The sequence below is a fragment of the Doryrhamphus excisus genome, chromosome 16, assembly GCF_030265055.1.
Source record: "Doryrhamphus excisus isolate RoL2022-K1 chromosome 16, RoL_Dexc_1.0, whole genome shotgun sequence".
Classification (NCBI taxonomy): domain Eukaryota; kingdom Metazoa; phylum Chordata; class Actinopteri; order Syngnathiformes; family Syngnathidae; genus Doryrhamphus; species Doryrhamphus excisus.
In genome coordinates this window covers 14,350,790-14,638,148 of record NC_080481.1, presented here as the reverse complement: position 1 = coordinate 14,638,148, position 287,359 = coordinate 14,350,790, and the positions used below count along the sequence as shown (strand labels likewise).

The 287,359-nt window shown below is 39.9% G+C and overlaps 17 protein-coding genes, 3 long non-coding RNA genes and 1 other non-coding gene across 45 annotated transcripts; 8 read left to right on the top strand and 13 right to left on the bottom strand.

The window, feature by feature from the left end:
- Window positions 1–1,795: 1,795 nt before the first annotated feature.
- LOC131104215 (chemokine-like protein TAFA-1) lies at window positions 1,796–34,953 on the top strand. Of its 2 annotated transcripts, none has more exons than XM_058051172.1 (6): window positions 1,796–2,194; window positions 4,689–4,833; window positions 29,190–29,330; window positions 32,697–32,821; window positions 32,962–33,043; window positions 34,130–34,953. In XM_058051172.1, exons 2-5 carry the CDS (start codon window positions 4,692–4,694, stop codon window positions 32,992–32,994), a joined length of 441 nt encoding a protein of 146 aa, XP_057907155.1. In that variant the 5' UTR covers window positions 1,796–2,194; window positions 4,689–4,691; the 3' UTR covers window positions 32,995–33,043; window positions 34,130–34,953. The 2 variants fall into 2 exon arrangements, with proteins under 2 accessions (XP_057907155.1, XP_057907154.1); XM_058051171.1 differs by having other exon boundaries at window positions 4,692–4,833; window positions 34,130–34,952.
- Window positions 34,954–38,926: 3,973 nt separating this feature from the next.
- On the bottom strand, window positions 38,927–61,313 carry LOC131104214 (chemokine-like protein TAFA-4). 3 transcript variants are annotated; one of them, XM_058051168.1, is made up of 5 exons: window positions 60,989–61,313; window positions 60,377–60,499; window positions 59,496–59,651; window positions 57,739–57,863; window positions 38,927–40,677 (listed from the first exon to the last, which is right to left on the bottom strand). In XM_058051168.1, the coding sequence occupies exons 2-5, from the start codon at window positions 60,492–60,494 to the stop codon at window positions 40,510–40,512; spliced, it is 567 nt and encodes a 188-aa protein (XP_057907151.1). In that variant the 5' UTR covers window positions 60,495–60,499; window positions 60,989–61,313; the 3' UTR covers window positions 38,927–40,509. The 3 variants fall into 3 exon arrangements, with proteins under 3 accessions (XP_057907151.1, XP_057907153.1, XP_057907152.1); XM_058051170.1 differs by lacking the exon at window positions 38,927–40,677 and adding an exon at window positions 52,340–54,848 and having other exon boundaries at window positions 60,989–61,251; XM_058051169.1 differs by lacking the exon at window positions 38,927–40,677 and adding an exon at window positions 55,844–56,050.
- A 1,182-nt stretch (window positions 61,314–62,495) lies between these two features.
- uba3 (ubiquitin-like modifier activating enzyme 3) lies at window positions 62,496–69,781 on the bottom strand. 2 transcript variants are annotated; one of them, XM_058051076.1, is made up of 18 exons: window positions 69,509–69,781; window positions 69,326–69,406; window positions 68,092–68,203; window positions 67,928–68,008; window positions 67,770–67,852; window positions 66,721–66,801; window positions 66,582–66,625; window positions 66,445–66,509; window positions 66,211–66,366; window positions 65,857–65,959; window positions 65,657–65,767; window positions 65,529–65,582; window positions 64,626–64,662; window positions 64,459–64,540; window positions 64,124–64,224; window positions 63,625–63,688; window positions 63,479–63,533; window positions 62,496–63,389 (listed from the first exon to the last, which is right to left on the bottom strand). In XM_058051076.1, exons 1-18 carry the CDS (start codon window positions 69,526–69,528, stop codon window positions 63,301–63,303), a joined length of 1,419 nt encoding a protein of 472 aa, XP_057907059.1. In that variant the 5' UTR covers window positions 69,529–69,781; the 3' UTR covers window positions 62,496–63,300. The 2 variants fall into 2 exon arrangements, with proteins under 2 accessions (XP_057907059.1, XP_057907060.1); XM_058051077.1 differs by having other exon boundaries at window positions 62,498–63,389; window positions 69,368–69,406; window positions 69,509–69,780.
- A 343-nt stretch (window positions 69,782–70,124) lies between these two features.
- On the top strand, window positions 70,125–73,609 carry LOC131104771 (PRA1 family protein 3-like). The gene is made up of 3 exons (XM_058052280.1): window positions 70,125–70,386; window positions 70,927–71,144; window positions 72,624–73,609. Exons 1-3 carry the CDS (start codon window positions 70,205–70,207, stop codon window positions 72,797–72,799), a joined length of 576 nt encoding a protein of 191 aa, XP_057908263.1. The 5' UTR covers window positions 70,125–70,204; the 3' UTR covers window positions 72,800–73,609.
- A 240-nt stretch (window positions 73,610–73,849) lies between these two features.
- Window positions 73,850–78,280, bottom strand: lmod3 (leiomodin 3 (fetal)). The gene is made up of 3 exons (XM_058052279.1): window positions 77,561–78,280; window positions 75,984–77,483; window positions 73,850–74,194 (listed from the first exon to the last, which is right to left on the bottom strand). Exons 1-3 carry the CDS (start codon window positions 77,846–77,848, stop codon window positions 74,147–74,149), a joined length of 1,836 nt encoding a protein of 611 aa, XP_057908262.1. The 5' UTR covers window positions 77,849–78,280; the 3' UTR covers window positions 73,850–74,146.
- A 1,230-nt stretch (window positions 78,281–79,510) lies between these two features.
- Window positions 79,511–98,239, bottom strand: frmd4bb (FERM domain containing 4Bb). Of its 3 annotated transcripts, XM_058052337.1 has the most exons (24): window positions 98,005–98,239; window positions 91,468–91,533; window positions 90,253–90,347; window positions 90,080–90,172; window positions 89,899–89,983; window positions 89,581–89,637; window positions 89,475–89,497; window positions 88,338–88,421; window positions 88,171–88,236; window positions 87,815–87,872; window positions 87,663–87,749; window positions 86,656–86,732; window positions 86,434–86,572; window positions 86,217–86,358; window positions 85,214–85,347; window positions 84,627–84,743; window positions 83,756–83,984; window positions 83,637–83,690; window positions 83,409–83,550; window positions 83,115–83,273; window positions 82,210–82,985; window positions 81,993–82,128; window positions 80,524–80,649; window positions 79,511–80,183 (listed from the first exon to the last, which is right to left on the bottom strand). In XM_058052337.1, exons 2-23 carry the CDS (start codon window positions 91,531–91,533, stop codon window positions 80,526–80,528), a joined length of 2,943 nt encoding a protein of 980 aa, XP_057908320.1. In that variant the 5' UTR covers window positions 98,005–98,239; the 3' UTR covers window positions 79,511–80,183; window positions 80,524–80,525. The 3 variants fall into 3 exon arrangements, with proteins under 3 accessions (XP_057908320.1, XP_057908319.1, XP_057908321.1); XM_058052336.1 differs by lacking the exons at window positions 91,468–91,533; window positions 98,005–98,239 and adding an exon at window positions 90,472–90,652; XM_058052338.1 differs by lacking the exons at window positions 80,524–80,649; window positions 91,468–91,533; window positions 98,005–98,239 and adding an exon at window positions 90,472–90,649 and having other exon boundaries at window positions 79,512–80,183.
- A 4,415-nt stretch (window positions 98,240–102,654) lies between these two features.
- LOC131104332 (microphthalmia-associated transcription factor-like) lies at window positions 102,655–128,233 on the top strand. Of its 3 annotated transcripts, none has more exons than XM_058051390.1 (10): window positions 102,655–102,881; window positions 113,223–113,466; window positions 121,863–122,078; window positions 122,156–122,251; window positions 122,353–122,470; window positions 123,146–123,238; window positions 123,314–123,367; window positions 123,466–123,541; window positions 124,455–124,602; window positions 126,865–128,233. In XM_058051390.1, exons 1-10 carry the CDS (start codon window positions 102,778–102,780, stop codon window positions 127,264–127,266), a joined length of 1,551 nt encoding a protein of 516 aa, XP_057907373.1. In that variant the 5' UTR covers window positions 102,655–102,777; the 3' UTR covers window positions 127,267–128,233. The 3 variants fall into 3 exon arrangements, with proteins under 3 accessions (XP_057907373.1, XP_057907372.1, XP_057907374.1); XM_058051389.1 differs by having other exon boundaries at window positions 123,311–123,367; XM_058051391.1 differs by lacking the exons at window positions 102,655–102,881; window positions 113,223–113,466 and having other exon boundaries at window positions 121,847–122,078; window positions 123,311–123,367.
- Window positions 105,120–130,867, bottom strand: LOC131104333 (uncharacterized). The gene is made up of 3 exons (XR_009119774.1): window positions 130,746–130,867; window positions 117,361–117,432; window positions 105,120–106,062 (listed from the first exon to the last, which is right to left on the bottom strand). It is a non-coding gene; the product is annotated as an uncharacterized LOC131104333 (long non-coding RNA).
- Window positions 130,868–131,344: 477 nt separating this feature from the next.
- LOC131104734 (myoD family inhibitor domain-containing protein 2-like) lies at window positions 131,345–132,482 on the bottom strand. The gene is made up of 3 exons (XM_058052232.1): window positions 132,413–132,482; window positions 131,692–131,817; window positions 131,345–131,607 (listed from the first exon to the last, which is right to left on the bottom strand). Exons 1-3 carry the CDS (start codon window positions 132,480–132,482, stop codon window positions 131,345–131,347), a joined length of 459 nt encoding a protein of 152 aa, XP_057908215.1.
- Window positions 132,483–133,508: 1,026 nt separating this feature from the next.
- Window positions 133,509–148,892, bottom strand: LOC131104629 (forkhead box protein P1-B-like). 3 transcript variants are annotated; one of them, XM_058051994.1, is made up of 16 exons: window positions 148,778–148,892; window positions 145,164–145,304; window positions 141,495–141,632; window positions 141,321–141,410; window positions 139,887–140,001; window positions 139,707–139,812; window positions 139,488–139,595; window positions 137,946–138,033; window positions 136,743–136,820; window positions 136,464–136,656; window positions 136,224–136,300; window positions 136,035–136,136; window positions 135,842–135,969; window positions 135,644–135,689; window positions 133,825–133,988; window positions 133,509–133,734 (listed from the first exon to the last, which is right to left on the bottom strand). In XM_058051994.1, the coding sequence occupies exons 2-16, from the start codon at window positions 145,287–145,289 to the stop codon at window positions 133,581–133,583; spliced, it is 1,713 nt and encodes a 570-aa protein (XP_057907977.1). In that variant the 5' UTR covers window positions 145,290–145,304; window positions 148,778–148,892; the 3' UTR covers window positions 133,509–133,580. The 3 variants fall into 3 exon arrangements, with proteins under 3 accessions (XP_057907977.1, XP_057907978.1, XP_057907976.1); XM_058051995.1 differs by having other exon boundaries at window positions 141,321–141,407; XM_058051993.1 differs by having other exon boundaries at window positions 141,321–141,632.
- A 759-nt stretch (window positions 148,893–149,651) lies between these two features.
- On the bottom strand, window positions 149,652–153,274 carry LOC131104722 (eukaryotic translation initiation factor 4E type 3-like). The gene is made up of 7 exons (XM_058052215.1): window positions 152,730–153,274; window positions 152,061–152,133; window positions 151,675–151,769; window positions 151,535–151,595; window positions 151,019–151,085; window positions 150,758–150,913; window positions 149,652–150,670 (listed from the first exon to the last, which is right to left on the bottom strand). The coding sequence occupies exons 1-7, from the start codon at window positions 152,888–152,890 to the stop codon at window positions 150,624–150,626; spliced, it is 660 nt and encodes a 219-aa protein (XP_057908198.1). The 5' UTR covers window positions 152,891–153,274; the 3' UTR covers window positions 149,652–150,623.
- Window positions 153,245–158,953, top strand: LOC131104720 (serine/threonine-protein phosphatase 4 regulatory subunit 2-B-like). 4 transcript variants are annotated; one of them, XM_058052212.1, is made up of 9 exons: window positions 153,245–153,396; window positions 153,899–153,980; window positions 154,099–154,269; window positions 155,260–155,353; window positions 155,462–155,499; window positions 155,591–155,665; window positions 155,808–155,951; window positions 156,364–156,638; window positions 157,961–158,953. In XM_058052212.1, exons 1-9 carry the CDS (start codon window positions 153,363–153,365, stop codon window positions 158,245–158,247), a joined length of 1,200 nt encoding a protein of 399 aa, XP_057908195.1. In that variant the 5' UTR covers window positions 153,245–153,362; the 3' UTR covers window positions 158,248–158,953. The 4 variants fall into 4 exon arrangements, with proteins under 4 accessions (XP_057908195.1, XP_057908196.1, XP_057908194.1 ...); XM_058052211.1 differs by having other exon boundaries at window positions 153,246–153,396; window positions 156,361–156,638; XM_058052214.1 differs by lacking the exon at window positions 153,245–153,396 and adding an exon at window positions 153,406–153,779 and having other exon boundaries at window positions 156,361–156,638.
- Window positions 158,954–160,116: 1,163 nt separating this feature from the next.
- guca1b (guanylate cyclase activator 1B) lies at window positions 160,117–161,398 on the top strand. Of its 2 annotated transcripts, none has more exons than XM_058052667.1 (4): window positions 160,117–160,501; window positions 160,581–160,730; window positions 160,837–160,933; window positions 161,050–161,398. In XM_058052667.1, exons 1-4 carry the CDS (start codon window positions 160,298–160,300, stop codon window positions 161,172–161,174), a joined length of 576 nt encoding a protein of 191 aa, XP_057908650.1. In that variant the 5' UTR covers window positions 160,117–160,297; the 3' UTR covers window positions 161,175–161,398. The 2 variants fall into 2 exon arrangements, with proteins under 2 accessions (XP_057908650.1, XP_057908649.1); XM_058052666.1 differs by having other exon boundaries at window positions 160,819–160,933.
- A 161-nt stretch (window positions 161,399–161,559) lies between these two features.
- On the top strand, window positions 161,560–163,857 carry oard1 (O-acyl-ADP-ribose deacylase 1). Its single transcript, XM_058052669.1, has 5 exons — window positions 161,560–162,089; window positions 162,217–162,382; window positions 162,509–162,567; window positions 163,301–163,413; window positions 163,556–163,857. The coding sequence occupies exons 1-5, from the start codon at window positions 162,054–162,056 to the stop codon at window positions 163,695–163,697; spliced, it is 516 nt and encodes a 171-aa protein (XP_057908652.1). The 5' UTR covers window positions 161,560–162,053; the 3' UTR covers window positions 163,698–163,857.
- Window positions 163,532–219,825, bottom strand: LOC131104949 (uncharacterized). 3 transcript variants are annotated; one of them, XR_009119853.1, is made up of 4 exons: window positions 219,680–219,825; window positions 216,657–216,818; window positions 165,887–165,999; window positions 163,532–163,656 (listed from the first exon to the last, which is right to left on the bottom strand). It is a non-coding gene; the product is annotated as an uncharacterized LOC131104949 (long non-coding RNA). The 3 variants fall into 3 exon arrangements; XR_009119854.1 differs by lacking the exon at window positions 163,532–163,656 and adding an exon at window positions 163,727–164,252; XR_009119855.1 differs by lacking the exon at window positions 163,532–163,656 and adding an exon at window positions 164,922–164,975.
- LOC131104945 (synaptotagmin-2-like) lies at window positions 165,093–226,572 on the top strand. Of its 4 annotated transcripts, XM_058052657.1 has the most exons (11): window positions 165,093–165,257; window positions 165,355–165,413; window positions 186,547–186,614; window positions 211,425–211,640; window positions 211,989–212,149; window positions 216,770–216,907; window positions 217,098–217,265; window positions 217,708–217,875; window positions 220,040–220,157; window positions 220,386–220,519; window positions 221,266–226,572. In XM_058052657.1, the coding sequence occupies exons 4-11, from the start codon at window positions 211,445–211,447 to the stop codon at window positions 221,479–221,481; spliced, it is 1,299 nt and encodes a 432-aa protein (XP_057908640.1). In that variant the 5' UTR covers window positions 165,093–165,257; window positions 165,355–165,413; window positions 186,547–186,614; window positions 211,425–211,444; the 3' UTR covers window positions 221,482–226,572. The 4 variants fall into 4 exon arrangements, with proteins under 4 accessions (XP_057908640.1, XP_057908643.1, XP_057908639.1 ...); XM_058052660.1 differs by lacking the exon at window positions 186,547–186,614 and having other exon boundaries at window positions 165,094–165,257; window positions 216,779–216,907; XM_058052656.1 differs by lacking the exon at window positions 186,547–186,614 and having other exon boundaries at window positions 165,094–165,257.
- Window positions 226,573–226,840: 268 nt separating this feature from the next.
- LOC131104946 (protein phosphatase 1 regulatory subunit 12B) lies at window positions 226,841–253,768 on the bottom strand. 5 transcript variants are annotated; one of them, XM_058052663.1, is made up of 13 exons: window positions 253,508–253,768; window positions 253,320–253,370; window positions 252,036–252,132; window positions 251,820–251,948; window positions 251,663–251,750; window positions 251,490–251,596; window positions 240,687–240,703; window positions 236,529–236,655; window positions 234,871–234,975; window positions 234,720–234,770; window positions 234,548–234,598; window positions 233,347–233,410; window positions 226,841–229,012 (listed from the first exon to the last, which is right to left on the bottom strand). In XM_058052663.1, exons 2-12 carry the CDS (start codon window positions 253,349–253,351, stop codon window positions 233,366–233,368), a joined length of 849 nt encoding a protein of 282 aa, XP_057908646.1. In that variant the 5' UTR covers window positions 253,352–253,370; window positions 253,508–253,768; the 3' UTR covers window positions 226,841–229,012; window positions 233,347–233,365. The 5 variants fall into 5 exon arrangements, with proteins under 5 accessions (XP_057908646.1, XP_057908647.1, XP_057908644.1 ...); XM_058052664.1 differs by having other exon boundaries at window positions 233,347–233,407; XM_058052661.1 differs by lacking the exon at window positions 233,347–233,410.
- A 598-nt stretch (window positions 253,769–254,366) lies between these two features.
- On the bottom strand, window positions 254,367–260,498 carry zgc:66479 (uncharacterized protein LOC327541 homolog). The gene is made up of 4 exons (XM_058051541.1): window positions 259,993–260,498; window positions 257,602–258,059; window positions 256,558–256,711; window positions 254,367–256,395 (listed from the first exon to the last, which is right to left on the bottom strand). Exons 1-4 carry the CDS (start codon window positions 260,266–260,268, stop codon window positions 255,994–255,996), a joined length of 1,290 nt encoding a protein of 429 aa, XP_057907524.1. The 5' UTR covers window positions 260,269–260,498; the 3' UTR covers window positions 254,367–255,993.
- A 1,625-nt stretch (window positions 260,499–262,123) lies between these two features.
- On the bottom strand, window positions 262,124–279,920 carry LOC131104047 (immunoglobulin-like and fibronectin type III domain-containing protein 1). 2 transcript variants are annotated; one of them, XM_058050763.1, is made up of 26 exons: window positions 279,747–279,920; window positions 278,420–278,479; window positions 276,606–276,665; window positions 275,823–275,945; window positions 275,577–275,716; window positions 275,388–275,487; window positions 274,185–274,236; window positions 273,952–274,105; window positions 273,470–273,557; window positions 272,069–272,341; window positions 271,674–271,967; window positions 271,311–271,394; window positions 271,156–271,224; window positions 270,889–271,002; window positions 270,580–270,704; window positions 268,335–268,476; window positions 267,939–268,235; window positions 267,556–267,852; window positions 265,866–266,045; window positions 265,664–265,792; window positions 265,274–265,573; window positions 264,988–265,073; window positions 263,712–263,904; window positions 263,336–263,632; window positions 262,509–262,835; window positions 262,124–262,420 (listed from the first exon to the last, which is right to left on the bottom strand). In XM_058050763.1, exons 2-26 carry the CDS (start codon window positions 278,457–278,459, stop codon window positions 262,416–262,418), a joined length of 3,969 nt encoding a protein of 1,322 aa, XP_057906746.1. In that variant the 5' UTR covers window positions 278,460–278,479; window positions 279,747–279,920; the 3' UTR covers window positions 262,124–262,415. The 2 variants fall into 2 exon arrangements, with proteins under 2 accessions (XP_057906746.1, XP_057906747.1); XM_058050764.1 differs by having other exon boundaries at window positions 279,840–279,899.
- trnam-cau (transfer RNA methionine (anticodon CAU)) lies at window positions 266,220–266,292 on the bottom strand. The gene has a single exon. It is a non-coding gene; the product is annotated as a tRNA-Met (tRNA).
- On the top strand, window positions 266,389–275,728 carry LOC131104058 (uncharacterized). The gene is made up of 3 exons (XR_009119724.1): window positions 266,389–266,643; window positions 269,199–269,250; window positions 275,672–275,728. It is a non-coding gene; the product is annotated as an uncharacterized LOC131104058 (long non-coding RNA).
- Window positions 279,921–287,359: the final 7,439 nt, after the last annotated feature.

Here is a 287,359-nt window from a genome sequence, read left to right as displayed (position 1 = left end):
TAGCGTGCCATTGCTGCTGAGGTTGGATGCAGTAAAAGTCATTCTTCAAGATCCCGAGCATAACGGAACAAAAGTGTCAAGTGGCAGACCCAAAAATATTACACCTGTCCTGAGCCGAAGGATCCGATTGGCTCTTCGCCAAGACACAGCGTGGTCCTCAACCCAAATTAAGACCCTTACTTTTGTACTGCTTAACTGTTTCTGTACTCAAATTTCCCCACTGAGGGACAAATAAAGGCATATCTTCATTCATTCATTCATTTTCTACCGCTTATCCTCACGAGGGTCGCGGGTGGTGCTGGAGCCTATCCCAGCTGTCTTCGGGCGAGAGGCGGGGTACACCCTGGACTGGTCGCCAGCCAATCACAGGGCACATATAGACAAACAACCATTCACACTCACATTCATATCTATGGACAATAAAGACAGCTGGGATAGGCTCCAGCATACCCGCAACCCTCGTGAGGATAAGCGGTAGAAAATTAATTAATTAATGAATAAAACACTTTTATTCACATGTAAATAATGGATCATTTCTTTGATTGATAATTTAATATTGGATATTGGATATTGGAGTGGTGGGGTGCCACGAAAGCATCTTGAATGCCTTGTGAGACCATCTGCAAAGCAAGAATCTAGGCCATAGGTATGGGGCCAAATTATTATAGTTGATATCGAAAAATAATGTGTTGTCCAAATCCTCACAACTGTTATGACTTACACTATTATGTTATGACTTATGCACTATTTCGGTGCCACATTTTTATTTTTTTTTAGATATTTACATGTTTTTTTTATGATGTGGCCGTCATTGAACTATGCAAAATATTTGGACTCCCTTGTCAGGTTCGGAAAACATCATATATAGGTGATTTTTTTTTCAATAGCCATTAAAAATAACAAATTCATTCATTTTCTACTGCTTATCCTCACAAGGGTCACGGGGGTGCTGGAGCCTATCCCAGCTGTCTTCGGGCAAGAGGCAGGGTACACCATGGACTGGTCGCCAGCCAATCACAGGGCACATATAGACAAACAACCATTCACACTCACATTCATACCTATGGACAATTTGGAGTCGCCAATTAACCTAGCATGTTTTTGGAATGTGGGAGGAAACCGGAGTACCCGAGAAAACCCACGCATGCACGGGGAGTACATGCAAACTCCACACAGAGATGGCCGAGGGTGGAATTGAACCCTGGTTTCCTAGCTGTGAGGTCTGTGCGCTAACCACTAGACCGCCAAGGCATATCTTATCTTATCTTATTTTGCCATTTAAACCCGAAAACGTAACCCCTTAGATGTCAACATTGGTAGAACTTCACTACCAAGCCACCAATTACGGCTGTCAATCATTGGTCATCATTGGTGTCAACTAAAGTTTCTTACTTCCCTACAATCAATCTCCCTGTTTATATGATATAACAACACAACAACTCCATGTTTCTTTGAGTGAGATGGGGCATTCACTGTCCACGCATTTGGGTTTTATTATGTGGGGCGGCTGCATGTGACTTCTGGGACGTGTGAGTAGAAATGCTGCCCCAGGTGATTCACTCAATATGTAAATCAATGTTAATCATGTGGCCACACTTAGGTGCGTGCTGCCTACCGCCCTCATTTGCATTTCTCAGCAGTATCTGATCAGGTGCTACGTACAATCCCACCATGGCTTCTAATCCAGAGGCAGTCTCTAAGGCTCTAAGGCGTGTGTAACTGACTTAACAGTCTGCCCGGCTGCACAGAAACATTTGTGTCTTGGCGCTGAGTGAGGAGGGAGGGGTGTGGGGGGGGGAGTCAGTCAGAGCCGAGGCTGCCTCTTACTGGAAAAGATGCAGACGGTGAGAGGAGAGATTCCACTACACTTGAACAAGGTTCTTGCCGCACGTGCCGACACATGCAAAGGGGCAGATGAATTCAGTGGGAGCCACTCCTGAAGGGGCAGCAGTGATATTTTCAAAGGTGGACTTGAAAGAGCTGTACATCTATTCCCCCCCCACCACCACCACCAACCCCCCCTTCTTCTCATTTCTGAATCACTGGACTGTAGCAATCAAAGAGTGGAGCGGCGAAGTCAGTGGAGTTCTCTCCTCCAGCTGAGTGAGCTGAATGGAATCAACATGAGCGTCATCATGGATGGATTTATGGCATTTTGATGACATATTTTTATAATTATTGACCGGTTGCTCAGGTGAGTATTTTATTTCTGCTTTCTGCAAATGGAAGAAACATAACGGTGATTAAGTTCTATCAGTAAATCATACTGTTTTGTGGACAATTCATAAATAATATTGTCTTGATGTCTTCAGGCAAACATTTTATTTCTACTTTCTGCAAATGGAAGAAACACAACAGTGATTAAGTTCTATCAGTAAATCATACATTCCCAATAGGAATGTCTGTTTTGTGAAAAAAAATCATATATAATATTGTCTTGATGTCTTTAGGCAAACATTTCTAATCAATATAACTCTTGTACTTTATTGAACTATTCAGATAGGCACCACAGATACCGGAAATATTTCAAATCCATTTTCTAAATATGCTTCTCCTCTACCATGAATATAAGCCACATTGTTAATTCAGCTATAAACATTTGGATAAAAATTAGAGAAAAAGTTGAAATTATTCATACTTTGTGCATGTACTGTCTCTTGAATCTAAAGAGATCCTTGTGAGCCAACTTTTAAATGTAATTCATGTTGCCAGGTTGTTACAGAAGATAAAACCATAAGAGGTTGAATGTCACTTTAATGGAGATAAAAAAAAAAAAAGCGCTGCTGTTGTTATGTTTTTATTTCTCTTCTCTAAACAATGTGCTGCAATGGATTTGGATTCCTATTCCTGCTGTGTCACTGTCACATTATTCTGACAGACACAGAAATACCCCGGCAGCCGTCTTGCTTGTGAAATCATGTCTTTCCGTAAGTTGGAGTTTGGTTTGGAGGCAGGGACACTGCTTGGGAGTAGAAGGGAATCAGCCTGTCAGGGAGAATTTCTGCTGCACAAGAAAAAAAACTCCCTAGGGATCTCTCCACATTTGCAGCATCGTGGCTCTTGAAGAAGACAGGCTAAACCAGGAAGACAATCCATGAAGAAGACATTTAATCATCTTCAAGATGAATTTTAGTGATTAAAGCGGCTGTAAGTGGAAATGGAGAAATGGAGCAATTGCAAGGTGGTTCTGTAAAAGTGGTGGACCTGCCAGGACAGCTCTCATGTTGTATTACTATTAGCAGATAGTCAGATATTGGACAATTTAAAAATATATTTATAAAACGCTGTAGGCGGCACGGCGCAAGAGTGGTTGCCACACAGGCCACACAGCTAGGAGACCCGAGTTCAATTCCACCCTGTGTGGAGTTTGCATGTTCTCCCCGTGCATGCGTGGGTTTTCTCCGTGTACTCCGGTTTCCTCCCACATTCCAAAAACATGCTAGGTTAATTGGCGACTCCAAATTGTCCATAGGTATGAATGTGAGTGTGAATGGTTGTTTGTCTATATGTGCCCTGTGATTGGCTGGCGACCAGTCCAGGGTGTACCCCGCCTTTCGCCTGAAGACAGCTGGGATAGGCTCCAGCATACCCGCAACCCTCGTGAGGATAATGAATAAAATGAATAAAACACTTTTATTCACATGTAAATAATGGATCATTTCTTTGATTGATAATTTAATATTGGATATTGGATATTGGAGTGGTGGGGTGCCAGGAAAGCATCTTGAATGCCTTGTGACACCATCTGCAAAGCAAGAATCTAGGCCATAGGTATGGGGCCAAATGTGTTGTCCAAATCCTCACCTCAAACTGTTATGACTTACACTATTATGTTATGACTTATGCACTATTTCAGTGTGACTATTTTTTTTTTTTTTTTAGATATTTACATGTTTTTTTATGATGTGGCCGTCATTGAACGATGCAAAAATATTTGGACTCCCTTGTCAGGTTCGGAAAACATCATATATAGGTGATTTTTTTTTAAACCAAAAAATATAAGAACACTAATATATGTTACCAACAGCCATTAAAAAAACAAATTGAAGAAAATAAATTCTATTGCTAAACTTTGCCAAATTGCTTTTAGCTGACAACAAACATGCCAAAAGTGTGTGTGTGTGTGTGTGTGTGTGTGTTGCCTAGACCGTGGCCTGCAGCGTCGGAGCAGAAAGTGGGTGTCGAACAGTGTCGATTCTAGCTATGGGCTACATGGGCGATTGCCCAAGGCAGCATTGTCCAGGGGTAAAGAAAAAAAATCAATTTACTAATGCTCTGCGCTAACCAAATCCTCATGAAGTAAGCACATAACATACGGGCGCCCTCTACAGGCGTTATACTCACGCCATGGCGTCGATCTGCCAAGGCCGTCATTCAAGCCGGAATCGCCACTGAAATACAATGGGCAATTTTCCTGGGTTAGCGCCAAGGAAAACAGTGCCTTTAAATTTTATACATAACAGACGTTTTCCAAAAACGTTTTTTTTTAACTTGTTAAAACACAGTTGTTGTATAAAGACGCATCAATTCAACCTAACCTCAGACATCTCGATTTTTCCTCACTGACTCTATTACATTTCACATATATTTGGCCTTGAGTATTGCACAAACAAATCTTCAGTAATATTTTATTTGAAGTTGAAGTCCCAAAATGAGAAAATGATGTATTTTGCTGCCCTGATCCTCAGCAGATGTGTCCTGTCATGTCCTGGCTGCTCTGCCTGTGCCTCTGGGTCAGTGTGACGGCCATTCAGCTGTGTCAGGCGACTTTCTACGACACCATACAGCAGCACCATGGAACGAGGCCTGGGAGAACCACCATCCACATGATCGGTGAGCTCTTTCCTGTGTTGTGCATAGTACCAATTTTAAGCATTTAAAGGAGGAGAAAATGCCTTTTCACTTGATTGTTATCGAACAAAGGGGCATGCTGCCTTTGCTCTCAGAAAACCTTAACTTGTTTGGCTTCTCACATTTAATTAGATTGTCACAAGCTTGCTTCGATTTCCTGTGAGTTCATTTGACTATCACAATGGAAAGAACTATTTTTAACCTTGCAACAAATCAATGTTGGTATTTTATGCTTTAAGACAACGCAGCACGAGACAGCACGTGCCAAGGACATGCTGTAAAACAAAGAAAGTTTTCGTACATCACATATCTTAAGATGCACGTCTGACCTGACAAAGAACTTTAAGGAGAATAATTTTTATTGTGTTGCTTTCAAATGTAAATGGGAATATATCACAACAGAAATATTTGTCTTGTTTTTCCATCCATTTTCTATACCGCTTATCCTCACGAGAGTCACGGGCATGCTGGAGCCTATCCCAGCTGTCTTCGGGCCAGACTGGTCGCCAGCCAATCACAGGGCACATATAGACAAACAACCATTCACACTCATATTCATACCTATGGACAATTTGGAGTTCTAGCATCTTTTTGGAATGTAGGAAAAAAACGGGAAAAAAATATAAATATAAATAAATATAAAAAATAAATAAATAAATAAATAAATAAATAAATAAATAAATAAATAAATAAATAAATAAATAAATAAATATAAAAAATATAAAAAATAACAGAATATAACAGAAACCCTTTTGTGTCAGCAAATGTTAACACGTTATTCTGTACTTCATGCAGTGAACACCAAGTTCCTGAATACCAACCCTGGCGGGTTGGTGCTTGTTGTTTTGCACACATGTACGTCTTTTTGTTTTCCACCATATTTTCATGCCAAACAGGTCAAAAGCATAACCTTGCTTAGGGGGAAGAATATGTTGTTAGTTGTGGACAAATACTGGAGAAATGGTTGCCATTGGTTACAGTCATTATGGGAACTATAGACTGGAAGTTACACCTCCACACTCTGCTTTAGTGAAAAAAAATAATAATACTGGAGTGGGTGAATAGTAAAAAAAAAACAAAAAGAAAGAAACATATGGACAATTTAGTCATTCAGGGTTAATTCAATATTCAGGCGGTAAATTTGTTGTTAACGTGGATCTTTATTATGCTTTTTTTTCATTATTCTGACCTATAAATGTAGTTAGAATGTTGTATTCTCGTGTTAAACGATGGAAGTTTCAGATAATGAGGTTTGAGAATTTGTAATTGAGCGCTGAAAGAATTTTGGGATGGCTCAAAATGTTCGATGTCAGAGGGCGTGGTAAAATTGTTCTTTTGTGTTGTCACAGAGGAGCGAGATTCGCTCTCTGCCCTCCCCCAAGGCCTGCTTTTCTGTTTACAAAACAAGCTCAGGCATAAGTTATTAGAGTTGGTGATTCCCAGCAAGAGGAAAATATTTTAATTTGTCAACGTCATTTCACACAGGACTGTTTTTTGTGAACATGAAATATTTCGGCAAGCTCTCACCAGGAAAGCTTCATTAATGTCGGACACGCTGTGCATCTGTCTACGGAGAGAACAGTGAGCAGTCTGGAACATGGTAGTACCGCAAAAAAACATGTAATGACCACCTCTGACAAAGTGTGTCCGACAATGAGTGCTCCTCATCAGAGTTCATACATGCTAAGTCAGGTTTCTCCAGCCAGTAGCTCATTTCAATTACCTCTCCAAAGACTTTATTCATTTATTATCAACTCCTATACCCACAAAATTAGAACGTGTTGTTTGCTGTAGCCAGGAAGTACTTTGGGAATGTGACCAATTACAGCGGCGTGGTCGTGCCCGGAGGTGTGCCGTGGGTGGAAAAATAAAAACCAAATTCAAGGAAATATAGCAGGAATAGGTGCAGATTCTGGAAGATCTGGAACATTTTCTGTGCAGGTTATTGTCTGTCGCTGCTCTATAGGATTCAAGCTCTATAGGTGTGGAGCTTAAACAGATGACATTGTCTGTGAAGCCACTTGCTGTTCTTAATTAAGATTTAACCTTAACTGAATTCACACCGGCGGCACGGCGGTCTAGTGGTTAGCGCGCAGACCTCACAGCTAGGAGACCAGGGTTCAATTCCACCCTCGGCCATCTCTGTGTGGAGTTTGCATGTTCTCCCCGTGCATGCGTGGGTTTTCTTCAAGTACTCCGGTTTCCTCCCACATTCCAAAAACATGCTAGGCTAATTGGCGACTTCAAATTTTCCATAGGTATGAATGTGAGTGTGAATGGTTGTTTGTCTATATGCGTCCTGTGATTGGCTGGCAACCAGTCCAGGGTGTACCCCGCCTCTCGCCCGAAGACAGCTGGGATAGGCTCCAGCACCTCGTGAGGAAAAAACGGTAGAAAATGAATGAATGAATTCACACCCTGACTGAAGATCCCTTAGATATTCGGTACATTTTGCACTTTTCTCTCTGAGTCACCGCAGCTGATATTCATGCTACATTGACTCCCCTCAATTTGCTCAGCAACAGCAACAATGCACCTTCTGAAATTGAGCTGAATAGAAAACGACCAAACCGCTGTAGTTGAACTTTCATTTTCATCAGGCCTCGAGGTGTGTAAACATTTTCCGTCAGATTTGACAGAGAGGACGCCATGGACCAGTGGAGCTCAAACATATCAGCAGCATTCTGCATGTCATTATTCACAATGAAAAACATTAAGAACACCGGAAAAATGGGAAAATGGGAAATATTTGAAATTGTTGAATTCCTTAGGTTGCTTAAAACGATGCCATTTCATTTAGCACAGTGTGGCTAGTCTTCACTCATGGATAAATGAGATGCCAGTTTTATGACCAGAAGATGGGCTGCCCGTCCAGATTGATCTTGACACAGAGACATTTGTTCTGCGCTCCGAGTTTTGCGCCTGTTGGATTGGTGGGAGGATTGGGGTTGACGGGTCATGAATTGGTGGCAAGAAGGCCAGTGGATGCACACCGCTGGGCCAATCATTAAAGCCAGCCAAATGCCACAAGTTCAACGTGACCGCTATTACTCAGGAAAATCGAGATTACAGAAGACGAGGGATCACACGAGACCTGTCCAATTGAAATTTAGATCCATGGGAGACTTTTTTTTTTTTTTAAAACCTTAGTCCCGAGTTCAATTCCACCCTCGACACTCTCTGTGTGGAGTTTTGCGTGGGTTTTCTCCGGGTACTCCGGTTTCCTCCCACATTCCAAAAAACATGCTAGGTTAATTGGCGACTCCAAATTGTCCATAGGTATGAATGTGAGTGTGAATGGTTGTTTGTCTATATGTGCCCTGTGATTGGCTGGCGACCAGTCCAGGGTGTACCCCGCCTCTCGCCCGAAGACAGCTGGGATAGGCTCCAGCACCCCCCGCGACCCTCGTGAGGATAAGGGGTAGAAAATGAATGAATGAACCTTAGTCCATCACTTTGTGGTAGGCTATCCATGGCAACATGCTCCTTGTCATTAGACAACCCACATTGGCAGCTGCATTATAAAGGGCTTTTTTTCCAAAGGTTAGCAAGCTGCATGACCCCACAGTAAGTTTTTGTATTGTATATATATATGGTCTGTGATTAGAACAAGATGACCCAGCTTGAGCAGCTTGACTTAGGCAGCATTCCATTCTCTGCTGTGGTCAAGGTTTTTTTTTTTTTTTCTACTGCTATACAGGCAGTGCTGGCCTCAGCCGCATGATTCATATGGCGCACATATAATTGGTCCAAAGACCATGAATGCCATGAAAAAAAGAACAGATTGTGTTTTTCATGCATCTATAGAGCTCTTCCTCCTACCTGTTCTTGTAGCGCACCTAATAATTCCATGAGAGGGCATTTAAACTCAAGCCTAGGATTCTCTGTGGGTTTGTGGTAGTTGTACCCGTGACTGCTATTTGTGCAGTAATCACCTGGTGTGATATATAATATACTGTATATTAACTGGGCTGCACGGTAATAAAGTGGTTAGCGAGCTTCCCTCACAGCTAGGGGACCCGAGTTTAATTCCATGTGGAGTTTGCATGTTCTTCCCGTGCATGCGTGGGTTTTCACCGGGTACTCCGATTTCTTCCCACATTCCAAAAACATGCTAGGTTAATTGGCGACTCCAAATTGTGCATAGGTATGAATGTGAGTGTGAATGGTTGTTTGTCTTTCCTCTTGCCTGAAGACAGCTGGGATAGGCTCCAGCACCCCGCGACCCTCTTGAGGATAAGCGGTAGAAAATGAATGAATGAATGAATGAATGTATATTAACTGAGAATATTTGTGTTTTTTTTTGTGTGTTTGTAATCTTTTTTGTGTTTTTGATTATCAAGCATGGTCTGTTTCATTTGGGGTGAAGTTTGTTTTTGTGCTCATTCATTCATATTTTTATTTTAAAGGGGACCTATTATGTTTTCCTACTTTGCTGACATATAAATATAGTTAGAATATTATATTTTCATGTTAAACAATGCCGAAGTTTCAGATAATGAGGTTTGCACATTTAGAAGAGAGCCGTGAAAGATGTTTTTTTGTAACCCTGGCTCCCTGTGACATCACAAAAAGCTGTGCCATTGGGCCAGGTACGCTCTAGGACCACCCTCCGCACAATTCTTCGCTCTATTCACGGTTGTTAGCTTAAAGTCAGGCAGAAGTGGTTGGACTTACATTTTTAATTGTTGACTGCATGTAAAACTATTAAAGTTTGTGTATGTCTGGGAAAGATAAATTGCATTTGCATTAAATATTATTGGAAAAACTGATTCAGTTCGACCTTCTGGAAGGAGTTACAGTATGTGAATTTCTGCTACTTGCTAATGTTCAATAACTGGCAATGATACTTTCATTTGATGAAGGTAAATAAACATTCTCCCACACGTCTTTCATAGTAACAACTCAAACGCACATAGAATTTTATGAGTCTTATATACTCTAAATTCTGAATAACAAATAATGATACCGCACAAGATGATCTCATAGAGCGAGGAAGAATATGTGCATCCTGTGGAGGTGTTAGCCGAGAGAAAAAGAGTAACCATGGTTGCCTGAGGTGGCCTTGCACCATGGTGAACCCCCTCCCACCAAATGTCCCCTTTGCCGCGCCATACTGTGCACAATTGAAAGGTCATTGATTGTCAACGCAGTGAAGAGAATCTCTTACCTTGAGGTTGATGTGCAATTATTTTATATAGCAAGTTAAGATATGCAAAATAGGAAGATATGATAATATGTAGAAATAACTCTACTGTAGGTATGATTTCATCAGAGAAAACTATCCCGTTTTCATGATATTCGTCTTCGGGCGAGAGAGGCGGGGTACACCCTGGACTGGTCGCCAGCCAATCACAGGGCACATATAGACAAACAACCATTCACACTCACATTCATACCTATGGACAATTTGGAGTCGCTAATTAACCTAGCATGTTTTTTTTGGAATGTGGGAGGAAACCGGAGTACCCGGAGAAAACCCACGCATGCACGGGGAGAACATGCAAACTCCACACAGAGATGGCCGAGGGTGGAATTGAACACAGGTCTCCTAGCTAACCACTCGTCTGCCTTGCAGGCTTTGCTCTTATTTCATTCATTCATTAATTTTCTACCGCTTTTCCTCACAAGGGTCGCGGGGGGTGCTGGAGCCTATCCCAGCTGTCTTCGGGCGAGAGGCGGGGTACACCCTGGACTGGTCGCCAGCCAATCACATGGCACATATAGACAAACAACCATTCACACTCACATTCATACCTATGGACAATTTGGAGTCGCTAATTAACCTAGCATGTTTTTTTGGAATGTGGGAGGAAACCGGAGTACCCGGAGAAAACCCACGCATGCAAACTCCACACAGAGATGGCCGAGGGTGGAATTGAACCCTGGTCTCCAGCTGTGAGGTCTGCGCGCTAACCACTCAACCACCGTGCAGCCGTGTAATTAATTGTTAAAAAAAGAAAAAAACGTAAGAACCACTAGCATAACTGAATGCATGGAAAAAAACAGAATACGTCTCGTGGGACAAAATCAAAGTTGCACAGTGCAACTTTGCAACTTGCACACCACACCACTGCAGGTGATGGCGGGGGCTGGCTTGTGACACCCATGTTATGACCCCATGTCCCATGATTGACAGTAATAGCGGTCATCTGCAACGTTGCATATGTGATTTATCTCATAAGTCATAACATCATTGCAATTACTCATTATCATCCATTCATGAGATTTAGTGTTGAATGGAGTGGAGGGAGATTTTTGTTTTATTTTTTTTAATATTGTCTGTTCCAAGAAAGGAAGCTACTGGCTGCTCACACTGACATGAAAAATGGATATTCGGTTGTCACAAACAAAGGTTGTATCCTCTACGCGCTGTTTTAGACACTGACAATTTAATAGCCTTATATAACACATCCTGGAGGCACATTAGGTTGACATACACCCCCCCCCCCCCCCATCCCCAACATCTCCCCCAATCTTTTAAACCTCCTCTCAACCATTTTTTTTTTTTTTTGGTCAATGCCACTTCAGTGTTGCTGATGATGGGAAGCGGCGTTCCTCCTCAAGCCAGAGGCCTCGCCACATTTGTGGTGGCGAATATCCCGCTTCTTTTGCCATCTCCGCACATGCTACTTGTGACGTGACAACACTGAGCGCAAGAAACTTCTATTATTGCTTTCAAAATGGATTTTCTCTGCAGTAAAGAGAGGCAAAGCCGGTTCCGCAGGGGTTGTATCATACTGTATATTTCTACTGCTATTATATTATTTCCTTTTGTTAGCCCCTGAAAGAAAGAACACATTTCTTTAAGTAAATAAATCAAAGGACAATCAGTGCCCTAATTATTATTGTATGCTCATAGCTACAAATGGCTTTTGCATATTTCAGTATTTGCCATTTATTTCGTCTTTCGGTTGATGAATAATTCAGAGGAGTGCTCCTCCAAGCTTGTGGATATTTGTTTAAACAGCATGTTTAATTGAAGTCTTTCAGCCATTGTGTAGGGGCTATGGTTTGTGGTTATAATGCTTATATGCAAAACCAATTCCAGTAGCCCACAGCTTAATTAATTAGCCAGCTTCTTCACCCTTGTGTTTCCACCAGACGGCTCTTACTGTACAAAGTGTGAGCATTAAAGAAAGAAAGGGATGTTGGTCAGGGTTCAAAAAGTTTTCTTTCACTTTTATCCATCCAGTCACCATTTTTTATGCCTCTTATCTTCACTTGGGTCACGCGGGGTATGCTGGAGCCTATCCCAGCTGCCTTTAGCCGCATTGTCAATCGATATCAATACTTGCTGGTACTATTGTCCAAAGAACATTCATTCATTCATTCATTTTATACCTCTTATCCTCACTTGGGTCACGGGGGGTATGCTGGAGCCTATCCCAGTTGCCTTTACCCAGTTTTCAATGGATATCAATACTTGCTGGTACTATTGTCCAAAGAACATTCATTCATTTTATACTGCTTATCCTCACTTGGGTCGCGGGGATTATGCTGGAGCCTACCCCAGCTGCCTTTCGCCAAGTTGTCAATGGATATCAATACTTGCTGGTACTATTGTCCAAAGAACATGAATTCATTTTATACCGCTTATCCTCACTAAGGTCGCGGGGATTATGCTGGAGCCTATCCCAGCTGCCTTTAGCCCAATTGGTAATGTATATCAATACTTGCAGGTACTATTGTCCAAAGAGCATTGATTCATTTTCTTCCGCTTACCCTCACTAGGGTCGCAGTGGGTTATGCTGGAGCCTATCCCAGTTGCCTTTAGCCCAGTTGTCAATGGATATCAATACTTGCTGGTACTATTGTCCAAAGAACATTCATTCATTTTCTACTGCTTATCCTCACTAGGGTTGCGGAGGTATGCTGGAGCCTATCCCAGCTGACTTTAGCCCAGTTGTCAATGGATATCAATACTTGGAGGTACTATTGTCCAAAGAACATTCATTCATTTTCTACTGCTTATCCTCACTAGGGTCGCAGAGGTATGCTGGAGCCTATCCCAGCTGCCTTTAGCCCAATAGTTAATGTATATCAATACTTGCAGGTACTATTTTCCAAAGAGCATTGATTCATTTTCTCCCGCTTACCCTCACTAGGGTCGCGGAGGTATGCTGGAGCCTATCCCAGCTGCTTTTAGCCCAGTTGTCAATGGATATCAATACTTGCTGGTACTATTGTCCAAAGAACATTCATTCATTTTCTACTGCTTATCCTCACTAGGGTTGCGGAGGTATGCTGGAGCCTATCCCAGCTGCCTTTATCCCAGTTGTCAATTGATATCAATACTTGCAGGTACTAATGTCCACAGAACATTTGGTTTAAAAATGTTTTTTTTTTAATAAACATGCAAGGGGAAAAAAAGGTTAATAGCCTTGTGAACATTTAGCAGGCACGTTAATCACAAATCCCAGTCACTGCAGCAGCGTTTAGCAGATAGCACGAGGCAGCGTGTTATGTGTCATCCTTGTGACCTCTGAGGCAGCCATGTCCTCAATTCCTTTTTGTGTAATACGCCTCATCATCAATTGCTTCAGGCACATTTTCATGTTCAGACTTTCTGCCATCAAAACCGTACAATATCAAATGATTTCTTGCACTGTAGCACACCTCAAACATCAGCATCATCGTTGCCGCAGTGAGCTAAATAAACAAGCATCTTCTGTCTATGTTTATTAATTGTACCGTATATTTAGAACATGATAAAAAAAAAGGCAGACATATAGGGCAAACTGTTATCTGCTACTGGCATCGTCTGTTATGACAAACTCAACCTTTGCTGCATCTTGTGCAAAAATAGGCACTTTTGCATGTTTTATAGCACATTCAAAGCAATTTCAATGGAAAGCAGTGAATAAATAGGTAGGATATGTACTCGGGTTACATTATAATTAACTAAAAACAGGATCAGAAGTGTAACTTATAAATAACTTTCTGCTGCCACAGATGAGTATTTTCCATTTCTTCTCACACCTCATCCTTGTTCCCAAATGCTGATGCTGTGTGTGAAATCATAAAAGGTGATATTTGATGACGTTCTGACATTTGTGCTCGTGCGTTGAGTTCAAGTGTCAGCTATAGCTGCACTTATTGTTTACCGTAGAAGGTGGAATAGTGAGGACAATTTCAAGAAATTCCTCTAAAAATAGAGATGTGGTGGCAAGAACTGCATGCATTTATTTTATTTGATTTTTCATGGGGCCGAGATTTTTTTGGTGGCAACTTTGCACCTAATTTTTGCAAGTTTATTATTTTTAGTTTATTTTATTTTTAGTTTTTTAGTTTATTATTATTAGTTTATTATTATTTATTTAACTTTGATAGCAAAATAGGTGTTATTTTAATCATTAATTATTTAATTTTATAATTTAATAATTTTTATGACTGACATATAAAAAAAATTAAAGTTGTGGTCTATTATATTTGTAATATTTTCCAAAAAATTTTGTGTAGATTTGATGCTATTTGAATCTTTTCTGTGCCTTGCTCAAAGGGCACACTGAAGAAGTGGTACCAGTTTCCATGATTTGCGGCCCCCTGTGGGGTTGCGTTGAAATATCAGGAGGACCGTGGCAGGCAGGGAGTACTTTCAATGTCACTGCCAACCTGCCAACATGTACACATTTATTGTACTCGGCTTGTATAGTCCACTGCTCTCCATTTTGTTGCATTTTCATGGTTTCAGTTTCAAGTTCAGTGTGCACAGGACATGAAAAAAAATAGATTATTATTAACAGTTTCTGACTAAACCAAGTGACATCTATTTTGTATGCGCTTCCCACAAATAAGGGATATAAAACGTCCTCATCATTAGCAAGGGTTGATGCTTTTATTTATTTGTTTTTTTAGTGCTTGCAAACTGCCTGCCTTTTTACAGCAGGGCTCTTTTTTCATGGGCATAACACAGCAGCTCCATATTAGAGAAATCATTATATCGGCTGTGTGCAAACTAAATAAATGTTTTTTTCTTATATCACACCATTCTTTGAGGGAGCCTGCGGAACATTAGGAGCCAAGAATGAATCAGTGGCTTTTAAACAGCGTTAACAGTAGTGCATAAATTTTTGATAGTAATTCATCTGTAATGGCGACTGTAAGAAGTAATTAGTATTAAACTTTAATTAGTGTGAATTGTGCTTCTGTATTAGACAAGGACAGGAAGTTCCTATGTACATTTGCAAGCAGAAACACAATCCCCGTGCATTAGCCTCTGGTAGCTGCATTTGCGGTCACTCAATGGAAGCCACAGACTTACATTAAAGACTAAATGAATGTTTGAAGGGAAAGCACATACCTTTCTTTTTTATCATACTCTCATACTCTATATTAGTATATTAGTATATACTTTTTCTTTGGACAACCTCAATTACTGAAATGAGTGGCTCTATCTAGCAGCCTGCGTGGGTGTTTGTGTAAACACCGTTCGTCTTTAATTCAACATTCCTGCCAAAGGAACAAAAGCTACTCTTAAATTAATAATAACTTTGTGTTCCTGCTGTTTCTAAATATTCCTTCTTGCAGGGCCGACCTTCTTGTCTTATGCACTGATGGTTTTCGAGGCAAACCATCAAGCAAAATAAGCCTCCTGCAAGGTGCAAGGACGCAATTTATTTGGGAATATCCAAGAATGGGTTTCGCTTTTAGGTGGGTGTTTTTGTTTTTTTTTTTTAACAAGGGTGTGTCAACTCTTTGTCCTGTCAAGGTTATCGTAGTTTATTGGCTTGTTATTTATTTTTGAGTTTGACTTACATACACACTTCAAAAATATATATATAAGTGAATGACTGGATGACAGGATGAGATTATGTCCATAAGAACGCAGATATTGTCAAAAAGAAAAAGCCATTTATTTGGGGGAGGGGCGTTGTTCACCCCCACCCCATGCAGAGTCGTCCCCCTTTGGTATCCTACTTTGAGTTTGTGTGTGACGTCTCAAACGTGATGAGACACTTAATACAAAGGCTCAATACAGACGCTTAGATGAGATTGTAGTTGTCATTCTGCCTGTGAGGTTTTGGTGACATGTCTGCACTGTGCACCTGTCAGCCAATTTACCATTACGCAGGCTGCGCTTCACCTGCGCCCCGAATAGACCAGGTCGGTACTGGCGAGCTTTTTCCGCTCCTTTTGAGCGCTGTTTTCGTTTTGTCACAAAATTGTCACTGCGCCAAACTTAAAATGTGGACACCTCCCATGGTGCGCCGCCACACCCATCTCGGCGCAGTCCAGCTTATCAAATTACCAAATTGTGTGGGCTGTGTGGGCTGCTCCACGTTTGCTAGGTTAATTGGCGACTCCAAATTGTCCATAGGTATGAATGTGAGTGTGAATGGTTGTTTGTCTTTATGTGCCCTGTGATTGGCTGGCCACCAGTCCAGGGTGTACCCCGCCTCTCGCCCGAAGACAGCTGGGATAGGCTCCAGCACCCCCGCGACCCTTGTGAGGATAAGCCATAGAAAATTAATTAATGAAAAATTGCAGGCTGCACGGCAGTCTAGTGGTTAACACGCAGGCCTCACAGCTAGGAGACGCGAGTTCAATTCCACCCTCAGCCATCTCTGTGTGGAGTTTGCATGTTCTCCTTGTGCATGCGTGGGTTTTCTCCGGGTACTCCGGTTTCCTCCCACATTCCAAAAACATGCTAGGTTAATTGGCGACTCCAAATTGTCCATAGATATGAATGTGAGTGTGAATGGTTGTTTGTCTATATGTGCCCTGTGATTGGCTGGCGACCAGTACAGGGTGTACCCCGCCTCTCGCCCGAAGACAGCTGGGATAGGCTCCAGCACGCCTGCGAACAGGTCCGCACTGGCCGCTGCAAAGATACATGCATCAACTTGCAGCGTGCCACTTATGGATACTCTACAGTGTGTCTCATTCACAGCTACATATAGCGAATCACTTATTAATTTACTTGTTGCACTTCATTTTGTCTACCAAGCGAAAGGCATGTAAAGTGAGCATCGAAAAAGAAAATCCATCACCGTGGATGTGAAAGTGTACATCTTTATAAACTTACAGAGAGGCAAAAGGCCCACCAGTATCAGCTGCTATAAAGATAGTATTAAACTTGTATGTGGATCTGCTCCTATGAAAGCGACAGTGATAACTATAACAATATAGTCTAGTATAATTGAGATGGAACAGTTGCTTGTACTCAAATGTCATTCTTGTATTTAACCTTTTTTTTTACTACATTATATATGACATCCATGTGCTCTTTGTACAGTGTGAGTGACTTAGCATTTCATTCAGGCTCAGTTGTGGATTCAACTTACATCAAAACCAGACAGGAAACTCACAGTCGAGGAATGTGAGAGTCTTCACCTTGGAGTTTTGAAAAACTTTGTTTTTATTGACAAAAGCTACATTTGCATCTGAATGAAAGAAATATTACAACTATTTAAACATTCGTATTAGTGTCGAATGAATGTGAGTGTGAATGGTTGTTTGTCTATAAGTGCCCTGTGATTGGTTGGCGACCAGTCCAGGGTGTACCCTGCCCTCTCGCTTGAAGACTGCTGGGATAGGCTCCAGCACGCCCGCGACCCTCGTGAGGATAAGCGGTAGAAAATGAATGAATGAATGAATGTGAGTGTGAATGGTTGTTTGTCTATATGTGCTCTGTGATTGGTTGGCGACCAGTCCAGGGTGTACCCCGCCCTCTCGCCTGAAGACTGCTGGGATAGGCTCCAGCACCTCCCATGACTGTTGTGAGGAAAAAGTGGTAGAAAATGAATGAATGAATGAATGAATTTGAGTGTGAATGGTTGTTTGTCTATATGTGCTCTGTGATTGGTTGGCGACCAGTCCAGGGTGTACCCCGCCTCTCTCGCTTGAAGACTGCTGGGATAGGCTCCAGCACCCCCGCGACCCACATGAGGAAAAAGCGGTAGAAAATGAATGAATGAATGAATGTGAGTGTGAATGGTTGTTTGTCTATATGTGCTCTGTGATTGGTTGGCGACCAGTCCAGGGTCTACCCCGCCTTCTCGCCTCAAGACTGCTGGGATAGGCTCCAGCACCTCCCATGACTGTTGTGAGGAAAAAGTGGTAGAAAATGAATGAATGAATGAATGAATAAATGTGAGTGTGAATGGTTGTTTGTCTATATGTGCTCTGTGATTGGTTGGCGACCAGTCCAGGGTGTACCCCGCCCTCTCGCTTGAAGACTGCTGGGATAGGCTCCAGCACCTCCCATGACCGTTGTGAGGATAAATGATAGAAAATGAATGAATGAGTATTAGTGTAGTCTTGGTAAGAGTAGCATATGAGAAAAACGCACAATGGACAAATTGATATAGTATTTTAATAAAAGTTTCCTATATCTGATTAATTTAGGTCACAGGAGCCAATCCTAATCTAATCCTAATGATAAGAAAGAGGGGTGCCTCAGATGATTCTCAAAGGATAATTGACAATTAGGCTGTCATTAGCAACACGGTAGCCTCCGATTGCAGCTGCAACCTCACAGATGTTCTGCAATTTGACGGATCTCTAATGTTACCTCCACGACCCCTTCACTGGCATTCCTGTCTATCACGCCAACAACTACAACTTGTACCATCATCAGCCTCGCATCGCACTTTCATGCGAGCGTTGGAAGCTGTCACTGAAATCACAAACACTTCTAATACTCAAACACAGATGTCAATCAAACAGGCGAGGTGTCTTTATGTGACGTTATGTGGAAAATACTTGCAAGTGTTGTCTTTAGGTTATTTTTTTTATCTTTTTTTTTCAGGGTAAAGTATATTACATGGACTTTGCCAAAGGGCCGTGTCCTTGATGTTTCATGTGGCAACACCATTGCGATTACACAAGCCTCTTTTTTATATGCTTGATGTAGGAATTTTAAATTCATTATTCTTACTTAGACTTCATTAAAATTAAAAGAAGCTTACTAATTGCTTCCAGGGTGTGAGGAGTATTAGAAATAAGGAAATTAATTCATACTGAGGTATCAGGCTGTATTGAAACCTTTATTTATTTCATGGATTTCATTTATGGGTTACTTTAATTAATGAAGAGCAAACCTACCTAACAATAATCGATACTTATTAGTCATTCATTTTCTAGTGCTTATCCTCACAATGGTTGCCGGCGTGCTGAAGCCTATCCCAGCTGTCATCGTGCAATCACAGGGCACATATAGTCAAACAACCATTCACACTCACATTCATACCTATGGACAATTAATCTAGCATGTTTTTGGAATTCATTCATTCATTAATTTTCTACTGCTTTTCCTCATGAGGGTCACAAGGGTGCTGGAGCCTATCCCAGCTGTCTTCGGGCGAGAGGCGGGGTACACCCTGGACTGGTCGCCAGCCAATCACAGGACACATTTAGTCAAACAACCATTCACACTCACATTCATACCTATGGACAATTAACCTAGCGTGTTTTTGTAATGTGGTAGGAAAACCCACACATGCACCGGGAGAACATGCAAACTCCGCTGTGAGGTCTGCGTGCTAACCACTCGTCCACCGTGCAGCCCCTTGTACTTATTATTCATTCATTCATTCATTTTCTACCGCTTTTCCTCACGAGGGTCACGGGGGTGCTGGAACCTATCCCAGCTGTCTTCGGGCGTAAGGCGGGGTACACCCTGGACTGGTCGCCAGCCAATCACAGGGCACATATAGACAAACAACCATTCACACGCACATTCATACCTATGGACAATTTGGAGTCGCCAATTAACCTAGCATGTTTTTGGAATGTGGGAGGAAACCGGAGTACCCGGAGAAAACCCACGCATGCACAGGGAGAACATGCAAACTCCACACAGAGATGCCCGAGGGTGGGATTGAACCCTGGTCTCCTAGCTGTGAGGTCTGCGTGCTAACCACTCGACCACCGTGCAGCCCCTTGTACTTATTAGTTCTTTGTTATTTCCTCGGTAACTATTCTAAATATATAGTTCATTTTTCTGTATACTTTATTATAAAGTGAAACCCATTTATACATCATTCAATGTACATCCCATAACCTGAGACTTTGAGGTATGCACTCAACGACTCAACTGTCGGTCATGAATGCAAAAACAAGTCTAAAAGATGAACTGACAAAAACACTGGATCATAAGAGAAAGATGTGGATGATGCAGCATTCATAATTGTAGTCCATTTTCAATTTGATAGCCAACAATACTCACTGAGGTGAAAGGTCACTCGTTCTAGTGCTTTAAGTGCTACTAGTTCACAATTTTAAGCAATTTATTTAGCAGTTTTAGTGCCTGTTTTACCTCATCTTTTGAGACCAATATGTGCAGAATATAGACTGAAAATGTCAGTCATGCAACAACTATAAATCATATGGCAGTTCTACATAAAGAAGCAGCATCTCTCCCTCTGTCTTTCCCAACCGTTCCCAACTTCCCTCCAGTGCACATGTCATCCAGCACCAAGGGTCATTTAGTCCTTGTATTATGCATTATTACACAGTTTACATGACGCACACACCCTGGCACCTTGCACACACTAAGAGGAGCGGCGGTCACATCAGGTCATTGAGCAGCTGGTCTCTAAAGGCTCCACAGTCTATCGCAGCTTACTTTTCTTCTTTTTAAATGTAATGGTTTCATCAGAGATGGCGATCTAAAAATATGAAATAGCAGCTCTGGACATGTGCCAGATGGGGAAAGGGCTTTTGATAGAAGGACGGGTGCAGCTTGACATTTAAAAATGAGCGACATTGCGGTGATAGAGGACACATTCATGCATTTAAATGTTTTTTTTTTTTTATGAGGTGGCTACCTGAAGATAATAATGGTGAGAGTGTGTCTTTGTTTGTGTGTTTAATGGGATTGTATGCACCTCTCTGCAAGTTACATTTTTTGAAAGCTATTTAAGAACACCACAACTGGCAAGCATATCTTACTGATTGTGGCGTAAAATAAATTTTACATTTTTTATATTTAAATTAACCCTTTAAGTGAAATTGCTGAATTTAAGAAGCCATTGCTGCAAATATGGTGTCTCCTGTAGTTAATACTTTATTACTATAGATATTCTATTTATTTATTCATTCATTCATTCATTTTCTACCGCTTATCCTCACGAGGGTCGCGGGGGTGCTGGAGCCTATCCCAGCTGTCTTCGGGCGAGAGGCGGGGTACACCCTGGACTGGTCGACAGCCAATCACAGGGCACATATAGTCAAACAACCATTCACACTCACATTCATACCTATGGACAATTAACCTAGCATGAATTGGAATGTGGTAGGAAAACCCACACATGCACGGGGAGAACATGCAAACTCCGCTGTGAGGTCTGCGTGCTAACCAGTCGTCCACCGTGCAGCCCCTTGTACTTATTATTCATTCATTCATTTGACTTTATTTAATGTTTTGTTGTGCTCTGTGATTGGCTGGTGACCAGTCCAGGGTGTACCCCGCCCCTCGCCCTAAGACAGCTGGGATAGGTTCCACCATACCCGTTACTCTTGTGAGGATAAGCGGTATAGAAAATGGATGGAAAATTTTGAACGGAGCAGGAGGGGATAGACAAGAAAAAAAAAAGAAAACAGTGCAGGGACAAGAGGGGGACAATAAAAAGAGAGACAACAACAACAACAATTGCGATGACAATAACAGAACAACAAAAACAAACAGAACTACATCAGCAAATGTCCTTGATGGTTACAAAAGACCATAATGGACAGGAGAAACTATCTACAACCATTAATAAAATCAGTCTAACATATTAGTGGTAATAGTAGTAATGAAAATATTAACTGGGCGGCACGGCGGTCGAGTGATTAGCGCGCAGACCTTACAGCTTGAAGACCAGGGTTCAATTCCCCCCTCGGCCATCTCTGTGTGGAGTTTGCATGTTCTCCCCGTGCATGTGTGGGTTTTCTCCGGGTACTCCGATTTCCTCCAAAAACATGCTAGGTTAATTAGCGACTCCAAATTGTCCATATATATGAATGTGAGTGTGAATGGTTGTTTGTCTATATGTGCCCTGTGATTGGCGATTGGCGACCACTCTCGCCCGAAGACAGCTGGGATAGGCTCCAGCACCCCCTGCGAACCTCGTGAGGATAAGCGGTAGAAAATGAATGAATGAATGAAAATATTAACCATGATAGTGAACAGAACGACAATAACAAAAAACATCCTATTGTAATAACTATAATATTATTGCCTCCATTCACTGTCCCAATGACTGTAATAACACCAACAGCGTAATGACTTAAGTTAAGGGGAGTACTTATGTACTGCGAGTGTATATTTGATCGGGCCATCCCCAGTTTATACCATCATGAGACAGGTAGGTATGCAGGATAATAATATACATAAGGTACAATTGAATGTTGACCCCCTCTAGGCAGGTTTTTGGGTACAGTCCCTTTGATAGACATGACCTGTGTGATAGCACCATATTGCTGACATGCCATGCAAGCTATACAATATGGCCACGGGATGACACAGAGAGAGAGAGAGACATATTTTTACCAGTAATTTACAATGTCAGTCGTACCTCTATTCCAAGCTCTCTCACAAGCCTGAGAAGAAGCCGTTATCTTAATTCGACAACACCGTTCTTATCTGAAACTTTTCACAAGCATTCACCTCAACTACGCTCCTCAGGTATACTCTAACTTTTTTTTTCTTTAATTGTTTACGCCAACATGCAAGTCCTCCAATTTTACTCCGGCTTCCAAACAAATTTGTCTCACAGTTTATCGAGCGATGTGTCACTTCTCTTCCACTCCAGAACAACAAAAGCACTACAGGGATTTATGTTTTCACCAAAGGCAGGGAGAAAATAATTTGACACCACGCAGTCACATATTTCATCCCCCATCTGCATTAATTTGACTTTCTTTCTGTTTCCCACCGTAAACAGGGCCCCTGTAGTCTCCTGGCTCGTGAGGAAAAGCAGAGCCTATTATAGGTCACCTTGGATGTGTTTCTCATTAAAAGGTGACAGGCATGCTGCTCTAGAACACAGACTGCTGTGGTTCCGAGATCCAGACCTGCTGTCTCTTTTAAATGACTTTCAAACTGAAAATAATTAACCGTGGTCACTGGCTCTGACTTTCCAGGGACTCGGACACCGGAACATGGTCACTTCATTCAGATGTTATATTGCGAGAAAGATGTAAGCTCTAAACCAGGGGTAAGAGAACTATGTCTTCACATTTATGCCTATGGAAAATTTAGATTCCACAATTAACCTAATATTTATAGTTTTGGAATGTGGGAGGAAAACCCACGCACAGGGAAAACATGCAAACCCCTCACAGATATGTCCAACGAAGTTGCAAACCCAGATCTAACACTACTCCACCACGCGGCCAGCAACAACTAATAAATTAAGACTTTGTCGATTCTAAAATTGTTGGTCTTAGCTAAAAAGGATCCTGACCCCTGCGTTAAGCCATATGCTTTGGTTTAGCTCAGCGCAGACCAATTTGGGACAAAAAAACCTCAACGGTGAAGGTGGAATGGCAATAGCTGTATCCGATCCTCTGGGGCCTTGTCAAAACAGGTATGCCCCAGTTTTTTTTTTTTTTTTTTTTTTTTAGTGTGTTGAAAAAAATTGCATTCACACAGTAGACAGAAACATCCACATGGGAACATATTACTGTATGAAAACAATGTTAGGTGTAAGGCCAACCGACATGTGCACTGTAAATAGACACAGACAAAGCCATGTGACGCACCAAATCAAAATGTCGAGACGTACCAAAAAATATCAAGGGAATGTCGACTTTGAGTCATACCAGTCAAAATATTCCAATATTTTGTTGGCTTTTCAGCAGCAGTACACAACCGGTCACATCAGGCGATGCTGCGGTGATGTCATCGTTTTCAGAAAGCAACGTTTTGCTTGTCGATACTAGTGTTGGGCAAAACCGTTCATTTCAGTGAACTGGATCATTCCTGTTCATTCAGTAAAAAGATCCGTTCATTTTGGTCAATTGGTCGTTAGCCTGTGATCTCCCCCTGTGCATAGACCCGGTCAGTCGTGTTGAGTCAGTCCGTTCACTCATGTTCATGTTTGTTCCGACTCAACTGTCATGGTCATGAATGAACGGCCAATGAGTGTCGGTCAATTTCTCGGTCTCGGACTTTCAGTCAGCTAACCCCACCCCCCACTCACAGAGCGAGCCGCAACGATAGGATAAGACAGACAAGCGTGCAGATAGTCCCGCCCTGCAAAAGGAACGATGAACTGACTTTCCAGCCAATCAAAAAAAAGCATTTGCAACTGAACAGACTGAAGGGGTATTTTAGGGGCGGTTACCTTGTTCATTCCGTTAACAAAAAAAAACGAGTTCTTTGGACCCGTTTGTTCATGACCGACACACCACTAGTCGATACTGTAATGACAAAATAGTGTTATCAGATACATTTCAGACAAGGAGACCAGGGTTCAATTCCACCCTCGGCCATCTCTGTGTGGAGTTTGCATGTTCTCCCCGTGCATGTGTGGGTTTTCTCCGGGTACTCCGGTTTCCTCCAAAAACATGCTAGGTTAATTAGCGACTCCAAATTGTCCATAGGTATGAATGTGAGTGTGAATGGTTGTTCTTTATGTGCCCTGTGATTGGCTGGCGACCCCGAAAATGAACAAATTAATGAAAACACACACAATGTGTGCTATTAACAATATAAATGAACTTTTTTACTTCTGTCACCAAACAAATGCCTGCTTACGAATGTTAATTTGAAAAAAGGGAGAGTCAGGAAGCAATAAAGAATAGCCTTTCTCCTGTTTAAAATCTAAGAATCTCCTCTACAAGGAGAGAGACAGGAGAGAGAATTGATACATTTTCAATGTGCACAACTCCATTAGATCCAGCAAGACACAAGAGCATGACAATTGGCAAACTAGCCAAGAAAATATGACTAAGTCGGCAAACGAAGACTGAAAATGAGCAGAGGGCATAGCTTGTATACGGTCACCTCGACACCTGGCAGTTTCTCAGCTCGCCGTAATGAAGATGGCTGCGGTGCAACAAAAACAGCAGCTCCAGTTGAGACCTCTTGACGGGTTGCATGAAAATTCCTGCGTGACCCCGTCAATCACAATGTTCCTGGGGAACACAATAAACAACAACACACACACACATATATATATATACGCACACTGGGAAGTTGTTTGCAGCTGCTGATAATGTGAGGGGATGGCAACAGAAAACAATTATACCCTTGCATAGCTCCGACACACACCTGTCCATCTCCTGCCAAGCTTTTCTCCTCCTCCCGGTGAGACATTTAGAATGCAAGGATGCAAGGATGCAAGGATGCAGTCCTCACAGGGTGGATTCATATTTGAACCTAACGAACGCTTCCTTCTGTGCCATAGATTTATTTAAAGGTAGTGGGTGCACCTGCCGGAGATGCCATACTGATTAGCATTTCTTTTTGATTTTAATGTGTTCTTCGGAGGTGATGATTTTCCAAATATAGAGTTATCTTTGCTGTTTGCTACCGACAAGGAATGCAAGTTAATTCTGTTGAGCCGCGCGTGTTTTTTAATAGATCAAAGAAGAAATCTGGGGCTGTCTTCTGCAATTACGGAGATGCATTAAGAAAAACAAACCCCTGTGGGCTGTTGTTTTCAAATGATGCCCCACTGCTTCCACTGGTACATCACGATTAATGTTGCACAGACATGCCCTTTTGTTGAATGTATCAGACAGCCAGAAACATTCTCCCAGACCGGCTCCAAGAATTAAACCCACTGGCTTGAATATATAGGCAGGAAATGTAATGTAACACAAATTAGTTATTCCAGGATAAATAATTATGACCTAAACTGTGTTTACGCTGGAAAATGTCTCTGATTCTTCATTAAGCATTCATTAAAAATGATCATTATTATATTTGGCTAATGTGGATTCATTTTTGAATGAAGTTTCCTGATCAGAGCCTCTGAGTGACATCAAGGTGAAAGTGATTGCTATATGCCAAGGGTGTCCAAAGTGTGGCCTGTGGGCCCATTTGGAACATGTCAATAAAAACAGCAAAAATGGAAAAATCAGCAGTAATTTTACAAGAATGAAATCAAAATATTAAGAGAAAAAAATTGTAGTCTGACGAATAAAAAACTATATATATAACAAATACAATAACAAATAACATAACAATAAAGTAGTAACGCATAAGGTCATAATAAAATAATTTATAATGTGGAAAAAGATACAATGTTCCGAGAATAAGGTCAAAATATAATGGGAATAAAGTCATAATTACGAGAAGAAAAATTATTGGAAATTTAGAAGTTTCAAAAATTTGAAAAAAAAAAAATGGCTCAAATTTTATGAATAAATATAGCATAATTTAGTAGTGTAGTAGTGTACCATATAGTATATTATAGTGAAAAAGAAACAACTTTAAATATTTTGAAAATTACACCAAAAAAATAGCAAAAATAAGGAAAAAAGAGCCTCCGTTTACTATGAAGTTCGGCCACCGATGGTGTACACTATTGCATTATTATTTTGAGGGGACCTTGTGGTTTCAAATAATTTGGTCCCACAAATTCTGCCTCTCATCAAGTGGCCGCAAAAACTCATTAAATAGTAATCCTTGTATTCATTTACTAGCTAAAATGTAATTTCAGTTTAGTAGTGTCATCTATTACCGTACCCAAACTCTTTGTATGAAAGAACCACTGCATACACTACGGTCCTAAAGCATAAAAGTGCCATTAATTTGCACCTTTAGTGTGTGTTTAAGTCAGGATATAATTGAGCCATCATGTGAACTTCTTCGGAGATTAGTCACCACGACCCCACTTCACTCGGCTTTCAATCATTTGATTCACTCAGCCCTCACAATCATCCTCAGATTAAGATAAACACCATGAGCTCCATTTTCATAGACCAGGCACGACACACCTATCCTGTGGCTACGTGTGGCCAGCGCACTTTGCAATTAAAAAAAATAATAATTATATATAATAATAATACACCAACACCTCCATCTCTCTCACCACCGCAAGTGGAAAAGAGGGAGAAGAAAAGGTGTGAGTGGGTCTTAACCAATCAAATGAACGCCTCTTATGCCACAATGCGCATCACCATGTAGACCACCTCTGTTCCTGACAGTTACATTAAACACAGTCAAGTCAAATCAACTTTATTTATATAGCCCTTAATAACAAAAGAGCCTCAAAGGGCTTTACAAGCAGGCAATAATAGACAGCAATAGATGGACGATGGACGATGGACGACATGATATGAACCCCCATCCGGGCAAATAAAAAACCCATTTGGGGAAAAAAGAAACCTTGAGAAGGGACCGCAAAAGGGGGGAAATGACCATGCTAATTAGCAGCAGGCTAATCCAGGCATCGTGCTTATGATCCACCTGCATTTCTGCTCTGTCGTCGCCAAGTAGGGGAACCTTTGATGGTGGTGTGTAATCGTAAGACTATGAGGAAAAATAATAACAATAATAACAATAAAGTAGTAACGCATACTGTCATAATAAAATAATTTATTCATAATTTAAAATGTAAGTCGTGGAAAAGGGCGGCACGGTGGTCTAGTGGTTAGCGCGCAGACCTCACAGCTAGGAGACCAGGGTTCAATTCCACCCTCGGCCACCTCTGTGTGGAGTTTGCATGTTCTCCCCGTGCATGTGTGGGTTTTCTCCGGGTACTCCGGTTTCCTCCCACATTCCAAAAACATGCTAGGTTAATTAATTGGCGACTCCAAATTGTCCGTAGGTATGAAAGTGAGTGTGAATGGTTGTTTGTCTATATGTGCCCTGTGATTGGCTGGCGACCAGTCCAGGGTGTACCCCGCCTCTTTTTCCTTGTGAGGAAGAAGCGGTAGAAAATGAATGAATGAATGAATGAAAGTTGTGGAAAAAGATACAATGTTACGAGAATAAAGTCAAAATATAATAGGAATAAAGTCTTAATTATGAGAAGATAATTTATTGGAAGAAAGTTGCCAAGTAGGGGAACCTTTGATGGTATATTCTCTGGATCTCCTCCTCATCCACCTTGCATGTAGTCCATCTTTTCCCATCAGATTGGGATGACCAATGAGAATAAATATTGGTATCACATGCCGTGGCTGTTTGTGGTTGGCTATTTTTAGCTGCCATCAGGTTGAGTTCCCATTAATCAACCTTCACCTGCACAGACAACAGACCGGATCAGAGCTTGCGATCTTTCAGCGCACCTTTAGCGCACCATTTTGGGGCTGCGCCACCTTAATTTGAAGATTTATTGTTTCTAGTGGAGATTTGTAAACAAATTGCAGCTTCAGGTCATGTGACCACACAAGAAATCACCACTGACTAAAAGGTAACATTTCCATAAATACATTGAATGTGTGCGCTTGATAAAAGTGTGCTTGGTGATTGACAGGGCATAGTCTCCCTCCCAGATTAGCTGGGATAGTCTCCAGCTTCTCTGATCCTGAGCACCATGAGCGGTATAAGAAATAATGAAGGAATTACTGGATGTTAAAAAGTAAATAACCTACCAGTGGGAATACATTAGATTAGGATTAACGGCTCACTTTAGGGCACCTTTTTGGCTTCTAGGAAAGAGAAAATCGGATATACTGTATAATGTTCAAGTATAGCAGGGAAATATATGCAAAATGGGGCACATATCTCAAAGTCATTGTCAAGCATCACTTCAAATCACTTTACAATACCGCCAATATACCAGCTACTCCTTTTCGACCCCCCACCCCCCCCCCCCCCCCCACCCTCCCCTTCTTCGCTCTCAGCCCCCTTCATCTTGTGTCAGGCTGGCGGCTGTAATTGTCACATGGTCCTTTTGTCGTGCTACTCTCATAAGTGGAGTGTCTGAACACAGTGGGTGGAAGAGGCCCGGTGGTCGAGGTGGGTTGACTCCACTTGGTCCATGCGTCCCATCCTTTGGGGCGCGGTTAGGAGCTTGGTGATAATTGCATGGTGGGGGCAGCCTTCATATTCATGACGACCCTTGAAGCAGAGCTCTTATTCCATGAATAGAATTGTATTTTTTTATCTCTTCATCACCACTCTACACCAATACGGCACTGACATATTTTATTTTTTACTCTGATATTTTTATTATTATATGAAATTAAGCAGGAAATACACTGTACAGTATATACATGTCTATGCATGTACATATATGATATTTGTAGATGAAAACAACACATGCCTTACAATACATTGCACACTAATTCCGCACACAAGGTTCCGGCATGGAGACAAAAATGATTAAATGGACAAAATAAAAAGTAAAAAACCAAACAAAGGAGCTGTCAGTAAGTAAAATGTATTTATATTTCACCCCCGAGATGCTCATTTAAAATACTGTTGTTGTTTTTTGTGTTCCAAACAGAGGGGGGCACTTGTGAAGTAATTGCTGCTCACAGATGCTGTAATAAGAATCGTATAGAGGAGCGTTCACAAACAGTCAAGTGTTCTTGCCTGCCAGGGAAGGTGGCTGGAACGACTAGAAACAGACCTTCATGTGTTGATGGTGAGTATGAAATATATGTATAATAATATTACAGTATATATTACTGTATTTTTTGTGTGTAGTCTCAATTACGGGGTCTATTTCCGTACTTAACACATACATAAGGTACATGTGTTTTGCAGTCCTGGAGGCATGGCGGACGTTAAGCGTATGTACTGTATGTATTACGTACTGTTCTCTGATTGGTTTATGGCTGCCAGTGTAGTATTACGTCCCTGTGTCGACATGCAATGCTGTGACCAGACTTGTTGACTGGAATAACAGTATTTTAGTGTAATCTAACAACAAGCACAATATAAAAATACCATATTTTCTGGACTATAAGTCGCTCCAGAGTATAAGTTGCACAAGGCCAAAAATGCATAATTAGGTAGAAAAAAACATATATAAGTCGCATTTTTTGCGGGTAATTTATTTTAGAAACTACTTGACCAAAACAGACATTACGTCCTTTTGGAAGGCAAGTTCTAACAATAAAAAAAAAATAGAAAACAGGCTGAATAGGTATAAGATATACTAACACAATGCTTTTTCAGCTACACAAAAAATAAACATAAATAAACAGAAAAGGTGTCCAGTGTTTATGTAATATAAACAGTTTTTTCATTTATAAGTCGCTCTGGAGTATAAGTCACAGGAACAGCCAACCTATGAAAAAAAGTGTGACTTATAGCCCAGAAAATACGGTAATAACAACATAATAATAATTATTTTCATATTATAATAATATAATAACACAGGCTTCTGTTGCAGCAGTCATCAGTCACTTCCTCTCCCACACATCCAACACATTTATTGCAATACACACAAACATGAGTCTTATTTACATCTTAAATGGCTAATTTTTTTCTGATTATGTTTACTATGTTGGGTAATGCGCTAATAACACATTTCATAACAAACTAACACAAGTCCTTCTTGGATTTAATTGTAATGCAGCGCGTAACACTTAATACAAAAAGTAAAATCCTACCAGACAACATAGCTTTGGAGCACTGATTTATTTTTTTGAGCAAAAGCCGATGTCACTCAAGCGATGCCATGTCCCAGATAAAATCAAATTTACCTGGGATTATGTCACATATGATTTGTGCTGCTGACAGCAGATAGTAAGACTCAGCTGCTTTGTGTAGCTCACCGGGGGGGGGGGGGGGGGATGTCGAAAAATCACAATAAGTGAGAAATATTGTACAAGCAGCAGGAAGATATATGTACTAGTATGTCCTATGATGTACAGTAGGGTGCATCAAATTTGAATGGGAAATTTTAAATACTGTCTACTCTATATTACTGTTGTTGATGTTATGCTTGCTCAGTTATTAGCTAACTGTCATTAGCAAACTGTAGTTTAACTAATGTTAGCTACAGTAGAGGCAATGTGCACTAAACAGTGCCTAAAATAATAAATCGACAAATGTATATCAGATTATGTAGGACTACAGTACCACTCTCAAATAAATATGAGGCATCAGTAATACTGTCTACTCTATATTACTATTGTTGATGTTATGCTTGCTCAGCTATTAGCTAACTGTCATTAGCAAACTGTAGCTAGCTAATGTTAGCTACAGTAGAGGCAATGAGCTCTAAACAGTGCCTAAAATAATACATTGACAAGTGTATATCAGATTATGTAGGACTACAGTACTACTCTCAATAAATATGAGGCATCAGTAATACTGTCTAATCTATATTACTGTTGTTGATGTTATGCTTGCTCAGCTATTAGCTAACTGTCATTAGCAAACTGTAGCTAGCTAGTGTTAGCTACAGTAGAGGCAATGAGCACTTAACAGTGACTAAAATAATAAATGGACAAGTTTATATCAGATTATGTAGGACTACAGTACTACTCTCAATAAATATGAGGCATCAGTAATACTGTCTACTCTATATTACTGTTGTTGATGTTATGCTTGCTCAGCTATTAGCTAACTGTCACTAGCAAACTGTAGCTAGCTAATGTTAGCTACAGTAGAGACAATGAGCACTAAACAGTGCCTAAAATAATACATTAACAAGTGTATATCAGATTATGTAGGACTACAGTACCACTCAATAAATATGAGGCATCAGTAATACTGTCTACTCTATATTACTATTGTTGATGTTATGCTTGCTCAGCTATTAGCTAACCGTCATTAGCAAACTGTAGCTAGCTAATGTTAGCTACAGTAGAGGCAATGAGCACTTAACAGTGACTAAAATAATAAATGGACAAGTTTATATCAGATTATGTAGGACTACAGTACTACTCTCAATAAATATGAGGCATCAGTAATACTGTCTACTCTATATTACTGTTGTTGATGTTATGCTTGCTCAGCTATTAGCTAACTGTCACTAGCAAACTGTAGCTAGCTAATGTTAGCTACAGTAGAGACAATGAGCACTAAACAGTGCCTAAAATAATACATTAACAAGTGTATATCAGATTATGTAGGACTACAGTACCACTCAATAAATATGAGGCATCAGTAATACTGTCTACTCTATATTACTATTGTTGATGTTATGCTTGCTCAGCTATTAGCTAACCGTCATTAGCAAACTGTAGCTAGCTAATGTTAGCTACAGTAGAGGCAATGAGCACTAAATACCTATAAATATGACTACAAATCATTCAAATTACAAAGACACCACAGATCACCACAGATCTCCATTGCGACCATTGAACTGTTCACCACTTTATTCCACAAAAACAGATGGCACCCCTAAATAATGTTGTTTCTACACACTTTTAGTACCCAGCCATATCAAAATTCAATAATTGTGTTTTTTGATGCACCCTAATGTACAGTCTTTGTCTCTTTTTCAGTGTTTAACAACTATGTCAATAACTAAATGGGACAAAACCAAAAGAGTTCATAGCACTGGCGGATGTGGAATTTGTAGGCAACTAAAACCGTGTACTATCTTTTGAAGGGCCTCTCACCTACAGCTTTGATCATTAATCCTTTTTTTGCAAATATTGCTGCAATCTTCAAGCAAACTGCGGCAATTGGAATTTCTGACAGACTCCTGCCATCGCACATTACGACCGATTTACTTGCTACAGTACTTTCCTGGTATGAAAGGCAATTTACCCTCTCGCTGACACAAAATGTGGGTCGCAGTAAATCACAGTCACACCTACCAATCCCCTCCTTCAATAGAAAGCAGCACTTCCACATTCTGCATTTATATAACAAGCGTAATATTCTTTGAAAGGTTGTAGATATATACTAGAAAAATGACTATAATGGTGCCTTCTTGGGGGAAAGAAAAAAAAAAAACTTTAATTAGAAGTTGCCTGACTTGGCCAGCTGGATTTGCAGTTTGTTAGGCAACCTGCATTACCGTCGCTCTTGTCTTTGTTGCCTGTAGCATCCATAGTAATTGGGAAGTGGTGGTGTGAGATGGAGCCTTGCCTGGAGGGAGAAGAATGCAAGACGCTCCCTGACAACTCAGGCTGGGTGTGCTATGCAGGCAACAAGATCAAAACCACCAGGGTAAGATAACCTTGCTTGACCGCAGGAAACAAGACGTTAAAGCTGAGAAATGTACTGCAGCAAGGAAAATGGTTTAGCATTGAATTCTACTGGTGGATATCACTGCCTGACTAACCCCTCTATATCTTCCTTTTCTTCAGAACACTCAGCCATACACGACATCTACATACTGAAGATTTGCAGGAAGCGTGCGGCTGAAGGTGCAAAAAGGTTGAATTGCAGGTTAGCCGCCTCGTTTATCACAATAAAAATAATTGCGGTTATTTATTGCGGAATCACAGCATGACTATACAGCCGTTGGCCGGATCATTAGGTACACTTGAACAAATCGAATGAGATCCAATAGAAGATTTCTTCAATAATTATGGCTTTTACAAAGATAATAATGTCTCAGTTTTTGATTGGCACTGATTTTATATTTGTATTATTATGATCGTCATTCAGGGTTCAATTCCACCCTCGGCCATCTCTGTGTGGAGTTTGCATGTTCTCCCCGTGCATGCGTGGGTTTTCTCCGGGTACTCCGGTTTCCACATTTGGCCCACGGGCCGCATGTTTGAGACCCCTGCCTTAGATGATGTCTTCATTCATTCATTCATTTTCTACCGCTTTTTCCTCACGAGGGTCGCGGGGGTGCTGGAGCCTATCCCAGCTCTCTTCGGACGAGAGGCGGGGTACACCCTGGACTGGTCGCCAGCCAATCACAGGGCACATATATAGACAAACAACCATTCACACTCACATTCATACCTTATGGATACCTACAATTTGGAGTCGCTAATTAACCTAGCATGTTTTTGGAATGTGGGAGGAAACCGGAGTACCCGGAGAAAACCCACGCAAGGAGAACATGCCAACTCCACACAGAGATGACCGAGGATGGAATTGAACAAGGGTTTCCTAGCTATGACGCCTGTGCGCTAACCACTCAGTCCTGCTGTGTTTAACTCATTTAACTCAACATTTAGTCTGCGTTTTTATTTTCCAACATTTCAAATACTGTCGTTGTTAGTCTGCTGGTTTTCCGAGCCTTTCCTGGTACTAACCTCAGTGGGTAAATGTACAGCTGTACCTAATGAAGTGGCCAGTGACGTTAAAATTAGGCTGCGACATCAAACTCTAATCTATCCCTGATGGTGAAGGATTGAAAAACCTGACTACTTCAACCATCTCGGGTGGGATTGTGATTTATTAGCAGTATTAGATCATAAATCAACAGGCAAGGAGTTTGCTTAACACAGACTATAATAATCCTATTGTCATGTTGAAATTATTCCAAAAGGGTTTTTTTTTTCTTCCTTTTTTCAGCACTGTGACAGGACCAAGCACCAAACACATGAAGATTGCTGAGATTCAAGTGTAAAAAGTTGTAGAATACATAATGCACATCCTGCCCAAGGCTGCTGACTATACTGATGCTCCAGGCTGCCTGCAGGAACATCATCATAACCCCGTTACAAATATAATTCCATCACTTTTTCAAACTTTGAGATGGAACGTATGGCTGGGTATGGAGTCAAATCCGAGAATCGTCTCATATCCTTCCTCAGACGTCTGTCAGCATCCGTCTCTACTACGAAGCCCCGGGCGCCAGAGAGGAGCAAGTCAATTAGTCGACAGCCCTCAGGTTTTTTTTTTTTTTTCCGTTTTTTTTATATTGTGTGAGGACACATTTGTATTATAAATTGTCTGTAATTGTGTACAAGAGTTTTATTTATGGTGGTGTTGAGTCCTGAATGCAGTCACAAACCCCAAAGCAGCCAAAAGTTTGAAGATCGGAATAATTGATTCGATGTTTTGGGATGGAGATACGTATCTTACTAGTAAAAGCTGTGTTTCTTTATGCTGCACATTTTAACATTAGTTTCTATGGTTCCTGTATGCCTTTGACCACCTCTTAAACAGCTTTACCAGTTCAACTTGGTAACGTGTCAGAGACCCTAAAAATGATCGACTTGCCAAATATGTGATACCACTAAGTTGTTTTTCGATACTTGAAATGCCTTATTTGTGTCAAATCATTTCAAATGATGATATTGTACATATGAAGCCATATGTTGATATGTGATGAAATTTCATTAAAGTCATTGTTCCTGTAATGAACATCAGTGCATCTTTGCCAAGCACCAAGGTTGCATCAATGTGAAATGACAAACAGCGTTACTACACTGAGAGTTACTGAATGCGCCTGAATGCCTCGTGTGAACAGTCTGCACAGCACAAGGCGTACAGTGCAGATGACTTTTGTTATTGATTGCATTAGTTGCATTATTTTAATGATTATTCTTTGTTTGACAACACAATATTACACAGACCTTGTACATGTCCTAGCGTGTGTACATTCATGGTAAATCTGTAAATATTAATTTTCTAAAAACACATATTATATGCAGGCATATGATACTGCTTATCGTCTTAACACTGCACCTCTTTATGCAATATTTCAATGGACTTCCTGCTTCTGACTCCGTACTCCACATGAGGCCCGCCTCTAGGTACGCCCACTCCACTGTGATTGGTCACATTCCTTAGCGCTCCAGAGGACTTCCGGATACTTAGATTTGCGTTTCCTAAAAAGCATAAATAAAGAAAATCAATTCATTTATACTATTAACCAAATTTAAAGTGTAAAAATAAGTCTTAAGTCAGGACTTGAACATTTCTAGCTCTAATGTCATGAGGTAGGGCATTCTTCAGTGTTGGAGCCCAAATAGAAAAGGCTCTAAAGCCTGAATAGTTCTTTGTGGCTTCGGGGTTGTTAAAAAACTGGCGTGTTGTGCGCGCAGGTGAAAATCCTTTTGAAAGGGTAGCGTGGAATCAAACGATTTTCACAGAGTCACTTTGGGTAATGATGCTTTCATCAAAACTCAGAGTGGTGTCCTTAAACAGGCGACTCTGTTCAACAGGACCAATAATCAACATCTCAGTTTTGTTTGGGTTTAGAAGTAAGCAGTTACAGGACATCCATTTTTTTTTAATTAATGAGACACGCCTCAAGATTAGAGCCGTCCCGTTGGTCAATTAGCTTTTATGGCACATACAGCTGAGTGTCGTTGGCATAACAGTGAAAGCTAATGTTATGTTTGCGAATGACGTCGCCGAACGGAAGCATGTAAATATTGAACAAAAGAGGGCCAGGCATTGATCCTTGTGGGACTCCATAAGTGACACCACAGTACTCAGAAGTCACATTATCTTAAATTGCACAAGAAAGTACCTGACCAGTAGCGCCAATATGCGTTTGAAGGCAGCACTAGTCATAATAATATTGAGTCACGTCCAAGTGGTTCACCCGAAAACCAAACTAAATAAGTTCAAATTAATTATTCGAGGTCATGTGATCATTAAGCTGTTGCTTAATGATTTTTTTTCAAGGATTTTTGAAATAAATGGGAGGTGAGACACCGTCCTATAATTAGAAATACTCTCAAGGTCAATGTTTGTTTGTTTTTTTGGAGTAAAGGTCGAATCACCGCAGTCTGTAAAGCTACAGGCACAGTGCCTTCGGAAAGTAATATATTTATAATATTTAAATTTGAAGGACCTTTAACAAACTTGAGCTACACTGTATGGGGTACATGACTTCAGGCCAAATGTCTGAAGAGGTACAGTACAGGACTGTGAAATATTTTGGGCTCCACGGACTTGGCAGACTTTATCACGGCTATATGTTGCTGGAACTGAGGCTTTAGGGGAACAGTGTGACATTTTGGGGGGAATCGACTTTTCTTCCTCTCGCTTTCTTGCTGGACGATGCTGCAGATGAGAGGTTTGATATGGATAAGGCTTAGCTCAGCTTAGCATAAAATAGTAAGCTGGGGGAAATGGCGAGGAAAGCTCTGGACAAGAGTAAGAAAGTCCTTGCCGTATATTTTCTGTTCTGTTTAATCGTGATAAAGATTCTATAACCCTAAGTGCTTTGAAAGTACAAGTCTGCTTCATGTTTTAGACTAAAATGGAGGCACAGTACAGAAAACGTCAAATGGCATTAGACCTTAGACCAGGGGTCTCAAACTCAATTTACCTGGGGGCCACTGGAGCTAGGGTCTGGTTTTCCAAAAAAAAAAAAAACGCATTTATTAAAAACAGAAAAATATACAAACTTTTTCAGTGCTTTGGTTCCGATTTTCTACAATAAAAGCTCTGATAAAACATTCCACTGTTCTCAAATATCTTCATTTTTATTTTTATGCACAAAATAAAATGAAAAATAAATAAACAAATCAAGAATAAAGAAAATCAATCAATCATTAATAAATAAATAAATATAATAATAATAATAAAACAGCAAATAATAAAAACTTAAGAAACCACATATAGTTGGTGGGTAGACAAATTATTTTTTTCAGATTAAAATGAACAAAGCATTATTAGAGCCCTGTAGACATGACAAAACACAACTATAGTCAAATTTATTTATTATTTTTTATTTACAACATATTGCGCAACTGCAGGGTCTTGAGACACATGCTAACTCGCAAACTAGAGAGCTAGCGACCTAAACGGTAGCCTACAAGTTATTTCCTTTAAACTTAAATAGCCAAAAACTTACCACTTCCACATGGATAGGGAGGATAACTATTAACAGTTATTTAACCTTTGACATGAACATTAATCAAACTTAATAATTTTTTCTGGGTACATGATACCCACATTTGGCCAGCGGTCCGCGTGTTTGAGACACGTGTTTTTGGAACATGGTAGGAAACCGGAGTACCCGGAGAAAACCCACGCATGCACGGGGAGAACATGCAAACTCCACACAGAGATGGTTGAGGGTGGAATTGAACCCTGGTCTCCTAGCTGTGAGGTCTGCGCGCTAACCACTCGACCGCCGTGCCGCCCCTAGATTATGTCTTATTAGAAAAGAAAATGTTTTCTTTTGCAAAGTCAGTGAAAAAGTTTGGACTCATGGCTGAAAACAAAATCAAAAGTGTGATGATAAGGTTAAAAAATACTTATATGCAAGACTCTTCTATACACACTCAGTAACTGTCAATGTAAGAGTCTAAACAGAGTTAATTTTGGTTGCATTCTTTACGAGATGTGAACAAAAAAAACATACATAAAAGTCTTGAAACTCCTTTGTATGAAAATAGCACTGACGCATATGCGACACAAAGTTACCTTGAAGTAATACAGGATCCGATGGCTTCATAAACGCTATTCAAGTGGTGGCTCCTGTCATTCAGGTATATGTGATTTAATGACTAAATGTTCCTGTATTTAGATAAGTCACATGATCACTGAATATTTGTGCAACGAGCGGCAAAGTTTAATACCTGTCTCTAAAACACTTGTTATTTTTCTGGCAGGAACAGGAAATCCCAGAAATTAGATTTAAGATATGTCCAGTTCGAGATGTCTTCTTTGTCAAAATATTCACCGAGCGGCTGTCAAATTTCAGATTCGCCGTCTTCCATTTATTTTCCAGTGTGACTGATTGAAAGAACAGACAGAAAGCATCCTGGAGAATGGAGACAGCCTTGGCGGACAAAGCAGTTACTCAGCTCAAGAGGGTCTGATGTCCTCAAACTATGTCATTCTTATATAATTATTGCCAAGTCCTTGATCGGTGGGGGCTTCCCTTTGAACTCCCCCCCTCCTGGGTTGCTTCTTGTGGTCGTACATCCTGTCTTGGTACGCTCCTTGTCTGGTTTCTATGGCAATGCCGCCTGTCCAGGGTTGTGTTTGGCCTTCATCTTGGAGATTCTGGAATTGCTTTGTTAACTTTTTCTGAAATATAACTCGCCAGTCGGGCGGCACGGGGGTCGAGTGGTTAGCGTGCAGACCTCGCAGCTAGGAGACCAGGGTTCAATTCCACCCTCGGCCATCTCTGTGTGGAGTTTGCATGTTCTGCCCGTGCATGAGTGGGTTTTCTACAAAAACATGCTAGGTTAATTGGCGACTCCAAATTGTCCATAGGTATGAATGTGAGTGTGAATGGTTGTTTGTCTATATGTGCCCTGTGATTGGCTGGCGACCAGTCCAGGCTCCAGCACCCCCCGCGACCCTCGTGAGGAAAAGCGGTAGAAAATGAATGAATGACTGAATGAACTCACCATTCCTTATTTTAGGATAAGTATGCTAACTTTATTGCCCTTATTAGTTAGTATGCTAACTTTATTGCCCTTATTGAATCACTGACCATGACATATGGGTTAACTATTTATCAAGCAGGAACACTGGCACCTCAGTTAGCAACTATATGATTGTATCTGATGTGACTGATATGTTAACATGCAAAATATCAATTTTTTTTTTATGCCCTTTTGAGAGCCATTTTGATATGGCAGACATTTGATATGAGGCGGCTAATTTATCTGACAAAACAAAATAAATGTCCCCTGAAGTGGATACAAATACTTACTAATAAATACTGACTGACTGAGTAATATTATATTTATGTATACGCACAGCGTGTCCGACATTAATGCACGTTTCCCAGCGAGAGCACGCTAGCTCCAGCAACAGTTTGACAGATATTTTTGCAAAAACAGTCTCATGTGAAATGCTGTTGACAGATGAAAATATTTTTCTTTAGCTGGGAATGACCAAATATAATAACTTCTACCTGAGTTTATTTTGTAAACGGAGTATAAGAGCATAGGGGAGGGCAGAGAGTTTATATATAAGGAAGTCTGCCCCTCTGTGATGTCACAAAGGGGGCAGTTTAACCCCGCCTTTTCAAACTGAGCGTTTTGAGCCATCCAAAACTTTTTTCAGGGCTCACTTCCAAATGCGTAAACTGCATTACTGGCATCGTTTAACACAAGAATACAAATTCTAACTACATTTATAGGTCAGAAAAGTGGAAAAAGCATAATAGATCAGATTTAAACCGATATTACGCTCACTCAATCATGACTACAACTGTGCGCATATATTTTAAAAAGTCATTTAATTAATGCAATCGCTCTTCTAGCAAGTAATTAATGACAGCGAAAAACTTGCACATAAATAATCTGAACAACTCCAAATAAATGTAAATATTCCACAAAGTTGGAGAAATTGCGGTAATACAGCCGAATAAAAGTGACAAATGATGAAAATGGGCCGTGGGCCAAATTCTCAAGTGTGAGTGTGCCCTTATTTTTTTTAACAGAACACAATTAATTGATATGGTTATTGATTTAGTGGGACTAATTTCATTCCGTGCAGTTGTAAACAAGCCTGTGCAAGCTATAAAACACACTGGTGATTTAAAAACAAAACATACAAGCTGTTTCATGGGCGCGGTGTAAGTTTGGGCTGATTTTTAAGATCATTTACACGGCATTGAACATTTAATATATCACTGTGTCGGTTAACAGGAGGGTTATAATGAGCATACAAGTCAGCTGGGGTGGCTTTTTCAGGCTTCTGATGCAATGTTCATGTTTTTTTTTATGTGGGCAGATTTTTTCGTACTAATTTGACCCCTGCGTTTCTTTCTCTGAGATATTGATGCAACAAATTTCTCTGAGGAATTTAAAGAAGAGCAGTTGAAAATCATGGAATAGAGTCAAAAAAAAAAGGTGAAAAAGAAATATGTACTGCTTTGACCTTTAATCTTGGCTGCCTTGGCCGTCTTCTGTTGGAAGTGAGAGTTTGGCTTGCGGAACACGGAATAAAGTATAAATAAAGTTTTATTTTGTGTTTCTTGAAAACAGGATTGAGCCATGCAAGATCTTTTTTTCCCACTGGTTTTAGTACAGTTGCAGGCAGTTCTTACTTTTTTCTTGGAACTCGTGTGTCTCGGGTCCTTGCTCTGCCCTCAGAAGAAACTGTTCTGCTCTCTCATCCTGCACCAACTCTACATGTTCTTTCTGGGGGAAAATCTTGCCACCTTCTGTCTGATCTCCACATCGATACATCTTAAGGTGGACAAAATGAGCATACATGTAACATTTTTTGATACATCTGGCACCTCTGAATAACTCAATCAAGTTAAATGGGACCTGTTAATTTTCAGCCCCTCGTATTGAGTTGTGGACTCCTATAAAACAGCTACACACATTAACTTGCACAGAAAGCTTTCTAGATCTTTCAGAATCTGCACCTATTCTGTCGAAAACTGTGTTTCTTTGGATTTGCTGCTTCCCACCGAAACAATTTACGGCCCTTGGTGTTGAGTTATAGACTCCTATAAAACAGCTACACACAGGAACTTGCACAGAAAGCTTTCTAGATCTTCCAGAATCTGCACCTATTCTGTGGAAACTGTGTTTCTTTGGATTTGCTGCTTCCCACCCAAACAGTTTGGTGTAATTTATTCCCCCAATGGCCTGCATCCGGACCGCCTCCTCCGCTGTGATTGGTCCCACAGCCAAACACTCCCAAGGACTTCTGTAGCAGCTGCTGAACCCCACATTCTAATTGTGTCAGTATAGGAGTTGATAATAAATGAATAAACCTGTTGGAGAGCTACTTGAAAAGTGGTTATGAGCTACTGGTAGCTCACAAGCTACTGGTTGGAGACCCCCTAAAATGTTAAGATTTTGCTGACCAAGACCGAAAGGCAAACTGTCAGAAAAACATCATAGAATTGATAGAGGAGGTGCGGTGCAACGGCTCGCATACCTGGAGTACAGACTGCCGGAGTTGGAACAGTACACCAGAATGAAAGATGTGATTGTCATTGTTCTCCAGATAAAACCTTGGTCATACGCTCCAACAGTGACCGCGGAAACCAAAGTTGTGATGGATGAGCTGGATGTTAGCTCCACAGAGCAACAGGTAGCTGTCATCCACTTCCCGGCCGTCGTCATTAGGTTTGTCGAAAGAAAGTACAAAAACGCACACTACTTAAACATAAATGAGTACCTCAGAAAGCATGATGCAAAAATATTACCAGAAAAGCACATCACCTCAAGAAACAAAACAAAATTGAACACTCTTGGACAACCAACTGCAAAATGTTCATAAAATGAAATGGAACCTCTTATTGACAACATATTCACTAATGACATAAATATCATTTCAGTAAATGGGCTACTTATAAATGTTATCAGTGACCTCCTACCAGTCTTTATTGTCTATAGTGGTAATTACAAGAATTGATAAAAGAGTATTGAAAGTTAAGAAATAGAGTTATAAACGTTACAGATAATACATTTTACTACCAATTACAGTAGTACAGCTATTCATTATTATTTATTTTTATTTATTTATTTATTATTATTATTATTTATTCTCCACATTATTATTATTATTATTATTATTATTATTATTATTATTATTATTATTATTATTATTATTATTATTATTATTATTATTATTATTATTATTTATTATGCGGGAGCCAGGCAACGACACTTGACAATTTCACTGCTGTGATATTGTGCAGTGACAATAAAGAAAGTCTATCTATCTATCTATCTATCTATCTATCTATCTATCTATCTATCTATCTATCTATCTATCTATCTATCTATCTATCTATCTATCTATCTATCTATCTATCTATCTATCTATCTATCTATCTATCTATCTATCTATCTATCTATCTATCTATCTATCTATCTATCTATCTATCTACGTATCTATCTATCTATCTATCTATCTATCTATCTATCTATCTATCTATCTATCGATCCATCCATCCATCCATCCATCCATCCATCCATCCATCATCCTCATCCGTAAGGGAAATCCTCATTGTATTTGAATACTGTTCTGTAGTTATGACGAATAAAGTTTATTTTAAACAACAAACCTCATTACCTTTGTGATTGGTCGGTCTAACAGAGCGACCGCCCCTGCAGCCACTAAGTTTGTACGGTGTTTGTGTACACGGTGGTTCCAAGCCATGATACTGCGTGCTGTCGACTTGCAAAAAGGCGGACAAAATTTGAGGAGCCGTACTTGGCGAGTACAGAATCAGTACGGATTTGGGTGCACGCAGACACGATGTAGCACATTTAGTGAAGGAGGAACTTTGGCTACATGCAGGCTCCAGCAACGGACACAGTGTAGTGGATCGGTGCAGGAAAGACTCTGTGATGTAAGTGTTGTCCCACTGATTGGCTAAAAATGCTCCGAAATCCTGTGCTGTGCGCATTAAAAGATTAATCGTTTCTTTCGTCATTTAAACTGTGTAATCCTCATAAGATGTTTGCCTTGGAAGCGCACCTCAACACGGTGGAAGCCTGCCTTTGCTTGTAGATGGAACACAGCATGGACACGCTCATTTGTGTCGCCATTTGTTATGGTCCTCTGAACAATACATTGTAGAAAAAGTAAGAAAAAAGTGAAGAGTTGATACTAAAAAGTAACGTCTGACAGATCAGACACAGTACACACATAGCTCAATAATAAGCCTTAATATAGCAACCATATTCATTTCAGTCGCTTTTCAATCTCTGTGTAGATTCAATTGAATATGTCATGATTTTAGAATTATTTTATGTTTTTATGGAATGATTTCACTTTGAAATACCTCGTGTATGAATGGTATACGGCCTTGCCTTGCACTGATCCAACAAGTTTTTTCCCCTTGTTACCATGACAATCAGAACTTAGTCTGTAAAATGTGGAGTCAATTGATGACAGCTTGTCACAGACTAAACCAATCGATGCCGACGTTTGTGATCGCTCACCCAACAATCCCATTGCCGGTCGACTTTTCGTACTTTGCTTACACAATTTGCCAGATTGTCACGACGCCTCTCTTGGCAGGAAGTAGCTGCTTTTGCACATTTTTGCTGCAGGGACATTTTGTCTTTGGAACAAACAATCAATGTGGTTAAGTCGGAGTTCTTGGCTCTTTTGCGTGGGAAGAGAAGCCAGGTGAGTTAAATAGTAGTCTAATTGCCATAATGTCACTAAGAGGTTTTGTGTGTGTGAGCATATTGTATTGGAATCAATTGCTTTGCTAAAGTTAAATTAGCATTAGCTTGGTTAATCTGGTGATCTGAATGATACAAAGTGGATTAGCCAGTTGCCTTGCCTGTGGGATCGAATCCACTGATGGCGAGCTAAGGAAGCAAGAACAGGATCCTGGACATTCCCCGCTTTTGGGTCAACTTCCTGTATCTGTGGTCTGGTAGGAGGTTCAGCAGCCTGTTCCAACATCTCTCTTCGCACATTCTGGACAATTTGCACATTTGGATGTTACCTCCTCACTCCATAAATCCCACACGCCACTGTGTGGCCCCACTCATTTGATTTGTGCATCCATCGGGAACCGGAGAACTGGACTGCAGGATGTTGCGGATTAAAAATGTCCACAATATTGTTGGCTGAACTGTGGACATTATTAAAAAAATCATTTGGTACCAGCGTATATAAAAAAAGTACAGTGTTGTATATATGTATGTATGTTCTGTTGTACATTTTATGTTATAATATAATATAATTCACGTTCAGACTTAAATTATTGTGTTGTTCATTATCACCCTCCATAGCCGAACCTAGTCTTCTTTTGGAAATTCTCCATTTATTCATTCATTTTGTGACGCTTATCCTACAACAAGGGTTGTGGGGGTGCTGGAGCCTATCCCAGCTGTCTTCATGCGACAGACGGGGTACACCCTGGACTGGTCGCCAGCTAATCACAGGGCACATATAGACAAACAACCATTCACACTCACATTCATACCTATGGACAATTTGGAGTCGCTAATTAACCTAGCATGTTTTTGGAATGTGGGAGGAAACCGGAGTACATGCAAAGTAAACATAGAGATGGCCGAGGCTGGAATTGAACTCGGGTCTCCTCGCTGTGAGGCCTACGTGCTAACTACTAGACCACCATGCAGCCCAAGATGTGAACACCTATATATTCTTTCATTTTCTACCGCTTATCCTCATGAGGGTTGTGGGGGTGCTGGAGCCTATCCCAGCTGTATTTTATTTTATTTTATTTTATTTTATTTTATTTTATTTTATTTTATTTTATTTTATTTTATTTTATTTTATTTTATTTTATTTTATTTTATTTTATTTTATTTTATTTTATTTTATTTTATTTTATTTTGTTTTATTTTATTTTATTTTATTTTATTTTATTTTATTTTATTTTATTTTATTTTTATTTATATTCATTTTCTACTGCTTATCCCAGCTGTCTTTGGGTACACCCTGGACTGGTCACCAGCCAATCACAGGGCACATATAGACAAACAACCATTCACACTCACATTCATACCTATGGACAATTTTGGAGTCGCCAATTAACCTAGCATGTTTTTGGAATGTGGGAATGCACGGGGAGAACATGCAAACTCCACTTAGAGATGGCCGAGAGTGGAATTGAACTCGGGTCTCCTAGCTGTGAGGCCTGCATGCTAACCACTCATCCTCAATAATCATGATAGTTCATATTGGAGTCTGTAGAACAACACGATTTTTCATGACGTCAAAGTGTTTTGGACACAAGTAAATCTACTGATGTTGATATGTTTATATGAATATTTAGAGTCAGAATTATCTTCAGCAAACTTTGTCAATAGTTGAAATATTTGATTTAAAGGCGTAGGCCAACGTGTAGTGAATTCCGTAGTGATGTCCGTGGAATAGTTTATCCAAGATATTCAGCTGCATGCTAAAGAAACTGTTATTAAACTTGGACTAAAAAAACTAGCCTAGCTTCTGTCTCTTTGCACTGAACTTTTACATCAGCGAAGATACTGAAACTCTTGGTTATGTCGGCATAAGACAGACGTTCCTTATCCTGATCCCTTTGAGGAAGTCCGACGTAGCGCATCAAAGCCGAGGCACTCTGTTATTTCTATTCCTTGGTCAGCAAAGTGGGCATCGACTCTCGGAATCAAAAGAAAAATATCCTGGAAGAATCTGAATGTTAGTCCCTTTTCCAGACTCGATGCCGTAACGGGAATAATCCCACTTTTAACGAGAGCGTGTCCGTGACCCAAACCAACCACACACACCCGAGTGATGTTCCATTTATCATCTGAATCCGTCTTTAATTTGTCTACATCGAGGCAAAACTCCGGAATTACGACGTGTTTCATCATGTACTGCAATGAAAGACAACATTTTTGTCTGATTTCTAAGAATTACTACTGCTTACATGTTTTTCCCAAGGAACTGAAATGCTGTTTAGATCTTTATTTTGTTGGCTCCAGGCTCTCACGATTTGAGACGTCGGCTAAATGGGCCTAATGTGTGCAATATGTCAATAGGCAGTGTCCCCAATTTCAGTCTTGAACATGGCTGCAGCTGAAAGGCTCTGATGTCTCACCTTCAAGCTGCCGAACGGTTGAGAATTGAGACACAAGTGATGTTGATGCGCCCTGACTTCTTAGTATGACACACCGGGGACGTCCTGGGAGTGCAGGGGTCCCTACGGGTTCCTTGTGAAGATGGATCTCATTGAAAATGATTAAACAGTCAAGTCATGCTTTGCTCGCTGCTCGTTTTTCTATGAATATCAAACCGCAGCTTAAATCAACAGGATATGATGTTAAGATGAAAAGGTGCGCCGAGTGTGAAATAGCTCAATGCAAACTCCCCACAAGCCGGTAATTATCTGCTTGAGTGAAGATCAATGTCTGAGATGCATTTTTATTTGTACTGTTTTAGAATAAACTACACGAGTGCAACAGCTAGATACTCATTCATTCATTCATTTTCTACCGCTTTTTCCTCACTAGGGTCGCGGGGGATGCTGGAGCCTATCCCAGCTGTCTTCGGGCGAGAGGCGGGGTACACCCTGGACTGGTCGCCAGCCAATCACAGGGCACATATAGACAAACAACCATTCACACTCACATTCATACCTATGGACAATTTGGAGTGGCCAATTAACCTAGCATGTTTTTGGAATGTGGGAGGAAACCGGAGTACCCGGAGAAAACCCACGCATGCACGGGGAGAACATGCAAACTCCACACAGAGATGGCCGAGGGTGGGAATTGAACCCTGGTCTCCTAGCTGTGAGGTCTGCGCGCTAATCACGAGTCCGCAGTGCCGCCCACAGATAGATACTCATTCATTCATTCATTCATTTTCTACCGCTTTTCCTCACAAGGGTCGCGGGGGGTGCTGGAGCCTATCCCAGCTGTCTTCGGGCGTAAGGCGGGGTACACCCTGGACTGTGGGAGGAAACCGGAGTACCCGGAGAAAACCCACGCATGCACGGGGAGAACATGCAAACTCCACACAGAGATGGCCGAGGGTGGGAAATTGAACCCTGGTCTCCTAGCTGTGAGGTCTGCGCGCTAACCACGAGTCCGCCGTGCCGCCCACAGATAGATACTATTGGAGGAAAAAAAAAAACAAACAACACGGAGAAAGCAGACGCCCAATTAAAAGTTTACCTTCCCCTCATAACAAATAAACAAAATAATATTCAGTCGTTTTTTTTCCATCTGCAACGCCACCGCAGGAGTGTAGGATTTCAAAGTCAAGGCAACACGGGGTCCAAAATGGATTGTAATTAAAGTTGACATCAGGTGACTTGCGCTCCTTCCTTTCTCCTCCACAAGCTTTCATCTAAATGATTCATGCAGAGAACACCGGGGCCTTTCATGCAGTTAGGTCCTCACAAAGGAGTAACAACTAGATGTGCACAAAGCAAGCGTAGACAGATTTACAATGACACCGGCGCGGTGGCTGCTGCACTGCCTTTGCATCAAGTCACGTCACACCGATGCGGAGGCACTCTGCTCGTACTTTTTGAGTCGTTGCTGGGAAATGTGCGGGCGTAAATGGAATAAGGGGGGCTAAAAATAGAAATATAATAAAATCACAAGGCATATAATGAAAACAGAAATGCTCTGTTTCCACATGTGAGCTATTGAACAAGGTGTGACCCGCTGCGAGCCGCACGTGAGTGTTTTGAAAATGAACAATGCTGGAATCTGCGCCATTCAATATTCTTTTCAGCTGGGCAAAATACAAATAAGGCCGAACGACTGCTGAATAGACTTTCGAACATACAGTTCAGTTTGAGCGGAAGGTGCGTCTTAGCGTAACAAGTCTACCTTGAATAAAAGATGAGAGTTCCCTGTCTTTTGTCAACTTATTGTGAACAACACACTACAGAAAATTACATAATGTTTGGCACGGGCATGAAAATAGCTTTGGCAAGAATAGCAGGAACTGAACCGTACGGAGGTGCCTCCTGGCTTTTACTGCAAAAGCAAGTTGGAAAGCAAAGCTGTACTTTGTTGTAGAAAGCCGTGGAAGCACATGGAGGATTTGTTCCCCCGTCCGTCATCTGGTTGTACAAAGTCATTTTCATTCAAACTCTCAGAGGTTATTGTCCTATATCAAAAACAATAACCCTTTTTTTTCATTTTCAATGGAAATTCATCCAGGATTCAGATAATCAGTTCAAAAAATTGTATGTAAGTACAGGTGGTCCTCAGGTTATGGTTACGAGCACCTTGAGTATTTATAGCGAAATTCAAATCTATTGCCATTTATTAAGTTTTTGTGTGTGTGTGTGAAGGCTTTCGTATTTCTAGGTATTTCCCATGATGTCTGTTGTTAGCTAGCTCATATTAACTTGTTTTCTTGTGCTAGAATGCACAGCAAAGGTGAAGAAATATGTGTTCATGTTCATTCATTCATTCATTTTCTACCGCTTTTCCTCACGAGGGTCGTGGGGGTGCTGGAGCCTATCCCAGCTGTCTTTGGGCAAGAGGTGATAAAGATTCTATAACCCTAAGTGCTTTGAAAGTACAAGTTTGCTTCATGTTTTAGACTAAAATGGACGCACAGTACAGAAAACGTCAAATCCCACCCTCGGCCATCTCTGTGTGGAGTTTGCATGTTCTCCCCGTGCATGTGTGGGTTTTCTCCGGGTATTCCGGTTTCCTCCCACATTCAAAAAACATGCTAGGTTAATTGGTGACTCCAAATTGTCCATAGGTATGAATGTGAGTGTGAATGGTTGTTTGTCTATATGTGCCCTGTGATTGGCTGGCGACCAGTCCAGGGTGTACCCAAAGACAGCTGGGATAAGCGGTAGAAAATGAATGAATTAATTAATATTTTAAATTAAATTAAATTAAATTAAATTAAATTAAATTAAATTAAATTAAATTAAATTAAATTAAATTAAATTAAATTAAATTAAATTAAATTAAATTAAATTAAATTAAATTAAATATTCCACAAAGTTAAAATCAAAACCAAATATGTTTTTGTCAAGTAGTTTTATAAAACAAATAAATACTTAACATGAGGATAAAGCTTTATGTACTATTCACATTTTTAAAATCCTAAATTATTAATTATCTTAAAAAATAGCTGCTAAAATATTGATATATCACCCAGCCATAGCCTCCATTTATTGTTGTTATTGACATGTTGACCTTTAACCTTTCACTTATCTGAGTAGGCGTACTTTTCCATCCAAGTCCAACAATAACTTGTCACACTTTCTTAACATTTGACCCAAAACATAATAATAACACCGTGCTATGTGACGATTTTCCAATGTGGAATGATTATACAACGTACAAGATAACAACCCATTAAATGTAAATGTGTTTTATATTTATAATTCAGAGCACCCAAAGGAAACTATAGGTGCAACAGGTTGATATGCCTTCTAAAAGCCACAGGTCAATGGCGGCTCGTCATTGAGCTCCAGTGAACACAGTTTTTGCAGTATCTCCTCCATCCTTTTGAGACACAGTTGGCTGAGCTAAGCGAGGTTTGTTTTGTGGCATGCTGTGACATAATGCAGCCGTCATCTGTCATCTGACATGAAATGAGCAGCAACCAACTTCGTACAATCGCTCGCCTCGGCTGGAGAGTCTTGCTGTAGGATGTTTTCTTCTCTCACTATTCTCTCCGCAGCATCATGTTTGAGTCTAAATGAGACTGACAGTAAATTAATATACACACAAATACACACACAGGACAATTAAATATAGTTTATGAAATTTGGATACCCTAATTTGGTGGATGCATGAAACCATTGCCTGTGGTAAAATGGTTTTGTCTTGTTTCTTCGGTGACCCAAAATTATTTGTTATCATTATTCATATTCTCTTTAAATTAAAGTCAGAAATTTCAACACTCAAGGAGTATTTATATACAGTATATTACTGTATCTTTATCTGTTTACCCATCTCAATTATCTGTATCCGTAATGGGTGCCCGATATGGGTGAAAATACGGTACTGAACAACAATCTTCACACCTATTTTTTGTATTTGCAGAAGTAAATATCTTATATTATATATCATTCATTCATTCATTCATTTTCTACCGCTTTTTCCTCACGAGGGTCGCGGGGGTGCTGGAGCCTATCCCAGCTGTCTTCGGGCGAGAGGCGGGGTACACCCTGGACTGGTCGCCAGCCAATCACAGGGCACAACAACCATTCAAGATAATTAATAATTTAGGATTTTTAAAAATGTGAATATTGCATAAAGCTTTATCGTCATGTTAAGTATTTATGTTTTTTATAAAACTACTACCATATTTGGTTTTGATTTTCACTTTGTGGAAAAAAATATTTTATTTTATTTTATTTTATTTTATTTTATTTTATTTTATTTTATTTTATTTTATTTTATTTTATTTTATTTTATTTTATAGAAAATATTAATTCATTCATTCATTTTCTACCGCTTATCCTCACGAGGGTCGCGGGGGTGCTGGAGCCTATCCCAGCTGTCTTCGGGTACACCCTGGACTTGGTTGCCAGCCAATCACAGGGCACATATAGACAAATAACCATTCACACTCACATTCATACCTATGGACAATTTGGAGTAGCCAATTAACCTAGCATGTTTTTGGAATGTGGGAGGAAACTGGAGTACCCGGAGAAAACCCACACATGCACGGGTAGAACATGCAAACTCCACACAGAGATGGCCGAGGGTGGAATTGAACGCTGGTCTCCTAGCGAACCACTTGACTGCCGTACCGCCCATTATATATCATAAAATATGAAAATAATAAAAATGTTAAGCGTGTTCTGTATGTATTTATATTTATTCACACTGATAATGATACTCTCCCGTTTGTTGAAGTTAGGTTTCTGTTTTAGAAAGATGGTGCCATGAAGAACTAATGCATGTGAACACATCACACCAGGATAAAAGCATCAATATTGTTCAATTAACGTTTATTCTTAAAGTCTAACAGTTGGGCTCACTTTTAATTAAGCAGGGAAGCCAATCTCAGCTTGTGTGCATAATGACAAAGCCAATAGAAGAAGCCTCTGAGCCATGACCAAACTACATTCTCTTTATTGCTCTGACTGGCTTATATTGCTACCGGACTTGCCTGCAGTAAAAGACCCCTAATTTACTTCACACAAACTCTTAAGTACATGCACACTGAGATAGACTGTGTGACTTCTGTTGACACTTTTTATTAGAAGTACAGATGGGGAAAAGTCATTGAGAGGAGAGAGAACCGTGGTTCCATTATGTTCTTCATGAGCCCCGAGACACTTTGCTTCTATTAGCTACCAAGACAAAACTTGTATCAACAAACTTCAGAATTGTGACTATATACAAAATATTCAATAAATACACATGTGTATCCTCGCTAGGGTCGCGGAGCATTCATAATATATTAATATTTGTCATTGACAAACAGTCGAAAACCATCATCTGCAGTCTGAGTCCATTATTGTGCTGCCTACTAGATTTCTAAAGTCTGTGCTGGCCAGTTTGCGACCACAACTCAGTCATCTAGTTAACATCTCCAGACTGGATCATTTCATTATTATTTAATAATGGAGCATTATTAAAAAAAAAAAAAAAAAAAAAACCTTACACTGTATTATGGAAAGCAGGAAGTGAACAAATGTAACAGTTACTGATTGTAAAAGTACCAGATGGAGGGGTAGGATTTAATAAGCTTTGCTTCTTCCTACTCCTTTTGGACATGTGGAACTGTGAACTGATTATGTGATGCATTCAATTGTAATCTGATGCATGTTCAAATGAAATAAAACCATTACCATTACTATTACCATTACCATTACCATTACCATAAACCAATGAAGCCTGTTCAGATGAGGGTCGAAACGTCTTCCTTATACAACCTGAACAGTCCAGTTGCGATTGATTCCATACAATGACCCAGATCAGCGGTCACTAAACTGCAGCCCGCATGCAACATTATGTGTATATATATATATATATATATATATATATATATATATATATATATATATATATATATATATATATATATATATATATATATATATATATATATATATATTCTTCCTACTCCTTTTGGACATGTGGAACTGTCTGTGAATTGATTATGTGATCACTCAATTGTAATGTGATGCATGTTCAAATGAAATAAAACCATTACCATTATTTAATTTTAATTTTAATTTTAATTTTAATTTTAATTTTAATTTTAATTTTAATTTTAATTTTAATTTTAATTTTAATTTTAATTTTAATTTTAATTTTAATTTTTAATTTAATTTAATTTAATTTAATTTAATTTAATTTAATTTAATTTAATTTAATTTAATTTAATTTAATTTAATTTTTATTTTTATTTTTATTTTTATTTTTATTTTTATTTTTATTTTTATTTTTATTTTTATTTTTATTTTTATTTTTATTTTTATTTTTATTTAATATATGTTTTTAGTTTTTATGGACTGGTTTGTGGAATTTTGTGATTTTTAGAATGATTCTATGTTTTTATAGACGTGATTTTTACCCTTCTTTTCTGTAAAGCACAATGAATTGCTTTGCGTATGAATGGTGCTCTATTAACAAACTTGCCTTGCCTTGAAATTGCTAATAAGAAGACAAGTGCTCTTATAGTGCTCAGTAACAGTAACAGTAACAGTAACATTCCTGTCCCTTTAAACTTCAGATTTTCTGAATTGATTTGCAGCAGCTGATCCAAAATAACATGGTGCCAATCTCTGACTTACTTTATTAATGATGGTATTCATCCCCAATGCCAAAATGCATCTCTCTTTATCATTGTTGTTATACTATGTTTTTTATTTTATTGATGGTTTGATTGTGGATTAAGATAGAGGTGTATTAAGTAGATTAAATCCAATGTAGATTAAGGTTTACGTGGCAAATGCACAACCCGCCACTGAGGAGACTTAATTATGGTGGTTTTGTCTGCATCTAATTCACTCCTTTCTCGCTGAGCGATAGAACGGCTCAACAAAGAGGCTCCTAAAAGACTCCAAATTTTAATTACTGCGATTAGACTGTTCTCTCTTTGAATTCATGAAGTAGTTTCTATTTTAAATGCGTGCATATACAACAGGCGCTGCAGGGGTTACAGGCAGCTACTTCAGGGGGGAAATGCCGAGGTACAGGTACACCTGATTGTCACACGGCTTAATTAGCAGAAAGATGAACCCTGTCAGACCTGCTGCTTGTGTTCTTAGCAGGAAAACTTCAAATACAAAACTTATATTCATGCATTCATTTTTTACCGCTTTTCCTCACGAGGGTCACGGGGGGTGCTGGAGCCTATCCCAGCTGTCTTCAGGCGAGAGGCGGGGTACACCCTGGACTGGTCGCCAGCCAATCACAGTGCACATATAGACAAACAACCATTCATACTCATATTCATACCTATGGATGATTTGGAGTCGCCAATTAACCTAGCATGTTTTTGGAATGTGGGAGGAAACCGGAGTACATGCAAAGTAAACATAGAGATGGCTGAGGCTGGAATTGAACTTGGGAAATATGTGTTAATGTTTCACATAACAATTGTGACAGATGGGCAAAATTCCAAAAAAGTGCAGTTCCCTTTTAATACAAAAATGTACATGCTGGTTCATATTATGGTTACATTAAATAGTGGTTGCTGTGATTGTTTATTGCATTGAAATGTGCCTGACACTCTCAAAAACCTGAGGTTTTGGTAACATGTGTGCACTGCATGCCTGTCAGCCATTGCGCCGGGTACGAATACAGAGAGAATAGACCAGGTCGGAGCTGGCAAGCTTTCAGCGCACCTTCGGCGCACCAAGCTGAAAAATATGGGCACCACGCCCATCTCGGTGCAGCCCCAGTCTACCAGATTACCAAATTGACTGCGCACTGTGGTGCACTGGATAAAAGTACCATTAAAAGTACGGGGTGCGCCACGCTCCACCACCCTTTCGCCATGAAAATCCAGCCCCAAATATGTGACATTCATTATCATCTAATGTGTCAGATTGAAAGGTATGAAATGTATTCTTGTTAATATAGCCTTATCTCGTTGAAAAATTGAAATGCAAGCACAGTGGCTGAACACCGGAGATAAAACACACAGGCAATGAGAGTGGGTCCAGGAGGAATATTATTCATAAAGAAGATGAAGTGATAATACCAGCAAGCATTCTGTTAGTGGCTACACTTCTGCTCAGTGGCAGAAAAATCTCCAATGTTCTCCACTATTACAATAAGCTGCCTCCACTCTACAGGAGCACTGAGTTTGAAGAGATAAACAAATGCGTGATGTAAATACTCTCAACAGTGAAGATGCTCCTCTTCTCTTTTCTCTTTGTGATTAGCATTTCAAACAGTGCTTGTTTTGCATGGGGGTGCAGGATTGTCTGCATGCTTGTCTGGTGGCCTGTCCAATCCATGGAGTTGAAAAGTGTGTGTGTGTGTTTGAGTACTAGTCCAAAGGGAACTGACCTCTTTATAGAAATTAAAGTGAGTCTTAAGTATTATAAGTATGTTGTTCTACACAATAATACATTTTCCGGTATTTATGCTTGACAAAATCGACAAATTCTGCTTTCTAGCATGTGACTCCGAACCTAGCGAATATCTCAATAATGTTCTCAGTTCATCCACTTTGTCAAATAAACTCTCACAGGAACTGACTGTTTGGATTGGAACAAGGCGCCGCTTCATTTTATCTTTGCTAATAAATTGTTCACTCCGTGGGATTAACCCAGACCAAATTTGTGTTCAAGACAAAGGATATTTAAATAATGAGTTCCTGCGGTTTAATGTGAAGCAGGAAATATCTAATTAAATATATATTATTTTAAGCTCTAACAGTCCTCGGGGGTCCAGAGTTACTTTAGATGACTGCTCCAAGCAAGGGGCGGTGCTCTGATTGGTTGGACCGAGATGATGCATTCTTACCGTGACACCTAAAAAAAAAACAAAAAAAACAAAAGAGCTATAATTAGTTTTATAATGAACATATGCGTGCCCTGTGATTGAATGGTGCAATCCAGGATGTACCGCAACTCTTGCTCATACGTCAGCTGGAATTTTGATATGAGATATAAAAGTGCTTTTTATATGTTATTTTTTTCTGCAACTTTTCTACCATTTTTGTGGACTTAAGGCAGTGGTCCCCAAACTAAGGCCCGGGGGCCAGACACGGCCCGCTTCCACATTTGACCCGGCCCCCTGAACAATAAAGCATGGTAATTTTTCTGTCATAGAACTGGAAATGGTAACTTATTGTGAGCAACGTTACTACAAACACACTTTGCCCCAGTCATAGAACATAAACAAACAAATGACCCTGACCCTGAACCTGGTCCCCCTTCAGAGGAGGGAAAAGTCATGTGGCCCTCACTGGAAAAAGTTTGGGGACCCCTGACTTAAGGGATATTTCCATTTTTTTTTTTTTTTTACATGAAATTGTATGACATCCCCAGCTATAGTCTGACAATGATCATCATTTGAAACCACCTAAGAGCCAAACCATTCCTCTCTGAACATCTCACCTCCTTTAGAGGATAAATACAGGTAGATTGGATCTTGCACCAAGTTCTTAGACTCGACTGGTGAGCATAAAAATTAAAAAAAAAAAAAAAAAACCTTAAACTGTATTATGGAAAGCAGGAAGTGAACAAATGTAACAGTTACTGATTGTAAAAGTACCAGATGGAGGGGTAGGATTTAATAAGATTTCTTTCTTCCTACTCCTTTTGGACATGTGGAACTGTGAACTGATTACGTGATGCATTCAATTGCAATCTGATGTTCAAATGAAAACCATTACCATTACCATAAACCAACAAAGCCTGTTCAGATGAGGGTCAAAACATCTTCCTATACAACCTGAACATCACAGTTGCGATTGATTCCATACAATGACCCAGATCAGTGGTCACTAAACTGCAGCCCGCATGCAACATTATGTCCGACCCCCCTGAACAATACCAGAGACGCTGTTTTTTTTTTTTTTTCAAAGCCTGTTTAATGCTTGCCATATTCGTGAGTTCCGCGTATATGAAGGCCATTTATACTTGCCGCACATTCCACGCAGCTCTGTTGGACAAGTATCCCCGAGTATCCCTTTATACTCGCCGCATGGTCCGCCAGGCTCTGATACTTTCTGCACGGATGAAAGAGGCTTAATACAGCCTTAATACTCGCATAGAACGTGACATTCTATTCCATCCTATCTGCAGTATCTTTTTTTTTCCTGTGAAGATCCCGGGAGGGGTTATTAACATTTGTGATATGTGGCTTTCTTGAAAACAATAAATGTTTCAGAGAAAGGAAAAGTTAAAAAAAAATTTGGGGGACCCCTGACCTGGATGAATGAGAATATTCACAGGCTTACAAATGACTAGAAATGACTACACTTCACAACTGGCGGGTAATTCTGAAAGCAAAATCTGTGATCCCCTGCTGTTATCCCAAAATGGCAAACTGCTCATAACACTTTGCACTTAAAGATAATTTATTGTGTTATGTGCATTCACTTAAAGGGATGCTTTCTTATGCTTTTTCCACTTTTCTGACCTATAAATGTACTTCGAATGTTGTGTTTCCCACTGTCTCGCAAAAAAAAAAAATGTGTAATGACCACATTTCCACTATCGATGATTGTCTGCAGTTACTAAACGCTTAGCTTCTGAGCTCCACGGCCCCACCGATGCCTCTGACAAAGTGTGTCCGACAATGAGTGCTCCTCCTTCAGGCAGGTGAGGTTGCAGGCAGCGCCCAGATTATCTGGCTTCTCTTGAGCTCCACTGCACCAACGGTGTCTACGTTACCACTTCGGGTCTCCAACCAGTTGCTCATGAGCTGCCAGTAGCTCGGAAAAATTAGCTCCCCAAAGACTTTATTCATTTAGTATCAACTCATATACCAACAAAATTAGAAACTGTAGTTTGCAGTAGTCAGGAAGTACTTGGGAGTGTGACCAAGTGCGCATATTTGGAGACAGGCGGTGGGGGGATTCAATTAAAACTGACCGTTTTAGCAGGAAGCACAAATCGAAGGAAACACAGTCTGGAATAGGTGCAGATTCTGGAAGATCTATAACGTTTTCTGTGTGGGTTATTGTGTGTAGCTGCTTTATAGTAGTCCTCGGCTCAATACAAAAGGTTGGAACATTTGCATAATAGGTCCTTTCAACATTTTTTGTAGCAAACCTGCTGTGCAATCAGTTAGCAAAAGAGGAAATCAAGCAGGAAAAAGAGCGAGGGGCGGATTTAGCCAGTGGTTAGCATAAATTACATTTGCCTTTTTTCATTCTGTGGTTGGATGGTATATAGTGGAACTTGGCAAGACGAGTGGGTTTCTTTCGATCAAGATGTTCACGCCGCATGTGCTTGCCTGCCACTGCGTCACAAAGGATCCATAACAAGCCAACAAAGGGGTCATTTTTGAGAAAGCATGTTTCTAAATGTGGTGCCGCTTTCCATTGGCCGTCAGATTTAATTACACGGGTTTTAGTGCGCAGTATTAGTTTACAGCTTTTTCTCGTGTTTGTCCTCTTGGCCCCATCATTCAGCAGATTATAGAATTAGGTTTTGTGAGCCCACTGTGTCTGCTGGAGAGCAGAGACGGCCGCTGGGAGCAGTGATCACTGTGATTCGTCTTCGCTTTCAAATGGAGAGCTTATGGTGTAATAAGCACTGCGGATGATTTTTTATTTATTTATTTATTTATTTTTGCATTGAAGTAATGCAAAAAGGTGTGGGGGATTTTTCCAATCCACTGTGCTCAAGCATGTCGAAAACAAATAGATTTGGTGTTGTTTGACATGGAGAACAACAACTTTCCCCTCACCTTGGTGGTCTTGACTTTGTTCCCAGAGATGCACGACCAGCCAGTCAGATCGGGAAGAACTCGGCACTCCTCCCCTTCCACGCATGGCTTCATTTTACACCACCACTTCTGATGCACGATTGAAGCTGCAGGAAGATGTGATAATAATATATTAACACTGTTGAAATTGAAGTAATTCAATTTGATGTTAAATTTGCATTATGGGTAAACTGATAATGCTGCTGTAAAAATACAATACGTCCCAGTTAGCATGTTTTTTAATCATTCATTCATTTTTTCCTCACAAGGGTCGCGGTGCTGGAGCCTATCCCAGCTGTCTTTTGGGCGAGAGGCGGGGTACACCCTGGACTGGTCGCCAGCCAATCACAGGGCACATATAGACAAACAACCATTCACACTCACATTCATACCTATGGACAATTTGGAGTCGTCAATTAACCTAGCATGTTTTTGGAATGTGGGAGGAAACCGGAGTACCCGGAGAAAACCCACGCATGCACAGGGAGAACATGCAAACTCCACACAGAGATGGCCGAGGGTGGAATCGAACCCTGGTCCTCCTAGCTGTGAGGTCTGCCTGCGCACTTTTTTAATCAATATTGGAAAAATACAAACTTTTGCCTAAGCTTGCATACATTTTCCAAGTAGCGTACATTATGGCACATATTTTGTTGTGTTATTAATACACGGCGTGACTGCAAATTTATTTTTATCACCAACCATACTTGTAGCCGATTATTAGCTTGCTAACACACAGAAACAGGAACTGAAAATCAGGTCCTTTGCCTGTCGATGATGTCAAAGCGGTGTTGCAATAATAGTTTTACCTGTATAAAATAACTGTAAATGCATATAAGTGAATGAATGAATGGATCAATGCTGGCACTCGTAGCTTTATTTGGCTACATTTTAGGTTAATGAGACGAGATCCATGTTTATCTCGCTGTCACATTGTGTCTTTGGCAACGATATTACGCAACATTACATTAAGAACACAGTTGGACTCAATGGAGTGTATGAATAACACAACAAGAGTTTGCTGACGTTGGACGAGTGGTTAGCGCACAGGCCACACAGCTAGGAGACCATGGTTCGATTCCACCCTCGGGCATCTCTGTGTGGAATTTGCATGTTCTCCCCGTGCATGCGGGTACTCCGGTTTCCTCCCACATTCCAAAAACATGCTAGGTTAATTAGCAACTCCAAATTGTCCATAGGTATGAATGTGAGTGTGAATGGTTGTTTGTCTATATGTGCCCTGTGATTGGCTGGCCACCAGTCCAGGGTGTACCCCGCCTCTCGCCTGAAGACAGCTGGGATAGGCTCCAGCACCCCCGCGACCCTCGTGAGGAAAAGCGGTAGAAAATGAACGATGAATGTGCCCTGTGATTGGCTGGCGACCAGTCCAGGATTCACCCGGCCTCTTGCCTGAAGACAGCTGGGGTAGGCTCCAGCAGGCCCGCCACCCTTGTGAGGATTAGCGGTAAAATATGAATCAATTAATTAATTATTTTGCTGGCTATACAATGGACGCCAACCGAGACTAAGTTTTGCCGTAACTTTTCAACACACAAAACACACTAACTGGGACGTACACTAACTGAGGTTCCACTGAATAAAACTAGCAAATAACACTACTGTATTTTTTTTGTTGGTTCGTGTGCCACAGTCCACACGGAAACAGTAGCCCCATGTTTAAGGCAGCGACTTAAACTGTGCGTGTTTTGCTTTAAAGACCATTTAGAAGATAAAATAACCTTCAACACAAGAGGGCAGTGCCCTTGTTGTCCCGGCTACATGTCCTGGGAAACAAGAACACTTGACTGTCTGAGAGCGCTCTTCAATCTTGTTCTTGTTGCAGCATCGATGAGCCGCAACCACTTCACAAGTCCCCGTCCTCTCCCTCGATGACCCTTTAAGAGGAGAATGTGGAAAAAAAGGAGGTCATTAGTCATACAGTTTAAGCATTATGGTTTGGAACTAGAAAAAGATGTGTGTCTTATCTAGAAAAATGTGGTTATTTATGGTCCAAATGATTAAAAAAATAAAAAAATGGTGCCAGATTTTTTTTTGTCAAAGCTACAGCACCATCAAGTGGATGAAAACCATCAGCACTCATTGACCGGAGACAACTACAATGTGCATATTCATGGTGGTGCATTCAGTCCAGCTGGGATAAAGTAGGCTCAAGCATACCCACAACCCACAAGTGAGTACATGCATTTCAAGTGCATCAACTGGATGTTGTTGTTGATTATGACTCCGCATATGATTCATATGGATGCACGCTGAATTGACTTTAAATTGGGGTTCAGCCAAGCAGAGAGATAAAGAGAGAGAAACCGTTGGAGTCTGGCTGGTGCCTGCACGGCTGGCAACACTCACAGGGACCCGAGATTAAATTCTAATTGCATTGAAAAAAATAAACGATAGCAACGATAGAGGAAAAATATGTGGTACTTTTGTGCTCTGGGAGGATGTCACGGAGTTTGCTGAAGCATCGTGCATTTTGACAAGTGGTGGTTATGCAAAGGGAATTGGACTCTCAAACTGAATCAGGAACTTAAGCAGGTGACCAGCTACCTTAATGAGTCCCCCCGGGTTGTTCATTGGTCTGGTTGGAGACAGGGACTCATACCTGTCAGTTCCTTGGAGCTTTGGTTGCCAGTGGACTCTTGCTGGCTGCACAAGCTCACAAAGCATAGAAGAAGGAGACCCCAGTGGAGCGCTCTCATCAAAACAATAGCCAGGGTCATCTTACCTGCACACACACACACATACACACACAAAAAGAGTACATTTTAACCATATTAAATAATGTAATCACTGGTGCTCCTGCATGTCTCCCAATGTGCTCATGGATGAGTGTCCCATCAAGGCCAAATCACGAAAATGCCAACGAAAGCCTGACGGAAGAGACTCCTTGCTCTCGTTTCTGAGTCACAATACCGCTTCAGGCTGGAAGCAAGTGTGTGCTCTACAGGATCGACTCTGTAAACAAGTCCGAATCCACGAATCATGCGTGAACAGGAATGCCAAAATGCCACATTACAGCATAAAAAGCATAAACACTTCCTTAAGTTATTATCATGTCATTATCAGTTATAAATCATGAATTAAATGTAGTATATGCAATCCAAATTACAACAAAACTATCTTATATGTAATAGTAGTCAGAAATAAACAAGTCACTGGAATGATAACAGCCAAATTATTACCATTATTACCATTAGAATAAATCTATACTTACTTCTGCCACTGCTCTTTAGTGACAACACAAATGACTTTTCAAGCTTCCATTTGTGTCCTTCAGAATTAACATCATGGAAAACTTTGTTTCAGCAAAGCTTTGTAGCAGATGTTGCTCCACTTTCACAAAGAAAAAAAGAGAAAAAAGTCCTAAAAAAAAAAAATTAAAAAAAAAAGGCAAAGAAGAAGAAAGACGGCAAAGCGTGTGCTGCACTTTCACACATGAGCTCCTCTCCTCTGGGATGACGCCGGCCCAACAAAGCCTGCCAGCTTCCCCCAGGCGGGAGAATGAGAACTTAATCAAGACAGGGGCCATCTGTCTCCTACACAATGTGCGCCCACTTTCATTAGCGCCTAAGAAGCTTAAAGTGCATCATAGTGTTGACATGGTGTCAACAGTGTGGTCGCCGAGCATGGGAGAAGGGTGAGGAGGTCTGAAATACTGGAACAGGACCAAATCCTTAATAGACATGCAAATATTGTCCAGTTCCATTAACCACAATAAAACTTTGGCTGGAACACCAATATTGTTGTTTGGGTTTTTCTAAATTAATGGATGCTTTTTACTTACGTGTATTTGGATTTGACTTATTATGGTGTGGTTAAGTTTATTTACATTAATCTACCAAATGGAAAACGTGTGAAAGTATTAGTGAACTTCTAGGTTATCAACAGGGTGACCATATTTTGATGACTAAAAACCAAGACACCGCAAATTGAGATACTCAAGATTTACTCAAAGATGCCTTAGAATTAAATACATTTAAAGTGGATCGATTTTTTTCCACTTTTCTAATTGATAAATGTTTTTAAAATGTTGTATTCCAGTGTTTAACTATGCCAAAGTTTCAGATAATGAGGTTTGTGTATTTGGAAGTGAGCCCTGAACAACTCCTATACTATAAAAGCAATCTTCACTCGCTAAATGTACTGCAAAAAAGGCCAGTAAGGATAATTCATAATGCCGCCTACAGAGAACATACTAACTCCTTATTTCTAAAATCACAAATACTTAAACTTGCTGATATAGTTCATCTTCAAACAGCTAAAATAATGCATAAGGCTAAAAACAACCATAAGCTTTGCTTCTTCCTACTCCTTTTTGGACATTTGGAACTGTGAACTGATTATGTGATACACTCAATTGTAATCTGATGCATGTTCAAATGAAATAAAACCATTACCATTACCATATACTGACAAAACTACAAAGTGAGGTTGGTAATAGTCTGGAAGTCCTCAGGAGTGGGACAAATCACAGCGAAGTAAGCATGACCGGAGGCGAGCCATTAGTGAAATAAATTAAAACATTATGGAAAGCCAAGTAAATACAGCTGGAATAGGTGCAGATTCTGGAAGATCTGGAAAGCTTTCTGTGCGGGTTATACGGTATAGCTGCTCTATAGGAGTCCACAACTCAATACAAAGGCCCAAAAAAATGATCATAATCCCCTAGGTTAGGATTCTTAGCCATAGACGAATATTGTGCTTTTAAAACTGAGAGCAAATCAGCACATTTCAACATTTTCTGCATGGTTTCCTTTAATTTAAGCAGATATTTCTGACAATACAGTAGTGTATTATGAGTATTTTTAAGGTTACCATGGAACTTCTAAGAATCTCAATACTCTTCAGGGAAGCATGCTTCTTAAGTAACAAAAATATCTTTAAAAAAAAAAATCATACATGATGGCCAATGTCAGCATATGTACTCCGCATATAGGAAAAGCCTTAATAGTATTCTACCTCAATTCTTGTATTGGAACATATTCTAGACCCTTTCAACCTATTGAGTTTTGGCTGTAAGCACATTCATTTAGTAACTAAGAATTCAGCGACTTGAGTTGCTTGAAGTTCAAGTGAATAAAATGTTTACCCATTGAACTTCTTTCGGGGTACGCAATCAAAAGACTGTGTTAAAAATCAATCTATTCATTTTCTTGGGTCTTTCCCAAAGACAGCTGGGGTAGGCTCCAGCATACTTGTGAACCGAGTGAGGAAAAGAAGTAGAGAAAATGGGGACGAATGGATGCATCAAATGTTTTGGTACTCATGATGCTAAAAAAGTAAAGCTGATCTGATGACAATAATGAACCTGGATAGCAGTGCATCATTATTCTTGTTTGACGGAAGAGCTACAATGCGAGGATTCATACACACACACACACACACACATATGAGTAAACAATATTAATGCTACCGCACCAAGTGAAAATGTACTTGTCCTATTTACACTTACATCAAATGCGCTACAGTAACATTGTGAAAGAGGAAGTCAAACATCACATCAGTGCTATGCATTCCAAATGGCATTCAGGCAGTGAAATTGAGCTTGAAGAGGACAGTCTGAGGCGTGGTGATGTCTGCCACGGCTAGTTCCTGTCCATCCGACAACCCCAGCTCTGCATAATAGGACGAGAAAAAAAAAATCTGCAGTTATGGATGTCTGTAGCTCAAGGACAGAGAGAGAGAAAAAAATACACTTTGTTACCTTTTAAGGTTTTGCAGAGGTTTGGTCTGGTTCGTTCTTCGATTGATTTAACAGACTGGAATTAAAAGCAAAACGGTGTTTTTCATGATGTTTTCAGTAAAACACACATTTTGAAAGCAGCATGCTGAGTTCTGACATTACGTTACCTGCAGGTACAGAGTCTTATTTTTGCCCTCCAGAGTTGTCGTGATAGCTGGAGATTTCATTTGTCTGGAAATAATAATCATATCAATTCATATCAACACTTTTCAGCAAATTTGAGTGGAGTTTTTTTACCAAGCAGGACTATTCGGTTTAATACCGTGCATATCGTTTGCATCGTCATGAAGATGAAAAGAGTAGCAAATAAATTATCTTTACCATAACACTCTTTGTTTCCTGCAGTGATGTGTACAGTAAAGTTACAAAAAATCAATGTGTTTTTATCATGGTCTTTGATTTGTCAAGAAATGCATCACCCAATTTCCAACATTAACAAATTACAAAAAAAAATCTGAATTAGTACTATTAATAATAATAAGACAAATTGGACATTGCTTTACATTTGAAGCAATGTGAGCTTTTCCATTTTTCATTTTTTTAATAAACCATGAGGAACTGTTTCCTTTGGTGGAAATGTAGAATTGGTGGAAAAGTGTTACTTACAAGGAGGCATTCTCTGTCAGGTACTCTAAAACCTCCTGTAGTTTTGCAGAAGGTGGGAACTGGAGGTCTTGAGGCACCTGACTGCACGCTGAACAGTTGTCCTGCCCATCAAAAACACAAAGGATGAGATTTTTTGGCTGGGTAGAATGTCCTTGCAGAGAAGATGTAATCGATTTCTTATACATGAGAAACCAAACTGAATGATATTGAAGTACTTGGAAATATTTTGTATTTAAACTTTTGTAAATTAAATAGCCCAAATCCATAACCCTTACTGAACTACATTACACTGCATTATATATATTTTTTTTAAATTGCATTTTATTGCAACAAACCTTTCGTTCAGCTTCAAAACTGTACGTATAGAGTCCATCCACGTCATTGAAGACCAGATAATTATTTAAAGGAATATACGCACTGCAAAAAATGCAAAAAGATGGAAGTCAATTTGTGCAATTGTCAAAGCCACGGAGATACTTTCAAACATGCATCTGATACCAACCTTGTTGCAATTTTAAAAACTTCACTTGCACAGGCAGCTGAGGGAACACATAATGAAAAACAGCAATGAATGACAGTAAAACAAGATTGAGGACATATGTGTTCTACTCTGCATGCATATCGGCCAAGTAATGAACAGGCTGGTGGAGACACACACTCTGTCCCATGTAATGACTGGTCCACAAATTTTGTCACAAGTGCCATTATTACAAACCAGTGTAAAATATTACTACAGTAAACCTCGAATATATCGGATTCAATTGTTCCCACTGGTTTTGTCCGATATAAGCGAAATCCGTTATATGTGTATACCGGAAAATGTCCGTTTTACGCATATATCGGATTTATATCCGGTATATGCGTAAATCGGATTTTATCCGTTATAAAAAGGCACTTCCTTGACTATGTTTCCAATGTACCTGGACGCGCAGGCAACGCTGCAAACGCTGCAAATGACGTCGTATAGCGGCCTGTCACGATTCGGCGAATCGGAGCGCCACGATGCGGCCATCCGATATATGCGAGGGAAATTTAATGGAAATGCATTGGAACGGGACTGGAGATTTTGTCCGAAATGGGCGAAATCCGTTATAAAAAATCCGATATATGCAATGAATTTGTATTGGAAATGCATTACAGAAAAATCGGTTCTTTTTTATCTGTCCGTTGTGAGCGAATTTCCGATATATCCGAGTCCGATATATCCGAGATTTACTGTATAATGATTAGGAAGCTGTTTTAAAAGAGGATAATGTAAAATAACACAGGTACCAGTACCGTATATTATCAAAAAAGTCAAGATAAAAGTGATGAATAAGGTATTTCTCTAAAGGTTCGATTCAAAATTAGAATCACAAATACAAACAAACATTTCAAATCTGCCTCAGCAAAGTTACGTACATACCGGCGATAACGGCATTAGTCGATGCCACGGCAGGAATGATCCGCTTCACAACACCTGCAACAGAAAGTCTTGTGAAAAAAAATGCAAACTGAATATTCCAAAATATATTTCATTCATTGCCTACAAACCTTGAGTGAGTCTGTATGTGACTCCTGTGATGTTGAACTGCGCGGCTCGCTCTAGCGCTCTGTCAAACACCCACTGGATGTGCTCGGGATTGTCTCCGTCTAAACTTGTTTCTACAGGATAAAGATGAAGGGCAATAATCACATAAAGATAAAGATGGCAGGTTTACACAGTATATAAAAACGTTCATTGCTCAACTTACCTCCGAATGGCTTTTCTTTCGGCCATTGCAACATTCTGGCATATTCAATGCAATGTTCAGGGAGCCTCGGCATGGATGCAATGGTGCACATTGGGAAATGAGTCTGTGTATTGTAAAGTAATATTGATAAGTATTCGATGCACATATTGGGTGCAGAGAGTGCAAACTGGCTCACATGCTAAAGACAAGACAAAGTTTGTTTACTTTGATTTTCTGACGGGTATTTTTCCCGTTTTACGAGCGCAAATGTAACAGTTTCCATGGACGACACATTTTCTACTTTTGATGAGGTCAAAATCAAACTACAAACTTGACAAATGTAACAGTTTCAAGTAAAAGGAGTAAATGAATTACCTGCGGGGGGTACAGCTCCAGTGTGCAGTCGATGCACGCCGTCATACCCGGCAAAATGACACGAGCGTTTCCTTTAAAACCTTCTGTACCGCCGTCAATAAGGGGGATGATGGAGCTGGGATCCAGTATTCCGTCTTCATAGCTCAGAAGCGATATCTATACAACACATCGAAAGTTGAATTTAACCACATCTCAACTAAATTAGCATCAGGTGAAGACTCTGTAGCTTCCTACCAGCATGCCGTTCATCCATCGCCTGGCGATGATGGAGTCCAGCCCACAAACAATAATGTGGAACTCTGTAGTCAAAACAAAAAGACTCATATTACAGTCAAAGTGGACTTATCATCTGATAAGAAATAGAAACTTACGTCTGTAGAAAGACTCGTCAAAGTCCTGAATTTTTTTTAAGTGACTGAACGACAAATTGATAAGGATTTAAAACCATTATGATGTTACTTAATCAAACAAATTATTGTGACATGGTCTGAAGTTGCTCCAAAAAGATACGGGACAACTTTACATCCAGGGATGCGACTGTTAATGAAGTCGGCAGCCACTTCTGCTTTTGGTCGTCCAACATCTTTAGGCCTGATAAAACAAGTTAAAGACAAATGAAAACAAAATATATGTACAGCAATAAAGAAAAACATGTTTGACAAAAACAAACATGAACTGCTAGTACATTGAGTCACACCCATCTGACCCATCTAAGGGATTGTAGATTACCACAGTGTATCCCACAGGTTTTCATATTGATCTTTATATGCATGTGGATGCACAATAACGTTAGCAAAGGTCCTTTAAAGGGGACCTATTATGCTTGTTCCACTTTTCTGACCTATAAATGTAGTTTTAATGTTGTATTCTCATGTTAAACGATGCCAAAGTTTCAGATAATGAGGTTGGCGCATGTGGAAGTGAGCCCTGAAAAAAGTTTGGGGTGGCTTATATCACTCGATTTCAAAAGGCGTGGTAAAACGGTTCCTCTGTGACGTCACAGAGGGGCGGACTTCCTTATATGGGTCATAGTTAGGACGCACTTTGGGCGTGTGACCAATCACAGCGGAGTACAACTGAAATACAACTGGAATAGGTGCAGATTCTGGAAAATCTAAAAAGTTTTCTGTGGGGGTTATTGTGTGTAGCTGCTCTATAGGAGTCCACAGCTCAATACAAAGGGTCGAAAAATCAGCATAACAGGTCCCCTTTAAGTCATAGTGCTTGTAAAATGTAAAATAACAATTACTTTCTTCGTCGATTAATCTGAAGCTTGTTGTTTTGATTAATCGAGTAATCGATTATGCACTAGACCACCTGATTTAAAAAAAAAAAAAACTTTGTTGTAAACTCATTACCTCTTTTATCAATCTCAAGTATATCGGACAGCTTTTGTCGGATCATTCAAAATTGAAAAAAATTTAATTGCGTTGTAATAATAATGGAAAGTAATCAACCAATTTTGTAAAATTGTATTCTCAAGGCATTGAATCGATTACAACTAAACTGTTTGTGTTGTCTTCGATGATGTTTCATCACACTTAGGAGTTTTTACCTACCTGAAAAGAAACTGCCTATTGAGGTTGGATATGTCAATAGTGTCCATGTCAACCACATGAATAAGACGGAACCCAGACAGGGCCTATAATAACAACAAGAAGCCTGTGTTAGACCGTAGCTGTATAGCCACTTTGTTACCTTTAAAAGGATTTCTTACAAGATCTTTAAGCAATTCGCATCCAAGCCCGCCTGCACCGATCACCAAAATCTTGCAGGTCTCCAACAGGAACTGTAGCGACTGAGGAAACAAGACGACCCAAGCGGAGATCGTTATGAATGTCCATTAAAGTCAACAGAACAATATCCATTATAAAGTGTCACCTCTGTGCTTGGCTCAAAGTCAGGATGAGTGAACGGGCCAGGTCTCTCCAGGAACTTCCTCACGTGATTCCACCGGCCGTCCCAGTCGCAGGCGCCACTGTCTACAGCCATTCTAGCACATAAGATACACTCACTTGCATAAGTACAGTCTTAATACTTCAATAATAGGGGTGTCACGAGATATTGACAATGTATAAAATTGGGCCTACAAGAACGAGACACGATTTTTAAGAAAAGTACAATGAAAAAGTATTACAAATACATACTAGTGTCGAACAATTTAATTTCTACTATGTTACACTGTTCTGCACACTGTGTTACGGTGTTAGCCCCCCTAACCGTTTAGAGGCGAGAAATTACGAAAACAGATACACAAGCACATACCAGCAAAATTATTGAGTTAATTTTCATTTATTGTGATTAATTTATTTATTATCTAGTGCCCAAAGGACTTTTTTGTGTCATGTTTTAATCTCGCAGAAGATCTTGTGACACCCCTGATCTATAATGAATAAATCTGACTTGAATCATGACAGCATGTTGTAAAGGATGATTCACAACCTGTTAAATGTCATGACAACACACTTTATTAGGTACACCTTATTTGTGCACAAGGTTATTGATTGCATCAACATGAGATTCCCAAATGTAGTAGCAACAATATTCTACTTATAAGGCGCCACGACAGGTCCAATTTCACTTGTGCATAACTTGATGGCATATTGCACTCCATTTAGTTATTACCAATATATAAAATATAACTCCTATGAATAACAAATGCCTGATGGTGTAATTTTCTTTTCCAAATTAGTATTAGTCGTTTTATGAAGAAAAATATCAGTTGATTGAATGTTTACACCAAAAACATTGCTCAAAGTGACTTATTTTACATTTTTCCAAGCCTGATAATTAATTTAAAGTTCAGAATGAGCACCGTGTCAGTTCCCCAAAATAATTTGGCTACCTAAATATAATATATATACATTAAATATTACTTCCAGGATAAATATGTGTGTACCTAATAGTTTGGTCAGTGGGTGTTACGGGCTGGTTATCGTATAGCAAAATGGGCTTGTTCAGAGCATTGTATGAAAACTGTGTTTTGTGATTAACAGTAAAACGGGCTTATTTAGTCATGTCCTTGCTAAAATACATGAATTGTCACGTCTCCTGGCCCAGCAGCAGCGGCGGAGGCGGCGACGACGGCGGCGGCGGATCACTGCGAAACGCAAACCTGCTGCCGGGCAGAAACCTTTCATTAGCTTTCGTCACTAACTTCTCAGTCAGGTCCTCTATTCGCCTTCTTTTCTTCTCCCTGGAAGAAATAAGGTGAATAGATTTGAAGCATGCCGCGTCATGGTCAAATCGTGAGAGGTTTAACTACGATTAAATATCATTTTCGTCCATTGAGACTTACGGCTCCTCGGCATCCGCCATACTTTCACGGTCCCATGTCCTCGAGTATGACGGGGGTAGGTAGCGAGCGTCAAAGCTGCGCAGCTCGACGCAGCTTCAGGAAAACGGGAACCAGGAAGTTTTATTTTGTTTTGAAAATAACGCACTTTATTCATTGGCAAGTCTCAACATGGTTTAGATTTTTTATACAACAAAACATAAAAAATATCTACATTTTAATTGTGTTTTAGACTGGTACTACTGTACTACTCTGGGAGCTCTGCAACGCAGCACCAAAATTGACAACGAGCTGCCTAAAGTCTCGCGAGAGGTTGGCTTTACGTCATGTTACTGTGCTACGTAAACGTAAGTGATCAGCTGACCTGTCACGGGAACCAGGAAGTTTTATTTTGTTTTTAAAATAACGCACTTTATTCATTGGCAAGTCTCAATATCGTTTAGATTTTTTATACAAAAAAACGTAAAAATATCTACATTTTAATTGTGTTTTAGACTGGTACTACTGTACTACTCTGGGAGCTCTGCAACGCAGCACCAAAATTGACAACGATCTGCCTAAAATCTCGCGAGAGGTTGTCTTTACGTCATGTTACTGTGCTACGTAAACGTAAGTGATCAGCTGACCTGTCACACCGCAGCAGGCAGGCAGGCACTGTAATGTGTGTTGGGTGCCAGCCTCCGGCTACGCATTGAATTCATGGCAGCCAAAATGGAGCTAGCTCCACTCAGACCGTGGGATGATTTTTACCCCGGGACGGACCGCTTCGCCAAACCAGAGTTCGGAGACGTTACAAAGTGGAACAACAGAATAATCAGCAATTTAATGTACTACCAGACGAACTACTTCGCGTTGGCCTTGGTGGTTTTCCTCATCGTTGGGTTAGTACATTACAACTAGCTAATACTTTAGCACGGGTGCTGTCATTTAATTAGCACTGCATACTTTGCATCCACACCCATCGTGACTCAGGTGCTATTCCTGTAGCAGCTAATGTGCCAAAAGTTAACTCCCCATGGAAAATTGTGTAGCGCCGCATAGTTAAGTCTATGACAACGACAGTGCATGTAGTTTTTTTGTATTTTGCGGCAAAAAAAAACACTCACATACTGATATTATGTGAATGCTAGTAGTCGTATGTCCACCCTGATATGTACTGTATAGTGTCACCAAGCTCAATGTTAAAATGTTATTAAATGTACTAACAGCAGATTATTGCACTCTTAACAGCATTCAATCATATTATTGTTAAAATATTTGAAGTATATGTACTCGTAACCACTAGAGGGCGCATTAACACCCTTTCAGGTTAGGGTCAGATGATTAATATAATCCAGTATTATGTGCAGTCCAGGCATGCTTGACGCATATAATTAATCATATGCACACACCTAAAATGTACTTCTTTATCCCTTTTGCAGGTTTCTGAACCCCTTTGCCATGTTTCTGGGAGGAACTGTGGTGACTTTGGTGTTCATGGGTTCCGTATGGGCAGGGGAGAATCAAGCCACCATCAAGAACTTCAAAAGGAAGAACCCCACTCTGTTTGTCATAGGCGTCATGGTCACCAGTTACTTCCTGCTGTCGCTGTTCGGTGGCGTCATGGTCTTTATCTTTGGCATTACCTTCCCTTTGCTGCGTAAGTGTTGACATGAACAGTTTGAACTATTGTTGTTCCATTTGGACAGTGGTTACCTTCTGGTATGTATTATCTGCATCTGTAAATTAGACATATTTCAGTTATATGACCCCTTTTCTCATTAGCTTAGCTCTGTGACATTGTGGTAATGTGTGCAGTGTAGGTAACCAATGATTGTCAATCTGACTCAGTTACAGTCATTTTGCCATTGTCTATTTGTATTTGTAATATAAAATGAAATTACACTAGAAAACCTTATGGGGAGCCGCGGAGGAAAACAAATCAGAGTAATTATTTACTTCTGAAGACAGGAAGCCGAACTGGAGGTAGCAGAGATGAGGATGTTGAGGTTCAGATTGGGAGTGACCAGGATGGATAGGATCAGGAACTAATGCACATGTTAGAGGCCTTGGAGATAAAGTCAGAGAGGCCAGACTGAGATGGTTGGGACATGTCCAGAGGAGAGATAGTGAATATATTGGTAGAAGGATGCTGCGTTTAGACCTGCCAGGTCGGCGGCGTTGAGGAAGACCAAAGAAGAGATTTATGGATGTAGTGAAGGAGGACATGAGGGAAGTTTGTGTGAGAGAGACAGGGTTGGATGGAGGAGATTGAATTGCTGTGGCGACCCCTGAGGAAAAGACTGGAGATAGCAGAGTTGAGGATGCTGAGGTTCAGATTGGGAGTGACCAGGATGGATAGGATCAGGAACAAATACACCAGAGGGACATTACATGTTTAGAGGCCCTGGAGATAAAGTCAGAGAGGCCAGACTGAGATGGTTGGGACATGTCCAGCGGAGAGATAGTGAATATATTGGTAGAAGAATGCTGCGTTTAGAGCTGCCATGTAGGAGACGTAGAGGAAGACCAAAGAGGCGGTTTATGGATGTAGTGAGGGAAGTTGGTGTGAGAGAGACAGGGTTGCATGGAGGAGATTGAATTGCTGTGGCGACCCCTGAGGAAAAGACAGGAAACAGAACTGGAGATAGCAGAGATGAGGATGCCGAGGTTCAGATTGGGAGTGAGCAGGATGGATAGGATCAGGAACGAGTACATCAGAGGGACATTCCATGTTAGAGGCCATATTAGAAGCACAACTGAGGTTTCCTTGTGGCTAAAGAATTTCCAAACTGTCATTCCGACTCCCTCAGCGATACTTTCACATGTTCCCTTTAGTCCTCTCTGTCTACATTTGAATACCGAAAGCTGGAACAAAAGCTTCAACGTGTCCGTGGAGACAGTTTGGTCACTTTCCCGGCGAGCCAGCCTACTGCCGCCTGTGTTTACAAATCACTATGGTTTGTTGATGCGGACACAACCGCATTTACCGACTGATGTCATGCCTTTGGTGTCCGCCTCTTAGACCAGCACCTGCATCTGTTTGTCTCTCTCAGTGTCACATTTTATTTCAAGCGAAGAGCATCTAAATATACTTGTGTTTTAACTTTTATCAAATGTTATTTCATTTGCCGTGAAGTCATCTTAATCCACGCCTCCTTGAGACTTCGCAACATGAAGAATCGATTGGAGAACAAGATGGAAGGTGTCGGTTTGAAGAAGACTCCAATGGGCATCATTATGGATCTCCTAGATCAGCAGGAGGAACGAGTGAACAAGATTCAGGATTTCATCGAGAGCAAACTGAAGGAGTAGTATTGTAGCAAAGCTAGTTTTTTTTTTTTCCATCACCGTATACTGTATGTTACAATCTAGGTGTACTTTACTCAGACTATTCGTAGAGAGTAGACATTTGGATCTTTTTCCGTTTTGCTTTCCCCTACTATAGATACTTTGCATTAATCATAATTGACAGTTGAAAAACACCAAAGGTATTTTTGCTTGAGTACAGCATTCCCACGTTGAATGTGTTAAAAGCCCCAACACACACACACATTATGCTCTTATTAATACACAACCTTGGTATTCGATGCAATTATAAAGTCTGATCGTTTTCCCTTCTACCTCTTTTCACATCATGCAAGCTTTAATTTCTGAACTATATTTATTAAAAAATAAATCAATAAAATCCAAAGCTTTCCCGAATATCTTGTCACTCCAAGACCTTTATGAATACTGATCCAAGACCAGTGTGACTTCGGGTGTATATGTGTTGTCACTAATTACCCTGTGTATAAATAGAATATTTTTTTTCCATATTGCTGAAAGCACAGGCTATCTATCCTCTAGCCTTTGATCGCTGCTATGCAAATGAAAAGGAATGGCACTTTCAGCTTTGTTCTACTATAGTATGCATATGTTTTATGTCGGCATGTATTATATTATATTTGTGATATGTTTAAAATAACTTTTAAGATACACAAATTTAATAGATTTTTTTTTTTTATTTGTGAATAATATCCTCAATGTTTTATGTGACTTTTTCAGTCATGAGAATGTGATTGCGGAGTCAACAATTAAAACATGGTTGTATCCTATGCTATTAATAAAGTTAACCCAATTCAAGCTGTGTTTGTCATTTTTCGATGTGTTTATACTTCATTTTAATTCAATATATTGTAACAATTATTTTTGAAATTTCAGATCATATACCCCAAAATATTATTTTTATGCGGCCTTTTTGTATAATATAACTTGGTCAGACATGTATTTTCTTTTTTTCATGTTTTGTTTACTGCTAAAAATGGTTTCCTATTGAAATGTATACGATTTACTCACAATGTGGAATTGTTTTGAAATTGCAAACATAACACAAATCTTCCAGCATTTAATAAATATTCACCCAAGTCTTGAAAATGAAAATAAACGTTACATAGCTCCCCACTCAATAAACACACTCTTTTTTTTTAGAGGCAGAAATAATGAGAGCTGTAATGTGTTTTTGTGCAAAACATACAACAAATTGTGTTAAGTCAAACATCACGACGAAACAACCAGGCATAAATTCTGTGCTAAACGTGGTTCCCACAGAGTTCTTTTCCAATGCGGTTGAACAGAAATGTTCAAATACGATACATACACACATGGTGATTTATCACTGGCTCAGATGAGACTTGTTTCACTTGATTCCAATGCTTTAGGGAGCGGTACCTGCAAAAAAAAAAAAAAAAAAAAATGGAATGAATTTCTATTATGGTATGCTTGCTGTTCTGTTCATTAGTGATAAGGTTTCATATACATTTTTAAAGGTATGTGATTCAATACATTGAACATGTGGTCCAAAACGTATTTAACCCGACTATCATCCCAGCTGGCCTATGACCTTGAACAGGATACGCTGATATACTGGATATAAAGGTAATCCACAGGGAAGTCCTATGGGGGGCTATGCTTGTAAGATCCTTGCATATTGACACTGTTGATTACTATCAAAATGCAGTATAGTTTTGTATTAATAATTGGAAAATATTTATTTATTGCATTACTTCGGAGTAATATTTTCAAAAACAACGTGAATATACCCATGACATTTAACAACAGACTGCAGTGACGCTGATCTTACTTTTTATTAATATTTTTCTATAAAAAAGAAATGTTTTTGATGTAGGTACAGACATTTTAAAAAGAACAATTCACTGAAAGAGGAGTAATATATACCAACTAAGTTACTAAAATGATGAAACATGTTTAAAGTAGATCTATTATGCTCCTTTTTCCATCCTTTTATTGAGTTTTGGGCTCCTATAGAGCAGCTCCACACAATAACCATTGCAGAAAGCTTTCTAGATCTTCCAGAATCTGCACCTATTCCAGTTGTATTCCGTTTTTGTGCTTCCTGTGGAAAAGGTCTGTTTTGATTTATTCCATGCATGGCCCACGCCACTCGCTTCCGAACCCAATTTTATAGGATTTGATAATAAATGGAAATTTATCGTTTTAAAATGTCCACTTTTAACATACAGCCACATGTATAGGATCCCGAATTTAATCCGGAAACTGTACAGTCTGCACAGTCTTTTCTTAAGAAAAGAGATTACTTCAAGAAGTCTCTCAATGGTAAGTAGCTTTAGCATTTTAGCATTTTTCTACAGAATCGCGAAACGTGTGATAGGGTCATTACACTTTTTTGCGGGACGACCAGTGTTTTAAAAAACTCGGACCGACTCACTGATCGTGAGTGGGAAATGTCTATAAGCAACCCCGCTCCCTGTATGCACGCTCTATACTGCTACATAGATGACCACTTTTGGTCCATTACTTACACAAAATAAACACACTGATACATTTTTACTTACTTTTTGTTCTTCTAACTCTTCTGTTCGAAAAAACAGAGTGCGAAATACCGTTGACAGATTATAATCTTTTTGTTTTGCTGATTTGGACAAACAAACTTCTGAACCATTTGTGCCTAATGATTGCATCATTTCCTTTACATCTGAAGAAACACTTCCTGGGAGCCATTGCTAACAACGTAAACACAGAAGCAGAGCTTCCCGGGAGGGCAGAGAGTGTATCTGGCCTAGAGCACACGCCCATATAAGGAGGCCCGTCTATGTGTGACATCACACACGTCCAGTTTTACCACACCCTCTGAAACGGAGTGTTTTGAGCCATCCCAAACTTCTGTCAGGGCTCACTTCCAAATGCGGAAAGGTCATTATCTGACACTTTGGCATTGTTTTACATGAGGATACTACATTCTAATTACATTTATTGGTCAAAAAAGTAGAAAAAGCATAGTAGATCCCCTTTTATGCCCTTTTAATGTCTGTTCACCACAAGGTTGAGGTCATAACGGGTATGTTAATACAGAAATTTTGTTGAAAGCGCGTTCATCATACAGTATGTCGACTGTTTTCATGGAAATCCGCAGGACCCCCGTATCAATGGAGATGAACATATTTGTATTATTAATAATCAAGCACAATTCCATACTCACAGATTTAAGATAAGCCACGTTACTCTTCTTGATCTCATCAAGCAGTGCATCACGAGGCGTTACGTCAACCTTCGGAGGCACTCGTCTGCGAGGAACCGGTTTCAGCGTTTTGATCACATCGCTCAGGTTTGCTCTTTCATCCGATGTCCCTTCGGTGCCCGTGTCCTTGACTTTGGGAGTCTTCCTCAGTTGGAAACTTGCTCTATCCGGTCTACCGGCATCCCGTCGGTCCAACTCCAGAAGAGGGTTGCGTTTCTTGGGAGTTCTTTTCAGCCGGACATCCCTCAGTGGGTTTTGGGGTTCAGGACTGGATTGTCTGGGAATGCTGTTGTGTTTAAGTTGCTTCTGGGGACGTGGAGGTTCTTCTTCTGAAGGAGGGACGGTGTTCGGTTCTGCAGGTGTTGCAACAAGACCATTCTTCTGAAGTAGTTCCAGTGGAGGTATGTACCCCAGCATTTCGAGTAAACCAGGAGGTAGGTTTAGACTACTCTCGTATAACTGCATGACGTTCCTCTGTTCCTTCAGTTGCTGCTGCTTTTGCTCTTCCTTTCTCAGTTGCCTTTGCCGGTCCAAATTCCTGGTTAAGAGATTGGTCACCACCATTCTTGGACCCGGCTGTTCAAAATGGTAACCCATCTTCAGGAGAGTGTTGTTGGCTTTGAGAAGACGTGAGATCTCCATTTCGGCATGATGACCCAACATGTGTCTTTGGTTGTGAAATCGCAGCTCGGTGAGCGTCTCGTTAAACTGTAGGCATCGGATGATGGCGACTATTCCCTTTCCTGTGATGAAGTTGGATTCGATGTTCAGAGTGGTGATGCTACGATTTTCACGCAACATGTTGGCTAGGTTGTACGCAATATTTTCATCGACGCCGGTGTTGGCGATGCTGAAGGTTTTCACGTGTTTGTTCTTCTTCAAGGCGTTGACGTAGTCCAGGAGCATCTCTTTGGGAATGTTTTCTATGTTGTTGAGGTTGACTTCTGTGACAGACGGGTTGTTGTTACGGATCCTGTCGAGCGTCGACTCCAAGTTTGTCTCATTTCCTGAAGGTCGTGATGTCATTTTGATATTATTCAGCGCCAGGTTAGGAATTTTTAATTTATTGATTTTTTTCTCTTCTTTCTGCTGGGGTTTATCGTTCGTCTTTGCGTCATCGAGGAGCTCAATAGGAGGCAAAGTATCTGTCATTTTTGCTTCTGTTGATGTGTCTTTGAGGCTTCCTGTTTCCTTGACTGTATCCACATCACGTTCATCCGTAATTTCATGATTATTCTCGTTCACAATTGGCGTTAACTCTTCTTTTTCATGAATCTCTTTTTCTGTTTCATTGCACTCTTGAAACCCCTCGACAATTTCTTCAATTACTTCAATTACCTCCTCCTCTCCGGTACCATCTACGACATTCTCTTCAATTATTTCCTCAATCACTTCATATAATTCATTGTGCTCATCTTCCAATGTGTTTTCTTCCTCCACAGGATCCTGCTTCAATGTTCTCTAATGAAGACAAGCAAAAACACCAATATTATTAGTATTAGTATTAGGTCCTCCTAAGAGCCATTGTTATGTCTTACCTCACTAGGCAGCAAAGTAGCAGGCACTCTTTCTTCCTCAAGCATACGTTTGGACTCTTTTTCCCAGTAGAGGTAGCCGACCAAGGATCTGTGGTCAAAGGTTCCAGTCGGAGGTTTTTCTGTCTGGTCCTTCTGCCTCTGTCCAACCGGAACGCTCTCATCTGGAGCAATGATAACGTCCATTTCACTCTGGAGTTCCTTAAGCTCCTCGGGCGAAAGCATGGCAAGGAGTTCATCCTCATCAATATCCTCTTCGTTGAGATCTTCTGTATCTCGATTGTTGGACATTTTTTGGTGTTCTCAAATCGAATCGAAGTGAATGAAAGGAAGTAAAAACGTACGTCGGAACTGAGACACGGGACACGGCAAACTACTGGCAGGCTTTTAACTGGCAGCCGAACTTGCTTTGCTCCTCATGTGTAGGCTAAAATTAAAACCCTGTGAAGTGCATGGGAGATATTTATGGGACAAGTAGGGGGCGAAAGGTATGCCATTAGTCTCTCAGCCCCTCCGCCGCCCCCTCCCTGTTGGCCAGTGGGATCTTTCGGGATAGCAGTTGCTTCAGGCAAATGAAAAGGGCAAGAACGACAGCAGCAGGTGGACAATTTTCTCCTGGCCTGATGGGAACACAGCAGTAGCACATAAAAAACATCAACACTGTAAACTACTGGTTTGTATTGTAATCAGAAAATGAATGGCAAAAACTTCCTTGAACTGGTCTTGTAGTCTAAATTGAGCTTTGATATCACATTCTAATTTATTGACATGCACCGGTTCAGTAGTCCCTCTTTATCACGGTTAATTGGTTTATTATCATTGGTTAATTGGGAAAGACAACATATTTCATTATTATTATTTCATATTGACCAGTCCAGGGTGTACCCCGCCTCTCGCCCAAAGACAGCTGGGATAGGCTCCAGCACCCCCCGCGACCCTCGTGAGGAAAAGCGGTAGAAAATGAATGAATGAATTATTTCATATTATTCATTCATTCATATTCAACCATTTATCCTCATGAGGGTCGCAGGGGTTGCTGGAGCCTATCCCAGCTGTCTTCATGCAAGAGGAAGGGTACACACTGGACTGGTCACCAGCCAATCACAGGGCTGAACATTCGTTCATTCATTTTCTACCGCTTTCCTCACGAGGGTCGCGGTGGGTGCTGGAGCCTATCCCAGATGTCTTCGGGCGAGAGGCGGGGTACACCCTGGACTGGTGGCCAGCCAATCACATATAGACAAACAACCATTCACACTCACATTCATACCTATGGACAATTTGGAGTCGCCAATTAACCTAGCATGTTTTTGGAATGTGGGAGGAAACCGGAGTACCCGGAGAAAACCCACGCATGCACATGGAGAACATGCAAACTCCACACAAAGATGGCCAAAGGTGGAATTGAACCCTCGTGTCCTAGCTGTGAGGCCTACACGCTAACCACTCGATGTGAACACCCATATATTCTTTCATTTTCTACTGCTTATCCACATGAGGGTTGCGGGGGTGCTGGAGCCTATCCCAGCTGTCTTTGGACGAGAGGCAGGGTACACCCTGGACTGGTGACCAGCCAATCACAGGGCACATATAGACAAACAACCATTCACACTCACATTCATACCATTCATACGATTTGGAGTCGCCAATTAACCTAGCATGTTTTTGGAATGTGGGAGGAAACCGGAATACCCGGAGAAAACCCACGCATGCACGGGGAGAACATGCAAACTCCACACAGAGATGGCCAAGGGTGGAATCGAACCCTGGTCGCCTAGCTGTGAGGTCTGGGCGCTAACCACTACTCCGCCGTGCCGCAGGGCTGAACATATTTCATTATTATTATTTCAGATTATGACATCATATGAATGTGAGTGTGAATGGTTGTTTGTCTATATGTGCCCTGTGATTGGCTGGCGACCAGCACTGCAAAAACACACTGTTAAGCAATGACAGCACCCATTCACATGAGTCACACAAGTTTTATTCACATCTTTCTTCGAAGTGGAAAATATTTAATCATGACACCTCACCGAGAACTACTGGGAACTACACACTGACTGTACAAATGTGTGCAAAAACAAATATGTGTGAATATGTGTGAATATGGCAGTGGTCTTATCATGCGTTTTGAAGAAGCACATCACGGCACTTACAAAATGACACACCATTAACTGTATCGACATAATACATTCAAATTTCATGTTTAAAGAAAAGGATGAAAGTTTACTACACAGCCTGCTCTAATGAACATATTAAGTGGACCATTCATCTTCCATCCATTTGAAGACTATTTTCATGAAGCTCAAATGTATTTTTAGTGGCGTTCCACATAACACAGCAGCTAATTCATATTTAAGTTAGATTTACTCGGAAGAAATGTTGCCTTTAAATCTCAAGTCAGTGTGGGTTGTGCAACATGTTGTAATTTCTAGACATATTCTGTTTTTTTTTTTTTTTATTTTGCCTCGACTTTCCACGCAATCCAAGGCACACTGGGTTCAGAGGTTCGTCAGTATTGGTTTAACCCGTCATCCTCTTTAATGTGTTGCTGGTCATGGCTTTTTTTTTTATGTGTTTTGGTCCTTATCAGTGGATGCTCATGTAGCTGCCGCCAAGGTGAAATCTGAAAGAAGACATCGGGATCAATTAAATTAAATAAATCACCTGTTTGAGACCTTATAATTAAATATGGATGAAAATGAGAAACTTTACAAGATGAAAACATACGACTAAAGCAGCATTTCGCTACTAGTGACGATCCTGTTTGCACGATCTTTTCAAACCACAATGAAATTACACTGAAAACATTTTCTAGCACCCAGGATCCAACATCATTTTATATGGCATGGAACTATTTTTTTTATAAATAATACCGTGTGTGAATGCAACACATTCACACAAAAAATGAGCACACGGATGAAGATGGAATGGCAACACAACATAATCCACCTGATTGGTCTCACCCTTAAGTGCTAGAATGGTTGTCTGATGTTTCATCCATTCTAATGGCCTCAGCACCAACCACCTCAACTGACTCACATTTAATAGACTTTGTGTCAGAGTCCGATACTTTGCTTTCTGGAGAACATCTGCACACATAAGCATTAATTATAAGTCGACAATTGGCGGAGGGGAGGAAAGAAAATTAATTGTATGTCAGTGTTTGCTAAAGTTATTCTTAATTGTTATTTCTTCCTTCTTTAAAGCTACAATATCCTACACAAGTATTGGAACAGTGATGTCAGCTCCTTTGTTGTGCTGTAGGCTGAAAACATTTGTTTTATTTCCATGTATTTATATTTGGAAAGATAATAATCAGTTTGTCTCATATTTTTTTTTATCTCTGAATTTTTTTTCATGTTGTTTTCACCTCTAAATACAATCTAGACTAGGTGTGCATTGATTTAACAAAATTGACGGGGGGGGGGGGCAGACTACTATATATATATATATATATATTATTATGTGAAGGTCTGATTACATTGTGACTATATATATATGTGCCCCGCCCCGCTTTTACTCATGTTTTAACTGTGTATTAACCAATGAATGTTGTATTTTGGTGTGTCTTCTATTCTGTTTACTTGCTTTATTCAACTCCATTCTTTTGTAAAGTGTCTTTGAGTATTATTATTATTATTATTATATTTTACATATATAATTCTAACAGTCCACCTGGAATTATTGTATCTACAAAAGTGTCATGCAACCTGCTATATGTGCTTGTGAGCACTTTGTAAACAGCAGACCACATCAAATTGATGAAAAAGCTACCTAAACCATCAACAGATTAGCTCAAGCCATGATGACAGGTTGAATGTTAAGTTTCAATAACATACTTTGAAAAGAACGGGCGGGCCTTATTTAAACACTTGGTGAGCCAGATGTGGCCCCCGGGCCGTAGTTTGTCCACCACTGATCTAGACGAAAAAAATCTATCCTCCTTTATGTGAAACTGAGCATAGACTTTCAATGGTACTTACTGAACAATAAACAATGGAATCAGACCTTCAATAATAATAATCCGATCCAAATGTAAATACCAGGAAATGAAAGCTGAAATGTTCATCTCTTCATGTTAAACCCAAATGCTTTCAGTCTATAGAAAAAATAAAGGGATTTGTCTCACTGTTCCAATACTTCTGGAATTCACATAGGAAGATAAAAATCTATTATTATTATGCAAATGTGCCCCAACTATGACCCCTGTAGGAGAAGAAAATTATAATATAATACAGGAAGAGGAGCTTGAATGGACAAGTTGAAGCAATCTACAGTGTGTCAATATTATTATTGCACTATTATTTTAAGAGCATGTAAACATTCAATCTTAGTTCAGAAGGTGATAATAAAAAGCCCATATTAACCATGTATTCCTATTTCTGACTACTTGTATCATAAATGAAGTGAAAACTAAATGATTACCACTTACCTGTTGTGTGTGGGACTGCGGTTGTATGAAGCAGCAGGACCTGCATGAGAGTATTGAGGTGTGTCGGGTGTGTCGTACTCAGACAGGCCCACTGCCAGCTGGTTGCGCCAGTTTCCTGCACTCTCAACGGAGGACACTGCAAGCGAACCCACAGCGAGCGTAGACTTCAGTGTGATATACATTATTTCCACCGTAATTCCACCTGACGTAATCTCACCTGATGAGAAAGACGTGGTTCTGCTGGAGTGGCTGAAGGCCGCCGGCATGGTCTGGTATCCCAAGCTGAGCTGAGAGCCACAGTCAAAGTCGTATCCTGTCCTCCCTCCTTCCCTGTGGCCTCGGTTCCGATGGTACCAACCTCGAAGATGTTCCGCCACCATGGCCTTTTGCATGTTTTTAGCCAAAAGTTCATTTCTAGGCCCCTCCCTGTTCCGTGGCGGTCTCACCGTTGCGTACGGATTCTGGGAAAGCCCGTCTGTTCGGTCAGAGCCGTAATGCTTAAATCTGTCATGTACGTGGTAGCCGTTCATCTGATAGGAAGGGTTGACGTTGTAGTGTCCTTCCACGTCATTCTCATACACGTAGGCACCGTTAGCGTAAGGCTCCATGTCCGGACACGGGCAGCCGGAAACATAGTAGGCACTGGGTGCATAATGTGCTGAGGTCTCACAGGCGTAACTACAACCAGAATGATGCTGCACCAGGTTGGGCATGCTTCCTGTATTTCCATACACTTCCACGTTGCGGTGAAGACGATGTATGGTGCAATTTCGTGAATCCAACGTACTGTAGTGGGAATTGCCTGCCCCGCAGAAGTCCAGACTGGACTGACTGGTGTAGGAGGAACAATCCTCCAACACTTCTGTGCTGTTACTGCGGTGGGCCGGCGACAAGGTGAAAACAGGCTTCTCCAGGTCTCCGTCCTTTCTCAGCCTTGGTTGAGACTCCAAACTTCCACTACGAGGCCTGAAGCCATGAGGTAAGCCTTCAGACCTGTGAAGGGGACATTTCTTGTTATGTTTAATTGATTACTCATACTTAACATATTGTAAGATTAGTGAGGGTTGTAATGAGAACTTAAATTAGGGTTTAGGTGAAGGATGCTGGGAACCATGACCACACCTGAGCTGGCTGCTGCTGTAGGCATTGCGGGTCATAACTGGCATGCCGTGTGGGTCTCTGGGAGGCCTGGGGAGGGTTTTATAAGGGCTACTGTTGGTGGAGGAGACTTCTCTCGGATTGTGGTAGTATTGGGAAGACTCTTGGCCTTCCAAAGCTAATCTAAAAGGTTGTGGCATTGAGGGAGATGATGAAAAAGAAAAGCAGGCATGATACACGAGCAACAGAAAGTGGAGTCAAGCACAACAAAGCAATAAAAGGCAAAAAGAGTGATCAGCAGGTTTGAATATTCCTTACCTGTTGTGACTTTTGGTATTTTCCCTCGGAGATGCTTGTCTGTCCACATCATAGTCCGCCCCAAAGGATCGTAACGGACTGAACCGGGGGGAGTCTTGCACCGACCTCGACCGTGGCCGCTGACCAGCACTATCCGAGTCATCTAAATACAATCCAATAGGATATGACCCTTGTGTTATTGCAAGCAGAATACTTATGGTGTACAAGGATGTGTGTTGTCATACTCACCATCCTCCAGCGGGAGGCTCGACAAAGAACTACAATCCGATCGCATCAGTTCATCTGGAGAGAGATAAAACTGTTAAAGTAGCAGAATAATGTAAGTGGCAATAGTACCAGCGGTATACCTGCAATAATTATTGAGGCTCGTTGGGTGGGCCTTTTCCCCTTCTTGATTCGGTACTGGTTCATTTCATCCTCAATCTGCTGGAGTTTGTGCATGGCATCCAAACAGTTTCTCCTCCTTTTCTTCTTGACTGTCTTACACAGTTCGGGCTCATTGGCTAGCTTTTTAGCCGCTTCAACAATCTTCTGCTGAAGGGCAAATCTACTCTCCAGATTTCTCAGGAAGGGGTCCTGCAGCAGAATCAGCACAACCGCACAACGCAACAAATTTGAATTTATTTATGCGTGATGGAAGTAACAGGCGGCAATTATCAACTTATCAACTCCTGGTTTCAGTATGCCTTCTGCACATGCTATAATGATGTTCACTCTATTTAAGATAAGATAAGATATGCCTTTATTCGTCCCTCAGTAGGGAAATTTGTATTGCACAGCAACAGTTAAGCGGAACAACATACACAATATAGAAAAATAAACAATATAAACAACCCAAGTATTAACAAAATCAACAGTTTTTCCCAGAGTTATATACAAATACAGTATGCAGATAATATGAAACGAGATGAGATATATGACCAGTCTTTACACTGAGATCTTGCTACTGAGTTAATATGAGGCATTAATGGGAATACTTCACATAGAACTTAGTATATTGCATTTAGAGCCTTAATATTGCACGTGGTGGTCTTACAGCTTCACAGCTATTTTCATAGCACCATAGTGTCACAAAACTAGTTTTACAGTACTGATGATGTGTTGTTGTAATAGTAATCCTGCACTGCCTGTCTTATAAGGATTGATAGAACTGTACAGTGGTGAACCAAACTGAGAAGGGAGTCAAAACATGCTTATTTTTCGAAATGAGACACAAACCTCATTGTAAGGGAAAAGGTCGTCCAACTTGAAAGCGGTGCCAACTCTCCGTCTGACCTGTGGTGGTCTTTCATCTGAAGACAAGGGGTACTCCTTGGGCAGCTTGCCAGTAAGTTCCTGACAACACAAAATGACACGTTAATGAATACTGGAGCAGAAACATCCATCTTGTCAGTTTAATTAGACTGTCGGGGGCCTTATGGTGACTGAACAGCCCCAGTAAGGCCAGAATAGAAAATGTTATACTTGGATACCAGGACCTGCTGCAAACATTCTACAGTATGTGGTATTGTGCCAGCAACAAGGAGCTAAAGTGAATCACTGGTCATGTATCTACCTGGAGATGAGACTTTTAATAACAGCGTTAAAGGGGTGTAATGACGACAACAGGGCGTCACACAATCAACTATTTCAGTGGTCTATAATATGGTGGACCAATAATAATGCTTAATATTGCCAATACGTAATGCCTCCTGACAAAAGAAATCTTGTAATCACTGACAAAGAACAAACACTGGTGGTGCAGCCAAGACATAAAAATAAAGTTGACAGATGAAGAAATCCGACAAGAAACCAAAATAACTCACCGCCTCTCGCAGACAAATTATCTTTAGTTCTTTAGTTTTCTTGGCCAAGATGTCTTGAATCTCCTGTTCTTTTTTTCTCAGCTCTGTGAGTTTCTCTTTCTTCTGCTCCTCACTCATTTCTGAGTCGGCTGAACCTGGAGAGAAAAAAAATAACATTGGACTTTTTGTTTATGCCTACCATATTCATGCTTGAATTCATAAATAATTTCATTTATTCAATGATTTTCTATCGCTTATCCTCACAAGGGTCGCGGGGTGCTGGAGCCTATCCCAGCTGTCTTCGGACGAGAGGTGGGGTACACCCTGGACTGGTCGCCAGCCAATCACAGGGCACATATAGACAAACAACCATTCACACTCACATTCATACCTATGGACAATTTGGAGTCGCTAATTAACCTAGCATGTTTTTGGAATGTGGGAGGAAACCGGAGTCCCCGGAGAAAACACGCACATGCACGAGGAGAACATGCAAACTCCACACAGAGAGTGGAATTGAACTCGGGTCTCCTAGCTGTGAAGCCTGCACACTAACCACTCGAACGGCGTGCGGCCCTCATATTTACTATACACACATGAGCAAAATGGTAAGACTAAGAATTTACATTTTATGATCTTATTGGGGCGGCACAGAGGTCGAGTGAGCTAGGAGACCAGTGTTCAATTCCACCCTCGACCATCTCTGTGTGGAGTTTGCATGTTCTCCCCGTGCATGCGTGGGTTTTCTCCGGGTACTCCGGTTTCCTCCCACATTCCAAAAAAACATGCTAGGTTAATTGGTGACTCCAAATTGTCCATAGGTATGAATGTGAGTGTGAATGGTTGTTTGTCTATATGTGCCATGTGATTGGCTGGCCACCAGTCCAGAGTGTACCCCGCCTCTCGCCCGAAGACAGCTGGGATCTGGAAATGCTGATCAGAGGTACTATCAAATAATACAAATAATCAGAGTTGCTTTAAGAAAAGAAAATTGACTTTCGTCACATGAGGAAATATCACCAACCTGTCGACACCAGGCTCCCATTGCTGGCTGTTATTAAGTTATTTTTCAGAACTGACTCCCCAAGCTTGCTTATCTTTGCCCCAAGATGTTCTGTCAGATCCATAGCAATTTCCTCCAAACCTTTTGATGCTCCTACTTTAGTCTAAATGAATGAATGAAGAAAAACATTATCTTTTGAAAATCCAAGTTTGTGATTTGTGGTAGAACGGACACTTACTTTGCTTTGCTTTCTGTCCAAGTAGAACTGGTGCTGGCTAATAGCCATGACCCAAATAGTTTTTATCAAAGAGTGGCTTGCATACCAAGTGTGGATGAGGAGGCCCGTCTGTCCGAAGGTCCGCTTGGTTACCGCTCTTCTGTAGTTGTGGGACATCAATGTTGATTTTAATTTTAAATTTGATGAATATAATAATTTATTCTGATAACAATATAAACTCACCTGTGTGGATCGTTGACCTCCACTGCAAATTTTTTCTCTCTGAAGTACAAATTCTCCAGTTGTTTCCACTGGTACAGCTGAAGGTCACAACATCAAAACAAACTTATATTGTGATCGGGACATTCATTAACTCTAATGCAGGTGTCAGTCTGTACACGGAATGTCATAGCAGTAATAATATAATGTAATCTGTATAATACAGGTGTTCCATCTCCCACACGATCACACTCTTCACTACACTTTCCATGGCTCATCATCCAGGTGCTGCATGATACCAGCCCACTCAACTTGGTGACTAACTGCACTGTCTGGACGAGCAGTTTATGGGACACAAACCTCAACCCATGTGGAGGAATATTTAATGGTGTAATTATTGGGTAATAGATAGTGTGGCGAGATGACTCCACAACAAAAATGTTCCATAAGTATACATATAAACATATAAAAGTTCAGCAAAAGTCGATTTAAGAGTATTCTTACCACAAAGGAGCTTCAAAAGTCCTGTTTTTTTTTTTAAGTTATCAAATCCTCTCAGGTTTTGCTGTGAACACAAACCCCTACTTTGTTCTGTGTCATGTCAGCTCCTGACTTGCCTTCGCAGGTATTCTCAGAGCGTGCACGTTAACGCCCAAAGCCGGCCCCCTTTTTCTTCTGACATCATCAGCTCCCCTCCCCAACAGACTTCTTACACAATGCGGCTGTCAAAGTGATACTGAGTCACTGCGTGCAGGCCAACAGGATGAATTGTTTTTATGTGACACATTGTCATAATTCCGCCTGTTATTGCACCCCGCCGCACATGCTGGTGTCACATTCTGCACATCGTAGTCGTCACGCCAACAGCAGGCTCATATGCGCAGATTCTGCTTGCATCAATGACTTTCAGCATTACAAGTTGATTTAGTTTGATGACTCAACACGCTGACCGAGTCCTGTGCTATCATGTCTGCTGTTTGTTATATTGCAGACAAGCCAAGTTAGAGCATGAACTGTCAGAAAATATTTACCTTCCTGGGTTTCAGCTTATCTTGTAGATCATACTGTCCGATACCTTTATAGCTGATGCCAAGCCACCATGGCATCCCTTGTTTGTCCTGTGAGAACAGAAGATCATCATGATTGATTCAATTCCCGTGCAGTGCAAATATTAAAGGCCTACCTTTACTTCAAAATAGTGAACACCGTATGTGGGCAAGGATTCTACAAGCATCAGATACCTGCAGTGAAAAAGATATATTGAAGCTACAGGAGGCTTTTTAACATCCACATGTGGTTTAAGTTAAGGATGAGAAACAATCCCGAAGCGTTAGACATTTGATATTGTGGAACGGTATGATTCACTGGACTGCACATATTGATTTCTACCAGCTGATGGGAAAAAGGGATGCCAGTGAGACAAAGTGAGAGGGAGGCTTCCACGGAGGCGAGAGATTAATGACCTAAAACCTCTGCAACATTAATTAATGTCAAAATGGTTTAAACAAATCAATATTGTAATTTAAATCAAACACTTACTGCACAATGGCCTGTCCTCTGGAGACTCCTTTTAGCTGTTTATAATATTCAATGACTCGATCCTCACTGCAGCGGGATGAAGAAAAATGTTCATGGTTTTAAAGGCTGAATACTTTTACAAGTGCGTTGTTAATTGCAATCCAGCTTTGTCAATCAATGAAACATACCAGTATGCAAGAGATGGGTGCTCTTTGAGGACTTTAGTGGGAAGAGTTGGTAGTTTCTTTAAGTCAGCTCGAGTGGTTTCATCACTATGGGGGAAAAAATGCATGCGATTATAAGGCGTTCAAGTGCATTGCGTATACCTCGGTGTCTGGGTGTAACAGAGACATATTGTATAACGGAAACAAAGTTCAAGCATAGAGCTCTCACCATGCACTCTTTATTTCTCTTTAAAGGTCCTCTCCCTTGCCTCATCACCGTTTTCACCAACAAGTCTTCAATAAAATTAAAATTCATGGTAAAGGTTAATTTATCCTTTATGTGTATTTCACTTGCACGTTTTCTGCACGTAAAACGATAATTATTTTCTATGAAATTTGGTTTGTGTTCATATTTGTGCGCATCTGACTTTATCTCCAAGGCCTCTAACATGTAATGTCCCTCTGATGTACTCGTTCCCGATCCTATCCATCCTGGTCACTCCCAATGAGAACCTCAGCATCCTCGTCTCTGCTACATCCAGTTCTGCTTCCTGTCTTTTCCTCAGTGTCACTGTCTCTAGACCAAACAACATGGCTGGTCTCACCACAGTTTTTTATACCTTTCCTTTCATTTTAGCTGAAACTCTTCTAACACATCATGCCTGACAGTTATAGCACACATGTTCATTGTTATTGTGTGGCCTATTATGAAATGATTGAGAATTTTTATGTATCATCGTAATTAAATGTTTCCACATACCCCCTGCGTACTTGAGCATACGCGAGGCCCTATAATGACATAACTACAGCCACAATAATTAACCTATTGTCGATGAATGCCTCCCTGAGAGATTTTCATTCACCTTTTTGTACACTGTACACTTTAACATAATGTCAACCTCCATTAATGTACCCGACGAAAAAGACGCATGCTGTGTATGTAATGTCTCCCTTCAGTCCTATCAGCACCATGAGATTCATTAGCACACTGGTGCAAGCTTCTCAGTGAACTATGGTAAGCCTCAAATTACATTGCTATTGATTCTTGTTGTTCTCACTCACCAGAAACAAGTGACATATTGAACGAGAAATATAAACCTGTTCTGCTTCCAGTAAATACTACCTGGCTTAATTATCAGTTTGATAATAACAAGCTCTTACCTCGTGTAGTCTCCTTTAGACTCCTGGTAATAAAAAAAAAAAAAAATAAACATTAGACACATTCCTTAAGCACTGTTTGAGGCATAAAAAAAGTAAATGCACTTACCTGCAAGGCATTTGCAGCTAATTTGAAGACGTTCTCACTCTCGACTTCTATTATTCCCTAGGAGACATCAATTTTTAAACAAATATTTTAACATTAACATTGTAGTAGCAGCGTTACACATCTTAATATCTTAGTATCGGCCTATTCTCAAAATAAACCTGTGATATTCTGCTTTCTTACACACATTCCTCCTAACCGAGTGAAAAGTACCCTGTGGGTAAGAAAAGGTGCTGCCAGAGTTCATAGGCAATGAATCATCTCGAGGCCTCAAGCCAAGTCTTTTTTTTTTTTTCTTAAACACCAGAAAAAAACACTTACATTGTAGACGGCTAATTTTGCATTCAGGAAGAATAACTCCACTGTTATGATGTCTTTAAGCTGTGTGATGTTTTCAACGTAAAATCTATGAAAAAGAATAAAATATAATAATTCACAATGACACCGTTAGAGAAAAATTGTTTTTGCTGCGCCCTGCTGGAGAGAGACGTTTTGTTGTTACCTGACAAGGAAGTTGAGGGCAACAGAGCCATGCCTCTTTGAAAAGTCATGATCAAGAACTCTGCGGTCCATCTGCAGCCATTTACACTGACCACTGCAAAAGCAAGCATGCCGAAACAGGAAGTGAGCACATCACCAGGCCGCTGCAAATAGTTTGGTTTACAGTTTACATACTTGTCATCAAAAAATGCAAGTCCGAAGAATTCCTTCTCTTTGAGGTTGAAATGAGATGAGACCAAGTCGAGGAGTTCGTAAGACAGCAGCTTCGGCTGTGGAAGGGAATTTTTATATTTTTATATTCAGTGTCAACATTTGTAATCATCTGTTATTCAAGCAGTAACAGTCAGTTAGCCTCATTCCCTTCAAATGAATAGCCAACAGGAAGACATTTACATCTTGTATCATTTTCCAACACAGACGGTATGCATAGCAAATGACCAAAAAAAAACTATAAAAACTGCAAAAAAGTAGTTTCAATTTAAATTCGGCCCAAATAGTATCCACGTACATAAGCTAGCTTACAATGCTATCACCTTTGTGCCTTTATTCATATAACTGCTAGCTAAATCCCCCGCTAGTGGCAGAAAGATGCTTAATAGACGAGAAGATGCTCACTCTCTTCTGTGTTCGTTTCATATAGAACCAATGTACACAGACACATGCAGAGTGAACCCTCTTGTCATCCAGCCGTGTTAGCACATAGAGGCTAACAGACGCAGTTAGCATACACTTACATGACAATTTATTGACAATTTATTAAGTTTCAAGGTTATCAAAATAGTTATTATCATTCAGTAATCAGTTGAAAACGATATGGCAATTAAGATATTTACACATAATTCCTCAATACATCTTTATTTTATCGTGGGGCTGCGCCTCAATCCGTTCATTCATTCAAATTGAATTCATGTATTCATGATAGCTAACAGGAGTCGCTAATTTTTGCCAGATTGCTGTCATAAGCTGACAGAGTCATATAGATTTTTGTGTTGTAGCTATTGAGATGGAATACCTTTTCAAAATGTGTTCTTTTAGATACTTTCACAGATCCTCAATCACCCTAACTTACTAGCAAAAGTCTCATATCCCATACAAAATTATCTCCTATCACCTATTAATGACTCTAAGAACTCGCTGGTATATAATGAGCCTCATCAATCTCTTGCACCGTATCCCTGGAAACAGCACTCTGAAGCATCCAAAGTCTATTTCTTTGGTAAAAGGTAAAGACTACTGTCATGTTTGCTCTTCAGTACTGATTTAGTGTGATTAATTGTGCACACATTTTGCAAGAATAGTATTTTTCACACTAAATTCTCTCCTCCCTGCTTCCACAGCGATGCTCCACAGTTATTCTACAAATATTAGCCCTCTCCACGTCATTCATACCTGAACCAGCAGCTCCAGCTTCCTGTCATCCAGCAGCTGCACTTGACACAGCTTGCCCTCGGTCATCTACAGGGACAAGGAAGAGGAAATTATAGCAAACAGGACATGCTCTTCAGCCTCACACTGCATTTTTAATAAAAGCTATAAGACTGCAATATGGATGAAATTACAAAATATAAAAATAAAGTGTGTACCCATGGTGAGCTTCTCCCGGAGTGATGAATATACAATAATCCTTCTTTAAGAAATACTGACGCCATTAATGACAATGAAACTATTGTCCCAAAGATTTGTTGCCATAATAAGCCTAAGAAGGATTTTACGTTCCTCTAATTACTCACATCCGTGCATTTCACGCCATGTTTGGTTTGGCCTTTGAATGTACAGTACTAAAACAACAAAAATAAAACAGGACTAAAAAACTAACAACACAGACCAGCTTGTAAAATGTTGTTAACATGACACATTCACCAGGACAACATAACAACCCGACATCCTCGTTCTCCGACGGAATGACCTCTGATCACTTATTGTGGTGTTCGATCACAGCTCTTTTACCTGGTAAAGCTCTCCAGGATGCATGCACTGAGGACTAGACCTCATCCTTTCATTGCCGTCTTCTTGTGGATCGCTGAGAAAGACCCACACGCTCCATGCAACAAGGCTTCTGGCAGCAATGGCTTAGAGATTACATCATATGAAACCAGCAGCTGACTTAATGAGGCCAAGACGGGTCAGACTCCAGACCACGTTGGCTCAATCTGGGGTTCACGGTGGGCGAAGTAAAAAAAAGGGTCTTGCAATATCAGGTGGTGAGATAGTCTTTGTGTGCTGGTTTTTACTCTGCATTTACAGTTTAATTAAAAAGAATGAAAGACTTCAAGCAGGGGTGTCCAAAAAGAGGCCTGGGGCCATTTACAGCCCTCTGCATATTCTTAAAAAAGAGGAGTAATTTTGTGAAAGTATAGTTAAAATAGTAGCAGAAATAAAGTAATGTTAATAGAAAAAAAGGTGTAATTTTATGAGAATAAAGTTATTAGAAAACGCAATTTATGAAGCATAAGGCTGAATTTCATTCATTCATTTTCTATACCGCTGATCCTGCTGGAGCCTATCCCAGCTGTCTTGGGGCGAGAGGCGGGCTACACCCTGGACTGGTCGCCAGCCAATCACAGGGCACATGTAGACAAACAACCATTCACACTCACATTCATACCTATGGACAATTTGGAGTCGCCTATTAACCTAGCATGTTTTTGGAATGTGGGAGGAAACCGGAGTATCCGAAGAAAAGCCATGCACGGGAAGAACATGCAAACTCCACACAGAGATGCCCGAGAGTCTCCTAGCTGTGTGGCCTCCGCACCTACCACTCATCCACCATGCAATGTTGAATTTAGTAAAATTTTTTGTATTTTGAGAAACCAAGAAAAATAAAGCTGCAATTTTTGGAAAATTTGGCCAAAAATTTGAGACCAAAATTGCTATATTTTCTAAATAAAAAAATAGAATAGCATAAATGCAAAAACGAGCAAAAAGGCATAATATGAGGAGAAAAACGTTACAACACAAACACTTTCAATGGTAATGTACAACTTGTTAGCATATCTGCATGTGGTACACACCTGGCTTAGCGACACTTATCATTTATACTTAATACATTCTAGATGCATCTCTGTGTGGAGTTTGCATGTTCTCCCTGTGCATGCGTGGGTTTTCTCCGGGTACTCCGGTTTCCTCCCACATTCCAAAAACATGCTAGGTTAATTGGCGACTCCAAATTGTCCATAGGTATGAATGTGAGTGTGAATGGTTGTTTGTCTATATGTGCCCTGTGATTAGCTGGCGACCAGTCCAGGGTGTACCCCGCCTTACGCCCAAGGACAGCTGGGATAGGCTCCAGCACCCCCGCGACCCTCGTGAGGAAAAAGCGGTAGAAAATGAATGAATGAATGAACATGCTAGATGTTTTCATGTGCTTAAAGGATGCAGTCTTTGCAGAACGATGCATCTCTATAATTGCAGCAGCCATATATCCTCCCTCGCAGTCTAAATTAAAAGTGGTTGCTCAACAAATGCAATTAATTTGAAGTGTAGCTGCACTATTACCACATTGATTTGAGCTTGATTTATAAAGTTATGACAGTATCATTATGAAGACAAATGCGTCTCCATGAAGTACTCCTACATGGCCACTAGATGGTGCAGATAATTGAATGAACAAAAAATGTCAATTACAATTTAAACTGCATAAACATTGGCGTAAATTGTCTTTCCAGTTGAATAGGATAACCGGTCGCTCACGGCTGGCTGGTACATAGTGTAATTCTTGCGGTACATTCAAAATGTTAGAGGCGCACCCTTAAATTACAGGCAGCAGATTATCTGTGACAATCTGTGACCAAGTGGAGAATATGGCCCCTTGAAACTTGCGTGCAACACCGAGGAAGGTTTCTGAGCAGTTGAGAATCAAAGCATGACTCACGCTTTTGCAAGCTATGTGAAAAGAGGAGGAAGATGACAGGGGATCTGCACAGTTGCATAAATGCTATTCATATCCGATGGCACAACCCAGACTCACCCTGCAGTTTTGTAATGGCAACACAATGATTAGAGAGGTGCAGCTTGAGACTTAGTACCGGTCAATACGCAATCATAACAAATGCATGTGAGCAATTGCCAATCAAGGGCATCTTCGCCAATAACAAGCCGATAAATCCAACAGATCAACAGACGGCATCATAATCCCAAAGGGTGAATTTTCAAAGTTAAATAAAAAGCAAACTGGAATTGTTTTATGTCATTATACAGGCGTTAGCAATGTCATGTCCAGACAGCTGCCAGTCTTATCTCAAGTTCCAGTTTTTATACATTATTGATGAAGGCTTGTGTTACACAAAAGAGTGTTTGTTTTCTTCAAGAGACACATTCCAATTGGAGAACTATATAAGCTTTTAAAGTCAAACATTCATTCTTCTTGGCCAGCCTTGGTCATCAGCAGAGCTGGAGGGAGGGCAGGCCTACAGCGTATCTGGGCATGCCCTTGTAATGAAGTCCGAATTGCACTGACGCTCATGGCCTTTAAATGCGCAGGGCCCACTGGACTGCACATTAGAGGCCACAATGCGCGTCACCACATACGCCACCTTGTGGGACACGTCATCTGTTCCTGACAGTAACATTAAAAACAGCAGCAGGCTAACCCAGGCATCGTGCTTGTGATCATGCTTGTGGGACGCGTCATCTGTTCCTGACAGTAACATTAAAAACAGCAGCAGGCTAACCCAGGCATCATGCTTGTGATCATGCTTGTGGGACACGTCATCTGTTCCTGACAGTAACATTAAAAACAGCAGCAGGCTAACCCAGGCATCGTGCTTGTGATCATGCTTGTGGGACGTGTCATCTGTTCCTGACAGTAACATTAAAAACAGCAGCAGGCTAACCCAGGCATCATGCTTGTGATCATGCTTGTGGGACACGTCATCTGTTCCTGACAGTAACATTAAAAACAGCAGCAGGCTAACCCAGGCATCGTGCTTGTGATCATGCTTGTGGGACACGTCATCTGTTCCTGACAGTAACTTTAAAAACAGCAGCAGGCTAACCCAGGTATCATGCTTGTGGGACGCGTCATCTGTTCCTGACAGTAACATTAAAAACAGCAGCAGGCTAACCCAGGTATCGTGCTTGTGATCATGCTTGTGGGACGCGTCATCTGTTCCTGACAGTAACATTAAAAACAGCAGCAGGCTAACCCAGGCATCATGCTTGTGATCATGCTTGTGGGACACGTCATCTGTTCCTGACAGTAACATTAAAAACAGCAGCAGGCTAACACAGGCATCATGCTTGTGATCATGCTTGTGGGACACGTCATCTGTTCCTGACAGTAACATTAAAAACAGCAGCAGGCTAACCCAGGCATCATGCTTGTGATCCACCTGCATTCCTGCTCTGTCATTGCCAAATAGGAGAACCTTTGATGGTATATCCTCGGTATCTCCTTCTCATGCTCCTTGCATGTACTCCATTTTTTTTTCAGATCACGTGAAGAATAAAGATTAAAACTAAGAAATATGCAGAATCACAGGTTAATCCTTAAGACACCAATTAACTTACATTTATTCAACGACCGTCTCTTTGTGTTATTTTTCTCCCTTATTTCGACTTTGAATGAGATTCATGAGATGAAAGAAGTCAAATATATTTCCTTCGTATTTGGATGCCGTGGCTGTTTGTGGTTTGCAGAAAAATGTGAAGTCATAAGTCGGCATCATACTTTCAGCTGCCATCAGGTGGAGTTCCCATTATGCGTCTTATACGTCTTTGATCTGACATCAAATTTGATGGGACAATGAATGCAAAAATGTACATGCTGGGGCTGCAGCCTAACGTGGTGATAAGGCTCAGGCACACTTGGAACTGACCTTTGACATCTGACACTGATACACTCCTCTGCACAGTTAATAATGAATGAATTTGATGATGTTTGTGTGTGTGTGTGTGTGTGTGTGTGTGAAAAAAAAAAGTGACATCATTATCTTCTTAGCTGACGGATTGCACTGAAAGCAAACCTTCTTATTAATGTGCATTAAATGAATAGCAGCCAGAGATCTGAGATTTGTGGCCGGCTTGTAGGATTATCTCCCTGATACAGTCTCACCACAGAGCTAATGTTGAAAGCGGTCAATAGCTAAATATCAAACATCATTTCGTGCAAGTGAAGCATGAGATAATATCATTAAGAAATAGCAGTGTGGGGAAATAGTGAACCTCAGTGCCTATTTGATGCTAACAGGAGCTGACGTCACTGCAGTGTGATTCACATGAATGATGTCACCACACGTGTTTGTTCTTACTTTTGCCATGAAAAGGACATCCTCTGAAGAAGGACATTCTGATATTTTTTCATTGTGTATGTGCTATGAATGCAATATTTTACCGGCACTGACTGCTAGTCATGCAAAAACACATTTTCATAGACATTTTGTCCAAATGATTTAAGCTGAAGTACACTACACTGATGTAATATTAACCCTCTAAGTACAATTGAGTCTAATCGCTTTTATTTCACTTACAGAGAGACTAAATATTTGAGCGAAAAGCGCCCAGAGGCTTCTCTCTCTATGCTGTACTAATTACTAGAACATCAGCGGAGCAATATGTTATAATTCCAGCATTTGTGTAGACTATTGATTTTATTCTGATTTTATATGCAGTATTATCTAAATTGATTTTAAATATGCTGACCCCCATGGTGATAGCTGCTATAATTATATGTTTATACAGTTTGTTGTTACATAAAATCTTTTGCACTAACTTCAAATGGTATAGTAAACCACAATGATGTTGACATATTATATTCTGTCTTTAATAAATGCCATAGGGGATAAAAATGTTGTTTTTTAACTGTATTTAGTGATCATGTGATCAATCCATGAAAGCACAAATTAGCACAAAACAAAAAAGACTTAATGTTGCATTACCGGTAGTACCTGGTAGTACCAAAAAAGAGTTCCGTTTACAAACTACTGCATACTGCAATGCCTTTCTGCAGAGCCTGGGGTCAATGCAAATGTGACTCAACTGCATGCAGCCCTGAAGCCCAGTCGAAATCAAAACAATGATGATCTGACCTGTATGTGAACATCATGTTCATCCTTCTGTATGGCTTGTAAGAAGAGCTTCATATTTTTTTTCATATTTCTTACTAAATGGGATGGTTTCCAGCATCTCTAAGCAACAGATATAACAGCGGGAAGAGCATCATCACCTTGTTGAGCTCATACACGGCAATTGAAGCAGATAAAAGTGTTGAAGCTAACGAGGAATTGTGTGCTTTTTGTTAGAAATGTGCCTATATTTAAGTTCACCGCGATAAATGGCACGCAACATCCTCTACAACAAATACGAAGAGAGAGAAAGTTGCATCGAAGAGACACAAACCCATTGAAAAACTGTTTATGATACCTTTAAATACACTCAGAAATTAGGCTTTTCCTATGAGAAAACATCAGTAGGTCACTTGCCTGCATTTAAAATATGAATTAGAATTGTAAATCAACATGAGTAACTGTCACTTTTATATTACATCATATAGACAGTGTAATTTCTGGAGTGAATTAGGCATATATAAGATAAAGTCTGGGATAATTAAATGAAACCTTTCAAAATGTTGATTCATCACACTGAACTGAACAGTTCTTATTGTAACATCCAATAGTGAATCATACATGCTTTATCAGCATCACAGCGTGGAGAATGGCCCACGTCAGGGCCACTGAGAGAACAATGAATGTGCCACTTTAGGGTGGTTTCCACCTGTGATTCTATTTCCCAACACATTACAATATGTGAAATAAATCCACTCTTTCCTCTTGTTTCACACATAAACACGCGTGTCTGAGGTGGAGCAAACCCACGCTGTTGTAGGTTAACCCATGTCCCTAGCTGGGGGGGGGTCTACTTTTTGTCTCCTCGAAGCCCACACAGACACGGCGTGAATCAGCTCCATCCCATAATGCATCCGCTTACCTTTACGCTTGTGTCCTTAAGTGTTGGATAAGGTAGAGCTTCCACAGCATGCCGGTCGCCGCCGATCAGCCCTCACGCCGGTTGCTCTCGCCGGGGAAGGGAGTCGCCCTGCAGTCGCTGTCCATGCTCATCAACCTGGTCCTGTTGCTGCTGCTGCTGCTGCTGTACGGCGCCTTGTATCGAGCCACTCTCACCACGCCTTCAACCGCCGGCTATTATGTGAACAAGCATAGCATCCAACTCCCTCCCTCTAACGACTCCACCGCCCTCCCTCTCTCCCTCCCCCTACTCCTCATCCAGCAGCTGCCGGCCGGCCTGCTTCCCCGATGAATGCCCCTCAAGTGAGACAGCCTGGAGGATGCATGTGGTCTGGTCTAAGTCCCTTACGGTCATTTCTGCTCCTAATACACCCTATGGACATGACATTAGGTACACCTGCACAATCCAGTGAGATCCAGTCCTGTTTCTAGAACTGCACATGCTAGAGCAAAAAATAGAACAGCCACAATAATAAACATGGTGCTGTACTATATACTTATATAAGGGTGTCACTCAAACATGGACATTATACCTACAATATATATCCGTTACTATATTAGACCCCATTAGATTTTGCAGGAGTGCCTAATATTGTTAACATTTCAAATGTATTCAAATGTATTGGGCGTTTCTGTTGTTAATATTCCATTCATGTTAATTGTCACCATGGCAAACATACAATAAGTCAGAATGCTGTGTTAAAGACACAAAGTATAGTCGGTCTTATTTGAAAATAACCAACAAGTAGTACATTTACTGTTCATTCATTCATTTTCTACCGCTTTTTCCTATCGCTGTCTTCGGGCAAGAGGCGGGGTACACCCTGGACTGGTCGCCAGCCAATCACATATAGGGCACATATAGACAAACAACCATTCACACTCACATTCATACCTATGGACAATTTGGAGTCGCCAATTAACCTAGCAGGTTTTTGGAATGTGGGAGGAAACCGGAGTACCCGGAAAAAAAACCCACGCATGCACGGGGAGAACATGCAAACTGGAATTGAACCCTGGTCTCCTAGCTGTGAGGTCTGTGCACTAACCACTAGACCCCCGTGCCGCCCATAAAACAAAATAATATCATAAAAATAAATAACTATAATTGTCTTTCTATATTTTTGAATGTGATGCTATGAGGGACAATTGTATGCATGCATAACAAATAAGTGAATCATAAATGAAAAAAAACAACAACTTTAACAATATTAAGCCCGTAATCTAGCATGTTTTTGGAATGTGGGAGGAAACCGGAGTACCTGGAGAAAACCCACGCATGCACGGGGAGAACATGCAAACTCCACACAGAGATGGCCGAGAATGGAATTGAACCCTGGTCTCCTAGCTGTGAGGTCTGCGCGCTAACCACTAGACCGCCGTGCCCCCACATTTACTGTTATATAGCAAAAATATTGAATAGGTAACTACCTAACAGACCAAATAATTTGGTCCTTGCAAGCTGTAATCATGCCGATTCGGATTGTTGGTTTGTGTTTCATGGTAAGGTTCTAAGGCTGCTGAAATATTCATTACTATCTCTTACAGTTCGTTACTCCACTGGTGATTTTCAACGTAAAAACAAAGTCTGAAAAACACACTAATTGGAGTGAATGTGAATGTACCAGACAACTTCCATATCATATGACACAGTGCTACAATATTAGTGTGTACGCCGATTGGGGCATGCCCACCACCTACCCACCCCCCCTCTTTGTTTTTGGAATTGTGACATCAGACATGAATAATTATCTCAATAAGATCCCCCAGCACCATCTGTCCAGTCAGTCTCCTTTTTAAACACGCTCATAAACAAAAGACCCACATTGCCCTCGTTACCCTCATTAGGAATTTAAGCTGTACTCTGACGCCACTCTTGTTAATATATTCAAATACATTGAAGAGACTACTTGGTAAGTCAGTTTTACTTGGCATTCCCATGGTGCGGACAAAGGTTAGTACAAGTAACTTATGTGTTAATATAAGTATGGTATAGTCATGAGGTAGCGAACCACCAATGTGTACTGACCAAAAAATTCAGTTAGCATACGCCCCAGTCAGAATGTTTTTTTTAGTTAATATAAAAAATGAATGCCATAATTTTCCAGAGTGTATCCTGTCTATCATCCGAAGTCATCTGGGATAGGCATCCCTTATGGAAAAAAAAATATATTGCAGTATATTGACAAATATAATGCAATGTATTGGGAAAATATTTCCATATATGGAATCTTATGTTTATATTTTCCAATATATTGCAATATATGCATAGATCATATATGTGTATATATTGATACATATTAAAAAATATCTTGCGATCAAGACCAAAAAAGGACTATATTTTTACATATATAAAATTGCATATAATTTGGGATATATAAACTCATATATTTTATATTTGGATTTAATATATTTCAATATATTGAAAGCGGAAATCATTCGTATATTCTGCAATATATTGCCATATATTACATTAATTTTGTATAATATATGTACAAAAATATATTATTCTATGTATTTATAATATATAATGTATTGGAAAATATAATGGAAAAATAATATATTATAATATAATACAATATAATTAAAGTAATATATTGATAAATATATTTTCTTTTCGTAAGGGATCATAGAAAATGAATGAATGAATTAGGGTCTCACATAGACCTCTAAGTCCTCTTGGTTTGTGGTTTCTTTCTAAGAAAGAGTTTTTCCTTGCCTCCGTCGCTAAGTGTGTGCCGCTGATGCGGTGTTCACTTGGTTTCCTTTCATGTATGACGAACACTGTTCTAGACGTGCTCCATGTGTAAAGTGCACTGAGGTAATGTTTGCTCAATGGTGATGTCAAACCCGGACGCTGTCTTCCTTTGGCTTGCAGGATCCTGTTTTCACAATGACACACAGAAAGTGATCTGCGGTGACTTCTGATTGGATGATGGTTGTCACCAATGAAGGAGCTGTGTTACATCAGTCTTCGTCCTTCACATGTGAGTGGCATGGCTTTACTTGTGTTGTCTGGTCGTATTTCAGCTCATTAGTCAGCCATGTTTGCACTGCTACTGCTCGTTAACGCTGTGTAAACAATGTTTAAACTTCTGCAATGATATTCAACTTTACTAAAGTTTGACTTGGAATCATGAGATATTATACTATAATAAGCATTGAATTTCAGGACTGTTCTTTTCAGGTGATTTTTACTTCTATTTTAACAAAATGTTTCGTAGTCCAAATGTCTGGGAGCCTCCCTCCGCCAGGGGCTGTAGGTCATGACCACTTCATCCCACAAAAACAAGCAGAATAAAACATGTTGGCTTGTCTATTGTATTGTCTGAATGAGAATCTATTATTATAGCCATGATGACAAAGAAGTAAGTCATATTTGTCGAGTCTTTTCGTTTGGTTTGTGTTAGATTTGCATTGGTAAAAACAAGAGAAAAAAAACAGTTAAACCAGTTCTGCAAGATAGATGCAAATATTTAAATCAAATTTACATCTAGTGTTAGCATGTGGCCCTTGAGAGCCTCTGGTATGACTTTTATAGCTTTACACTGCCACCAAGTGTTGGGAGGCTGTCCGTAGCTTGGTCCAAGTAAAAGAAGCAGAGCATTTCTGAAATGACGAGATTCTATCATGTACCAGGGCTGCAAAAACATTTCTATTATATGTTTATACTTTCATTGTCGAAGTTCCATTAGGCTTGGTTGTTAGCTAGAATCCACCATTCATAGATCTCATAGAGAGTAAGTGTAAGCACTTCATTGGGATTGTGTGCATGCATCTGAAGGCTCTCTTTTCCTCTTCAAGACAACCTGCATCCCTTCTTCCCATGGTACGGTCACTTCGGCTATGATGATAAACTTTGAGGACCCACCCAGGAACAAGCCTGCATTGCATCCGCAGGTCAGATAAGGATGAACAATAGCCGGATTACCACAAGGCTATGGGGAACTGCAGCAGATAACAGCACATATAGACAAACAACCATTCACACTCACATTCATACCTATGGACAATTTGGAGTCGTCAATTAGCCGAGCATGTTTTTGGAATGTGGGAGGAAGCCGGAGTACCCGGAGAAAACCCACCCACGCATGCACAGGGAGAACATGCAAACTCCACACAGAGATTGCCGAGGGTGGAATTGAACTCGGGTTTCCTAGCTGTGAGGCCTGCCCAAATAGACTTGAGACTTTTACACCTACAGAGAGCAGAAGGATTAGGAAATTAATAAATCAAAAGGAAAAGGCAAGATTGACAGCACTATTGAAAACTACACATTGTAGCTGCCAAATAGTGTTCCTATATCAGCAATGCATTTGAGTTATCTGTAATTACATTTACAAAATGTACATTTTGAAATACTGACAACATATTTGTGCAATGCCATTTGTTATGTGTAGAACTACGTTTTCATATAAAATAATGACGACGGTTTAATGCAATAAATACACCAACATGGGGTTAGGTTTCTGGGTCATAAAAGTGAGAAACTCCGCTACTGTCCGGGTTGGACGCTCGCGTTGACATTTCTGCCGCGGTGCATTATGGTTCTTGTAGTTTACCATCTCCTGTCAGCGTAAGTAGGCAGTTAGCGGTTCCGCATTGAGAACTACAGAGCTCCGGGTGCCGGACAGATGCTGCTCGCCGTGTCAGTGCTTCACAGAGGAGCCGTACGGAGCCGCACTAAGCTCCTTTTTTACGACTTGGACGCCGCTAAAAGTTGATTAATTGAACCATGCAGTCCGAATCGGGAATAGTTCCCGACTTCGATGATGGAGAGGACTTACAAGAGGAACCCAAAACGTATTACGAGCTGAAGAGCCAGCCCTTGAAAAGCAGGTCAGTAGTTATTTGGCACGTTGAGGTGGTTTTGGTGTTTAGGTGATAATGAGCCCACATATCTCCTGTAAAGTGCTCGTTGGGCTTAGGTTATGGGTCAGAGTACTTCTCCTTGTTGATGTTTTTTTTGTGTGTTGGCACACTGTTATGCAACATTTGGGTGTTGTCTTGTTAACATCCACTTCAAATATTAGCCCAGAGAGAGTAGACAGGTCAGAGTTCAGCTAGATGCTCCTCAGCCTAACATAGAAAACTACTGGACATCAAAACATTCAGTATTATGCTGAAATGTACTCTTGTAGTTTAACTCCTAAAACACTTTATTAACTATTCTTTGTGTATTGCATTGTTTTTGTGCAATATCATTTTAATGCTGTAGATTGTTTCAGAGCACACATACATAACTAAGCCAAGTACATTACTTTTATAAATACTGTATGTGCAAATTGTACAACAATGTATACCTTAATGCAATATGAAGATACAGTAAACCTCGGATATATCGGACTCGGATATATCGGAAATTCGCTCACAACGGACAGATAAAAAAGAACCGATTTTTCTGTAATGCATTTCCAATAAAAATTCATTGCATATATCGGATTTTTTATAACGGATTTCACCTATTTCGGACAAAATCTCCAGTCCCGTTCCAATGCATTTCCATTAAATTTCCCTCGCATATATCGGATGGCCGCATTGTTATGCTAATCTTGTTGATGTCAGTGGCTATTGTCTTTCTCCTGTATAAAATATAAAAGTGAGTGACGTCAATGATACTAGCACAGCAGTGAATGAGATCTTAACCTCACTATTGGAAATAACGTAGGCCTGACGGGCATAACAGGGCCTAGCTTAATTAACAATTTGTTATGCTCAGAGTCCAATAAAGTTCAATTCTCATTACCTTACGTCTCTTTTTATTGCCCAGTCCAGGTACATTGGAAACATAGTCAAGGAAGTGCCTTTTTATAACGGATAAAATCCGATTTACGCATATACCGGATATAAATCCGATATATGCGTAAAACGAACATTTTCCGGTATACGCATATAACGGATTTCGCTTATATCGGACAAAACCAGTGGGAACAATTGAATCCGATATATCCTAGGTTTACTGTACATTGTATTTCCTTGCATATGCATGTGATCAACAGTGAAAAAAACATTAAACCGGCCATATAAAGGTACATCAGAACAGCACGGCTTTGCTTAGTGTGGCACATAACTACTGTAGTTGCTGTCGCTGTGACGTAACGGATGCTTGTGAAACTTGCCTCCGTGCCCGTGTAACATCGGTAATGATGATGTCGTGCATGAACTGTGAGGTCTTGCAGTTAGAATGTTGTCTGCTTAACAAAACCATGACCCTATTGTCACAGCCAGACGCGGCGAGGACAGAACGCCACTGTTTTGGCCTCACAGAGATCTTATTGCACATGTTTTGGGGAGATTCCAGTTTGTCTTGTGTCCGTTCTGCATCTTCACATTTTATTGCAGATTTGACACTTTTTTTTCTATTCTCTGGTTTTGTGTATGGCTGGAAAAAAATTTCTTCATTTGTGAAATGTCATTATACTGTCTGATACATACACATGGAAGATAATAGTGTTGTTAGTTGACAAATGGTGACATGAATAAGAAATATGGCAGAAGAAGCTGCTCCACTTCTTGGAATCACAAACTATTTGATCTAATGTCATTTTATTTGGTTCATGTGAGCCCACTTCCTCCTCAGATCACATGGTACTAACCCAGCATGTGAATAGTCTGATGACTGTTGGGGGATTTTGTTGTGTTACAGTGAGTTTGAAGACTTACTTGACCTGTCAGATGTGTTTGTGATGCTCATTTCTGATTTTTCTTTAAAAAAAAAAGAAAAAAAAAAGTTCTCTTCTCACATCATGTTCTCTCACTGTGTATCCGTTTGACAGGAAACTCTGTCTCCTTTCCTCCACACTCCAGACTTTGTGCTTTATATAGATGTGACACAGCCAGTGAAATTTGTCTTCTATGCAGTGTAAATAAGGTGTTTAAATTTAGCATCAGATGTGTTATTTCTAAAATCGGGGCGTTTTTTTTACACTCACATCACTTCTGAATGTCAGCTCACGAGAAGAACTGATCCTGAAAGACTGCAGCTAAGCTCTCCTACGCACAGGCTTAATTTAAGTTGTTTTTTTTATTCATTTATGATTCATTTATTTATTATGCATGCATACAGTTGTCCCTCATAGCATCACATTCAAAAATATTGAAAGACAATTATAGTTATTTATTTTTATGATATTATTTTATTTTATGGGCAGCACAGCGGTCAAGTGGTTAGCGCACAGACCTCACAGCTAGGAGACCACATTCCAAAAACATGCTAGGTTAATTGGTGACTCCAAATTGTCCATAGGTATGAATGTGAGTGTGAATGGTTGTTTGTCTATATGTACCCTGTGATTGGCTAGCGACCAGTCCAGGGTGTACCCCGCCTCTCGCCCAAAGACAGCTGGGATAGGCTCCAGCACCCCCGCGACCCTCGTGAGGAAAAAGCGGTAGAAAATAGGTATAAGTCATGTGACATTGATGAGAGATGACATTAGATTAGATTACCATCACACTGCGTGTAGTGAAAATAAGTTCTCCTCCCATTCTGTGTGGAAGTGGTATATTTTTGGTTTCTTACTTTGTCCTTCTTCGCAACTTGAAACCCTTTCTTAAGTTCAGAATAAATAAATTGGAGGCTAACTAGGTAGCTCAGTAGCATGCTATATTTAAAGTGGCGTAAAGTCCCTGCAGTGGCATCGGACAGACAGTCATCCAACGTTTATGAAACGTATCAGTGCTACATACTGTAAAACTGTTGAATGTGTGTATCTGAGACACTGATGGGTTAATGTGACTAAACTGCGCAGACCAACCACTCACCAGTAGAGACTCGTATAAGCAAGAGAAACAGTTATTCTATCTTTGTGTGTTTGGAATCTGTGAGTCGGTGGGAAGTACGTCTCAGGTACACCCCCTCCCCAGCTTGGGTTTGCTTAGATGGGGGTTGGTCCCCTCTCTGGGACTCTGCATGGCGATTGGAGAGAGCGGGCTGGGCCCAGGAGCCTCCCACCTCTGACACACTTTCAGCACTGCACCAAGCGGCATGACTTTCACTGGGCTCCAAGGGCGGGTGGTGCGCCTTCAGGAATAAACAAACAAACATGGAGGCCATCAGAGTGCAAGTGTACAGACCCTGCTCATTTGACTGTGTGTGAGTATGGCGGCACAGCGGCTCGGAAAGTACTGGCATGTGTTAAAGCTGTCCATTCTTGAAGTGATGTTTGTATCTATGGTCATTTTAGCATGCGTTGTTTGTGTTGAATAATCATTTGCCACCCCCCAGATTAACTAATTAATTAACTATTAACTGATCACATGCAAATGGTCTCCATACACTTACTTTAAAACACTAGAAGTCTCCATGTTTGCTGTTTTTTATGAGGCTGTTATACCATTAGTGTCCAACAGATAGCACTATTTATTATTGTTAGAGGTTTCAAAGGGTATTGGACACCTGTACTGTACTGTGCTGGACTTTTTTGGAATTTTGCCCATCATCCACAATCCTTATGTGAGGCATGAACACATATGTCCTCTCTTTTCTGTGTGTTCTAAATAAATAAAACACCTAAAAATAGACGTATTAAGATGTTTATTACTACACATATAGGAAGCACTTATTTCTTCTATAAAGTTTTTTGAAATAGGCACCAAAAATAATTAACATATTATTTACATATCATTAGCTTATATTACATTATATGGTCATTATAATAACAATAAATACATATAAATGCGGAACAGTTCACTTCAATTTGTGGTGCAATAATGAAACGGCAAACGAGTGGTTAGCGCGCAGGCCACGCAGCGAGGAGACCCGAGTTCGATTCCACCCTCTGTGTGGAGTTTGCATGTTATCCCTGTGTGTGCGTGGGTTTTCTCCGGCTTTACTTGGGCTTCCTCCCACATTCCAAAAACATGCTAGGTTAATTGGCGACTCCAAATTGTCCATAGGTATGAATGTGAGTGTGAATGGTTGTTTGTATATATGTGCCTTGTGATTGGCTGGCGACCAGTCCAGGGTCTACCCCTGTGCCTCTCGCCCGAAGACAGCTGGGATAGGCTCCAGCACGCCTGTGACCCTCGTGAGGATAAGTGGAAGAAAATGAATGAATAATTAATAATGAATAATAATACATAATAATAATAATAGAAGAGCAGACGCATACATGCATTAATATCAATTTATCGAGAACATCATAATTATCAAGCTGTTTTTTTATTGTTCGGTAAGTTAATTTATGCATTATTGTGACAGGCCTAGTTTTGAACATAAATTTGTATAAGCTTGTATAAGCTCAATGTGCACTAAAAAGTAAGTTGAAGTTTGAAAGGTTCTTTTTTTATCACCACATGATGGCAGCAGCAGGCTGCCATCACAAGGCGCAGAGCTTTCTGCATTGTGCACTAAACCTGCAACGGTTGCTGAATCATGCATCCAAGAGGATGCCTTACATCGTGCGTGGATGTGGACCCAGATCATCTTTTTTTTGATTTGCATGTTGTCATCATGTACTTTAGTTTCCTTAAAAATGTAAATATACTCATGGGCCGCCCTTCCCTTTTATTCTTGGTGTTCCCAACCAAGCAATACACTGTTTTTGTGTATTTAATGTAATTTGGCTGTTATTTAACCATAACCCTGACCTAATACCGAGTTTAGTGACGGATTCAGCAAGTTTGATGGTGGAACAAGTGCTCCCTAGGTTGTCCGTCTGCTGTGTGAAGTCTTATTCCTTTTATTGAAGTCACTGGTTAATTAAGGCATTTAGCTAGAAGGCTAATGATGTAGATCATCATGTGACCATTCCTGAAGAGATGTTTTTTTTTTACCCATTCTCCTTGAGAAGACTGCTTGTTTCTCCAACCACAGAGAAGCTGTTAAATGTTCATGCGTGCCTGGAGGTGTTGCTGCGCTTGCGTTTTGTTACTGCATCCGAGGTGAAGAAGAATGTATTCACACCCAATTTGACTTGAAGGGTTTTGCGACTATTTGCAGTATTAATTAATTAATTAATGCAATTTAAGTTAAAAAATGCTGTTTTTTTTTATAGTAACAGTAATGATGAGTAGATAGCCTTCTGTGTCCGTCAGTCCTCTAAAAGCAGCAATTAATAACAGACTGAGAAGATGATAGCAATGATTGCAACAATCTAGATCTTCCAGAATCTGCACCTATTCCATTCATTTATATTTCCTTGGATTTCCAAAACGGTTCCCATGCATCGATGCTCAGGATTCTCACTCCTCAGCAGGAGTGACATAAATGCTTGCGACATAAATGCTATGCTCTGCAAATTCTGCCTTCCAACAAGTAGTTGGAAATGTATAAAGACTTTACTGTGAAGAATTTACTGTGCCTTCTAAAAGGCATTAGAAAACATTAAAACATTAATTTACTTCTAGTATGTAATTGTGCACACAGGAATTGTTGATCCCACAGACCTGGGATCAAAAAATATTAAATAAAACAAAGAAAAATTTTATTCTTTTACGCATTGGGAACAAAACAAATGCAAAAAATTAAACATTAGATCCAGTGACTTGGATTTGAAATTCTGTGAAGAAAGAAACACAATCACTCTTGCAGACAAAGGACTTATGCATATGAGCTTTAAAGCAGCTTCTAGGTTTTAGGTGAAGTACAAAGCAACCAGAACTAAGCTAGACATAAAAATAAAGGTCAACAGAAGTTCTTTGTTCAGCAGTAATTCAAGTCCATCTACTAATTTAGTAATCAATACTGGGCGCCTAGTTTGATTGATCTCTTGTCGTTCAGTATTTTTAGGCACAGATTCAAATATTGATGTTTATTATCAACTCCTATAGTTGGGTTCGCACCTAGTGGCACAATACATTAAAACAGACTGTTCAGAAATACAGCTGAATAGGTGCAGATTCTGGAAAAACTAGAAAGCTTTTTCTGCTAGTTATTGTGTGTAGCTGCTCTATAGGGGTACACAACTCAATGCAAAGGGCTGAAAAATGAGCTTAATAGATCCCCTTTAAACCAGGCTCACGGTGTGTTAGAGCAGAGACAGTTAGAAACACGTTAGCAAGAAACGGAAGAACCAATCAATGAGTTTGTGTGCAGTCTAAAGCAGGGGTCGGGAACCTTTTTGGCTAAGAGAGCCATGAAGGCCAGATATTTTAAAATGTGTATCTGTGAGAGCCATATACATTTTTTTAAACATTGAATGCAATAAAATATGTGCATTTTTATGTAAGACCAACAGTTTTAGATATAATGGTCTCTAATTATGTAGACCAGGCACACTACCCCACGCCAATGGGGTGTGGCCAGCACACTTTCATGAGCAGCGCATTGTCTAATAATAAATCAAATATTGTTGCCATTAATACAACTTCTGCTGCTGCATTGTTTTGCACCATACTCAGTATATTTCATTCTTTTGGCCATCTTTGCCAGAAGGCTTGGTTCTGCAGCTTTAGCTAGGTGACTATTTGACTAAAGGAGGAAAGTCTACATTTACATGTTGACATCTCAATGACCGAGGTAGACTACCGCATTACCCAGTAATAATCGAGTTTTGGTGTTTGACCTGGAAAATATCACCAAGAAAGATAGATATGGTCGGCCGTATTGCAGTAGAAAATAGATGGACGAATTAAAATGCATAAGAAAGTTGTTGATTTTGACTATTATTTTTAACAGTCATTTCTGTGATGGTTTACTTTAAAATGTTAGCAAAAATACATTTTTATTGTGGTAAGAAATGCCAGAGAGCCAGATACAGTCATCAAAAGAGCCCTACCTGGCTCCCGAGCCATAGGTTCCCTACCTCTGGTCTAAAGGGAAACAGGCCTCAGCTTGAACGTCTGTTTCCCTCTGGTCTCTCTTTATATCGTGTAACGTTGTTTCTAGAGAGTAAACACCGCAGGGGACCAAAACTGCCTTTTGAAGAAGTACAACGGACATGTCCTTCTTATGATTTTACTGCCCATCCCTCCAAGCAAATAATCATGTGCATGTGTTTTAGCCTCTTAAGGCCTCCTCGATTATTCAATAGTTCCAGGTTGATAATAACATCAGAAACATCATTCAGTTCAATTGAGTTTTCTTCAGACTGTAAATTCTGTCACCTAATATAGTGCCTTAATAAGCCAAATTTATTTTGATTCAGTTAGACTTGATAAACTTTGCTGTTTGTCTAATACACAATTACTTTAATAAGGATAGTACCAAAAAAATACATTTACGCATGCATTATTCATTAATGCTTTGAGCGATATTGATATTCAACTTCAATATCAGAAGTGCATATGATGACAAAAGAATAAATAAAAAAAAACTATGTATACTGTATATAACCTTGTGGAGGCAATATTTAAATAACCCAGATAAGTCATGATTAAGAAATTAATGACCATTTACTTCATCTGTAATTGCCAGACGTCTATCTATGTATTTTTTTTGCTCTTGACCAATGTTCAGTGGGTGTGTCTTCAGACAATGAGATTATGTTCATCGGCGGGAGAGAAGGAGGGGGGAATTATGGTATGTTAAGGGCTCAACACCCACTGAATACATGGCAGACCGAAGCTGTGTTTGACTCTGCTGGCTAATTAGTCCGATTACTGCACAGCTGGATTGGCCAGACGTTTTGCTGAGTTTTATCAAAAGGATCACTCACTCGTTGAAGGCTTCATCCCGACAACTTCTGCTTCACCAGAGTCTCTCTATTTTAGGAGCACTGGACTCTGTCTGGGGAGTAGGCGTCTAGGTTTTAAAGACAGTGGGAAAACCTGAAAAAGCCTCTGTTGTTCCTCTTTTTCTAATGTAAAACCATTGCTGAATTTAGCTCAAATATGGGGTTTGTTTCAAAAGTCAATGAGACTCATTTTTATCGAAAGTTTTGCATCTTATGTGTATACTGGTGTAATACTCTTTGGTGGTAGTAGTAATGCACGCATCAAGTATTACAGCTGCAAAATCACCCAATGATAATGTTTTTTTTAATTATTTCCTCATAGGCTCAAGCCACACCCCTACACGAAGCTACATGGGAATGGTTTCAATAGTTTTTTCTATAATCCTCAACACAAACAAACGGATAAAGACTTATCCATTAAATTAGTAATAATTACAGGTTTGGGGACAGATTGAAATGGGACGGTATTTCTCGTTTAGCAGAAAAAGCTGTCTCTCCTGAGAACAGACTCTGCGGTATGGTATTACTACCGCAAATGATAATACTTGTAATATGGAAGTGGTAGTGCATGAGGCAGGATTAGAACCGCACATTAAGTATGTTGCGAACACGACAAATCATTGCATGCAATCTAAGATGGCCTCAGGTTTTCCCCCATTCACTCATTTGCTCAGAGTTCAACAGCTGTAGTAATTGTACACATACTTCTTTTCAGATCAACCTCGATCAAAACATGTGCTATTCGTATATATTTCGATTTAAGTTTACTACTTCCTGATTCTGCATTCTAAGCATCATGGGAATGGTTGTCTTTTAGCGTAAACCAGTGATTTTCAACAACTGAGAAATCGTCAGGTGTGTCGTGAGGAATTATTCAATATCACTTTTTTTAATTAACATGTATTAATAATTTTCTGCAAATATTATATGTCATTGTCACGTGTCATTGGTGTAAAGACTGGCAGAGCAATGTAATATTCGTCCGTGTGGCAACACTAGCTGATTGCCTCGTTCCTCTAATAGACTTAGTGATGCACGAGAGACAAAAATTAGTATGCGGATCAAAAGGATCTGCTGTGGCGAGTCCGTAATCAGGAAAAAAAACTGAAAGAATCAAATAATGTTGGTTATTGGTGTGCCGCAAAATGTTTCCAACGTAAAAAACGTGCCGTGGTTCAAAAAAGGTTGAAAAACACTAGCGTAAACAAACCTAATCTACTCCAATCCGCATTCTATTTTACATGTTTCTTTACATAACTACACATCAAAATAAACGATGACTAGTAGAAAATACAAGTGCTGTTATTTTATACATTTTTAGACTTTTAATTAAGGCAATTAAGGCTTTTGATTAAGGAAGATGTAGTCAACAATGCCATTCCAATTGCATTATTAATGTAATATATTATTTATGACCCCTTTATTTTGTTAACACAATTATACAGTAACAGCCTTCTTGCGTGTGTTCAAAACATCTGTTGATGGTTAAGACAAACTGTGAGAAAGACTAAACATGCCTCTTTTGTCCTTATTTCACTCGGAACTTGCATGATGCCAGCAGGCATTATAAAACGCTCAATTGCATGAACAAACCAGGAAAGCTGTTAAAAAAAAAAAGCTTTAACCGGGTGGGGGAGGGGGGAATTGACCTACAGCTTGTGCTCACTGTCAGCACACTGTGACATCACAAAGAGTCGGTGTTGGAAAAAACTCTCGAAAAACGAGCTTTTAACTTATTTCCAGATGCACAAACCTCATTATCTGAAACCGTGGCATTGCTTAACACGAGAATACAACATTCTAACATTTAATGTATTAGAACAAAATAGAAAAAAAACATTTATTCCCATCATGTAGAAAATCTGAAATAAAAAAAAATTGTATTGAGTTGATGGTGCTTTTTATCTGTTATGTGATTTACTTGGGCGGCACGGCCATCTAGTGGTTAGCGTGCAGACCTCACAGCTAGGAGACCAGGGTTCGATTCCACCCTCGGCCATCTCTGTGTGGAGTTTGCATGTTCTCCCCGTGCATGCGAGGGTTTTCTCCGGGTACTCCGGTTTCCTCCCACATTCCAAAAACATGCTAGGTTAATTGGCGACTCCAAATTGTCCATAGGTATGAATGTGAGTGTGAATGGTTGTTTGTCTATATGTGCCCTGTGATTGGCTGGCGACCAGTCCAGGGTGTACCCCGCCTCACACCCGAAGACAGCTGGGATAGGCTCCAGCAACGCCCGTGACCCTCGTGAGGAAAAGCGGTAGAAAATGAATGAATGTGATTTACTTCAAAAAAGTAAACTGTACAAAAACAGTACTAATCAGGTGTTATTTACGCTAACCATTTACTTTCTCCTGGTTCCCTCCTTCATATTTGCTCTCCATCACTGCTAATCTCTCTCTTTTGCTTGACCTCTTTCTCTCTTCATCTGACCTCTCTCTGCCCTCTCTGTTCACTTTAAAGTTTACGCTCTTCTTTTCACATTTTCAATTCCCCCCCCCACCCCGCCCTCTTTTGCTGCGTCTGTCCTGCCTAATTCACCAAGCATCATTCTCTCCCTCTGCAGCAGCAGCAGCAGCCCGTCGGAGCAGCATGGCTCCTCCAAGCCTCCGCTCGGCTCCTCGGCCACGACCTCACGCATCTTGCTGCGACAACAGCTGATGCGGGAGCAGCTTCAGGAGCAGGAACGGCGAGAGCAACGGAGGCAGCGGGCCTCCCAGTACACACAAACCACAGCTACACAGACACCCGCCATCAATGTCACCGTCCCTGCCCCGCCCGCTGCCCAGGTGCCCATGGAGGTGCTGAAGGTAAGACGCACACTCCGATTCTGGTGTTTGATGCCGGGCAGCGCAGAAGAAAGGAAAATATGACACGTAGTTTGATTATTCACTGATAATATTTCCATCCCTGGAATCGGCATGTGTCATTGCTGTAGTCTGCAGTGTATTTATAGACTGTATTGACTGTGTAGACAGTCAAGCAATAACGGATTTACTATGAGTGTGCATAAAAAAAAGAAGACCAGGGGTGAGTGAAGTGTGTTAGAATGTGTATATGGGGATTATCTTTCTTGAGAGAATTCCTCTTTAATGCATGCTGTGCTTCCAGCCATTTGGATTTAGCCATCTTTAATCCTATTTGCTCAGCTACATTCACATCTTTTCATAGCTTTGATTCCCTGGCAGTGCGAGGGCCAGGAGACTCTTAAGGTATTTCTGTACAAGTGGAGGCTGTTGTGTTTTGAGGGCGCATTTTAACACCACTCTTTGGTAAGTTTCCTTTTTGCCCTGTTGTCGTGCAAATATGGATAAGAAGTTTATTTGCCTGGTATTTATAATCATGTTAATATAGTATTTTTCTGCAGTGCGGTGTGGCTGTTTCGTATTGGAATTTAACTGCTGTTTTTTTAAAGCGTTTGTAAAAGTACTTTTGGTGATTTTTTTTCTGTGCTTGTCAAGATTTTTTTTATTTTAATAATCACTGCAGAACAGCATTTTAACAACATTTTAATTTTAATTATTTTTCTTGAAAGACTAAATGAAAAAGGCAAGATTTTTTTTAATGTGCTAATATTTGAATAATCACTGCAGAACAGCATTTTAACAACATTTTAATTTTAATTATTTTTCTTGAAAGACTAAATGAAAAAGGCAAGATTTTTTTAAATGTGCTAATATTTTAATAATCACTGCAGAACAGCATTTTAACAACATTTTAATTTTCATTATTTTTCTTGAAAGACTAAATGAAAAAGGCAAGATTTTTTTAAATGTGCTAATATTTTAATAATCACTGCAGAACAGCATTTTAACAACATTTTAATTTTCATTATTTTTCTTGAAAGACTAAATGAAAAAGGCAAGATTTTTTTTAAATGTGCTAATATTTTAATAATCACTGCAGAACAGCATTTTAACAACATTTTAATTTTAATTATTTTTCTTGAAAGACGAAATGAAAAAGGCAAGATTTTTTAAATGTGCTAATATTTTAATAATCACTGCAGAACAGCATTTTAACAACATTTTAATTTTCATTATTTTTCTTGAAGGAGTTAATGAAAAAAGCAGTCATTTTGATGCCAAGCTTTTTATTTAGAAAAAATGTCAGAATTTAAAAAATATATATATTAATTTTTAATCATCACAACAGAACAACACTGGATTTTAGTTTTAATTATTTTTTATTAATGACTAGCACTCACTGAAAAAGGAAAAGTTATGCACACATTTTTATGGCATGTTTTTCATTTAGAATTTTTAAAAATATTAAAAGTTTGCAGGAATACGTCCCTTCATTACATAATCATAATATCTACTATTTTAAAATGTTGGCATGTTTGCAACATTAGTTGATGGCTTTAGATGCTCTGATTATAAGACATCAAAGTTGTATAATCGCACATTGGGGCTGTTATAAAGGGCCAATCCACTGGCAGCTATTGAGTAATCTTTGTTGAACTAAATCCATCCACAGCACATTGAGAGATTTCATGGTTGCTTGCTCAGCCACACTTTCATCACCCTTGCATGTGTGTGGGTGGCATGGGCCAGCTATGGCGCTCCAACACAAGTACAGTATACAGGGGCCGCAAACACCGCTTCCCTCACGCAGCATCAACATAATCTGCAGCGCTTTTTAGAGCTTTAGGGCACCCCCCCTCCTCGAACCCTCACCTTGTGTACAATACACCGAGTTGAAGTTATTTTTTCTGGTTTGGCAAGAGCTTACAGACATTCTTCGCTGACTGAAGTCGTCAAATGAAAAAAAAAAAGCCGTTCCAGCTTGGCGCTGTTGAGCTGGGTTAACCTACTCCCCCTGTCTGTGGCTAGATTAACAGAGTGCGCGCTAAGATCAGGGGTACCAGGCAGAGCTGCTGGACCTCAAAAAGTGCAAACATTAAGCTCAGATGAGTTTATCTAAAGACTGATTGGACCCTTAATTAACCAAGTGACCTCTGACCTCCCGGGGTATAAGCAAGGGATCAGTTTAGCGATCAAGACAAAGGAGAGCACTGCCTTGCCACACACCGAACACTAATTCAGTGAAGAATGCTCATAATTAGCCCGCAACGCTTTCATTCCATGGCATATTTAAGAGAAAAAAAAGTACTTACAGTGGAACCTCGGTTAGCATAATTTGTTACAGAAGGTCCGTCTCTAACCGCACTGGCCATCAACGGAATACAATTTTGAAATATATGAAATAATGTAAACCGAGTTAATCCTTTTGAGAAAGTCAAAAATGGTTAAAACACAATTGGACTCACACAGCATATTAACATATTAACTAACCATAGACTGCATGCAAACCGAGGCAAAATTGTGGTGTACATTTTTTTATGTCAAGCAAACACCATGCAAACCAACGCATTAGATAAAACACAACTATTTTCAGGGTGTAAACAAAAGAAACTGCATTGGTTAGTAAAATAGTATTCATATCTGAAACTTACATATACATAAATCTGGGTGTTTAAGTAAAAACGACTTTTGCAGTGATGATCACCAAATACCTGCAACGCAGTTTGTCCACTAAGCATAACAGACCCACACGCAAAGTGACAAGTACTGAATGTGATGAACAAGTACTGAAAAATACTCACATGTCTCCCTTAAAAAAGTACAGTGGTTCGCTTTGTGCATGTTAAATACCTCAGACTCTTAATGTCGTGTGTTGCGAACACCCTCGGGGGGCTGTTGGTGGTTCCAAAACCATCTGAAAGACAACAAGCCATCTTGTTTGCCGTGGTTGCAGATGTCAGTTAGTTGTGTGTCTTCCATTTTTCCATCCTTTCCAACAGAGAGACTCACATTTTACTGAAATCTCAACAGTACGTCTTTTATTTAACCTTATTGTGTATTGACAACCGATATGAATATAACCAATTAGGGTTGGGTGATATTTTTTTATGTACCGATATACCGGTATGTATTCTTCCAATGATGACTAAAATGACTTATCCCGGTATAAATGAGAAACGTAAACAAGCCGAGTGGATGATTTTGCGCCGCGGCGGAAATATAAGATGAATGAAATGCTGTCATCGTGAGAAGTAGTAATGTTCTAGCCACAGACTGTGGGCGTGCCTGGAGGCGGGCTGTGGGTGGAATACATTAAAACAAACCGTTTTTGCGGCAAGTATGAATTCCAAAGAAATACCACGGGAATAGGTGCAGATTCTGGAAGAACTATAAGGCTTTGTGTGTAGCTGCTCTATAGGAGTCCACAACTTAATGAGCATAGTATGTGTCCTTTAACATTGCAAAACACTGATTGCACTAATGAATCCGGAAATGATACAAAAATGTAACCAAACAAACCATGAGCTCATTGTGTGATGTAACGCAGCGTGAGGACGATTTGAAGACTGTTTATTGTGAACGTGAACTCATAGCGTGATAAATGTGATAAACAAACATTCACGATTTAATGGATTCGTGGAAATGCCATATTTAAAATTTTAATAATTAAAACAATATTTATTTACCATTTTTAAGTATTTTGTGGTTTATCTGAGGGGTTTTCAAATTGCGGCACAGAGATCATCCCCTCATAGACTTTTGTTTCCTGGAGCATATTTTGTGGTGTTTTTCCTCACCCGAAACTCCGCTCACTCTACATGCTCACTCAAGGAACTAAAAATCAATTCATTTAGTTTTCGACATCGTTAAAGTTACATCCAACCACTTTTCGCCTACCTCTGCTGGACCCTTGCAGCTGCATCCGTGGCCCTCTGAACCGACCCCCGCCGCGTCTGTGTCCTCTGCATCCTGGAGAGGAGACAAAATGCCGGCACTCATCAGTCAGATTGGCACCACTGCTGAAATCAGTGCGCATAACACGCATTGCAAGCGCGGTGCGTTCAAGCTCTGAGCTCTTATTGGACAGCTGAACTGAACATTTGGAAACACTGGCAAGTTGAATGGCCAGCTCTCTTCCAACACTTTTTATGAGATACTACATTACCTCGCTATAATCTTCTGGAAATTATATAGTGACATAATGGCATATACATTCCGAATACTACAGGAGGTGTACTTTCATGGATGACTAAGGAAAGTAAAAAAATATTCACTATTCAATATTAAAGAGGACCTGTTGTGCTAATTTTTTAGCCCTTTGTATTGAGTTGTAAATTGCAGCTACACATAAAAGCTTTCTAGGTATTCCAGAATCTGCACCTATTCCAGTTGGATTTCTTTGGATTTCGTGCTTCCCGTGAAAACTGTCTGTTTTAATTTATTCCACCCACGGCCTGCCTCCAAGCACGGCCACTGCGCTGTGATTGGTCACACTGCTGAGTGCTTCGAAGGACTTCTGGTTTGTGCAGCCGCTAGCTGCGAACCCACTTTATAGGAGTTGATAATAAACGGTGATTTACTTTTTTTTTTTAAAGTTCCGCTTTTAACATACAGCCATATGGGTTGGAACCCAAATCCAATCCAGATGTTGAAACTGGACAGTCCAAAGTTTCTCAAGAAAAGAAGTTACCTCAAGACGTCTCTCAATGCTACGTTGCTTTAGCGTTAGGGTTTCTACAGCACCAGTAACGTGTAATGTTTTTTGCGGGCCTTCCAGTGGTGTGAAACTGCTATTAGCAACCCCATTGCCTGTATGCACACTCTATAATGCTACACAGACAACCGCTTTTGTTCCATTACTTACACAAAATAAACAGTTAGGACACTGATAAATTGTTTTGACTCGTTGGAAAGGCGTCAGTCTTCAGCTGCAGTTTGTCGGCTAGTCCAGCTGCATACTGGCCCGATGTTCACGAAACAGTCCAGTGTGAATATATATTTCTTTTGCTGGTAGGGAATCAGGAAATCCAAACACTTGTGCCTGATGGTGATGTCTTTAGGAATTGTAATCAAATATGTCTTTCCCAGCAATTGCCATTGCCAGCAACGTAAACACAGAAGAGGAGCTCGGGGGGAGGGCAGACAGCGTGAAAGAGCATTTTGAGCCATCCCAAACTTCTCTCAGGGTTCACTTCCAAATTTGCAAACATCATTATCTGAAACTTTGAGATCGTTTAACTCGAGAATACAACATTCTAACAACTATTCTAACTACTTTATAGGTCAGAAAAGTGGAAAAAGGTGCTTGTTTGCATGTGGACATGCACATTTTACAGGTCAAGTGCAATATAGTAATCTGAACTAGACCTCTGAACAACAACATTCAGTACGGTACAGGAAGGAATGTGGCGGCGAAGCAAGTTGGTGAGGTAACAGGGGGACTGGTTGTGAAGGGCTCTGTAGGTTAGGAGAAGGATTTTGAAGTGAGTGCGCTGAGGGAACCAGGAGCTCCTGGAGGACATGGGTGATGTGGTCACAGGAGCTTTTGTATTCTGTATATTCATTCATTCATTTTCTACCGCTTATCCTCACGAGGGTCGCGGGGTGCTGGAGCCTATCCCAGCTGTCTTCGAGCGAGAGGCCGGGTACACCCTGGACTGGTCGCCAGCCAATCACAGGGCACATATAGACAAACAACCATTCACACTCACATTCATACCTATGGACAATTTGGAGTCGCTAATTAACCTAGCAGGTTTTTGGAACATGGGAGGAAACCGGAGTCTCCAGAGAAAACGCACACAGAGATGGCCGAGGGTGGAATTGAACTCAGGTCTCCTAGCTGTGAGGCCTGCGTGCTAACCACTTGAACACCGTGCAGCCTTTATTCTGTATGAATTGAAGTTTATTGAGAACTTTGGAAGATGAACCACAGTAAATGAACCATTGCAATTAGAATAATTAATTCACAGATAATTTAATTAATCCTTTGTTCAAATTCATGAGATAACAAAAATTCAAAAGTTCAATGTTCAGTGCCAGAAGTCTAAAGTTCATTCACGTGCTAGTGAATCCCATTCATTGCCAGAGGCTTATTGAAGTTCCTCTTAGTAAGTCATTGATGAGCTGTAAATGTCTCTACACCCCCCCCCCCCCCCCCCAACCCACCTAATCAGCGCTGTCGGCTTTACAACCCCATAATGGCAAATTGCAGCCCAAGATGATGCGAAACATACCTGCGGGACGTGTGTTAACACACCTCACATGGGCACTGGGACAATGATATTGTATCCCAGCGTGAAGAAGAGATTGTTTGTGCTCTTGTGACAGTCATAGAAACACAGGAGCTGATTGTGTGGAATGAAAGCATGGAGGTTAAGGGAATACTAAGACAGAGCTGCCAAATAATGCTTATAATTAAAAATAAATCATATTTGAAACAAGCCGTCGCAGTGCGACCGTGCAAAAAATGTTTGTTTTGGGTTTTGTTTTGGTTTTTTTGGTCCCCGCATTCATCGTGTGTGGCTTTCAGCCTCATCATAGCAATCCTAACTAGCAACATATTATTGGTTATTGACCATGTCTGATTTTTTAAAAAATTCATAAAAGACACAAAGACACACAAGGGGATTGATGCAGAGGACAAAAGGTACACTGTAATAGGCTTCTTTATGCTGTGCTGATGTGGGCTCGGTTGCCAAGCATCCATGGTTAAAAAAACTGGATGGGGCCAAGTAAAAAGCCTTAGGCAGGTTTCAACTGAAGAGGTGGCCCTAGCTTAAACAAAGGCACTAACTGTTAGTGCAGCATCCTCACATCAAGTGATACGCCATAAAGGAATAACTTCAGTTTTTACATGAAACAACACAAATATAAAAAGGCTCTTTGTGTCCACCGGCATTCTCTAACATGCATAACTAATGAAGGGTTTTTTTTCTCTACATTTAAAGATGAGCCGGCAGTGGCTGTGCTCACAGCTGGCTCAGTCTTTAACTGAAGGAAGTAGTGTCATTCCTTCATACTGTAGCTCGGAACTTAGTTTTACACTAACAATTTTAGCTTGGACAGCCTAAAGAAGTATAAATAATGCTTCAGATGCTTGGATATCACCCTCATGAGGTATGTGTGGAACATTTGTTTCAATATTTTCAGCATCATCGCATTGAACAATTCAGACAGGTTTGACTTTTATGTATGAACTTGTACTCCGCGTAGCTACTCTAATTCTGATTATTTACTGAAAAAATCAAATGAAACTGTAGCCAAAGGATGGGAAATTGCAGCACTGTGATATGAACAGCTGAAATCTTTATCAGATTTAGGAACTTAATGCGTTTCGTGGTTTTTTTTTTTTCCAAATAGCATCTATGTCATTACAATGGTTAGGTTGTTGAAACTATGCTGCACACTGAAATGATAAGGGCTGCAACTCACGATTATTTTCTTAAGTCGATTAATCAAGTTAACGACTAGGTCCTATATCAGGGGTGTCCAACCTCCATACAGAGATGCCCAACGGAGATCGAATCCAGAGCTTCAAGATCTTCTGACTGTGGGCCAACATGCCGATGCATTAAAATTCACTGTGGTGATATAAAACGAAGTTGGCGTAAAAACCACATTTGTTTTAAACAATGAGCTGTTCCACTTTTTGGAGTCGTCTTTAAACTTTTCAAAATACTTCCACACTTTTGTAGTAGTAGTAGTAGCAGCATGATGCAGTAAGTCAGTGGATGTTGACGATCTTCCTAACGTTCAAAGCTAGTGTTCACCTCCGATCTTTTGGATTATGCCACTTAATGGTAATGGTTTTATTTCATTTGAACATGCATCAGATTACAATTGAATGCATCACATAATCAGTTCACAGTTCCACATGTCCAAAAGGAGTAGGAAGAAGCAAAGCTTATTAAATCCTACCCCTCCATCTGGTACTTTTAACAGTAACTGTTACATTTGTTCACTTCCTGCTTTCCATGATACAGTTTAAGGTTGTTTTTTTTTAAAATAATGTACCTCGTACCGAAGTACGAGGTGATATGACCATACAATGACATAATGTGTACCAGAGTAAGTGTCAATAGTGATATATATAGCACATCATGACTGGTTCAAGACTCTTAAGGGGGTGATTTTATTCATGCATGGTAAATATAAGTCTTCTGTTAAACACATATGTCATTTTTATTTCTTTATTAGCACAAATTAGGCTATTTTTCTATCAAAAGTAGACTATTAGTACATCCTTGATTGATTCGACACAGACATTGATAGTCGAATCAGAGTCCTCCGAATCGAATAGTATTCTAAGTTAATGTATGTAAGGAAAATAAAAGTCAAAATATTATGGGAATAAAGTCACAATGTTGTCAATGTGTTTGGCTTTTTTTTTTTTCCAGGTACAGACTCACCTGGAGAACCCGACCAAGTATCACATCCAGCGCTCGCAGCAGCAGCAGGTCAAGCAGTACCTGGGAAAGCTTGGCTCGCAGGTGTTGAGCTTGCCCTGCCCCAACCAGTCCTCTGACCACGGGGGCATGCCGCCAGGGCCAGGAAACAGTGCCCCCAACAGCCCTATGGCCTTACTGACCCTGAACTCTAATTGCGAGAAAGAGGTGACTGCTTTTGCTCAATTCCTGATGAACACCCATTTTATCGAGGCCTTTACTTAAATAGCATTCTCTGGATTTAGATGGATGATGTCATCGACGATATTATTAGTCTGGAGTCCAGTTACAGTGATGACATCCTCGGCCTGATGGACCCAGGGCTACAAATGGCCAACACGGTATGGGGGGGTTGCATTTTAAAATAGTTTTATGTAATGAACCAATAACCGTGATCCTCATCATTTGTAGAGCAGGCCTAACACCTCTGTTCCCACTTTAGATCCCGGTTCCAAGCAACCTGATAGATATGTATGGAAATCAAGGCATGCCCCAGCAAGGTCTGCCTATCAGCAACTCCTGTCCTGCCAACCTGCCCAACATCAAAAGGGAATACTCGGGTAAGTGTCCTACCCAAAATGGTCTCAATGATTTAAGATGCCTTAGTCCAGAATCTCAGTCGTCATCATTAATTCATTCCAAACAGTCCAATAAGAACCAAAACGTATGAAAACAGATACACATGCAAAACCACACACAAAAAAATCTTACAGGCAATAATTTTAAGCTAAATACATATAAATTTAGCAGCACTTATACTTTTCTGATTATCTACTGATGACCGGCGGGACAAAGGACAAGGTTTCTACCTTTACATTACAATCCTAAAACACTGTTTTCATACTTTAGTATGAGTTCTTTCTTGAACTCAATCGTGTTTCTCACATTCTTTATCAAAGATATGGCACTCGCAACTTTCTTTGGCGTTTCACCGAACACTCAGAGTGCTTTTGAACGTCTCATCAGCGCATGGTGCACACAAGAAGGAAGGCGACAGAAACTGACTTGTTCATCGTTCAGTACACAGACACACATAATTCAAGGATACCCTGAACGAATTCTGTCTACAGTATCCCCATTTTTTTCGGAGATTGAGTCACCTACTGTATATGTGGATAATCAAGACGATAACTGAGACAGTACTATACGAAAACCAAGACATATATTTTGGCAATAATTCTGCATTGTCTTTTATGTTCATCACAATACTAAACACAACAATATCTGTCCCATAGTGTCGCAATCTCCGGCGATCATGCACATGCTGGATAAGTCTGGATCCTGTGGAAAATTTGACAACTATCAGCGACCTGAAGGATTTCCTGTTGGTACGTGCGTTTTTTTTAACTTCCAAATATAAACCTTCCTTTAGCACGTGCACTGACCTCTGTGTCTTCCAGAAGCTGAGGTAAGAGCCCTGGCTAAGGAGAGACAAAAAAAGGACAACCACAACTTGAGTGAGTTAGGCAATTCATTAATTAATTGGAGGAGAATGGCTTTGGCGTCACTGGTGGATTTTGTTTAATAATATATTTTTGTTTTTTTTCTTTTTTAGTCGAGAGAAGACGACGGTTTAACATCAATGACCGAATTAAGGAACTGGGAACTTTAATTCCAAAGTCAAACGACCCGTAAGTTAGCCCTTTATACAGGCAATTGACTTATACAGTACTGTTGTAAAGGAAGAGTTATAACAGAAACTTTGGGAATCCAGCTGAGCTATTCACTATTATTGTTATTAATTCATTACTTTTCCTTTTAAGTACACATAACTACACACTCATATCTTCCATATTTATTTTAGTTTTGTTTTATCTAGCCTTCAGGTTATCATGGATGTATTGCATTTCACTATTTCTGATAGGCGTGCATTTTGTTGCCTGGTCACCTGTCCTTAAAGCACAATTAGTTATGCAAAATGGCAAATATTAGCCTTGTGTTTTTCCACCCATGGCTAAAGGCCAGCAAGGAGCTGTCGTCTGAACTCAGTTCAGCAATATATTTTACGATTTAATAGTTAAATTTGACTACTTCATCACCGTGGAAGTTCCAAAGCAGCATTGCGATCAATGGTTGTTCTTTTTCCTGACTGATGCTAAAAGATCTGCACACAGCCAGTCCACGGCTGGACTATTCTTGTTTTTCTCAGCGTATAAAATGGGAAACAAAAAATGTTACACCGACAAGCCGCCAGAAAAGCTAACAACGGTGTCAAATTGATATCTGGGGGAAGAAAAAAAAAAGGAGGGGGCTGTGGGGGGGGACTGGAACCACAGGATGGCTCATTCTAGACGCTGACCCTGTAATGTTGTACGTCATGGCTGTGTTACTAAAGACCGGAACGCTATCTGCCATCACAGCCTGGGGCAACATCCTGATGTTTCAGTGTAAACAAGGAAGAGGAGTTATGGTGGAGCCTTATTTACGGTGGTGTCTCACAACATCTGTGCAAAAGGCGCCTCGATCCGTGTCACGCTAGCAATATTGTCTCAGCAGTTTCCTTAATGTCTGACATTAATGGATATGTGTGACGGTGCTTTTTAGAGACATGCGCTGGAACAAAGGCACCATACTCAAGGCATCTGTGGACTACATCAGGAAGCTACAGCGGGAGCAGCTAAGGGCCAAAGAACTGGACAGCCGTCAAAGGAAGCTTGAAAATGCCAATCGGCATCTTATGCTGAGGATACAGGTACAGGAATGCATCATTTTATTTAGGGCTGTCAATTAATTAAAATGTCCTCCCCCGTGCATGCGTGGGTTTTCTCCGCGTACTCCGGTTTCCTCCCACATTCCAAAAAACATGCTAGGTTAATTGGCCACTCCAAATTGTCCATAGGTATGAATGTGAGTGTGAATGGTTGTTTGTCTATATGTGCCCTGTGATTGGCTGGCGACCAGTCCAGGGTGTACCCCGCCTCTCGCCCAAAGACAGCTGGCATAGGCTCCAGCACACCCTGCAACCCTCGTGAGGAAAAAGCGGTACAAAATTAATTAATTAAAATATTTAATCGTGATTAATCACATTGTCCAACGTTAACTCGCAATTAATCGCATTAATCACAGATAGAAATACGTTCTTATAAGTTGGGGAAGTCTCTTTGTGATTCAGTGTGCAACTACAACATAATTACATCAAATTTGATGTAAAAGGATATCAATTTCGGAACTAGGGGTGTTATTTAAAACAATAAAGTCAGCAAGCATATTTTTGGACTGCTATTGGTCTGTATTTTAATCATTTTAAACATTAGCAGCACATTGATTTTACATCCAGTGCTACTTCCGTCAACAACAGCAGCGTGTCAAGCGCGTGTCTTTTTGTTACTGCTCATCATGGCCGACTTTGTGAGAGACGCCACCGCCACATGCCGTGTCGTCTGAAGACATGGGCAGCCACTTTGCAGTGTTAGCATCTGACCTTTTATGAGCGCCAGGAAGCATCAATGAAGCAAACAATTCAACATGCCAAGTCCTCAGATCCGCAGACAGTGTCTACTGGCCCGTCGTCTTGGTGTCAGGCAGCTGATTTCCAGATACGATGAATCAAGCCAGCGGACCTTGCATGAATTGTCAGATCATGTGTCTGCTGGCTAGCAAAGCGATTCTTTCTACTCCACTACATTTAGCTGACAGGTTTATCTTCTATTTACATTCACTTGAAGATTTTACACTGTGGTCAATCTATTAGGGCTTTTACGCAGCACCGCACTGTAAAGAAATTACAAATGACTATATTATCAGGGGTCTCCAACACGCGGCCCGCGGGCCAAATGTGGCCCGCAGGACACTAGTTTGAGGCTCCCGCCTTGATTCATTCATTCATTTTCTGCCGCTTTTCCTTACAAGGGTCGCGGGGGGTGCTGGAGCCTATCCCAGCTGTCTTCGGGCGAGAGGCGGGGTACACCCTGGACTGGTCGCCAGCCAATCACAGGGCACAGATAGACAAACAACCATTCACACCTATGGACAATTTGGAGTCGCCAATTAACCTAGCATGTTTTTGGAATGTGGGAGGAAACGCAAACTGTTCGGGGAGAACATGCAAACTCCACACAGAGATGGCCGAGGGTAGGGATTGAACCCTGGTCTCCTAGCTGTGAGGTCTGCGCGCTAACCACTAGACCGCCGTGCCGCCCTCCCGCCTTGATATGAAAGTTTAATGTTAGCAAGTTTGATATGGATGCTGTATGGTATCATGTACCCAGAAAAAATTATTACGTTTGATTAATGTTCATGTTAAAGGTTAAATAACTGTTAATAGTTTTCCTCCCTATCCGTGTGGAAGTGGTAAGTTTTTGGCTATTTAAGTTTAAAGGAAATAACTCGGAGGCTACCGTTTAGGTCGCTAGCGCTCTAGTTTGAGAGTTAGCATGTGTCTCAAGACCCTGCAGTTGCGCAATATGTTGTAAATAAAGAGTATAAATGTGACTATAGTCGTGTTTTGTCATGTCTACAGGGCTCTAATAATGCTTTGTTCATTTTAATCTGAAAAAAATAATTTGTCTACCCACCAACTATATGTGGTTTCTTAAGTTTTTATTATTTGCCGTTTTATTATTATTATAATATTTATTTATATATTACTGATTGATTGATTTTCTTTATTCTTGATTTGTTTATATATTTTTCATCTTATTTTGTGTAGAAAAATAAAAAGTAAGATATTTGAGAACAGTGGAATGTTTTATCAGAGCTTTTCTTGTAGAAAATTGGAACCAAAGCGAAGTTTTTTAAATTTTTTTGTTTTTAATAAATGCGTTTTTTGGGGGTTTTTTTGGAAAACCTGATGCGGCCCAGTCTCACCCAGACCCGAGCTCCAGTGGCCCCCAAGTAAATTGAGTTTGAGACCCCTGATATTATAGTGCTGTAAACATACACAAGCATACAGTACAGTGTACAATGATATATGATATATGAATATATGAATGACCCATATGTGTGTGGTCTGCAGGAGTTAGAGATGCAGGCTCGAGCTCACGGCCTGGTGCTCGCATCCTCAGCACTCTGCTCAGCTGACCTCGGGGGTCGGAGCATCAAGCAGGAGTCCACTCTGGAGGACTGTCACCAGGACCTGTACACACTCCACCCGCATCCGCATCACCAGCACCACCCCGACTGTACCCCCGAGCCCCCCGGCACGCTAGAGTACAACGAGGGCCACCCCAATTTCTCAGACGGGCACTACGGCGTTCACTGCAAGCCGGCCTCCAAGCTCAACGACATCCTCATGGAAGATAACATATCACCGGTGCGAGGGGGGGACCCTTTGCTCTCATCGGTCTCCCCAGACACCTCAAAGGACAGCAGTCGTAAAAGCAGTGTAAGCATGGATGAGAATGAGCAGGTCTGTTAGCACCCCCTACTGGCTGCTGGAGGTTCTCACCCTCTCTATCACTTTTGTGTCTGTGTGTTTACACTACGGTTTCAATATATTTGCCTTCTTTTTTTGTGATATTTGTATCTTTTCAAGCCCTCAAGCTTGAGTTGAAGGACTGTTGTTTGCTTTAATCAAACCTTTTATGACAATGAGGTACATATGTAGACTTTTATATGTAAAAGAAAATACATTTATTGTACGGTAGCGGCTAAATTATGTTTTTTTGTGTTGATTCCAAGGGGAAATGTTCAATTATAGTGAGATATATCTTGTGTGGAGAAAACACTTTTTTAAATCACTAGCAATAATAGAAGGAATATCTGTTCATTACTATCGTGCTTTACACTCCTCCTGTCTTAGAACTTGAACGTGCAGATGCCTTATTGACAGTTTTGTATCGCTATCAACACGCTGTAGTTGCCAGTTGTAATGCCAATGGAATCTTCTTGATGCACAAATATTAATCACTTGTATGTAAGCATATTTATGTATCTAAAGGAATTTGTTCGTACATTCCTCCTTTAAGTTAATTTATATTTAAAAAAAAAACATAAATATAAGCAATTGTATTCGGTGTTGTAGCAAAACAATCCAGTTTTTCAGAGTTTCTCCACAGTGATGCTTTGTAGCTGTGCTTTAGAAAGGAATAGCCGACTTCCAGGCAAGTGATGAATGAAAGGAAAGTGGGGATCAATAAAGACACAAAAATGAATCATCAGTTGAAATGGAATTGAAGAGAAAAAAACAGTATATTTGGCCTTTAACCCCAGCTACCTCACTTGACAGCAAAGTGCATTATCATTAAAATAGGATGTGACTTATGCACTACAGATGAATTGTGCAGAACTGATTCACGGATCCAACTTGGCTGTTCAGCAGACTTTGCCAAATCGGAAGTTTGGTTTGATTCCCAAATATGTTACAAAGTTTAAAAGAACAAACTGTACAAAAAAGTAGATTTTTTTCACAATTACAAAGTAAACATCATAAAAATGTTGTGTCTCGGAGAAACAACATCAACAATGTTTAAGTCTTCTGGGGCTTCCCACAGGAAGCCCACCTCGCACTATGAATAGTTAGAGCAATCCCCATTATGCAAACATTATTTTATGAAGGAGTATAAGGAGACTGGATTTTGAATCACTGGAATTAATTTTGTTTTGGTATTATTCCATATTTATTCATTGAGTATTGTATTTGGCTTTTCAAACATACACAATATACAATATAAGAAGGTTTATTTTCAACGTTGTGTTGATGTTTTCAGCAGTTGTAGCACAAGCATGCTTTTGTTCACCCGCCTGGTTACAGCTCAGCCTCCATGTTTAGCAGTCGAACCCTACACGGAGTCACATGGTGACCGTGTCAAGATGTGGTACTCAAAGTGGATCTTTTTAAAACGATGTAAGTGCCTTGTTGTTGTGTCTGTTGCCCTGCTGATGTATACTGACAGATTTTTACTGGTGTTTCGGGGCTTCCTGCTTTCGGAAGAATGTCAAGCTGCTTTACTCCAAAAGGCTCTCCGACATGGAAGCGTAGGGTTTGTTTGTTGTTGTTTTTTTTTAAATCGGTATATGGTGTTGTTAAAAATGAATAAACCAATGATGTGTTTGAATGAATAATCATAGACAGTGTCATGTACAAACTCCGAAAAACAACCATAATTTTTTCACTGATTAAAACTTCAGCTATTCTTGTTTAATATATATTTTTACATATTTTGGGAGGGTGAAACATTTTGTATGATATTTTTTCCTTATGTCAATTTTCAATCAATGATCCCTGGCTATAATGTCCTGTTGGTTAAAGTCAGACTTCAGAAGTTAAACATACATTAATGCATCATTATATTTATATAATGTTATTTATTTAGTGTCGAACACTTGTGTAATCCCCAAACCATACCACTTCCAGAATGTGACAAAATTTCTTCAAGTTGGAGCATATTTTCTCCAAAAAGTGCCCTTATACACAAACTTTGACTGACACTACATCAGTTTTTTTGACATGACCTAAAAAAAAAAAAAGCAACCCTGTCGTTTAAGTTTATGGCACATGTGAAATAAAAACTCAAGTGTGTTCTTGTTTCCTTGCCATTATTACTGCACACACTGAACACTGAATTCAAACTTCATTTACATAAAAACAGAAAATAGTTCAAAAATGTATTGTATTCATTATTCACAACCATTCAGATTCAGACCAGAAGTCAACTGTTCACAAAAACCTTCTAGACCAGGGGTGCTCATTAAGTCGATCGCAAGCTACCGGTCGATCGCGGAGGTGGTACTGGTCGATCGCTGGTCGATCGCGGCGTGACATTACAAAAATATCATCCCAGCATCAATGCCGTCACTTGATTGATATACAGGGCAGCCATTCAGATGACAACTGAATGTTGCCCTTCGGGTGACCAATCAAATCAAACAACGTCTCTAAGTGCAGCAGAACTTACGATGTCAGCCTATCATCCATCCCCGTTACTTGATTGACATACAGGACAACCAATCAGATGACAACTGAATTTTGACCTTTAGGTCACCGCTCATGCGTAAACAACGATGCAAAGTGCTAAGCTAGTCGGCGAATTGCGAGATTTTAAAGCCCTCGCTAAAGTTTATGGTCACTAAAATGAGTGAAGGAGCTGGACCAAGTAAAAAGGCAAAAACTGGACCAAGTAAAAAGCCAAAAAACATATCACTTCCATACGGATATGGAATATTATACGGATATTGTGATACGGATATTATCCATGACTGATAAACATTTGGAAGTGTGCTTGAGGCTGGCTATCAGCAGCTACTGTCCGGACTATGCATCCCTGGCTGGTTCAATTCAGTGCAAGTCATCAAAGTAAACTCAGGTAATTACAAAAAATTTAATAGTTAATTATGTGTGTTTTGCAATATTGGCTCATTTGGTTATGTAAGGTACATCAACATACATTGTACGTACAAATAATCCTCAATACATTTGAAAATAAATAGATGTTTTGCATTTTTGTAGTGGGTAGATCATTTTGACTCGGTCATTTTAAAAGTAGCTCTCATGCTGAAAAAGTGTGAGCACCCCTGTTCTAGACCTTCCAGATTCTGCACCTGGTTTCTGATGTAATTTTTTTCTCATTAAATTCAATGCAATAGTCATTTATTGACTGTATGAGTATAACCTACCTAGCAACAGCGTTATCACTGTTGCTAGGCAGCCATATATCCAACTGCTAACTTTAATTAACAACGTCCAAAGTGAAAAACTAACTTCACCGTGGTAAAGTAAATAGAGTAAAAGCGGTGCGGTCAACTTCCTGGCTAAAGCTAGCATTAAAGTCAGGTAAAGTACACAGCATTAGTTAGCAGGACATTTGAATTTGGCCACCTTATTCACAGTATAAAGTATCATTTGTTTGCCGCTTCAATGCTGGTATAAGATCCACCTCTTTTTATTGTTTAGCTTACCTGATTGGTTGAAAGAAGTCCAGCGTAGCCGGTCAAAAAACGCGGTGAAAAGCCAAGTGTCTCCCCGCCATTTTTCGCCGGATGTTATGCCGCTAACATGAGGGCCAATCACTAGAAGTAGGCACCGGAAGTTAAAAAATGAACACTTCCGGGAGAATCGGAATGTCGGAATTAAAGGACAATACTATTAATTATTATTTTTAAAGTAACTTGTAAAACGAATTATATTTATTATATTTTTTATTATATTATATATAAAATGAATTATATTTATATCTCTTTCTTATGGCGACTTAAATTCGAGCACACTGGGACTTTTCAGCACGTCGTGTCCATGTTCCCTTCAATGCACAAAATTAAACGTCCTTTTTGGGAAACATTCTCTCAGCTCCACTCCACGCCTCATGCATGTTTTATTCATGATATAGTATTTGTTTTAGACATGCTACAAGTTACATGGAACATCATGTGGTTACATGAAGCAGAGCTTATTAAATCATACCCTTACATATTGACCAATATTTTATTAGCTTACATTTTGTCATTTCACTTCCTGGGTGGAAAAAATGGGACTCATGCAACATAAAACACCGCTTCTCTTAGCGATAGCACACTTCTGATATCTCCATGGCCAGTTCCAGAAGTTCTGCTGAGTCCTGGCAGGAGTTACACAAGTCCCAGTCCAGTCCCAGATTGCACTCCCAGCCTTCCCACCCCTGGTGGTCCCTCTGACTGGACTGAGTGGTATAGTCCAATGAAGGAAAGCAGAGGTCAAGAGCCCTCCTTGATGTATCCTGCAGCAGGAGCAGGAAGTCGTGGAAGCGGCAATAGAGACAGGCCAGTAGAAGTTCAGCACAGTCTTCTTGGGGATGGAGAAGTCACACATTAGCACACATACAGTAGTTGGGGTGGGGGGGTCCAAATGTCATTCCAGCATGTATAGTACCTCCTGTGACAGGTTGATGGGAGTCATCAGAGGAAAACACGCTGCTCCTGCTGGTCTTCAAACTGTCTGAACCTCCATCCCACCCTGTGTCTTGTTCCTCATGCCCAGAAGATTTCACAGGGCTTTCTTTTAAACAAGAGATAGGATAGCAATGACTGTGAAACATTACATCTATACGTCCTAGTTGTACTATATGTCCTTTGTCACGTTTTGAAAGCTTCATTTATTTTTTTTGCGTGAGTGGTTAGCGCACAGGCCACACAGCTAGGAGACCCGAGTTCGATTCCACCATCTCTGTGTGGAGTTTGCATGTTCCCCCCCTGTGCATGCGTGGGTTTTCTCCGGGTACTCCGGTTTCCTCCCACATTCCAAAAACATGCTAGGTTAATTAGCGACTCCAAATTGTCCATAGGTATGAATGTGAGTGTGAATGGTTGTTTGTCTATATGTGCCCTGTGATTGGCTGGCGACCAGTCCAGGGTGTACATCGCCTCTCACACGAAGACAGCTGGGATAGGTTCCAGCACCTCTGCGACCCACATGAGGATAAGCAGTAGAAAATGAAGTTCTTGTATGTTATAAAAAAAAGCATGCAGAGTCCCCATTTATGGCTCCGACCATAAAGGTAATTAGGCATATAACAATTGACATGCACTCAACTTAACTCTTTACATTTTAGGTGATATTCAGCAAAATCATAACCAAGGTGATAAAGACCTACCGTCATTCTGTGTTTTTTTTCCAATCTCAACAAAATGTGTCTCAGGAGCGGCTGAAGGAGAAGTTGTCATCTTCTGCAGAGTCACAATTGATTCCGATTAGTTTTCTTTGCGTTACGAATCATCCCACAGTATTATTTGAATATTACCTGTCTTTAGTAGATTATTAATATAGCCGACTGTGGGTTGAGCTCAAGTATTCCCACCAAGTACCAGCTCACTCCTCCTTTTTTCCATCAATGCTCACCAATCAGGAGACACATTGTATTGTAGTATCTGACATCATAGTACACAAGGGACACGAATGACAGCACTTAGCAGAAAAGAAGACAAATATTATATTTATAAACGATAAGCATGTGGAAATGCATGTATATAAAACATTGTTTTTTTTGTGGGTTTGAATCCCAATTATCTAGAAAGCACATTTGTGGATGATGGGCAAAATTCCAAAAAGAGTGAAATCTTCTTATCGCTACGCTAAAGGGGTGAAATGAGAGCATATTCAGTATACGGAACCCCAAACAACACACAAAGCCTGCACACAGTTATCATGATGGATTTATTCTTCATAGAGATGGTTTACAGTAAAGGTCAATCTATCGTTACTAGTCTTACATCATCATTTTGAGAAAATTCAAACCATGTTTGTGGGGGTGAAAAATACCAACACGTATAAAGACATTCTGTTTTTCAATCACCTGATAATGTCTTTACATACAAATATATGCAATCACGTCGGCAGTGAATATCGGGAATCATCTCTCTACAAATGTATAGATATATCTATATATATATCTATATATATATATATAATATGACAACTAAAATAAAAACCGACTAGTGTTTTTTTGTTGTTTTTTTTTTCCCCCAATCCTGAAGTGCTCGCTATCAGTGTTTCCTTTCCTTTGGCTTCTATGCTCCTCATGCTCCTTGTATTTATTAAACAAAATCAACCATGAAAAGACAGTTTCACATCCATGATATCACTCTACTGTACAGAATTAAAAACTTGATTATAAGAACAAAAAAAAATACTGATAAATATGGAAACAAAAAAAAACAAGAAGAGTGTATTTGGTTATGTAGATGAAGCAATTGCTTTTGGACTTTTTTTTTTTTTTGGAATACGTCGTGTCATTGCTGTGAAGAAGATCTTGGGCCTTGTGGTCAAAGCGAGGGCACGCGGTCTAGACGAAGCCTCTCTGGACTGCCGTTGTCTCTGTCGCGGTTTATCTCGGGGCTGTGCCCGTGCTCGTCTGTGCTCTCGGATTCATAGGGGTAATTTTCACAAATCTCTTCGTCCTCCTGTTCCTCTTTGATGCTGGTTTGAAAAAAAAAAAAAAAAGCAGAAAGGCAAACTGCGTCACATATCTACTCACTGATGATTCAATTAAGGCGTGGGGAAGCTTACTAAGCTTGCGGAGGTGACTGTGTCGCGCTGCTGTCGCTTTGGTATCCGGAGCCATTGGCGAGGGCGCCGTTCAGCTGCTCTTGAAGGACGTGGGGCAGGGAATGTAACGGAATGCTGCCTATGGCACCGGGGTGGTAGAGGGAGTTGCAGTCTAGACTTCCAACCTGCAAGAAAACAACAGAATTAACACAAATGGTGTGAATAGTTCCATGTTTTCCTTTATCTAAAGTATGGTAGGAGTGTGGGAGCCATTGCAAAAACAAAAACCTCAAGTCAAGACAACATTTAGGAGCATAAAGTCATAATATTAGGACAAAAAATAGTTTAAAGTTTATTTATTAAAGACTATCAATGTAATTTCTTTATCAGTTGTAATATTATGAGAACCAAAACAAAGAATAAAGTTGCCATTTTAGGATTGGTTAAAATTTTATATTATGATAAAGTAAAAATCTCATGAAAATAAAAATACATAATATTAAGACAAAAATGTGAAATATTTGTGGAAAAATAACAAATAATGGAATTTAAAAATTTACATAATTTGCAAATTATAGTTAGGGATGTCCGATAATTATGGGCACTGATATACTTATTGGCCCGATGTCAGCATAAAAATGTGATTTCGGGTGATATCCCTTTAATGAAAATCAACTATTTATTAGCAAACAGAGTAACAAAAGGGCCTTAAAATTTACCAGCTCAAAAGCTAGCTAGAAATTGTTTTTCAGGTTAATATTCCACATACCATTGTTACTCACGATGTCTTATAAAATGTGCTAAAACATTACACAGAAATGCAATTAAATTAAAATGCAATAGGTGGATAACCAAAGACAAGACACTACCAACGAATAATGCAGAATAACCAACAACTCTTTGCGCTCTAAACATGTAACTTATTAGTCATTTCCAACATCAGTGCAACAAAGCACGCTGGGGAAACAAACAATTGATAAATAATAATAATAATAATTCTTATTATTATTATTATTTAGAGTAGTTAGAGTTGGAAAGTTAGGGCATAGAAAACCTGTTTAAATAATAATATAATAATTATTATTATTAATAATAATATTTTTTTTTATTGATGAACAAGGAAATTTATTTTATCCTCTATTTTTAGGAAACTGCCTCAGTTTTTGTACAAATTTGTTGATTGACCCTGAACTGAAAACGGAGCACCCAAAACAAAGCACCTTACTTCCTGCTGACTCAGCATCCATGCTAAATAACCCGTCATGGGGCCAAAACAAGAAGGTGGAAAACACTATTGAATTTAGTCTTGCATCAACTACAACTTTGATCCACTCTTCATTTATGATTATTTTACATTGTTTACTGCATGAAAAAAACATAATTGTGTTTTTTGTTCATACAGTATTTTTGATTACTATTTTGAATTTTTTTTTTAAAATTGGATCTACATTATTTCCTATGGGAGAAATAGCTTGGGTTTTGTACATTTCAGTTATCATATGACAACAACAGAAGGCACGGGTTTTTTAAAAATGTATGAATTTATAATGATTGCTGTTTCATGGCTATTATTATTTTGTAATAATGCATAATTAAGCATCTTCTTGGCCTAAATTCAAGCATAAAAATGGTCAAATGAACAAAAATCCAAATACAGGGCATTGAAAAGGGGAATACGAGGTGTAAAACAGTACCTGTGCCTTTAAGACGCGAGACATTGTGCTAGCAGTACAGAAGGGTGGAGAGTGTCTATAGTATATATACGTATCGCCCGTATCGAGTACGTCAACATAGCCCTCTGTCATCTATTGGTACAATCCAGTCACACATTTCCCCCTACCTGAGACACAGATCCGGTTAAACCCTGTCTGTTTTTCAGGAGAGATCTGTAATTACAAAAGACACCAAAAAAGACCGACTTTAGGGCTCGGGAGCGGGAAATGACTGTCAGGCTGTAGACGCCAAAGCTCCAAAAACCATTCAAGTGAAACATCAGGTCTGAGATTGTGTGGCGTCAACAAGGCATTAGCTAACTCACCCATTACCAGCAGCCTTCTGGGGCCGTCTTCTGTGGAACTCAATCTCGTCCACCGTCCACACGGCTCCCTTCACATTCTCCAGGCGGACAAAGCACTTATGGAGGCTCAGGTTGTGTCTGACAGCGTTCTGGACAATAAAAAACATCATATTCACACATGGACATGAAATATAACTGCTAAGAAATACTGTACCTTCCATGTCGCTGCGTTGCGTCGGAAATAGGCAAAGTTTCTTGTGAACCAGTTGTAGATTTCATTTAAAGTCAGCTGATTGCGAGGTGATTCGTATATTGCCTGAAAGTTATGGGAAAAAAAAACCCAATATAATAACAAACATTGAGAATTCTTGCAGTGTAGCATAGGATGAAACTTTGCTTTTACCTGTCGTATGAGAGACGCATACGTAAATGGTGGTCTTACTTCTGCGCTCAGGTAAAACTCCTTATTATCGACAATATCTGCCGCAAAACAATACAAACAAACACTTAACGTGCAACCTAATGGGATGTTCAGATTCAAAGTGGCTTTGAAATGCTCTCGTTATGGTTTTCTGCTTTGTTTACATGTCAGGACCTCGGAGAGCTACAAAAACTAGTGTAAGCCTGCAGATATGCTATTCACCTTGGCTGACGGAGCGACTGTACCGCCTACGTACAGGGGTCCCGGTGAAGACGCCATTCGGAGTTAGGACTGAGGGGGACTCGGAAAGTGGCGTCAGGGGTGTGGATGGCGCCGTGGCGGTCTGCGACACACTCATAGGGGGTCCTTTGGGCAGCGTGGTCTGGGAGAAGGACACATTAGGCACCAGATTCGCCTGAGAAACGTAAAAAAAAACAAAATGTAAAATCAGGAATATACCCAAGTACAAAAATATGGAAGTGCTGAGAGAAAGAAACTTACGGGCTGAGCTGCAGGTTTGGGCTCAGATGACTTCAGGTGAGCCATCATTGCTTGGAGTCGCTCTTTGTCCTTTTTTAGCTGCATGGAGAGCAAAAAGGAAAAGTCTGTTTATTTAGACCAGGGTTCTCAAGCTCAATTTAACCGGGGGCCACTGGAGCTAGGGTCAGGTTTCCAAAATAAAAAAAAACGCATTTATTAAAAACAAAAAAATATACAAACTTTTTCAGTGCTTTGGTTCCGATTTTCTACAATAAAAGCTCTGATAAAACATTCCACTGTTCTCAAATATCTTAATTTTTATTTTTCTGCACAAAATAAGATGAAAAATAAATAAATCAAGAATAAAGAAAATCAATCAATCAGTAATAAATAAATATAATAACAATAATAAAACGGCAAATAATAAAAACTTAAGAAACCACATATAGTTGGTGGGTAGACAAATTATTTTTTTCAGATTAAAATGAACAAAGCATTATTAGAGCCCTGTAGACATGACAAAACACGACTATAGTCACATTTATACTCTTTTTATTTACAACATATTGCGCAACTGCAGGGTCTTGAGACACATGCTAACTCGCAAACTAGAGAGCTAGCGACCTAAACGGTAGCCTTCAAGTTATTTCCTTTCAACTTAAATAGCCAAAAACTTACCACTTCCGCATGGATAGGGAAGATAACTATTAACAGTTATTTAACCTTTAACATGAACATTAATCAAACGTAATATTTTTTTCTGGGTACATGATACCATACAGCATCCATATCAAAACTTGCGCGGGCCGCACTAACATTAAACTTTCATATCAAGGCGGGGGCCTCAAACTAGTGTCCTGCGGGCCACATTTGGCCCGTGGGCCGCATGTTTGAGACCACCTGATTTAGACCACACATACACGATTATGCTGTTCTGACAACCTTAACGTAAAATACATAATCAATAATAATTTACTTTAGTAGACTTATTTTGTCCTCTACGGACCTGAAAGGGTTAATAGAAACACTGGGTTAGTGTACTTAGTCTACAGATGCTACTTCTCGGTCCAGGCCTTGTGTGAAAACAACATACCTGACATTTCACCTCAGCTGACTTGTACTTACACTATAGTATATAAAAGACAGTGAACAACTAACTCGTCTACAGTAAGTTGACAATTTTAGACACACACAAAAAAACAACCCAACAACATGAAAACAAACCTGTAGTTCCAGCTGTTGAACAACTTGCATCTGCACACGACACTGCGCGGTGCTCTTGTCGTCAAGTGTATGCTCACTGTTCAAATGCCTGTGGACAAAACAAAACATTTATCTGTACGGCAAACAAACACTTTTTGATGCGGATCATGTTTATTTACAAAATGGAAGCAGATTGCAAAGTTCAATGTGGTAGAGATTATTTGCCTTCTTGCTCCCTTCACTTTATTGTCCTGCATATTTTGATTATCATTACCTTAGTACAGTGGAAACTCAGTTTGCATTCGCCCCGGTTAGCGTGTTCCTTGGTTAACACGTCTTGTCGTGTTATAAATACAGTGTGAATCCATATGTATTCTTCATGTATATAAATATATATGTGTAAATATCAGAAATGCCCGTCCTTGTTAGCATCCTATAGGTAGCAACAAAATGACAATCAGGGCCAGAAGTTACGTCACCCGTCTATGATGTCATCGGCAGTTGCGTCTGAAACATGTTAACACAAAACACAAAACAATTCTACATTCATACAAATACCGAATTAAAGTGCTCAATAAACATTTAAGGTTACTTTTACCTTCATTGAAGACTACTGTTCCCCAAGACACAATGTGGCGGTGGTTGATCTCACTGCCACTTGTGTCTTTGGTGACAGTCGTCAAGAATCACATTTTCACAAAAGGATAAATGTTCATTTATGCCTTTCATTCATCATTGACATGCATTTCTAATTGTTTTAGGCATTGAAAACTATAATTGTAAAACAATAAAAACTCGTTCCGCGTTAACAATATTGGCAACTGATTTCCTTTGGGGGCGGGCGAGTGGTTAGCGCGCAGACCTCACAGCTAGGAGACCAGGGTTCAATTCCACCCTCGCCCATCTCTGTGTGGAGTTTGCATGTTCTCCCCGTGCATGCGTGGGTTTTCTCCGGGTACTCCGGTTTCCTCCCACATTCCAAAAACATGCTAGGTTAATTGACACATAGGTGTCTATAGGTATGAATGTGAGTGTGAATGGTTGTTTGTCTATATGTGCCCTGTGATTGGCTGGCGACCAGTCCAGGGTGTACCCCGCTTCTCGCCCAAAGACAGCTGGGATAGGCTCCAGCACCCCTTACGACCCTCGTGAGGAAAAAGCGGTAGAAAATGAATGAATGAATGATTGATTTCCTTTGGGAAAAATTGATTCAGTTAAAGTCTGTTTCGGTTAGAGTCAGACCTGCTGGAAATAATGAATGCTGCTAACCAAGGTTCTACTGTATTAAGTAAGTAATTCAGTAATGACTTAAGTATCAATCCACATTTTATTATGTTATTATGACATCTGAAAATAAGACTTTTGTATCCACAGAAAGCGTACATTTTAGTTCAGTTCAGTAAAACTGATTCATAGGTGGATGTTTTAAAGAAAACTCTTTGTATGAATGCATTTGTGTCTCCTTTGAGAGCCACAATGCAGAAAATACATGCGACGGTATATCTTCTCAGACGCACATAAACATTAAATCAGCGTTGGCGGGAAAGACATTCCGCTACTCACTTGAGAAATGCCTGAAAGTCTCCAAAGACTGTCTCACAGCCGGGCCATTTGCACATGCCGTTCCCGTAGAGAGGATGGCTACTCTGTGTGTTTTCCTCCAGAGAGCCACTGAAAGAAATCACAGCATATGACCGGTGTCAGCTATGTATAACACTAGAAAGAAAAGCCCCCGTCGCAGAGCAGGATGTATACAGATTTTTGGTTCGGACAGGAAAGCACCTTTCCTTCCTCTTTAGGAGAGCGGGATAGCCGTTAGTCGCAGATTGGTGATTGGACGACTCTCTGGAGTCCCCACCCGTGGAAGCACTACTGTCATTCTCACAGCCTGAAAGAACACAGCACTCAGAGTCACAGTGTGGTACACATACTTCTCAGCAAAACACAAGATAGGCAACGTACTGGCAGCAGCACTGGTGGGGAGCACGGAGAGCAGGCCCTGCCTCTGCAGGTTGAGCAGATGTTGCTGCTGCACCTGAAGGAGCTGCTGCTGGATGGCGATCTGCTGGGCTGTGAGCTGGGACAAAATTGGCACAACAACTTGAATCTTACTTAAATAATGTTTCAAGATAATGTTTAATGGAGAAATATTGTGGGTTTTTTTCTGCCGCAATGTGGTTTCCAGTACTCCCATAAGTACTAATGTGGTCAGAGACGTTGTCTTAATTGTTTGCATACAAAGATCTCTTGTGGAAGACAGTCCCCCTGACGACATGCACATTTGGAAAGAAACTAACATTTCCTGCATCCAGACGCCCACACCTGCTGCCAAGTGCCTCTCGGAGTTATGAAGCACCGGTAAGTGCATGTTGACATTGCAGGTGGCTGATGGGATTTTTAGAAGTAGCAAAGCATCACCCAAAACCAACTTCCATTGCAGGGAAAAGGTTCACCACCAATTAATTGTTGTCTTGTATTTTATTTTATTTTTTCTGTAAATCAGGGGTCTCAAACACGCGGCCCGTGGGCCAAATGTGGCCCGCAGGACACTAGTTTGAGGCCCCACCTTGATATGAAAGTTTAATGTTAGTACGGCCCGCGCAAGTTTGATATGGATGCTGTATGGAATCATGTACCCAGAAAAAATCATTACGTTTGATTAATGTTCATGTTAAAGGTTAAATAACTGTTAATAGTTATCCTCCTTATCCGTGTGGAAGTGGTAAGTTTTTGGCTATTTAAGTTTAAATGAAATAACTTGGAGGCTACCGTTTAGGACGCTAGCTCTCTTGTTTGCGAGTTAGCATGTGTCTCAAGACCCTGCAGTTGCGCAATATGTTGTAAATAAAAAGAGTATAAATGTGACTATAGTCGTGTTTTGTCATGTCTACAGGGCTCTAATAATGCTTTGTTAATTAAAATCAGAAAATTTGTCTACCCACCAACTATATGTGGTTTCTTAAGTTTTTATTATTTGCCGTTTTTTTATTATTATATTTATTTATTACTGATTGTTTGATTTTCTTTATTCTTGATTTGTTTATTTATTTTTCATCTTATTTTGTGTAGAAAAATAAAAAGTAAGATATTTGAGAACAGTGGAATGTTTTATCAGAGCTTTTCTTGTAGAAAATCGGAACCAAAGCAAAGTTTATTCATTTTTCTGTTTTTAATAAATGTGTTGGTTTTTTTTGGAAAACCTGAGCTTTGAGTTTGACACCCCTGCTGTAAATGTTTGGTTTATTTTCCAAAAGTCTTTAAAATTATGAAATAGAAACACGTACAAACAGAGAAAAACTTGCCTAAGGTACCGTTAAAGAAAACTGTCTATACACATACACACATAATACAAATATCAGTGTGAAAGTAGTGGTGCAAACGTATATGCAAGATTACCTCCTGGCTAACTATCCCAGCATTCTTCTGTTGGAGCAGCTGCATATTTAGCTGTTCTTGTTGGTTCTTGAAAACCTCTTGGATTTGCTGCTGCAGACATGTTGAAGAAATAAGAGTTAAAGCAAACAGAAACGTTATGCTCAGCAAAGACAAAAGACCTAATCCGGACAGTACCTGGTGTAACATGAGTGCCTTCTGCTGCTGGAACAGGGCTTGGATCTGCTGAGGACTGAGGACCTGCTGCTGTGGCGTCTGCTGCAGCTGCTGAGGAGCCTCGGCTGGTGGAGTCATCATGGATGATGATGCTGGGACCTGATACAACCGTGACATTGTATTAGAAGAAAATCAAGGACATTATCAACATAACGTGGCACATTTACAGAGGAAATGTACGTTTTCATTCCAATGGGTGCTTTTGTGGACTTGTTAACACACTCACAAAAATACACAAAGGAAAAAGGGGTGTGGTGTCACTCGGTGTTGAAAACACTGACAGGAGAGAAAAACAAGATGAAACAGTTGTGTAAACATATTACGAATGTACTTGATAAGAATGTTCTTGTTGGTTGGATAGCGAGGAGCCACACGTGTGTGAACACGCTTTACAAACATGAAAAGGAACAACAAATAAAATATACGCTAGACAACATATTGTTAAAAGAAGAACTGCGCCTGCAAAATCTTGTTGATGATATAGTATCTTAGAATGAGGTAGTTGCTGCGAGTGACACAGATTGTCTATTTTAAGGGTCTTGCAATACTGCTGGACAAGCCTGTACAACTTTAATGTGGCAATGTTCACAGTTTTGCACACACTATGCTGCACACCATCATGGTCAGACAATGTTCATTTCAAAGCATAATGTCACAATACAGACTTGGTTTATGTTTAGGATACCATATACAGTATATTAATCACATGTGACGTTAGCTTCCATGTCTTTCTCTGGAAACAAATGTACATTTACAGCAGTCCATTATTGGTTTCAAAGTTCCGCTGTAAATTTGATTACTTAAACACAGACAGTGTCTCATAGAGAAGCCATACCGGTTTGTCTCTTTGAAAGACAAACATGTATTTGCTTTCCCCATCTGTCGTTTGTTTATTTGGACAACTCCTATTTTCCTCAAAACACCTCTAGGGAATGGATAATATTCAAAAGTAAAATAACATCACAAAATGTATGGGTTTTTTTTATTTGCATACAGCAGGGGTCTCAAACTCAATTTACTTGGGGGCCACTGGAGCTCGGGTCTGGGTGAGACTCAGGTTTTCCAAAAAAAAAACAAAAAACACATTTATTAAAAACTAAAATATTAAAAAAAACTTTGCCTTGGTTCCAATTTTCTACAAGAAAAGCTCTGATAAAACATTCCACTCTTCTCAAATATCTTATTTTGTGTAGAAAAATAAAAAGTAAGATGAAAAATAAATAAACAAATCAAGAATAAAGAAAATCAATCAATCAGTAATAAATACATAAATATAATAATAATAATAAAACGGCAAATAATAAAAACTTAAGAAACCACATATAGTTGGTGGGTAGACAAATGATTTTTTTCAGATTAAAATGAACAAAGCATTATTAGAGCCCTGTAGACATGACAAAACACGACTATAGTCACATTTATACTCTTTTTATTTACAACATATTGCGCAACTGCAGGGTCTTGAGACACATGCTAACTCGCAAACTAGAGAGCTAGCGACCTAAACGGGAGCCTTCAAGTTATTTCCTTTAAACTTAAATAGCCAAAAACTTACCACTTCCACACGGATAGGGAGGATAACTATTAACAGTTATTTAACCTTTAACATGAACATTAATCAAACGTAATAATTTTTTCTGGGTACATGATACCATACAGCATCCATATCAAACTTGCGCGGGCCGCACTAACATTAAACTTTCATATCAAGGCGGGGGCCTCAAACTAGTGTCCTGCGGGCCACATTTGGCCCGCGGGCCGTGTGTTTGAGACCCCTGGCATACAGTCTTATATCACGAATGTACTTCCAAGAAGTCGTGCTGTTGCATAAAATGATGTGCTGGGCCAGATTTGACGTGTGGTGAGGGGTTAGCATGTGTGAGCAAAGAATGCATCACGCATTAACGCCATACCATCAAAACACACTTCAATGCATAGAACGGTGTGCAGCTGATAATTATTCCAGTTCACGTCTTCTGTAAGAAAACCCTTTGCAGCCAATTCAACTCAAAATGCACCAAACAACAGCAGATGGCTCAAGGGAATTAGCACACCATCAAAATAACAACAACAACAGCAGCAACCACCACTGCCACAAAAACAACATCCTCTACTGAGCAGGCAGCAATTTACCAACCCCCACTCCCTGTCGAGCCTCACTGCTCCAGCAGTGTTTGCCGTAAACATAAACAAAGTAATCAAAATTGCACAGAGACTAAATAATGAATAAAAGCGGGCAGAGCCTGTTTACAAAAACAGAATGCAGGATTCATATTTTAATTAAGGTCTGAACCACAAACAAACATCCCTCTCTGAGGCAGAGTCTGTTTTGAATCGAGTAAACAAACTGACAGAGAATTTCACACAGGCTTTGGGCTAACAATAACAGACGACTGCCTCCGAGTTTGGCCTTTCTTATGCGATTCAATGTTGCGGAGGTGGCCACAAAAGCGATGAAAACAGGTCTACTCCACAGACACAGCCAGTTGCCCCCCCCACTGTTTTCTGTGGACACCGTCAACACAACAACAGCCTTTGCCTAATCCCTGTTACCATGGCAGCAAGCAAGTCCAAACATCTTGTGTTGTTGTTATTGTTGAGAGTCATTCCAGTGAGCAACAGAGTGTAAACACAGATCAGTTCCTGCAAGACTGGTCTTGTGAACTCCAATATGATTGACAGCAAAAAAAAAACTCCATTAATACGGATACACAACCTACAAAAAAGGAGCACCATCAACCCCCACAATATTAAATTACACAACTGGTTGATTGAAAATAGCTTTACAAATAAACAGGACAAACCTGATTATCTCCATTTCAAATTCCGTCTGGGAACAACAAACATTTTTAGAATGAATTGAGGCAACTGGACTCCTTCCCCATCATTCAAAAAGTTCAAAATTTTAAGTCTGGAGTCTGTCCATAGTGTCTCCGGTGGATGCGTCCCTTGTGGGTGTGGTCACTATAGTTCTGTTATGAATGATGGTCCTGTATAATAAGTATTTCCCCTGGGTGGTGGCAAAACAGCCATTGGAATGAGACAATCATTGGGGGAGAGATGAGAGGACACTGCTGTAAGCAGACATTAGGTGATGGTGCCAACCTCTTTTTAAGAGAGGGTTTGTCTAGTTTGATATAGATGGCTTCTTAAGCACCTCTTTTTAGCCAACTCCTTATCCAGAATTTCGAAACATTTGAAAAAAAAATGGCTTTCATGGCTGTCTTAGCCAAAAAGGTCTGTGACCCCTGCTATAGGGGCCAGACTCAGCAATTCATACAGAGTATGATATCCAAATATTTGATAGGGAGGATCGCTGGTTTGAAAAAAAGCTATTCATGTCAAACTAGAAAGGCCTTCACTAAACTAAGAGAATATTTTTTTAACTGCATACTTTCCCCTCTAAAAGGACGCTTCAGACGTGAAATTGTTATTTGAGCAAAGATGGTCGACCTCAAAGGTCTGTCAAGTAAGCTTAACAATGTGCAACCCATTAGTTACAAGAACAAAAGCCCTACCACTCAACATAACTTGAGTTCTACAGTATTAATCAGTACTGGGTAACATGATCAAAATTAGCCTCCGAGCAGTGAATGTTGTATTAAATACAACCAACGAGGAAAAACTGACCCTAGGTGACTCTGGGGGAGGAGTATGTCCACTCCTCAGTCGACTGTCATTGTCAGCATTTTTCCCGTTCTGTGTCCTAACAGCTGGAATGACGTGGCTCGTTGGTTCTGACCCAGACTCATGCATCTGGACTTCACTGACCTGCCAAGGAAACAAACACAGCTGGATGAAAAAGTTTGGTACATTAGGACAACACCATTCTCAACTTGTTGCAGTAGCCTCATCTAATCATCAGTCAGAAACTCAACCAGGATGCATTCGTGGTCTTACTAAAAAGTCAGATATTTTTCACTCTTTTCAAAAATGTGCATTTTCTCTCCTTGAGATGCTAAAAAATATTATACACCACTGTGCACACACAATTTCGGAGACAGGCTGTGCCTCCCTCCCAAATCCACATTTTAGAACTGAGAAGACTTCTATTTGGCGATGGAGAGCATGCTGGTGGATCACAAGCAAAATGCCTGGATTAGCCTTCCGTTATGTTTAATGTAACTTTCAGGAACAGATGGTGGATGTGGTGCATGCATTGTGTGCTGTGCCTCTGATGTGCAGTCCAGTGGGCCCTGCACATTTAAAGGCAATGAGATACGTTCATTTGATTGGTTAAGATTACACTCGGCTGTGTTAAACCCTATCACGCATTTTCTCATCCCTCTTAGCTACTTGCGCTGGTGGGAGGGACCTGGACGCGGGTGCGTCGCGCTGCGCTACTCACGACAATTGCAAAGTGCATTGGCAACACCCCGTTGGCGCGGCGGTTTACAAAAATAGCGCCCAATATGTTTATGTCTGGTCTGTGTTGGTGATAAAATATACCAGACGATACATCAAACTTTATATCAATGTCACATCAGCCAGCTGGATAAAAATATGAACAGTGCATTAATCAAGCTCATCCAATTGGGTCTGGCTTTCTGACCGGCGCATCTGTGTGGATGAGGTGCACCAGCGAGTTTGATTAAATCACATACAGTCCTGGCTCTTCGCTACAATTGTAAAGATATTAGGAAGAATTAATGCATTGTTACATATGTGACTAACACGCACGAATTTTGACAACAGAATACGCCCGTACACCTCAACGTTCTCTGGGCAAGCACACAGCCCCGAGCTCGGTGCAAAAGGGGGGGTTGAGCTTACCTATGTTCACACAGACGCTCAAAGGAATGGTGACCACTGTACTACTGTAAATGTAAAAAGTGCATAAACTAAAAATAATCCACAAAGTCAAAGCCCATGCTGTGTTTACTCATGCACGAGCATGGGCACACGACATATTCGTGTCATATGATTAATGCGATTGCTCCTCTCATCAGATGGTATAACCATCCCCTTGTACGGTAACAACACAATGAACCACAAAAATGCTACAAAGTGAAATCGCACAATAAGCCCAAATGCTGCAGAGTCGTGGCAGTGGACGCCAGTTGTGGGATAATCAAGGAGAAATACTCAATAATCAAGCCGAAGCCCAGCATGCTGGAATAGCTCGAGTCAGTTAGAATATTGCTGAATAATATCAAAATGAAGTGACATATTATAATGCTATGTGGATGCAATTCAATTTATACCTGAGGCAGGAAGTTCTTTGTGACCTTTGAAGCACAAGGGTGGAACTGATAGCAAACAAACTCCAAACAAACAGTAAAAGCTTTCAGTTTCAGGGTGTGTATTTCAAGTCAGTATTTTAGAGAGTGTATCAAGTGGCAAATACACGGATCATTGCAGGATGTGATTGCAACCTACTCAACACAACAAGATTTGTAGTTACATCCATTGCACAAAGTATAACTAAGTCTTGATGAGAATTAAGATGCTGTGTTTTTTTAGTCTTTCGAACTTTAATAACTTTAATAACACTAGGAAACCAGCACATCATGATTTTGTCCTTCTTTCACAAATTCTCCGTCATCCACAAACACCGCTTTGGGGTATGTGTGGGTAACATTAGCTTTTGAAACGATCAACCCACCAGGGGCCACAAAAGTAACATTTCAATAGGAATAAACAACCCGCTATTGACTAGTATCTGAAACCACCAATCTTTTAGAGAAATAAATGTAACCAGTTTAGCATGTTAAAAAAAACAAGTTAAAAACGGTCTCCTCTGGAACTGGGAGAGGAACATGCTTGGGTCTATTTGTTGAATAACTGAGTGCTGCCATGGCTACTGTAAACACAGGGGCCCTGGGTCTGTGTTTATGTGCAAACATATCTTCCTTCTGGAACAATTTACCATTAACCAGGTGGTGCGATAAACGGCCGTGTCAGGTAGTACAATGCACAAGGAGGCTTTTATGTGTACAGCTTGGGAGTGCTTGAGTCAAAAGCTAAGCAGCATAAACAAAAGTAAATAAAGTAGGCAAACAGATGATGTGTGCAGATGAAAAAGCTCAAGATGAAACAGGCTGCATTGCCCCGAGGAGATCTTCAAGGTTCAAAAAACGTATAAATCATACAAAGAAAACAGCCATTTAACTTACAGCATAATGAATATTAAACATAAAACATTGAGGAGTTCACTGGGATCACTCTTAAGTTATATTACAGATGCAGTTATACTTTTTGCACTTTAGAAAAGAGCATTTCCTGCATGATATGGATGTGTCTGAGCATTATTCATAATCCGGGTATTGCAAAAAAAAAGGCCAAAAAAGTGAAGTGATTCCTGAAAATGAAAGCCTATATCTAAGTCATATCCGGTTTTTGCAGGCGAGGTTTCCATTCTGCGTGCTTATGCTTTCAGGATCAGGGTTACTTCTAAAAACAAAAGAGCCGAGTTTCCTGTTGTCATGTCTGAAGATGTTTGGGGCGAGACTCAATGTTTGTCTTGTAATAATTGAAAATTCTGCAAATTATTATTGTGCATCAAACTGAAAACTATCCAATGCAATTTAATAAAACATATTAGATGCTAAAACAGTACAGATGTGTAGCATCTTAATAAAAGAATGATATTAAATGGTGCAATGCTAGCTTCAACTTTCTCATGTACATGTGATGGTGCTGCTTAGAATGGAGGCGTGATCTGCATTGCTTTGACAATCCATCAACCTTCGTGTCTGTGTTGAAGTCGAGTTAAAGGTCGTACGCAAAAAGGAAATTGAGTGAAAATTCAGGAAGTTTACCGACTTTGAGTACGGTCGTTCCACTCAAAGTGTGACAACCAAACGGCCATAATTCCACCATACATCACTCTGATAATATGATGTGTTATGTGTGCATTAATAGCTGTGCGATATGTTCCACGCAAAATGAATGGACTCGACATCGCTGAGAGCAGCCATTGCAGGTTTCTCCTAGTACCCGAACCCAAAAGCTATGCGTAACAAATGAGGAACTGTGAGTTAGCATGTTTGATGTCCGGAATAGCTTGTGTTATTTAAATGCTATATTGACCCAGTCTCTCTGACAAGTCACAATACAGACATGTGTTTTAAACATACAACCTTGTGGGTATCAGTAGCAATGGACAACAAAAGCTAGCCGCTAACTGAAAACAATCGTCTCTTTCTCCGTGTTACAAACGGGGATATTGCAATAAATAACATGTATAGGTCAGCATTAGTGTTGAGGTTTATTTGCGCGTAACTCAATTAACTTTAACTCACCGGGTTATGTACGCGTAGACAGTGTTGGGCTCGGGGTGGTGGCTGGCGAATGAAGCTCGGTGGGGCTTCGTTGGTAGCCGGGCTAGCCACAAGTTGCTAACAGAGGGTGTGGCTTCTGTAAAAGTAAACAATGGTGACGTCATGTCCACACGCGGGACCGTCCTCCATCGCCTTGAAAAACCACACAAAAAAACGATGTTTATTGTACATCTTTGGACAAAAAATTGTATTCTAATTCGTTCATTTTAATTTCCCAACATTTACAAACAACCATATAAACGAAACCCCAACAATAAAAAAAACGAAAAAGAAAATCTATATTTACCAAAACAAATAATGTAATATTTGTAAGAGTTATACATTATTATTATTGAATGTCAAGTATTTTATACATGGTAGTTTGGAGAAAACTACTTTGCCAAAGCAGCCACATTTATAGACAGAATACAAAAACAATATAAAACAAAAAATATAAATGAAATACAAAAAAAAAACACTGCGTCTTGGGCTATTTACATTATGATCAATACTTTTGTATTAATCTTGTCTAATTGTAGATTTAGTATACATCACTCATTACCTAGCAGACATGTATATACAGTATGTATATATTTGCAAATGTAATGCTACATTGTAAATTAGCCTTTTATGCAATCTTACATATAATAAATTGGCACCCTCCAACAATAATCCCCCTATGATATTCTATGAAAATGTTTTTGAATTACCAGCTCCAGCCACAAGATGGTGACATTTCCCTTTCGTCCACATTTGTCTAGTGGCAGGTGACAAACGATCAGAAAAGGAAATGTGAATTGCTGCTGTGGCCAACTGACTGAATGACAAATGAATCTATAAAACATGAGAACCCAAGTGCATTTTGGAAGGTTTTCCACATGCTTTATTTTTCAAACAAAACTAAAACAAACAGACATGCAAGAACGTATGACTACTAACATTCTTGTTTGCTGGTAAACACAAGGCACCATCCAAGATCAACAGTTACAAAGGTCTGAGATCGCAAGAGTGAAAGGCCATCTGTATATGTGCAAGCATAGATGTAAGCCTTGCGGATGTGACTATATTCTATTCGCTATTCATTTCAAAACAGAAGTGTCTTTAAGTATGATGGCCGTTGATTCTGAAATTAACCAAATTCTAAAGTTTTTCAGTCATAAAAAGTCACAAAATTTCAGATTAGAAGCACTCATGCTACATTTCAGGTTATACTGTTTCTCATTTGCTTGAAACAACCTTGAAAACAATGCATTGATTCAGCTACTATAAAAAAAAAATAAAGTGTGTTTTAGTTTTCCCTTCAAAGGGTCAGCTAATAACAACAACAACAGTGCTTGTTTAGGGCAGAGACAAAAACAACATACTAGAACAGATTGCACAATCATATTCCTCAGGAACTACTTTAGTGTTATTTACTGGGGTCACTGTAATAAGAACAAACACATTTCTCAATACACATTTAACCAGAAGTCGATAGAAACAAAAGTGCAATGATCTGATAAATGACCAGACTGCATTCAGTATCAGGAACTTTACTTTGGCATTAACATAAAAAAAGTGGTAAGAAATGTGAGATTTTTAAAAAGGTATATTTTCTGAGCTTTACTGTAAAATATTTAGGTTGTTTTTGCACAAGTTTGCAGTATAAAAAAAATTAGTAATGCATTATGTCATTTTAAAAAATGCAAAATAATTTCAGATATTATGAGGAATAACAAGTTGGATGAGGAATCCACATTGACATTAAGACGACATGAGAATCAGCTCAACTGCTTCAAAATGTGCCCGACTACTATAGTCCATGATGTGCTTTAAAGTGCAAAATGTGCTAATGTCGTGATCGACCTCCTTCAAAAGCGTGATGCTCCTTATGAGCTGCAATGAACAAAAACACGTCAGCATTATTTACATTTATAAGTTTGAAATCATTGCAAAAAACACACAATGTGAGGAAATACTCACGTTTGTAAAACACTGCTTTAAACTGCGTCTGTGGAAGGAGCTTGTGGATCCTTCCTAAAATGTTGGACTCATCAGCACGCAAAGCGTTTCCATTCCAGACCTGAACGACATCTTCTCTGTCTCTTACACTGACGCTGACCCCGATCACTTCATCGTCTGTGAGTTACAGGATAGTCAATCAATTCAATATTGACTTATAGATAATTGTTTGCCTTGCGGCATAGTTACTGAAGCAAAACATTCCCGAATAAAGATGTTTACCTGCAGCACAGTGATCACTGAACTGTTCCCCAATGGTGGCTAGCAGCAATTCCTTCCACACAGCAGACTGTAAACATAAAGTCGATGCTATTACAGTGGAACCTCGGTTTTTGTCATTAATCCGCTCCAAAAAGTCAGACAAAAACCGAAAAACAAATCAAATCTTCCAATAAAAAATAATGTTAATCCAATGAATCTATAAAGTCATTTACACAAAACATGTTTTTGTACAAAAAATATACTTTTACATGAAGAACACAAATAAAAATGAATCTAAATGGATAAATGGGCATTGACCATTACTTTTACCTTTTAAGGTGTACTTCCTCACTTTAACTTTAATGTAAAATTTACACACGCGCCAGGCTACTACCCGTTTTCCGTTGTGTTCTGTGTTCACTAAGACACATATTGTAGCAATAATTTTCGCCCTAAACCGAAAAACAACGGGTACAAAAACCATCCACTGTACAAATGCAAAACAAAAGTTATTTCATCCTTTCATGAATTACTCACAGTGCACTCTTTTGGTACTTTCAACCTCCAAACGCCACCTTTAGCATTGCTTTCTTCTTCCCTGCATGGCAATCATCAGACGACATTGTAAATTAGTATAAAAGTATCTACTCCATATATGTATACTTCATTTTACCCACCAGAGAGGTTTTCTTTCACCTCTCATAAGATGATAACTGCTCCTCAGTGGCAAGATAGCAACACTGGGTATGTTGTTGTAAACTCTCCAAAAGTTCTAGAGGAAATAGATTTTATTTGGCATGTTTATTGGTCAAGGAAGTAAAAAAATATATCAGCGTCATTAATAGTTAATACTTTACTATGTGGAAATACCAGTCAGATGATTTTATTGTGCTTTATCTTAACAGGAAGTTGATATTGACATCATTCTACTATAATAGCTGTAATGAATATAATTAGTCCTCCAGATGGGAATCAGAGCCTTACATATAAATGCTGCGGTGTAATAAATATAAACAGTGCACATGATTGAGCCTGTTTGCTGCCTATGAAATATAAATCTTACCTGGACGGTCTCCACTGTGTAGATTTTCTTCAGGTTAGACTCGCATTCAGCTGCTGTAGTTCCTGGTAGAGATCTGAGAAAGGAGATATTTAATTAAATCTCAAAAATCGTCTGTCTGACATGTTCTGAATTGTTTTTTTTCCCCATCTTCGGGGTGTGTGGCACATTCTGGTGAAGTGGTGATCAAAGAGACAACATTGAGGTGGGAATCAGGTGACAAAACAGCAAGTAAACAACACTGACCTCATTAGAACTCAGCACCCTCTAACATGTACATGAAGTGGCTTGTGTAACACTTGCTGTTTTTCAACATGAAATTCACAGTGGAGTAAGGCCTAGTGGGTTTGTGTTATAAAACCACGGAGGGAGGTATGGGGGTCAACAAGTTTGCAACAATAAAACCTGATCCAAAACTAACATGTGAAGAGATAAGAGAACTTGACCTAGCCTGAAATCAGGTCTCGAATGTGTGAGCATTTTATTTATTTTAGAAGTCTAACAAGCAGGTGACTTGTAAATGTAGGTCAAAGAGACAAACAGGTGGCAAGGGCCACAGTAAAGTGTAATTTGTTTATAATCAATTCAAAAACTGATATTATTAAGTTATAGTCTATCTGCCACCACTTTTTCTCCCTCAGGTGAATGAATAATAACTTTAGTGGAACTTACCTGTCAAGCCAGAAGGTCCAGGCAGAATGTAATGGCAGAGTGTCATCCTCTTTATTGTTGGAGCTCTTTATTGTTCCTCCGATGTCAATGTTGGGCTCCAGGAGACCAACTGGGCTTGATGGAGAAATCAAATGTAACGTGGCAGCTACCGGGACTGCCATTGTTGCGTCCTCTGAGAACTCGAAAAGGCTTTATATAAATAAATGATTGAGGAAAAAAAACAGGCAGTCGTCATGTGACGTTGTTTCCCCCCTCAGCTCGCGTGTTACATGTCCACGTTGATAGGTTCAAGTAAATCTGTTGATCAGCTGCTGACTCATTTGCCGCCTCACCGGTTGGTGCCCCTCACAACAGCAAAAAAACGATGACGCCCGACGTATGAATATTTCAAACTCGAAGTTTGACTTCTGACGTCCGCAGAAAAACATACGTTGTGTCCACTGTCGAAGGAGTGGAATTGTAGTTAAGCATCCGTTCCACACAAAAGGCTATTTTTGACGCAGAAATACAAACTTCCGTAAATGTGTGACGTCACCGCTGACATGCGCAGTCTTCACCCGGACCAGCTTTGTTGTGTTGCTACCTGCTATTGCTAACTAGCAAGTATTTCCTTCCTGTGGCCTGGAGACAGCGATGGACACCGAGGCGTTATTGGAAGCGTTTCAAGGCAAACTTGCCAGTTACTACAAATAAGTGCTGTCGCATTCATGAGAGTTTTTTAGGATATTTATTTTTCTACACTCGGCTGACTCGCTAATGGTTGCTAACTACGTGACCGCAACTTAGCTTACAAACAAGAGGCAGCCAGCACACTGTGGTGTCTGCTGGACTTACAAGTTGATTCACATTATTATTTGACTTAAAACGTCTGCCCTTATTATTGGTGATTTGGTAGCAAGTGATTGTGCAAATTATTATAAACATGCACGCTACCATACGCCAACTTTCAATTGAACCGCTGTTTTTTGTAATTGGTGTGTGACGATTTAATGGCGTGACGTTTACTTGTTTTTAACCCTGCCAGTCGACTCGTCTTGACCGAATCACAGCGTAAGACCATTCAAGTGCAATTTCAATGCTGAATCGCTCGCTTCTTGTCTCCGTCTAGTAAGCGTATTGTGTGCTTTCCTTTTGCCACAATCTCAAAACTTTAATGTCGTCATTTGCAGCTTTTGAGAAGAAAGTGAAACGGGACACAAATCCAGCCTTGGAGCAATTCCTGTGTCATGTTGCCAAGACGGGGGAATCACTGTGAGTTTACTACGTTTGAACAAATGTTGACACATTTTCATTCAGTTACATCAGCAAATGGTTGCTATTGTTCTTCTGCATTCTCGATGTGAACAAATCTTTTCTGATCTCACATTAGGATCCCATGGCCACAATTCAAGTCGTACTTCATGTTCAAATTGGAGAAGGTCATTGATGATTTCCGTGCATCTACACCAGAGCAGAGAGGTCCTCACAATCCCAATGTTGAACACGTTCCCTTTGAGGAGATGAAGAACAGGATTTTAAAAATAGTCGACAGCTTCAATGGGTGAGTGAAGATGTCAGAAGAAATGCAATTACACTCAAATGTGTGAAGCAGCACGGTTTTCTGACAATGCACATTGTCTTTGAAGTAAACATTTTCACACCACTGTAGGTTGACGTTCTCTTAACAAATTAAATGATATATACAGTAAACCTCAGATATATCGGACTCGGATATATCGGAAATTCGCTCACAACGGACAGATAAAAAAGAACCGATTTTTCTGTAATGCATTTCCAATAAAAATTCATTGCATATATTGGATTTTTTATAACGGATTTCGCCTATTTCGGACAAAATCTCCAGTCCCGTTCCAATGCATTTCCATAAAATTTCCCTCGCATATATCGGATGGCCGCATCGTGGCGCTCCGATTCGCCGAATCGTGACAGGCTGCTATACGACGTCATTTGCAGCGTTTGCAGCGTTGCCTGCGCGTCCAGGTACATTGGAAACATAGTCAAGGAAGTGCCTTTTTATAACGGATAAAATCCGATTTACGCATATACCGGATATAAATGCGTAAAACGGACATTTTCCGGTATACGCATATAACGGATTTCGCTTATATCAGACAAAACCAGTGGGAAAAATTGAATCTGATATATCCGAGGTTTACTGTATATATTTTTTTAGTTATGGGGCCACATGGTGGACGAGTGTTAGCATGATCGCTCCCACATTCCAAAAACATGCTAGGTTAATTGGTGACTCCAAATTGTCCATAGGTATGAATGTAAGTGTGAATGATTGTCTATATGTGCCCTGTGATTGGCTGACAACCAGTCCAGGTTGTACCCCGCCTCTCACCCAGCTGGGATAGGCTCCAGCATATCCCTGTATTGAGCATAAGCTGCATAAAAAATGGATGGATATTGTTACCTAAATGAAGAATGACTTGAAGCAACTAAACACACAAGAAAATATGATATATTTCAAATTTTATTTTGATGATGGCGGTTTTCTAAACATATCTCTTGGTAACTTTCCCAGAATCCCATTCACCATTCAGCGTCTGTGTGAACTGCTCACCGACCCCAAGAGAAACTATTCCGGAACAGACAAATTTCTCAGGGGTATAGAAAAGGTGTGTACATACATTCCATATATTCAGTGCATGTATCATTCATAAGTGATGTTACATATGTTATTATTACCATTACCATAATGTCACTATTTCTCCTATGACTTACAGAATGTAATGGTCGTAAGCTGTGTGTACTCGACATCAGAGTAAGTACATTTACTGTTGTGTTTTGTATTTGTGCATTTGCTGCTAAACTGATAGTTGTTTTGTTACTTTGATTTTTTTTTTATTTTTTAGGAAAAACAGGGCACCCGGTTCGAACAGAATGAATGGAGTAATGTTTCCTGGTAACTCTTCTTTATGCTCAGACAGGTGGGGGCCATTCCTAGAAGTTCCACAGCTCCAAAACATCCTCATACAGTTTTCTGAGGAACTGTTTGGTTACTTTAGTGTGTAATCATTTGGTGCTTCATACTTTTTCATGAACGTACGATGAATGGACTTTCTTTTCCAGTCGAAATGTAAACGGACCAGGCATGCCGAAACTGCTGAACAGGCCAAAGCTTTCATTGTCGCCATCGCTTTCCACCAATGGCCTACCTGAGTGTGAAGTCAGCAAGGAGCCCGTCATGGAGGACGAGGCGGAGCACCACATCAGGTAGGATGTACCTGTATAGGGTTGATATCGAGACAAGGCGTAGTTATCACTGAATAATATATTTCCCGTGAAACAAATAGTGTTGTGATATAGGGATAACAATGTCATCATATTGGAAGAGAATCATTTTGTGTTGGGATGGGGGGGGGGCACAAACACCAATTACCGTCGCGTGGGGGGGGGCTTACAGAGATCCACATCATACCCAGTACAGATTGTGTGAAAAAGTGTGATGTCAGTTTTCAATTGTATGAATACTGTACCATGAGAGATGCATCATGATATTTCGTTATTGATATTTCATCCCACTCCTCGTGCAGTTATCATACTGCTTGTTTGAACTTGTTGTATATTCTTGCATGCTTTAAAAAAAATGTGTTATTAAGATCTCACATGTCTATTTTTACAGCAGTGGTGTTTCACTCCTTGAAGGTGAAATAACATCACGCAGCAGGACAAAGAATAAACGCCCCGAGGAGGAAAGTGAGGACTCCAATACAGCGAAGCACAACAGCAAGAGGCTAAAGGGTGACAAAAAGCAGGAGGAGGGTGACAAAAAATGTGAAAACAAGGAATGCTCTCGTAAAGGCACGGATAACTCCTCGCCGATGCCAGAATCTTCAGAAGACTCTTGCGGTCAAGCATACAAGAGTGAAGCATCTTCACAGTCTATCTTAGACGATCCAGGTGAGTTCTGAATACTCTGATGTACCTTGTTTACTGTACACAACACATTTGAAGTAATAATTTATCATAACGAGATGATGCAATGTCAGCAGACATTGCGCATGAATTGTGAAAAGCTGAAGCGCAACTGAAATGCATTGAAAAGGCGCAAAATTGAAATTTTCTTTTCCTCCTTTCATTTAAGATGGATTTAGACTTATTTCACGGCCTGTCAACTAGAGTCAGGATACACATTCATCAAGTTACAATAGTACAATGTTTTTCATCAGCAAGGCCGTTGCACAGGAGGTTCAGAAAGTGGACGGTTGGCGGTTCAAACCCTGCTCTCCCCGCCTTGTCACTGTGTGTTTCAGTTTTTATTGGTTATATTTTATTTTTAAAATATGTATTTCCAGCTTCAACGTCTTGCTTATTTTTAGGTGTTAAAGTCTTAAATCTAGGATTTAAGTCCTGCTTATTTCTCAATATAAAAATCTTAATTGCTACTATCTTTAAAGCTACTTGAAAAGAATGCTAACTAATGTAGGCACTGCTGTTGTGGTCCCCAAGTTCATTGTGTGAATGCTTTCAGCAATGTCGGCCATTTTCATCTATCTATTCCTATCAGTCGCTAACTACTCCTACATTTTTTTAACCAATTCAATTCCAATCCCATGTTTAGTTAAATTTTATATTTTCTGTGATCATTTTCAGATTAGAAATGAATGGCCAATTTAAAGCGCGCCCTCTGCTGGTGAAAAGTCACTTCAACGTTTTTATTACTGAATCACTTTGTGGCTTGGTTGATAAACTACGTGCTTCCCAACCCAATAGTACCAGCTTAAATTCCCGCTTATGCATTAATCTTTTTGTAGACTGCAAAAAAATGTCTGTTTACAGATTGTTTACATTTCAATATAACTTTGCGTGCAGATTTGGCTTTGACTTGTGTTTATGGAAATAATATTGGAATATATAACATATATCGATATTCGGTATATGAGTTTTGGTCCATATCACCCAGCCTTCATACCAATAAAAAGTGTAATATGATTAAAATAAGCAAAAATGCAGAATTCTGAAACTCACTGATCTTGACCCCAAATTCATTTTCCAAGTGAGCCAAAAGTTTTTTAGACAAAAAATTCTACTGGTTCCAGGAATAATCCCTCATTCTAAAATTAAGGCTTCACTATGAAGTCAATCAGTTAAAAACAAGCAAATTATCAAACATGTCCAGAAATGTGTTTTTTTAAATCTTAGCAAGTGGTAAATAATTTGTCACTCAACTAGCAGCCAAAGCCACACCACAATTCCCACTTCTTCCCCCTCCTCTTCCTCAGGGCCCAGTACCTCACAGACGGGATCACCTGAAAATGAGCCAGCTACGAGGGAGGAGGCCTGCCCTCCTAACCGTGACATCACCGTAGACCAACCTGAGCAACCACTACCGGAGAAGACGCATCCTGTGCAAGCCACTGAGGACAGCAGCAGCAATGTTGGAGACAGCCTGGCCAGCATCAAGCCGAGCCTCTCATCTTCTGATATTTCACCAAACTTGTCAACAGGGGGCAATGCAGACAATTCAAATTGCACAAAGGCCGACACAGAGTCAGGGCAAAATGACTAAAACAAGCCAGACAACACAACTGACTCTTGACACTGTATAATACCACACCGAGGAACACTGTAGCACTGTGGAACTCTAGACTCCAGCAGAAGGTCCGACCGACGGCGACCTGGAGCTTCCTCACAAGATGGACCTTCTGTCCTGGTATTGATAATGGACACATTTCACCTGGACTTATTAGCATTGGGTGTCAGGAAGGAGATTATGAAGATGGTGTTTTCAAAGTTGACTGCTTTCTAAACCAGACCTTAATGATTTAGCACTTACACGAGCTGTGTTTTAATAACATCATCGGCATGTATTTCTAAACTTACATTGATAGCTTGAGTTGTTTTAACCTAACCCTAGTTGACAGGAAGAATATCGAGAATACAGCTCCACTTCAATTGTTTTTTTTTCTATGAAAGTAAATCTCTCTTAATATTGCACTAATTCCTTAAATATAGTTGACATAAAACAACATTTAAGTGACTAAACTTCCTGTTGTAAACTCGGTAGTTCTTTTTAGAGGACACAAAGTACCTCTACATAGGTTGTACCCATGACCTTTTTTTTTTTTTTTTTTTGAAAGAGAGAGCTCCGATTTTTACAATACATGCCTGTGAATCCATTTTTGTAGACTTGTAATACACATTCACTTGAGAAAGTAAAAAAAAAAAATGTTGGAAAATGAATGCTTCTTTCATTGTAGTCACGGAAAGCAATAAAGCCTAAAAAAAAAAAAACTCAAGTTATTGTTGTTATTACAACATACATGCAGCATAAATAGATTTCATTATGGAATTCAACACTGTATGCAGCGCCATGTTACTGAGAAGACTGCACAACAAATGCAGTTATCTAAACAAATACACAACAGTTGCAGGAAGACCTTTTGTGCAATGGAATAATAGCATTGCTAATGCTGTTATTCCCATTGTTTAATTTACAATGTGGCAGCTGTGGCAAATGTCATTCCAAGGACTTTCAACTAAGTGGGGTCTTCAGACATTTGCACGGTACAATATAGTAAATCAATACTGACATTTCTTCTATAGTTTATTTGTTAAATACATATAAATATATATATATCGCTACCATGTACAGTGTAAAATCCACAACGGCCTTGACATTTCTCAACTAAGATTAACACAATCCCTTTTGTCAGCAGGTATAGGCGGACAAGTAGGCATGCTTTCCCCCGTAAACAATGACTGGTACATACTGCATTTGTTATTCCAGCCATTTAAGATTCTTCATAGTAATTTTCTCACTCTATACAAAGCAAATTAAGGTTTATTTCTAGTTTAAATGATCCAAAATGTTCATGAAGTGTGTGTATGATTTTAAGAACATGACCTCTGTAGATAGCGTTAAATAGACATCTGCGTACGTCCAAACTGTAACCGAGCTCCAATTAAACAACCTGCCGCACGAAGGTCACGGCTAATGGGGATAACAGACGGGAACCTGGATGAGTCATCAGACTCATTAGGAACCTTCCGTCTTCCGGTAAGATTACTGAAAGAAGATTTTCTCATTCCTGTCCATATTTTATTAAAGACTTATAAGACAGCTTGATAAAATAAAGTCACAGCGTCTCAAGACCTGAGTTTCTGATTCCATGGATTATGTTTCTCGTTATAGTCTCAAAGTCTCAGCACTGACACTTATCACAGATGAAAGGAGAGGTCTTTGTCATTAAAAAAAAAAACTCAAGTCTGCAGTAAAACTAATGACAAGACACCAATGAGCTAGTATATACTTGCAATAATGTGTACTGTGGTTAGGAAGCAGCAATCCCTTCATGATGTGTTTGCGGACTAATTGATTTTGACAAGTGGACATTTCTAATCCCCCCCCCCCCCCTTTCCATGTGAGCCACAACAACCTCTGTCTCATCTTCACACTCAGTCAGGATTCTACCACAATAACAATGCAGCTGAAAATGGACATCCATGCAATTTAAACAGGCTAGGTTACATGCAAATTTCTATTAAAAGTCAAGTCAAATTAATTGATGTGATGTAATTACTGCAGTTTTCGAGGTGCTGCGATAAATCTTTCCACAATGGGTCAGCGTCTGAGCGAGGATAGTGACCCGGACAAAGAAATCGATGTGGCAGAGCTGCAGGAATGGTACAAAAAATTTGTTGTGGAATGCCCAAGTGGGACTCTGTTCATGCACGAGTTCAAGAGTTTCTTTGGGGTCGCCGACAACAAGGAGGCTTCAGATTACATTGAAAACATGTTCAGAGCCTTTGACAAGAACGGAGTAAGTAATGACTCATTTTGCATGTTGAATCTCTTGTGTTTATGTACTTTTAACATGTTATGTCTTCTGACATACGCAGGACAACACCATTGATTTTCTCGAGTATGTTGCAGCCTTGAATCTGGTCCTGAGGGGTAAATTGGAACACAAGCTTAAATGGACATTCAAAATGTATGATAAAGATGGAAGCGGATGCATTGATAAAACGGAGCTTCTGGAGATTGTGGAGGTAAGATTATGGATCATTATATATTTTCATAATACACCAAGATACATTTTTAAATGTACATATGAATGTATTCCACTGTCACCCCAAGTCTATTTATCGACTCAAGAAAGCCTGTCATGGAGAGCTCGATGAAGAATGTAATCTGCTGACCCCAGACCAAGTAGTGGACCGGATATTTGAGCTGGTTGATGAAAATGGAGACGGTGAGTGTAATGGTTTTCTGACATCTGATGATTTTGGAGTTCTGTGTGAGGCCACTTCAATTGCTGTGGTATATATATAGTATATAAAAATAACCAACCTCCCGTCCTCTACTCAGGCGAACTCTCCCTGGATGAGTTTATTGATGGAGCACGGAGAGACAAGTGGGTGATGAAGATGCTGCAGATGGATGTCAACCCCGGGGACTGGATCAATGACCGAAGACGCAGTGCGAACTTCTAAGGCTGCAGCACGGACTGTCAGTCTGTCATCCTTCTGTTTGTCTTACTGAGCCTGCATGTATATAAATATAGTTTTTTAAATTTCACACAATGTAGCATATGTAATGTATTATGAAACATTTCCATCTATTAATTTGTTTTGTTGTGGATTGCTTGCTTGTTCTTTTGCTGCAGGCTTCACAGTTTTTCTTCAGTTTGAGTTATACAATAAACTGATACCACATAGATATAAGACCATTTATTTATATATAAATATATATTTAACATGTTTTACTTGTGCTTACGTAAAATTACGTCATAAGAATGGCTATTTATACACTGTAGTATAATATTGTAATGACTGTTATGTTTGCGCATGTGTAGCCATGGAGAGATATGTTCCGGGGTTGGGAAGGAAAAAGAGTGACGGACAGGAAGTGACAGAGAAAACCGAATGTTAGCGTTAGTTGTGGCGCGAGTTACGGCCGCGACAATATCCCTTGTAGGAATTGTTGCTTTTTGGACCTTAATAAAAAAAACGTCTGCTGTTCCACCTATCTGGTGTGGTGTTTGGCTGAGCGCAGAGTGTTACAATATCCTACAAACCGTAAGATTACAAAAATAAGGTTACATTTTGCCATTCTCGCGATAACATACAACGAGAAAAAAATTGAGTGAAGCCCGCCATCAAAGTATCCTGACAATGCCCGATTGTAGCGTTTAAACGGACAACCACGACAAGCTTCATGTTGTAGTAAAGCGCCACTACTTAAGGACGACATAAAATTTGATATTTTGCTTTGTGAATTGGCATAAAATCGAGGAATATCCGCGCTGCTTCCATTTGTGCTGTCAAGTCTCGAAGCGGTTCTCAATACTACTGCTCATCTCACTGTCGCCGATGTCCTCTGAAGCAGACATTACTGAGACAACAATGGTAAATATATAAATGTCATTTCAAACGTCACGACTTAAACCGTGTTATCCCCGCTACATGTTAAAGCAAGTTTCTACTCTTCACCTACTTTCCTCCAAACTGTGCTGTGACACCCCCTGCCGGTTAGACGGCAAATGACAGATGGAGGCTGAATCACGTCAACGGGGATCTGTTCTCGTGTCCTAAGGACGAGGCTCTGGCCCACTGCATCAGCGAGGACTGCCGCATGGGGGCAGGCATTGCAGTGCTATTCAAGAATAAGTTTAAGGGACTCGAAGAGCTAAAGGGACAGAGTGAGTCAGCCGTCTTTTTAGAAAAAAAAAAGTTACTCTGGGGGTTGATGACAATGTTTGTTTTTTTTTCAAGCCTTTGACTCATGGTTGCTGCCTTCTGTGTCTGTGTCTGTTCTATCCAACTAGAAAAGCAGGTGGGACAGTGTGCAGTACTGAAGAGAGCTGAACGTTTTGTGTATTACCTGGTAAGCACGCACACTGAATCCTTTAACGCGTAGGATTGAATAAGCTTTGCTTCTTCCTACTCCCCTTTCTTTAGACATGCGGAATTGTGTTGTGTGATGTTAACTGTGACATGTTCAAGATGAATTAAACTATTAAACGGGACCTATTATGCTCATTTTTGTCCCTGTGTATTGCATTGTGGACTACTATAGAGCAGCTACACACAATAACTCACCTCAAGCTTTCTAGATCTTCCAGAACCTACATTCCTTGGACCAGTCAGCTTTAATTTATTCCACCCATGGCCCGCCTACAGGCACACCCACTCTGCTGTCATTTGGTAACACTCCCAAGCGCTTGCGAAGAGTTCCGGACTACTGAATTTTCTAATTTTGTTGATATAGGAGTTAATAATAAATGAATAAACCCTTTGGAGAGCTACTTGAAACGTAGTTAGGAGCTACTAGTAGCTAATGAGCTACTGGTTGGAGACCCCTGACAAAGTAGGTCAAGATACTAATAACTATGACATGTCATCATCAGTGTGATCACAGATTTTTTTTTTTAGAGAGCTTCTTAGTCAAAATAGGTGTATCCCAAATGACAGTATTGTAAGCTAGCACATATTAACTTGTTTTTTCATGTTATAATGCACCGAAAAGTGCATTTCCCCTTTAACATGCATGTGTTTGGACTACTATTACACAGTGTCAATGTGTTAACAATGTTTATTTTTTTATCATCAACTTTTAGATCACAAAGAAGAAGGCGAGCCACAAGCCAACCTACGACAGCCTGAAACAGAGCTTGGAGGACATGAAAGTACACTGTATTGAAAATGGAGTCACACGGATTTCGATGCCACGGTTTGTATACTTTCCGAATCTAAGTTCAAGTACTTTTCCCTTCAAATATATTTACATTTGGTATCATAAGTGAAGGTACATCTAAAAAATATTCAAATTTATTTTTTGACATGTACCTGTATGTTTGTTTCTGCCTTGGCAGTATCGGCTGTGGCCTGGATCGATTGAAGTGGGAAAGAGTTTCAGAGATGTTAGAAGAGATTTTTGAATCTACGGACATCTCCATCACCGTCTACAGCCTTCCTGTGAAAGATGAAACCATGGTGGTGAAGGAACACAAATGATTATTGGAAATGTGGATTAGTTGCCTTAGTTGGTTTGTCCACAACTGTTTGAGTTAATCCAGTATCTGGCTTTGACACTTATATGTTTTCGTTGAATAAAATACAATAAACTCAAACTATTTTTTTGCATAATCAGACCTAATGAGATCTTTTGGGGTGGTATCAAAAATAGTTAACATAAAGTACACTACATGCTCTGACTGCTTCACTTATCACTTATCAATTAACCATAACTGAGGGATTAGCATATACATTGGTGGATGTTGATAAATAGTGTGTTACCACGTCTGTTGGTAAGATATACTTATTTGACTACCTTCTGCTTTAGCCTGATATTGTTTTTTTTTTTTTACAACCTCACACTGAGCCTGAAATACCAGGTTTCTCTTTATTTGTCTATTGATTGACCAGACCGTCCCTCCTTTGTTCATTGAACAAACATTGGCTTTGCATCGCTGTGGGGGCATCATATAACATCTAATGTGATCATTGTAGCTACTGCAGATGGCTGAAGTATGATCCCTTATTGATCTCCTTGGGTATTGTCCTTTAACGCTGGTGGGACACAAAAGAGGAACCAGATGTGATTCAAAAGAAAAAAAAAAAAAGGATGGAGAGCAAAGGCCCTAAACATCTCCTTTATCTTTATTGTGCAAACTGCATTCACTGTCTATACTATTTGGTTCCCGAGATCATGTCAGCTTAGTCAAAGGGGTCCAATTAGCTAATATGGCACTTCTGTGCATCCTTGATGGTTATAGAACCGCAGAGAGACTGAACAATCTGGGTATAGTTTGCTGGCTGTGAGAGACGCCCACTCTGCTCTGGGGCATCTTCAATAATTCACTAGGAAAAAAAAGGCATTAACTGCTGCAGATGCCTGCAGATCCTTCAGCCCCCATAACTGTATAGCCGAGCTGGCTAGATGACTATTTCGGCATTACTGCAACCAACCACCCTCTCCTTTCCTTTTCCCATCCCCCTTCCTTGCCTGGCAATTAGGCTGCACACTGCAGCAGAGCGTGCGCTGGGAAATCTCCCTCTACATGCTGCGGCTGGTGATGCTCGACGCCTAATTCTGCCCCCTCTTTTGTCCCTCCACGTTGCCTCGGCTTGTCCGGTTGCAGCACATTGATTCAGCCTCCAACCCTTCTGAAAGTCCCACTTCTTTTTCTGTCCCGTCCACCCCCCCCCCCCCACACTACTCTGTCCTCCATTCTCTTTTTCTTTTCTCTATGCGCATAAAATTGCAGAGCTCAGCATTCTTCTCCACAGGCTCTTGGGGGGGAAAAAAAAGGAGAGATGAGCTGGGCGGGAGGTGCCCCCTTTCCAACTAATGAACAGAGCTTATGTTATTGAAGAGCAGCTTGGCCAATCAGCAGGCAGCACAGGCAAAGACAGCAGGAAAAAAAAAAAAAAAGCAGCAGAGCGAGTGGGCAAGAGGAAGAAAAAAAAAACTGCAGTGTGTGTAGTTTGCATCCCTCCCCTGAGCAGATCTTTATCAGTTTGACTTGATAGGTGTCCGTCTATGTGTGGAGATTACAGCAGGGCTGAGCAAAGGTGTGTCCACAAGGCTGTGTTATGACTTAATCCTGACTCAAAGTGGAAATAAGAGAAAGTAAGCGGACATTGATTTGTTTTTCTTTCTATCTCAAAGTGTCTTGGTCCCAGTGGAGAAGAGCTCAGTGTCCCGTGGAGAGCAAACCACACAAAAAGGTAAGCAGCTGCTTTCCATTTTATGGCATGTTGGCTTCTTATACTCCTTGTAAAACTTTACAGTTTTATTCTTTTTGTTGTATGTGAAATGTTTTTTTTTTTTTTTAAAACACAAACATCGACATTTGGAGATATGAATCCATTTTTAGAAAAAAAAAAGACTTTGCAGAAAAGCAAAGGGAGAGGCAGAGTGAGAAGGGAGGGGAGGAAGGTTAGAGCGGGACTCCCTGATGCTTCTAGGCAAGTTTGTGTGCACACGGTTCTCTAGTGCTGCAGTATCCCATTACATCCTTGAGCAGAGCTACCTCAGCATCATTGCCAGCGTGAGGCATAAAAAAAAAACATAGTTTTCATACCCGTGCTTGGACTGAGAATAAAGTTTATAGTGTCTCTGTGGAGACGGGACAGGTTGCTGCAGCCTTGCCTTGTGTATTTATGTGGCAATGTTGAGTGGGCTTGCTTAGATAACTTACATAATTCTTGTTCTTTGCTTGTTCTTTTTCTTTGGTAGATCTGACCTTCAAGGGTTGTCAGGAACGTTTAGTCAGATCTGACAATGTCCAGCAGTGGGCACTGTGTGGTTTCTCTGAAAAGATTTGCAAGAGAAATAGTAGATGGATGCTTGGTATTTTTGACAGGTTAAAGAGTACAGGGTGTACTGTTGTTAATATTTAGGATAAGACTCATAATAATAATAATAATAATATTATGTAATAGTCGAGCATAGACAAGCGTTTCAGATTTTGGACCTGCTTTAATTGTTTCATAATTGGTTATCTACAGGGATAAGAAGCATGGGCTTGGGAGATAAGAGTGTACCCGATTTCAGCACCATGGACAGAGTGCACAGCCACTAGTGCTTAATGTTCTTAACCATTCGAATAGAATCAAGTTACAGTAGTTACCTCATACATTGCAGTTGCTTTTTGCCTTCATCTGAAACTGCAGTAGGTTTCGCACATCCATCTTCCTCATGGACAAAAACATTTAATTATTCATGCACCTACCTCTTTCCTTTTCTGGAACACACAACATGCACCATTATAGTTGTGATTTACATTGGTGCAGCAGTGTTACACAGCAACCATCAACAATGTTCTGTGTTCAAGGTTGTTGTCAGCATAGTGCAGAGAGCAACCTGAAATACTAATATCTTGCAGCTAATTGTGCTTTTGGTGTGGGCCATATAGGGCTAGCAGCTGTGTGGGAACTCTGAGAGAATATGTCAAACACATAAGGGACTGCAGCTCTCGCCGATTTGACATCTGCAGAGACATAAATCTTTATTTCACGCCGTGATTTTGAGAGGAAGCAGAGACATGTCTCTGCAGGATGCAGCTAGCACACATCGCAATGATCATAAACCTCAGCACACTAATGGAAAACGGAAATGATACCCCACACTGATCCCAGGAATTAGCCTGTATCCTTTGTAAAGATGGTATCTCCCGGTGCCTCTGATGAGTTGGTTTAAACACAAGTATCTCATAGTAAGTACTTCAATGCACTGCAGCCAAAAATATTAGTGAGTTGTACAGTCTATTTCAGGCAAAGGTTATTATATATATGCTAAAATAATTTGAGTGTCTGTTTGGGACATTCTGTCCCTCCGACTGTGCAACGTGGCTGTGGAAAATTGATGGCGAGGTCAAGGTGGAGTCAATGTGACATACTACCCGTTGGAAGCGTTGCCAAAACTTTTTATGCCAGGGCAAAAGAGCAAAGCAATTGGAGTACTGCATCTGAACGGCTGTGAACATAAATGGCTTATTTTAGGCTGTCCACAAGGAAAAGACACACTTTGGCATATGAGACCTTAAAGTGCGGTAAAGAGCACATGGAGGGCTTAGAGGGAATATTAAAATCCAGTAAGTACAGATGAGATAATCAGTAGAGATGCTTACATAAAACGGTAAAAGCAATAATAGAGGTTAAAAAGGACAAAGGCAAAGATAAGAAAAAAGTGACTTGCATGCCAGAGGTATAATGGGAGAACATGGAGACTTGTTCAAAAGCGGAGCAAGATTGGAAGAGAGTGGGTGTGCATAGCGGAGCTCCGAGCACTGCAGTACATTGCAGTGCCCAGCCCCCGCTGCGTTCTCTGCTCGCCATCCGGTTCCATGCACTGAAGAGACCCCTGCAGCAGCAGCAGAGCAGCACAGCATAGCGGGCTTCCCGCAGAACAGCTTTTAACCCAACATTGTGCATTGTGGACCTCTTGTTGGATATTTTTTTTTACAGAAGGAATCGAAAAAAAGGGGGAAAAAAGGAAGAAAATGCAGCTAGTGCATTGCCAATGCAGTAAAAGGGAATAGCGCATGCTTGCCAAGGATTATGTAAACGTGTAACACTTTAACCCAATACCAGCTGAATGATCCCATTAGCAACATCTGTACCACTGGTAACATCTTTGCAAAGATGGGCAATTCATTGAACTGGCTTTGCTAGTCGTGTAAGCAACATGGTGATTCCCTGTGTAGCAAATTAGAAATAATGATCCACTGCAACCCTCATTTCATTTGAGCTCACAAAAAAAAACTCATGCCTGCCTCACACAGGCAAGCCACACACTTAAGTTCAGTAGGATTAATTATCCGGCTTTTGGCAGCACAAACAAAACAATACTCTCTCCCCAATACATACACCAGTACGCATACATGCAAGCACAAACACATGCATGCTGATGTGAAATGAATCGTAATCATGTCAAAAGCTCTAGGAAACGACAGAAAAGCTTGTTTCTGCTCCCATAATCAGCTGCCACGTTTGCGTCCTACTGCCTGCCTCGGGGGCGGGATGGTCGCTTGCTGCGTGAGAGAGAGAGCTTCCCTCATTATAGCTCCTCTCTGGTTTTCCTTTCTATTTGCTGATGTGGCTGGATCACACACTGCGTAGTGTGGACTTTCTCTGCTCCCTTGTAACAAGGTCCGGTCATGTTTGCTGTGCTCAGAGGTCGGCCAGTCAAATGCTTCACTGGCGGAGAGATGCTGGAAAGAGATATTAAGTACAACGCATTGCACTTTGTTTTTTGCTCTGATTGTCACGAACGCAGCAGCAGCAGCAGCAGCAGCTTTGGAGAGTGAAACGCTATCTATAGGTGCTGATAGTGAGTCACAACATAAGAACTGCAGGGCGTGAACTATCCAATTGGGACACTTCAAAGAAATATATAAATATGTATTTTTTAAAAAAATGACCAATAATAATCTGTACCAGACGTTGACGAGGAACTGTTTGAGGATAGTAGTCTGAGAGAGCTGCAGCAGGGATTCAGAGTGCTGCATTGAGCTGCATAATTAATGTTGAGGGGGCGGAGCCAAAGGTGATGGTGATAAGTTGCCTTGAAGAGGAAGCCTTGTAATACTGTTCGAGCAGAACAAGCTTACAGTTTCTTGTCAGCGGGGGTGCAGACAGTGAAATATTGATGCCACTCGCCACGGTTTTATCTTAGTCTCCGTACCATCTGCTCTTTCGGCCCCTCAAAGCCAGTCAATCAACAAGACCACTGTTCAATTCAACATCTTCCGGTATGACACATCTGGTGCAACTATCCCAGGTGAGGTGGACCGTGAGCGAGAAGGGGGTGTGGCTTTCCTCTGCAGCACAGTGTTATATTTAGTCTTTTTCTTTACTGAATCTAGGTTGTTCTGTGCTGTTTACTAATGGGTTTTTAACATGATACACATCTCCTCAAGGTGGTATATCTTCAAGCAGTGTGTGCACTCAAGGGGTTGCATTTTCATGCATGTGACAAAGAGGGCCTCAGAGGTCCGTCATTCTGAATATAAATGGACGTGCCGTATCCAATTGTGGCCGTATTCAGTGTTTCTAGGCTTTCATATGTATGAGTCTGTTAGCTGTCAGTGCCGTCACACAGCCCCGGAATGGCTTTCACTCGCCTTTTTCTTGGGTAATGTTGCTGTGCTGGCCACCTTAACAATGCAATGCACACGCTTGCACCTCTGTCACCTCACCTCATCGTCACTGAAGCTCAAGGCTGGACCTCTATTGTGGTGCAACAAGCTCCATCAAGGAAGCCTTGCATGTCTATGAAAGGAAATGATTGGGATTCAATTTATTTCCATTTTTTTTTAATGTGAAAGCACACCACAGGTTTACTGCCGTTTTTTTGGGTATGGAACTAGCTGGAATCACACATATGAATTGCAACCTGCACCGCCTCTAAGCTTGTTTATATTTAACAAAGAAGTTGGTAATGTTGTAATGTATCCCAAACTGTAATATTAGACAATATCAAGTCAATATACTGATTATTGTAATGGTTTTATTTCAGCCTTAGAAGTAGATTACAATTGAATGCATCACATAATCAGTTCACAGTTCCACATGTCCAAAAGGAGTAGGAAGAAGCAAAGCTTATTAAATCCTACCCCTCCATCTGGTACTTTTACAATCAGTAACTGTTACATTTGTTCACTTCCTGCTTTCCATAATACAGTTCAAGTTTAAAAAAAAAATTTTTTTTTAATAATGCACCTCGTACCGAAGTTGTAAAATCATATCTGATGCAACGGAATTGTTGCCTGTGAAATGATTACATTACTCGCGGCAGGAAACAGATATGATGTCAGCACAGTTAGTGGTTTACTGATGGTGATGTTGTGAGAAGTGTGACCCATGGTAGGGGTGAAGAAAAGGGTGACACTCATAAGCAGTAGGAAATGAACTCATACATATTATGTTGTGGGTACTTTTAGGTGACGACATTGTTCTTTCTCTTTTGGCTTTTTCCCGTCAGCAATTCAATCTACTCCATCCAACCCTGTCTTCTGCATCTGTCTCTGTCACAACAACTACCCTCATGTCCTCCTTCACTACATCCATAAACCTCCTATTTGGACACAGCATCACACCTTCTACCAATATATTCACTATCTGTCCCAACCATCTCAGTCTGGCCTCTCTGACTTTATCTCTAAGGCCTCTAACATGTAATGTGCCTCTGATGTACTCGTTCCTGATCCTATCCATCCTGGTCACTCCCAATCTGAACCTCAGCATCCTCATCTCTGCTACCTCCAGTTTTGCTTCCTGTCTTTTCCTAAGGGGTCGCCACAGCAATTCAATCTCTTCCATCCAACCCTGTCTCTCTCACACCAACTTCCCTCATGTCCTCATTGACTACATCCATAAACCTCCTCTTTGGTCTTCCTCTACACCTCTTACCTGGTAGCTCTAAATAAAGCATCCTTCTACCAATATATTCACTATCTCTCCTCTGGACATGTCCCAACCATCTCAGTCTGGCCTCTCTGACTTTATCTCCAAGGCCTCTAACATGTAATGTGCCTCTGATGTACTCGTTCCTGATCCTATCCATCCTGGTCACTCCCAATCTGAACCTCAGCATCTTCATTTCTGCTACCTCCAGCTCTACTTTCTGTGTTTTCCTCAACATTGCTGGTCTCACCACAGTTTTGTATACATCTCATTCAATTTTAGCTGAAATATTTAGGTGATACCTTTATGAATGTATAAAGATACAATTAGTCCTCAGGCATGTTATCTTGTAATAAATCTCCACAAGCTCCACATTGTATGGATTATCAGTACAGAATTCCTGGAAGTTGAAAACATTCCAGTTCACCAGGCAAGACATTTATCAGGCAGGCTGGAATGTTTTTTTTTTTTTTGGATAATCAAGTAGAACATGTTCCATTTCCACTCGAGTGTCTTGCCATAAGTGAGAGAAGTGGAACAATATTCCACAGGCCACAATCACCGACATTATCAACTCAATTTGAAGAAGATGTGTAGCGCGATGGTGAGGATAAAAGGTTGTCAACCACTTCTTGGTGTCCTTATGTCCAAGGTGAATCATTTGTTCAGAGCCGTACTTCAATTAATGAAAAATGGGAGCAAAACATGTTACATCATATCTTTTTTTCATCTTTTATGTTATTTTTGTTTATGAGCGTATCCCAGCCTACTGTGCTTTAAAATTAGTTTAAGATGCTCATGCTCGTATTTGTTCATGTTGTTTGCCGGAAAGCCGCAAGCATCTGTGATCTATGTGGCTTTTATTTGATCTTAAATCAAACGTCTGCAAGGACTAATGTTTTTCATTAGTGGAAGTCTGTGAATGCTGATATCAGGCAGTGAGAGGAGAGAGATGTGTGCGAGTAGGTGCTTAGCATGAAGGATGCTTCTTTTCCCTTTGAATATTTTGAGGCCAGCGTGCAGGTGAAGGACGCAGCCTATACAAAAGAAAATGCATCAGTGCTTTTACCGTTATGCACTCCATCGCCTTAGCGCTTTGAAAGAAACTGAAGGACAGAAAGTGAAAGACGAGCGCAGTACATCAGGAGTTGATAAAGTGCTGCAATCTTGCACACGTTGAAGTAATTTTTTTGTTATCGCATCGCATTTTGTAGTTCTTTTGTTTGAGTTGAACAACAGAAGAACTACAGAATGCTATGCATTTGTCACGTTATAATACAATCAAACCTTGGATTATTATTATTTTGCATGGTTTTCTCCATGTAAAACTATAATTATTGTGTGAAAACAAAAGAAAAATTCTAACTAGGTCCTTTGATCTGTTGTTAATATCCTTATTATTTTTTTTTTTGTTCTCTAATTCCGGCTTCGTTTTTCTAGCATAGCATCAGATTTCCTATTGAAAAACATTCCCATTGAAAATGAAAGGCACATTTTTCAAAAGTCCACCATTCACACATTTCTCAACTGATTCCAAACATTCCAGCATGAAACCTTTCCACTCATTGCAAATTTCCCCACTGAGGGACGAATAAAGGCATATCTTATCTTATCTTATTCATGGATTTTAAACGGACCATTTTCCCCATTCCAAAAATGTCATTGTTTTGCAAAATTTACACTTTTTTGTAATACTATTTCCTCTGTTTCTAAGGCTTCTTTCAACAATCAGGTATCTCAAATTATTCGTGTTCAGGACATTCAGGGGCTGCATGGTGGTCGAGTGGTTAGCGACCTGGGTTCGATTCCCCCCTCGGGCATCTCTGTGTGGAATTTGCATGTTCTCCCCATGCATGGGGTTTCCTCTCACATTCCAAAAACATGCTAGGTTAATTGGCGACTCCCAACTGTCTTCGGGTGAGAGGCGGGGTACACCTTGGAGTGGTCGCCAGCCAATCACAAGGCACATATAGACAAACAACCATTCACACTCACATTCATACCTATGGACAATTTGGAGTCGCTAATTAACCTAGCATGTTTTTGGAATGTGGGAGGAAAACCGGAGTACCCGGAAAAAAAAAACCCAGAGCGGGGAATCGAACCGAGGTCTCCTAGGTGTGTGGCCTGTGCACTAACCCCACTACATTTATCAATCATGTAAAAAAAAAAACATATTTTCTTCACAGCTGCACAGATTTCAATAACACTTCTAAAATGAGAACGGAGGTATTTATAGGGCGAGTGGTTAGCAGACAGGCCTCACAGCTAGGAGACCCGGGTTCAATTCCACCCTTGGCCATCTCTGTGTTGAGTTTGAATGTTCTCCCCGTGCATGCGTGGGTTTTCTCCGGGTACTCCGGTTTCCTCCCACATTCGAAAAACATGCTAGGTTAATTAGCGACTCCAAATTGTCCATAGGTATGAATGTGAGTGTGAATGGTTGTTTGTCTATATGTGCCCTGTGATTGGCTGGCGACCAGTCCGGGGTGTACACCGCCTCTCGTTTGAAGACAGCTGGGATAGGCTCCAGCACGCCTATGACTCTCGTGACGATAAGCGGTAGAAAATGAAAAATTACATTCAGGTTTCCTATTTTTCAGATGACAACATTTTTCATCTTTCTGCTAACACATTTTACAACCCATTCAAGCCATAGTCTTAACAATGGAAGACTATTTCCGAATACGATTCCCTCAGTGCACATCACCTTATGTATTTAATCACACAAAGTGCTTGGTAGGGTGTTATTCGTCACTAAACATGCCAGCATATTAAGAGATTGCAGTCCAATTCCCTTCCCCACACTTGGCAAAAAATAAAAAATAAAATAAGCGCAGCAAACAATCAGCTTGCCTCTTACGGATGACTGAAGAAGCCGTGATAATATTGTGCTTAGCAAGGAAAATAAACTGACAACTGCTTGTGTTTTTTTTTTTGGACATACTAGAAGTCTCACCAGGACGCAACAAGAGATCTCATAATAAGACATTGCATGTATTTATCTACCACTGATTACTCCGTTTTGATTAAATCATTACCATGATGATTTAAACTTTAAACACAAAACAATTTTAGTCAACTGAATCGTCTGCACATATTCCAACCGATGTTCTGTGAAAACTGTGAATCCATGGCTCTGTCAGCGATTATTCGGATGTCAGCTAACTGGCCTTTAGCCTGAGATTGAAGGTGTTGCATTATTGAAGGCTGAATATGGAACATTTTGTCTCTAGAGGAGGTTAAAACTTGAACATCAGAGAACACAAAGAACCCAAATATGAAAGGGAAAAAAAAGCATCCTTACATCCCATTATGTAGATCAGGGGTCTCAAACTTGCGGCCCGCGGGCCAAATGCGGCCCGCGAGACGCTATAGTTTGAGGCCCCCACCTTGATACCAAAGTTTAATGTTGAAATGACAAGCTGTGTGCACACCGGACACAATTAACATGATTTTGCCCCGCCCATACTGTTACCCTACCCTGTTACCTCGTCCTGTTTTGCTTTGGATTAGCAATTAAGCTAAAGGCGTATGACGCTGGGTACAAATAAATGCAGGAAGTGATTTGGAATAAAACGGAAAATACACGTCAAGATAAAGCATCTCATCAAACATGTTGTTAAAGTTACGACGCTGCTCCCAGATGGAACTGAGTACGATGCTAACTTGCTAATTGGGTCAAATTATTAAGTTTCATTAATGTTCATTTGAAAGGTTAAATAACTGTACATTTGAATCTGAAAAAAAAAACATTTCTCTACCAACTGTATGTGGTTTCTTACGTTTTTCTTATTTGCTTATTGTCTTTATTCTTAATTTGTTTATTTTTTTATCTTATTTTGTGTATAGAAAAATAAAAATGAAGATATTTGAGAACAGTTTAATGTTTTATCAGATATTTTGGTGTGGAAAACCGGAACCAAAGTACTGAAAAAGTGTAGGGTATAGCAGAAGCAAAAGCATTGAAGATAGTTTTTTTTATTGATTTTTTTCCCCAGTTTTTTTATTAAATGCGTTTTTTTTTTTTGAAAACCTGATGCGGTCCGGCTTCACCCAGAATCTAGCTCCGGTGGCCCCCAGGTAAATTGAGTTTGAGACCCCTGATGTCGATGCTCAATATTTCAATGATTTATGAGTTGTTGTTTTTTTAACAGTAACATCCGGTAATACTACACTGGGTACTGGGACACTTACTTTTTTCCAATTATATAAAATTAGGTTGGTCAAATAATTACATTTTTAATCAAATTAATCACGGTTTTCAAATTCAAATCATGATTAATCACCATGTCACACTGTGTCTGAAATATGCCTATTTTTAGTGTTTTGCTGCAGTGGCGGAGCTACGTGGTGGCCAGGGGTGGCCGCGGCCACCCCATTGTTTATTATTAGACCAACCTTGTTTCTTCAATTTGTTGTTCAATGTTTTTTCAGTACAATGCCATTATTGATTTAAGAACTGATTGATTTAAGGTCTAACCCAGCAAATATAGCAGTGAGCTATCCAGTGATGTACTGCTGCATAGCCAGGGTGGCTTTTCTCCTCTTTAATAACTGAGAATACTTGACTGTAGAAAATGTCACATGATTCATTACTTGGTGAAAGCCCGTTGGAGAATAAGCTTATGGCAGTCAATCAACAATGTATTGTTCGGCGGCGTTCCAAATGATAACAAAAGATAGCATAACTTGTTGTTTGTTTTTTTCTGCTGACACCAAATGAAATGAGTAAATGTCTGAGTCCGTTAGATGAAGTACACCACTGGGTACTGCAGTTGTTTTTCCTCATAATACTTGCAACGCAGGATTTTATAAGCGAAATGTTCCCTCTGTGTACATTTGAGGCAGTTTGGTGGTGTGGAGGTGGATTGTAGCGCCTCCGTAATTTTGTTTACTCCACAAAAAAACAACAACAATTCAGTTTGGAAGTTATGGAGACATGATTGTATGACTTTTTTAGATTCACATATGGTTTGATTGTTTAGTGAGAGGTTTGGATCGATTGTTGTGATATTTGGTCCGGGGCTTGCTTGTAAACTCAGGTGTCATTATTGGACATTATCATTGCTTTGTTGTGTTCTCTTATTACCAGACTTTAGGTTGTGTCCATAGTAAAGATTTAAAGATAAACAGGCGAGAGGGGAAAAAAAACGTGTTTGTCCAAAACGGTACAAGGTGTAACGTATAAATTAGTGTCTCCCAGCTGTGGTCCATCAGCTAAGAGCTAATCAAGCTTCAGGTGCCCCCACATGTCCTGCCTCCAGCAGGTGCGAGGGCTTCTGAAAAAAACCCAAAAACAAACCACAGGTGGGTAGAAGGCAGAGTCAAACAAAGTGAATAAACAGGAGAAAACAACGTGACAGCGTAACAACAAATAGGCTTGCTTGCATGGATGACTTTCACATTTAAGAGGCTGAAATCTGAGGATATTGACATTTTAAAATAAAAAAATTAATAATTTCTCCTCTGGTTTCCTCCCACATTCCAAAAACATGCTAGGTTAATTAGCGACTCCAAATTGTCCATAGGTATGAATGTGAGTGTGAATGGTTGTTTGTCTACATATATGTGCCCTGTGATTGGCTGGCCACCAGTCCAGGGTGTACCCCGCCTCTCGTCTGAAAACAGCTGGGATAGGCTCCAGCACCCCATGCGACCCTCGTGAGGATAAGCGGTATAAAATGAAAAATAAAAGGACATTCAGGTTACCTATTTTTCGGATGACAAAATTTTTTGTCTATATGTGCCTCTCACCCGAAAACATCTGGGATAGGCTCCAGCATACCCGCAACCCTCATGAGGATAAGCGGTAGAAAATGATAGGACATTCAGGTTACATATTTTTCGGATGACAACATTTTTTGTCTATATGTGCCTCTCGCCCGAAAACAGCTGGGATAGGCTCCAGCACCCCCGCAACCCTCATGAGGATAAGCCGTAGAAAATGAAAAATGAAAGGACATTCAGGTTACCTATTTTTCAGATGACAACATTTTTTGTTTATATGTGCCCTGTGATTGGCTGGCCACCAGTCCAGGGTGTACCCCGCCTCTCGCTTGAAAACAGCTGGGATAGGCTCCAGCATGCCCACAACTCTCATGAGGATAAGCAATAGAAAACTAATGAATGAAAAGAATAATTTAATACCACAATAATTGCTGAATAATTGATTAATCGATTATAATCATTGAGTCATTGATTAATAAATTGTCCCCTAAATTACTTTGTTTATCACGGTAATCCCATCTCACCTTTCAGCCTGAGAACAAATGAGATTTCGTTCTTTTCCATTAATAAAACAAATGCGGCATTTTGCAGTGTCGCGTTTTGTGTACACACACTGTTGTGTTTCCAAAAGTTATTGATCGATCCCATCTTCGCTAGGCTTCGCTTCATTGATTGGCGATGGCGCTCTCAGGTTGAGAGTAAGTGATAATACACGAGTGTGTAAGTCCGGGAGCGTTCTTTAAAGCACAGTCTCTTCATCTTGTCACAGAAATATTGCTTCATTCATTACTTGCTGCATTAAATCTACAGCACTGCTACAGTTGATCATAAATATTAGTTAGACAGCATCATTTTTTAGCTAAAATCATAAACTCAGTCATCAATATTAGTGTGTGTTTGGATTTTAATCATGGATGTGTGTTGAAATACCTGCCTACCTTTCTGTCCTCTTCCCTTTGCTAGTATGCTTCAAAGGTTATTTCCTATTTTAAGCCATAATGTGTGCTTAATTGAAAACGCATCTTTGTCTACTTTACAGAAGACACGAGTTAAATATCACAACATATAGGTCAGATCATTCTGCTATAGATAGAATCTTATTTTCATTATTTTCAAAAGGTAACATCACGACTTGACTTAGCAGTACAAAGCACATTTGTCAGCTACAAAGCTTGTGAGAGTCATGGTGGGAATTAAATAACCAGCAGTTGGCCTATTAAAGCTAGCGTTATTTGTAATTAAATTCAGCATGTTGTAACCCATGCAGTGTGCCAGACAGAAAGCTATTAATGCACTGAGACTGACAAAATTACACAGCAACAAGAGTCGGTTTTTTTTAATGCGAGTATAATACAAGTATAACTCATCATGAGAGCTTAGCTGCTATTCTCAAGTCGGTGTTGGACTCGTGGCACCGTGTTTTTTTTTTCATTGTTTGGGTTTTGTGATGGATTCGTCTGACAATGTGAAGGGGAACGATCCCCGTGAGTCGCCTTTCTGCTCGCCACTTGCGGCTTCGCTGTCATTTGTCCTACAATACCATTGACCGCATGGTGCAAAAAGAACACCCCCCGTCTTTCTCAAGTTCTAATGGAGCACTTTTAAGGCTGAAAAAAAAAAAAAAATCCAAACCTACAAATTACACCTTAAACCTAACAACTGCAATCAAGTATTAGTAATAACTTGCAATGAGTTTCTTACAGCCCTGTGGAAGAATTGTGGCACACTCATTCATTCATTTTCTACACTTTTTCCTCACGAGGGTCGCAGGGGGTGCTGGAGCCTATTCCAGCTGTCTTTGGGTGAGAGGCGAGGTACACCCTGGACTGGTCTTTGGCACACTCATCTTTGCAGAATTGTTGTAATTCAGCCAAAACTGGGGGCGGAGGGTTCGAGCACAAACCACCTTGATAAGATCATGCCACAGCATCTCAAAAGGATTCAGGTCAGGACCACTCCCAAGTCTTTGTTTTGTTTGTCTTTAGCCATTCAGAGGTGGACTAGCTGGTGTGTTTTGGATCGTTGTCCTGCTGCAGAACCCAAATTGGTTTCAGTTTGAAGTCACAAACAGATGACATCCTGACATTCTCCTTCTGGATTTTTTTTGGTAGACAACAGAATTCATTGTTCAATTTATCACAGCAAATCTTCTAGGTCCTGAAGCAGCAACAAAATAGACCATCACACTACCTCCACCGTATTTTACTATTGGTATGATGTTCGTTTTCTGAGATGTGGTGGTGTAAAATTCAACCTTAGTCTCATCAGACCACAAGTGTATTTTCCTAAAGGTCTTGGTCCAAAATGATCCAAAAAGATGCTTCATATGGACGCATGTATACAGTGGATGAAGACATGTACAAGTCCACCTGAATGGGGACTGCACTCTTGACTGGTTACCAGTCAAACCATCATTGATTAGGACCTGAACCGATACTACCTGAGTCAACCACTAGACCAACAGTGACTGCCTTATAAATGACACAAGACACATTTCTAAAGACAAAAACATGTCCTAAAAGGTTAAATGATGACGTTCGCAGGTTGTCAATGAAAATGACAACATCACCCTGAGCAAAGTGATTCTTTCCATGCTTTTTATGAACTGTCATGAATATGATTTATCAATGACAATCAGTCTTGTAGCATTCATGAATATATCTAACACACTAACAATAATTAAGTCTTATCTTTTAATCCAGTCTTGCAATGTCATTTCATGCAAGTTCACTTAAGGCAACACAGTAGAACCTTGATTAGTATCATTGATCTGTCCCACAAGGTCTGACTCAAACCAAAACAAAAACTCTAACCGGCTCAGGTTTTCTATTACATGTAAATCCAAACATTTTACCACAAAACACATTTGATAGTTTGACAATTATAGCGTTACATTTACTGTTGACCAGTGCTCCAAATTAACCCGCAACTACTGAAGACAAGAAATAACTCATAGCAAAACATGAAGGTGGTGTCCATGTTGATTTCACTGCCGTAATAATTCGGGTAACACGGCCAACTTGTAGAGTATACACACCTGAAACACAACCATCCTTTTCAGTTTTCCCAACTGGGTCCCGACAGCTAACGGCATTTGGTCGGCAAAGTAAATATGAACTGTATAACGAAGATGACATCAGAAATCAGGTTCCTTAGTTATTCTATTTTTTATAATGTTATTCCTTTGGAATGTTTGTCTTTGGTTTCGATACTATTTTGTAATTCATTAATTAATTTTCTACCGCTTATCCTCACGAGGGTCAAGGCGGGTGCTGGAGCCTATCCCAGCTGTCTAGACAAACAACCATTCACACTCACATTCATACCTATGGACAATTTGGAGTCGCTAATTAACCTAGCATGTTTTTGGAATGTGGGAGGAAACCGGAGTACCCGGAGAAAACCCACACATGCACCGGGAGAACATGCAAACTCCACACAGAGATGGCCGAGGGTGGAATCGAACTCAAGTCTCCTAGCTGTGAGGTCTGCGTGCAAACCACTCGAACACCATGCAGCCCTAGTATTTTGTAATATAACAATTTATTATCAATAAGAGGGGAATACTTTAAATAGAATGAAATTACACAGCATCTTTGAATCAACTTCGAGTATCGTTTCAGTATCTGAGTGTCTGAGTTTACGGTGATCAAACTCTGGTCACCCTAGTCATGGAGGCGACATGATGTGTGGACTGTTGCGTGACCGTTTAGTCAATAATCACATTTTTAAATGTATCCTTCAAACTGGATGAAACACTATCATGGAAATTTGACTAGTTAGATAATTGCTGTTCACACCCAATACAAACATAGTGACTACTCTGTGTGCACAAGTCAAGACTCTTTAAAGCTGTTAATCTCTCGTGTCAGTACTGCGTGTATCAACGTATAAAAGAAGTGTCATCAATTGCTGGGTTGTGCTGACCGCAGTCGTTGTCTCCCACAGTCAACAATCTGTCATGTTGGCAAGCACCATTATGCTCTTTAGCGCATGTACCAGACACTATGCACAATATTTCTCACTTCCGTGCCTTTGTTTACCTTTTTTTTTTTTTTTTTATCCTTAATAGATGTGTGGGTTGGTTAGATGGCCCTCATTAGGTTGCAAATCTCCAGCCTACATGAGCAGTATGATATCACACTTGACCCAGTAGTTACTTTAAACAGCCATTTCTGTCTAAATGGGCTTTTGTAACATGTGTGGATGTAATGTACTCTATGTGTGTGTGTGTCTATCTTTGTGTGCTTCTATGAAATGTGTGCGTTGTCAGAGAGCTCCTTAAATGGTTTTGCCTGCCTCCTGGCTCTATGTTAAACCCCTGCATTGCAGCACTGCCACTGGGATTTCAGCAGGCGCGGCCCTTTTTTCTTCCCCCTCTAACCCGTCATCGTCACAATAGAGAGATTAAATTTGGGCCACATCACTCCTGCACGGAAAGCTCCGCTGCTCACATTTGCACATCCGCCGGTGTTGGTATGCAATGCTCAAAAAAAAAAAAAAAAATGCAGAAAACCTGAGAAACAGCAATAGTCCTTTACGAACCTCCCCTTTCCCCCCCGCCTGAGTGGGAGAAGCTGTCATGGACAGCCACGTGTCTTGGAGACAGACGCAGACCGAAGCAGAAAAAGGGAGAAAAAAGACAACACGGGGTCCTGAGGGGCTCTGTAATTCAAGTGGCGTCTGAGAAGCTGCACAGTAATCTTGGTGAAGAATAGAGAGGCCCTATCCTTTTGGTGCGAAGAGACACCTAAAGTTGTTTTTTTTTTTACAGAAAAAAAGACAAAGCAATTCAAATGTTATTTTGTGATTGATGAAAGCGCTCGATGACCAATAAAAACGGTAGACAAACACCTTCAAAAAGCTATGAAACATGATCTTCAAATTGAAATTGGCTTGTCTCACTTAAAAGGATGGCATGTCTCCAAGATGCGGTTTATTTAACCAGCTAAATATTGGATTTCAGCAGCCACCATGGTATAGACACTAATGGGCCTGTAGTGACAGGAGGAAAGAAGGATTTACAGATAATTGGGTAAACAATTTAAAGGGGAACTGCACTTTTTTTTTGGGAGTCGTTCATAATCTCTGAACATATATTCCTTTCCATTTTCTGTTCATTATAACACAAAAAAAATAGTTTAATTTGAGGTACCTTAAAATGCTTTAATTGGGACAACAACATGGCTGGGATGGCCGTGTCTTCCAGCATGGTAGTTGCAGTATTTTGCCATATTTTGACAACAACGGCAGCGATAACACTTACGATGTACTCTCCTCTTGGGATGGCTGTGTCTTCCAGCACACGTCTTGTGCTGGAAGCTGGAGGGCTTCATAATCGAAATAGTTGTATACCAATGACAGCATTGTAAGCTAGCTCAAATTAACTTGTTTTCTTGTGTTCTATTGCACAGAAAAGGGAAAGAAATATGTGTTCAAAGTGCATCCTTTTTGTATACATCCTATATCAGCAGCATTTTTAGTTAGAATGAATAAGTATGGCGGCACGGCGGTCGAGTGGTTAGCGCGCAGACCTCACAGCTAGGAGACCAGGGTTCAATTCCACCCTCGGCCATCTCTTTGTGGAGTTTGCATGTTCTCCCCGTGCATGCGTGGGTTTTCTCCGGGTACTCCGGTTTCCTCCCACATTCCAGAAACATGCTAGGTTAATTAGCGACTCCAAATTGTCCATAGGTATGAATGTGAGTGTGAATGGTTGTTTGTCTATATGTGCACTGTGATTGGCTGGCGACCAGTCCAGCCAGTATTACTAATCCTTGATTGCAGTTGTTGCAGCTCAGGGTGGCCAAACCAGTTATTAGGTTCAAGGTGTAATTTGTAGGTTTGGATTTTTTTGGCTGAATTACAACAATTCTGCAAAGTGAGTGTGCCAAAGACCAGTCCAGGGTGTACCCCGCCTCTTGCCCCAAAGTCAGCCGGGATTGGCTCCAGCTCACATGTGTCCCAGAACAGAATAAGCAATACACAATGAATGAACCCAAATGATTGATGCAATGTGTCATAGCTATGACTCTGTAAATATTATTGTTTTGCTTCAGGACTAGACGCTTAACAGTGACAACTGAATCATTAAATTTAATCAGCCTCTAAATTTTAGACAGCGCTTGGCCCTCAGCCAACGCTCACATCCCCTTTAGAGATGGGAATGGGAATGTACCTTTAGGTCCCGCTTTGAAAATACAGTAGGAACCATTAGAGGTAGATAATGTTGTCTATACAAAATAATGACCTTGAAATGAAAAATGGGCAATTAATGTGTTGATTTCAGTCCTGGATGATCAGTATCAGAATCGACAGCATCAAACCTAAATCGAAGCATCCCTAAACGAAAGGTGAATGGTTTCACCTTGTCATTTATCTCATCACTATTCATTTTGACTCCATGGTCACAGTATTTATATGAGTAATGGGTATAAAGAGTGTTCATTAAATTCCATTCCAGGAAATTGCTCAGTCCTTTGGTGAAATAAATAGGCAGGGGAACCATCCAATTATGTTAACCAAGAAGCAATTCCATTTTACCTGATTGTATCCGAGAATCAGCAAATCAGAGTCTGTCGGCCATATCGGCAAGCCAATTTTACGATCTTCCAAGACATGTTTTTGACCTTATATTTGTCCTCAGATGATACGTTTTTTGTTTTTTTTAGGTTAATCAGCTGTTTATACATAACTTGTTCATTAACATTGATGCCGGTCATGGCAGCTATGAAATTATAACAGGTGTTATAAAATAATGCTTTTTATTTGACCTTTCTATCAGACGAAATACACACAACTCATATTTCTGACAGCGCTGCAGTGTGAAGGAGCCTTAAAACTGCTGTCACAGCTGACGCTCAGCAGGGCGCAAACAACTCACGCTGACATTTTCACAGCGTTTCTCTGGAGGACTGCGGGTATTTCACTGTGCAGGAACCACACCTGCCTTCAATCTGTATTCCTACTCGTATTCACACTAACCTTTTGTATAGAAAAAAGCTCACACCAGCATAGGAACTGTTTTTTTTAGTATAGAAGAATGTTGTGTTCGGCATCAGCGGGTCCATAGATGGATTTCCCTTCACAATCATTACCTTTCCTTTCTACTGTAATTTCATCTGCTCGTGTTTTAATACCGTCTACTATCAGAAATGATGCCGCAATATCAAACAACAATGCCCCTGACTGCTTCTCTCTATCTCACTAATGCACTATAAATAGATTGTTGTGTAGTTTTTCCTTCCATTACCTCTGGTGATCGCAGCGAAGTTATCATGCAGCTGCAATTCTTCCGGCTCCATCTCATGTTGTTCCGTGTCTCCAACACAATAGACTCATTTTGGACTGTCCATTTATTTTTTTTTTAGATGCCTGCTTTGGATGTTTCAGGGTTTGATTACTTTTGTATGAGTTCATTTTGTGTTGGTTTTCAGCACCACCTGCTTGGCAGTCAGCTCCTTATAATGCCTAAAACCCCACCCTGCTGGGTCTCCTCTGTGGGTTTAGTTTATTCAGAGCCTTGTGATAATCTGCTATAAGGTGTTTTTGTACATACGGTACATCCGTTTGGTTGTTTGTTTTGGTTCGTTTCTTGCTAGTTTTGCCTGTTGTGTACTGCATCCGGGTTCATTTTTCCTCCAGAACACCAAAAATCATGATACATTTTGCTCTAATATGGAACAAAAAATAGTATTACTTCTCTGGTATTACAAATATTTCTTTATTCAATTGTATGTTGTACTGTAGCCGTAAATCAGTAATGTGCATAGTATAAAATAAATTTATTTTCTGTATCCATCCATCCATTTTCTATACCGCTTATCCTCACAAGGGTTGTTGACTGGTTGTCAGCCAATCACAGGGCACATATAGACAAACAACCATTCACACTCACATTCATACCTATGGACAATTTGGAGTCGCTAATTAACCTAGCATGTTTTTTTGGAATGTGGGAGGAAACTGGAGTACCCGGAGAAAACCCACGCATGCACGGGGAGAACATGCAAACTCCACACAGAGATGTCCAAGAGTGGAATCGAACTCAGGTCTCCTAGCTGTGTGGCCTGTGCTAAATAATATAGGAACATCTATTAATATTTATCTATTGAATGGTCTTATAAATGTATTTTTTGGAAGATTCAAAAATTTTTTAACAAGAAAAATCACTGTATTTGCACATTTCCTGATTTCAGAGCTTTTTTGGAGCTGATTGGTGCCTTGCTTTTTTCCATGTTCATGGTTCCTCATTTGGTTCAAATTCCAGGGACTTTTTTGGTTCGACTCAGGTCCCCAAAGCTTCCTTGGCGGAGTGGGCGAGCTTTGCATAATGAGACGGCCGGGCTTATCTCCAAAAAGTCAGCAAATTACCTCCATTCTTATTAAATTGCATTGCAACTCCAACAATGGGAAACACTATGAAAACATGGATACCAGAGGAAACCCTGCTGCAGAAATGTGTAACTTGGAATGACCATGCAGATGGTGGAATGCATCAAGAGGCGAGATGGCTGCAGCCATGTTTTTTTCTGGCTTTTGAATAAAAAACAAACCCCAGCAACTAAAGAAAGCCGTGGTCGGAGGAGAATAATACCTTATTTTGCCGTGTCAGCTTGACACTGTTTTCACTATTTTCAATAGTACAAGCCGATTCCTTGTATGGCATGTACAAATTGATGTTACTTATCTGTCCCTGTAGATGTACAATATTTCATTTTAAAATAAAGCAATTAAGTCCACTGAGTCATGAAATTGATGACTTTGCCTTTGGAGAAAATAGAACCAAAAGCTCTGCAGAGGAACCGAAGAACTGAGCATCATGAAGCATTATTGCTTCTCTTGTCTGCAAACAGTTATTAGCAATTGCATTAAAGTCCACAGTAAATAACCTTAGGGCATTTTGAAAATATGTTGTTAACCTACAAGATATGACATACAGAAAGATGCTGCGTTTACTGTAGTTGCAGAAATGCTAATGAATGAGGCTTTATGCTCAAACTAAATTGGGCACACGTTATTCTTTCTGTTGGCGCTATATGTAATAAGGATGCAACCGTTTGACCGTGCACCTTATGGACCGCAGCACTGTGGGTGTGCATGCACCTGTTTGGCATGGTGAAAAACCCTCCATATGTTACGTAATGACCCATTTACTACACTGTACATATTTTCAGTGAGGCACAGTCTGCCTAAAAACAGACAGAAAATAAATAATCATTATTCATTCATTCATTCATTTTCTACCGCTTTTCCTCACGAGGGTCGCGGGGGTGCTGGAGCCTATCCCAGCTGTCTTTGGGCGTGAGGCGGGGTACACCCTGGACTGGTCGCCAGCCAATCACAGGGCACATATATTCAAACAACCATTCACACTCACATTCATACCTATGGACAATTTGGAGTCGCCAATTTTAACCTAGCATGTTTTTGGAATGTGGGAGGAAACCGGAGTACCTGTAGAAAACCCACGCATGCACGGGGAGAACATGCAAACTCCACACAGAGATGGCCGAAGGTGGAATCGAACTTGGGTCCCCTAGCTTTGTGGCTTGCATGCTAACCACTCTTGCTGTATACATTAATTAATTCATTCATTTTCTACCGCTTTTCCTCAAGAGGGTCACGGGGGGTGCTGGAGCCTATCCCAGCTGTCTTCGGGCGTGAGGCGGGGTACACCCTGGACTGGTCGCCAGCCAGCCAATCACAGGGCAAATATAGTCAAACAACCATTCACACTCACATTCATACCTATGGACAATTTGGAGTCGCTAATTAACCTAGATGGCCGAGGGTGGAATTGAACCCTGGTCTCCTAGCTGCGAGGTCTGCGCGCTAACCACTAGACCACCGTGCCGCCAATAATCATTATAATAATCATTATTAATGGCACACTTACACCTTCTGTAATAGAAACAAGCTGTTTGAATTCAATTATGTCAGCAAAATAGTGAAAGCAGGATCAAGTAGTACGGAGTCTTGGTGTAAAGTGGAGCTAAAGTCAAGACAGTAGGTTTTGATTTTATCCTACAGGTTGATTCTAATCACCGGGTGGATTATTTTTTTTTTTTTAACATTTAGATTACATTATCAGGAAACATCAGATATACGTTTATGATTCTGCTGTGATAATATTTCAGTGTGCGGTATGAACTGTGATCTCCTCCTTGCTGATTGTTTTAACAGTGTGCCTCTGTGAGTTCACACTGTCTTTTCTCTGCAGGATTTCTGACTGTCAACATTTTCACTGTGAATACGTCCAGCCACTCCTGCAGAAGTCAACATTTGGCTGTAAGTGCGCCATTCCCCCACCGTAGCTCCTGTTTGAAAGCAGCTCTTTTTGACAACACTGTGCAACAATTTGACCTTAAAGGTTGTGTGTGTGAGAGAAGTAGTAGTGGGAGGCGAAGAGGAAGAGGAAGAGGATATCCTCCACTTCATCAGAGCAGACCAGTGTCATTGCTGTGACCGTTCTCTTTTACGAGGGCACACATGACTGCACATTGTCACAAGCCTCCATCTACTCCAGAAAGAGTGTCATCCATTGTTGGAGATCTGGTTCGCCTCTCTGGCCTTACTGTCAACTAAAAGCATGATGACGCCGGATGTTTTTTTTTTTTTTTTTTTATTGAGACGTTTCGATGCACTGTAGCATAAAAAATAGTGTGTTAACTTTTATGTTTTTTTTTCTGAATCTATTTATACATCAACAGATTAATTTGCAATGCCAGTGAGTATGAGTATGCCGGGCTGGCTCACTGAGAGAAAGGAGTAGGGGTGTCTCTTGACAGAATCTGACCCCTTTTCCCTAGTCTGCCTTTCTATGCATTGATTGGGGTGCTGGAGCCTATCCCAGCTGTCTTCGGGCGAGAGGCGAGGTACACCCTGTACTGGTGGCCAGCCAATCACAGGGCACATATAGACAAACAACCATTCACACTCACATTCATACCTATGGACAATTTGGAGTCGCTAATTAACCTAGCATGTTTTTGGAATGTGGGAGGAAACCGGAGAACATGCAAACTCCACACAGAGATGCCCAAGGGTGGAATCGAACTCGGGTCTCCTAGCTGTGTGGCCTGCACGCCAACTACTTGCCCACGTTGTTATTTCATTCATTCATTTTCTTCCGCTTTTTCCTCACGAGGGTCGCGGGGGGTGCTGGAGCCTATCCCAGCTGTCTTCAGGCGAGAGGCGGGGTACACCCTGGACTGGTCGCCAGCCAGCCAATCACAGGGCACATATAGACAAACAACCATTCACACTCACATTCATACCTATGGACAATTTGGAGTCGCCAATTTTAACCTAGCATGTTTTTGGAATGTGGGAGGAAACCGGAGTACCGGAACACCCACGCATGCACGGGGAGAACATGCAAACTCCACACAGAGATGGCCGAGGGTGGAATTGAACCCTTGTCTCCTAGCTGTGAGGTCCGCGCGCTAACCACTCGACTGCCGTGCCGCCTTTCTATGCATTGATTTAATCTAATTACCTAATTTGCTGCGTCATATAGCTACACTACTGTATATCACATTTGAGCTGTCTCTTAATATTATGGGCATCCATTTTTATTTATGACCTCCCTCCCAATGACAGTCCATTCACAGGAATATTTTAGGGCTAAGCCAAGGATCCATAAATCAAATCCGAGCCATACTGTTTTAAGATCTGTGTAATCTTTTGAACACATCTATTTGGTGTGGTAAGTCCGATTTATTCTCAGAAAAGCATACTTCATCTTGTGGTATGAAGAAGACTACTTAAGTATAGTGAGCATGGTGACCATGGAGGTCCAGACCACAGTGAACAAGCATGATTTACTGTTAGATTGGCTTTTTGTGTGCATGTCACCAGCATCACCATCACACTCCAGCACTCAACTGATTAATCAGAGTCATTTTCAAGAGTGATGGAAGCTTCTGTGCTTCAGGGGGGGGCAACAGGAAGCTCATAAACCCTGGTGGACATTAGCCGTGCTGGAATGGATGGATGGATGCCGCACTGCTACTTTCGCTATCTGCCATGTTGCAGTCCACTCTGCCTTCTCATTGTTATTAACATCGATCATTTCCACTTCCACCGGATCGACTCTCGTGCCTGAGGCTGCTCTTGGTTGGAATATTCAGCACTATTAGAGTTGAGGCTTTGTAGATGTGTACGGGGGGGGGGGTTACTGAGCATGTGGGGACCAACCGGCTTTAGACCCGTTCTATGTATATTTGGGAACTGTTAGTCAGAGGTGAAAAGGAAATTCCATGTTTGGAGTTCGAACAAACAAACGAAAGAACGTTCAGCCAATCACAGGGCACATATAGACAAACAACCATTCACACTCACATTCATACCTATGGACAATTTGGAGTCGCTAATTAACCTAGCATGTTTTTGCAATGTGGGAGGAAACCGGAGTACCCGGAGAAAACCCACGCATGCACGGGGAGAACATGCAAACTCCACACAGAGATGGCCGTGGGTGGAATCGAACTTGGGTCTCCTAGCTTTGTGGCTTGCACGCTAACCACTCTTGCAGTATAAATTCATTCATTTTCTACCACTTTTCCTCACAAGGGTCACGGGGGTGCTGGAACCTATCCAAGCTGTTTTCGGGCGAGACGCGGGGTACACCCTGGACTGGTCGCCAGCCAATCACAGGGCACATATAGACAAACAACCATTCACACTCACATTCATACCTATGGACAATTTGGAGTCGCTAATTAACCTAGCATGTTTTTGGAATGTGGGAGGAAACCGGAGTACCCGGAGAAAACCCACACATGCACGGGGAGAACATGCAAACTCCACACAGAGATGGCCGAGGGTGGAATTAAACCCTGGTCTCCTAGCTGCGAGGTCTGCGCGATAACCACTCGTTCACCGTGCCGCCCTCATTTAGAGGGATACAATTCAAAACAATTCAGTATGTTTGCATCGATTCAGTAGCTTTTTAGCCAAAAATTAAACCACCATGACTGTGAAATAAATACCTGGATACTGGACACTGATTCCTGTTATTTTGGTGGAATAACACACATTAAACAGTCGGTATACCAGCTACTTGTGCGGATGGACAGCTTTGTGTGAAATCCCACGGTGCCTTAGTAGGTGGTGGGAGGGATATGTCGTGTTGCCGTGGTATTTTATTTGACCTTTACATATCCTACAAACAGCGAATGACTTATTTTGAACATTTCCACCTTTGAAAAAGCCAAAAGTGTTTCCACACACTGGACCGCGATGGTGGTTTAATTATTTCTCTCTCCCTGGCTCGTCCTCTGCCATCTGCCATGCTACATTTTGGTGTGTGCTGGCACGTGGCGAGGACATCACAGACAGGCAGACTCAATCAAGTGATGTTTAAGGTCTTTATTATTAAAAGTGCTAAAAACTCACACACATCCATATAAAGTAGTGTCTGGGAGCAAAGTCATTGTCTCCCTAAGGGACAGAATTTGTTTTTTGTTTTTTTTAACACCCCCCGATTTGAACTACTAGAGAAAGTGATATTTATGAATTTATCTGTACCGTACAGACTGAACTTTAAACTGAAACCAGTAAAATGCAACAAAATGGAGAACATGCACGTATATTAAAGAGTCAAATTGTATGTGTGACTATAAATTTGTACATGTTGGTAGGTCTGCAAATTAGTCTCTCGTGTTCCCCCCCAGGAACACGAGAGCATTTTTCTTGTCCCGCTAGAGTCTTCCATTTCCTCACTATGTTCCTCAGTTGATCTCATCTCTGAGCTAGCTTTTTGTATCCTTCCCCTAGACCATGATGTTGCTTTCAGGTCATTTGACAGTTTTGAGGCTAGTGCTAAAGGTGCCCAAATTTATGCACCTGCACCAAGATATAATCATGTTCATGCCACAGTCTTGTTTTCCCCTGTTATTATTATCATTGTAATATTATTATTGTTATTATCATTATTGTTACAGTAAACCTCGGATATATCGGACTTGGATATATCGGAAATTCGCTCACAACGGACAGATAAAAAAGAACCGATTTTTCTGTAATGCATTTCCAATAAAAATTCATTGCATATATCGGATTTTTTATAACGGATTTCGCCTATTTCGGACAAAATCTCCAGTCCCGTTCCAATGCATTTCCATTAAATTTCCCTCGCATATATCGAATGGCCGCATCGTGGCGCTCCGATTCGCCGAATCGTGACAGGCCGCTATACGACGTCATTTGCAGCGTTTGCAGCGTTTGCAGCGTTGCCTGCGCGTCCAGGTACATTGGAAACATAGTCAAGGAAGTGCCTTTTTATAACGGATAAAATCCGATTTACGCATATACCGGATATAAATCCGATATATGCATAAAACAGACATTTTCCGGTATACGCATATAACGGATTTCGCTTATATCGGACAAAACCAGTGGGAACAATTGAATCCGATATATCCGAGGTTTACTGTATAATCTTTATCATTATTACCATTATTATTGTTATTATTATCACCATTATTCTAATCATCATTAATATTACCATTTTCATCATTATAGTTGTAACAATTTTTTTTTTTGTTTTTTTACCGCTTTTCCTCACAAGGTCACGGGGGTTGCTGGAGCCTATCCCAGCTGTCTTCGGGCGAGAGGCGGGGTACACCCTGGACTGGTCGCCAGCCAATCTCAGTGCACATATAGACAAACAACCATTCACACTCACATTCATACCTATGGACAATTTGGAGTCGCTAATTAACCTAGCATGTTTTTGGAATGTGGGAGGAAACCGGAGTACCTGTTTTTTTTATTATTATTTAATTTTACAGACTTCATTGCTTTTTTTCTGAAATCCGCAGTAGTAGTTATGAGGCCAATTAACCATACTGATATCTAAGATCACATGGTGTCCAATCATCACTATTGTTATCGCTGGCATGAATGTTTTGGAGTGATGGAAACCGCACTCTATAGCAAAGAGGTTTTTTTTCCTCATTGCGCCAGTTCTAAAATAGACCATCATGACCAAACATACAGCATCGCATTGTCGCGCCTACTCACGTTTAGCAGCACCACATGTATAGAACCGCATCTAATCCGGCTTTAGATCTTGAGCCTCACATACTCACATAGTACATGAGAGCAACATTCACTGAAATGTTCCATCTGGAGCAATGCCTCACTGCTTCATACTAGAATCATAATTGAGAGTTGAGTCAATACTTTGTGTATGTGTGATCTGTGTACTGACTGTATCGCAGACCAAGTCAAGCATTTATTTTCTCTTCCCTTCCTCCTACTTTGCTACTTTCCCATTTCTCTGTAGACGCTTTATGCGTCATAAGCCGCCTTCTCGGCTTGTTTAAACATAGCACAACACGTGACACTACATGTGATGTTTGCTACAATGGCTCCGCATGATTCGTTCCTGCAACATGTATGCCCTTATGAAATATGTATTCTAACTTGCTCTGAACCCCTGGAGCTCAGGTTCGCTTTGTTGAAAAGTGGGTTTCTTCTACTGCACACACAATAAAATCACACTCAGGATTAGAGGATTATTTACTTTTGGAGGCTGCCAACAGTGGTACAGATCTAGAACAGGAACCGTCATACCTGTTGTGATATACTGTATCGCTATCCTTTGGGAATTAAGGTTTTGTCCCCTAGAAATTCCCTGGATGTTGTATTTTCGGGGATTTTGAGCATCCTTAAATGCAGTAAATTGTACTTGTGCTAGTAAGTGATGATAATATACTACTGTTGGTTGACCTTATGTCATATCTGGTGCAAGAATTCAAACACCTCTACTTTGTTTAATGGTTTGTGACCGTGTGCTTGCATTGTAATTCAAGCACACATAAAGATGATACATTTAAAAAAAAAAAATGATCTCTTACATTTACCCAGAGCTGTCTATTGCTACAATTTTCTTATTTTGTCAATTTTCCCTTTTTAGTTTCTGCCATTTGTGAGGCTGTAAAACGAAGCTTATTTTACGCCTCACAGACTCCTCTAGTGCCCGAAAAACACTCACCTTTATAAACACTGTAATGTGTGTCATTTAGAGGATTGACTGAACGCTGTGTGAGCTATTGAGCTATACGATAGCATGAAGGTGGATTGTGTGTCTAAAGGTGGCAAGAGAGCACACAGACAGCAGAATAGAATGTTGTTTGTATATCAGTAGGATCTATGACGTACTCATGATGTTAGGAGTTGCACTAAGTTTCTCAGTTCAAGTTGTGTTTTCATAGGTGCCATACTTGGTGTGGAAAGCAAGCTTTATAGATAAGGCCCAAGCCCAGGACTGGTAGTACAGTAAAACCTCAGATATATCGGATTCAATTGTTCCCACTGGTTTTGTCCGATATAAGCGAAATCCGTTATATGCGTATACCGGAAAATGTCAGTTTTACGCATATATCGGATTTATATCCGGTATATGCGTAAATCGGATTTTATCTGTTATAAAAAGGCACTTCCTTGACTATGTTTCCAATGTACCTGGACGCGCAGGCAACGCTGCAAACGCTGCAAATGACGTCGTATAGCGGCCTGTCACGATTCGGCGAATCGGAGCGCCACGATGCGGCCATCCGATATATGCGAGGGAAATTTAATGGAAATGCATTGGAACGGGACTGGAGATTTTGTCCGAAATAGGCGAAATCCGTTATAAAAAATCCGATATATGCAATGAATTTTTATTGGAAATGCATTACAGAAAAATTGGTTCTTTTTTATCTGTCCGTTGTGAGCGAATTTCCGATATATCCGAGGTTTACTGTAGTTTCCTTTGTTTCCCTCTTTGGTATTTACGCACCAGAATTACTTGACACTATTATGTTTCATTAATGGAAAGCGAAAACATGAGGAAATAGAAAATGTTACCTTTTCTTCCTTGTGTGTGTTGTGTGTCACCATGGTTACAAGTACAATACTTCCTGTCAAACCCAAGATTCAGTTCATGCACAGAACACAAATGAATATTCCTTTCAATGGGGATATCCCAATAGGTGTATACATGACCGAATAGTCAGGTTTGAAAAGGACTATGTTCAGGTTTTTAATAAAACAGAATATGCATGTAAAACTTAAATTCATTTATCCCTTTCATTCATTCATTCATTTTCTACCGCTTTTTCCTCACAAGGGTCGCGGGGGTGCTGGAGCCTATCCCAGCTGTCTTCGGGCGAGAGGCGGGGTACACCCTGGACTGGTCGCCAGCCAATCACAGGGCACATATAGACAAACAACCATTCACACTCACATTCATACCTATGGACAATTTGGAGTCGCCAATTAACCTAGCATGTTTTTGGAATGTGGGAGGAAACCGGAGTACCCGGAGAAAACCCACGCATGCACGGGGAGAACATGCAAACTCCACACAGAGATGCCTGAGGGTGGAATTGAACCCTGGTCCTAGCTGTGAGGTCTGCGCGCTAACCACTAGACCGCCGTGCCGCCCTTATCCCTTTCATTCATCAATTATTTGTATTTATATGTGTTTCAATTTGTTTTCTGCATGCCAAATTATAATTGTTACTATTAAAAATGTGTTTTGTATCAACAGTTTTGGCATTTCTGAGGTGGATTAATTTGATTTTCATGATCAACTTCAATTTAAGTTTCCTTAAAATTGTCAAGGAAACATCAAAGCGAGTGTGATCGACACACCGGGGAAGAAAATCCAGGCATTTGTGTTGGTGTACACTTCGGCATGGGCTACGCAGTAAAGATTTTGTTTGCATTGTAAAGTTTTATCATGGATGGCATCTTTGTTGCCTTCATGCTTCAAGTATATTGTCACTGGGATAGAAATTTGACATAAAAAGAGCCCTGCAGTTAAACTGGGATGTAGCCCAACTGATTGTTTTTCATATTCTATACTTTTTATAGTATCGCTTAGACACAGACACTTGAGTATATACTGCATATGTAGTATACAAAGTATTACATGACTTGCCTACAGTGCATGTTCTCATGACCTTTATTGAACACATTAACTTGATAACCTTGGTAAATGTTCAGTGATGTAACCTTGGTACCACCTTGGTGAGGAACCCACAAGAATATTAAACGGCTCATTGCATTGCATTGCATTATATTTCTGTTTTCACACATTTTTTAAAAATGTGAATATTAAAGTGCTCATGACGCCAAACAAAATGAAATGGCGTCATCTTGGCTGTCACGTAACCAGATTCAAGCAAACGCACCACCTTTTTTTGGTTTCATTCATTTTCTACCGCTTATCCTCATGAGGGTCGCGGGGGGTGCTGGAGCCTATCCCAGCTGTCTTCGGACGAGAGGCGGGGTACACCCTGGACTGGTCGCCAGCCAATCACAGGGCACATATAGACAAACAACCATTCACACTCACATTCATACCTATGGACAATTAACCTTTTTGGAATGAGTACCTGGAAATAAAAACCCAGAGCGGGGAATCGAACCCAGGTCTCCTAGATGTGTGGCCTGTGCACTAACCCCACTACATTTATCAATCATGTGAAAAAACAACTCATATTTTCTTCACAGCTGCACAGAACATGCAAACTCCACACAGAGATGGCCGAGGGTGGAATTGAACCCTGGTCTCCTAGCTGTGAGGTCTGCGCGCTAACCACGAGACCGCCGTGCCGCCTCTAAATATCTTTCAGATATATCAATGAAAGTGCTGATCCACCCAATGTGGGCGTCGAACCCACGACCCTGAGATTAAGACTGACTGACTGAGCTAATCGGGCCTTTTTTGGTTTCAATAATTGTAATTTGGCCTTTTAATGTAAAAGCTTCATACTATACCCAACCTAGTCCTTGTACAGAAACATGCTATATGGAATCAGACAGGACACAGATGATGTTCCTCAGTCTGCAGTCATATGTTTGGAAATGACAAAAAGCTAAATCACCAACCCTTTTAATGCGTTTCCAGACTAAGTGATTGGGATTTCATTGATTTCTGCTCCAAGTTCTCATTTGTGGCCAACGAGCAAGGTGATTCACTTACAGGACAATGATAATTCTCTGTGACACACTGTTCCACCCAAAGGGCTCCAAAGTGTCTGGCTCGGCCCTGTTAGGTAGAAGAGTACGTCATGTCTTGTCATTAAGTCAACAGATTTACAAAGTCACGTGGGGGGTGGGGTTATAGGCAAAGGTGTTTGTGTGGACTTTTTTTTAGTGATTGTGCTTTAATACATATTTGGATTGAAAACTCTTCACAAAACCGTCTTTTCTTTGAGCGCATAATAGAAAATGACCACATCATTTGAATATATCCATATAAAAACTGTTTTTATATGCATCATTTACCCTGCCTATATTTGCGCTGTGGTGCCCGTGAGTTGAAACTCTTTCTTGATGACAATGGGAGTGGTGCGTGTCCAATCACAGATAAATAGATGGAAGGACGGAGGAAGCAGCATCTTGTCGTCATCCTATTATCTGGAGGTCTCATTACCGTATATCAGCTTGTATTACTCAGACTTGTTTCCTTATGCTGATGCAATCCGCTGAGCTCCGGTAGGACTGAGGTGCATGTGGATGCTTTTGGGTTTGCCCGGTGGAGCGGGATGCAGAGTGCTGCATACGGCACCTTGTGAGCAGCATTGCAAATCAGCTGAGTAGTGAGCGCAGGAGTGGAGAGGGAGGATGGAAAATGGAGAGGAGGGTTAGGGTTGGGGGTGGGGGTTCCATGAAAGAGACAGAAAGAAGAGGAGGAGGAGGGGACTGTGAGGAAAAACCGAGGTGGGGGTAGTCAGGATGGCTGTGTGTGTGGGTGAACAACTAGTGGTGCAGTAGAAGCAGTGCAAAGGGGACCGCAGTTGCTGGTACTGATGGGAGAGCGATCCGGGAATATTCATAAGGCATTGTACCAGTAACCCTAAGTGCCTCTTTGGTGAATGGGTTAGCTTGTTGTGGAGAACAGGATTGCGGAATTACGGCAGTGCTGGTAAGGGTGTGTGTTTTAACTCTTCTCAGCATTGCTTGATCACTTCCTCTTTAAGGAATCTGGGATAGAGTAAACGGTTGTCGGGGGATTATATCCTACAGTATGTACGTACATGTTCTCTACCCGTGCATGTGATGCAAACTTTTACTTTTCATAATTGGATTATTGTTATCGATTATGCCGTGGTTAGCCCACTAACGCCTCTTTTCCGGAGAGTAGCTGCCCCGCTGACAGATGCTTCAGTTGCTCCTCAGAGAACATCTAACACAAACCTCCTTAAACAGTGAGAAAAAAAACAAGTGGAAGCGAAAGAACTGACCTGAAAATAACTCCTCCCCCTTGTGTTTTTTGCTATAATGTAGCAAAACCCACACGAGAGAGTGTGCTGTTTATCTTCTAAGTAGTCGGGGGGGCGACAGTTGTGCTGAAGATGCTCGAACGGAAGGTGGAATTTCATAAAGTGCCGCAGGATGCTCTTTTTTTTTTCCCCCCTCACTGTCTCTCACGGGACGTATAACACTGGCAACACTGAGGTGACAGTACAAGGACAAAGCCTATCTTGGGCTGCTTGGAGTTCCACATTAGGACAGTCATTAATTCATTCATTCATTCATTTTCTACCGCTTATCCTCACGAGGGTCAAGTGGGGTGCTGGAGCCTATCCCAGCTGTCTTCGAGCGAGAGGCGGGGTACACTCTGGACTGGTCGCCAGCCAATCACAGGGCACATATAGACAAACAACCATTCACACTCACATTCATACCTATGGACAATTTGGAGTTGCTAATTAGCTTAGCATGTTTTTGGAATATGGGAGGAAACCGGAGTACCGGGAGAAAACTCACGCATGCACGGTGGGAACATGCAAACTCCACACAGAGATGGCCGAGGGTGGAATTGAACTCAGGTCTCCGAGCTGTGAGGCCTGCCTGCTAACCACTTGTCCGAGCATCCATCTCAATTCCTATAAATAACTCTGTTCTCAGTTTAGAAGTGTTATTGAAATCTGTGAAGAAAATATGGGTTGCTTTTTACATGATTGATAAATGTAGTGGGTTTAGTGCACAGGCCACACACCTAGGAGACCTGGGTTCGATTCCCCGCTCTGGGTTTTTTTTCCCCCCCGGGTACTCTGGTTTCCTCCCACATTACAAAGACATGCTAGGTTAATTTGCGACTCCAAATTGTCCATAGGTATGAATATTAGTGTGAATGGTTGTTTGTCTATATGTGCCCTGCGATTGGCTGGCAACCAGGCCAGGGTGTACTCCACCTCTCACCCGAAGACAGTTGGGATAGGCTCCAGCATGCCCGCGACCCTAGTGGGAATAAGCGGTATAGAAAATGGTTGCAAATTTTAAATATTGCTCATGTTTTTCATTTAAATTGTTGAATTTTGACAATGTATTTGTTAGATCATGACAATATTTGGACTTTAATCTGCTTACTTTATGACTTTTAATGACCATATAGTGACTGCACAGTTTGTTTCTTACATTTTAAAGCGCTTTCAAATTATTTTAATGAGATTAATTACGTTTAATCATGATTAATCCATTTTAAATCCGATTAATCTCACTTTTCCTGCGTATTAATTATGATTAATCACCATTTGAAGCTATTGTATGTCTGAATGGATGGATCAAATGATTTTAATGAGATTAATTACCGTTTAATCATAATGAATCCATTTTAAATCAGATTAATCTCACTTTTCCTGTGTATTAATTATGATTAATCACCGTTTGCAGCTATTGTATGTCTGAATGGATGGATAAATGTAGTGTTAATGTCCTCAATCCTGATCCGGTCCTGTCCTGATGTTGAAATATAACCCAGGTTTGTTCCTTCCCCAGAGACTCTGATGTGGTGTAATTATCAGAGACAGTCAAAGGCCGATATTTGGAGTGGTCACATGATTGTTGAACGTCCTGAAGTGTACAGTAGATCATATGAAGGATGACATTATATTTACAGTGTATACAGCATATGTTTACCTCTGCACTAGCGACGAACAGAGGGATGTTTGATGCTGAGCTCCCTGGCTCTAAAACATTCAGGCAGGCTCATTAAGTGTGAACCTCAGGCAGCCGCATCCTGTGGCTCTCACACAGACAAATACTCTCAGAGTCTCTCATGCAAACCCAGAAAAATGAGCGGATGGTTTGAAGTTCACCAATCTTATTTCTCTTTTCAATTGGCTCCCGCCGAGAAGGCAGCTGGTGGCCAAATGCTCGATCTGTTCTATGAAGAAGAAAAGAATAGAAGCACATGCTATATTCTCCTGTATTGTTTTAGGAGCCTTTTTGGAGCCATTTTGCTGCTTTTGGCCTCAACCTATGTGGTGGTTTTTATAAACAATGGCAGGTGCTAAAACTACCATAATGTGCTGATGGTGCATTTTATTTATCGTTTCCTCTTTAAACAAGTGAAGTGTGGATCGACACTAAAATGTAAATACTTCTGATACCAACTCAATGCTATAAAATCAATTCTCAAATGAAAATATTGATAGTTTTGATGCTTCAGTTGGAAGCCAATGTTTGACACTTTGTTGTGATCATTAAAAAGAAATAGTGACAAATAATGGCAACAATAGAGCAAAATTGACACATTTACGAACCTAATATCCACTTGTAACTTTCCCTTAGGACAAAATCAAGCTTCAAATTAACCACATTGCTTGTTTTTTTTAGAAGCTTAGAGGATAACTCCAGCTAGCTCGCTAGCTGGCTAGCTGCCACCAGTGACAGCTAGCCAAAGCCTGTTCACAAAATGCTAGAAAAGTCAAACAACAATACATTTGATAAGGGAGTGATATGCTCGGATATCCCAGAAAATACACTCAGAATGGGATTTCTACTTCAATTACATGGTGTCTTTCAACGCAAGCACCATTTCTGTGGCGTGTGATATCTTTTAGCTTGATTTCAAGTTTCAGTTCACTAATACATACAAATCGTCATTCATCTTTTTGTGAATAAAGTACTGTAAAAATGGGCATATTTCAAACATACAATAGCTGCAAATGGTGATTAGTCATGATTAATACATGGCGAAGTGTGATTAATCTGATTGAACATGTATTAATCACGATTAAACGGTAATTAATCTGATTAAAATAATTTGAAAGCCCTTCAAAAAAGTAAGAAACAAACTGTGGAGTGACTATAGGGTCACATTAAATGTCATAAAATTACCAGATTAAAGTCCAAATATTATGCAAGTCATGATCTAACAAATAATTGTATAATAACCGGATAATCAAATAATAATCAGAGTCTCTGGGGAAGGAACAAACCTGGCTTATATTTCAACATCAGGACAGGACCGGATCAGGATTGAGGATATTAACACTACATTTTTCCATCCATTCAGACATACAATAGCTGCAAATGGTGATTAATCATAATTAATACACAGGAAAAGTGAGATTAATCTGATTTAAAATGAATTAATCGGTAATTAATCTCAATAAAATCATTTGAAAGCGCTTTAAAAAGTAAGAAACAAACTGTGCAGTCACTATATGGTCATTAAAAGTCATAAAGTTACCAAATTAAAAGTCCAAATATTGTCACGATCTAACAAATAATAAATTGTCAAAATTCAACACTTTAAATGAAAAACATGAGCAATATTTAAAATATCCGTCCATCATTGCATCCGTCCATCCATTTTCTATGCCGCTTATCCTGACTCGGTTTGGTGGTGTGCCGGAGCCTATCCCAGCTGACTTCAGGCAAGAGGCGGGGTACACCCTGGACTGGTCGCCAGCCAATCACAGGGCACATATAGACAAACAACCATTCACACTCACATTCATACCTACGGACAATTTGGAGTCGCTAATTAATTAAAGAGTTTAACATCGGGTTAACTGAGAACTTTTTGAATGCAGTAAAACCCTGGACAGAAATAATCTTGCCAGACAGCTGTCATGTCAACAACACAGGTTGACTAGTTCAAAGGAATCCATCTTGCAAAGCTCCAAACCAATCTCCAGCGCTTGAGAAAGGCCTCAAGGTGCTGAAAGTCAGGAGGGACCACAAGCTTGCTCCCAAAAAAATGTGTACTTAGAAATACATGACTAAAGTTGGAAGATTACAATAATAATAATAATAATAGACTTAACTTCCCTGCTAAAATGTTCTATGTCTTTGGCTTAATACGTACATGCAAGTTTAAAAAAATGACTTCATATTTTAATGTCCTTCCTGTCGTCTCCACTGGTTGCCTGGCAACTGCTAAAGGCCAAAAATAGTACCCTCCCATAAACTTTGTTCAGTAGTATTCTGAAGAGATATAAATTCTTAATTGGTGAACTCTAGCGTGTCTATCACATTAATGCTAAGATAGTTGTAGGTTTGTTCAAAATGTTTTAATTACTTATAGTTTCTTGGTATTTTGGGACTGGGTGTAGCAGTACTGCAGTACTGCAGTATCCCTCTCCTTGCACACATTTCCACATGCAGATTGGGTCACTATCCCGGTGACAGAATGATTAATCGACCTATCAGGGGACAGAGAGAGGGGCAGTGCTGAGGGCCAGAGGGAGGATGTATGGCAACCGGCTGTAAATGATCCCTGCATCCCTGATCCTCCGTCCAGCATTGAAACATAGGCTCCTCCCACCCCTCCTTTTCAAGACTCCCTGGTGATGATAATAGCTGAGTCACATTAGGCTGCAGGTGAGAATCAGCATTGTTTTATCTGCACAAGCACGTTTGTAAATAAACCTCTGTGGACCCCGCCCTTTGGGTCAGCACACAGTGAGATGTACGACTGCAAGGCCTTCCTCTAAGTCTCCAGTGAGGCGATATGTAAGGCACCTTTGTCACATCCTTATCTCGGCTACTGGTCTCAGATCAGCTCCGGCACTGGCAGGATTTCCTGAACTAATTACATTATGTTGATGCAGCTGACACATTGTATCATGCTCACAATCTTTTCTTGTTTTATGTGTTCTTGCATCTTCAATGTATATATCCGCAACCCTGAGGGAAGCACATGGGACCTGATGCCCAAGTAGACGCTCAACGGTTACATAAGCAATTTTGCTGACTGATGCAGATCGGTTGTGGATTGAGAAAGAAACCGTTTCTTCAGCTTGGATGGATGGCAATGTGACGTTTTTGTGCAACGAATATTTCCAAAAAACTCCTACAGTAAACCTCGGATATATCAGACTCGGATATACCGCAAATTCGCTCACAACGGACAGATAAAAAAGAACCGATTTTTCTGTAATGCATTTCCAATAAAAATTCATTGCATATATCGGATTTTTTTATAACGGATTTCGCCTATTTCGGACAAAATCTCCAGTCCCGTTCCAATGCATTTCCATTAAATTTCCCTCGCATATATCGGATGGCTGCATCATGGCGCTCCGATTCGCCGAATCGTGACAGGCCGCTATACGACGTCATTTGCGCGTCCAGGTACATTGGAAACATAGTCAAGGAAGTGCCTTTTTATAACGGATAAAATCCAATTTACGCATATACCGGATATAAATCCGATATATGCGTAAAACGGACATTTTCCGGTATACGCATATAACAGATTTCGCTTATATCGGACAAAACCAGTGGGAACAATTGAATCCGATATATCCGAGGTTTACTGTATATGCCAAATCATGCATAATAGGCTAATTAGAGAATCTAAATATTCCTCTTGGGACCTACCCTTTTACCAAATAACTTTACACAGAGAGGATTTAGCCTCTACACAAGTTGTGTCGATGCTTTTCAATTAATGAATCCAGATAAACGCAGCTTTATAGTCTTTGATGGGCTTATGTTGGTCTTTGTGGGTGCTGCCGTTCAGACAGCTGCAAAACTGTGAGGAAAGAACTTTGAGGGTCATGTCATTGAACATTTCCTTAGTCAGAGGTTGGAATGAATATGTGTGGACTAGCATGCTTAATGGCTATCGGCATCGGTTGTTTCTTGCCTCCTGACTTATTTGATCAGTGTTAAAAACACTCTCATCTTGTAGTGGCAATATTCTCACAAATAAAAACTGCCTACTGGTACAGGATTTATCCTAGGGATGAGCGACTGCACCTATCTGTTCACCCATCTAAATTATCTGTATCTGTACTTGGGTGGGGCATAAACCGAAAGTGGCACCCCGCGTTCAGTGCTACAAGCAGTTTTCCAACTGACTTCATATCACCAGACAACAGACAAAAAAAAGTGACTGATGCACAATCGTGCCGGCTGTCTTGGGAAAAAAAGTGCACCGTGTAGTTATGAAACAAGTTTAAGATTGCAAGGTACATACTGCAACATACTTGTATTTATTACTTTTATTGGTTTGCTTCTTGTTTTTAATATTTTGCTTTTTATTTGATCTTTATTTTTTATTTTTTTATTTTTTTATTTTTATTTTATTTTTTTTATTTGTACTGATTGAATTTGTACTTTTTACTTACATTTTAGTAATCTGTGCAAATTCTGATGTGCTATAAAGACAAAGTGAATTTGATATTGAGAGGGGTGTAATATTTTATGTATGGCTCATGTCAGCCAAAAATGCAGGATGCTTGATGCCGCTATTGTGCTCTTGTGCAAGTGTACTTAATTCTGTGGCCAGTCAATGCAGGTTAACGTTACCACTGTTTGTGTATTTTTATATTATATTATAGGTAACACGCCTGTTTTATGATGACTTCGTGGAATAGGACAAAAACATTTAAAGTGAAAATTGCGGTCATGCTACCCCAAATGAGTTGTTGAATGTTGTGCGCCGCGCCGTTGTGCGCCGCGCCGTTGTGCGCCGCGCCGTTGTCCTCTGTGACTACAGCCAGTCTTGGTAGAGGCAATAGCTGTGTGTGACTGGCCAATCACAGAGCGTGAAGAGCGAATACATAATTTTCTTTAAACATGAATACGGATAATGACAAAGTGTACTCGTTTCATACTCGTATGTGGCAAAAATGCATTATCCGTAACGGATACTCGTTTCTAAAGCGTATCCGTCTCATGCCTAATTTACACGACGTGCTGTTCTGTGCTCCGGTCACATATTATTTTCCTCCATGAACCAAAGCTGCATGCGAGAGCTCAAGTGATTCTTCCTGAGATTAATCTATAGGTTTAATCACAGAGAGTTGAAATGGTGAAATTGTTTCAATTACAGATCATTTGCAGCTTTGTTCCTGGACTCTTTCTACTCTATGGTAATTCACTCCTGTTGAAATGAGCCTGGAGCTCCCAAAGTCGCAATAGTTTCACTCTGCCAAATTCTAATAGGATTACAGGGAAATACTGATGGCTGCATTGCTTGTTATTTACCACTGAAAGTTGAGATAATGTGAGGATTATGGTCTGAGCTGGGTGCATTCAGATTAAAATCACCAATCTCTCAATTAGAAATGTTCAACTTGTTATATATTATTAGCATTTATGAAATATTCGGAAATTGCCCATCTTTTCATAAAAGTACGGTTTCAGAATCAGCCCTACTACTTATTCATGTATATTCCTAGAAATGTGTATAAGTTCAGCGCAGTCGTGTAAAATGATCACTTTGAGCTGGCTTGTTCCAGTCGAGACCAGAAAGGTCAGATGCTGCATGGACCTTGGCATAGTTGATCCCTTTTTTTTTTTTTTCTTCCTGTGTCTTTAACACCGCTATGACATGGTAGGTTTGATTCCAACCGTGCATCAAATTATACTGTTTGTGCAACACAAATGATAGCTAAAATAGTTCAATGAGATCTGAATGAAAGCACATAATTGGAGCACACATATGCAGCTTCTATCGCCTTTGTGAATTAGGTGGTACTTACAGGTTATCACATGGTTTGTCTGGTATCAGGCCAGGTATCATGCCCCCCCCGAGTGTCAGTATCAGCCCGAGACCGAAGGATGATACTGGGCCTGATACCAGACAAACCATGTGATGATCTTATTATCACATACTATTTAATCATGAGCTTATTATCACGTACTATACCTTCGGTCTCGGGGCTGATACTGACACTTGGGGGCATGATACCTGGCCTGATACCAGACAAACCATGTGATGATCTTATTATCACATACTATTTAATCATGAGCTTATTATCACATACTATTTAATCAAAAGACCATTTTGTTTCCAGAAAATGTTCAGTTTATTACATGTATTATATCTAAACAGTGTAAACACAATAATTGCAAAAATATTTCAACAATAATATTTTATCAACAGTTTTATCTTATCAATGTCTGACAATTAAAGTTCCATTAATCAAGCTTGGCTTTGGGCTTTGATACAGTATCATTTCGGCCTTTTCCTGTATCATTCGTATCATTCATAATACACTTTATCACATACTACAGTATTAATTGGCCCTGTACCCTAGAAACTGCCCATGAATGATACGGGAAAAGGCAGAAATGATAATGATGTGTCAAAGCCCAGGGCAGTGATACTGATAAAATATAGAGTTTAACCATGTCCAGTATCAGCCCCCGTAGCTGTCCACTCAGAGCGCGCTGCTCTGGTATCGTGCCCGTGAAACAACCAATCAGAGAACAGCGCACGAGTGCTTAGTGCCTAGTGCTTCTCCAGTCACCAAAAAACCCAAACTTGATTAATGGAACTTTAATTGTCAGACATTGATAAGATAAGACTGTTGATAAAATATTATTGTTGAAATATTTTTACACTGTTTAGATATAATACATGTAATAAACTGAACATTTTCTGGAAACAAAATGGTCTTTTGATTAAATAGTATGTGATAATAAGCTCATGATTAAATAGTATGTGATAATAATATCATCACATGGTTTTGTCTGGTATCAGGCCAGGTATCATGCCCCCAAGTGTCAGTATCAGCCCGAGACCGAAGGGCTGATAACCTATAAGTATCTAATAGGGATGAGACGGATACTCATTAAACATGATATTGTTACAGATAATGTATTTTTGCCAATTACTGGTATGAAACTGGTATGAGTACAGCTGTCAATTGTCCATATCTGTAAAGGGAAACCTCATTGTGTTTTTATACTTTTCAGTCGTTAAAAAAAGCCGTATTGGATTTTTATGGGCCTTTGAACTGGCTCATATACAGTAGATAGAGATAATAGTGTCGCTCATCATACACGAGTGAGACTTGGAAGAAACATAGGTGCAAAAGCAGTTGAGCTGGAAGCCTCGCACTCCTCCCACCCACGGATACCCACATAATGGCAGAAGCCACAGAAGTGTGGGCTGAGTGATTTCAACGGGTCACATTGCACAGATTACGCTTTATCTTGGAGGACCCGCTCGTCTAGTGACCTGTGACAGCCGAGCAGCCATTTCTGTTGTCTCCTTTTGAATACAGCAACCTTTTCACGGTCCCTAATATCCAATAGTTAATTTACCACTCGGCTGCTCCGGAGTGTTGCCCTTAGCTGCAGTTGCATGAGCCCTATGAATGAGTTTTCTCCTTGTTGCCATTTTGAAAATGAGGATTAAAGTGGTTTGATGATCTTGTAAGGATCAAACCCCACAGTTAGATTTAAACATATAGACATGCTCATTAATCTGTGCTCACACACACACACACACACACATATTGGCCTGATTTGCAGACAGCTGGGTAGCTGTGTCGAGGGAAGTTGTCAGGGTCGGGAAAACAAAGGACAAATAGTTAATTAATTGCCGTGCAGTGTACTTGTTGCCGTGTAATAGAACAGCTGCATGACTCCATCACACCCTCCTTGGGTTGTTTTCTGTTGGAGCCAACCCGGACGCTAATAAGCTCAAACTCATTCCACTACAATTAGAGCCACGCGACCTACAGTACATGCTTGGGATTTGTATTGCTGCAGGACTTGATCACATGACGATCAGCAGCATCTCATCGCCATGTACTTTATGTTAACTTGAGTGCAAAGCACGAGGCTGTTTTTGCTGCATTTTTTGTTAACATGAGATTAAAACCACTAAAACGTGACCAGATTTGCCCCTTGGAGAAAAAAAATGTATCGCAAGAACAGGGCAGCCAGAAGCCAATCAGACTGTGAACTATGAATGATAATGCAGTAATATGGAAGTGGCAAGTGTGCAAGATTGGAACCGCACATAAATTGCTTTAGGCACACCTTGCAATCCAACCTCCCTTAGTGCTCACAGCGTCAGTATCAGCATCAGCATCGAGTGATGCGTGGCTGTTTTCTCCAACCGGAGTTGAACAGCTGCCTGCTTCTTGTTGATGTCAAAGCAGAAGTTGGAGTCATTCCACATTTGATACATTTTATGTAAGATTTGTCATATCAACCGACGTGGATGTTCAATCTTGTCTGCGCCCTTAATGACCGAGCTGTTCAATTGACGCTCATTGCATTTGGCCGAGTGCCGAGCACCGGTGATCATCTGCTTCATAATAAAGAGCAAAAAAAGGCAAAATGTAACTAGAACCATTCATACTGATAACTAATAAAAATACAAAGAATCATTTTGAAATATGTATATGATGTATTAAAAAATATATATTATTTCAGGAACAGATCAGTATCGGCCGATGTTGATATCATCCTTTTTCACTGCTTTAAAACGCTGATCCCCTCCACCAATCGGCCCCCGCTGCAGCGTTCAGAGCCACCATGTCTGCAGTGTTTGGGACTTCCTGTCTTTGTGAGTGATATTTTTGCACCCTGCAAAACATGCCTCAAAAATGTCTCACCGGGGTGTCGCTTTAAAAAGCTTATGATTGGTGTGGAATTTGGGTCCGAACAATTGGCGGGGGTATAGTGGGTTTAAGGCTCGTGATGTAAAGCCCTGGTCCCAAAATTTGGAGATGACGGATTTGGGAGCATGCAGACACTATATAGCACTTTTAGTGCAGGAGGAACTTTAGTTGTGTGCGTGTCAAGTGTGACGTTTGCATTTGCGGCTTGCTTGAAACTGGCGTTGTGCACACTGATATCACACTGAATTTGGATCTGCTCTTCGGAGACTGAAGAGGGAGACGGCTGCATCTGCGGCTGGAGGGAGAGGTGTGAGAAGACTAGAAATAAATGCTTTGTGAAATACAAAACGTGAGTTGTGGATAGCAGTATTTTGCAAGCATATTGGCTTTGTTTGGCTTGGAATAAACGATGTAGTAGTACATTGAAACATTTACATGTATGCGATCAGTATTGGACGATTTGATTCATGGATTATCGGGATGTAGGTGCAGGTGATGCATTTTAGAACTTGATGGTGTGTGGAATGAATGAAGTCCTGTAGTGTTTACTGTGGGAACAGAACTGCAGGAGTCTGTTAGAGAGTGAGCTCTGTTTGAGCGTCAATTTGTGGGAAATTAAACATTTCAAAACACATTTGCATTGTTTTGTGAGTCATTCATTCATTCATTCATTTTCTACTGCTTTTCCTCACGAGGGTCGCGGGGGTTGCTGGAGCCTATCCCAGCTGTCTTCGGGCGAGAGGCGGGGTACACCCTGGACTGGTCGCCAGCCAATCACAGGGCACATATAGACAAACAACCATTCACACTCACATTCATACCTATGGACAATTTGGAGTCGCTAATTAACCTAGCATGTTTTTGGAATGTGGGAGAATGCACGGGGAGAACATGCAAACGCCACACAGAGATGGCCGAGGGTGGAATTGAACCCTGGTCTCCTAGCTGTGAGGTCTGCGCTAACCACTCGACCACCGTGCCGTGTTTTGTGAGTCAGGTAAATTGAAATGTTGTTAGTCCAGTCATAGTTTTCATTGTACTTTTCTTAAAATCTGGTCTTGTCTCGTGGGCCCAATCCTATGTATCATTTCATGAGTTGGGTGTTTTAGTTCATATTATTATTATTATTATTATTATTATATTACTCATTTTCTCACATTTGGGTTTTGATAATCCAACATTTGATGGACACCTTGTTTAATGTAAAGCTGTTTTGTTCTTCGATGTTACTTTATACAGCTTTGTCACGAAAAGCAGTGTCAGCACAACTGAAATACAGTAGCCTGCAAAAATGCTGCCTTCCCTCAGCGGAACCTAAGATTTGTCACAACACATCACAACGCAAATTACCCTATTGACCTGAACAATATAAAAGACAGACATTTTTTTTTTATAAGACAAAATGTCTGGCCTAGAGATTTATACATTAAAACTAAGCAAGTCAGACCTTTTCTTCCTGTCACTCACACACATCAGTGACATAGAGACCAGCTCAGTGCAAAAAGATGTACAAAAAGCAGGTAGTAAGAGTGACAAAAGACACTTATGTTACCAGAAGTTGGGTAATGGTTCTCTATTTAAAGGGTTGTCATAAAAACGAACAAGGGACAGTGGCGATATATCCAAGTACACATTGTACACAGTACTTCCTCAAGCACAGGCACAACACAATGACATGTGTTTACCACAACTGCTGTATTAGTTCTGTCCATTCTGTTGCAGCCCAATAAACCTTAGATAAAAGCCTGATACCGATACTATCAAGCACCATGGAAAAGGCCCCGAGCTTGACAAAATGCCACAAAAATATCAAGATAAAGCTGAAACGTTCTATATAAAATGTGTATTTTTACTGAATGAGATATTGTCGATAAAAGTACACAGCAGCTATTGTAATATAACAGGACTTTATGTCATTGTGCAAGCTGCTCCGTGGTCAAAATCCCACTTTTGAAAAACCTTCCCTATCGCTCCTGTTGCATCACGTCTTGGAGTATAATTTAGCTCCAAACCCTCGTGGCTCGTAATGTCTATCCGCCTCTTTCCACCAGACTGCAGCGTGTCCACAACACTTTGATGGATTGCAGTGAGATTTTGTACAAACATTCATGGAGCCTAGAGGATCCATCATAATCACTCTGGAGATCCTCTGACATTTCCTTCAGCACCGTCATGAGGTTAACATTTGTGGTTTTAGTCAAATGTCACATTGAGTGGATGTATTGTTGTAAGATGTTTCTGTTCCAGATGAATTACATTTACTGATGATCTTTTTGGTTATTATGTGGTTCCTGTTCAAAGTAGTGTGGAGCACTGGGGCAAAAAAAAAAAATATTATGTCAACCTTGGTTGTGGCTTGCATTCGGGTCTCATTAACAGATATTAACATTCAAACAGGGCAGCACGGTGGGTGAGTGGTTATCGCGCAGACCTCACAGCTAGGAGACAAGGGTTCAATTCCACCCTCGGCCATCTCTGTGTGGAGTTTGCATGTTCTCCCTGTGCAGGCGTGGGTTTTTTCTCCGGGTACTCCGGTTTTCTCCCACATTCCAAAAACATGCTAGGTTAATTGGCGACTCCAAATTGTCCATAGGTATGAATGTGAGTGTGAATGGTTGTTTGTCTATATGTGCCCTGTGATTGGCTGGCCACCTCTCGCCCGAAGACAGCTGGGATAGGCTCCAGCACCCCCGCGACCCTCTTGAGGAAAAAAGCGGTAGAAAATGAATGAATGAACATTCAAACATTGACATTTGACTGAAAAAACGCTTGGAAAAAATATGTATTAAATTGTAGATTTGCTACAATGACTGGCAAAAGCTGTCTCTAATGCTGGAGTAATGGCAGTAATAAAACATTATATAAGTCTGCGTCCTTTTTGTCCGTCCTTGCTGTTCTCTCCTCAGTGAAGTGGAGCTAAATGTTCGAGCACATATCCATGTACGTTAATACAGTTGGTCTAGTTTGGCTTAACGCTTGACAACTAGCAATCGATGCTCATAAACACAGCTTAACAAAAATGTATATATATATATATTCCAGTACCCGTTAACGTAATAACACCATCCTTGATAACGGCAACAAATTTCATTTTAAAAGACGTACACAGTATATGTATTGAGGTGACCCTGAATTGCATGAGCTCATCCATCTCACTGCCAGATTCCATTTGAATAATTCATACGTGGCAATAAATGGAGGCAGAGGCTCTGGCACTAAGTTGGAGGACTGGTACCTAAGAAATTGGAAAATTTCGTTTTCCTATCATATCAACATGACATTAATAAAATCAACATGAGAAGTCTATGCTTGTTATTCTTGTCATTTTTTTTTTCCTGCTCTTGCCTAATCAGTCATCCAGCATGTCGGCGTCAGGCCGCTTCCAGCTGTACTTGTCACACTGTGATTTGTGGAACCGATAAGAGCTCTGATTGAACATTGAACAAAAAAACATCAGTGGAGAATGGTGTGGATGTTCATTTTGTTCCTACCAACATTTTTTTTTTTTTAAGTCAGGCACAATTGCCTGGAACATTTGACGACAAGCAGACAAAAACAAAACCGATGTCAAGCGAGGATTGATGGTTATTTCTCATAAATATTGTCACCAACTGAACTGAAATCATTGCCCACTGACCTCACCGCTTGGTGAAATATGTTGGAACCGGCGCGGCGTCAGAGTGTAGCACAGGCTGCCATAGTCAATCACTGTACAGAATATGACGCATATGTTGGTAAAAATGAAATGGTATGAGGCCAAAAAGGGTTCAAGGAATGGAAATAGCTTCATTTTACATGTGTCTAGCTTTTCCATGTACAGTAAACCTCAGATATATCGGATTCAATTGTTCCCACTGGTTTTGTCCGATATAAGCGAAACCGGAAAATGTCCGTTTTACGCATATATCGGATTTATATCCGGTATATGTGTAAATCGGATTTTATCCGTTATAAAAAGGCACTTCCTTGACTATGTTTCCAATGTACCTGGACACGCAGGCAACGCTGCAAACGACGTTGTATAGCGGCCTGTCACGTTTCGGCGAATCGGAGCGCCACGATGCGGCCATCCGATATATGCGAGGGAAATTTAATGGAAATGCATTGGAACGGGACTGGAGATTTTGTCCGAAATAGGCGAAATCCGTTATAAAAAAATCCGATATATGCAATGAATTTTTATTGGAAATGCATTACAGAAAAATTGGTTCTTTTTTATCTGTCCGTTGTGAGCAAATTTCCGATATATCCGAGGTTTACTGTATTATAATATTCCCTGGCATATCATCGACATCTGTTGTAGGGATATAGGAGGTTCACTAATTGTATTTGTCGGTTTCTACTTTGTCGTGTTTGAGCCCAAAATCTACATTCTAAGAATGACTTAGTACCTGAAAATATGAGCAGCAGTTTGTTAAAGTCAGTGATTAATTAACCCGAAAAAAGCACCGCACACAACTAATAATTTGCTGTTTTTTTCCAGGGACTTTGTGTGCAGCCTAAATGACTAAGTGGAACTTGTTCAAGCACCAGACAACGCCCATGGTCGCTGCCAAACCAACAGGGGCCAGTGCCTTGACTGTGACTCCTGCCCCTGTCGCCCTCATCTCTGCAGACAACTCCACCGAACCGGTCAACAAGAACGATGCCTTTGACGAGATCAAAAACAAGTTTCTGAATGAAATTGATAAGATCCCATGTGAGTACCAAAACCAGCTTCTAATCATCTTGTATTCATGTGACTAAGCAGTGTTTTTTTTTTGGAATTGGATTTTCTCTTTTGCTGCAGGCATTGGATGCCACATAATAACTTTATTGAGTATTGATCAATCACTGCCCCCTTCCTAATGGCGCAGAAATCTAATTTTCACCCAATCTAATCACTCTGCCAGCACCTCTTACTAAATATGTTTTGCCCGGAGCGTGACATGCACAAAGCTCAATGAGTGCTTGGTCAAATGTCAAAGTATTTTTTTCTTCTTCTTCTTCTTCTTCGCTCTCCGTGTGGAAATGTTTCACCTATTCTGATGTGTTTTACCCTCCTCAGTGCCATCCTGGGCCATCATTGCCATAGCTGTGGTCGCTGCTTTACTTATTCTAACGTGCTGCTTCTGCATCGTCAAGAAATGTTGTTGCAAGAAGAAGAAGAACAAGAAGGGCAAGAAGGGGAAGGGTGACATGGGGATGAAGAACCTCAAAGGAGGAGAGGTATGTGACACCGGGAATTTGATTCATTTTTTAACTGGTTTTTAAGCCTTTGAGGCATCTGCTTTTACAATGTAACCTTTATGTGTAGCAATTGGGGGAGAGATGCATTCAGGAATAGGAATGGATTTTTAAAACCAAGGTCAACATGAACAACAGAAACCAGTATTTATTAGGATTGGTGACCATGTTCCCTTCAAAGTGCCCATTAGTTAGATCAACTCACAAAAGAGGCTATTTCACAAATGTAATATGTGATGCATAAAAACTTATATTGCTCCTTTGGGTTTTAAAATGGAAATGAATGCCTTATATCGAATGACTTTTTTCTTTTTTTAAGTTTATTTAGGTTTATTCTCGGTTGGCCTTGCTATATTCACATAAAACTTTTGTTTTATGTGTTATGCCACTACGGTGTCTTCCCAATATTGACACTTTTTCCACCTCCATTTCTTTGAAAGTTGGCTTCTTCATCCTTGTTGTCTTCACAACAGCCGTGATTACAATGCAATCAAGGCTCTTTAAATATGGATGCAACATTCATGAGGCATTTTGCATTGAACTTTTATGGCGGAAAAGGCCGTAACTCGTACTCAAACACCCTCAAGGTGGACTCTATAAAACACAAATTGCATGAAAAAAACTTTTATTTCCACGCACATTTTGCTGATGTCAATTAGTAAAGATGCCAATTAGTAACAGTAGCTGCTTTTTTTCCAAGTTCTTACTTGGACGGAAGCATTTAAAGAGCAGTGTCCACACAACAATATAATGACACACTTGTATATGCTATTTAGGACTGGCCTATTTACAGGGAAAAAGTCCAGACTATAGACTAAATTCTTAGCATGTGTGCATAACTGTTTTGCTTACAAAAACAACCCATTTGGAACATTATTTAAAAATCCAAATTGCTCCATTGTCAGTCTGAGGTCAAAAAAAAAAAGTTTTTTGTTTCCAGCTGGTATAGACAGATGAGTTGAATATATCTAATAGCAATTGAACTGACCGCCATCAGCAAACACTGATTTGGATTCCTATGCCTGAATGCATGAAGTCATAGTTTTGACCCCAATTGAAAATAAAAGAAAACGCTCATGTTTGACACTAATTTTTGAACAATAAAACAATCAGCAAACGCTGTATTCAATGGCTTTGTAACCAGGACAATGTATTCTCCACAGGTGAAAATAACACCCTTTACCCACATTGATTATTCTTTTTTTTTTTTAATCTCTTTTCTTTGTTATGTGTGTTGTCTCTCTCTCTTTCACGCTCACATGTGCTTTGGGTTTAAGTGGGAAATTACATGTCCTATCTATTCCGCTCAGCCCCAAAGACTGTTTTCACAACCTTTCAACAATTGTTCCAAAAACAGCAAAAATAAATTGTTCTTATAATTATTTTTTTAACACGCCTTAGTGATGATTTGACAAGTCGCACTGAGTTAGGTAACAATACATCTAAAAAAGGAGAAGTTATTTTAAGGCACAATGGATGTGCTGTGCGAGATATGATTGCGCTAATGAGGAGGTTGGCCTATCAGTCATTTTTTTCCTGGCTCTCTACTGCATTTGCTGTGATTACCCTTTCTTTGGTGTCTGCTGTGAGTTCAATCTCTTCCTTTGTCTCTGCTCTCCTCCTTCCTGCTTTGTGTCTTATATGTGCTCCGTGTATCTTGACTGTGGTGGACTTCTCTGCCTACGGTAGGTCTGATAGCACGCGGCGCCCCTCTCTGGCCGCTCTGAGTAAGCGCAGACCAGTGCAGAGGGGGGAGCATTGGGATGGGGGGCGGGCTGGGCTTGGATTGCAATGATGATGATGATGACAATGACTGCTATGGCTTCCTTAGTTCTTTGCAAGCTTAGGTGCTGCCGGTGCTTGAGGAATCTTTTGGGAGAAATTAAACTGCTTCGCAAAATTCACTGAACTGACATGCCACACCAACTGCTATGTCTTGATAGAGATTGTTCTCTTCAGAACCCCCCCCCCCCCCATCCCCTTTCCCTAAATACCTCTTTTAATGCAAATGGTTTGAAATGCCTTCCTTTGATTGAGCCTTTGAATGACTAGTGCACTCAGCAATTCACTAGTGATCACTAACATGCATGTGCAAGGGCTAAGCTGGATCCTGTCATTTCAATGCAACCCACCAGTGAACTTTGGGCATGCTTCCACCATCATGGGCCGTTTATAGTGCAACACAATTCAGGAGGCGACATCACACTATGAATTCCTCTCATGGTCTGTGAAATTGACACACATTTGCGCCCCCACTTGTGCAAACACGCTCAGAGTTCGGCGACAGATGAAACTTTGTTTTGTATCTCTTGACAAAGACCAGCATACGCCCTTGCAGTAGGTAACATTGAATGGCCACAACTTGACTTGAGAGTAACTTTCCTGGATGAGCCATGGTGCTGACGTACAAAAGGTGACACTCAATGAGGAGAAATGAGCCTGAATATTTGCTCCAAATTTACCGGATTTCAGTCCATCCAAAAGATATAAGCGTAGTCACTGCCCCCTGTTGCTTCAGATAATACTTGTTTTTGATATTCACCCAGTGGAGTTGAGCAAAAAAAAGGGCATGCATTCAAAAATACCATGTCTTTATCTCTCAGCCCACTCTAGGAGTATGGGGAAAACCGAAAATTCTCAAGGCAGTATGATGAGTTCAGACATTTTTGATCCTGACAAAAATGTGTATCAACCCGTTTCAAACGTTGTCCATCTTCAGGCTTACAAAGGTAAATTCATTTACATCAGCCATCAGAAAGAGATACGCTGCATTGTGTGGCCTGGCATGTTTGAATGAAAAGCATTGACCACAATAAAAATAGAGAATGCTACATCCAAATAAGAACAAATGTGCGAGTTTACAAAAGGGTGTGTGAGTTGTCAAGCATGCATGAGAGCCTGCATGCAAAGCAAGGCAAATGTGTGTGTGTGGGGGGGAAAAAAAGAATGAGTGAGAGGTGTGTGTATTTCTTTCAGCTCACCAGAGAGTAGCTGGACCCTCCAGTTTTTTTTCACGAAGGAAGACATCTGTTTTTTTCGAGATGGCAGCCATAGGAACATCAACAAGCTTCAAACCTTTACATCCAAACTGAAAGGGCATTTTCAACTGGTAGATATGCGAGGATGTCCGAAGCGACCAGTAATGTCGGTCAATGAGCCTTCAGTATCAGGAAAGATACATGTTAGGAAACCTGCATCGTTTTTTTGGCATTCTCTTCGGCCCCTCCCAAAGAGAGGGAACTCTGCCTTTATTGACGCTTTGACCCGAAATACTGCACAGCGTACCATAAATAGTAATTGGAACTCATTTCTGTGGCTCTAATTATGTATTATCACATACAGTTGCCCCTCGTTTATCACAATTAGTTGGGTCCATACCCAAACATAAGTGAATTTCCCGCAAAGTAGGATTCAACATGAATAAATTTAATATTTTCATAGTTCGAATAGAAAACCCGTTTATGACATTCTAAATATGACTTACCATTATTAGAGCCCTGTATACATGAAATAACACCCCTATATTTCCACTCTTGTTATTCTTTGTTTATTCCACATTGCTTCTTAAAACATAGCATGCTACAGTGCTAACTAGTTAGTTGCTTATTCTAAACTTAAATTGTTTAAGAGTGGGAAGGAAGGACAAAGTAAGAAACCAAAAATGTACCACTTCCACACTGAATGAAACTTTTTTTTCCCCCACTATGTCATGTCGGACAGGCTATGGCTGACTCCATGCAGTGTGAAGGTAATCTAATGTAATGTAATGTTAATATTACTGACTTCTAGTGACCAGAATACTACATAATTGTTTTGCAATAATAGTAGTCCATAGTCAAACACAAAACGTGGTCATTTATGAATTAATAGATTTTTGAATAACCTAGTTAGAGGGAGCGATGTATGACTGTATTTATATTGTACATTATTACTAACTTAGAGTGATTTAGATGTGATTTCTGTGGGTAAAAATGCCCATTTTCAAAGAGAGAAAAAAAAAATGTATAAATTATAATTTTTGGCCAAACATTTGCGGACTGGGAATGCTGACTCACGAATGTGCGAGAATCTACAGAACATATTTTGTATGTTTGCACTATTGCAGTGTGGAAGTCACTTTTTAAGCTTGTTTTATTGTATACAATGACTGTATAATAGAGTGAACATGCAAACTGTTTACATGTTAGTGCATGACTGTTATATTACACTTGATTTATTTCTGTACTATCCAGTATTACCTCCCCTGTGACTCTTCTATGTTATTTTTTTCTCCCTGTATTGATCTCTACTACTATTTTGTAGTTCAGGACAACTTCACTGCCTCATTTTTAAATAATAGTCACTTAATAGAAAAAAAAAAAACAGCAAATGGCGTCACCCAAGAAATAGTGAAATCAAGTCAGGTTGCAACCGTGGTCATCGATGAACAGATTGCACTAGTAACACCTGCGTGTACGGGGGTAAGTGTCAGGTAGGTGCTGTGACTAACCTGGCTGCTGACGGTCGAGGGTTGTTGAATCAGCACGGCGGCGGACGCAAAACCGTTTGTTCATTCTTTGCCTCTGCTGCCTTCCCCACCCCCCCCCCCCTGTGTCTTTGCAGAAACAACAGGATGACGATGACGAAGAAGATGATATCGAACCCGGACTGACTGGAGATGAGAAAGAAGAGGAGGTTAAGGAGAAAGAGAAGCTTGGGAAGCTGCAGTACTCCATTGATTACGACTTTCAGGAGAACAAGGCAAGAACACAATCAGTCAGCAACAACATTCTGTCTGGTTTAAGTACTTGGTAAATGCTGTTCAATAGTACACAATACATTCTTCTCATTGTATTTGTGCAGCGCCTTCCTTCCTTTGGCCTGATATTTGTTGATGATAGCTAAAACGATGAAAGAACACCCTCACACTGACTTGTATCAAATTCCCTAGCTGACAGTGGGAATCCTACAAGCCGCCGATCTCCTCTCTATGGACAGCGGTGGCACTTCTGACCCGTACGTCAAGGTCTTTGTGCTCCCCGACAAGAAGAAAAAGTTTGACACGAAGGTTCACAAGAAAACACTGAATCCTGTCTTCAATGAGACTTTTACCTTCAAGGTAAGCCATGACAGCCTGTATTCCCGTAAGTTCTCATTACTATTTAAAGTGACATTTTCACATCAAGTTTGACCAGCCTCACACACCAGGTATGGGACTGTCTGCCTCGCTTTCCTCTGAGAGAGCTTAGTGCCTGCTTAGCTCCTTTTTCCGCAACTTTCATCTACCGGTGATAAAAGGCTGCAGACATTTTGAAGGTGGCCGACAAGGAGAATGTTGGGTGAGAATCAAATTAAAGGAGAGGGCCACCTTTGGTGGCTGCTGACACAGCTCGATGAAACAATTCAAAGAGCTTGTCAAAGTCAGGTCAGGTCTGCTGAAATAGTGTGAAAATTGTCACAGCCATTATTATTATTGTTGTGGTCCACATTCATAATATGTAAAAGTATGCTATAAATCTGTGCAATTAATTACAAAAATTAGATTGATTCTTGTTTTCTAGATTCCATTCCAAGAGATGGGAGGAAAGACTCTGGTCATGTCCGTCTATGACTTTGATCGCTTCTCCAAACATGATGTCATCGGCGAGATTAAAATACCCATGAACACCCTTGACCTGGCAAAGCCAATCGAAGAGTGGCGAGACTTGGACAGCGCAGACCAAGAAGAGGTAATAGAACGGAGAAGGAAAGTGCAACCCTGCAGCATTATTGCTCTGATAGCTACTAGCCTGCTTCAATTGCAGTCGTGCTGGATTTATGAGGCACACATGGCCATTTGAATTTGCTTTAAAATAAGACATTTTCTAATGATACTATATAAAGGTTTAAAGAATGAAAGGCATGGTTGGATGACAGCCATGACCTCAATACCAGCAAACACATTTGGGAGAAAGGCCCTTAATTTCAGTGACCTCTGACATAAATGTTCTTCTAAAAAGAACAGACATAAATTTCCTTAGACAATCTAAAATCTTAATTCATTTTCTACCACTTATCCTCACGAGGGTCTTGTCAAACGTCATTTGCTCTGTTGCCAAGCTACCGTTTTGAAGCACATCTGCCATGCAATGTTTAATGTCTCTCAAGAGACTATATATATTTTTTTATATACTGCGTTACACTTTCTTTAACTCACTTAATCACAGCCATTTTCCATAAGCCGTCCATCTCAGTACCAGCCATTTTTTGATAATTTTGACTGATTTTTCAAGGCACACACAATATTGTGTCATAGGGCTATATAGACATGGTATAGTATATACCAGGGGTCGGGAACCTTTCTGGCTACAAGAGCCATGAAGACCAGATATTTTAAAATGTGTATCTGTGAGAGCCATATACATTTTTTTAAACATTGAATGCAATAAAATGTGTGCATTTTTATGTAAGACCAACAGTTTTAGATATAATGGGCTCTAATTACGTAGACCAGGCACACTACCCCACGCCAATGGGGTGTGGCCAGCACACTTTCGTGAGCAGCGCAGTGTCTAATAATAAATCAAATACTTGCTGCCATTAATGCAACTTCTGCTGCTGCATAGTTTTGAACCGTATTCAGTATATTTCATTCTTTTGGCCATCTTCACCAGAAGGCTTGGTTCTGCAGCTTTAGCTATTTGACTAAAGGAGGAAAGTTTACATTTACATGTTTTTTTGACATCTCAATGACCGAGGTAGACTACCGCATTACCCAGTAATAATCGAGTTTTGGTGTTTGACCTGGAAAATATCATCAGGAAAGATAGATATGGTCGGCCGTATTGCAGTAGAAAATACATGGACAAATTAAAATGCATAAGAAAGTTGTTGAATTTTAATATTTTTAACATTTCTGTGATGGTTTACTTTAAAATGTTAGCAAAAATGCATTTTTGTTGTGGTAAGAAATGCTTGAGAGCCAGATACAGTCATCAAAAGAGCCCTACCTGGCTCCCGAGCCATAGGTTCCCTACCTCTGGTATATACCAACAAGTGAACAAGTTTCAGCAAAATATTAGTTCTTAACAAAAAAGGGAGAAAAACAGCCTTCAGTGAAAACATTCTAGCATAACTTTCACTTTGACACAAATGTAGGATATGTAACCAGAAAATATAAAACTATGCCACAACATTAAAAAAACGGCTGAGCATTTTTTTTTTTACAAATGTAACACCATCAACTATTTACTATTTTCACAAAAACAGCAGGCAGAGTTCTTATAAAATACACTTCTGCCACCTTATGACTGTTTTCAGGCTTAAAACTGCACCAAACATGCTCTCTTCTATTGTGGAGTTGCATCATCACTTCTTTTTGCCTCTAGCACAATAAAAAACAAACGTATATATACGTCTTTGGTAGCGAATGAGTTAACGAGGAATAAGGAGAATTCTGTCACATTTCGGCATGGTTGTGACCCCGGGATGCAGACATAGGAGCGTAGTGCAGGTAAAATATTAATACAACCACAAGTAGTTGCAGCAACTCACAATAGGGCGAGCTTCCTTCCAAAAAGGGAAAAATCGATATTGTAGCAGCTAGCATCACAACGTATAAGCGGACATTCGTCCAAAGCCAACCAAACATTCACAATAAACCAGCAAATGAGTCAAGCCACACTCTGAAGAAGCCAACTAATTACAAATTGCCACCAGCTGGGACTTGCAGCTTTCATGGAAAAAATAAGTAAAGGTGACTGCAAATAGTAAAAAAACAGGAAGTGCTTGCAAAATAAAACAGGAAATAGGGAGAACAAACAAAAAAATCATTCTGTTTTAAATGTAATAACAGCTGCATTTACCTTTAAAAAGGCATCCATAACTTTATCTCAGTTTTTATTCTTGTAACAGCCGGAGAAACTGGGTGACATTTGCATCTCTCTGCGTTATGTCCCCACTGCTGGTAAACTCACAATCTGTATTCTGGAAGCCAAGAACCTGAAGAAAATGGACGTGGGTGGTCTTTCAGGTATGCAAAATTCAATTCAATCACATTTAATATTTTCAAGGTTTCACAAGTATTGCAGTGTACATCAATCTTTGGCCATAGCCGTTAGGTCAGCAGCACTCCACTCATGTTCTGATTCTGCGGTACCCACAATGCAGCACCACCGAGTTCAGCTGTGACACCATCTGTTGGTACATCACAGCATTGCAGCCCAAGTAGGCATGCGCGTCATGTTTTGTCCTCTTTCAGATCCCTATGTGAAGATTAACCTGCTGCAGAATGGAAAGAGGCTGAAGAAGAAGAAGACGACAGTGAAGAAGAACACACTGAATCCTTACTACAATGAGTCATTCAGCTTTGAGATTCCTCTTGAGCAAATGCAGGTAAGAACACGATGATTTCAAAGCATTCAAATGTATAAAGAGCATAATTAAGAAATTAGCAGGTATGTACAGGCCTCACGGTGGCCAAGTGGTTAGCATGTAGGCCAGACAGTCAGGAGATCGTTCGAATCTCCGTGCTTGGGTTTTCTTCGGGTACTCGGGTTTCCTCCCCCATTCCTAAAACATGAAAAAAAGCATCTTCTGAATGCCTTACGTTTATTTGTATTTTAGTTAATTCAGCCATTTTTATGAAATGTTTAATTTAGGCAAAAAATAATTTTTACTAATAATAGACCATATTCATCCATTAAACAGTATCATTTATTAACTATATAATATTAATAGTGTGATAGTGTGAAGTCATGAAATTTGAACCAAAGTGAGGAACGATAGGAATGTAGGGGGTAGGTCTACCGCTTTTTCCTCACGAGGGTCATGGGGGGTGCTGGAGCCTATCCCAGACAAACAACCATTCACACTCACATTCATACCTATGGACAATTTGGAGTCACCAATTAACCTAGCGTGTTTTTGGAATGTGGGAGGAAACCGGAGTACCCGGAGAAAACCCACGCATGCACAGGGAGAACATGCAAACTCAATTGGGCAATTGAACCCTGGTCTCCTAGCTGTGAGGTCTGCGCACTAACCACTTGTCCGCCATGCCGCCCTGTTACGTGTCCAGGTATTTGTAAATAAGTTTTTTTTTAACTTGGTTGTAATAGTTTCTCCTTTGTATTTACCAGAAAATCCAAGCTGTGATCACAGTCCTAGATTACGACAAAATTGGCAAGAACGACGCCATCGGGAAGATCTGGGTAGGCAGCAAGTCCACCGGTGCAGGGCTGAAACACTGGTCCGACATGTTGGCCAACCCACGACGTCCCATCGCCCAATGGCATCCCCTGCAGCCAGAAGAAGAGGTGGATGGCGCCCTCGCGGCCCTGACTGCCAAGAAGTAAACTCCCTCCCATGATACCCAACCCCACACCTCCTTACACGTTTCCCATCATTCTCGCAGGTCTCTGTATATTTCGGACCCCCCTACCGCCCTGCCCCCATCTTTCAAAAGATCCATACATAACAGTTCATCATGATGCCAAATAGAGCTTAAAAAAAGCATCATGTTATATAAAATAATGTCATTGGAAAAAAAAAAAAGATGACAAGTTACAGGATGGACAGATACTCTGTTGATTTCCTTTAGATCTATTTTTGTATTGAGGTTGTAGTTCTGTTACTGAAAGTGCAGCGTCGACTATAAAGACCAGTTAGAGCGCTTAACGGGAATCTGGTGTACGAGGGGAAATAAACATCCAGTCATCTATATTATACCCCCCCCTTTCCCCTTATAGTGACACAGTCTGCTTAGCATAGTGCTTAATAATAAAAAATGCTTTATACTGCCATATGATAGAGGAATAACACAAGCAGGTCCATTCCTTGGGTGTATTGTGCACTACGCTCCACACCTGCCACTTATCTTACTCGGCCATTCTGTTAGTACATTCCTAGAGTTGGGTAGCCAGTAGTGGTAGGTACATATCATGTTACCCACACGACACACTGCCTTTTCGATCAGTTCACCTTTTTTTGGCCATCATCTCAGGAATACTGAGAGGAGACTCCACAGTTTATGTTCTGCACGAGTTGTTCGGGTCAACAACGCACGTTTGAGAGAGAAATACTCGGTTTGTTAGTCAAGTGAGGGATTTTGAGCTGGAAGGATGAAGGAGAATTTGTATTTTTTTTGTGTGTCCTTGACTGTGCGAAAACATCAAATCAAGGGGATATATCCAAGAGACTGACTCCAGCCACCAAATGATGTGATATTTTACAAGGTGTCGGTGACTGCCTGCCGTCCACCATCTCCTGTTCCCAACGACGCCGCATCTCACTTGTTCAGTGCTACTGCCATTAATCATGGACTCCACACACACACACACACACACATACACACACACACATACGTCTTACAGTCATAAAGGAGACAAGCCTTCCAAGTATCAAAATAAGCAATTCTCAACTACCAGGGACGCCTTCCACTTCGTGGTGTTGTTCTCTTCATTTTTCACATTTTGCATTTAATTTATTTTACTTTCATTCCTCAAGCACTTTAACTCAAAACGGTACATCGAAAACATTCTTTAAAACAAAAAGAGCTTTAATTATTTATTTGAAAAAATAATTATGTGACAATTGATGGGAGTTGATTGTGTGTGCTTTTTCGAATTGCTACTGGTTTTTTGTGTATATCGCAGTTGTTTGGTTTGACAATGGATTGCAAAGACAACATCTCAAGCAGTTGAATTTAATTGCACTAACAGGGATTTTCCGTTTCTTTTCAGCAGTATGCTGCACTTACTTTGGGGGAGGGGTTAAATGTTTAATTTTTTTTATTTTTTATTGATGAGATATCTCATGACCGAATCGTTACGTTGTTGAATAAATTGATAAACATCAACACATGTAATAGCGACACTTGCAAAAAATTCCGTCGACTTGTGCTTAGTCGACATGAATCAAAAGCAATTTGGAATTGAACAAATGTTTCGCAGATTTCGTTCTTTTTTTCGTGTTGACAACACTCAAAAAAAAAAAAAAGGCGACATGGAAGCAAGGGAGCAACCTGTTGGTGTAGTTTTGCCTATATACATAGTTCATCCACGTTGATACTGCATGTTTATACAAAAATACTGTACATAAGAGCATGTTTTAGAGATGGAGCAAAAATATCTAGTGTACTTAAATGGGTGTCATTTGTCATTTTATTAACACAACAACAGCAACAACAACAAAAAACAAAAAATGCACTGTATATTTTCTAAATGAAACAAATGTGTATTTATTTTCCATGAGGGTCATTAGAGAGAATGTCATCCAGAGAGAATGTCATCCAGATATTAGAGTGATACTACTACTAATTCCCATAGGAACATTTCCACGCCTGAAATTCTTAAGCAAGTGTGTTGTCCAGTAACGTGTGTGAGTTCATGTAGGATGAAAATGTAGCCGCATGCTTGCTGTCTTAACTCCCCTTGTGGTTTGAGTAATTCTAATTCTTTTGTTTATTATGTTCAACAATACTGCCATATCTGTGTTTTTTTTTCTGTATGGAACAAGGCTCTCCAAGTCTTCAAGTCCATATTTTCCTTAAAAAAAAACCTGCAGTGTCATTGTAAATTATTATAATAATATCAAAGTAAAAATGAATAGGTGTCTTGCAGTAGTTGTGCCAATGACTGATCCATGATAAAGTTAGTTGGGTCATTTTTTTTCCTTCAGCGGGGCCAAAATAATGAAACATTCCATTTAACACAAATGACTTGGAATCCCTTTTTCCCTACGCTTTGTTTACTTTTTTTATGATTGTTTTTGAACTTCATAGTGATGTCTTTTACTGTGTTTTATTCTAGAATATGTGTATACAATATAAATGCTAAAAGCCATAAAACTCAAGCACTAACTCTTTAGAGCTCAGCTGAGCAGATAGATTTGTTGTATAAGAAAAAAAAAAAGTCATTTTCTTGGCCATGTTTGTCCTATCATTGCATTTAGAGATTAATTTAATAGATATGTGAGCATCCGGAACACTTTCTTTGGGCGTGTGTGTATTTTTTTTTTTTTTTTACTTTGTTAATTTTTTACTTTGTTAGTCTGACTGTATTCATTATCAATGTAAAGTCACAATGAAGTCCTTAATAAGTCCGCCATATTGATGAATAGAGTGTTTTGCTTTTTGGGGTGAGTGCAATTTATCAACCAAACCGGGTTTGTCGGCTTTTTAGCTTAGCATAGTTTTGACTAATACTGCTAAAAAAATATATATATATATAGAGGGCTGAATTTGGGGGTTAAATTTTTACAAAATTGCTATTACCTTAGCTTAGCATAGATGTTAGCAATGCTGTTTCTAGCAGCTGACCAAGAACTTAGTTAGCGTATTTGTGACAACGACACAGCAAAAGGACATAGCATTACCATTTGGGATGAAAGTTATCTTAGCTTAGCATATGTTGCTAACCACTGTAAAAAAAAAATAAATAAAATGTCACAGACTTGACAGGAAACGGTTAGCTGAATTCAGCTAACAATACACGATCAGGAAAGTTGCTAATGTAGCATATGCAGAGTCAATTATGACACATGTACAACCCTTTACAAGAGGTTAGCTTAGCATAGTAAACTGCTAATATTGTCAAAATTGCAAGCAGAAGCCAGATAACCTACTTTTAGCTAGTAGTGCTAACCCGGTTCAGTTCAAAGTACGGGAAGACTGCCACTCCTTCGCTACACAGTTGTAGCTAGCAAAACTATTTTTGGCAAACGTAACAATACAAGCACATCGAGATTTGTACTCACTGCTACAGTTGTTGGAGTTATCTTAGCTTAGCATATGTTGCTAACCACTGTAAAAAAAAATAAAAATAAAAAGTCACAGACTTGACAGGAAACGGTTAGCTGAATTCAGCTAACAAAACACGATCAGGAAAGTTGCTAATGTAGCATATGCAGAGTCAATTATGACACATGTACAACCCTTTACAAGAAGTTAGCTTAGCATAGTAAATTGCTAATATTGTCAAAATTGCAAGCAGAAGCCACTACTTTTAGCTAGTAGTGCTAACCTGGTTCAGTTCAAAGTACAGGAAGACTGCGGGAAGACTGCCACTCCTTCGCTACACAGTTGTAGCTAGCAAAACAATTTTTGGCAAACGTAACAATACAAGCACATCGAGATTTGTACTCACTGCTACAGTTATTGGATTGTTGAGGATCTTTGGATTTAAGTTTTTGTTTGAATCCATGTGAGGAGACCTAACAGGAGAAAACAATCAACTTCATTCCAGTTCTATAAAAATGTGTGACACAGCAAAAGGTCATAGCATTACCATTTGGGATGAGAGTTATCTTAGCTTAGCATGTGTTGCTAACCACTGTAAAAAAAATTCAGCTAACAATACACGATCAGGAAAATGCTAATGTAGCATATGCAGAGTCAATAATGACACATGTACAACCCTTTACAAGAGGTTAGCTTAGCATCGTAAACTGCTAATATTGTCAAAATTGCAAGCAGAAGCCAGATAACCTACTTTAAGCTAGTAGTGCTAACCCGGTTCAGTTCAAAGTACGGGAAGACTGCCACTCCTTCGCTACACAGTTGTAGCTAGCAAAACTATTTTTGGCAAACGTAACAATACAAGCACATCGGGATTTGTACTCACTGCTACAGTTATTGGATTGTTGAGGATCTTTGGGTTTAAGTTTTTGTTTGAATCCATGTGACCTAACAGGAGAAACAATCAACTTCATTCCAGTTCTATAAAAACGTTTGGTTGGAACACACTTTATGCACAATTGTATTGCTTTTCGGAAACAAATTCTGGGATTTAAAAAGGGAAAACATCCACTTAATCTCTTTACTTTTGTCAAAAAGTAAGGAAAAGTGCAATCACGTTTTTTTTTTTCTTTTTCTGATGTATTCTTCACATGTAGCGTCTCTATGTGCATCAACGGCAGGCATTTGTCTCTCTAAATGTTGTGTCTTTGTTCGGTTTATGTGTCTTTATGACACATGGAGCTCCTCCTCCAAATTCTGCTTTTGCTGGTCTTCATGTTTTACAACATGGACTTAGTGTATACTGCCAAATTCCTGTACCTGACCCTTCTTTTCAACCTTTCATTCCAGATGTTCTCAAGAGTTCCCTCTCCTTCCCTGTCCCCCCTTTTCCATTTACTTTCTCTTCTCCATCCTCTTGGAAAGCATTGGATCGGAGGACAGTCAGGATGTGTCCTCTAGCTGTGTTCTTTGTGTCTCGTGTTGTGGTTGCGCGTGTTCATGTCAGTACTTGTGCCTACTGTGGATCGCATGCTTTAGCCCTTGACTGGACACAAACGTTGCTCACAAACTCCTTTTGACCCTGATGTGGACAAATGTCGGGGATCCTTATAACGTTATCAAGGGAGCCAAATAACTTATTACAAATTTATCATATGTGTTACCAGTTCTGTACAAAAAAACAAATAGGAAATAAAGAACTTTTAATTACCGTGATGGTTTTGTGTCCAATGTGTGGTTGCGGATGTTCACTTTGTGTCACGCAGACAAACAACAGCTGGTTCAATACTTTAGAGTTTAATGATCAATGTGGACACATCAACATGTTTAAATAGAAAGTACTACCTCATACGCAGCAATGAACAATGGAGTTATTTTCACTTTCACAACCATGTATTAGCATTACCCGATTCACGATAATTTCCCTCCCGGTACGATCAATAATTCCAAAAATCCCATAATGTACGATTTTTTGGGGGGGAGGGGGGGGTACTGTTGTGGTTTATGGTAAAACTGCATTATACGCTATACAACAGGGATATTCCAAATTTCCACAGAGGGCCACATAGTAAAAAAATTAAAAGGGACACTTATTTTGCAAAGCAACACATGTTGATATGCTAAGATGCTATACTGTATATATTTCAGAAAAAAAAGGGCACCACCGCTTTATGATATACTATGTGAAAAGCGATTTATAAATATGAACTTTGGTCTTTATATCCCATTTTTCTTCAAATATTATTTTGATATTTCAATTTATCTTTGTACATTTTCTTTTCGAAATATTATGGCTTTATTACCACAGTATTTTGACTTTACACCCATAATATTATTACTTTTTCCCCAACTCTATTATTTTGATTTGTTTGTTTCTCATAATATTCCGACTTTTAATCTCAATTTCAATTATTTTTCAAATACCTTTCAGTACTGAACATTTTGGCTGATTTTTTCAAATTAAAATGTGTGCTTGAGCTAACAAAATAAAGATTAGAGCACGTTTGTAAATGTATTAGTTTCTTGTTTGGTTACAACTTTTTGTATTAATATTTTAAACTTATTCTAACTTATAAAATTACTGCAGACTTTTTTTTTCTTGTTATAGTTTTAGAAAGTGCTGCGGATTGCAAATGGCCCCCGAGCTGCACTTTGGACACCCCTGCTGTCTGTGACTTTACATGGTCCTCAGCGACGTCACAGTGTTTATGTATGATCATTTCCCTCATATTACGATGATTTTAAGCACCCGGTTTGCTTTTTTTTTTTTTTTTTTATCATATCCCATCTGGCATACTGACTTAAATGGAAACAAATTAATAACAAAAAAGATGCTAATGGCGCTAGCAGACTGGCTTCAATCAGGCTGAGGGCAAACAACAAAATATGTTCCAGAGTAATGTTAGCCTATTTGACAACAGGATACATCTAATGGTGCTCTAAAAGGGGTAATTAGCGTATCATTATCATATTAAATTACTGAAAAAATAACAGATAGCAAAATTATGAATGAAAAGGAATCCGGTACACCGACTGAAAACAAACACTTGTGAAAATCAGACTAACTGGTGTGTTCCTTTGACAAGAATGAATAAATGCTTAAATAAATAAATATCGCAACATCGTAGGACGTTTGTGTAGCTCTCAAAGGACGGTAGAGTGAAACACTGAAAATAATCGAATAATCGAACATGAAACTGACATGCTCACACTTTCTTTGAGGTATTTCGCTCAATGTGTGCAATGGCATGTTAAATAATTGCGTTATGACCGATTATGAGCGATCAGTAGTATTAACCCAGACAGTAAGAACGCACAGAATTGAAAGAAAAAATGTAGGTTATTTTCTAATAATTCATTCAAGAAATATAGTTGCATTAATTATTTGACACAATTGTCAATGGGTTTAAAATTACCTTTAAAGACAAAAAAAATTAGCTTTAGCAAATTAGCTCGTGTTTACCTGTTACACAGTCAAGCAAAAACTGTATAGTCCAAAAAAAAAAAATCACAGATTTCAAGAATAAAGTCGTATATTTATGAGAATAAAGTTGTACATTTATGAGAAGTAGTATTATTTTTATACTATGTCGTAACAGGCATTGCTTGAAACATCTATGAAAAAACGAGAGGAAGGTTTTCCTTCCTTCCTGAAGAGCTGTGCTCCATTTTACGACTTTATCGTCATAATATTATGACTTTTTTCTTGTAAATTTTCCGTCATTATTCTTGTAGTATTATGACTTTTTTTATTGTGAATTTATTATATATATATTTATGACTTTATTCTCAAAATCTTAGATTTTTTTTCAACCTGTAGTAGTACATGGCTGATTTTAGGACACTTTTAGGACACCATGGGTTGTTATGGGTACCACAAACCAAACAGGGTTCACCAAATATAATATGATACCAGTTATGGTATCTTTATGTAATCCCTAGTTAAAAAGCAAGTAAGGGTCAGCATCCACACATTTAACAACTTAACAATTCTCTTTGGATACACCTGACAGGAAGTAGTAAGTGTGACCGCATCATAAAAATCAGCAAACCAGAACATTCCTTCATTTGGACAGTTTGCTGATGACCCGAATTAGAGCACCGTTCTCGTCCTTTAGCCTCTGGTTGTCCGTCTTGAGCTCTGTTAAGACCTAGAAAAAAGCGTATCGAAGGAATGGTATCAGATTATCACAGCTGCATAAAGACTTACAATTAACGATGATTGTGGAACACAAAGCTCACGCAGCACCAAAACAAACTCGTTTGCTCACACTGAGCAACATGCTTCATGGTCATGGTACATGATCATGCAGTGAAGAAGGAACTTGGGAGAAGCCAAAGAGAGAAACAATAAGATGTGAGTTTCTTAATTCAAAAGGTCTTTTTGGTGAATTATATATAATAACCTTGAAATTCTGAAAATAAAGTCGTTAATTTACGAGACTAAAGTTGTAAATTTGCGCAAAAAATATGCGGTTTTATCAGAAAAAAAAATCATAATATTAAGACTATAAAGTCATAAATTTACGAGAATTAAGTTATAATATTATGTGTCAGAGGGGAAAGGAAGGAAGGACATCATCCTCATGTCTAATGCCTTCTCACGTCTCCTTTCCATAAACCTCCACTTCCACACAGAAAGCTTTTAGAACCTCCAGAATCTGCACCTATTCCAATATTTCCTTGGATTTTCAAAAACGTCTGTTTTAATTCACCCCACCCACAGCCCATCTCCAAGCACACCCACACACACACTCTCAAATGTTCCCGAAGACTTCCAGACTACTGCCGAACCCCACTTTTTTTTTTAATTAAGTCAGCATAGGAGTTAATAATAAGTGAATACACCCTTTGGAGAGCTACTGGTAGCTTGTGAGCCACTGGCTGGAAACCCCTGACTTACCCTGTATTAACTTTGGTACCATAGGTCTAGGTCTATTGTACATAGGTCGTTAGGTCGTTAACTAAGTGCAGACAATCTTAGCACAAACTCTCTAAAATGAAGTGTTCAGAGCAAACGTATTTCACAACTCACTTCCAAATGCGCTAACCTGTTTTCTAACAGGTCAGTTTTGTGACTTGAATAGATTGCCTAGGGGTTTGGGGATTGGGGTTTGACCAATCATAGTGGAGTAGGTGTTAAACAGACCGTTTGGGTCAGAAACAGGAAATTCATTGAAAAGCTGCAACAAACAGGTGCAGAATCTGGAAGATCTAGAAAATTATAGCTGCTCAATAGGAGTCCACGACTCAATACAAAAGGCCAAAAATGAGCATAATAGGTCTCCTTTAATATAATGGTGAGTAATGAAGCAGTGTCATCAAAAAACTGTTAAGATATATTTTGGTATGATATGATATATTTTATATTGTAACCTAACAGTTATTTTATGCACTGTTGAAAACGAAAAATACTGTCTATATTACATTTTTGATTTTGAGTCTATATTAAAACTGTTAAGATATATTTTGGTATGATATGATATATTTTATATTGCAACCTAACAGTTATTTTATGCACTGTTGAAAACAAAAAATACTGTCTATATTAAATTTTTGATTTTGAGTCTATATTAAAATTTTTGAGTCTTTGATTTTTTTCCAAAACCATACAATGTACCCATATTACCGTTATGCCAGAAGTATTTTAACAGAAAGTGTTATGGTCCAACAAAGAATCTTGGGAGATAGGAAAGAAGGGAAACATCGAGCCAAAAAAACAACAACAAAGACTACATATGAAGGGACCCGTGACTATCTTTGCGTGCCATTATGACGTCACTGATCTTTGAGGCATGTAGCCTATGAATTGGCACACAATTTATCGCATATGAATATATGAACCTTCCAACCATAATGGCAATTCTGATTGTGTTTTTACAAATATACACACACTTGGCATGTAAATATTGAGGTCTTAAATTATCAAATCTCAAGGTTTCCATAAAAAAAATACAATTTTTTTTCTCACATACTGACAATTGTCTAGCTTTGGTCATGTCTCTAAAAGGACAAATTAGAGTAGTGGGGAAGGTAAGAGTGCAGCAGAAGAAGATGCTATATTGGAGTTGGGGGGGGGCATAAGTGCACAACCTGCCTGAGAGGAGCACAGTAGAAGATGAGGGGGGCTGAGGAGGTGCCTGAAAGAGGGTTATGTTGCAGACGAAAGGGACATATGAGGAGGAGGAGGTGTGAAAGGAGAACAGGTGAATTCATAGGTCCTCTGTCTCCGGCATAGAGTCAGTCTCCGAGAGGCCCGACAGGGCACGCAGCAAGGCTCTGTTCTCAGCCAGGAGACGTTCATTGATGCTCCGCAAGGCCTGGACCTGAGCCAGAGCAGGGAAGGTCTGCACAGAGGAGGAGAGAGATACAAAGACGAGGAAGGACAGAGAAAGCGTGCAAGGAAGAGGATGTCGGTGTGCAAAGAACCCTTCACAAAGAAAGGACCTGAGGGACTCACAGGCAGAACACATGGGGGGGGGGGCTTCAGAAGAAATAGGAAAAGCTCAAACAGGCAAAGCAACTCAAAAGGGATTGCTTACATGCTGAAGATGATTTTAAGATCTTAAAACAATTAAATCCACATTTTAAAAAATCTCTATCCACTTTGGTTAAAGTTAATACTGAATTGTTTGTAATTATTAAAACACATGAGTTCTTCTTGGTTGGACTAGTTGACGTAAACCTCAGTGTAATCACTCACAAACACACACACACAGGACACAGATATGGCCTAGAAAGACGAAGAAGGAAGACATCTGGCTACCTTTTAAAACACAACAACACTGACACACAATTATATAAGCCATTTAAAGCAGGCCTGTGTTTGGTATAGACCAGGTCATGCATATAATGTTCATTTTCTGAAGAAATGCCCTTGGCAAGAGAAGGGAGCAGAAAGACAGTGTGACAAGAATTCTTGATGCTATTTGTCATTATAATCCTAGTATTGTGCATTTATGATATTATACAGACAATTTAAATTCAGTGAAACCTCGGTTAGTGTCATTAATCCGTTCAATCTGAACCATAGTCTTAACCAAATAATCTATTTTCCATAAAAAAATAATACAAATCCAATTAACACACAAAATGCTGTATTTTCTGGACTATAAGTCGCAAAAGGCCAAAAATGCATAATTAGGTAGAAAAAAAACATACATAAGTCGCATTTATTGTAACAGGGCTGCACGGTGGTCTAGTGGTTAGCGCTCAGACCTTACAGCTAGGAAACCCGCGTTCAATCCCACCCTCGGCCATCTCTGTGTGGAGTTTGCATGTTCTTCCCGTGCATGCGTGGGTTTTCTCCGGTTACTCCGGTTTCCTCCCACATTCCAAAAAAACATGCTAGGTTAATTAGCGACTCCAAATTGTCCATAGGTATGAATGTGAGTGTGAATGGTTGTTTGTCTATATGTGCCCTGTGATTGGCTGGCCACCAGTCCAGGGTGTACCCCGCCTCTCGCCCGAAGACAGCTGGGATAGGCTCCAGCACCCCCGCGACCCTTGTGAGGATAAGCGGTAGAAAATGAATGAATGAATGAAAAAAAATAATCCAAATCCAATTAACGCACAAAATACCGGTTACATACCGTATTTTCTGGACTATAAGTCGCTCCGGAGTACATTATTAGGCAGAAAATAATGCATTAGGTAGAAAAAAACATGCATAAGTCGCACTGGCGTATAAGTCGCATTTTTTGCGGGGAATTTATTTTCCAAACTACTTGACCATAACAGACATTACGTCGTCTTGGAAGGCAAGTTCTAACAATAACAGAATAGAGAACAGGCTGAATAGGTGTAAGATATGCTAACATAATGCTTATTCAGCTACACGAAAAAAAATAAACATGAACAGAAAAGTCCAGTGTTTATGTAACATAAACAGTTTTTTTCATTTATAAGTCGCTCTGGAGTATAAGTAGCAGGAACAGCCAACCTATGAAAAAAAGTGTGACTTATAGTCCGGAAAATACAGTTATTTTTTTTTCAACTGAGTAGTGTTTCTCAATGTATCAAAAATGTTTTTTTGGCTCTATTCTGGCTTATTTTGCAGCCATTGGCAGAGATTTGTGGTCTAACTGTGTTAGTAGCAAAGAACTAAACAGTCAACCATTGATGACATCACAGATGGCAGTGGAGCTGGGGGGACCAAGACTTCTGGTTCTGGTTTCCATGCTAACACAATGCTATCAAAAAACAGTGACGTTTTGTGCTAAAAAACATGTCACTTAATCAGTGTATTAATACTACAGCAAGACCTGCACCACATTGTACACTCACTGAAAAATGTACACAAACCAAGGCAAAATTTTATCGTATGCTAACCGAGGTTCACTGTATTTCAATACAGCCCTGACAATTGTGCGATCGTGACAAGGTGGGGTGCTAATAATACTTTTGTGTCCACACGTAAACATGCCCGAGACTGACGTGACGTGGCAAGGCAGGTGTCTCAACTCAACTCATGGCCGCCACTCACCATCCCTACCCCACACCCTTCAGGGTTGGTACCCACAACGGAACCGCAATGGGGGGTCCTGCTGCTGAGGGAACCATGAAAACATCTGTGTGAAACATCTGCTATAATGTCTAGTAAGCTACTTATCTCAATCTTGCTCTATTAGATGAATATCTATCTGGAGGAGCTACAGTATCTATATTCAACTATGACAGGGGTGGGCAAACTACGGCCCGGGGGCCACATCCGGCCCGCCAAGTGTTTGACTACGGCCCGTTCGTTCTTTCCAAAGTATTTCATTTAAACTCAACATACGAACTGGCATCATGGCTTGAGCCAACCTTTTGATGGTTTTATCAATTTTGTTGTGTGGTCTGTGGTCTGTTGTTTACAAAGTGCTCCTGAAAAAAGGGACACAAGCATAATGATAATAATAATAATAATAATAATAATAATAATAATAATAATAATAATAATAATAATAATAATAATAATAATAATAATAATAATAAATTTTAAAATATTTAAATATAAAATATTTAAATATAAAATATTTAAATAAAAATATTTAAATATAAAATATTTAAATAAAAATATTTAAATATAAATATAAAATAATAAATAATAATAGCAGATTGCATGACACTTTTACAGATACAATAATACCAGGTGGACTGTTACGTGTAAAATATATAGTCTGCCCCCCCGTTTTGTTAAATCAATGCGGCCCGCGAGTCAAAAAGTTTGCCCACCCCTGAACTATGAACATAGATAATGAACATGATAATGCTCATAATGATAATGCAAGGAAAGCTTATATTGAAAGGCCTGCACTATTTGTACCTTTGTGTCTCTTTGTGAAGTGGAACATACTGTCTAGAACAGGAATGTCTCATAAAAGCCAGTCTTTTGCCTATTGGATATTACATGATATTGAATATTAGATTCATCCCCATAAGTAGGATAAGCATAGCTGGACTCCTGCATAGCTTGACAGGAAGTGACCTAACGTGATGGTGAATAAGCTTTTTAACCTTCTCTCCTTGACTGCTCCGAACCCCACCTGGCCAACTATGTGGACCACACTTAATGCATGTTGATTTGGCTTGCAATGGAACGGGCTTGGATGGGGGTGTGCACCTTTCTCATTGTGGCATTGGATTAGACATCACCAGTATTAAAAGACACAAACAATAAAAGCTATAGATTTGCATATACTGACCTTCATCTCGTCTTCCATGCCTGACACCCTTTTCTCGAGGGCTTGCTTTTCCTGTTATTAAAAAAAGCATAGTAAGAAAGGGGAAGAAATTTGAAGATAAAGAAATAATCACCTATCCAATAAGGCAAAGGGTTATGATGAAATAAAATAAAACAAGGCTAAAAAAAAATACCTTTTTCTCAGCTTCAAGCTGAGAAGATTTCTCCGATATCTTTTCTTGCTTCTGCAGAGCAGAGCATTGTTGCATTGTCACACGATAATTGTCAAAACAGTTAGTCTGCGCCTCCGTGCTTAAAATGACAACAAAATGATGAAATCACTACCTGAGTTACTTTCTCCAACTGGCAGCGAATGTTGACAAGTTCTTGTTTGCTGTCCTGCAACCTGGACTTGAGACGCTCATTCTCCTGTAGCGCTTCTGCGTACATCTAAGATCAAGATTCATGTCATTCATGTTAAATTTATGTTCCAAGTCAGAGGTTTGCAAACTTTTTACAGTCATGTACCTCTTAACGATATTTGACCTGAAGCCATGCATACTTAAAAAAATAGAAACGTTATTATGTTATTCATTCATTTTCTACCACTTGTCCTCACAAGGGTCGCGTCGGGTGCTGGAGCCTATCCCAGCTGTCTTCGGGCGAGAGACGAGGTACACTCTACTGGTGGCCAGCCAATCACAGGGCACATATAGACAAACAACCATTCACACTCACATTCATACCTATGGACAATTTGGAGTTGCCAATTAACCTAGCATGTTTTTGGAATGTGGGAGGAAACCGGAGAACATGCAAACTCCACACAGAGATGCCCAAGCGTGGAATCGAACTCGAGTTTCCTAGCTGTGTGGCCTGCACGCTAACCACTTTGTGCACCGTGCAGCCCACTTTGTTATTTCATTCATTCATTTTCTACCGCTTCTCCTCACGAGGGTCACAGGGGGTGCTGGAGCCTATCCCAGCTGTCTTGGGGCAAGAGAGGCGGGGTACACCCTGGACTGGTGGCCAGCCAATCACAGGGCACATATAGACAAACAACCATTCACACTCACATTCATACCTATGGACAATTTGGAGTCATGAATTAACCTAGCATGTTTTTGGAATGTGGGAGGAAACCGGATTCCCCGGGGAAAATCCATGAATGCACGTGGAGAACATGCAAACTCCACACAGAGATGGCCGAGGGTGGAATTGAACCCGGGTCTCCTAGCTGTGAGGTCTGCGCGCTAACCGCTCAACCGCCGTGCAGCCTCTTTATTATGTTAATTACCTTGAAATGTTGAACATAATTCATTGGTTCATTCATTTTTATTAATTCTGGGTGAAAAATGTGGGCTTTAATTTTGTAGACCAGGCGCAGGCGCACCCACACCTCCTTTCCTCCCACCTCCCACGAACACAGCCGAGTGTAATCTTAACCAATCAAAGGAATTCCTCTCATTGCCTTTAAAACGAACATCAGAGGCCACAAGTAATCTGTTCCTGACAGTTACATTAAACACAGCAGCAGGCTAATCCGGGCATAGTGCTTGTTATCCACCTGCATTAGCTTTGATGGTACAGTATATTCTCGGTATCTCCTGACAATGTGGACACCTCCCCTGGTGCGCTGATGCTGGACCAAATTACCACTGTGTGTGGTGCGCCATGCTCAGCCACGTTGCGCCACGCTGCGCCATGAAATTAGAGCCCATTTTCTTATTGTTGTATGAGTAAATAGCATGTGCATTTACTGCAAGGTGTTCAGGCGCACTCGTAATTTCGAGTGCTATAGGCTGCAATTGTTTTTTTCCTTTTTATTCACGTACCCCCCATGGTAATTGACGTACGTGTAGCCCACTTTGGGAACCACTAATGGAAGTATATGTGCTCTCTCTGTGGGTTTTCACCTCCCACAATGCATTGTTGTGAATGTGAGTGTGACTTTCAACCAATGTTACCTGGGAATTTGAACCCTGCAGAAGTAGATTTTTTACCTTCTTGTAGTCTTTGCTTGTGGTGTCTTGCTCCTGCTTATTCAGAGAAGCCAGTCTGGTCTCTCTGCGGGTGTAGGAACTGGTCCGGCCCAATTTATCTGCCACATTATCTCCACTGGAGTCGTATCTGCATGCAAGACAGAGCAGATTACTTCATTTGGTGGTTTGACCTGAACAACCATATGTATTCATGAAAACATTATTAGTGAATATATACTAATATATAATATAATACAACTTTTTTTCATGTACACAAAAGTCCTATCTTTCTCTAAATATGTGTTAGTGAGCATTCATAATTCGTCCACTTCACAGGTGGGGCATATCAAGATGCTGATTAGACAATTATTGCACAAGTGGGCTTCAGTTGGCTGCAATAAAAGGCTGCTCAATATGCCTATGCAGTATACTATGCTGATCCACAGCATCCTAAACATACTCAACGGGTGAGTATGCCGGTCATGCAAGGAGTGGGATGTTTTGAGATTACAGGAATTGTGTATAGATCCTTGCAACATGAGGCTGTGCATTATCATGCTGCACCTGTTTTACATATGGAATGAGCCGTGGTGGCGATGGTGTTACGATATGAGCAGGCATTTGTAACGGACAACGAACACAAGTGCATTTTCTTGATGACTTTTTGAAGGCACGGAGATATTGAGATGAGATCCTGGGTCCCACTGTTATGCCATTCATTGACAACCATCGCCTCATGTTACAGCATGATAATGCATGGCTCCAATACAATTCCCGAAAGCTGAAAACATAATTTCTTTCATGCTCACTGGACATGTCAGCCATTGAGCATTAGTGTGAGATGCTCTGGGTTGGCATATAAGGTGTTTCAGATTGCAAATGGTCAGATTCTTGATAGTTTTTTAATCCCCCGGCATCCTCCAATACAGTTAAACATGAATGTTAAATGGCCTTTTATTGTTACCAACCTAAGGCACACTTAATAATCAAGCTGTCTAATCAGCACCCTGATACTGTATGTCATATCTGAGGTGGATGAATTATGAATACTCACTAGCACAGCTCGAGTTCAACTCTTAAAAAATGACAGGGAAAACAAAAATGTGTTTATATACTGTATATATACATACATATATACACACATATATATATATACATACATATATACACACATATATATATACACACACACATATACATATATATATACACACACACATATACATATATATATATATACACACACATATACATATATATATACATATATACACATACACATACATATATATATACATACACATACATATATATATATATACATACACATATATATATATACATACACATATATACATACATACAGTGAAGAAAATAAGTATTTGAACACCCTGCTATTTTGCTATTTCTCCCACTTAGAAATCATGGAGGGGTCTGAAATTTTCATCGTAGGTGCATGTCCACTGTGAGAGAGATAAACTAAAAAGAAAAATCCAGAAATCACAATGCATGATTTTTTAACAATTTATTTGTGTGATACAGCTGCAAATAAGTATTTGAACACCTGTGTATCATCTAGAATTCGGACCCTGAAAGACCTGTTAGTCTGCCCATTAGAAGTCCACCTGCACTCCATGTATCATCCTGAATCAGATGCACCTGTTTGAGGTCGTTAGCTGCATAAAGACACCTGTCCACCCCATACAATCAGTAAGACTTTAACTTGTAACATGGCGAAGACCAAAGAGCTGTCCAAAGACACCAGAGACAAAATTGTACACCTCCACAAGGCTGGAAAGGGCTACGGAGCAATTACCAAGCAGCTTGGTGAAAAAAGGTCCACTGTTGGAGCTATCATTAGAAAATGGAAGAAGCTAAACATGACGGTCAATCTCAATCGGAGTGGAGCCCCATGCAAGATATCACCTCGTGGGGTCTCAATGATTCTAAGAAAGGTGAGGAATCAGCCCAGAACTACACGACAGGACTTGGTCAATGACCTGAAAAGAGCTGGGACCACCGTTTCCAAGGTTACTGTAGGTAATACACTAAGACGTCATGATGTGAAATCATGCATGGCACGAAAGGTTCCCCTGCTTAAACCAGCACATGTCAAGGCCCGTCTTAAGTTTGCATATGACCATTTGGATGATACAGAGGAGTCATGGGAGAAAGTTTTATGGTCAGATGAGACCAAAATAGAACTTTTTGGTCATAATTCCAATAAGCGTGTTTGGAGGAAGAAGAATGAAGAGTACAATCCGAAGAACACCATCCCTACTGTGAAGCATGGGGGTGGTAGCATCATGCTTTGGGGGTGTTTTTCTGCACATGGGACAGGACGAGTGCACTGCATTAAAGAGAGGATGACTGGGGCCGTGTATTGTGAGATTTTGGGGAACAACCTCCTTCCCTCTGTCAGAGCATTGAAGATGGGTCGTGGCTGGGTCTTCCAACACGACAACGACCCGAAGCACACAGCCAGGAAAACCAAGGAGTGGCTCCGTAAGAAGCATATCAAGGTTCTAGCATGGCCCAGCCAGTCTCCAGACCTGAACCCAATCGAAAATCTTTGGAGGGAGCTCAAACTCCGTGTTTCTCAGCGACAGCCCAGAAACCTGACTGATCTAGAGAAGATCTGTGTGGAGGAGTGGGCCAAGATCCCTCCTGCAGTGTGTGCAAACCTGGTGAAAAACTACAGGAAACGTTTGACCTCTGTAATAGCAAACAAAGGCTACTGTACCAAATATTAACATTCATTTTCTCAGGTGTTCAAATACTTATTAGCAGCTGTATCACACAAATAAATTGTTAAAAAAATCATGCATTGTGATTTCTGGATTTTTCTTTTTAGTTTATCTCTCTCACAGTGGACATGCACCTACGATGAAAATTTCAGACCCCTCCATGATTTCTAAGTGGGAGAAATAGCAAAATAGCAGGGTGTTCAAATACTTATTTTCTTCACTGTATATACATACATACATACGTATATACATACATACATACGTATATACATACGTATATACGTATATACATACGTATATACGTATATACATACGTATATACGTATATACATACATACGTATATACATACATACATACGTATATACATACATACATACATACATACATACATACATACATACATACATACATACATACATACATACATACATACATACATACATACATACATACATACATACATACATACATACATACATACATACATACATACATACATACATACATATATATATATATATATATATATATATATATGGAATTTATGTATATGGAATCATTCACAATCCTTGTTAAACATGAGCACATACTTTTTCACACTTTTCTGTGCATTACAATGCAATAAAACAAGTTAATATGAGCTAGCTAACAATCGGGAGAACAGCTATTTTGACACCAAAGCTACTCTGGAGTAATGCTACCTAATGGTGCTAGTACTGTGAAAAGTTTTGAAAAAGTTAACGTGCACTTATTGTGGCAATAAGGCAAGAACTTGGTCAACTTTGATATTCCATATGCTAGCAACAAAACAAGAGGACAGACTGATGCAGTGGATACCAGCTTTCAACTTAAACCCAACGACATCGCTACAAAGACTCTGGAATAGACTCGTTTTTTCCTGAGCGTTTTTTTTTTTTTTTTACATTTACAATTATTTTGAACTCACCACCAGCTCAACGGGGAGCACACATCTTGTGCTGACAGATACAGCTATTCCATCCGTCGGCATCCCAATAAGAGCATACATTGTAAGTAACTGTCTTGTTTGTTTATGTTTCACTATCTCCACCTGGGGGAAGCAAGCGTCATAAATTGTTGACGGAAGTAGCGTTAGCTCTGATCAACGGGTCTGTGAAGTCTGTGAAAGACGTTCAGGTAATGTTTTAAATCATCAAAATACAGCAAGATAATGTAAGTACTACGTGTTGTACATCAATGTACTTATTCTTGCATGATCACAGCATGTGTATAAAACGATAAAATGTTGTTTTTTAGAGGGCTTTGTAGTCAAAATAGGTGTATCCCAATGACGTGCATTGTTAGCCAGCTTATATTAACTCATTTTCCAGTGTTATATATATATTCATGTTTCAGATAAGGATTGTGAATGAAGTGCAGTTCCCCTTTAAGAATAGTACAAAAAATATTTACCTTGAAAGTCTGTCATGCTGAAAAACAAAGAAGAAACAATTTAATTGGGGGTCATTAAAAGCACTGGAAACAATTTGGCGTGCAAAGATCCAGATGTATCTGTTAGATTAAAGAGGAAATATTTTCCATTCTGAGAATAACCCCCAGGTGAATTATCACAGCGTGCATAGCACACTGGCGGACTTCAGCACTGTTATGGTTCATAAAGGTCAAACTTTGCGGGTTTGGCTGATTCATCTGTGCAAAAGGATGACATCATGATGGAATCAGAAGCAATCCGATTCCCAAAACATGATACCAGAAAGGGTTTTTGCCGGTGCCGCAAACATGGCTGCCAAACAGCATGATGTGATCCCAATTTGAATTTATTCCCTTTTCACAAAGGAATTTAAAGTCTGTCATGTTGTATGTTTTCAGTGATGGCATCGCTGGACTGTTTTAACAACGCTCACCTCTTCCAAAAGATTATTGATGTGACAACCCAAAAAAGGTGTACTGTAGAACCTCCCTCAAGAGAACCTGAGAACATATGTGCACTCTAAAAAATTATTCAGAGTATCTGTTGACACCACTTGATTTAATACATAAATGCAATGTAAAAAATGTAATTAATTGATTTAGACAAACTTTCTAAGTTGCTAACTTTATTTTTTTATGTTATGTTCAAATAATAATGTTGGCTACTACATGAACTTAATTTAGCATGTCATATACACTCAAATTTTATTGTTGGTGAGCTTAAAACAAAATTCAAGTTGCCATGACTTAATAAAATTAGCTTGGTAACATAATATATACACACAGACATATATATCTATATCTATATATATATATATATATATATATATATATATATATATATAAAGTTACTGCTACTTAAAAAGCTGTGTACATTGTTATTATAATTAAGTAGACAACAAATTAAACTACTTGAAAAACTACTAAAATGATTAAGTCAGTTGACTTAACATATTTCTTTGAGTTACGAACTTAAAAACTTGTCCCTATGACAACAATTATTCAGTAAGCATTACTTAAAATAAGCTTTGAGTGAAGAAAAAAAGCTCATTTGTGCAATGCAATATTGTTTGTTGGTTCAAAGCCATTTCAAATTAAGTTGTCATAACTAAGAAAGACTAATGGAAACTGCTGCGTTGATTTTTTTTGTTGAGGCTAAACATTTATTTTATGAGTGTGGATATTTACGATCTTTTTAGTTGTCAGAGTGAAGCCCTGCTGATCCCTCATTCTTCTAAGATGTCTGCTGGGGGCTTATGAACCTTAAACCACTGATTCAAACGCCAAGGAACGGATGTGAATAACATTAACAGCAACACACCTTGCACGGGATGAATTGATGTCTAACCTTTATTGACACGCTCAGGGACATTTAACATGGCGTCCATGGAGGTATTCGTTAGCGCTTGTTTACACAACCAAATCAGCGCCGCGTGTCCTTATGTGGTCATGCGTTTGAAGAGTTGACCAAACACAGACCTCCACCTCTCCAGGGAGCCCCCCCCCCCACACACACACACACTTTAAATCTTTCAATGTCGGATAAAAGAAAACTATTGAGGAGATTTAGAGCACATCCATACCTCCAATAAAAATGTTTTTTAGCGGATATAGTTTGTGGTTTAAATACTCCAGTGTGGTACACCATGTACACAGAGCAGCGGACAATGGTAAAAAAGGTAAAGAGTAAAAAAAAAAGGTAAAAAAAAATATATACATTTATATATTTATTTAAATTATTTATTTGTTTATAATTTTAACATTTTATATTTTTAAGTTAAAAAAATATATATATTTTTTCAACATTATTTAAAAAAAACTGTATTATGGAAAGCAGGAAGTGAACAAATGTAACATTTACTGATTGTAAAAGTACCAGATGGAGGAGTAGGATTTATATAGTTACACATCTTCAGCAAGACGTTGAAGATATCACCTCGTACTTCGGTACGGGACAAAAAAAAAAAAAAAAAAAAAAAACAAGAACAAAAAAAAAACCTTAAACTATATTAGGAAAGCAGGAAGTGAACGAATTGTGAGTCAAACATATGGATATTTCATCAAATATGATGTATTTTTTGCCCAAATTACACATCTTCAAGCATTAAAAATAGCGTTCAAAGACGTTGAAGATATCACCTCGTACTTCGGTACGGGACAAAAAATTAAAAAAAAAAAACTTCAACTATATTAGGAAAGCAGGAAGTGAACAAATGTAACAGTTACTGATTGTAAAAGTACCAGATGGAGGGGTAAGGATTTAATAAGCTTTGCTTCTTCCTACTCCTTTTGGACATGTGGAACTGTGAACTGATTATGTGATGCATTCAATTGTAATCTGATGCATGTTCAAATGAAATAAAACCATTACCATTAACATTAAGTATCCATTTGTCTCATTGGTTAAGTCTAAGCAGAGCAAGGCTACATGAAACAAGTAAAATATGGTTTCTCGCATTATGAGAACGTCACATTCAATGCTCATTTAGCTTGCAGTGCATTTGTGTATTTGATGTACACTCAAACCAAACATTCACCATCCAACACAAATCCTAAGTGGAATAGTCAACAGCGAATGAAATCACCCCAAAGGGACCCTTCACTCTTTTTTGTTGCCCTTTCTGTCAGCAACATATGAACGTATGTTGGATTTTATTGTTGGAAAATGTGACTTCAGCGATTGATGGCCTCCTAAGCATTTGCATAAGATGATACTGTACAACATTGTGGCAAAAAATCAATCATGGAAAATGAATGTGTGACGTTTTATCACATTTGTTTCGCATTTTTGAGACACTTCTATTCAAGAAATAGCGACTGTGTCTGCAACAAAACCATCTGTATCTCAGTGTGACTGCTGTGACGCATAATTCCACTCTCTGTCTCTTTAAAAGGCCACACAGATGCACACAGACATTAACACAGAAGCCCACTGAGACTAGCCCACTTAGAGTGAGGAAAATAACAGGAAATTACACAGGGAAAGTTGTCTTTTTTTTTCTACAAAGTGAATTCAGTAGAGCTGAAATGGCATTTTAATAAACTAATTTGGTGTGTCGTGAGAGTCCCATTGTACATGTAACTATGAAGCGGCGTGAGAAAAATCAGAGCGTAAATGTAATCTCACAGGATGATCATTAAAAAATGCGCTCCAATTAGTGTTTCGGCAAAGATACAAATTTTGGATTTTCAGGTGTTAAGAAATTTTAAGTGAGTCTTCACTTTAAATCTCCTGTCAAGTTTATTAATCCGCCATTAACCCATCAGGATAAACATTGAAGCTTTCTTTGGATTTAGGAGAGGAGATGGATTTGACAGCTTTCCTGCTTTCTTAATATATATTTTTTTGTCCCGTACCGAAGTACGAGGTGATGTCTTTGAACGCTATTTTTAATGCTTGAAGATGTATAATTTGGGCAAAAAATACATCATATTTGATTAAATATCCATATTTTTGACTCACAATTTGTTCACTTCCTGCTTTCCTGATATAGTTTAAGTTTTTTTTGTTTTTTTTTTGTCCTGTACCGAAGTACAAGGTGATATCTTCAACGTCTTTGAACGCTATTTTTAATGCTTGAAGATGTGTAACTTGGGCAAAAAATACATCATATTTGATGAAATATCCATATTTTTGACTCACAATTTGTTCACTTCCTGCTTTCCTAATATAGTTTAAGGGGTTTTTTTTTGTTTTTGTCCCGTACCGAAGTACGAGGTGATATCTTCAACGTCTTTGAACGCTATTTTTAATGCTTGAAGATGTGTAACTTGGGCAAAAAATACATCATATTTGACGAAATATCCATATTTTTGCTCACAATTTGTTCACTTCCTGCTTTCCTAATATAGTTTAAGGTTTTTTTTTTGGGTTTTTTTTTTTTTTTTGTCCCGTACCGAAGTACAAGGTGATATCTTTAACGTCTTTGAACGCTATTTTTAATGCTTGAAGATGTGTAACTTGGGCAAAAAAATACATCATATTTGATGAAATATCCATATTTTTGACTCACAATTTGTTCACTTCCTGCTTTCCTAATATAGTTTAAGGGTTTTTTTTTTGTTTTTGTCCCGTACCGAAGTACGAGGTGATATCTTCAACGTCTTTGAACGCTATTTTCAATGCTTGAAGATGTGTAATTTGGGCAAAAAATACATCATATTTGATGAAATATCCATATTTTTGACTCACAATTCGTTCACTTCCTGCTTTCCTAATATAGTTTAAGGGTTTTTTTTTGTTTTTGTCCCGTACCAAAGTACGAGGTGATATCTTCAACGTCTTTGAACGCTATTTTCAATGCTTGAAGATGTATAATTCGGGCAAAAAATACATCATATCTAATGAAATATCCATATTTTTAATTTTTAATTTTAATAAACTAATTTGGTGTGTCGTGAGGGTCCCATTGTACATGTAACTATGAAGCGGCGTGAGAAAAATCAGAGCGTAAATGTAATCTCACAGGATGATCATAAAAAAAAATGCGCTCCAATTAGTGTTTCGGCAAAGATACAAATTTTGGATTTTCAGAGGAGATGGACGGTGGATTTGACAGCTTGATTTACAAAGACCTCATAGTTATCAAGGCTAAAGAAAGAAAAATGTGTCATTCTCATGAAGAAAGGTTCTTACTCTGTAGCCTTTGTCAGTAGCGGATGGAGAGGGTGGGGGTGAGTCGGTGAGTGACCTCCTGGTACGAGTCAGGTCTTTGGTGCGAGTGAAGTAGGATGACATCTCCTTCCTGTACAGCAGCTTCCAAATCTCCCTTCCAAATAACAACAGATGCAAAGATTCCCTCAAGCACCGGAGCCCATGGTGGCGCTCCAGGGAATCCTCAGGGAAAACAGTTGTGAGCCCACTTTGGAAAGACTTCTTGCTCCTTGTCTTGTTCCAAACTCCAATACTGAGCCAGTAGTTAGAAAAAGAAGTAAACTTTTGACACAATGGTGTAGTTTCTTCAGGCTGGTAACATAGATTCCGGTAACATGTAGAAAAAACGTTTTGCTGCCTTTTCATGTGATCCCCCAAAAGTTATACTCTCTTCATCTGCTTTCCTCTCTCTCTCTTTCTCTCCTCTCCTCCTCCTTTCATAGCTCTCCCAACCCTCCTCTCCGCTTCGCTTGTCCACCAAGATTTCTGTGGCGTCCTGCCAGGATCTCTGCACAGGGACGCGCCACTGAGGCCTAAAATTGTCCATTTAAGCGCGGGGCTGCACGGAGGAGGAGGTGGAGCACAAAGCAAGAGGCAGGAGTTTTTGTTTTTTTTTACCCAGCAGGGGCTATAAGAAGGTCACCTAAGGAGAGATATCCGCAGCCAGCAGGTTACCAAGTGATGGAGGGGGAAGTACTGAGTCATGTTTACCCCCTTCAAAATAAACTTTACTTTTAATCAGTCATAATTTTTCAACATGTATAAATAAGTATGAATATAATGCCCATTTATAGTGTTTCCTTTTGGAAGATACACTTGCAAATTTAATGAAAAATCTACTGAAAGGGATGAAAATGACCTTGGTAACTACTTCAGAGAAGTATTTGAACAATTGTGAGTACATACAGTGGTGTAAAACTGCAGTGACTCATACCCAAAGCTGTTTTGGAGAAGAATCATACTCAAAATGATGCAGTGCAGTTGAACGCCACTGCAAACTACAAACTCACTATATAGTATATATATATACTATATACTATATGAATAACTAAATACCTGTATATTATACAGCCATGTGGAGTCAGATGAGGCAGGTGAAACACTGCAAATATTGATAACTGTTAATATTAATATTTGTCCATTTAACTCATTCATTCATCCCAGCTGTCTTCGGGCGAGAGGCGGGGTACACCCTGGACTGGTCGCCAGCCAATCACAGGGCACATATAGACAAACAACCATTCACACTCACATTCATACAATTTGGAGTCGCCAATTAACCTAGCATGTTTTTGGAATGTGGGAGGAAACCGGAGTACCCGGAGAAAACCCACGCATGCACGGGGAGAACATGCAAACTCCACACAGAGATGGCCGAGGGTGGAATTGAACCCTGGTCTCCTAGCTGTGAGGTCTGCACGCTAACCACTTGACCGCCGTGCCGCCCTGTCCATTTAACTGTATGAGAAATGTAATTTTTGCATGATTTTAGTGTTTTTTTCTTAGGTGAATTTGCATATTTCCTGATCAAATACAGGATAGAAATCCAAAATGATGAGGCGGCTGAGAGCGTCAATGAGTAAACGGACATACACATTGGAGAAAGTGATGCTTCCCTTGCATATCTTATTTTGTTTTAGTCAACATGCCTTCAAAATTATATTTCAAATGTGTCTTCAACCATAATGCCTTTAATATCAAACTATTCCTTAAAACTCACACACACACACACGAGTGCACCCATAGTTTGCAGCTTGGCCCGTTGCTATCTTCCTTATATAGTGAGGTTTGCATGCGGACGTCCTTCCTCACTGTTTAGGGCAAACAGATGCATCGGAAAGATAATACTTGCCAATGCCAAATGATGGAGAGAATATGGAGATGAAAGCGATGCCCAAAGCAAGATTCATTCTTGTATAAAAGCACGGGGCCGATAACTTGTACTGTTTTCATTTCCAAATCTGAATAACAGCAATGGTATTCATTGTGTATACAGAGAGTGAAGCACACTGTTGGCTGGTGCAAACTATTAAAAGTTGCAGCTGGAGTGTCCCCGGGTTGACCTCTTTCCCTTTTTCTACAAATGAAGTATTTCAATATACAGTAGAGTAATAGTAGAGTAATTAGTTCCAGACCCAACTGAGATGAGTAGGATTCCTTATTTATAAATTGTCTGTTTTCCTAGTTAGAGCATAGAAAACCTTTACAGAGCTTTTACATACAGCATTTAATATTATTAGAGCCCTCCAGACATGAAATAACATGCCTATAGTCATATTTACACTCGTATTACGCAATATAGTAGATATAATAAAAGTAAATAAGCCAATTTAGGCATAAATAAGATGAGGGGAGCAGAGTGAGTGGTGGACAGGAAGTGACATTGGGGGTTCAGAAGGGAGTTTCATCTTGCTGTGGATTATGGCTGGATTATGAGAGATAATTCAAACCTACAATAAAAGCCTGATGATCAAATCCGGTAATTGTGTGTCTTACCGAACATTATAGTACCATTACTGACACCTGTTGACCAGTTAGAATACTACATACCTTGGTAATGGTAATGGTAATGGTAATGGTAATGGTTTTATTTCATTTGAACATGCATCAGATTACAATTGAATGCATCACATAATCAGTTCACAGTTCCACTTGTCCAAAAGGAGTAGGAAGAAGCAAAGCTTAGTAAATCCTACCCCTCCATCTGGTACTTTTACAATCAGTAACTGTTACATTTGTTCACTTCCTGCTTTCTTAATATAGTTTAAGTTTTTTTTTATTTAAATTTTTTGTCCTGTACCAAAGTACGAGGTGATGTCTTTGAACGCTATTTTTAATGCTTGAAAATGTGTAATTTGGGCAAAAAATACATCATATTTGATCAAATATCCATATTTTTGACTCACAATTCATTCACTTCCTGCTTTCCTAATATAGTTTAAGGGTTTTTTTTCGTTTTTGTTTTTTTTTTTTTTTTTTGTCTCGTACCGAAGTACGAGGTGATATCTTCAACGTCTTTGAACGCTATTTTTAATGCTTGAAGATGTGTAATTCGGGCAAAAAATACATCATATTTGATTAAATATCCATATTTGTGACTCACAATTTGTTCACTTCCTGCTTTCCTAATATAGTTTAAGGTTTTTTTTGTTTTTTGAAATTTTTTGTCCCGTACCAAAGTACGAGGTGATATCTTCAACGTCTTTTTTAATTTGTTCACTCCCTGCTTTCTTAATATAGTTTAAGGTTTTTTTTGTTTGTTTTTGTTTTTAAATTTTTTGTCCCGTACTGAAGTACGAGGTGATATCTTCAACGTCTTTGAACGCTATTTTTAATGCTTGAAGATGTGTAATTCGGGCAAAAAATACATAATATTGGATTAAATATCCATATTTTTTACTCACAATTCGCTATCTATTCAACCACAAAACAGCGGGATTTATTCAATATACTTATTGAGTATATTTTTAAAAACCATTATAGAATTAAGCTGTTATGTTATGAATTCATTCCAAAAGATAAAACGAATACTACCATAGGAAGAAATGTAAAGGTCACGCTCTGAGTTACAAAGCACGACAGGTCGTTTATGATCCCATAGTTCCTGTTTTGACGCTCTTATTTTGTATTTACTTCCTGCTTAGCAATGTTCTGTGTTTTCCTGAGCACCTGCTGCTCTTTTTAGTTACTCATCTATTTAGTTCAGGTGTGCGCTCCTTGGGTCTTGGGTCTTATGTTGCGAATGCTCATGGTTGGATTTTACCTTCCGTCCGGTATTATCTTTTGCCCACACATACAGTATATAATACAATAATCCCCATGTACATACTGTAGGCGTTCATGCAGACGTGATGACATCACTGAACACGACCAAGGTGGCTGAATCCATCTGCACCTGTCCTCTTTGTTACCAAAAAGCTATGTGGAAAATGTACCGGGATCAAAGGGGAGTCAAACAGAGGTCGGTGTCGGTAACAGGCATCCTGCCACTCTCCCGCCGAAGCCTGGCTGCGATTATCACAGACAGATATAGTCCTCTCAGTAATGCTGAGAGACTCTCATGTTACCATTGCCTGATCTCTGTTTCTGATTCCACCGTGGAGAGCGGCTGATCCTCTGACCCGGAGTCAGCAAAGCAAGGAAAGCACTTTCCCGTCATACTGCTAGGGGACATTTAACCAAGTGCTCTTTGACACAGTCCTGCCAGCCTCATCCCTCACTGTCTAATCATCTTCTTACCAGGCTGCGGCAACCGGGGGAGGAATCCGTGCTGATTTTCAGGGTCAAAGTTCACTCACACAGTATCAGCTAAGAAGGTAAAAGTAGCGACGGGGGTGGGTGGGGTGTGCAATCCCGCTTTCCAAGGATCAGACTATGCAGAGTGCCTGCATTTGGCCCAATATGGTATGGAATGCTGAGACACCTCAGCCATGTGATGCGAAGAAGCAAAGCCACTTTTAGAGGGAGGGGAGCTCGGTCCTCTGTGGGATGTTAAGCGGCAGACAACGCTTCACATCGACAGTTGCAGTGTATCTTCAAATATTGCATCAGAGCTTAGCGGCCTTTGAAGCGCAGATGCCTTTCGGCTGACAGAGGCACCAGGGTGAGAATGAAGAATGAAGAACGAAGGCCACAATGACAAGGAGTCATCTCAAGCTGTGATAATGTAGTTTGGTGGCTTCATATCATTTGTAGCGGAACCCTGGATATTAGTTTTACTTTGTCAATTAGAACTTAAGTATGTCATATGTAATATTTTCTCCTCGAGGGCCTTTAATCTGTATTTGTATTCTCAGAGAATTGGGAATAATATTTTATGCTGTGCTTGAACGAGTAAAGCAAAGCACCACGACTCCCTCTAGTGGTAGTGACACAAAAACGCATCCGCTGCTTTATTTTTTTCATTTTATTTTTTGTCCTGTACCGAAGTACGAGGTGATATCTTCAACGTCTTTGAACATTATTTTTAATGATTGAAGATGTGTAATTTGGGCAAAAAATACATCATATTTGATGAAATATCCATATTTTTGACTCAATTCGTTCACTTCCTGCTTTCCTAATATATTTTAAGTTTTTTTTTTTTTTTTTTTGTCCCGTACCGAAGTACGAGGTGATATCTTTAACATCTTTGAACGCTATTTTTAATGCTTGAAGATGTGTAATTTGGGCAAAAAAATACATCATATTTGATTAAATATCCATATTTTTCACTCACAATTTGTTCACTTCCTGCTTTCCTAATATATTTTAAGTTTTTTTTGTTTTGTTTTATTTTATTATTTTTTGTCCCGTACCGAAGTACGAAGTGATATCTTCAACGTCTTTGAACACTATTTTTAATGCTTGAAGATGTGTAACTCAAGCAAAAAATACATCATATTTGATTAAATATCCATATTTTTGACTCACAATTTGTTCACTTCCTGCTTTCCTAATATATTTTAAGGTTTTTTTTTTGGTTTTGTTTTGTTTTATTATTTTTTGTCCCGTACCGAAGTACGAGATGATGTCTTCAACGTCTTTGAACGCTATTTTTAATGCTTGAAGATGTGTAATTTGGTCAAAAAATACATCATATTTGATGAAATATCCATATTTTTGACTCACAATTCGTTCACTTCCTGCTTTCCTAATATATTTTAAGTTTTTTTTTTTGTTTTGTTTTGTTTTATTATTTTTTTGTCCTGTACCGAAGTGCGAGGTGATATCTTCAACGTCTTTGAACACTATTTTTAATGATTGAAGATGTGTAACTCGGGCAAAAAATACATCATATTTGATTAAATATCCACATTTTTGACTCACAATTCATTCACTTCCTGCTTTCCTAATATATTTTAAGGTTTTTTTTTCGTTTTGTTTTGTTTTATTATTTTTTTGTCCTGTACCGAAGTGCGAGGTGATATCTTCAACGTCTTTGAACGCTATTTTTAATGCTTGAAGATGTGTAATTCGGGCAAAAAATACATCATATTTGATTAAATATCCATATTTTTAACTCATAAGTTGTTCACTTCCTGCTTTCCTAATATAGTTTAAGGTTTTTTTTTTTTGGTTTTTTTTTTGTCCCGTACCAAAGTACGAGGTGATATCTTCAATGTCTAAAAAATATGCAATTGTAGCATTACCTCTGTATATGATTCTTCATGTCCATCCCAACCATGTTGTTTGCTGCATGTAAACTCTTCTTCTAACAGAGGGTTCTGATTTTCATCTCGCCACCTTCTGCCACCAGCTGCAGGTACACAAGTTCATCTATAAACATTTTTTCATGATCAAATACACAAACAAAAGAACTGACCTCTGAAGGAGTTGATGCTGGTGATGGAGGATGAAGGTCGGTCAGTAAACTCAGCTACACTTTGTAATGCGGCTCTGATGTTCCCCTGCTGTACAATCACAAAAAAAAAAACATGAAATGGTAATGTTGACGCGAGAAAAACATCTTCCTCACAAACCTCATCCATGTTGTTCCATCTTGACACAAAGGTTTCTATGCCGTTGTTCTCAACTTCCCCTTCCTGCAGCGACTCCTCAGAACGGCTGTTGATCTTCTGAGCCTCTTTTAACTCGGTCAGAGTCACACCCTGCAAAGAATTCACCCAGCTTTATGAGTCATGCACAAAATGCAAAAATGCTATGTAAAGCTAACTATAGCATGTAGCATGTGCTACCTGTGTTGACCTGCGGGTCTGTCTGGCGTGACGAGACTTTGCCCTCCTCTGAGATTCTGCTTCTTCATCCCTGACAGGTGTCAGATAAAGTCTGGGACTACAGCGTGCATGTAAAATATTCACATTAGAACAGGGGACTCAAACTCAATTTAACCTCACTTTAGTCACCTAATTTTCTCCTTATTAATAACAGCTCAGAACATGAAGGATATTTGGGAATTCTTCTCATCTACTCCTTGTAGTGCTTCCTTCCTTCCTTTCTTCCTTAAATGTTGGTTTATATTTCACAATGTATTTATTTATAGTCTATTATTAACTGAAAACCTGAATGGAAAGCTGGTTTGCCTGCCTATGCTGGGTTCACAATCTTCTCAGATTAACCATAACAACATAATGAATGCATAAGTGGGAATTGAACAAGGTACTCTTTCAAGTTTCAAGTGACTTCTCACCAGCAGAAGGCGCCATAAGAATTGTCAATTCATATATTAAGGGAACATTTTCACAGATAATATGCAATTACACTAATTGTGGGAATATTTTGACAAATATTTTGAAGACATTGAGGAGTAGTTAGTGACCAAAAAGTTCGGAATAAATAGATTAAAACGGCTGAGTATGATAATAATCAGTTTAACACATAACTTGGCCAAATTATGAATTATTTTGGTCTTAACTGTATATATAAAATGGAGTCAGCATAACGTCATTAGCAGTGCCCCCCCAGAGCAGAAGGGCTGAGCAATGATCAGTGGAGAGGTTTAGGTTTTCTCCACCCCCTCCTCTGCAGGCTTTTAGTGCATGTATTAGAGACACTCGGAAGCATCACTGAAAATCGACAAAGCTGGTCAGCAGCACACTCTGCTGAATCTACAGAATAGAGTCAGAGGGTGTGGACTCCATGACAGTGCATAATCAGAAGGATGAAAAGCCAGTAAGATACATGGGATTCTTGAACTGCACGAATTGCACAAATCATACATGAATATTAAATATTGCCAATGGAGCAGAAACACAAGTTGACAAGTTGGTCTACACAATACACCAGGAAACTACTAAGAATAAAAGGCTCTTTTTAATCATGCTACTCAGGAAGCCTCACTTCAGCACCAGAATACTATCGCAGCAGGAAATTGAACTTTGTCAAAAACAGAAGCTTTTGGGGCGTCCTGCCCCAATGGCTGGACGGGACAAAAAAAAAAAAAAAAAAAAAAAAAAAAAAAAAAAAAAAAAAAAAACAGAAGCTAGATTTGCAAATGACAAATTGAGAGGAAAGAAACCTACCTGGGGACAAAGGCCTGCATGCTCCTGAGCATAAGGTCTGCTAGTGAAACACTGCAGCAGTGATGAGAGGGAGAGATGGACGGAAACACGATATAGCGATGCGCGCACACACACACTCACACACACAAGCAAAATCAATTCTGTCATCCAATGCCAAATTCTATTTATTTATTATTATTTGTGCTTACTTGAAGCCTGCTTGTTTATATGTGACCTGTGATTGGCAAGCAACCAGTCCGCCTCTGCCTAACGCACATCGTCAACTGGGATAGGCTACCTGTAAACAGAATAAATAGGATAGGATAGGATGGATGTATGGACCTTAACCTTTAAGCACATACTGCAACTCGAGTCATAGACCAAGACCTTTAAAATAATAACACAATTTCAAGGGCCTCATTCAATTGCAATGCAATTATTTGAAACACTGTAAGAAAATATCACAATCATTTGTGATAAATGATAAATGTGGGCTGCACGGTGTTCGAGTGGTTAGCGCGCAGACCTCACAGCTAGGAGACCAGGGTTCAATTCCACCCTCGGCTATCTCTGTGTGGAGTTTGCATGTTCTCCCCGTCGTGCATGCGTGGGTTTTCTCCGGGTACTCCGGTTTCCTAAACATTCCAAAAACATGCTAGGTTAATCGGCGACTCTAAATTGTCCATCGGTGTAAATGTGAGTGTGAATGGTTGTTTGTCTATATGTGCCCTGTGTGATTGGCTGGCGACCAGTCCAGGGTGTACCCCGCCTCTCGTCCGAAGACAGCTGGGATAGGCTCCAGCACCCCCCGTGAGGATAAGCAGTAGAAAATGAATGAATGAACTCCTAGTACAAGTCTTCAAGTTCTTATGTTGTAAAGTGTGCTAATTTGTGCCAATGTTAACAAGGTTTTGTCAATGTTTGTCCTGCCTTAAATGTTTCTTCTTACTAGGGTCGCGGGGGTTGTTCTGGAGCCTATCCCAGCCGACTTCGGGCGAGAGGCGGGGAACACCCTTTACTGGTGTGTCTGTATGCTAAATAGCAAAACAGACTCAAGTCAGTTTACAAAGTGAACAATTGACTTTATTTGAAAGACAATGTGTAAAGATCTTTTGTTTTTTTTTGACAACGCCCATAGCAAGTGAACATGTGAAAATGTGCAGCAATATCCAAAAGCAATACTGCAGTCTGTATTTGTGAAACATAAATAAAAGATACCAACAAAATATTTGTAATTGTATACCCAAATCACAGCTTTTTTTGTGTGCATTGCATAGTTGTTGATGGATTGCATCATTCCAGTTAACACCAGCCTCCTGAAGAGTCACGTTTATGTCACCAGCAGGTGAGAGTAAGTTCAAGAGTACTGAGTAATACAAATCAAAAAGTACCAAACACACAAATGTTCAACCGTCTGAGCATCTCTCAGTGTTAACAGTTTGTCTGCACATTAGTTATGCATATTTGTACTATACGAACAAGACATGTATCAGGAGAACACTTTGTCCCTGAGAAGCCCTAGAAGTCCAAGTTTCTTCAACACTTGACAGCTTGTTTAGTAATTTAACACATTTAACACGTTTTTTTTTTCTGTAAAATGAACTGTTTAGAATGTATGAATGATTGACCAAATGAACCTCATTAGACTAAATATTAGCTATATCTCAATTTGAAATGTGTATACAGTAAACCTCGGATATATCGCTCACAACGGACAGATAAAAAAGAACCGATTTTTCTGTAATGCATTTCCAATAAAAATTCATTGCATTTTTTATAACGGATTTTGCCTATTTCGGACAAAATCTCCAGTCCCGTTCCAATGCATTTCCATTAAATTTCCCTCGCATATATCAGATGGCCGCATCGTGGCGCTCCGATTCGCCGAATCGTGACAGGCCGCTATACGACGTCATTTGCAGCGTTTGCAGCGTTGCCTGCGCGTCCAGGTACATTGGAAACATAGTCAAGGAAGTGCCTTTTTATAACGGATAAAATCCGATTTACGCATATACCGGATATAAATCCGATATATGCGTAAAACGGACATTTTCCGGTATACGCATATGACGGATTTCGCTTATATCGGACAAAACCAGTGGGAACAATTGAATCCGATATATCCGAGGTTTACTGTATATACTTTTGACATACCGATCACAAAGACCGTGCAATTTGGTAAATTGCAGCTTGTAAAAAGGTGCAAAAAATGCATGCAAAGGCTCTACAAATATCAACTGCCCTAGAAATATTCAGTTATTGCAGCTGTGTCCAAAATTTCTTCAATGTGCCACACTATTTTTCTTCTAGAGAAATAATGTACTTTCAGTGATCATTTTTTTTAAATCCTCACACATACAAAGCAGACATAGAAAATAAAGCGTACCTCGGTGACTTCAAGTTGATCAGAAAACGCATTTTGTTTTAAAATATATACCCAAATGGTTGAAGCAGTAGAAAATACTCACTTGAAAGACAGAAGGTGTTTTTTTGTTACAGAATAAGGCTTTTGAGTTTACTGACTTGCTGTCTTTCACATGATGAGCAGCTAGCATGTTGTTCTTGGTGGATGCACGATGGCATAGAACATCCTCTGTTGACACTTACCGTGAAGACAGGAGGAACACTTCAGCAAGGTTATGATGGTGCAATACATCAATTGGCCTGTAGGGTTTTTTTTTCTTAATACATTGCCTTATGCATCCATGCTTTCATTCAACTCATCTTCTGATTCAACTTCCTCAGCATCAACTATTCCCTCCTCCACCTCTTCTTCTCCGGTGTCTCCTTCTGAAGCCACATCCTCGTCTGGTTTGAAGTCATCCTCATGAACCTCCTCACCATTACTCTGATGCTCTTCCACATTTGGCTCCTCGTCTTCTGTGTTTGATGCGTCGGTTTCTAACAGTTCTGAAAAGGTAAGTGGTCCCGTCGCCTCGTCTGATTCAGGCTCTGTGGTCACAAGGTTGGCGTCCTCCTCCTTCTCCTCCTCCTGCTGCTGCTGCTGCTGCTGCTGCTCCTCTTCTACATTCATAGGATTTTGTTCTCCCTCTGTTTGCTCCTCAGGTTCTGATATAGCTTGATCATTATCCACCAACTTAAAGAAAAGGAAAAAAGTACATAATGGAATATTTTGAGACATTAAGGGGAGACGTGTTTGACAGAACCACTAATTATTCAACAATTAGAAAAAGATTAAACAGAATTTGGGAAAAAAATAAAAAATATAACCTAACCATAAAACGTCATGGGCCCCTACCTGGATGACCCGCCTCTGCAGCCTGTCCAGCTGAGCCCTGAGTTCTGAGTGAAGGCTTAGGGCGGCCGAGTTGTGATCCTGAATGCTGATTCGAACTGCATTGATCTTTTCCTCCACGTCGGCCTGCTGGTAGCGTTGGTTTGGCAGCAGTTCTCTGGGAACAAAGCATGAAATTGTGTTTTTTTGTTGTTGTTGTTCTGACAAATAAAAAGTGCAAAATATGAAAGTTTTATGTTAGTGTGGCCTGCGCAACTTTGATATGGATGCTGTATGGTATCATGTACCCAGAAAAAATTATTACGTTTGATTAATGTTCATGTTAAAGGTTAAATAACTGTTAATAGTTATCCTCCCTATCCGTGTGGAAGTGGTAAGTTTTTGGCTATTTAAGTTTAAAGGAAATAACTTGAAGGCTACCGTTTAGGTTGCTGGCTCTCTAGTTTGCGAGTTAGCATGTGTCTCAAGACCCTGCAGTTGCGCAATATGTTGTAAATACAAAGAGTATAAATGTGACTATAGTCGTGTTTTGTCATGTCTACAGGGCTCTAATAATGCTTTGTTCATTTTAATCTGAAAAAAATAATTTGTCTACCCACCAACTATATGTGGTTTATTAAGTTTTTATTATTTGCCGTTTTATTATTATTATTATATTTATTTATTTATTACTGATTGATTGATTTTCTTTATTGTTGATTTGTTTATTTATTTTTCATCTTATTTTGTGTAGAAAAATTTAAAGTAAGATATTTGAGAACAGTGGAATGTTTTATCAGAGCTTTTCTTGTAGAAAATTGCAAAGCAAAGTTTTTTTTAATTTTTTTGTTTTTAATAAATGCGTTTTATTATTTTGGAAAAACTTATGCGGCCCAGTCTCACCCAGACCCGAGCTCCAGTGGCCCCCAAGTAAATTGAGTTTGAGACCCCTGGTTTACACAGATGAGCGAATTCTCACAATGTGGGCTTTGACAAAGCAAACATAATGTTATGGGTCAGAGGAGGGGCGCTATGTCCTCCCCTGCACAAAAAGCTGCTTTCTCCTACCTGAGAGTCACCATCTCTGCTGTGTTGGCGTCCAGCTGGGTCAGGTACGACTCCAGTTGCAACTCCAGGTCAATTATCTGTGCAGCCTGTTTCTCCAGGGTGTCTTTCAAAAGGGCAACCTCTTCCAGTTTGGCATCTGCTTCCTCCAGGCGCCCCGTAAGAGTCTGGACCTGTTGAGATAGGCCCCCCATCTGAATCTTGACCCCTTCATGCTCCTCCTCTGCCTTCCCCTGTAGCACCGCCTGCAGCTGGCTCATCTGCTCCAATGACACAGTGGTCTGCTGGATGTCAGCCAGACGTGATTTCATCTCGGTGTGGAGTGATAGCACCTGAGCGGGGAGGTCCGATGTCTTGAGTTGCTCTGTGGTAGCCAAGGCCTCGTCCACCTGTTTTTGGGCCTGTGCGTACGACTCTTCCAGGGCATTGAGTCGACTTTCCAGACCGTCTGACACATGCACCTGCAGCAAGATCAGCAGTAGGGATGTTAAGCCACTTTAGGCCGTACTCACAAGGTTGGCTTGTGTGTGTATGTGCCGTGATTTGAATACTTCTGAATGAATGCAATTTTACTGATGTAGTTGATTACTTCCAGTTGTATTTATACTGTGTTTTAAGTGGTGGTTTTTAGTTAAAATCGGACACAGGAGGCGCAATTGCTTTGAATTTGACGGCTTCATTCTGTCACGGTTTTTCACAAATACAAGCAAAAGCTTTCGCCATGCAGGTATGAAATTTTTTTTTTTCGTCAATTAACAAAAGAGATTGAAGAAACAGATGAGAAATCTAAATCAAATCAATATTTGGCGTGACCACCCTTGTCTTCAAGACAGCATCAGTTCTTCTGCGTCAGTGGTTCCCAAACTGCAGTACCCCACATCAATTCCCATAAGGGGTACATGAATAAAAATGAAAAACAATTAGCACCCAACACTCACAATTTTAAGTACGCCTGAACGCCACACAAGTAAGGAGAGATGTTCTATGCTATAAATACTGAAATATTTGATTTATAAATCAGGCATCCTAAATAAATAAGGAAACTCACAAATCATGGTCAGGTCTGGAACCAATTAAGTGTGATAAATAAAGGATGTAGACTCTGTTTAAAGTATTGCTATTTATGTACCATTTATTTACAATGCTAGCTCATGCTAAACTCATAACTTGGTCCCAAACAGGTTATACCCAGGCTTTCAGCTTGAAATCGGCCACTGTAGCTCTCTCTGTAGCCGGGCTTGCACCATTAGCTCTTCCATGTCACGTTCCCATGACAACAGAGTGTAAACATGGTTGATATAATCTTTTTGCTGTTCACTCCTACTAGGCAGCCTTCTCCTCCTCCTTCGTATCTCTGCAGGGATCTCTGATTGCTCTGTGTAGCGAAGGGGTGCTCAAAGCTAACAGCTGCTTCGTAAGGTAAACAATGGAGCGAGAGGCAAGCTACGAATGTAACAAGATGAACATCAATAGATGGCACCAAAAACAATAATAAAGTAATTTAACAAGCACTATTAAAACACTAATAACGTTGCAGAAGATCTTGCACTCGGGCGACGCCATCTTGAAACATGAGACCTCCGCCATATGAACGATATGCTTGTTTTTATTCATTCATTCATTCATTCATTCACTACCGCTTTTTCCTCACGAGGGTCGCGGGGGTGCTGGAGCCTATCCCAGCTGTCTTTGGGCGAGAGGCGGGGTACACCCTGGACTGGTCGCCAGGCAATCACAGGGCACATACAGACAAACAACCATTCACACTCACATTCATACCTATGGACAATTTGGAGTCGCTAATTAACCTAGCATGTTTTTGGAATGTGGGAGGAAACCGGAGTACCCGGAGAAAACCCACGCATGCACGGGGAGAACATGCAAACTCCACACAGAGATGGTGGAATTGAACCCTGGTCTGCTTGCTGTGAGGTCTGCGCGCTAACCACTCGACCACCGTGCCGCCTAAAAAATATCAGTATTTTTAAAATATCTATATATGGCAAAGTTTACATGCACAATTCAAACCGATCCATTGAATTATTTTCCTGCAACCTTTCAGGCAGGCAGTAAACACTCTCTGTCCTTGTGTTCCATTACCATTTGAACCACAGACTAAATTTAGCCTGAGCACACTACTGGTGCAGTTTGTTATTATTAATATTATTTATATCATCACTAGGACTACGGGCTGTGGCAACACAACATGTGAGCACACACATTCTACATTAAGAATATCTGGAAGTGATTATTAAGTCAGTGAGATGACTGAAAGATGGACTCAATGCAGAGTTCCTTGTGTTTCCTTGCAACTAGCAATAGCATGTGCATAGCTCTTAGTTCGCTTTGACAATCACCAATTCATGCACTTGCTCCTGATTTTGAAGTTCTTACCTTATCATTTGTCTGTCGCATAGTCTCCTGGGACTGCAGCTTGGCCACCTTCATTTGCAGGCTCATGAAGGTGTCTGTCAAGTGGCTCAAAGTTTGGTGCTGCTGGTAGCAAAACCAAGCTCCAATGGACCCGCCGAGTACAACGACGAGACATAAAAAGAACACAACCGTGTAGCTATTCCCTCCTGCGCTGACTTTTGATTCGGGGACTTCACTTTTTAAATGGTCCTCTTCGTGTTTGTGGTTGCTTTTCCCCTTCCGATGCTTGGCCGTCATTGTGCCCGCACAGAGGACGCGATGTTCCGGGTGGAGGTGATCGAGTGGAAGGAGCCAGAAGAGAAGGCGTGGTGGGTTTGAGCTCCCGTCGAGCTGGATTTAATTTCGCCACTTTGGTTGAACGCTCGCTTCAATTGGAGATGAGAGGAAGTAGACTAGGCGTGTACTAAGAAGTGTGTACTTTTTGGTCCATTCAATAAGCACCGTCGTCCATTACTAATGTGTCAGTCGCGAACGAATCGGCTTTAAGAGTCGGCTCGGCTCTTTCAAATGATCCGAATCGCGTCGTTAGTAGCCTAAAGAGAGTCGATTTTTTTCCTCGTCCTTTTTTGTGTTAATGGAGAATGTCATTAGTCAAGGTGCGAGACAGCATCTCTGTATCCACACTGAAATGCGGAGGGGCAGAGTTAAATACAGACAGCACCAGTGTTGCCAAGTAGGCAACTTTATCACTAAATTTGGCAACATTCTTAAACTCTCTTGGTGACATATTTTTTCTTTAGTGACTTGCGACAAATCTAGGAACTTTTTCTGACGTCATTGGAGAGTTTTCTTGCATTTGGGGACTTGAAAGTGAAAGAAAGACAGTGCGCAGTCAGCTTCCGCAGCACACTGAGCGCATGGCGGGGCTCTACGGGCCTTGATTCATGTAAAAACGTGAGAACCAAAAGAGCCTGGCTCTTTTTAGTAAGCTGAGCTCTAAAAAGAGCCAGAATTGACATCACTCATGGGAAGCATCCACGTGTGGTAACTTCTGCTGGCCATGTGCTATTTTTTACTCGGTTGACATCCGAGCAGCACGCGTATGTGGTTAAACAAGTTGAGCCTTGACTCCAACACGCTTGTAAGCAGTGTTCTATTTACATGACAATGTCATGTTCATGGCATGTACCTTGACTTTAGCCTTTTACAATCGTACCGATAACTTTGGAAGGCTATGGCCGAAACCAGTGTATTTTACACAAGATAAACAAGTGAAAATTATTATTGTTACCAAAAAGAACTCTGCACCAATAGAGCGAGTAACTGTCTTTTTGCATATGTCTACATAGTTGTCATATTTTACTGCTCTAAATTACAAAATATAGAAAATTATTAAATATATATAAATTATAAAAAGCTGTACCTCGTTGTTGTTGTGACCATTAGGTGTTTGTGGTAACACTTTCCCCCATTTTGTTTGAATTAAAAAGTGTTTTGTTGCCATTGATGACTCAAGAGCGTTTATTCCTCAAACAAATATTATAATATAAAAAGACTCATGCTGTGAGTATACGTCTGCTAACACTGGCCTAAGTTACCATGGTGATATAGCTACTTTAAAGGGGAACTGCATTTTTTTGGTAATTTTGCCCATTAGTCATGTGTTATATGAAACATGACCACATATTTATTTCTCTTTTCTGTGCATTCTAGTGCCAGAAAATAAGTTAATATGAGCTATCTAACAATTGCCATCATGGGAAATGCGTATTATGATGCTAAAACCCTAAAAAAAAATATTGTTATTATATTATTGTAGCAGCCAACCCAAAAAACTACATATATTTATCTGTCGGATTAACATGGACGACTCGCTAGTCGACTCCTGCTTCCTGTCTTTTCCTCAGTGGCACTGTCTCTAGACCAGTTTTATATACCTTTCCTTTCTTTTTATTTGAAACCTGACTCTTGTGCAATTATTTTTTGCAACTCTGATTGTGCTATCTTGCATAGCACAATCAAGTGTGTGTGTTAAGACATTTTATGAGGTAGTGACAGCTTTTATTTGGCTGTTTCATTGTAGGAGACACAAAAACAACAGTGGTGGAACAAGAACTTCAAGATGCCTAATTATGATGCATTCAATGAACAGTAAGGGGTGTTTTACTGGTCAACAACAAAGTATTTGACAGGAGAACCACCGCCCTGGTGACTTATTGTGACATATTGCCAAAAAATGTCAACATTTTTAAAAATAGTTTAAAAAGTTTTAAAATACATAACACAAAACCCCCATATGAGGAAAATATTTATTTCAGTTTTTGTAACAAACCAAAAAATATTGTCAGGCAACTCGTGAATAGCAGCACAACCACACCAACACAAACAAACATTCAGATATCTAAAAAAGTAATAATAATAAAAAAATGCTGTTGGCAGTTTCTTCACTCTGTAAGAGAGACAAACAAATATTACATCATGTAGCAAGCAGTCAAAGCTTTTATATGTTAAAAGCTGCAGATGTCTTTCTCCCTCACCTCTAACACTGAGCATGGTGGAACATTCGGATCGGCCCAGAGCGTTCTCTGCTGTGACCGTGTACTTGCCGACATCTTTGGGGCCCACGCTGAGGATCAACATGGAGCAAACTCCACAGGTGTTTGAAATGTAATAGTTGGTATTTGTGTTTATGTTGATGTGATTCCGGTACCACGTGATGCGAGGTTTGGGGTTTCCTGTCACGGCACAGCTCATGTAGCATTCATAGCCTTTTGGTGCCGTGTGAAGCTTTAACGGAACGATGAAGTCCGGAGCACATCGCAGATTGCGTTCTTCTCTGGTTGAAAAGTTCAGTGAAACTTTTTCTGCAAAGGAAGAGTTTTAGGTATAATTAAAATGGAGATAGTTTAAACTTGGAGCTTGTTAACTTGGGAACAGGAGTAAGTAGCGCGATGACCAAACACATTCAGCAGATTGCGCTGTAGTGACTACAATGTTACTGTAAATCCTGCAGCGTTGACCTATAAACCCGACCAAACGTGCCACATCAAATAAACAAAAGAATATAGAGATGGGCATCGCAGCATGTAACCTAATTTCGGCAGCCATCTCTTAGAGTTAACATTCCTAGTGTGTGTCTACCTGACTATGTTGCTGTCCTCTTTCCCTATCCCTTTTCTGCTATGTGGCGTGGTGCAGTGCATTGCAAAGTTGCCATAGAAACAGCCTTGGGTATGTGTGTGTGACTAGTATATGCCATTTTAAAAAATGGGCTCAGGGACAGTGTGGTACCTCACAAATTTTGCCAAGCAGCAAGTACATAAGAGAGTATGTTTTTGATCCTGGTACATAAAATAACACTGACCTTTCTTCCTCTCCACGCCCCACGTGGGTGATTCTGAGGGTGCCGATATGCCCATGTCGTTCTTGGCGTAGACCCGGAAATGATATTCCCTCCCGTGCATGATGTTGCACACTGTGAACTTGTTATTGAAGAGTCTTTCTGCCACTGTGGCCCATGTGCGTTTGGTCGAGTCCAGTTTGGAAACGGTGTAGTGTAGCCGGTCGTCAAGCTTCTCATCGGGAGAAGGTTGCCAAGTCACCGTTACTGTGCCAGGTACGTTTTCCTCTAGTTCCACTGGTCCAGGTGGCTTAGGATCATCTGTGAGCACAATTCGACGTATGACTTTGGTAGTTCAATAGCAGAGCATGCCTACATCTTGTTTTTGTGGAATTTGTACCTGTGACCCTAACTTCTGTACTGAAGGTTTCCTGTCCTGCCAAATTTTTCACCAAAATGGAATAGATTCCAGAATCGGAGCGCTCGGATGAAGGGATCAATATTTGTGACGCACCGTCAGAGTTACTCACTGTAACTCGCTTTGGCACCGGTCCGTTGTCCTTGAGCCACATGATGTCTGGTGGTGGGGAAGCCTGGGAAAAAAAGGCCATTATATAACCAATAACCAATGCTGGTTATTGGTTTGTTAAATTAAAAGAATTTCATCAAAATTAAATAACGTTGGGCGTGTGACCAATCAAAGCGGAGTGGGCATGCCCGGAGGTATAAATTAAAACTGAGCATTTTGTCAGCAAGCACAAATCAAAGGAAATACAGCTGGAATAGGTGCAGATTCTGCAAAATCTAAAGAGTTTTCTGTGTGGGTTATTGTGTGGAGCTGCTCTATAGGGGACCAATGCAATACAATGGGTCGAAAAATGAGCATAATAGGTCCTCTTTAATTGTAAGCTAATCCACTTCATTTTACTAATAACTTTAATCCAGGCTAACAAAAGATTAAGAAACATTTGTGGTTTAAATCTTACTGTGTAAAACATGGCTAGCTCCACACCCGCGGCAACGTGGTTCGGAAGCTGACTGGTTCCTGCCGGCTAGTTACTGTCTTTGGGTGGCGCAGAACTGTCAATAGAACCCGGTGTTGTTCAGTGTGAACACAAATACGTGCTTTCACTTTTGAGTCCCTAAATATAAAAAAAATCCCTAACAATCCCTAACAGCCCCTCTACCTTTACTTACATTATTATTATTTATTTAAATTATTTAAATTATTTGGGCAATTTACTGTTCACGCTGCACTTTACATTATGTTGTTCATATTTGGTGTCTATTCTATCTATTTATTCTCCACATTATTATTATTATTATTATTATTTATTATTACTTATCTTCTTTTGTGTCTGTTATTATATGGGAGCCAGGCAACGACATTTCGTTGGCAATTTCACTACTGTGTTTTTGTGCAATGACAATAAAGGAAGTCTATCTATCTATCTATCTAAAAAGTCAATAGATTTGTCGCTAGTCGCCTTTGAGAAATCCATCATCAAGGGGGGGTTGAAATGTCGTCATATCTTGCGACATAATCGCCAAGTTGTCAACACCGTTCACACATTACTAACTAGTAGCGCTGCCATTATAGTCATTTGTTAGGAATTGCATCCGAAAATTATTACTCTTTTTTTTTTAGATATGGTATTGTAAATTGTAAATCTTACCTCAAAGTTTATGGAGACCCTGACAGTGTTACCAGCCCTCACCACCACAAATGTCTTCATCTTTTTGCTTGTGAACTTTGGTCTGACTAAAAAGACAACAAAATGCCCCAATATATGGTTCAATATACAGTAGTATCTGTATAGAAATGCTATGTTAAACTTCATTTTCATTTATCTGATATTACAGGTAAGTACTAGTTACATGTACTGTATGAATTAAAATAAAAATAAACTATGTGATAGTACATATGAGTAATAATAAATGAACAAATAAATGTAAACAAACCAAGGGGTGGCATTGCAAGGACATAGTTGGGCAGCTCCTCAGGTTCGCTCTCTCCTCCATCATTGCTTGCAATGACTCTGACCCAGTACATATCCATTGGCCTCAGGCCTTTCGCCGTATAGGTGGTGGTAATGGTGATGCTTCGAGACCATTCAAGGCACTGTGCATTCCTTATCTCAACGAAATATCCTTTGGCTTCATCCTGTACGTCAGGTTTATCCTCAGGTTTGGTCCAAGTCAAGACAAAGTGGTTGTAAGATGTTTCGGTTACTTTTAAGCCAATAACTTTACCAGGAGGTTCTGGGAAGAGCAGGATACATGAGTTGAAACGACTGAAATTAGCAATGAGAAGTCAGATATGACGGTAATCGGTGCAGTTTCAGCACTTACTTTTGGGATCCCGTGCAAAAACAAAATCACACGGGTTGCTAAATTCACCAGGTCCCGAAAGATTCACTGCCAAAACTCTGAATTCATATTCCATACCTGCCACAACATCCTTCACTGCACATTTCTTCTCTGGAAATACATGATACATGTCATTATTCTAGTCTGCACAATCACTTTGACACTTTGAAACAACAATACACACCTTTTATTGGCTCATTTGAAGCATTCACTGCAGTCCACAGGTTACTTCCCTTTTTGCGTTTTTCCAAAATGTAGCCTAGAATTTGTGATCCTCCCGTATTACTTGGTGCTGTCCAAGAAAGGTTTATGCAGTCGTCAAAGGCACTGACCACCTTTGGTGGCGTTGGGGCACCTGGGAAGGCTGAAGTATGCCAAGAGAGACATAAAAAAAACATTGTGATTGCTCAGATTAATGTCACATTTAGTGGTCAGGCCCCAATGAACGTTAGGCTTCTTCTAATATGGTGTTTGTGGTGGTAGAGGTCGCTGCTGTATCCAAACATACATAAGGTTCAGTTGAGGGGGAAAAAAATATTGCCCCGTGTGAGGCTCGAACTCACGACCTTCAGATTATGAGACTGACGCGCTGCCTACTGCGCCAACGAGGCGTGTGAAAGCATGCCGACCGTTTTTCCTCATACGTAAACGTTAATCGCGTATAGAGTCGCTGTATTTGTTTCAACGGTCGCTCCGAATGTGAAAGTGTTGGTAAATGTTCTCAAATGACATCAAGTGGTTACATAAACTAGCTAGCATGTGTAGCAATAGCATTAGCATGTCGTTCTTGCCTCGACTCCGGCAATAAATACCCCACTCATTTCTTCTACAGGACGGGTCTCACGTGAAGGTGTCATTTTACAACCGAGATTGTGAGGACACCATCATGGCAACCAGTTGGTGAATGTGCGACTTAAATAAACACTGCGCAATTCTTACCATAGGTGTAAAAACATGAAAGGGTAAGTACAACATCACTGTTTCTGAAATATCTAGTTCTATTTACTTGTATGCATGCACAGCTTCCCTACGTTAGTCAAACACACTGTAGTTCAGTAATAAAAGTAGCTATTGGCTGTCCCGGAAGTCCCGGAAGTGTGTAGTTTGATGTTGTAAAATGCTGTAGGAAAATAAACATAACCCGTAGGAGAGACAAAAAAGTGAGTTAAACGCCTTAATTACCTTCAGAAAAACCAATGCTGGTTATTGGTTTGTTAAATTAAAATCATTTAATCAAAATTAAAAAACGTTGGGCGTGTGACCAATCAAAGCGGAGTGGGCATGCCCGGAGGTATAAATTAAAACTGACCGTTTTGTCAGCAAGCACAAATCAAAGGAAATACAGCTGGAATAGGTGCAGATTCTGCAAAATCTAAAGAGTTTTCTGTGTGGGTTATTGTGTGGAGCTGCTCTATAGGGGACCAATGCAATACAATGGGTCGAAAAATGAGCATAATAGGTCCTCTTTAATTGTAAGCTAATCCACTTCATTTTACTAATAACTTTTATCCAGGCTAACAAAACATTAAGAAACATTTGTGGTTTAAATCTTATTGTTTAAAACATGGCTAGCTCCACACTCGTGGTTCGGAAGCTGACTGGTTCCTGCCGACTGGTTACTGTCTTTGGGTGGCGCAGAACTGTCAATAGAACCTGGTGTTGCTCAGTGAGAACACAAATACGTGCTTTCACTTTTGAGTCCCTAAATATAAAAAAAATCCCTAACAACCCCAGAAAAAGTCAATAGATTTGTCGCTAGTCGCCTTTGAGAAATCCATCATCAAGGTGGGTGGAAATGTCGTCATATCTTGCGACATAATTGCCAAGTTGTCAACACCGTTCACACATTGCTAACTAGTAGCGCTGCCCCTCACCTAGTATGCCAGCTTGCAGGTCTTCAGTCTCCATCACATCACTCACACCCTCTGAGGTCAAAGCTCGGATTCTATAGCAGTATTTGCGTCCACGGTCCACGTCTGTGTCACGGTAGAAAGGTACACCCGGGATCTCCCCTATTTTTTTCCATGTGTTTCGCCCAATCTGCTGTCGCTCCATGATGTAGTTCATCACTGGCGAGCCGCCATCATCCTTCGGAGGCCTCCACTTAAATTCAATGCATGTAGCTGAACTCAGTGTTATCTCTGCAGGACCTAGCGGCGAAGTGGGTTTGTCTGAAATACAAGAATTGCTATTTTGAATGTGTCAGTACAAAAAAAAAAAAATCGAGAAATCCTGTGTTTGACTGAAATCATCTCACCAAGCACAATGAGCTGTGTAATTGCTTCAGCGGTGCCATGTTCATTTTTGAGCCTGATCTTGATCTCTCCGGAATCCCTCCTCTGGCATCTGCTCAACAGCAGGCGGCTGTGATTGGTGGATTTCTCTACCCTCGTGCTGCTGGCGTCGTCATGGAGCTCCTCTCCCTCGCTGTACCACTGGATCTTAATGGGCTCAAAGCCGAGAAAATTCAGTTTGAAGACGGCGTTGTGCCCTATTTTAATTCTTAAGGGCTCCGTGAACACACTGAGGTCGTCAGGATCAAACCTCGGAGGATCTGAAACGGGAATGCTGAAGATTATGTCACTGCAAAGTGTTACAGTGACACTGTTGTGATTTCAAACTCGATTATTGCTGTCAGGTGGAATTTTCAAACCTTTGACGTTCACCACTGCTTCCGTTTTTCGATTGTCTGCCTCAAAACGATATTTCCCAGAGTGCTCCTCCTGGCATTTCATTATAAGTAATTTATGGATTGCTCCCTCTTTAGAGATTAGAAACGTGTCGTCTGGAATAAGCTGACGGAAAAGAGGAGAGATGAAAATGAATCAATAAAGCATTGACACTACAGTCTATTTATGCATCCGGGGTGTCCAAACTTTTTCTACCGAGCACCACATATTGAGAAATATAAGGATGCAAGCGCCTCTGATATTATGTAAACCAGGGGTCTCAAACACGTGGCCCGCGGGCCAAATGTTCATGTTAAAGGTTAAATAACTGTTAATAGTTATCCTCCCTATCCGTGTGGAAGTGGTAAGTTTTTGGCTATTTAAGTTTAAAGGAAATAACTTGAAGGCTACCGTTTAGGTCGCTAGCTCTCTAGTTTGCGAGTTAGCGTGTATATATATAAATCTATATATATATATATATATATAATATAAATATATATATATATATATATATATATATAAATCTATTATAGCGAGTATAAATGTGACTATAGTCGTGTTTTGTCATGTCTACAGGGCTCTAATAATGCTTTGTTCATTTTAATCTGAAAAAAATAATTTATATTATACTATATGTGGTTTCTTAAGTTTTTATTATTTGCCATTTTATTATTATTATTATTATATGTATTTTTTACTGATTGATTTTCTTTATTCTTGATTTGTTTATTTATTTTTCATCTTATTTTGTGCAGAAAAATAAAAATTAAGATAGAACCAAAGCACTGAAAAAGTTTGTATATTTTTTTGTTTTTAATAAATGCGTTTTTTTTTTTTTTTTTTTTTAGAAAACCTGATGCGGCCCAGCCTTGCCCAGACCACAGCTCCAGTGGCCCCCAGGTAAATTGAGTTTGAGACCCCTGATGTAAACCAACACATTTAGTTATGCCAAGAAGTTATACAGTATATATACTTCAATAAATTAAAAAAAAATGCATCTCAGCTTGGTGATAGTGAGTTTGGACATCTCTGTGTGGAGTTTGTATGTTCTCTTGTGGGTTCAGTATCGGGTGAAACCTATGGCATAGTATAAACCTATGGTAGGTGTGAGGAAAACTCACCCATTTTCTTTTTTTATGCATGTGGGGCATAGTTTTAACCACAAAGTAATGGCTGCCAGGCATAATATAGCAAGGTCTGAAGTGCTCAGTGGAGCATTTAAGTACATCACCTCCATTACCATACATATCAAATTAGTTACCACCAACAGGGGCTTCCTCTTTTCCGTTATAGCTAATGACTTTTTCTTTTTTTTGCCATCCCGTGGGAGTTTCCTGTGTAATGCTGCTTCATATGTGCAATGAGGTTCGTCATATTAAACTTCCCCAGTTCTGTGCTACCAAGGAAACTTGTGCACGGTAAAAGTTTTGCACTCCTTCTGCTTCTTGCTACTGTGTTTGCACTCTGATCTATGCATGTATAGGAGTGCCAGTATCGGACATACAGGCCGATATCACCTGATATTGTTTTGTTGTTGTTGCTGATATTGACTCATATGAATGTTGTGACATCCCTAAAATGTTCCAATTTCAACTTTCTTCTTAATATGACAAAAAGAAAAATTGTGGAGATTTTTTAAAGACTTTATTCCCACACTAATATATCTTTTTCCACATCTTAATTTTCTAAAAATTACAACTTTATTAAATTACTACTGTATTTTATGGTGTTTGTTTTAAATAAGCTATTTTTCCTTCAATATTTAAACTCTATGCTACTACAAGGACATTGTTTTTCATCATATTACATTATACTCATACTCATACATTATACTACTAAATTTTTTTGTTAGATTACAACTTTTTACTCTCAATATTTTGACTTAATCCTTGTAAAATTACTGGCAATTTGTCAATTTTGTTTAGTTTTCTGTTTAAATTGTATTTACAAATTCTAAAAATATAAAACGTGACGTGCCTTTGATTTGCACTTTGGACATCTCTACTAAATATAAATTCTGTAATTAATAAATTGTTGTGATGTGCATCAGCGCAAAGTAAACATCTGCACCATGCTGCAAGTGCATCACAGATTTTCCCATGTACAGAATGAGTACTAATATATGGCAAATATCTATAATGTCAAAGTAAAAATGGGATTAAAAAAAGCTCTCTTTCGTATTTGCTTTGTTGACAAACACAAACAAATCTAATGTTAACAGCGGCTGACCTTTTCACCATCTCTGAACCAGACTCCCTCGTAGTCTTCTTTGCTGAGTTTACACGTTAGCTCTGCATTCTCACCGATGATGGCATTGATGTCAGACAATCCCCAGATAAATTGAACGCCGGGATCTAGTAGATGCAACAGTGAGACGTTAGTGGAGTAGTCACATGATGCATTTCCACTCAACTGATAAATGGTCTGGCCTGTTGTACTTTGTTGTAGTATCTAATCAGAATACATACAGTATTATTGACATTATTACAATCAACAGTAAGATCAACCGATCAAACTGATGCCTGCTTGAATACTCACCAATAACAACATCTTCTATCAGTGGGCCAATTCTTTTACGTCTTCGTTGTATGGCAACACCAGTCACTTCCTCATCCTCCATCAGCTCACTGTCTTCATTAAATAAGCTCTCATCTATAGAAACCAAACATGATGCTATATTGAATAGTCTTGGATTAAAATCAATGGTATATTAAATCCACAAAGAATTAATTGAACTTTATCAATTTGTGTTGACACTTTTTCAGATTCTGCATTATCACCACTTCTTTGTCATATCTGACGTACATTTCTTCTTTTTTACTGTGAGCTTTGCGTTAATTTCATTTAACTCGTCATCGTGCGCGTCACTCCTCTCTGCACAGACAAAACAAAGAAACATACTCAAAAGCAATCACTCCTAAAAAAAAATATACACCACTTCTAATTATCTCTGTTTGTACCTTGTGCATCCACCTCCATTTCTTCATCCTTGTTTTCTGCATCACGTTCCTCATTTCCTTCAGATTTTCCCGCATCAAAACCATCTATAAAGCAACAGGGTGTTAGATTAATGGACAGAAAAGCATTGATGTTATAATTATGTCATGACATTGTCTCATAACGGCACAGAGGTTCTCCCTCCCAAGAGTACCAGCATGCATGTTCCATATTGTTCATACGTGTGACCGTGAGTGTGAATGGTTGTTAGTAAAAGTGTGGATTGATATTCACATGCAATTCTTAGGCAATTGCCAGCATTGCTTTTTCTTACAAAGCTGCAACTTAGTATACTAGTATTGCATACATATTGCAATTGTACTTACCGCCAACACTGAGTGCATTGAGCACTGACTTGAGAATATCGCCATTGATGTTTGCATCATGCAGGTCACCCCCGCTGTATTTGACAGGTCCGGTCAAAGAAATGAGCTCTCCATCTTTTCCATAAGTGGATAAAGTTTTCTGTTCCGTCAGTTCTCCTGCGTCATGTTTTGCTTTAACAACTTCCAAAAGCTTCTCCATTTCCTCTCGGTTTTTGATTTGCTGCTGTCTGACCACTTCTTCAAGGTCTAGTCCCGACCCCCCAGTTTTCTTCTTGCCAACTGCTTCAAGGTCAGCTAAAAGTCACAAGTATCAATAGTCACAATCTATTGTATTTTAGGATAATAATCAATTCACATCCGTACACTGGAGGTGCATTTCAAGGTGATTCAGTTACCTTCCACATCGAGCTCAGCCTTGCATGATGCACCGCCAGCCACAGCCGAGTAGACACCTTTGTCTTCGTCAGTGCAGTCTTTGATCAGCAACCTGTGGACCATGTTGTGGTCGGACACGCTGATTTTGTATTTTTCACTATCCTCCAGCACATTGCCGTTACCCATCCAAGTGATTTGGGGAAGTGGATGGGTAAGAACACATTCAAAGAGGGCGGTGTCTTGCTCTTCTGTTACTGCTTCTTGAAGTTTGACAACAAAGTCCAGATTGGGAACTGAAATCATACACATATTAATTAGGCAAGGTAAATCAGGTTCAATTATATTTTTTGAAGGACAATCTTTATTCCTTGACGTTTCATCAGATAACTGCTTTTTCATCCTTATTTAACTCCCTTTCACATTGTGTATATATGTAACGTATTTGTCTGATTTTGTTAGACCCCCCTCATCAATTTCCGGTTTAAAATCAGCTTTAAGCCTTGCCCATTTTCAGTAAGACCATGCCCGCTTCTGTTTATATCCCACCCACTCTGAGTACAATACAATACAGATAATTTAAATGGGAGAACAGATACAGATATACTTGCTCATCCCAAATATATACAGTAAACCTCGGATATATCGGATTCAATTGTTCCCACTGGTTTTGTCCGATATAAGCAAAATCTGTTATATGCGTATACCGGAAAATGTCCGTTTTACGTAAATCGGATTTTATCCGTTATAAAAAGGCACTTCCTTGACTATGTTTCCAATGTACCTGGACGCTGCAAACGCTGCAAATGACGTCGTATAGCGGCCTGTCACGATTCGGCGAATCGGAGCGGCACGATGCGGCCATCCGATATATGCAAGGGAAATTTAATGGAAATGCATTGGAACGGGACTGGAGATTTTGTCCGAAATAGGCGAAATCCGTTATAAAAAATCCGATATATGCAATGAATTTTTATTGGAAATGCATTACAGAAAAATTGGTTCTTTTTTATCTGTCCGTTGTGAGCGAATTTCCGATATAGCCGAGTCCGATATATCCGAGGTTTACTGTATTAGTACAAAAAAAAAGCTGAATACTGATTTAACATCCATCCATCCATGTTCTATGCCTATTATCCTCACTAGGGTTGCAGGTATGCTGGAGCCTATCCCAGCTGTCTTCTGGCGAGAGGCGGCAACACCCTGGACTGGTCGCCAGCCAATCACAGGGAAAATACTAATAACCCTGTCATAAACGTGAACAATCTAATATTGTCGTAATGGTTTTGTCCATTTCAACTCACATATTAAAACCTCCAATAGTTAAAAAAAATAAAATTTCACGCAACGTTAATCCAGTCGGAATTTTTGTGTGACTAAGTAAATTCTCATTGTAAATTCTATGTTAATTTGTGTGAACGTACTTAAAAAGTCTTCAGCATCCTTTGCATTGCCACCATTTACAAGGTCGCCTGCCCTCAGTAAAGCTTCATCGGACTCACTCATTCCATCCTGTTAAAAGACAAAATAAATCAGCATAAGCTTAAGTAAAAGATACCATTCTATTTAAAAATGTTGCCATTATGGGCCAATCAATAACAAAGTAACAGTATAGAGGAGGGGTTTTCAAAGTATGAGGTGGGCCTCCTCTGGGAGGCGCCAGAGGACTTCAGTGGAGGAGCAAGAGTTAGGAAAACCTGCTCAGGTACCTTCAGTTCAGTCAAAGGCAAAATGAATTGATTTGTAGTGCTTACAGTGAGTGATTGAACAGAATCTGGGGTGAACAAAAAACACAACACAATATATTGTAGAAAATGACTTTGTATCCGTGTTGTGATTCCGTGAAAGGAGGCTCACGGTGCATACTTTGAAAACCTCTAGTACAGAGTACAGGAGTGCTTTATACCTGACTCTTTAGTGCTCTCTGTCTCATTTCCTCCATTTTCTTGTGCATCAAATACATGTCCTCTGGTCCGAGTCCATCATAATCCCTCTGCAAGGTCTCACGGTATCTCTCATCTCGCTCTTTGACTTTGTCTGCCTTGTTTTCATTGAAAATGCTACAAGTATTGGAATTAAGAAGTTTGGTTATTCCGTAGAAATGACACTTTATTTCTGTGAAAGAACACTCATGCTTACTTTGAGTTTGTCTTTCTTAACATTTTTCTGAAATCTGATGGATCCGTTACAGCTACAGGGACAGAAAAAAGGAATGTTTTAGACATAGGTATAATGTTCATGTGTATTAATAGAAAGGGTGTGTACACTTTTGGAAGTATAAACAACATTCAGGCAGGGTCACCACCCAATTACACATATAGACAAACAACCAGTCACACTCACATTCATTCCTATAGACAATTTAGAGCAGGGGTCTCAAACATGCGGCCCGCGGGCCAAATGTGGCCCGCAGGACACTAGTTTGAGGCCCCCGTCTTGATATGAAAGTTTAATGTTAGTGCGGCCCGCACAAGTTTGATATGGATGCTGTATGGTATCATGGAAAAAAATTATTACGTTTGATTAATGTTCATGTTAAAGGTTAAATAACTGTTAATAGTTATCCTCCCTATCCGTGTGGAAGTGGTAAGTTTTTGGCTATTTAAGTTTAAAGGAAATAACTTGAAGGCTACCGTTTAGGTCGCTAGCTCTCTAGTTTGCGAGTTAGCATGTGTCTCAGGACCCTGCAGTTGCGCAATATGTTGTAAATAAAAAGAGTATAAATGTGACTATAGTCGTGTTTTGTCATGTCTACAGGGCTCTAATAATGCTTTGTTAATTTTAATCTGAAAAAAAAATAATTTGTCTACCCACCAACTATATGTGGTTTCTTAAGTTTTTATTATTTGCCGTTTTATTATTATTATTATATTTATTTATTTATTATTGATTGATTTGTTTATTTATTTTTCATCTTATTTTGTGCAGAAAAATAAAAATTAAGATATTTGAGAACAGTGGAATGTTTTATCAGAGCTTTTATTGTAGAAAATCGGAACCAAAGCACTGAAAAAGTTTGTATATTTTTCTATTTTTAATAAATGATTTTTTTTTTTGGAAAACCTGATGCGGCCCAGCCTTGCCCAGACTCTAGCTCCAGTGGCCCCCAGGTAAATTGAGTTTGAGACCCCTGATTTAGAGTGTACGTATTTTTGGAATGTGGGAGGAAACCAGAGTACACGGATAAAACCCACGCACACAAAGGGAGAACATGCAACCTCCACACAGATATATACCCAAGCGCAGACTCGACCTCAGATCTCAAATTCCTGGTCTACTGACTGTGTGGAAAACGTGCATAGAAAAATCAAAACAAAACAGATTATCCCAATTCTAACCTACCGTCTGTAACATTTAATGCTGTGGAGCAGATGGCCTTTCCAAATTCATTGACTGCAAAGCATTTGTATGTGTCTGCATCTGAACCCATTACTGACCGAATCTAGAAGAACAAAAAAGGAAGTTACTCGATGCACCATTGAATTGAAACAAACATTTCTATTATTAATTTTGGCTTTTAATTCTACTCACCTCTAATATGTACTCCCCTGTTGATTCATCATATCTAGTGTGATATTTTTCCTTGTCTGAAATGTTGCATCTTGCTCTTTTCCATGTCACTTCAGGTTTGGGCTCTCCTGCAACCAATGCCTTGAAAACAGCGGTTTTCCCTAAATGACAGGTAGGAATGTTGACTCTTTTTTGGTTCTTGGCAACAAACTGCAGCTGCAGGTTCTAACTGGACCGCTACTGCTAGAATCTACCAGTACAGCTTACCTTCTGGGACATTTACTTGGCTTAGTTTACGTTTGAAATCTGGCACGCTCTTCCCCTCTGGTATGGTGATTGTATATTGTGTGATGACCACCCCAGGGATTTTAGATCTTCTCCGAATAGAAGCTGAACAAAAACGGCAATAAATTAACATGTGAATTCCAAAATAGCAAGTAAGCCAAAATCAAGAAAACAATCAAGGCTGGGATATGTCAAGCGTGTGTGTGTCAGGTGACTGCGTTTCATGAATACATTAGCTTCATAGCAGTCTGATTGTAGTGCCTGTTGCTCATCAACAAAATTAAATGTCCTTTCTTTTTAACGACTGTTTGCTGTTGGTTTGAGTTTCAATGTTGATGGGGCGTGTGGGTGTTAACAGTCCTTAGATTATACCAGCGGTGCCTGCTGACTGCTCAATAACGTCATCTATATATAGTTAAGAAGTCCTGGTGGCCAAATACGAGGAAAGAAAACATAGCTTGTTAAAACCAAGGTGAAGGTTATTGGAAAATGTATTGCATGATTACATATAGTTTGGAACTGAATTGAAACTAGAATTTCCTAGACAGCGTTGTGAGTAATCTTGTCTTTGGAAGAACAAAGATCATACAGAATTGACTAACATAAATGCAATTGTTGATGATTGCTGTGGCAAGGAAAAATGATAAGTGGATTGCAAACTCTTACTAAACACAGGAATCAGCAACACATTATTTGGTATGTATTGACAGATATGTGGTTATTGTCATATAGAACAATGTTCTTCTGATACAGAGCAAAAGTCACCTGTTTTATTGCCGGCTTTCTCATTAAAATGTTGAATGTACTGATGTACGAGGGAGAAACCTGTTGAAGAAAACAAATATATTAGTGTATTACATATTTGAATTAAATTCATAATAATACTGAATGAAATACACACTGAATTACACCTTGCCTTATGATATATTATATTAAAGCATATTTATTTGTATGTACAGTCATCCCGAGCTATATCATGGTTCAAATAACACTTGCAATATTTTGTTTAAAAAAATAAAAATAAACATTGACTGTTTTGTTGTTGACTAAGGCCTAGTATTAGTCAAAAAATATTGAAAAACAAGTCAGATGTAGTAGTCTGGTTGCTAGGCATCAGTAATGTTATAATGCATGACGGTGGATTGTATTACCTTTCACACTACATAGGGACTGACTACTGAGCCATGCTACGCGCCATTGCTAAGATTGAGTGAAAAAAAAGGTTCCCCTCTCATTCTGTGTGGAAGTGGTTAGTTTTTGGCTTCTTTGTACTTCTTCCGCATTAGGAATGAAGCACTTTAAGTTTAGAATAAGTAAATATGATAGGCTAGCGACTTAGCCAGGCACAGTATTTATGTTTTAGCCGATGATTGTCTGTTTGTGTTCAAAAAATAACTTGAAAAGCTCTGAATAGATTTGGATGAAACTTTCAGGAATTGTCGAAGAACTGATTAAATTATGGGGGTGATTTGGACCAGCGTCTGGACCCAGTGAATTTTTTTAAGTACAAAAGTACAACGTGAAAATACAGAACAATTGTCCATCAGGTTCTGCAAGCCTGATCCAAAAAATATAGAATTATTATTTTGCTCTGAATCACAATATGGGTGGGTAACCATGACCCATGACGGAGGTCTGTGCTCTATCAAAATTGAATTCTACTTCTTTATTTATAAATCAAATATTTTCATATCTATAGCACAGAAAACCTGTTTACAACCTTCTCAATATGGTTTGTAATATTAGAGCCCTCTAGACATGAAATAGCACCCCTATTGTCACCTTTACACTCATATGCCCCAATATAGTAGATATAATAACAGAAAATCAGCGATTTAAAACATAAATGTCTGTGATTGGCTGGTGACCAGTCCAGGGTGTACCCCGCCTCTCGCCCGAAGACAGCTGGGATAGGCTCCAGCACCCCCGCGTCCCTCGTGAGGAAAAAGCGGTAGAAAATGAATGAAAAACATAAATGTAACTGGTGCTTGTGTGGGGCGAATTTTTATTCAGGATGATTGTGCCTGTTGTGATGAATTCAAACCTGCAATAAAGGCCTGTTGTTCTGGCGATCAAATCTGCTGTGTGTGTCTCACCGAACATTACACTAACATTACTGACACCTGGTAACCAGTGTAGAATACTACACTAAATTCATTTAGCAATTTTTATTCCTGAAAATGTTTATTATAGGCAAAAAATGGCTTCAATTGCATATTTTTTCACTAATAATAGGCCATATTAAACCACAAAATATCATGATTTATTATGTCACTCTACCTCTACCAAATTCGAAACCACTAAGTGGCGAGGTATGACTGTACTTATGTCTTGGAATACAAGCTTTTTGAAATATGAAGTAAGAATATTAAATATTAAACAAACTGCTGGTATTCTCTTAGTGACAATATCAATATGTTGATTAATACATGATGAAATGACTCTACAGCTGAATACTGAATGTCTGCGGCATTACTTACATCACTTTGATATAGACTCTGGACAACTTAATGTACTGTACAGTAAGATAACAGAAAAAAAAACAATGACGCAAAGGCACCGTGAGTTTTAATACTTACATTGTTTCGTGCGTCCTGAGCCCTTTGACCTTTTCCACATTTTGCCAAAATTGGACCGACCTTGTAAAAAAAAACACAGACCCGATTACCAGCTGGTACTTGCAATGTCTTCTTTCATTGTGATGCATAAAATTTTAGTCTGTTTTTTAGGGCCTCGAGAGTGGTAGGCTGAAATACATTAATAATATTGTCCATAAGCTGTTTCTGTTTTACGAGTACTTGCCCTAAAATAGATATGCAGTGACAGACTGACTCAGACCTTGTGTCTTATGACCTCTCATAATACTGTAAGTATGCACCATGTGTACTTCAAGGTCATCACATCACCTCATCATTCATGTACTGACGAGCTGGCTCGCAAAAAAGTTTCGATGCAGCACAAGACTGAAAACCCGGTGTTGTTAATGATTAGGTTTTTTGTCAAGTAACTCGCCGTAAAGATTGAGAACATAGTTGTCATATTCAAGCCGAAGAATAATAAACACCAAGAATGCTGTCATTGAGAGGCAATGTCTTACACACCTCTGCAGCTATTGATAGCGACGACCCTGTGGTGACTTCATACGGTGACACACAGTCTGACTGCACACTATTATCACTTGGACAGTTCCATACTAAGACGTTTATGGCTTGTCACTAACTGTTAATCTTTCCAACATATTTTCCAACATCTTTACATACTCAAAATGTATTCAGATTACGACAAAAAAAACAAAAAACAAAAAAAAAATGATTAAAGAAATTGATTGTCACAATCTTGTCTGCGATTTCATAGAATATTTTAACTAAACAAGATAATTTGTACAAATGTTTTAAAACTTTTAACTCAAAATTGAATCACCAAAGGATGTTACGGACTGGTATCCGAAACGCAGCACAGCAGTAGCCCTGTACTTTTTACTCAAAAACACAGTTAAAAATTAATACTGTAGTTTTATTGTTATGTATTCACCATAATAACTGAATAGAGCAATAACACTGCTTGTTTTCTGAAATCACTATATATAAAAATATATACTGTAGTTTTATTATTATGTATTCACCATAATAACATAATAGAGCTATAACACTGCTTGTTTTCTGAAATTACTATATATAAAAATATATACTGTAGTTTTATTGTATGTATTCACCATAATATCTGAATAGAGCGATAACACTGCTTGTTTTCTGAAATCACTATATATAAAAATATATACTGTAGTTTTATTGTTATGTATTCACCATAATAACAGAATACAGCTAGCACACTGCTTGTTTTCTGAAATCACTATAATCGCGCCGACAAAACCTCATGCGTAACTCGCTTACATCACTTAAAATTTACCTAAAGAAAGTGAAGGTTGACCCACAGTCAGGTGTATCAACGTGCCGACCGACACTCAGGTTGGGTTTGCTGGGGCGGTGCAAGATCTCCTACCTCTTGGCTCTTACAGGAATGTTAAATCCTTTGGGGAAAAGAACTTTCCAAGCCGGCGCCAAGAGACTTTGTCTTGGAGAAGCTTCCTCCGTTTTGGGCTTGGGGATGCTCAGAGCGGGTGATTTGTTATTAAGGGCGAGTGGGGCGGGGGGTGGGGTGGGATGAAGTCAGAAGGGATGAAATGCCTGAGGAGGAGGAGGCAGAGAAGGAAGGGCTACTAATCACAACTTAGTGGTTGAGTTTCAATTGCTGATGATAGTGGGCTCATCTTTCACCGTAATACTTGCTGACAGGAATGTTAATTTGATTTACATGCATACTGATTCTGACAATTAGTATAAAAATGGGTATGTTGTGTTCAGTAAAATTAAGCATCAATTCAATAACAATGTATTAATTAGTTTTGGCCAGTCTGTTATTTCCAACATTAGTTAAATATATATATATATATAAAATTCCGACAGTGTCCTTGATGTGTGACTGCCAGGTAACTTGGCACAAACCGACTCTGCTATTTATTTTGTGTGGAACGTGGCGCTCATAATAGAATACAGCTGTATGTCTTACACCTCATTCAACTTCAAGGTGGCATGATGTCCAAACAAATTCTCAGTTGGAGCCTGAATTGCCCCCCCTCGATAGGGAAGATCACACAACGTGAACAAAGCTCTTATGCCCTTGTCTTGTATTACAATGTACAGTATTACATAATCAAGGTTGCGGCATATGTGTGGGAGAGGCTCTTCTCGTGACTTCAGGAAGGGAAGATCAAATAAAAAAACAAGGCAGCATTTGTGTTCTCCAAGGTCAAGTGTGCTAGTGTGACTGGTGTGCATTCACCACATACTAATTCACTGTATGTGTATACAGTGTGTTATGCCTGTAAAATGTAAAGCGCTGCTTATAGCAACAGTGTCAGCCCACTCAAAGTCTTTGTTTTTTCAGTTGCCGATCAAATTTCTTCATGGGAAGCTACTATATTTAATTCCGGTTATGTCCTCTCCTTGGAAACATGTTTGTTTTTCTGACACATTAGCAGCATGGTGATGGCTATGCTGTCTCTCGGCTTGTTGGAGGCACAAGTGCTGAACACATTTTTTCCATCCAAGTGTGATTTATACAATAATTGTGTCGCCCTGAACAAAACACACACACACACACACACCTCTCATTTAGCACCATCAGCAGGTCAAAACATATCCATTGCTTTTGTTGCAATTTACAGTACATCTTGACTGAGACTGCTAATATGCAAAACATAAGCACTAATGCTTGCCAATCATGTGGATATCTACTGTATGTTATGCTTTTAAAACACATTCCATATTTTTTTATTGTTTTTTTCTGTCTTGCAGTCTTCACTACATTTATTTTTCGCAATACAATTCACAATGTAGCAGAAACTCCTCCCACAGTCCAAAAACTGCATCATAAACCTTGTACCATTTGGTCCACCTTACAAAAGCCAATACACTCTGATGTATTAAGTTTTTTTTAATACATTTTGCATTGTGTATGTGTGCATCTGCTTGTACAGGTTGGCTCAAAGCCCTTTCATTTTCCACACTGTACATATTTATACAGTAACAGACGAAAAGGCGAGACATTTGAAGAGTATATATCAGACAACAGCTGTGCAAACACGCCCGTCTGTGCCGGCGTTAAACAGAGGCAACTCGGACCCTCAGCTACATGCCCCCCCTTGACTTCTCGGCCCAGATGTTGAAGTGTGGTACACCTGAATTTGAACACGTCACCTCCGTAAATGAACAAAAGGTAAATGTATAAGATGGACGAAGTGTAGTACAATCCACTGATGTACATTGGATTTGTTTAAAGGGGACCTATTATGCTTTTTTCCACTTTTCTGACCGATAAATGTAGTTAGAATGTTGTATTTTCGTGATAATGATGCCAAAGTTTCAGATAATGAGGTTTGCGCATTTGGAAGTGAGCCCTGAAAAAATGTGGGATGGCTCAAAACGCTCTGTTTGAAAAGGCGTGGTAAAACTGTTCCTTTGTGACATCACAGAGGGGCAGACTTCCTTATATGGTTTTTAGCTAGGAAGCACTGTTTGATCGTGTGACCAATTACATTGTAATGGATGGAATAAATTAAAACAGACCCTTTTGGCAAGAAGCACAAATCTAAGGAAATACAGCTGGAATAGGTGCAGATTCAGAAAAATCTTAAGAGTTTTCTGTGCGGGTTATTGTGTGTAGCTGCTCTATGAGACCACAACTCGATACAAAAGGGTCAAAAAATGAACACAATAGTTTTTTGACACAAAAATATTACTGTCGCTGTTTGTCAAAATATCCAAGTAGTATTATTGCCGAATTGAACTCCAAGGGCTGTTTTTTCGTTGACGTATATGCACGAGATATACATTTCCAACAGTTATGTTTTGGATTTACTTTTTGAGACAATATTTGGATGTTTGTCTAGATTTGATCTAAAAGTCTTTTTTTTTTTTAAAAAGCTTTTTAGGTTTAAATATTCTTTTACAGTCCCTCAAAATTATACTATAATTTTATTTGCATATAAGCACAAGTAAAAAAAACTATTAAAACCGCTCAACATGCTTTTTTCACTTTTCTGACCAATAAATGTAGTTAGAATGTTGTATTTTCGTGATAATGATGCCAACGTTTCAGATAATGAGGTTTGTGCATTTGGAAGTGAGCCCTGAAAAAATGTGGGATGGCTCAAAACGCTCTGTTTGCAAAGGCGTGGTAAAACTGTTCCTCTATGACATCACAGAGGGGCAGACCTTATATGGTTCTTAGCTAGGAAGCACTGTTTGATCTTGTGACCAATCACATTGTAATGAACATGCCCAGAGGCGGGACGTGGGTGGAATAAATTAAAACAGACCCTTTTGGCAGCTTTTACAGCTGGAATAGGTGCAGATTCTGAAAAATCTTAAGAGTTTTCTGTGCGGGTAATTGTGTGTAGCTGCTCTATAAGACCACAACTCAATACAAAGGGTCGGAAAATGAACACAATAGGTCATTTTTAAGATTTAATATGCATTAATGGCCCGCTACCCCTTTCAATTTTTCTGAAAGGGCATGACAAAGTATGACCTCCACTTTCTCTCATTCTCTCTGTATGAATACTTTTTTCATAATGTTGTATATCGGTAATGGGCCCATGCCGACCTTATGCGAACCGACACGTTCAGTTGCATGGTTTGAGATGCACTTCACAGATAATTTGTTGATTATCGAATTCCGAAAGCCAAGCCCACTGCTGGTTATCAGTATATTTGCCCTCATCTCTCAACCAAAGCCTGTTTCAAACGAGCCGTAGATTCTACAACCACATGGCTCCAATGATGCCAGTGTCTTGTCATCCTTGTCCTTCGGCGTGCGGTAGACCTCTAATTCATCGAGAGTGCGCTTGATCCCAAATAAACCGGCTGTATTAAGAATTAAACCCCTTTGGCTCGCCCTCCCTGTATTGATGAAATGTCATGCTTCATAGCTTTCATTCCAGGTATGGGGAACCACAGAGAGGAGCCGTAGAGGTGCTAACTCGACAGCCTGGCCCACATCCCTTTTGTGTAGATTGCTCTCCGGACAGAAACCTTATCAGTGCATCAGCTGAGGCCTTGTCAGTCACTCATAAACAAGGAGTAAAGATAGCCTTAGCCGGCCTTCACCAGCAATAAATGATAAACCCCCCACCATTAAATGATCACAAATAACTAAGAACGGGTCATGAATTATACCAATTTGACGGCAAACATGTTTACATCTCACCAGGAACAGTCTGAAACAAATACACTAGAAATTAATAGGACTACAAATACAAGTATTTCTTCTGTTGTTGATGGTATTGCAAAACAGAAGCCTGTTTTTGTAAAAATATGTTGACAATGTTTAGGAAATATTGAGCAATGTACACAAATTGTTTTTTTCAATGCAGTTATTTGTTGTTTTTAGTTTTTTGACACAAAAATATTAATTAGCTGTCGCTGTTTGTCAAAATATCCAAGTAGTATTATTGCCGAATTGAACTCCAAGGGCTGTTTTTTCGTTGACGTATATGCAAGAAACTTTTTGACAATATTTGGATGTTTGTCTAGATTTGATCTAGAAGTCCTTTTTTTTTTTTTAAAAAAAAAAAAGCTTTTTAGGTTTAAATATTCTTTTACAGTCCCTCAAAATTATATTATAATTTTATTTGCATATAAGCCCAAGTAAAAAAAAAAACTATTAAAACCGCTCAACATATCTTTTACTACAAATAATGCCCATTCTTTGAAAGTTTGTGCATACAATAATGTCGAGTGCAACGATACAGGTATCCACCACATCACTGTGAGATTTGCCATCCGTATTGGAGCAGACATTTTATTTGGACTCTCTTAATTTAGATTTATTGATGCCATATTTTGTCACGCTATTATCAAGTTACATTTTATTCCTATCAAAGTTAAACACCAAAATATCTCATTCTATTTTATACTCTACTAGGTGCTTCCCTGTCCTCATTTCTAGCCAGACCTGCACCAATCATAGCTCAAAGAATTTCACTGCTTGTCATGTGACCACAGAAATGTTAATGGCTATATCACTATGCCATTTATAATCAGGGATACTCAATGGAATTGTTGCAAAGGCTTTTATCTTGTTCATTATGTCAATTTAACTTAAAGGGGACCTATTATGTTAATTTTTCGGTTCCCTGTTTTGTGTTGTGGACTCCTATAGAGGAGCTACACACAATAACCCGCACAGTAAGCTTTCTAGAACTACCAGAATCGGCACCTATTTCAACTGTAGTTCCTTGGATGTTCGAAACTGTTTTAAATGTATTTAACCTACAGCCCGCCTCCAGGCACGCCCACTCTGCTGTGATTGGTCACACTCCCAAGCGCTCATGATGACTTCCGGACTACTGCCGAACCCTATTGTTTTTCTATCACTGAGCTTTGACGTCAATAAGATTCAGACTTCTTTACATTAGGTATGCCCAGATACATTGTAGGCCTGCCCTCGCCTCGCCTCGCCTCAGCTCTGCTTAGAGTGTCAGCAATGGCTACCAGGAAATGTTTACTCTGGTCTAACAAGCATCAAGCAGAAGTGGTTGGCGTTGCTGATGTCATGTTAACAAGAGAAAAATATTTTATCTGTCAATGGCGTTTTGTGAACATAGGCCAATATGAAGCTAGACTATCCGCCAAACTGTTGATAATGCTAAGCTGAAGCATAGACCAGGTTATTTCGTATTTTGTCAAAAAATTTTTCACTCCGCCAAGCTAAAAATGTGGACACCTCGCCCTTGGAGCGCCGCCATGGCCAGTGTACCAGATTACCAAATTGGCTACTAACAATGGTGCGCTGCACGAAATTACCACTGCGTGGGGTGCGCCTCGCTGCACCCCAAAATTAGAGCCCATAATGACATTTTTACTTTTATATACAAACAGCTGTGAAACTAACCACCTATAGTGCTATGTCATTTTAATGGGTTGTAACACTGATTGTAACTTTTAAGTGACCTTTGACAACTATGTATATATATATATATATATATATATATACAGTAAACCTCGGATATATCGGACTTGGATATATCGGAAATTCGCTCACAACGGACAGATAAAAAAGAACCGATTTTTTTGTAATGCATTTCCAATAAAAATTCATTGCATATATCGGATTTTTTATAACGGATTTCGCCTATTTCGGACAAAATCTCCAGTCCCGTTCCAATGCATTTCCATTAAATTTCCCTCGCATATATCGGATGGCCGCATCGTGGCGCTCCGATTCGCCGAATCGTGACAGGCCGCTATACGACGTCATTTGCAGCGTTTGCAGCGTTGCCTGCGCGTCCAGGTACATTGGAAACATAGTCAAGGAAGTGCCTTTTTATAACGGATAAAATCCGATTCACGCATATACCGGATATAAATCCGATATATGCGTAAAACGGACATTTTCCGGTATACGCATATAACGGATTTCGCTTATATCGGACAAAACCAGTGGGAACAATTGAATCCGATATATCCGAGGTTTACTATATATATATATATATATTTAATAGATAAGGTCGTCCCTTGCAAATTGCTCTCTAAATGCACTGTACATCATCCTGGTGGCCCCTTTCCATCTCACTCGAAGCTCCAAAAAGGTTGCAATCCTCATTCATACCCCTCACTGACAAATAATCTGTGTACTTGAGTCACTCATTGTTGCCTGCGTGTGCACTCTCTTGGCAGCTAAATTTGAAATCCCATTCTTACAAAGCTGCACATGCCTCAGAGCTCACATTAAAGCTGACCAGCATTCAAGGCATGTCCTCTCTGCAAATGCTCATATTTATAAAAAGGGGTATTCAATAGTAAGCACCAAAGACTATACAGTGATATCTAAAAGCAGGTCCTGGCATAAACATGTCGTCAGTATCGTACGTATATGATGGATTATATTTTGTTCTTAAAGCACAATTATGTCATGGTGTAACACGCCACAGTCACCGGGTATTGCAAGTCTGTCGAGGGTAGTCTAGTAAAGCCAACATCAGGTTAATGGGTGCTCTGGGCTCAATGATGCATGAGGGATTTTGGAGGCTAGCCCTTGTCCTTTGCCATTTTTCAGGTAATGTAGCAGCAAGTTCGGAATAAGTTGTTGAAATAGAAACTGACACTGTACACAACAAGTAAAACACATACAGGGATTATGGCTGACCGGTGAAAATTAAGCTATTTTGCCTTGCATGTCCGATGCATGCTGTAATTACTAAGATGGCCGTTTAGTGAAATAGAAGTAACATAATTAAGCATGAGGTTTTATTATGAAAAGTACTTGAGGCTGATTGTAGCTGTAGCTTGTCATTTGAAAAAGCACTTTGGCTTTATTTTACTGTTGATTGCACTTGATTGGTATTAGATTTCCTTTATTTGCGATCAAGGGCACATTTATAAGAGTTTAAGGGTCTAGAGGTCCTCAATTACCTTTGTCCAAGGGCCAGATTTTTTTCCCAAGAGTCACCATGGAGGGCCAAATGGTGGGTTTGTGCATTAGGGTTATTTCAAAAAGTTAACATTAATTTACATTACATACATTATACCAGGGGCAAAAGCTGTTTTCTCTTGGTATCGGCCATTTGTGATGATCTTGACTGATTTAAAAAGGACACTTAATATTGTGTTTAATCAGGATTCAGTGATTATTACTTGAGAAAATGTTTTAAAAAAGATTGGAGTCATAAAGAAAATATAAATATTTCTCTATTGACTAATGAGTATAAGCTGCATAGAAAATTTATATTTATTTTATGTTTATTTTTGGATGTTTCATTTTCTCCTTTCCTAATATGACTGCCCTGCAGCAGATTTCATACAAGATTTTTGCAAATATGGACAAAAGCAAAAATATCTGATGAAAGTCCATCATTAAGAAATTGTAAGATGGATAGAAATGTAAAGCATGTGACTTGTGGTCACAGGCAATCTGACTTTTTATATTAGATTTGCTTTTAAGTTAGATTAACACTGCCG

Bases quoted from the DNA above. Each gene is read 5' to 3' on its own strand.
- LOC131104215 (XM_058051172.1), top strand. From the start codon at position 4,692: ATGTGTCCTGTCATGTCCTGGCTGCTCTGCCTGTGCCTCTGGGTCAGT. The intron at 4,834-29,189 runs GTGAGCTCTTTC...TGTTCCAAACAG, and splicing joins AACCACCATCCACATGATCG to AGGGGGGCACTTGTGAAGTA. The intron at 32,822-32,961 runs GTAAGATAACCT...CCTTTTCTTCAG, and splicing joins ACAAGATCAAAACCACCAGG to AACACTCAGCCATACACGAC.
- LOC131104214 (XM_058051168.1), bottom strand. From the start codon at position 60,494: ATGACCCTGGCTATTGTTTTGATGAGAGCGCTCCACTGGGGTCTCCTT. The intron at 59,652-60,376 runs GTATGAGTCCCT...CTCCTCTTAAAG, and splicing joins AAGCTCCAAGGAACTGACAG to GGTCATCGAGGGAGAGGACG. The intron at 40,678-57,738 runs GTGAGGGGAAAG...GTCCACCTTAAG, and splicing joins ACAAAGTCAAGACCACCAAG to ATGTATCGATGTGGAGATCA.
- uba3 (XM_058051076.1), bottom strand. From the start codon at position 69,528: ATGGCGGATGCCGAGGAGCC. The intron at 68,204-69,325 runs GTTTGCGTTTCG...CTTATGTGCTAG, and splicing joins AGGTTTCTGCCCGGCAGCAG to AATGGCTGTAGACAGTGGCG. The intron at 64,541-64,625 runs GTTGGTATCAGA...CATTTTTTGCAG, and splicing joins GTTTTTAAAATTGCAACAAG to TGCGTATATTCCTTTAAATA.
- LOC131104771 (XM_058052280.1), top strand. From the start codon at position 70,205: ATGGCAGCCAAAATGGAGCTAGCTCCACTCAGACCGTGGGATGATTTT. The intron at 70,387-70,926 runs GTTAGTACATTA...TCCCTTTTGCAG, and splicing joins GTGGTTTTCCTCATCGTTGG to GTTTCTGAACCCCTTTGCCA. The intron at 71,145-72,623 runs GTAAGTGTTGAC...TTTGCCGTGAAG, and splicing joins CATTACCTTCCCTTTGCTGC to TCATCTTAATCCACGCCTCC.
- lmod3 (XM_058052279.1), bottom strand. From the start codon at position 77,848: ATGTCCAACAATCGAGATACAGAAGATCTCAACGAAGAGGATATTGAT. The intron at 77,484-77,560 runs GTAAGACATAAC...TGTCTTCATTAG, and splicing joins CTACTTTGCTGCCTAGTGAG to AGAACATTGAAGCAGGATCC. The intron at 74,195-75,983 runs GTGAGTATGGAA...TTTTTTTTGCAG, and splicing joins ACGTGGCTTATCTTAAATCT to GTACCGCTCCCTAAAGCATT.
- frmd4bb (XM_058052336.1), bottom strand. From the start codon at position 90,588: ATGTACGTGGATACTATTTGGGCCGAATTTAAATTGAAACTACTTTTT. The intron at 86,573-86,655 runs GTGAGTTTATAT...CCACAACTACAG, and splicing joins GAGGTCAACGATCCACACAG to AAGAGCGGTAACCAAGCGGA. The intron at 83,551-83,636 runs GTGAGTATGACA...GATTGTATTTAG, and splicing joins GAGCCTCCCGCTGGAGGATG to ATGACTCGGATAGTGCTGGT.
- LOC131104332 (XM_058051389.1), top strand. From the start codon at position 102,778: ATGCAGTCCGAATCGGGAATAGTTCCCGACTTCGATGATGGAGAGGAC. The intron at 102,882-113,222 runs GTCAGTAGTTAT...CTCCCTCTGCAG, and splicing joins AGCCAGCCCTTGAAAAGCAG to CAGCAGCAGCAGCCCGTCGG. The intron at 123,542-124,454 runs GTAAGTTAGCCC...GGTGCTTTTTAG, and splicing joins ATTCCAAAGTCAAACGACCC to AGACATGCGCTGGAACAAAG.
- LOC131104734 (XM_058052232.1), bottom strand. From the start codon at position 132,482: ATGACAACTTCTCCTTCAGCCGCTCCTGAGACACATTTTGTTGAGATT. The intron at 131,818-132,412 runs GTAGGTCTTTAT...CTTGTTTAAAAG, and splicing joins AAAAAAAACACAGAATGACG to AAAGCCCTGTGAAATCTTCT. The intron at 131,608-131,691 runs GTACTATACATG...TCCATCCCCAAG, and splicing joins CCATCAACCTGTCACAGGAG to AAGACTGTGCTGAACTTCTA.
- LOC131104629 (XM_058051993.1), bottom strand. From the start codon at position 145,289: ATGCATGAGTCTGGGTCAGAACCAACGAGCCACGTCATTCCAGCTGTT. The intron at 139,813-139,886 runs GTACGTTGCCTA...GTGTTCTTTCAG, and splicing joins CCCCACCAGTGCTGCTGCCA to GCTGTGAGAATGACAGTAGT. The intron at 135,690-135,841 runs GTGAGTTAGCTA...TTGTAATTACAG, and splicing joins CAGAAGGCTGCTGGTAATGG to ATCTCTCCTGAAAAACAGAC.
- LOC131104722 (XM_058052215.1), bottom strand. From the start codon at position 152,890: ATGGCAGTCCCGGTAGCTGCCACGTTACATTTGATTTCTCCATCAAGC. The intron at 151,770-152,060 runs GTAAGATTTATA...TATTTCCTCTAG, and splicing joins ACACAGTGGAGACCGTCCAG to AACTTTTGGAGAGTTTACAA. The intron at 151,596-151,674 runs GTGGGTAAAATG...ATTGCCATGCAG, and splicing joins GGTGAAAGAAAACCTCTCTG to GGAAGAAGAAAGCAATGCTA.
- LOC131104720 (XM_058052211.1), top strand. From the start codon at position 153,363: ATGGACACCGAGGCGTTATTGGAAGCGTTTCAAG. The intron at 153,981-154,098 runs GTGAGTTTACTA...ATCTCACATTAG, and splicing joins GCCAAGACGGGGGAATCACT to GATCCCATGGCCACAATTCA. The intron at 155,952-156,360 runs GTAGGATGTACC...CTATTTTTACAG, and splicing joins GAGGCGGAGCACCACATCAG to CAGTGGTGTTTCACTCCTTG.
- guca1b (XM_058052666.1), top strand. From the start codon at position 160,298: ATGGGTCAGCGTCTGAGCGAGGATAGTGACCCGGACAAAGAAATCGAT. The intron at 160,502-160,580 runs GTAAGTAATGAC...TGACATACGCAG, and splicing joins GAGCCTTTGACAAGAACGGA to GACAACACCATTGATTTTCT. The intron at 160,934-161,049 runs GTGAGTGTAATG...TCCTCTACTCAG, and splicing joins GGTTGATGAAAATGGAGACG to GCGAACTCTCCCTGGATGAG.
- oard1 (XM_058052669.1), top strand. From the start codon at position 162,054: ATGTCCTCTGAAGCAGACATTACTGAGACAACAATG. The intron at 162,090-162,216 runs GTAAATATATAA...CCTGCCGGTTAG, and splicing joins ACATTACTGAGACAACAATG to ACGGCAAATGACAGATGGAG. The intron at 162,568-163,300 runs GTAAGCACGCAC...ATCAACTTTTAG, and splicing joins AACGTTTTGTGTATTACCTG to ATCACAAAGAAGAAGGCGAG.
- LOC131104945 (XM_058052657.1), top strand. From the start codon at position 211,445: ATGACTAAGTGGAACTTGTTCAAGCACCAGACAACGCCCATGGTCGCT. The intron at 217,266-217,707 runs GTAAGCCATGAC...CTTGTTTTCTAG, and splicing joins ATGAGACTTTTACCTTCAAG to ATTCCATTCCAAGAGATGGG. The intron at 220,158-220,385 runs GTATGCAAAATT...GTCCTCTTTCAG, and splicing joins GGACGTGGGTGGTCTTTCAG to ATCCCTATGTGAAGATTAAC.
- LOC131104946 (XM_058052661.1), bottom strand. From the start codon at position 253,351: ATGCTCAGGAGCATGCAGGCCTTTGTCCCCAG. The intron at 251,751-251,819 runs GTTTGTGAGGAA...GTGATTGTACAG, and splicing joins GATGGAACAACATGGATGAG to CAGGGGAACATCAGAGCCGC. The intron at 234,976-236,528 runs GTAAAAAATCTA...TCTTGATCTTAG, and splicing joins CAAGCAAAGACTACAAGAAG to ATGTACGCAGAAGCGCTACA.
- zgc:66479 (XM_058051541.1), bottom strand. From the start codon at position 260,268: ATGACGGCCAAGCATCGGAAGGGGAAAAGCAACCACAAACACGAAGAG. The intron at 258,060-259,992 runs GTAAGAACTTCA...ATCTTGCTGCAG, and splicing joins TGCGACAGACAAATGATAAG to GTGCATGTGTCAGACGGTCT. The intron at 256,396-256,557 runs GTAGGGGCCCAT...CTTTTCTTTAAG, and splicing joins TGCAGAGGCGGGTCATCCAG to TTGGTGGATAATGATCAAGC.
- LOC131104047 (XM_058050763.1), bottom strand. From the start codon at position 278,459: ATGTGGAAAAGGTCAAAGGGCTCAGGACGCACGAAACAAT. The intron at 268,477-270,579 runs GTCAGCCGCTGT...CTTTTCCGTCAG, and splicing joins GGTTCAGAGATGGTGAAAAG to CTTATTCCAGACGACACGTT. The intron at 265,574-265,663 runs GTAAGTGCTGAA...TGCTCTTCCCAG, and splicing joins TTTTGCACGGGATCCCAAAA to AACCTCCTGGTAAAGTTATT.